This window comes from Aspergillus alliaceus (genome assembly GCF_009176365.1).
Source record: "Aspergillus alliaceus strain CBS 536.65 unplaced genomic scaffold BDW43scaffold_50, whole genome shotgun sequence".
Classification (NCBI taxonomy): Eukaryota; Fungi; Ascomycota; class Eurotiomycetes; order Eurotiales; family Aspergillaceae; genus Aspergillus; species Aspergillus alliaceus.
This window is the reverse complement of record NW_022474733.1, coordinates 1-253,876: the sequence shown is the minus strand read 5'-3', so window position 1 is coordinate 253,876 and position 253,876 is coordinate 1. Positions and strand designations below refer to the sequence as shown.

The window sequence follows — 253,876 nt, the reverse complement described above, 5'->3', positions numbered from 1 at the left end:
CATATGAAACGCACCAACATCTATCCTGGTGTTGGTCTTGCGGGTGAAGAGAACGACCATATGAAACGCACCAACATCTATCCCGGTGTTGGTCTTGCGGGTGAAGAGAACGAGCATGCAAAACGCACCAACATCTATCCCGGTGTCGGTCTTGCGGGTGAAGAGAACGACCATGCGAAACGCACCAACATCTATCCTGGTGTGGGTCTCGCTGGTGAGTCTGAAGAATAAATTCCAGCGTGAAGAGCATTCGGGCATCCAGAGTGGAATTGATAGGGTGTAGTAGAGAGGGTGAAAGCTATGAACCTGCCTTTGAGTTACTGGTAATTCCAATTCAAATAATGTGCTAGTCACATCACCAGATTTACTGAAATGAGATGTTGTTCTTGAAATTCTAGTTCTGTTAGCCTACGTAATATAATATGGTAAACTTCAGCTCACGAAACATTTTGCTTGATAGTATGCCGTTTCGTTCTTCGCAAGGTCCAACATCTGGCGGGGGGGCTTTCTTTCCAACACAATGTAACTTTGAGTAGGAAAATTGAAAAAAAAAAGGAATACTCGTATGTCTACGACTGAGGTCGGAACAACTGAAGTTTCCCCGCGATTTCTTTTCAGGATTGTTCATGAGGTAAGTTACTAGGCTACAACATCTATCCTATTCGATAGTGAGACCAGCTGATGGAATGGGCGACCTAAAGTTTCCTTACATCACCAATTCACGTATACACTTCCTTGAGAGGATAACAGGGCTAGGCCACTGACCTCAAACAGGATCCTGACTGAGGGGTCCCATAGACTCAGCATATTAGCGAGACTTTCCGACGGCAACGTGAGAACTTCCCTTCTTTGTCAGAGCGTACAGATAGAAGTAATGCTTCGGACTTAGGAAAGGATTGGCTACAGCTGGGGTGGAACGCCTAAGGAGGATAGTACGAAGCACGCCATAGCTGAAGTACCACGTAGCGCATAGAAATAGCCTTGCACGGTTGTATGCGTAATTCTGAGTCTCCCCAGCTTCACGCGGCTATGCCTAAAAAGCGAACCGCAAAAAAAGATTGCATTCGTATATGCCATGTAGGGTCCCCTCCCAAAGACCGTTAGTTGATGGTCGGCAGCTGCTGTAAACGAGTAGGATGCCTACATACAGGGTGCAAAGGAGGGGTAATCACCCTGTCTATAGTTAGGAACTGGCCAGATCAGAATGGATTCTGGGATCTGTAGTCGCCGCTCCCCACTTGCAAGTCCAGCGCCTCAACTACGGAAAATGAGCCCTAGGTCTAGTGCTCCGTAAAGTTCGACATGCATAAATACCAGTATTGCTGTACAAGGTATAAACTCAACATCCGTGTATTTATCCCGATGTATTCGAAAAGTCCCACGATGTACAAGGTCCCGCAAGAAAAGAAAGAGGGGTTAATCATGGGTCTGGTACGGTTGCCCGCTACATTGAGTTTGGCTTCTTGCATTGCATTGCATATTGAGGGGTATGATTTCTATTATTGTTGCCTCCAGCGAGAACCGATATCGGGACAGCACGATAGTTCGGAGGACTTGCCGTTCCCCTTCTCCTTCATGGAGAGCTCTACCATCACGCCTTTGCTGCCAGCCCCTGACTCTGTGTTTACAGAATAGCAGAAGCTGTGCTCCTAACATTCCATGGTACATCGATTCCCACAAGCTATGGAGTTGCGAGTCTGCACTAATCCTCCAATTTAGATGATGAAGTCCATATTCTGGTGGAGGTATCAACCTCAGCACTCCAACCAGGAGAAAACGGGCTACCAAAGGCTTTCCGAGATAGACGACGAAACTCAGCAACAGTTCCGCGTCCAAACACCACGATTCTCGAAACGAAGGTTAGCAACCATTGGGATAGTGTTACTTGCTGTTTCTGTGATAGGCGCAGGACTCCTCTTAGGATTCGCTCCTCGCCAGAAAGACTGCAATTGTGGGAACTCTATCAAAGAGGCATTGACCAAAGGTTGCAAATACGACCCCATGGCAACCTCGTGGCTACCACCCATATGCCGCGATGACGAGTTGATCGAGGAGTTCAACCATGCTGGCCCAGGGCCAGACGGGGCCTGGGCATATTACAAAGACCAAAATGGTACCCAAACAATGACCCTCGAGGAGGTGGGACAGCTAGCCGAGAAGACGGGTGATGAGGCGGCATTCTGGACGACTCATGAATGGCACCTTGCACATTGCCTGTTTTACTGGAAGAAGGAATCCCGTGCGCGTAAATCTGGAAAGGTGGTAATTGAGAAGAGCTTTGAAGGTGAATATCACGTCAAGCACTGCTCGCAGGTATTTCAGAGTTGTCGGCCTCTGCAGGAGATCAACACGCGTTCTTCTGCAGGTCTTAACTCGGATATAATAAAGTAGTCTGGAATACAGACTGAGGAAATGGGGTGGGAAAGCCTGATCACTTTGAGTACGTGAAGTATATTGCGGATATGTTTAGACAGTTGACCAATACTGGAACAATCTACCGCTGAACGCTTTCATTATGTGTGCTAGCGAAAGTGACTATATATATCTGAATTTGTAAGGGATCATAGAGCTGTTGAATGGATATCAAATAGCTGGGGTGAAATCCCAAGAAGTGTCTTGACATACAGGGTGAGAAACGTAATGTATCTCTATCTACATCCAATACCCCAAAAATACAATCCCAACCATGGTCATCATCAACTCGAATGGGGTCTCTTCATCCTCTATGAAATCTTCTACAGTTTCGAGGCTATGGGCGATATGATACCGTTGACTGGACCAAGCGCCATACACTCATTCACTGTGCTCCTCATGGCCGCTGATGGCCATCGGCGACCGTGAAGGCACATAAATGCCGACATGCTCCAGTAAAACTGCCATGGGGTATCATATATAGCCTCTGCATGCCGCCCAACCTCGCGACATTCCCCAGGGAGGAGCAATTGTGGTGCAATAGAATGAATGATACAACAACGCGGGTAAGGCAGATGGGAATGATGAGATCTGACTTCCAGCACAGGGTTCGATACCATTACAGGAGTGTCAATAGAGGTACCAACAGGAGTCACCAGGAAACTAGGTGGTTACCTTACAGTCGTGACTAGGCACAGTGACTTGACCAGAAACACTCATATTCTTGACCAAGCGACTTCGGAGGCATTGCCCCAGGCAAAAAGGGCTTCGAGGAATTACATCCGTTGCTCATCTTCAAGGAGATCCTCTCGGACATACCCCTGTGATGAACGAGATTGAACTCTCAGATACATGACGAGATGTAACGTTAGATCTCTGTTTGGCATGTGAGTGCCCGTCCGAAGTCCGGATGTATGATTCTCCTTGTCAATATAGTCATTCCAGATAATGTAAGTACTTTCGTTGCGGAACCATTGCGATGTACGGTGGCGAATAAAGGGAGTTTGACGAATCAATACGGTGTACGTCCGTTGTGTATCGTGGGAAGAAAGCTGCCTTACCCGGCAATAATTAAAATACGCACGGCAGAGTACAAGTACGGGTACGGGCTTGTTTTAACCACCCTAGCATTGTAAGGCGCCTCGCAGTCCTGCAGGTCTGACGCAGTCCGCATCACTGGTACAGCTTCTCCAAGGATAAGATAAGTGAGGCAAGGAGCTAGGAAGGCCAGAGCCTAGCAGCTTACTTGGAGCACCACCCACCACATTGTCACCATCAAGCCTTACTCGACCCCGCAACACGACCTGTTTTCCTTCTCTTGCTCCTCTTTCCCGTCTCCTACTTTACTGTCTTGGAGGAAACTTAGTGAAGAACAGTCCTTCATCGTTCTATAAGACTCCAGGGACTTACTTTCTCGCTTTATCTAATCACATATTAGATGTGGCCTAGAGTGACAGATAACATGGAGTTCAAATATAAAGAATGGTATACAGATAATCTTTCTCCCAGCAGAATATCTCCCTCTTTTACCGCAAGGCTGATCGAATGCTACTAGCCCAGAGGACGATCGTACCCTCTCCAGCGAGAGCCTGCTGCATGATGCGGAGGTTGGAAACCAGAAAAGACCCCTTCCCAAACGCCAGCCGTGGATCAAATTTATCCACCGCTTCAAAACCATCCTCTATATTGCTCTAGCACTCTATGGCCTTCTCAGTCTCTTGCTCCAGACTATAAAATATATTCAATCTCAACAACCCATCACGTGTGATTGTGGAAGCTCCACGGCTGAAGCCTTGAGCAAAGGCTGTAAATACGACACCATGTCGGCAGCGTGGCTTCCAGAACCATGCAGAGATGACGAGCTGAGTGCTGAATTCGACCGGATGGGCCCTGGACCTAATGGCAAGTGGTCCTACTGGGCGGACCAGAACCGCACGCGAGAGCTAAGCATCGAGGAGCTATCCCTGTTGCCAGATAATAATCTGCCATTTTTTACGACGTGGGATTGGCATGTCGCCCATTGTTCCTATCGCTGGCGCAAGCAGTTGCGCCCTAACTTTCTATTTTATAAGATGAACAGGGACGCTGCGTATGGCCACGTTGAACACTGTGAGGAGGTTATGAGGGTGCATGATAGAGAGCAGACCATTATGTCAGGTGTCGGCTTGAATGGGTCGACATATTCTTGAGGTCAAAATGTCTTATTTGCTATTCCCACCTCTTCTTTGCATTTTCAAAAATGCGGTGGGCCGCTTTGAATGGCATTACATACTGGCTTTTATGTGATATACCGAATATCTAGCTTGGGTAAATGAGAAAATACCCCGAATCTATTTCAGCTACGGTTATTTCTGCTTCACATGAATCTCGTAACAATGGAATGTATACATCTTCCATATAAACTTCAGTTTATGGGAAGAATATTAAGTAAGTACGATACTCAGCACGCATGGCCATTCAGTGAGACTATATCTGCTATTGTCTATCGGGTTCTTGATCTCCTAACTTTCATGGAAGAGATGCCAGGCACAATGTGTGGGAGGAATTTGCGACACATACGTATTTATGCCATTACAGTGAAATATGGCGGATGTCCATGGTTAACTAGGTTCGATCATTTATACTGAAAGTTTTACTATAGCATGAACGCCGCCCCCAATGCAGCGCAGCCACCTAGTCTCAACACCCATACTGTACTTTCTGGGAGACCTAGGAGATAGCACAACCAAAAGACCCCGCTACTCATGACTGCAGCAAGTATCTGTGGCGCTGATATTGCAACGTTGTGAATGCTCATGATACTTCCTGCCTGTCCCAGAGGCAGCTCTGAACTCTCTGCTTCCGCGATAGTCTCCAAGTCCCTTCGTGTAGCAATCTCAGCCCCTATCATTGTATAAGGCACTATGGAAGAGATAGACCAGGGGATACCAATTAGCGCCACCAGAGTAGCGGCCTGGATCCAATTTGTGACAATTGTCGTACTGAACATCCCCGCCGCAAAGAATATGTGGCCAAAACGCCATATCATCACTATTTTAGGAAGGCGTTGCTTGCCGGAACCTTTCTCATTTCCTCCCTGTGCGGTTCGGTCCAGGAAGGTAGGAATAATAGCGGAGGATACAAGGCTTACGAGAGCACACAAAAGACCCGCTAGTGAACCTATCTCAACCCTTGTTTCAGTGTTTAGTGCACCACCTGTGTCTATGTGGAAGTTAGTGAGGTCCTATTTTCTAACCATAACGGTCGACAGGTGTAGCATACAAACTTCGTTCACATAGCTGCAGAGAAAGAGGTTAACATGAAGACGATGAATATGACACTGCCGGGACTCACAGCGTCTGGAAATGAAGGAATGGAAACCAGCCGAACCACGCTACAAACTGCACACGACATACTCTGCGTATTGGGTCCGGCAACGCCCTCAGCTCCTCGAAAATATATTTCAATGGGCTCAGTGGGTGTCCTTCCCTAGGGCATAACTCTGTGCCAGGCGATTCACTGTATTCCTTGGTAAAAGCGCAGCTCACGAAGGTTGTCAACATAAGGATGATAGAGCCCAGTATGCACAAGGCCTGAAATCCAGTAATGGGTGGCCAATTGAGCGTTTTTACGCCTAAGGGAATGCCCATGAAATACCCGATAATATTACCAGCACCAATCATATAGCTGGTCCAAATATTCACCCAAGTTTGCTCGTGCGCACAATGGGCTTCAACCATTAATGCCCGCAGGCCATTCTGTACCGGCTGGAAGGAAATGTTCAAGGCGTAGACCAACAGCGCCGCGAACACCTTCACTACCAATGTCGCGGCGGTAGGCTCCAGTTGAAACCACCTCATCAAGGAGGAATGGGCATGAACCAGGCTTGCAAGCAGATTTATGCAGATCGAAACTCCCATGGACCCATAAATAATGAATGGTCGCCGTCGACCCCATGATGATCGATAGGTATCACTAAGTGCGCCTATGTATGGTTGGACGATGACACCACACACTGGCCCAGCCATTAAGGTTAGGGCACTGGCAGGCTTGCTGAAGCCAAGACTCAGGAGATGGGCCTGGTGGATTATCAGTGAAGTTGATATCAATATACAGGAGCCCTGATTATAAAGCACTTACCGTGCCATGAGCAAAGTAAATGGCCCATATTACCTGAAGTCTAGAAGAATAATCTCAGCAGGCAGCGTACAATCATCGGACATCTACTTACCCAGCAAAACTACACGTTGAAGCTAACAAACTATAACCAGAGATCGCCATTCTCGCTCGGCCAACTGGTATTCTGGTTGAGACAGACTTGTTCGCGTTGACGATTAATCGTTTGTTAATAGAGAAGCTCCATTGAGATGGTTTCTGTCACAAAAATCAAATGAACCACAGCTACTACTGAGAGGGCTAGACGGTCATCTACCAAAGACAGCATTCTCGCGTGTGGAATCAGACAACCGATACCCCGCTCAGTTGTCGTAACCTTGCAGATGAGTTGTGATATTAGGCGTCCAACAGGAAGCAAGGCCGATCCTTGCGGATGACGATGAAACTACTCGTAGGCTTCGCATTGCAACATCCGAGCAGCAAACTGCATGTAAGGAGTGCATCACCTGTACGCCGTAAGCAGCTCCGCAGCGCCAGCATGTATCCCACTGTATGTAACATCAATCCGTATAGAGTTGAGTCAGCAGGGTACGGGAATATGTACATGCAAGCTCATCTTCTACTCCAACAGGATCCGGCTCGCTGCTCGTGGCCAGAACCACTGCTTCTCATGAGACGGAGGATAACTTAACCCCGATCGATTACTTCAATAGGATGTGCAGACAGAAGAGGTGAGGGGACGTGCAGATAATAGCTGCATGGACGATCTTTTGCGACAGATCCGCACGGCATATCGTACCAATTAAAGTTGATGGCGCAAGCCAAGCTTGGGGAATGTCCGGATTCTCCCGTTCGGATATTTCCGAGCATACATAAAATACGGTGGATCGTTCGTATAGGTGTATGTGCAATACGCAAGTACCCAGCTGCAGGCTGCATGTACCAAATTCCAAACCCAGTTAGAGTCAACCTGCACGAGTTGCAGTTAGGCCTTCCAAGTGACCGAAAACCAAGGGATGCTTGGACCAAGGATCGGGATTTGCGATTTCGAACAGAAAATCGGAGAGATCTGATTATGGCTCTACCGAAGAACCTGTAGGCAGACCATTCTGGCAGGTAGATTGGGGTCCTCGAGTGAGCTTGGTCTAATCTTCCTGGTGCTGGGCCCTGACCTCGCTATTCACACTTTGATTTATTCGGCACAGAAGTTTACACACTATCAATGGCTACCAAGGACGCCGATTTCAACGAGCCGCTACTTAGAGCGGACATGGGGTTCTGTGAGAAGGCATCATGGCCGCTGAAGCGCGTTCTCTTCGTGGCAGTAGCACTCAGTCTCTTGGTTTCTATGGTCGGCGCTATTATTGTTCATGTCGCACTTTTGTCGCATCCGCCGGTTGAATATGGGGCTCAATTGCTCCCAGGTTTGGAAGCTCGGCCGCGTGAGTGAATGTATTGTCTCTCTATCCTAAACGGAACTAATAATCGATTCACGTTTAGTTGGCCCAATCCTGAAGGCATATAACCCTGATCCCACATACACAATCTACCAGAGCAACGATACGAGAGAGAAATGGATGCAGTTATTTCCACGTATGTTATGATGACATGAGCCTGTGAAGCCCATGTACTAATGAATACCATTCCGTATTAGGAGGTATGGGTTACATTCAGATTGATAAGGTGAAGGAGCTTGGGATAGTCCCAGACTTTATTCGCAATGTCAACACAGACGGATCTGGCCGATTCTGTGTAGCAGCATTTCATCAGCTACACTGCCTTGTACGCCCTCTACCTTCTGCCTTAGGGCTTGTGAACGCCCCCACTGATAAACACCAGTATCTCATCTTCGAGGAGTTTTCTCAAGCTCTTCATGGCCAAATCAAGCATCCATCCGGACACACAATTCATTGCTATGACTATTTGCGCCAGTCAATCATGTGTGCCGCCGATTCAAATCTAGAGCCATTCAGATCGCGATTTGAAGGGATGAAACCAGGTGATGGAGTGGACGGGATTGGCAGTATCCACCAATGCCGAAACTTCGAGGAATTGTATGCGTGGGCAGACAGGTTCCGATACAAAGACGATGCCGATGCAGAGCAGTTTGAAGGATAACACACTATATCACTCCAGTCTCATTAAGCGCTTTAGTACACAATATATAAAATTTGGTTAGGCAAGCAATATACTCTGTACTGGTTCATATATCCATCAATATCTCGGTGTGGTTTTTACATTGGACAGTCCAGTCCGAAGCTGTGCGCACAAATAACGAATATCCCCATTCTTGGAAGGCCAAAAAGAGGATCGCAAATCATCCAATTAATTCGAAGAAAGCCATTATTTAGTACCCATACGTAGAACCATTCTTACCAATAGCCAACCAGACAGGGATTTTGCAGGACAGCGAATGGCAGTGGGAAAGAAGGGTTACTTACCTAAGCTGGAACAGCACTACCTAACTAACAAGACACCTCCTGTTAAATCACTTTGACTGCTGGAAACTCTGGTACTTCACCCCACACTCCATCACAATAAACAAAATGGCAGCTACTCAGTTCTCCATTCAACTAGCCTCGCCTGAGCACGCTCCCATCCTCGGCAAGATAAGTGGTGATTCGTTTCTCAACGATCGCCATACCCAGATGAAAGGCCTCGGAAAAGATCCATATGACCTGGAAAGGTCGATGGCAGCAGACATACCTCGACAAGCTACATCGCCCAATATCGTTCTCCTGGAAGCGGTGGATAGTACATCTGGAGAAGTTGCAGGGTGGGTATCCTGGGGGTTTCGAGGATTTACACCTGCGGAGATTGCCGCAGTGCGACCTGGTGAATTATTCACGTTTGTGCATAACTCTTCTGAGAAAGGTGAACGAGGGGAGGAAAAGCCTGCTGCAAAAGACCAGGATGACACATCAAGTGAGGTCGTGGAGGGTGACCCAATCAAGCGACTAGAAGCCATGACCGGAGCAGATCTCAAACGCTGGATGGACAAGGTCATGCCGGATGGCACCAAGTGCATGTTTGTCATATCCCTCTGCGTGGCCCCTAAGTGGCAGTCTCGAGGAGTAGGATCGTTGCTCCTGCAGTGGGGTACAGACACTGCCGATTCAACCGGGGTATTCATGTGGGTACATTCATCGGCCGGTGCGTGGCAAATGTATCGAAGTCACGGTTTTGAAACGATCGAAAAGCTCGATGTCGACCTAGATCAGTATGCGCCTGCACCACCTCCTGATAACGAGGAGATATGGGGACATTATGTGTTTCGGTATATGATACGGTTACCCCAGGGCAGCCGTGGATGAGCCTCCTCATGATTAAGGATATGTCAGCCATATCCATTCATTGTCTATGCAGTTGGGACCCTATAAACACTAGAAAGTACTTTATATCACGTCTGCACAGGCCCTCAGCGTAGACAGAGTGTAAGCGTATGGTTAGCGCTGGCTATCAAGCCTCCTGTATCAACGCTGAAAACAGCAGGTTACCATAGTGACATGGTTGTTGCATTCAACATCAATACTTTTCCAGAAAATAGCTTCCTATCACTCAAGCAATATGATCATTTGGTAAATAACGTTCGAAGAAGGGAAAAACATAAACTTGGGCAACATCACCGTATATGACGGGAAAATTATTGACATAATGTTCGTATATATATTCTCGTCCGGGTTAAGAGCTGGGCTAAGAACTAGAGCTAAAGGAAACGATCAATATCGCCAGATCGACCTACAGAATATCATAATCCCAGTCATTCTCTAGACCATGCAATACACTAGTTTTCTTGTCGGCGACTGTAAATACATCAATGTTCTATCTGGGTGACATGCCGATATCATACACCCCGTATACCCAACACGAGTTTCTCTGACCACCCTCTTTCATGGTGAAGAGAGAACATCCGTACAATATTCGATAGAATCTGCATATCTTGGTGATGGAGTCACGTTTGAGGGGTTCTCTGTATCTGGGTTTTCCTTCTTCTATGGCTGGTGAGTGTACGGTAACAGGAGACATCCTGTGTCACATCCAACACCTCATCGCAGCGCTTCGTAGTTTTCGATAGCCCCATGACTCCCACGTAATAAGGGTTGATATCCTCTGCATTGACAAGAAATTCACTAGGGAGAAGAACATGCAGATACCCTTGATGAGGGCGTACTCAATATTTAACCCTGCAATCTGATGTAAGGATCGCCCCGCTGTTTCTATGCATGACTGGATTCTTCACACATCTTTCGTGAATATATGGCGGGAAGAACGCCCAGTTAACACTGAATGAGCTGATATTATTTTCCCCTTTGTTCAAGCCCTCTAACAGGAGACACATCTGCCGTGTACGAAAGTAATGATGGCCTTCATTAGAGATGCATCGAACAAGTAGGGGCAGAAATGGAACACTCGCGACGTAGAGTCGATTGCTAAAGCTGGCCCCTGGGCGATTGCGACGGCAGCATGCTCTACCATAATTCCTTTGGGCTCTCCGGTGCTGCGCGAGGTGGAAATATTATACGCCGCTTGGCCCTGTTGGATGTTCACGTCGCGCGGTCTTGCGTCTAGTACAAGCTGCTTCACGAGCGCAGTATCAATGGAAATATTTCCAATTCGCGGGCTGAGATTTTTTCGATAGGTCTGCCGAGGTTAGCACAACGTGGGCGTTATTATTAATGAAATTTAACGTCCATATAGAGTCGTTGGCTATGACAGACACATGCTCCTCAGCAGCGGCCGTAAGCCTCTTCCCCCAGATGGTTCTCTAGGGGTCCCGTCGGCCCCCTCTGTCTTTGTATATGAACATTCTGGTCCATTTCCTCACCCGATCCGCCTATCTGCGCCAGGGCATTTGGACTATGCCCTTCACAGTATTCTGTGCTTGCGGTGAATGCCATTACTTAAGTATAGCTAGGTGGCGTCTTTACTATCCTTTTTCCCTACGCTCTGTTTCTTCTACTAGTTTTAAGTCTCTTAGGTTATCTTTAGAGACTTTAGCTGCTTCCTGTGCTTCTTTTTCTAGAAAGTAACCGATTTTTATTACTGTAAGAAAGGCTAGTAATACCTTGATTACTCTCTAGTCTCTGAAGAGACGACTCTCTAGAACTACTTTCCCTTATCCTAGTAATAATATACCTGTCCCTAATTTGGGCCTTATATAGCGTCTTTCTCTGACTGTTACCGCCTATATTCTACTAACAAATGACCTGCCGTTTCCAGTGGAGTCTGGCAGTTTTGGCACCTGAAGAGGTCCTGGGCTCCTATTTTATAGTGTTAAGCTGCTATAGATCTATATTCTGTTTTTATCTAGTAATTGCGACATGCTAACTACTTAGGAGTAGCTGCTGCTACTGGATCCAGATCTTATCCTTTTTTTGGTCAGTAGGTCTATTAAGCCCTCGGTAGTCTGCCTGATAGTTCTTTCCTCAGCTATTCTTGCCTTTATATTTCGCTAGTCTCTATACAGGACTGCCTTGTGTGGGCTAGACTAAGTCTTCTGTCTAAGGCTTTATAGGCCTTCCCTGTAGCTCCCTTAGCTGCTTGGTTAGCCCTTTTATTCCCTATTATATCTTGATATCCCGGAGCCCATTAAATCGTTATCTTACAGCCTCGCTGGGATAGTTCTTGGGTCACCCCTAGGGCCTGAAGGCCCATATCTGCCCTGGGTCTGATAGACTATGGCAGAGCTGCTTGAAAATCTAGTAGAACTCCTAAAGGGCTTTATATATTGTTATTAGTTCAGTATCAAAGACCTTCTTTTCTTACCCTAGAGATATTCTCCTGTGTAGGCACTAGTATAGTACCTGGAAATGCCTTAGGAAGAACGTAGACCACATTACCGCTGGGGCTTTCCTAACCTCAGCGCCCCTACTAGTCCTTTTCTGACTTGTGACGGACAATTCTATACATCATAAAATTCTGCTTTGCGCAACCCTTGCATTCCTCGGTCTCTACTTTGCCGTCGCCTTGCCGCCTCTCGATATGAAGGTATCCCATGCCGTGAAAGAAAAGGAAGGCCAAGTCCCTCGTGCTTTTCGTCAGGAATGAGTTATAGCGTTGGCCTATGGCCTAACAAACATGGGCTTTGGCTGGAAGCCTTATAGGGCCTATGTTTGCTCCGGAAATCACCGCTGCGTGTAGACGTCTGGCGTCACTTGAGGCCCAGATATCGAAGCTGTTATATCCGGTCGACACTGGTAGCGGATGGTTAAATTGTATGGAATAGGTATTAATGCTCTTGTGCCCGCTGGGAGTGGCTGGGAAGTTTATGAGTATTAGTACGTGTTGACAGCTAGTTGAACCCTGCGAAGTAAATGAATACTTATAAGAGTCCACAGGTTACCGAAACAGTACTTTGGTGGCTTCCTGAATATATTGGACGAGGAGTGTGGCGGCTTTCTTTGCTAACATAGAGTATAATTTAGACAGTGTAATGGATGGCATACCTTACGCTCTACCGTCCCCTTGTTCACAAATATTTAGACGTAAATCACGAAAGAAATCCAAAATTTCAACGAAGGGCCACTCCTCATTTACTTTCTGCTGTGCACCAACTTCCCCTGAACCCACACATTCTTAACATTCCGGTCATCACCGCTCCACATCCATTTCTGAATCTGCTCCTGCCACGTCTCATTTCCAAACAAATCAACATTGCCCACAGGACCAGACTTGGCAATGCTCCGACCAGTGAGGCCATTTACACGTGCACCAAGCGGGCTCACGCTGTTATTCTTCACAGCACCCAGCTCAATCAGCTGCGCATCCCAGATCATCCCCTTATCGAAGCCGCCAATGTCATCTGCCATGTCCACAACTGCTGCACCGCCCCGTGTAGCTAGATAAAGGCCCTCGTCAACAGAAAGCTTCTCATGCCCAGCGGGTGTTGAGTTACCCGTCGTCTCCGGGAACTCGCGACTGTAACCAAGCAATCTAGACACCAAGCAGGCCTGTCGGGCCGCTTCGAGGATACTGGGGCTGTACCCGCCGCTCACATCCGTGCCTAGGCCAACCGTTAGGCCCTCATCAAGCATGATCCGGACAGGAGCAAGTCCAGAGCCCAAGGCGGAGTTTGACGCTGGGCAGTGCGCGATCTTAGAGTTGCGCTCACGGATAAGATTCCGCTCGTCGTGGGTTAGATGCACCCCGTGCGCGAGGATGGTACGAGAGGTAAGTAGGTGGGCCTTATCGTAGACGTCGGCGTAGCTGGTTGCGTCCGGGAAGAGTCGGTGGACGAGGTCAACCTCATCTGTAGTCTCGGAAATATGTGTTTGGATGTGGAGAGGCGGGTTGTAGGATGCCGCTAGTTTGCCGAGGCTATCAAGGGAGTAATTGGAGCAGCTCGGGGCGAACCTAGGCGTGATAATTGGGTTAATCAATGTTCCCCTTGGGTCTAGAGTGCGGATGTAATCTATTGTCGATTTTGTTGCGTGGAGGCCCTCGTCGGCAGATTGGTCGACGTAGTAAGGTGGGCATTGATCGCGGTTATCCATACAGACACGGCCAATGAAGGCACGTTGGCCGTGGGTGTGGCAGAGCGCTGCGAGGGCGTTTGTGGCCGCGACGTGGATGGTGGCGAAGTAAGATGCGCATGTCGTGCCGTGGGCAAGAGTGCGTACGACAACTTGATCATAGACACGCAGACCATCGGGAGGCGTGTTTTTGGGGTCTTTGTCTTGGTTGTTTGGGTCTGTCTTGGAGCCAAAGCTAGCTTCTACTGGGAATGTGTATTCATTCAGCCAGTCCAGGAGGCCTGCTGACCCAAAAAGACCAATGTTGGGAAGCTGCGGCGCGTGGATGTGGGTGTCTACAAGGTCAGTGCTGGGTAGATCATCAGCAAGGGAGATAGGATATACCGATGAATCCGGGAAAGAAGAACTCATTTTGTTCATCGTTAGACTCCACAACCCTGATTTTGGTGGATGAATCGGCATTGCCATTGGTTGTGGTATCGGCGTCAGTCCAGCCGTGGCGCGACAGGAACGATTGGAAACTGGCATCGTCATGGACTTGCCAATCATATCCCTTGATACGGCCATCTTCAGACGAAACCCACAGGGCACCTTGATTTCGAACGAGCTTCGGCTTTGCCGAACTCGAATTAAGCCGGGGAAGATGAATGAATGTACCGCGATAAACAGTGTATGGATATGCTACGACAATATTGCCGCAAGCATTAAGTAATGCAAGACACACCCACACTGCACACGACCCCACAGGCAATCTGCAAAAGTTCAGAATCATACTAAGGACGAATGCTGATCAATGCTCACAGCTTGGATCAGGCTACGTCTGGAGGATAGCGCTGATTGATATATCCTTATCGATGGTCCGGAAATGGAGAACCAGGATGGCGGTACCCGAAATGGCAGACACAGCAGGGCACCGCAGAGTGTGAAGGCTGCACCTGCTTGATTGAAGAAGCTCCTGGCGATCCCGAGTATTTTGGTCGGTGTTCGGCTATTTCCGACTGATTACGCAGGTAAAAGATGCGGGGATAAAGTATAGGAAGAGGAGGGGGGACTGATCAGCGGTGATGTTCAGTGAAAGAATTTGAACCGCAAGCAAATCAAGAGGGATGATATTGCAGACCACAGACCTGACATATATTGATATTCAGACGGGGCTTCCGCGCTGGGGTGAAGAAATATATCTATTATACTAATAAAAGGCTGGGGACCAAACTGTGAGTGTACTAGTAAACTTGCACTTTTTGTACGAAGGCCCAGGAATCTCCATATGGGGAACGGAACGAACTGGAGGTTTAGAACTTAAAGTTAGAACTACATACTAGTATATGGAATTGAAAGAACTAATGTACTCCCTGATAGAGAAGATATCAAACAAAGTACAAATAAATCAAAATACGTATGTGTCGGTGGGGAATCGTTCACTAAAAACCCTTTGTGTGAGATAAGGATGAATTCCTAGCCCTGCGGGAAAGATCAATCGACAGGACGTAGAACACCTTCGCCTTTGCAAGACGGTCCTAACCACCTAAATAATCTGTTGTAGCAAAATGACTCGGGTGGCACGAGGTTCGTGTCTAGGGAAGTCATGCGCCCGTGAACCAGTAGCCGCATTGGCCTGAAGCCCAAAGTAAAAATGGGATAGACATTTGAAGACTCCGAGAATTCACAGTTTCTGACAAGAGCCATCAATGAACGAAACCGTGTGAAACTGACTTGAGTCGTGACAAAATATCATCCTTTATGAAAGGGGACAACCAATAAACAAAAGGAGCATACAGCTTTCTTGTGGCAGATTAAAGCCTTACATTGCTGAATGTAACGACGTTCTGCTTTCAGGCCTATCGAGGACGTGGAAGAGGGGGCGAAAGCCAAAAGGCCATCCCATAGTAATCCTTATTGCGGATGCCGCCGCAAGCCGAGTCATTTTTGAAAGCAATCCTGCTAAACATAGGGGTGCAGGTGATCAGAGCGGGGAGGAAGGCTGCATCAAGTATAGAGAGTTACATTGAGCGTAATGAATGGTAACTAGTGAGCTGAATTGTCTTTTTGATTGCCACATAGCCTAAAATTCGGCACATGCTTCGGGTTGAGAGATTTATATGCAAACAAGATAATTGGACCTCACTGCAACCGGTTCGAGTTGTGCACCTTATCCTACGTGGTCAGCAGACTAGAGTTAATCAGTGTCCGTACCTCTAACATCACCGATTCGAGCAGCAGGGGGGATTTTGGACTTCCTCACGCTCACAGGCTTGAGCGACTTCGGCAGTCTTTTTGTATCTAGAGGACTCGAAGGCACTGAGCATTGATAGTAGGACAGCGCCTTTGGCAATAGTGGGTAGAATTTAACCTGTGGTGTCAAGTATATCTACACATCAGGGTAGAAGATCTTTAGAATGAGCACACAAATGGTAAAGCGGGCTGATAGAGCCCCTAGGGACTATATAGAGGCAGTGGCCCAGGCCACTGCTTAGGCACATGTGTCTGTCTTAGCCAACTGCTCGATATGGATGCTAAACTTGATTAATAATAATAATAAGGGTAGAAGACCGGTTAACCAGATAAGGATATATAGGCTAAAATAGGTAGAAAGATTAAAGGTAAATAGTAAACACCATTAAGATAGAAGGTTAATTTTTGGCTTTATATACTATTAAGAATTTATTAATCTATAATGATCTCGCTAACCTGGGTCCAGTTTAGACACCCAATTAGAAAGCTGGCTACATACCGCAAAACTATCAAATATATATTAGAGATTAATAGTATGCGAGTCTTTGCTATACTACTCCGTACTTCGACACGCGGAGTCTCGATCTGAATTATTCACACTGCAGTCCTGTAGCAAACTTCAGTGTATAAACTACCGTACGAGCCCATATCGATGAGTCCCAAACTATTTACAAAGCTCTGGTTGATATACGGCACGAATCCATTTATTGGGTCAGGATCGGAGAAGAGTTTGAAGCGGCCTAGAATACTTTCCTCTTTCTAAGCTTTGATTAGCCGGTAAGAATTACCAGAGTCCTCTATAAACATAGATATACATAAAAACGAAAGAGCGATATGTCCTAGTGTCCTCGAAAAGGATGAGGAGGATATTCTACTTATAGTAGACTGGAAAGGTTGATAAGCAAAGATAAACAAATATAAAGACAAGAGAGTAGAGACTAGAACCAACCGATGATATAATGGCGAAGCGGCTGTCAAGATCCTGTGTCCTTATATGTTTACCGAGTTCACTAATTGGACGGCCAGTATTTTTGGTCAGATTGTAGGATTGAAATGAAGCTTTTGTTCCGCCTTTATATTCTTCTCTCTTCTCCCGCGCCAGATATATATTTCCAGTCCTATGCCATATCGTCCTTTATTACGTTTCTATATTCCTGTCTACCAGCTCTAAGTTCTAACAAAGAAAGTAAATAAAAGTAGAAAGTTCGCCTTGCAACTACTCTTAGAAAATTTTAATTACATTGAAAATCTCTAAAGGAAAATGTAGATGGTGGGAGCTCGAACTGATCCTGAAGTTGCTATTGCAATTACGAGAGATAACATTCTCGTCGCCTAGGCCTCTATCGAAGACTAGTTAATGGCTGTTAGTACAAGTGCTGCTATTGTCACGGATCAAAACATCCTATTGTCCATCAAACAAGACAAAAAAGGTTCCCGAACAAGACCGTCGGCATCATGGTATAAAGTCATTGCAACCTAGTGGGGTACGCTTGAGCACTACCGACCCAACCTGTGTGACAGACTATAGCCCTTTATGGATTTGTCTACATTTGCATTGTAATTACGCTGTGCACGGTATACCGATTTACAAAAGTTTTGTTTTCCTAGACCAGATATGCGAACAATAGCAAGCCCTGCCTCCTCTTGTTTCATTTCGATCCAATGGGCAGAGTTTGTTCAATGAAGGACCCTTTTTTCATGCAGATAGAGGAAGACATATTATCTATACATTCAGGCGATGATGGTCTTGGTGAATAAACAATAGCTAAAAGTAGCCTCAGATGTGGCTCTGAAGCCAAGAATACGAACCGAGGCACATGGAAAGTAAGAAGGATCAACAGTACTTCGAGACAACTTATAGATGTTGCTGTGGCTACTCCCCAAACTCCTAATCGAAAGATGATGCCAAGGCCAAACCTCCATGGACTTAGCATTAGTGCTTAGAACTGGGGTTTAGCTCAACCCCTTGAAGACTAGGCGGCTGATGGCCAGGCGGACAATTGGTTCTACCGAGTAGTTCGCAATGATTCTACTCCCCTAATTGGCACGATTTCCCAGATGAATGGCTTCAATCTTGGCAGAACTACCGGCTGATTTGGGGCTCAGCAATCCGGCGGTCATGACTTTTTACTTATATTGGATGGAAATACCTTAACTTACTATCCAGACCCACTGTGTCAAGTTTGTTGCAATGTTACTGTAATTTGATATGTGTTTACTCGATCTACTTTCGATCCGACATGCTGCTACAATACTTACGGAACGCTTCTCCTCTTGCTTCCCGCTCGCGGACCAATCACTGGACGAAAAGTGGCATCGTAATAGGAACGATCCAGGAGATTCAGGGTAATCCGAGGGTCGTTTATCATCACTCAAGATCATGTAAGCTCAACTAATTACCAGGCTAACGCCATTGGAAGATTGCTCTGGGATATCCAACATTTGTATCCAGTTATGAGCTAAAGACATTGCAACAGCTCAGAGGTTCCTGGTATTATGTTCCAAAATGGTACGGTGGTCCACTCGACGCAGAGCGAAAGGATGGCATGAATGTGGCCAACGTAGTCATGGAGGCTGGCGTGCAATACCAACTACTTGTAGCTACTGAATCCAACGACAAAAGGGCTGGCAACCTTGGGAATGCCGATTTCTTGTTACTGGTCTTCACTCCGGCCGAAATAGCTTCATCTCGCTGACCGAATTAGCCCGTACCTGCCTACAATTCGCTCAATTCCATGATTTTTTCCCCATGGCCCTCTCTTTACTACCGTTGGCTACACACTATCCACATATCCCTTATCGGTATACCTTGGGATTTTCGTGAGGGGTCATTCTGTCTCTGCCTTTTCATATCGAAGTGGCGACTGTGGGAAATCCACACCATTCCAGCCTTGGTAAAGGTGTTTCACGAAGTGATCTCGTAGAGTCCGAAATTCAGTTACAGGGGTTGCCTTCAGTATCGACACTACTGTACATACGAGGACAGAAGAAGATAAACTATGTCTTGGACCAAGTTGTTCCCGAAAATGATCCGCCTCCCGAAGAATTCTTCAGTCCCGATAAGATAGCAAGGCGCCACCGCCACAAGTTGCCGCTTGTTCTGTCCGACCTCGGGCTCACGAAGAAAGACCGGAGCGGAGGATCAGTACCGGGTTTAGTCAACGGCGTTTTCTCAAACGCCAATAGCAGGCAAGGAACTGACAACCACTGCCAATAGTATTCCAGCTACAGGTGGAGTCGATGCGACGCCCATCACGCCCGCCATAACTGCTCACCAAGGGTCACTGGTGGATGCGAAGTATGCAACTGGCGTGTTCTATACGCTCGGATGTGGCGGGTTTAGTCGACTGGGTGTCATGTTTCCCACAAAAGGCACCTGGATATTTCATAGTTGTCCAGAAACATCTCCAAAGTGCTCGGGGCAAGAGGTTACATCGCCATGAGCTGTGTGGGCTGTCACGTATGGCGGGTGAGATGAGAATTAGTGTGACAAAATATATGGGGGAGGATTCAGCACGCAATATGAACTTGGCGCAGGATCCTCTGGGTTAATAACCTAATTCAGGCGTGGACATGAGGATTGAATGGGTGCCGACGTACCTGCCTATGTCCTTCTAGAAAGGCCTCAAAAAAGTCTATTTGAAGCCAGAACCGACCCAACAAATCCTCCCTCCCAGACTTATTTTTGAATTAGTACGAGGTTTAAATGGCAATCCTTGTAAACCTTAAATCATTCAATATCGATCTGGTCTGGTTCAAGAAACAGATTACAGTACATATATTAGACCATACCACTGCAACTCCGCCTCGACGGTGGATTACGTCTGGGGAGCAACGTTGTCCCCCCGCAAGAAGTTAGGCAAACATTAGGAAAATATGGAGAATATCATTTAAAATGTCTCATGGGCCCATGGTAGTGGCCCAGTATGGAGCGGTGGTGGGTTCTGGAGCCCATTCTGTAGACCCACATATCACTAGCATCCCCCGTTGAGTTGCTGGGGGCAATTGCAGTTATGTAACAAGAACAGCAAAATGCTGCAACAATCGTACTACTCCGCACTGGAGATGAGCTACTGCGGTTTCAGTCGAGATTGCTCCAAATACCCCAGGATCCACCGTATGATGGGAATGGTACCCCCGGCTTACCCGCCTTCTTTTCTTCTACTCTTTCTCCACGCTTCCCTGACCCTATCCACCCTTCCATCTCTCTCGGATCCTGATTTTATATACTGCACTCTCTTCTTCTGATCCCATTGCTCTTCGTCCGAGTCGCTCAGAGCAGACACCATGGATGTTTTACCAGCATACCCCAATACTCAGGAGATGGACAAGAAGGAGGATGAATACGATGCGGATGCTGAAAAGAGGGATATCATGGCTGGTCAAGTTCAGGATGCATTCGGAAGTGAAGAGGACGCTGAGATCAAGTACAAGACCTTGAACTGGTGGTATGTATCCCGTCTCCCTCCAAGGCTTATCCAAGGCTAAGAAATGACTAGGCAATGTGGCTTGCGTAAGTCCCTTGGTCATGCACCCAAGGCTATCACTGATTGCTAGGTAGTTATGATTTGTGAATCTGTTTCCCTGGGTGTGTTGTCTCTGCCAGCGGCCGTGGCTACCTTGGGTCTCGTCCCGTAAGTATTACGAGAAAGGGAGATACGCATCTGGTGACTGACGGTGAACTAGAGGTGTTATCTTGATTGTTGGTCTCGGCCTTCTCGCCTTGTACACGGGCTACAATATTGGATTATTTCGCGAGCGGTATCCTCATATTCAGAGTCTGGCAGATGCCGGAGAAATCCTGCTCGGCCGCTTTGGGCGTGAGCTCTTCGGTCTAGGTCAATTTCTGTTTTGCATTTTTGTCATGGGAAGCCATATTTTGACCTTCCGTGTCATGATGAACACCATCACTGAGCATGGCACCTGTTCGATCGTCTTTAGTGTGGTAGGTATGCTCATTTCGATGGTGCTGTCTATCCCGCGAACGATGAAAGGAATGACGTGGGTTTCATTCGCCTCGTTCCTCAGTATTTTCGGTGCTGTCATGATTACCATGATCTCTGTGGCCGTGCAGGATCACCCTGCCCGGGTCATTAATGCCACGGTAGAGACGAATCTCTACACGGGGTTCCAGGCAGTGTCCAATATCGTCTTTGCCTACTGCGCCCATGTAGCCTTCTTTGGTCTGATCGCTGAAATGGAGAATCCTAAGGATTTCAACAAGTCCTTACTCATGTTGCAGTCATTTGAGATCTGCTTGTACCTCACTGCCGCTGTTGTCATCTACTACTATGTTGGCACCGACGTTCATTCTCCTGCCTTGACCTCCGCTGGACCAGTGATGAAAAAGGTTGCCTACGGCATTGCTATTCCAACGGTACGAACTGATTAACCTGGCTCATCGAATATTGCTGACCCGAACCAGATTGTGGGTGCAGGTGTTGTAAATGGCCACATCGGTCTGAAGTATATTTATTTCCGGGCGTGCCGCAAGTCAGACCTACTGCACAGTCGCAGCTGGAAGTCCGTCGGCATCTGGCTCGCGCTAGGCTTGACCTGTTGGGTTGTGGCGTGGATCATTTCTGAGGGTATTCCCGTCTTCAGCAATCTAAACAGCCTGATTGTAAGTCACCCCTTCATCTAAATTCCTAACAAACAGAGCTAACGCCTCTCCAGAGCGCCCTCTTCGCCAGCTGGTTCAGTTATGGGCTGAGTGGAATTTACTGGTTGCATTTGAACTATGGCCAATGGTTTTCCAGCCCAAGTAAAATTTTGTTGACTATGCTCAACATTGGAATTGCACTGATTGGACTTATCCTATGTGTACTGGGTTTATATGCCTCTGGGACTGCTATTCATAATGATGCAAGCAGTAGCGTTTTTACCTGCGCCAACACTGATACTTAGTGGCCTGGTTAAAGCTCTACGGTGACTCGAGTGGGCAACTGGATGTTGCATCTTTGACAGCTTGAGTGCATTGCACACGGTATTACTGGGGAATAGATAATTAGTCATGATATATGTGAGAAAACGTTTTTTTTTTTTTTTGGAACACTGCTCTACGATGTAAATACAAGAAATAAATATTATATACCTTTATATCTACAAAGCCAAATTAGGCGATCTTTCAACTCGGGTCACCATCTGATTGTATCGACCGATTGATATTCAATGTTGATCAGGCATGTTTGCGACCTTTTCTAAATTAGAGCCAGTCGTTTAGGTAGAAAAGCAAGAAAGCATTTCACAATCACAACTATGCTAGAGGTACGGGATTATTTAATTGTATATTCTTTCAAATTTACAACTATCAGAATGCGATAGACACCTTCTATTGATCGAGTATTCACAAGGTTTCCAATTTATTTATTAAATACAGAAAGCTCAAATATAACGTATCTCGAAACCCTACTTAAGCCTAGTATTTAGCGTTTCTGAAATCTTGTAACCGAAAGATCGTTGAGAATCCATTCCAGGAAGAGGCGTTACAGTTCTGAGTAAGACACTACTACTAACTTTACTGGTAACGCAGTTATGTATAATGAGGCATTTTAAACTAATGGGCCAACAGTTTTGAATAGTTTCAGTCCTGCTAAAAAAAGGCAAGCCAAAGAATTTATATTACGCGAAAAGTAATAAAAATTTCTAATTTGGGGATAGGTTAACCCTCTTTAATAGGACACAGCCACTAAATAGTAGTGTGAACTTTATAATCTTGCTTCGCCAAGAGGACTCTGGATATTGAAGCAGTTTGGTGTTTGAGGATTTACTAGAATGATATGCGAAGTCAAAACACATGATTTGAGATATAAATCGCAAAGTCTTCTAATGTCTATCTTTCTATTCATCTAGGCTTTCTATTTCCCTCTCTTTTTTATTTTCTTGTCGCATAAATGCCGCTAGGCCAAAAAAAAAAATACTCAACGAGTAGGATTGAACGAATGATGAGCTATTCCATTTTATTATATATATTTCTATCCTTTCAGTCACCTGGATTCAAGGATAGTTCATACAGGCCTCGCCATAATCTGCGGTTATTAAACAAAATAAATATGCAAAAGCTATAACCTTAGAGCTTTAACTATATGGAGCTCATTCTTACTTACTATTGTCAGAGCCTATAGGGAGCCTAAGGTGGCAACCACGTGACCTGGCCACAACACCAAGGAATCTCTGTAAAGTAGATTTAGACCTCAAGACAATCAATCCCATACACGTGAGCTACACCAGCTCTATCATTTATTATCCAGATCTCTGTTTTCTGTGATAGGACTGGCATCTACTTATTATATATATATAGTCCGCTGACTGTCGATATTGTATATACAAGGCTCTGATATTATTAGCAGGTCATAACGTATCCCGTAAGAGAGTCGGTCACTCCATGCGTTTTGACTCCGGTCGGGAAATCTCACTCAATTTAACCATCTACCATGCCTCGGAAAGCGCGTAAAAATTGAAGAAATTCAACTGAGCAAGAGGGAAGGCTGCTACTTGCTATTTCCGCTCTCGAAAATTAAAATATATTTAATATTCGTGAAGCAGCATGTGTTTATAATGTTCCTCGCACTATCTTGCAAGATAATATCAACACTTGACGAAGGTCGTATGAACTTGAGCGACTGATATGCTGATCCATTCAATGTATTTTATAGGATGTGCTTGCGAAGATCATCCTGACGTTGGTGATGTGGAATTGTAAGTATACACTAAACCGGCCATACCTCTTTTAGGTAAGCTAAGGAATTATAGGGCCTAAGGAATCCTCCTGGAAAACAATCTCCAAGTCTGGGGAAAACGGGTGTTTGCCGTTAAATCAATAAAGCTTTTAAAATTTTGATTTATTAATAAAAATGAGACAAGGTGTGCACGAGAACCTGGCATATTCACACCAAGTGCCTACTCATCAAGATTAATGGTATAACACTGATTACAATGACAGATGCGACGGATCTCCAGTATTCCATCCCGCCCCAGAAGCCTCTCAAGGTTCTTATTGTGGGCTGTGGAATTAGCGGGTTAACGACAGCCCTTGGATTGAAGTTATCCGGCCATGGGGTAACGATCTTCGAGCAGGCTAGCACGCTGACAGAGGTGGGAGCAGGAATCCAGTTAGCACCCAGTGCGTCTAGGATCCTACGTCGCTTAGGCGTATTGGTGGAAGTGACGAGGAAGTCGAACATATTGGAGCAAAATTCTCTGCGACGATACCAAGATAACCAGGAGCTGGGGAAGGCATTTCTCATGCCATAGGTTTATCTACCTGCACTTTAAGTCGATTATGCGTGGGCTATAACTAATTCTAGGCTGAGGAGAAATATTATGCGCCTCTGGCTGTAATCCATCGTGGAGATCTTTTGGATATTCTGGTGAGGAAAGTGAAGGGCCTGGGAGTAAGTATACTCTTGAATGCGAGAGTTGAGGCTATCGACCCCGAATTCGAGGCCCGGATCCAAATACACCCCAAAGAGTGGGTGGTTGGTGATGTTGCCATCGCCTGTTAGTTCCCGCTGAAGTTATGAAAAGCAACCCCATCACGTCCGACCTCATCCAGCAAAATATCGGAATGAGATGGATGGGACCCGGAGGACACATAATGGCTTATCCCATCAAGAGAAACACATTCTACAACATGGTCCTGGTCCACCCGCAGACGGTTAGTGGGGAAAGGAAAGACGAAGCTTGGACAAGGGTTGGAAGCGAGCACCAAATGCAGCATATCTACCAGGGTTGGAACGAAGTCATTCAGATGCTGCTGTTCTTGGTTCCAGAGCAAGAGATAGTTAAGCGGAGTTTGCACACTCATTCGCCCCTTTCACACTGGTTCCAGAACAAATGTGTTCTGGCAGGAGATGCATGCCACCCTGTGTGGCCGTATGTGGCCCAGGGAGCGGCCCAGGCCGTGGAAGATGCAGCCGCTTTAACGTTATGCCTCTCTCTTACTCAAGATATCCCCACCGCGTTCAGAGAGTACGAGCTCCATCGCAAGGACCGGGCGGAGAGAATACAGCACAGCGCTACCGCTACAAGGGAAGTGCTCCATTTGCCTGACGGGGAGGCGCAGCGTCAACGTGATGCAGCTCTGAGTGGTCATACCGACAACCCTGCGGAGGGCGATACTACCAAGATGTCAGACAATAACAGAGACACTTCATTCGTTGTATGAGCAAACTTTGTTATAAACTAGTTTATATACTTACCAGACTAGTCAATGTAGGGACCAATCGTTCACGGTGCGCGGTACCTGTTGTTCAGGCCTCTTCACCTTAGCATGGCACACGCTGACGACGATCACTCAATAACCACCTAATATGCCCTGTTCCAGTCATACAATTGACGCATCCTGATTCATATTTAGCCCGGGAACATGGGTGGTTTCTATGAAATGTGCTGTACATGTATATGCAATCTTGAAAAATTCGCGTCTCTGCCGCCCCTTTCCCTGTCTCTCCATGATGATCGCGAATCGACAAGAATATTCCGGTAATGTAATATCACGCAGAAGTCAACCTTGTGCTGTAAAGTATTTGTGATCAAAGCGAATCAACTTCCGGGTACCATGGATGATTATTGCAGCGGCTTGACAAAAGTATGGTTATCCAAGACTATATATTCCCAGACACCAGTGCAGTCCCACATCAACTTTCCTGGTGCAAATATACACTCCTCTTAAAGTTGTCTTACATTGATTCTTATTTATATCACCATTGAGACCATGCTTAACAAACTCGATTCATATTCTAACGGGGCCCAGGCTCGGAAGTCCGAGACAACTAGTCATTTCAATGACGTTGCTTGCTTCCCCTGGCAACCCGAAGGATACACGAATGCGGTGCAGTCAGTCTGGCGGTCATTGCAGATGATCTTGGATAAAGGGTGCTCCATTACTCTGGATGGCGTATCACTCAATCTGAGCTCTATAGTAGCAGTGGCGAAGCAAGTGAGCCTTTCATTATATGGAATCTAAGATTAATAGATAGTAGATACGGTATCGAGTCCCGAGTGGCCAGTGACAGCAATATTGCAGAAAGTTTGCCCCGTAGTGTTGCTCTACTGGATGCGAAGCTAAACCAAGGCATAGTCATATTTGGAGTCAACACAGGATTCGGCGGAAGCGCCGATACACGGTCCAAGCAACACGAAGCCTTGCAACTGGCATTGCTCCAGCATCATCAAGCCGGCGTGCTGCTGCTCAGTGACGGTGGAACTCCAAGCACCATCATAATGGGGGTTTTGGGACCCCACAATGTTCCTTTTCCCATTGTTCGAGCTTCAATGTTAGCACGCTGCAATTCTCTTCTTCGCGGCCATTTGGGTGTTTGTATCGAAGTGATTGAGCGTATCTTGGATCCCCTTAGGTGTCAGATGACTCTGATTGTCCCGTTTCGTGCAACATCTCCGCCTCGGGGGATTTGACGCCCATGGCTTACATTGCAGGTGTCCTTGAGGGAAATCCTGATATACATGTCCACTGCGGCGATGGCCAAATCCCTGAAGTCGTTCCTGCTGATCAAGCTTTGCAACGCGTTGGTCTGACCCCTCTACGGCTTGGCCCTAAGGAAGGACTGGGGCTCCTAAATGGGACCTCGTTTAGCTGCGGTGCTGCTAGCTTAGTCCTGATCGAGGCAAACCAGCTGGCCTTGCCGAGCCAGGTCCTCACGGCCATGGGTACAGAAGCATTGTCAGGTTCACGAGGCAATTTCCACTCCTTCATAGCTAATGTGCGCCCGCATCCGGGGCAAAAGGAGGTTGCATCAAACATCTATGCGCTGCTAGCAGATTCCAAATTGATCTCAGGCGCTCTTCCGAAGCGGTCTGGCTTAGCTCAGGATCGATAATCATTACGGACTGCATCCCAGCGGCTTAGACCACAAATTGAAAACCTCGCGCTAGCTATGTCTCAAATTCAATGTGAATTGAATTCAACGACTGATAATCCTGTATTTGATCCAGAGCATGGCGAGGCACACCACGGCGGTAATTTCCGGGCCATGGCAATCACGTCGGCCGTAGAAAAAATCATGGCTGCCATGCAATATGATCGGCAAGATGATCTTTAGTCAATGCTCTGAAGTTCTTAATCCTGTGTTGAGCCATGGACTTTCACCAAATTTATGTGCTGATGATCCCAGCTTGTCCTTTGCCTTGAAAGGCGTCGATATCAACATGGCCTCATATATGTCTGAATTAGCCTACCTCACCCATCCAGTGAGTAGCCATGTGCAGTCGACAGAGATACATAATCAGAGTCTCAACTCGCTTGCCTTCATTGCTGCCCGGTATGCGGCCGAGTCAATAGAGGTGCTGTCCCTAATGCCTGCCACCTATCTGTACGTGCTCTGTCAGGCACTAGACTGCGCGCCTTACACCTTGAACTCGCTCATCGAGCCCGGTCGCAGGTTTTCTGTCTTCTTTCAGAGCAATTACGGCATTCCATTCAGCATGAGCAGTTGTATCCTATCCAGACCGCCGTCTGGGATGAGCTCATGAGCCATTGGGTTCAAGGTAGCACAAAAGACCTGTCAGCGCGGAGTCAGGCTGCCGCCGCTGCTTCGAGTGTGGTCCTGCTGGATCTAGTCTCCAGCCATTGCGGAAAGGATATTGCCACTCGGCTCGACCTCGCACGCATTATCATCCCGTTCAAAGAAAAGGCGAGTAATATACTGTATCAGAACTACACGGCCACTCGAGAGGAATTTTTCTGTGTCCCTGCTACTGCAGATCATTTGTGCGGAGCGTCAAGTCGTTTCTACAGACTCGTTCGACGCACGCTGGCAGTGCCCATGAATAGGGGGCTAGCAGATCATCCCACCTATGACTCAGACAAGGACCCAAGGGCCACGAAGACAATCGGCTCACACATTAGCACCATCTACACAGAGCTGCGACAAGGGGGCATGACGGATGCCGTAGTAAACTGCTGGGAGAGCCTCTGATTGGGAATACAATCCTGTACGCCCAGGGGTGTATATATATGTGTGTGTGCGTGGGTTGGAAAGTATAAAAACCAATCCCTGTGCTCTTTATCAAATTACAGAAATCGTTGGTGTTGAAAATACTTTGAACAATCTTTCACCGGCCCATCGCGGGCGGAATACGGGACACCGCAGACGTAATGCGCTATGAAGGTTATCAACTAAATGAACATATGTGCTACTGGTAGTTATGGGTTGATTGGTTAGAATGTGGTGTCAGACTCAAATCAAATGAACCAAATAATATGCACACGAGGATCTATAGTCGTATTAGTCTAATAGTCTATAGATGCGTGGAGCAGTGATCTCCCTTATTGTCACCCTGTGGCAGCCACAATATTCCAGAATATCTTATATAAAGAATAGTATATCGCAGAAATATTATACTAATATAATCATCACACGAAACTTCACCGTCTAATATAAGGGTTATTTAATACCTGGGAAAACTAGCCTCCCCAGCACTAGATAAAGTTGGACTTACAAATACAAAATATTTCCTCCCTTAATTCTGTAAGCTTAGCTAGATAATTATAATTGCCCTCTGTGGGTTTACAGTACAGAATGGTGTCACTGCCAACGGGTAGAGACAGGGCGGGGGTTGTTCGACCCCGAATCGGCTCGCAGATCAGCCTCTACCCCGTGGAGCGTAGGGACAACCTATATATAAGCTGTTGTCTACCTCCCGCAAGTCACCGGCTAAGACTTTCATACGGCCACCAGTGCCTGCAATGACCTCATCTCCGCTGCCTAGGCCATCCTCCCCTGACCACCACTGCGCACCTCGTCTCCCCCACCTCCGAATGAGCGAACATATTTCACCTGCTGCCGCCTTCCACCTGATTGGGGACGCTCTCGATGTCTCCAGCACGAGAGCATTTACTCGAGCGACTTGCCCAAACATGACTCGAACCTTAGTAATGGGGTAATAGATTATTTTGCACGCAAGCTTTACCGAGTTGAATAGACGTGAACTTTCCGCCTACGGGTGGCCATATATCAAGCGGCTTCCTCGGGTTAGAGGCCGGGTTCTGTTTATTGTTAGGAGTACCAACACATGGTCTCTCATAGAGTTCTATCTTCCCGGATTTAAGATTCTGGCTATAGACCGGACCTTTCCTTCATAACCCCGAATGGAAGGCTTGGAAGGATTCATGCCTTTTCTCAGGTCGGGGCGCAGAATTACAATACAAAACAGAGGAAACAGGGCAAGGGCCGAGATAAATCGAGGGGTGCGGTTAAGTCATTAGGCCTAAAATCAGCAATTAGCAGTGGTTCCAATCAAGTAAGGATTCAGTTATAGCATGTATTAAAATATCACTTCAACCCCTCATTAATACATGACGGTGTAGATTTATGCCAGATACTAACTCTCCACGGCCACAAATATACAGCCTCCGCATTTGAACAAAGTCATAGGGAAAACCCATATTGAGGTATGTAACACTACTACCAATCTCTAGTACCAGGTACCCTTCTGAAGGCAATATGAGTTTCTATACCCCTAATACGAGTTGTAGCTTGAATTTCGTCCTTAGAGTTGATGGTGCCCCAGAAGTCATAACCTTCCCATCCAGCACCCTTGCGACTGGACAAGCCGAACCGCGTAGGTGTGCTGGGCGTCAGTTTTATATGACCCAATCTGGCCTCAGGCTTATTCTGTGCTCCGTAATAGTCCTTTGTCCATCTCCATGAGAAGGTCACTCGTGCTCCGTTGTAAAATCAGTGCGGAATGTCAAGATAAATATCCTCGCCCTTAGGGGCATATTGGGCATCTGTGATCCTACCCTTAAACTTAGCAGCATGGAAATGATGTACGCCCTTTGCCCGGCTCTCAAAGACTTTGCTCTTTAGTTGGCCCCTAGACCCCTCGGCGATGATCACATATCCACTTTGTTGATCCAACTGCTTGCTGGTACTGTTGACATGATGCTTGCTCCCAGCGAAGATATCGATCATCTTATCGGTGAACAACTCAGCGAATGTGTGCAGAAGGGCTACTTCTGCTGGTTGAGCAATCTCATCCACGAGAATGACATCGCGAATGGAGCTCTCAAGAAAGTTGGCGACCGACTGTCAGTGGTGTTTCCAGCCGCGCTCGCTGTACGCAGCAGCGGCTTGTTCAAGAGAGTATACGGTGCCGACCAATGGGATATATTCGACGATGGAGTAGGCGACGTCTTCAAGCTCTGTGAAGAACTGGTTGATCTGTTAGACAAAATAAAGTCCTAAGGCTCAGGGATCTCACGTACAGATTCTGCTAGGGCAAAGGGAAAACAACACAGAGCTAGGTGAGCGACACGCATATTGTCTAGAGATCAAGGTATGCTGCGTGATGAATCTTGCCTTAGGTTTTGCATATCAGAAGCAATATTGGCCTGGGCAAATGGTAGTACTTATAGTTCTTCCAAAAAGCAACTGCGAGATGGAAAGCTGGTAGCAGGACTTCGCTTGCCTCACTTGCAGCCTGACATATTTCGGAATCCAGTCGTGGAAAATACCTTATATGCTAGCTCAAGTGTAGTAGAAGTAGTTCTATTACTTACTACAGTCTGATATAGTATAGCTCTTTTCCTTGCTATACGGGACCTTCTAATGAAATCTGGTACAGTTCCGGAAAGAACCTGGATCTAGATTAGATTTCTATACACAAGACGGGTACCTGTTACAGACCTGTTGGGTAGACCCCACTTTATCCATTTCCTTCCAGTTTGAAGTTAAATGATGTGTTTCACTACCAGTATACTTTCTACTATCTGTAACTCCAGCCTATTATTTCTCTCTGATTCACAGTGTTGTGCGAGGCGCAAAGGGAGGGCCATCTTTAGCAGCTAGTACAGAGTAGTCAGACACTGAACCAAGAGTCTAGAATCTGTTCGAGACATTCGAGAACGTTTGTAAAATACAAAATATAGCGCCCTCTACATGGTATTCTTAATTGCATGGAAGACAGGTTCTGCGTGGCCAGCCGTTAATGAAATACCGTGGGTCACGACCGGAACGGCCACACAACCGGACCGGCCTCCTCCATATGTCCCTCTGGCTCTGAACGTGCCCACATTGGATCAGTCCTCCTCGGTGCACATTCCTTGCGACACCAATACCGAATAGTGCTACCAGATCAGTGTCATCAACGGCACCAATATGTACATTATCCACGCACAAGGAGTACGGTTCACTGTCTCAGATGCCGTGAATGGTACCAGCTGTTCTGGCCCTACCTTCCAGCCATCTCTTTCCACCTGCGATCCCACTGCTGCAAAATCAACCGTTTATATCACGGTGAGACCTACCGGTTCCAGCTCTTATCTCTTTTGTCACTCCTCGCACGGCTTTTGTAGAGAACTCGGGGGAAGAGCTTGGTCTTCGGCATAGGAGGGCTGCATTGTAGATGCACTGACTACACACCAAGTAGGCCAGGATCTAAGGTTGTGTCATCTTCTAAGGCCGTGGCATCTTGAGGCTCTGCATCTGGTCTATATAGTGGCATAGGGGGGTCAGCTGGGAGGGTTAAGAAAATGGCTATTTCAGGGGACCCTTAGTAGGAAGGCGGTATAACGAGGTATGTAACTAGTTGCAGGGTTGTTTCATTTCTAGAATGGATTTTGTTTTATTAAATATAGTTAAGGGTGGTTTTATATATATTTATCCATGCTAATAATAACTGCCAGTCAGTCTACTTTATTTCTGCAGTATTGTTTAGCGGAACTGCTTTAAGGTGATCGAGAAGCTGGTTTAGGCCAAGCTGGATAATATATAGAAGATATAGAGTTTAAGATTAATATTATTAGATAAGGGCTGCTGCAGAGAATTAACTAATGTTTTATTATTTAATATATTATTAGTTATTATTCTAAAAACTCAGTCCTGAATTTGAAGCTCTATAAGTATTTCAAGAAGAACACTACTTAGTTTTAAGTCTGTATATAATCTATAAAGAGACTTAGATCCAAAGAAGTTCTTCCTGATATATCTAGCCTATATCAATAAAATACACGAACATCACCTGGCTGACAACAACCTGCCAACAAGAATACTGTCGAAGACATGCGTAACGAAACACCAAGCACTGATCCGCAAACGTTTGACCGCGTTGACGGAAACCTAAAATTCTACAGACATCCGCTTGATCAAATTTTCAAAGTTTATTTACGGGCGAAGACCCAGCAACAGTGGCTGGTATGGTTTCTATTATATGCTGTGGTGAACCATGTCAAAAATTCTTGCTGGCAATATCCTATTTGCAGAGCGAAAACGACAATCTAGTGTAAAAAGAGGCAACATGGAAATACGCTGGCTGCCAGTGCCAGCAGCTCGTCTTTGATGATATCATGGTGTTGTTCACATTCTCACTTAGTCTACTCGAGCAGCAGCACTGTTCTCCAACCATGACCTCCGTACGGTTCTCCCCAAATGATTGAAGCGGGTGAGGAATGTGACCGCTCTTCACGCTTGCAGTGTTCATAGCCAGACTTTATTCTCAAGGACCACTTTCGGAACCCCACGTGTTACACCGAATGAAGCATTCAAGGAACAAAATTCTATAGCCAGCAAGAGCAAGGGTATGGGTATTAGCTTACACTATGCTTGAATGTACGTCGTGCGAAAACATGGTGGAATCAAGACGACGCAGGTGAGAGGGTGGTCGGTGCGAGCAGACGGCAAGTGGAGGTCGAGGTAGCTAGACGGCACCAAAGGCTTGTGGGGCGTTCTGCATGACATGGTAATGGGGGTACTTAACCTTGGCACGTCTATGCCCTGCTCATGTACCGGACTAAGAATTACTGTGTAGAACTTACTGGTGAAATGGGCTATCCTGGGCATATTTATAGTTGACCTTGCCTTCTTCCATTTGGCTGAGCGTTATACTGCTACTTTATCTTTTAAGCCTCATATCCTACCCCTCCACTGCTGAGTAGAAGTTCAAATTCTAAAAGCACTACATGTCGTCTCAAACACCAGAAATTATCGCTGCTATTAATGCAGTTCGACTTGAAGCATTTGGAAGCAATGAAGTTGAACGTCTACAGGTTCGCGCTGCGGCGCGTCGGTTGCTTGCTCGGGTGGAAACACCATATGAGCGGGCTCGGGGTTTCTCCTTGGAGCACCCCTTGGTCTTTGCCGCGCTGCAGACATGCATTGACCTGGGCATTTGGAAGTCCTGGACTGGTGCTGGAGGGGGTGAGAAGTCTATTCATGAGCTGGTTCAGTTAGCCACAGCCAGTGTCGATACAAACCTGCTGCGTAAGGCTCCATCTAGACCACAGCATGGCCGAGTAGTACATACTGAAGCTATACAGGTCGGCTCTTTCGCTTGCTAGCGGCTTTCAACGTGGTTGAGGAGAGCGCGGAAGACAGCTTTAAACCGACTGAGTTTTCTTTTGCGATCGGCGACGAGAGTACTAAAGTCCGCGCCTCGCTTCAAGCAGCGTAAGCATGGATTGTGCCATTAGTAGAACAGCAATACTAACATTTTCGTCGAGGGCAAATCAATACATTGCCGCTGCCCGGAATTTGCCTGCATATCTCGCCAAGATCGGGTACATGGAGCCCACAAATGCCAATGAGAACAACTACACGGATATTGACCCGGACGGCCTCACCTGCTTTGCCCGGCTGCAGAACAGTTCCTCCTACTTAGAAACTTTCATCGACCACATGGAAGCCGCTACGGCTCGAAAGACACCGTGGACGAAGGTTTACGACACTGCCAAGCTGCTAGAGGGTACCAAGCTGGAGGACGGCTCACCGTTCGTCGTTGATCTCGGTGGTAATACAGGGACGGACATTTCCCACGTTCTTGTGAGGCATCCCGACCTCCCTCAGGGGTCGCTAATCTTGCAGGACCTGCCAGAAATCATTTCAGGTCTGAAGGTTGATAGCAAGATTACAGCCATGGCTCATGACTTCTTCCTACCCCAGCCTGTGAAAGGTGAGAAACGTTCCCTTCCCCCCCCCCCCCCCCAATTAATATAGCCAGGGCTCGCTATTAATGCCAGATCTACAGGAAGTCGTGCTTACTTTCTGCATGCGGTTCTTCATGATTGGCCCGATGACAAGGCCATGCAACTGCTAGTGAACACGAGACATGCCATGGTCAAGGGCTACTCCAAGCTCTTCATCTACGATATGGTCATTCTGCCAACAGGGGCGAGTATCAGCCAAGCCACATTGGATGTGGAAATGATGGCTTTACTGTCTTCATCCGAGCGCACTCAGAGCGCGTGGGAGAAGCTTTTGGCAGATTCTGGATTCCGGATCATCAAATTTTGGCCCGATCCTCAGCGGTACGAGATGTTAATCGAAGCCGAGGTCGCGTAGGCTTTGGGACTTTGACTATTACCGAGGAGTGTACGAAGCAATATACTTTATGATTCATGGAACTTCTGTGGTCCAAAGAATGTTCCTCACGATATGTAGCCTGGGAAAATATGTTTTTTGTGGTTGCATACGCCATTTATCTGGACAACCACGCATCTCAGCGCACGGATGCCGAATATCCCTTACCTTTCCCTTGATATAGGATGCACTCTGCCTTTTCCTAAGCCCCATCTGGGTCGTAAATTTCATACTAAGCAAGGAAGGGGCCTTACTAGAAAACCAGAAGTCTGGCTTTACCTGCCACGTCATAAAGTGTCCCTCTCGTATTATCATCTGACTTCACAAGATGACAATCTGGTGTGTGTACTCCCGCTGCTTATTGGAAAACCACTGTCAAGAAAGTTGGAACCCATCTGACCTCTCCAGACTATTCATCGGTATTGTTACGACCTCCTTGGAGCCTTGGAATATTAATGCTCCGATATACCGAGGCAGCCCCGAAGTTGAAGAATGCCGAGGTTGTGTGGTGTATTTGTGTTTATATAATTCCAACTACTGTTAGTTATATATTGATATTTTCTATCTACCCATGAAGGCGAACTACCATTTATTTACATAACAAGACAGCCTGGAGACAACCGTATAGTAAACTTTCAAGAGCAGATTGGACAACCACTTCATTAACTGAGTGACTTACATGTCTCGAAGTAGTTAATATGTAAGGATATAAGCGATTCCTCATCCGACCGGATGCTTATGGTGAATGTAACCCAGATATCTGTATCTATGGTGGTCTTGCGTAACCCGACATAGTCGGTTTAAGGCTATTATAAGCTCTAGTCAGTGTTTGGGCGGTCCAGACCAAAACTATAATAAACACTTTAACGCATGAGCTGATTTAAGGTTTGCTATCAAGGTAAACTCAATTTAGCGTTTTATAGAAATTCCGCATTTGGTAGGAGAGTGAATATAAACGACCAACGTGTTCCCTGAGCCACGGAGCCACACCATAACGACCATATTCCGCAGCATAGAGCTGGAAAAGCCATCTCGATACTGTCGATTGAGTTTATGGGCCTTCCACGGTTAAGCATAGCTAGTACTTTCCCACTCTCGTGTCTAGCCGCTAAGTAGACAGTCCGGGCAGTACGTCACTTTCGACTTCCTCCATATCTCAGGAGCAACTCGACAACAGGCACATGATCACCTATAAAAGCCTTTCTTAGGGGTAGATTCTTTCGTGAATCATAGGCTTTGATATTCGGTATTATAGATTTGGGAACTTGTCATCAAAATAGAATGAACCTCCTTCCCATTCTCCGAGTGATCAATAATCAGAAGCAATAGTTCATCTGGAAGATCAAGAAAGGAATCAAGAAGAAGGAGGTAGTCTGACAAAGCCAATGCTTTCGTTTGTTTTCAGCTTTAAGTAATCTGTTTGAAACTTCGAAGATTGAAGGCTGGGAGATGTGTTTAGTGTCCCGATGCCAGGGAAAAGAAACGAGGAGAGGAGGGAGCTGTGAGTACCATGCCTCAAAGTAGGGAACTTCTACCCAAGTAGATCAATTCCTTGCTTATAAGAAAGTCAATGCAGCTCTTCAATGACTGCCACTGGACGCGTCCTCGGATGTATCTAGAAGTATTGTGTAGCGGAGAATCGACGCGCTTAGAAGTCACGCACTGCGATTTCGCCAATGGGGTTCGTTTGATGCAAGCTCTGGAAACAAGACCTGCCTGACGGGAGCCGGCACGCCTGGTCCGGAAAAAGCTTCCTTCCTAAAGCAGCAGCACGCTCAAAATCATAGCATACGTGGTTTGGTATGTGAATGAACACGCTGCAGTTAATTTGGTAGATCTCCAAGGTTCGTATAATGCGATAGTCATCGTGTCACTATTAACATACTGATTGGCCTGACCGACTAAGGAAAGGCTGCATGGTTGGTAGGTATTAAGTCCCTCTTCCAATATACCCTTGGCACCAGATGAATAACCTTCTGTTCTCAGCCGAATGGAGTAGGATAGATAGACTGACATTGCCGACTAAGATGTGGCAAGGGCTGCCCAAGGCCAGGCAAGGCCAGGCATTCCCCGCCATGCTTGTTAAAGTAAAATCATGATACGCGAACATAGGGTTCTTAAGTACCTATAATTAGCAGGCTATGACCCACTTGGGAACTCTCGCATGTACCTCCATTCTCCGTTAGGACCACGATATTTTCTCCCACGTTGAAGTTTCCAACTAGAGATAGGGTTTTAAAATGGCCATCCAAACCATCATAGACCTCCTAGAAAAAGCCGCGGGCACTCGTGACCAAGGTATCGGCGTGTATCCGCGTGGAAGCACGGAGCCTCAATGGTTAACCTATCGGTCCCTCCGGGAGCTTGCAAGAGCAAATAGCTCTCGCCTGCGTACGATACCAAGTTTTAAAGATGGTGTTGTGATTCTTCTGCATTTCGCAGACCATCTAGACAATATCATCTGGTTTTGGTCAACATTATACGCGGGCTGTATCCCAGCTATGTCTACTCCTCTACCAAAGGTTGCCACGCACCGCTCCAAGCACTTATCGCATCTGCACAGTCTGTTGGGCGACCCGATTTGTTTGACAAGAAAGGAACTATGGGAGGACGACGGGACACCTTTGAGAATTGTGGATATCCAAACATTACCTGCCTCAGCATCCACCATGGAGAGCCGCACCTCGGCGCGTAACACTCCCGCGGTCCTCATGCTTACCTCCGGCAGTACAGGGCAGGCAAAGGCCGTGCCGTTAACGCAGCAGCAGATCCTGGCCTCCCTGGATGGCAAATGCGCTGCGCTTCCAGTTGAGCCGGACCGTGTCTCGTTTCTGAATTGGATCCGCCTTGATCATGTCGGCAGCCTCGTCGAAATCCATCTCCATGGACTGTTTCTTGGGACGAATCAGCTGCATGTAGAACCGGAGAATATTCTAGCAAACCCACTACTGTTTCTGACTCTGATTCACAAACATAGGGTGGGGCGGACGTTCGCACCTAATTTTTTCCTTGTGGAGCTCTTGCGCCTTTTGAAAGCTGGGCCCGAGAACGTCGACTTCGATCTGAGTTGTCTTCGATATGTTGTTTCCGGGGGTGAATCGAACAGTGTGGAAGTTTGCGATCGGTTGTCCAGTCTCTTGATGAATTATGGTGCTCCAGGAAATGTTATAGTGCCCGGATTTGGGATGACCGAAACTTGCGCTGGGTCGATCTATAACTCAAATTGCCCAGTCTACGATCTCCAACACGGCTTTCAGTTTGCTTCCGTGGGTGAATGTGTCCCCGGAATTGAAATGCGGGCGCGTTCTGGGAGCATCGAGCTACGCGGTCCCATCGTTTTCACAGGCTACTGGAATAATGGGGCTGCAACGGCGGAGGCTTTCACCGGAGACGGATGGTTCAAAACTGGAGACACAGGGTTCATTCATGAAGGGAAGCTGCACCTTTCCGGCCGAACGAAAGAGATGATAAGCATCAATAGTGTGAAATATTTGCCGCAGGATCTTGATAGCGCGGTCGAGGAAGCACAGATCCCTGGCATCATTCCCCAGCACGTCGTTTGCTTTGCACACTTTTCCGGTAATAAGGAGGAGGTTTGCGTGGTGTATTGTCCCGACTATGTGTGGGACGATATTGAAGCGCGCTATAATGTCGCCTTGGCAATAACGCGGCGTGTACTTTTGATTACGAGCACGAGGCCCTATATCCTCCCTCTACCGCGTGAGTCGCTGGAGCGGACGACGTTAGGAAAGCTCAGTCGTTCGAGCTTAAGCACCGCCATGCGCGCAGGGCAATACGCCAAGCAGGAGGAAGACAACATCCGTTTCATAAACGAGTATAAAGATCGGACACACGCCCCAGCAAGCACTGCGGCCGAACGAATAATAGCTAAGGAGCTGGGCAATCTATTCAACCTTCCTGACTGCTCCATAGGGGTTAACACAAACCACTTTGATCTAGGCTTAACCTCCGTGCAGCTTCTCCAACTCAAGCGCCGTATTGAGCAACGGCTTAACCTCAAGAGTATCCCCATCCTGACGATGATGACCAACCTGACTATCCGCAGCCTCGCACATGCTCTGACATCCACCAAGGAAAAAGAATATAACCCTGTTGTGACATTGCAACCCCACGGCAAAAGAACACCCCTCTGGCTAGTCCATCCCGGCACAGGTGAAGCTCTCGGTTTTCTGGACCTCGCCCGGTTCTTCACTGATAGACCAGTGTACGCTCTCCATGCCCGTGGTTTCGATGATACCCCGCCATTTACTACAGTCACAGCATGCATCGACTGCTACTTAGCCGGTATAAAGGCTCAGCAGCCCCATGGGCCTTACGCGATTGCCGGGTACACCCTTGGCGCTCTCTTGGCTTTTGAGCTGGCAAAACGCCTTGAAGCCGACGGCCAAGAGGTCGCTTTCGTGGCCTCCCTCGACCGCCTCCCGTACTCTGTGGGCGGAATGCGCAACGTTGGATTCAACCAGTGCCTAACTCACCTTGCCTTCTTTTTGGGTATTATATCCAAGCCAACTATGCAGGCATTATCCTTCGAGCATTGTGATCAGAAGCTAGCTGCCGTCCAGAAGGTCGTGGACATCGCTGATAGTGAACGCATGACTGAGTTGGGACTGGACGCAGGTCAGATCCTGAAATGGGCGGATTTAATGCTAGCACTGCAGATGATGTTGCGGCAGTACAGTATTTCTGGGACGGTGAAGTCTATGGATGTATTTTATTGTATTCCGCTGGAGATCTTTGGTTGTGGACTGGACGAGTGGAAGGAGAAAATGAAAGCATGGGGCGAGTATACGCAGCAGGGGGCGAGGTATCATCGAATGGACGGCGAGCATCATAACATACTAGGACCGAAGTATGTGAGGGGTCTGCATAAGGCATTCAGTAGGGCGATGGAGGCACGGGGGATATAGTTTGTAAGTCTCTAACTAGGCATCTATGTCCTATTGAGGAAATGTACTGCTCGATTTGAATAGCTTTGTGCGTTGAGATCCGTGGAGGCGGGATCCGTAGGAATAAATAGATTTTGTATGGCTGTGCTGTCGTTGGCTTTGCGAAACACTACATGAAAAATTTCAGGCGCTTTACAAGTTGGTCCATACCTTGGAAGCTTCTCCATAGCTGTCGAGCTAGTCGCAGCTTTTCATGACAAAATGTGTCGTGCCTTAAAGCAATTTTTAAGATAAACACACCCACAGGCTTGGAGAGAAGGGCGATGCGGACTTCTGGACAGAATGACTGCAGATGACATATGACAGATTAATAACGTGCTACTGGTATAAGGGTATACATCGCTCATCATATGTGAGCTAGAGACACGGTCAGATATAGAGGCATCTGGTGCAGAACTGTATCATACTGTCCTTACAGATGGTGGCATTGTAAGAGAGACAGGAGATAGCGGAAGCAAGCGGAAGGAAGGGAGAATGCAATTTGTAAGGTAGACAACTTCAAGTGGTGGCCAGTTGAGGAGTCTATAGAATCACCGCGAGAACCAGCATCCTCACCTTCTCCCTCTCCGCATACAAGCCGAACATCCGGACTTTCCCTGCATCACCCTTTCGGGAACGACTGGCAGAGATTCTTCAACGGTATTGTCTCTTCACGCGCATAGACGCAGTTTTCCGCGTCTGCAGTCGCCCATTTCCTCTTATATACCCTCTTTTCACAAGTACACAGAGTACACAGACAGCTGCAGATGCAACCAAATTCCATGCATTGATCTGACTATAAGCCGCTTTGGCATGACCTGGTTCTGAAACTCAGCCTGAATGCCACATTTTCAAAGACATAATATTCCAGACTGAGGTTTGCGCAAGTCCACATGTTTCATTCGGTTCACCGTGCAGTACCATGTGTGAAGTGGAACTGCCTCTTGGATGGGCTACTGAGCTTAGTGCTTATTCAACACGCACACCTAGATTTGGTATGCAAAACGTAATTATACTAAAGTATCAAATATGCGTGGCGGGTGAGGTCTCGACTGTACTCGTCTCGGATGAGTCTCCGGGCCTAGGATGTTTCGAGGTGTATGTAAGGATAGTATCCACCAGGCGCTTTTGATTGAGAGGCTTAGATAAGTAATCATCCATACCAGCATCCAGACACTTTCCACAGTCACCTGCCATGGCGTGAGCCGTCAAGGCAATGATTGGGGTGTGCGATAGATTGTTCGCTTTTTCGTACTGCCGGATCCTTGACGTCGATTCCAATCCACCCATGACAGGCATCTGAACATCCATGATTACCAGGTCGAAAGCTCGCTCCTGGAAATTCTTGAATGCCTCTAGGCCGTCTGTAACAACCGTAACGTCATCGGTGCACTTCGTAAGTGCCTTCAGTGCTACCCGCTGATTAATTTCATTGTCTTCGGCCAATAGGATCGCCAGAGGACTAGAACGTTTGGGAGTAATGCGCTTAGGCTGATTCCGCAACGCCGAGAGAAGGCTATTGGCAAGTTTTTCTTCACGGCAAGGGACTGTCACGTAGGACGTGATACCCAAGTCGAAGGCTGACTTCAGAGAGACCGTCAAGGGCAACGATGGCACGGGGCTGAACAGGACGAGAGGGACTGAACTGAAAGCTTTATGAGCCCGCAACTCGAATGCTGTCTCAACTGTTTCCACAATGATAGCGCCCACTTGATTATGATCCTGGTCCAGGCTCTGCATGGCAGCTTCTAGAAGCTCATGCTGACTGTAGACAAGATGTCGAATCCCTAGTTTATTGAGTAGCTGGTGGATATTTTCATCACTCTGAGATCCCGATCTGAAATAAAGAACGGTGTAGTCTTTGTATGGGGCCAGCTGCTCAACCACTGGACCAGTCGTCTTCTCCAGCATCAACGCACAAGTAAAGGAGAATGAGCTCCCCAAACCAATGGCTGACTTGACCCGGATATCCCCGCCCATCAGGTTTACAAGCCTCTTAGAAATAGTGAGGCCGAGGCCCGAGCCGCCGAATTTCCTGGTCACTGAGCCGTCCGCCTGTTGAAACTTGTCAAAGATGAGCTCGAGGTTGTCCATTTCAATCCCAACTCCAGTATCTACAACGGAAAATTCCACGACGCATTGATCGTCCGAGAAGTTCTCATGCTGGGCCATATTAACGATCACCTGAATTTTTCCACGCTCTGTGAACTTTACTGCATTACCCACCAGATTAAGAATTACTTGGCGAAGTCGGTTCGGATCTCCAGTGACGTAGTCTGGCACAGAGCTGTCAACCTCATAGAGCAGGTCGACCCTCTTTTTACTAGCCTCCACTGCAAGCGATTTAAGGGTGTTGAACACCATAGATCCCAGGCTGAAAGGGACCTTTTCGATCACCATACGATTGGCTTCTATTTTCGAGATATCAAGGACGTCGTCGATGGTCGCCAGAAGATTGTTGCCCAGGCTATGAACTAGGTTCAGAGCTTCCCGTGTGGTAGAGTGCAGCCCTTCCGTCTCAAGGGCTATCTCCGCCATGCCGATGATTCCATTCATTGGTGTGCGAATTTCGTGACTCATGTTGGCAAGGAATTCCGACTTGCTTCGATTGGCCGACTCGGCTGCCTCTCTGGCCGCGCTATTGCGCTGAATGCTCTCCTGCAGGCTAGATATCATTGCGTTGATTCGTCTCTTGAGGTCGTCCATTTCACCGGATGCAGTGATAGTGATCAACTCGCTGAAGTCACCACAAGTGGCAGCCTCTGTGACTTCGCCAAAGCCACGGACCTGTGTTGTCAGGTTTTCGGCCATGCCATTGACCTCCTCGATTATCTCTCTCCAAACCCCATAGAAACCTATCACCTCGGCCCGCCTATCCAATCTTCCATTAACACCCACGTCTCGAGCGACGCCCCTGAGCTGCTTCGCGAACCTCTCAAGACTCCCGACCATATTATTGATCGTTACTTTCAGGTTCGAGACCTCCAACGGTGCATCCATCACTAGCGTGCTATCACCGCCTCCGCTAGGCTCGATAATCTGAGCTCTTGATGCCATGCCCGGCGCCAAGCCATTGACACTATCTGACAAGACTTTGGATTTCTCTATTAAAGAAGCGCCCTCGACCTGGTCATGCAGCAGATCATTGGTGGCTGTAAGGCCTGACATGCACGCATTCGCTTTCCAAGGCTTTACCAGCAGCCTGGAAGAGAAATCGCCTCGAATCACCCCATTTATGACCCGCTCCGCCGCACGAAGGTCTCTGGAAAGCAGTTGTTCGGCATGTCTATACTTTTCCAGCTCAGCCAGAAGGTGCGTGCGGTCTGCGTTGGCTTGTGCTAACGCCAATCCCGCATCATGTGTCTTCAGGAGTTCGTCGACGGCCGCAGAGAGAACCGTCCGCGAGATGCGGATGTCTTCCCCTTCTTGTTGTAGGGATTCGCGGATACGCGAAACAATGCGGTCGTTTCCAGCGGTTCTATGATCGACTCTACTGCCAGACATCCTTTATCTGACTTGCCGAATGCTTCTTACGGGCAATTTAACCTATGGCGCAAACCGGCTTATACTGCGAGGGACACGCAAGTAACGGATTCCGCCTGTTCCACCGATCCTGCTGCCGTCAGCGTGTATCGATAGACGTTGGCCAAGCTGGAACCATGAGCAGAAGTCGTCCCAGAAACACCGTATCCAAAATGCTTGAGTCACTGTGGCCCCTTCAGGATGTGATGATTACCGGCAATGAAGAGAAACTGCAGTCCGCAACTTGAAACGTAAAAGTTTGGGCGTGCCAACACGTGACTGCTCCGCCTGATATGCTAGGGACGCCGGGCTTCTGCGGCTAGTGGTCCTTGTTCACCACAGCAAATAGTGGTAGGTGCAGACTTATACCCGAGTCACGGGTGGCGTGGTCAAGGGGAACGGCATACCATCGCATTATACAGGTGCACTGAACGTTTCCAGAGACTGGGAAAAACGAGTCACAAAGTGACATAAAACTTGAGCACAGCCAGTGATGTCATGCCAAGAGATAGTGGTGGAGCCATAAAAGCCAATGTGACGGTCAAGTCTTAGACATCCTTTCGGTACAAATTGTTTGCTTCCCCTACCTTGACCGGCCGAGCGCACTTGTATGTGGGGATGAGCTTGTCCCGATCAGCAACACGTTGATTCAGTGCTTAAGCATTTCTGAGAAACTGACTCTTGCTCCTCTGTGACGCCTTGTTTTCATTTCAGATACAAAACCTAGCGGAACCCTTGTGGCTATATCGCGTGTTGTTCTTGCCCGTGCGCCTGATGCATCCGTTGACTAGTGAGTTGCGCTACTACTCATGTGATAAGCTGCGTTATATCCCGGACCAAGATTGACAAAGTGCCGGCGACAAATAGACCCACAGGACGACTAAAGTTCATAATAAGGTTGTTTTGTGGGTAGCATTAGGGTTGGGATTCGAAGAGGAGTAAATTGTAAAGTTCCAAGCTTCGACTAGGTATATTTCCAAGTAATGTAACGAAGTGGTTTTAGCTGTAGCCATATCACATATTCGTTATTGGGTGCTCAGGGTGGGTGGATATATGTTGAAAGCCACTCACTGATCGTAGAATACCCCTAGTTTAATCTCGCCTGGGACATGGAGTATCCAGTATGGCACAAAAGGACTGATTGAAGCTATACTTGTTACGGGACGAATAGATTGTTCTAACCTAAGCGTGCCTATTGAACAAGAAGAAATAGCTAATTAACAGAAATAACACGTCGTACGAAATATTTGTGTGGTAAAGGCTTGGCAGCGATGCCTTAGGCAGAGCTTCCATGATATAGGGCTGCCTGTAAGTCAGTCCCATAACAATACTAGACGAGTCCACTGCAGACCTGCGTCTATCCACACCAGTGAGCTCTGTCAAGGATGATGGCTCCCAGGTTATTATAAGAACACGCGCCGGACAAACGCTCTCCGCACATACAGTTATTTTGGCAGTGCCAGTCAATACTCTCGGAGACATAAAGATTACACCCCCTCTGCCTCCCGCTGTCCGCACGATGATCGACCAAAAGAATCCAATGATGGCGAACAAGTTCTGGGTGTGAGTCAAGGGGGAAATTGAACCATTTTTCTGCCTACGCCCCTGCCGGCAAGCACCCTCTCATTGCGGTAAGAACAGATCGCTACTACTACGGAGATACATTAATCATGTGTATGGTCTCTGACGCCGCGGCAATTTCCGCTAACGACCTCGGGGCCGTTCAAGCCGCGCTTCGAAAGTTTATCTCTGATATCGAAGTGCTCGATGCAGAGTGCCATGACTAGTGCACCGACGAGTTCTCTAAGGGTAGTTGGATGGTACATCGTTCCGGGCATATGACCGGCGCTGCACCGCAGATCCGAAGGCCCCATGGCCGTATATACTTTGCCGGAAGCGATATCGCTACCCTCACCCTAGGTTTCATCGAAGGTGCCTTATATGCCTTATAGAGCGGTGTAGCTGCCGCTCGCGACGTGACTGCATTGTTCTTGAAAAGCAAATTCTGAGTAGAGATTTCTCAGCTTTCGTGATCCTTTCAGAGGGATGTGTAATGTTCAAGGGCTCTTCTAAATCGGTTATAAATAAGATTTACGGTCTTTGATCCGATAAAGTATAGAAATGGGACACTACATTGACTAATAGCTTTCCAGAAATGCTAACGAAGGAAGAAAAAAAGTATTCGAAGTTAACCTGGGAGACAGAATGATGGTGATATAGATATCTGGTGCCCATATGTATTTCCAGCGTAAGACCCGATATTTCTAACACTCCAGGTAATAGTCCACCACCAACGCCATCTATCTTTAAGATCAAGAAGTAATGACCATAGCCAAGGTATGCAGAATCCAAATACAAGCATCGCCTACTCAATTTCGATGCGGGGCGGGATAAATACTGACACCCAATCTAGACAAGAGTAGAACAGGCGTAGAAACGTGTAATTTATTACCTAAAATCATAAAGCTATGCTAAAGGCAGTATAGTGATGCTACTCGTTCACTAGCTGAAAGCAAACACAGAAGCGCACCTCGGATCTGCTTTTGAATGTTCTTAGTTCTTAGACAAGATGTTAAGACGCACATCGCGACTATGCCAGGAGGAAGAGCCAAGGTGTCAGAAAAGCGGTGTATTGGCAAGTCTGTCCAGCATGTGCATTTTCAGTTGAATAGAAGCATCTCCTCGTATTAAATAGCAGGGGGATTCACTAGAAGATCAAATATGTGCATATTAGGGCGGTTGTATCCGCACGGCTTTTCTGCTCAAAAAGCTAAAAAGTTGCAAAATAAGCCTACACAGGATACATGTCAAAGTGCCATGAAGGTCATAACCGGGAAGGCAATACAATGTCGAATCTGGAAGTGTTGTCATCGGGCTGGTAGATGCTTTATGATAATGACGTGAAGGAGCAATAATGCTAAGTCATTTCTCATCCATCAAGTTAAACTCTATTACCTTAGCTGGCGAGTTATTAGTGGCAGTCATTGCGACTGTTCACTGCCAAAGGAATTCCGGGATGTCCCAATTAATCTTTGTTGAAGATATGGTGTATAGCTGGTGTATAGCAAGCGCCTTGGCAAGCGTGCCGGGGTTATAACCCCTAAGACGCTCTCCTTCTTCCTGTATCTATTCAGGCAAGATGCTGCTCAATGTACGTCTTGTCTCCTCTCAAATGCCATCTTTCCCTGAAATCACAACAATGTTCATTCCTCTGACACAGTCTTCGGTCATGGTACGCTGGCCCTTTTCAATCAGCTAAACACCTTGGCCTATAAGGCTGCTTATGTTGGGAGAAGGTTTGACAAAAGACTCTTCGTTTCCGGGCCTAGGACAGAGTACCAAAGGTACTGACAAACTGATCCGCCTCTCTGGAGTCGGATGACCCCGGCTTCTGATATTCAAAGAGCTCATTGAGTACCGATAGCCTTCGGAAATGGCATGTCTATTTACTAATTTCATGATCCTTGGATGGCAGAAAACCTCTTCCGCCACTGTAGTTCATACATACTAACTAGCCCAATGTATGCGCGCAACAGCCCATCCCGTTTGGCCACCTGAGTAGCTAAAAGCCCTCGGAAACGCGTTCCTAAATTTCACTTATTATCTTTTATGTATACTTCAAGAATAATGTTATCTAGCATTGTTAAAATGGATGTTTATGTTACAAACAGAAATTTCCCTTCGAGTTGGAACGATCAATGGTTGACGAATTTCCCACTGCTTCCAGGTGGTAACTGGTTGCAACCTTATGACTGCAGCCTGTCACCATCTGACGCTCAGCTACAGTCTCCGGATACCTCACTGGACGAGACTTGCAGCCTTGATATGAATTGACGGAGGGCTTCCTGTGTGATACCCCCACTTGTACCAGAGTGAGAATATATTCATTACCCATTGAATGCCCACGGCGTACGCTGCTAACGTAGTCGCCAGGACCTTGGTGTGACTTGCTACGACGCGTCGGCGCCATTGAGAAGCAAACAGATGCTATGTGATAAGTCAGCGAAGCCGCCTATCGACAGGAGCATGATTATGGACACTTCGCAGCAGCTAAAACCGGAGCTAATACGTACGTCGGTTACTCCTACTTCTAATCCAGATCCCTCACCTGCACATTATGTTAGGCTGAAGCCAATGCGGAAACGGCTGGGACCGTAGGACAGCGCTGGGCAGCAAAATTGTTCATTTACATCCTCGGACAAGGTTGATCCGGACATTCGCAACCTGCGGAAGAAGGCGCACAATGAGGTGGAGAGGCGTTACAGAGCGGATCTAAATGCCAGATACAAGCAACTTGAAGACGCCACCAAACAAGAGACAGCGACAGCAGGACCCGATGTCAAGTCGGCGAGGGGGTAGAGACAGGGTAGAAAAGCATTGATTCTGCAGAATACCTATGATTGCATTGTCAGCCTTCAGACGGAGCTCCAAACACTGCAAAAGATGATCGAAAGTTTGTGAGGTTGTACTGAAGCGACCCTCTATTATGCCCTAATAAGTGAACCATTTCCCCCAGTGAACTGGTAGTTTGCTGTTACATTCGTTTCCTGTTACATGTCTATGCCACATATTAACTAAAGATTGGCGCTGTATGAATAATAGAAGCCCACGATAAAAACATGGCGAATTTCAGTTCAGTTAGTGTCAAGTCGTTTAGCATGTCCGTTCTAGAACTACAGACACGAGGCTTTCAGTTCAATGAGTGCGTCCAACTCACGTGATATGATGTAAACAGATCACATGCACATTCGCCCGTCCGCCACCGTAGCCTAGATGGTAGTCCTAAGTTTTTATCACAAAGAAGGACGACGACTTTCCTGGTGTAGGTAAAGGAGATCCAGGTAAATGCCATGGTGTAATTCGTATTTTTTACCTATATTCACACATGTATTTTTACCTGCGAACAGCGTATCGGAGGCCATAGGCTACTTGCAATCTTTGTCCCTAACTCCAGTCCTGTTAATATATGAGCATACGCATAATGATCACATCTGTCATGGGATCCAGAGAAAGAAAGATAGAATTAATATAACCAGTTCGACCTGCACCCCACAACTTTAGTAAATAGTCTATCGCTGTACAGCGGCTGGTTCCACGAAGCAGACGGGACTTGCTGGCTGTCAAATGAACCAGCTTCGCCATTGAATGAGGTTTATGGATCGCCCCAATGTCTGAGGCGTGGGAGCTCCAAACATGAAAACGGTGTTCAAGTAGTTTCTCCTCCATCCATGGGCCTATGTTGTCCCTATCCTGTGATATATGCAGCCTCGTCCCTCAAGGCAAAAGCGACGACGTTGATAACCGTTGGGCCCTCACGAAATTCTAGGAAAACGAGCGAAAGCAGTACCTATCTGAGCAGCCCTGGATTTTATACAGGTGTCTCTCAAAAGAGTTTCTTGAAGAGCACTGTTGGACTAAACATGAAGCTATCTGAGAAGGGCTATGTGCAGCCTGGGCTGATAGTATAGTCGTGGCCATGAGAGCCGAAAAAATAATGCCATGGTAAGAAGGCCAGCACAGACCTTCACCCACAAGGTCCTTCTGCCTGCTTGTAATGGTACTATAGGTATATCCCACAATGACAGACAAGTAAGGGTAAATGGAAACCTGCCACCACCACGTCCGTACCCTTACGGATATTACGTTTTTCAAAGCTAAACATGAATGTGTAATTTGGCGCATTTGATATTAATGTTACAAGGCTTTTGGAAAATGTTATTCGTGTTAAATTAAGGCTAGACTAACAGCGTGCCATTAAGATTAATATAGGCCTTAGCGAGTGAACATAGTTCGAAGATAATCACTTAGGGGAAAACAATCGCAATTTTACCATAGCCTCTTGAAGTGAGGGGGCACCTTGTATATGCGCTCGGAGTTCCTTGACAATTTCATCAGTCCCGTGATACAAAATGCGGACTAACTGTATAAGAACCTGGTAAGTATTCGATGCATCTCTCTGTGCTTTTAGTAATGTTTCCTTGCGGCGTTTGTCTTTCGAGAAATCAAATACGCACTCAGACCCCGTGGCAGTACATCCCTGACAAGGAGCTATACCGGTGCACTATTAGTTATTAAAAATCTGAAAACAAGAAGTAAAGAAAAGGGAATTATATATTTACCTTTACACGTTTCCTTTGGCAGACTGTACAAGCTGTACTTTGTCGCTTTCGCTTCAACTCAGTACCTGATGTGAAGTTTGGTTGAGGGTCTTCCTGTATTGGGTTTTTAGGAAGTAAAAGTCTTGTTGAGTTTCTAGTATCCGCGAACATACCTAAGAGTTACTAGAGAATAAAAGCTTGGAAGAAGTGGTTAGAAAATTAATACCCTCTTCTGGCTGGCCAAGTTGTTATATAGTGCTGTTTTATATTGCTGTTTCGCCCCCGTTATTTTTTCTTCTGCCTGCTTCTTTTTGTTTCCTTGCTTAATTATATAATCGCACTGACATTCGTAGCGATCATAGAATCCACTGTATGTCTAGCCTGAGTAAAGGAAATTCATAGGATACAAAAGAGTAGCCAAATAGTGAGAGAAGGTTTTAAAGAATAAATAACTTGCGAAATAGAAATTAGCAATAAGTAGTAAGAGACACAAAGGTGAAGAAAAGAAATTGCCACATATTTCCTCGGAATGTTTTATTAATATCTCTAGGTTTCGGGGCTTCCCTGAATCTCTTGTTGCCCTATGAAATCCAGACCTTTTCCTAGAGCCAAACATAGGTGGACCTTGAAAGCTGTGGAACGATCGTGTTAATATAGCACCCATCCGTAGTGTTTCTGTCGAGGGGGATGGAAAGCATGAGATTCCCTAATTATGGATTACTTGTGCATACTAACAGTCTAGTGCAGGCCTTGACTACTGATTACTCGACCATACTAGTGGTTCTGGTTGGTCTTCTAAGCATGATTACATTTGCAATGGCCCGGTCTAGGTCAAAAACTTGACAATGTACGGGGAAATACCACAGTCGGGTTACATACCATGTCGGCTCTGCCGTGGTAGGCGGTTCGATAGTGCTGAATATCAGCACTTTCCTTCTCCGTATATAGCAGGTGATAGGATTGGATGCAGCTCTGATGGATGCTCTAGATGCCGCCTCCTATAGTTAGACCTTAGGAACAAGGTTTACATATCCATGGGAACCACATTCCAAACCATGGATAAAACCATGGATATCTTCCGTGAAGTCATCAGAAATAAGGATCTAGGTGTCATGAATCCCTACGGTACAGCACTTTACAAGATTTTTTAGCCCAGAAATACTGCATGTAAATGCTAGTATTTCACACCTCCAAAGTAGCCAGCGACCGAAATGCATACTCCGTAAATAAGTTGCATCTTGTGTCATGCGGTGACAGGGCCCTGAAACGAGCCTAGTGAGAGGAAGGGGAAAAGTAAACGAGCTTGCGAGGCCGTGCGCAAAAAAGAGTGCCATTATCTACGTAGAGATGCAACTGCCACGCCTAACCCTACTGGAACACCCTATATCTGCGTTGTGATTTGACTGATGGATTTTGAGTTGGTTATATATATCATGCATCAATCACGCTTGTGTGACCGCTTCTTCCGATGAAAGAGTTCGTCTGTCAGAAATATTCCTAAAGCACTTAGTCGGCACCGGGTCCAACTTCGGCCACTTCGGCCTGTGACATCTATTCAACTGCTCCGATCACACCCTCTTACCGCGCCTATTTCGAGGTTGCCTCCAACCTCATCTACCCCATCACGACCCCGCGAAAAGAGTCACCTGATTCTCCCTTACGTCCTAAGCTAAAACGGCTGCATACGACAGACCTGCAATAGCCGTAGGAGAATATTCAAGTATGCTGTTCATGTCCCTGTCTTTTCCACTATACAGACCCTGTACATGTGGCGTATAATGACCCTATGCTCTTACTGCTAGACTGCATGTCTTTTTGTAATGTACCATTTCATGCGGAAGAAGGGAACTGCTGGTTCACTATCGGATTGGGTTACTGCAGACCCAACTCGCAGATAGCTGCTATATTAGTGGCGGTTCCGATCACCCACCGCCTTTCGGAAAGTATGTACGGTCTACTAACCAAAGTACTGTCCATATCCGTAGCAGTAGTAGTACATGACGTGATAGGACCTAATGAGGTATAGTAATCTTGGTGCAAGGTTGGCTACGGGTCAGGCATAGCCCAACCCAAACCCGCTCGGATACGATATCTTCGGCTGGTATTCCTATCGCTTCCGGCGGGCCTCCCAATCTCAACATCAAAGACACATCGGGCAACCGAGCATTACCTTTCGGGACTTGGTTAATGTAGAGGTGGCTGGAGGGCTGCTCCGTCAATGCAAGGTATCATTCTGCGGGCGACCAAGGGGAGAGTTTATGGCGGAACAACGAACCATTAGATAGGTATCTCGGCTCGCCAACGGCAAGTATGCTTCAAGATTTTGTTCGCTGCACTTTATGTAGCATGTTAGATACTGTATTTATGTTGCAAATAAGAAACGAAATTCTGACTGATGTAACAAATACGTTATAAGTTTAGTTCGGAGCAATGCGTGTTGAGTTTTAGAAACACCGGATGCCATAGAGCTCTAACGTTGACGAGGTCTAGACTTCCCTAACAATGTTTGTCAATCAGGCCTCCGTTTTCCGTGTTCATGATGTAATCTACAAAAAAATGTTACAGTTTCAATAGCTCAAAAAACCACCCCCTGTAGTATCCAAGGCCTACTATCTTTTTACCTATAACTCCGAGTATTGTTTCTCTACTTAGTTGACAGACTTGCTACATTATATATTAACTAGGACTCGTGTTACCTGAGCCTACAAGAGGCTCAATCCAATCCCAACCACAAAAAGATTGAGCCGCCACGTAAGCTATTAAAACAAGTTTACAGGCAAGCAACAAATTTGTGCGAGATGTTCCAATGTTTCAAACACTCCAATCGCTTCAAGCAACCAGTTGACCCTGCAGCCAACGGCTATACGCTGGTCAAACAGGAATGGCTGGAGGGCGGTATCTGGCATATTTGGAAGGTCAATAACGATACAAACACTATCGGATATCTCAGCAAGATCGGTGTCGATCCTACAACCAACAGAATATGTGTGTTTGAAGTCAGTACAGACACTGACAAGTTCCCGACTAATAAAAAATTAAAACTACGGGACTTTATAATGGGAATATGGAAGATAAAGCATGAACAACAGCCCGGAGACTTACACAGCATCATTTTTCAAAATGTTGTTGGCGGGGATGTGCAGGCTGTTTGTGATGAGGCATGGAGCGTGATGATGAAGCCTATTAAGACCGAGCCGTTATGTATCAAAGCAAATGGAGCCACGCCAGAAGAGAAGAAAGCATTTGGTTTGCTGAAAAACATCTTCTTCTGCAGAGGAGTGCAGCATATGCTGGATGAGTATGAAGATTTAAATGGCAAGATAATCAAAGAGTATGTGTTGGTGAAACCACCACCCTCTCAGAGCTTGCAGATTGAACTTGTCATAGGATCTGCGAGATAAAAGAAACCATGGATATTAATTACATATATTTGGGATATGGCTATGTTTCTGTCCGTTGGAAATTCTAGGGGTACTTTTTCTCCTTAATAGTTCGTTACTGCGTCAGAATTGGCTTTAATATATACATCTATTTAAAAACTTTCATTTATTGCAGACTAAAAATGGTCTCTCTTCTAATCAATGGTAAGAAGCATCGAGAGTAGAAAATCGGCGTTCTCATCGTTGCCTGGTTTGCAATGTTGCTGTTACCGTTGAGCTTAGCAGCTGAACACCAACACAATGGAGAGCGGCAGAGGTGCGCATTATACTGGCGCCTAGCCTAACTACCATAGGCCGCGTATATGCTTCTGAGAAACGCGATGTGAAGAATCTTGTCGTACTAGTCCCACATTTCTATATGCCAGGAATAGTCATTACCTTTGGTCTCCATGGCTTGGACACTGTTGGCAAAGCTAGTACAGAGACATTTCTATTGACTCAACTCCATTGCTCACGTGTGGCCCACCATCTTCTTATTATTTCGCTTTTTTCTTGTTGTTTTGATATGTTAGAATCCTAGGTTCCTTATCAACTGGAGCTCTCTTGAGAATCTAGCATTTCCAACCATCTTGTACATGTTCTTTCTTCAATTTTAACTATCGCGGCTCTCATGCTGCTGTACAAGTGAACCCGAGAGAAGTCATTTATAAAGTCAGAAATGATTGACTTACTTATGGGAAAAGCTTTGTTGAACGCTAGAATTATTTTCTTGAGTTGTGCTTCTAGGTTGCGGCTTAAATTGCCATCCTTCTCGATACTGGAGAGCATCTCGTGTTCATTGTTTTTTTAGATGAGCGAGAAAGTCAGTCTCCCAGCGTTGGATCTGGCTAACTGGACTTCCATCGCTAAGACCGTTGATACCAGCGGGCATCATTTCATCGACAGCCATTGGGGTTTACTGTTTTTGCTTCAGGAGCTCTGTTAAATGCTCACCACGTCTGAAAGTTTGCTTGGTGGCAGCATCAAGGTCTGATCTAAATTGAGAAAATGCTGTAATCTCGCGGTACCGTGCTAGATAGAGCTTGAGTGAACGAGCAACTTGTTTCATGGGCCCAAGCTGAGCTGCGGAGCCAACTCGAGAAACAGAGAGCCCAACATTAATAGCAGGTCGGATGCCTCTATAGAAGAGAATAGAGGTAAAATTCATCCAGGTAGGCTTCACGTCCAGGGGGCCGACGAAGCAATAGTGACATCTGACGGTAGGCCACTACATGCTTGGGCAAATCATCATAGATGATAATGGCGTGCTGACCATTGTCGCGAAACCACTCACCCATATGTATGATTATAAATAGTGATAATCCTCCTAAGATTCGCAGTCTAGAAGTGCCGCTATAAGGGCAATGGAGCAGATTTGGAACAAAAACTAATAAAGGAACCTAATCGTGTATTAGAGATGGTAGCCAACCATAGTAGCATAGCATTGCGCGTGTTGTCTTCAAAGATTAATTTCTGGGCGTCCTCCTTTCCTTAGTCGGCCAATAACACCGCAGAATGCTTCTGCAAAAGGCAACGCTACTCTATAGGCGAGTTTTCAGTGATAAACGAAAGTTTTTTTCTATTGAAGTCTGTGCAAAATCTCCCTCCGGTGTGAACTAGGCATTTCTGAGTATTTGCAATTTCCACCAAACGCTATAGCAACATGGGGAAATGATCATTGAGTTGGTTTGTGAACTTAACCCGAACGGCGAAAGAACATTTGGAGTTGACACCAAGCTAGACTTGGTTGATGAGAATGCCGGAACTGAAGTCGCTGATCTTTTTGAAAGGAAAGAGGTGCAAATGAAACAATGAAGGGATTATGGAAAAGAGAAGGTAACTGCGAATCAGGAGATATCTATATCAAGCATAGACTATCTATCTCTTATTCTCCAATTCCCTATACCAAAAATGATGCGGCTGTACTCAATATCCCAAGCTGCTCGACTATAACGTAGCGATACTCAGGCTCCACTTCCGGTTCATACTCAACAAATTCAAGGCTTGAATTGTACTCTTTTTGGTTGAGTCGAACAATGAAAATTTCCACACCGTGTACCGCCCTTGGGGGGAGGTCTTGTGCGTTGAAACTAGTATGGCTCACTAAAATTCTACCACGATAGTCACATATTTTCCCTTTATAATTTTGCTTTTATTTCAGCTCAATACATGGCCAAGGGGATCCGTCCAAAGCAGGAAGGTACTCATCCTCTCGGTACTCTGTACTTGGCAGCGTACTTCTTGATGGCTGTAACAATGGGCTTCCTCGTTTCTTGGTTATCAAACACCTGCGCATGATCCAACATCTCATACCAGATAACTTCTATCCGTGGCGGCTTCCATTGCCCAGCTCGCATTTGAACGTTGGGAGCCTCAGGTCGCCCTATTAGTGCCTTCTCGCCATTTGTGACCATTTTTCTTGACACAAGACTGTTGAGGAGATATTTCCTGACAGCCTGCGTATCTACGATCAAATCCCGACCACTTAACACAACGATAGTATCTCTTTGACTTTGCCAATTGCCTTGCTCCTCGATCATAAGGTCTTTCTTCCATAGTATGCTCTCACTCCAGCAAAAGTGCTTAGCCAGAGTGTCTGCAACACCAATATCGCTGCTTGCAAAGTAATACAATTGATGTTCATTTGCGTGAACTGGCTTGCGGACTAGGAAGTTATAGGTCACCTCGGGTAGATGGAGGAGAAAGCAGATGGGATCTATGAAAACAAGAGGACCAGCGAGTGTGGCGGTAACTGGGGATTTTATGACATGGGTCGCGATTATGGAGCCGTAGGAATGAGAGACCAAAACAAAGCGTCCCCATCTATGGTGTTCTACAATTGAATGGATCTCCGATACCATGTCGTCTTTGCTGAGTGCTGGGTGAGTAATTCGCGAGCTGACAGGCATGATCTCCAGGGCGATGACACCAATCTCACCATCATCTGTTTCATGCTGCGTATGAGTGGTTAATTCATGTAAGAAACTAGTGTAGGGGTACAATCCGACTCCGATTCCATGCAGGAACAGTACCGGTAACCTGTTCTTTGCTGTGTGTTTTCTGAACCAATAAGTAAGGTGGGTCGCCGGCGATCTACCAGAGGCCAACAATGTAAACGGTCGAGGGGGGAAGAGCGTAAAAATTCGCATGCGCGAAGTGCGATGGAAATGGAATCCATTATACTTCATTAAGCAAATTGTAACTGCATCAACCATGAAGATACACTGTATAATGAGCTGATCAGGCTTTGCTCGGGACTATTACAAGTAAAGGTTTGGGGGGTTGGCCATACAAGATACCACAGAATGCTGCGATGAGAGCAATGCCCTCGGCTTACTTTTCGTCCCATATGCTCCGCACTACCTTTCCCTAACGGCAGCTCCCTCTTGAGAAGCTTTTCCATCTGTGCTGTGTAAATCTCGATTTCCTCAGTCTGTCCATCTGTCTGGTTGTCGTTGAAAAAGGCCCATCTGATGAAGTCCTTCAAGTTATCCCTTTTAATTTCTTCGCGCTTTGCATTGTTGAACCACCGCTGCAAGTACACTTCTGGCTCAGTCACATTACTCATGCAACAGTTGAATAAGTGTCGTCTCTCTATTAGAGGTAGGGGCTTAACATGGTAGGTTGAATGCTGTAAAAAGTATCTATACGGTACGAAAAAAAGGATGAGGAAGGCTGCTTCCGCTCGGAGATATATATCAATTGGCAAGGGAACATGTACTGGGTGGAAGACCGCCAAACAAGGCGAGAACACGAGCCACATTGAATAAGACAGACTCATAAAAATGACAGAACGGAGGCAGAGGATAATAAATCGAATAAAGATATACGCCGAGATAGACTTTCCTATCATGGTGAAGCGCAAACGACGGGATCTGTCATCTGTTCTCGAAGACGATTTTGTATAGTGATCCTTGGAAGAATGGATCACTAACATCCCAAGAGCTTGGTGGGTTTTAATAATATCATTTTTCGGGAACTACGGAAACCGAGTAGTAACGAAATGCAACTTTGTCATTTTCTTGCTGCTGCATGTTAATGGTTGTGCCATCTATTGACGTAATTGGGAAGCGGGCCGCGATGACTGCAAGCTAGCCACCATCTTGTGTGTTCCGTCTAGAATATCATTTATCTAGGAAGTTTGAGATAAGTGTCTACAGTGCATCATGGTGTCATACTTATATAGAGCAGAAATATATCGCAAACTACTCGTTGACAAGGTACTATACATTACAGCTGTACCGTATTTCCTCGGCCATCCGGCCACCCGGCCGCCCTTTTATTAAAATTGCATTCCTATAAAAAGAATTAGGTAGTTCTATCAATTCGCAGTCCTTAATTCTATGTGCCTGTCTATCACAGCTAGAGTATTTAGATGGGCGCGTTTAGGGGCCGATTTACCAGATAAGGTTGGATCTGCCTCTAGCTTTAGAGCTTTACCTGTATATGCTCTGCTCGCGTACATATTTGAGATTATCAAGCGAAAGAAAGTGACTGCCTTTGAGAAAGGATAGACGGACAGAACTACCTAAGGCTAGACATGCAGCCGGATCTGACCTAATCCCTTATTCTATAAGATACGTGAGATTCATAGTTGTGGATGTGTGCATGGAACTATCTACAAGCGCATAATTAGGCCACGCGTGCTTCTCTGCTGTGGGAACCCACCACTAAGGAGTAAGGTAACTAGTTTTAGATACAAGCTCCGTTGCAATGAATTTGAGGCGTACCTGTGAGCGAAAAGTGTTGCCAGCCTTCTGGCACGTGATTATATGAACCCATTATGAACCCATTATGAACCCATTCCGTTCCGCGCATGAAGTATTATCGTCACAGCAAGCTATCTGTCACTTTACCACCCTCTTTTGCGTCAGATTGTTAGCCGTCCCTAAAGATGTTTTGGTTGGTTTGGGAGGCATACCGAATCAATGAGCCTTTAGAAGCATTTCACTTATTCTATGCTCCTTCGCATATTCCATCCCTTGTTTATGAGCCGCCAATTCGGGTTCCGAAAAATCACCCCAGGTTTTTAAAGACGGTGAAACGTGGACCACAGACTCATCTCCCGTCGGCTTCTTGGAAATCACACGGGTACAAAACTGATCAGGTTTTGGCCCAGAACTTGACAGAAGAAGGTACCGAAACAGGCTTGCGGAGCCACTTTCCAATCCCCCATTAAACGAAACATCCACTGTATGAGTTGGCCCTCGGATAGTAATTCCAACTTCAAGATAATTTTCGTCCGAGTTGCACTGCTCAAATTTCACGTGCACTGGTGATATTCTCGTCACCCTCCAGCCCATCTTGTTTTCTGGTATGATTTCCATGCCTGGGAGATAGGTAATCTTGCATTCAGCCCATTGTAACCTTTCGTTTCGAGCTGAAATTGGTATAAACTTGAGCCTTCCCTTCAGCTCCATGAAATTACAAATGTAATCAAGTGCTGGCGCGAGGCGTTCGCCGATTTTCTTTTGGGAAGTTTCGTTACTTCCTTGCAAGAACGTGTCAAGTCTCTGGATCTGGGTATTAGTCATGGCGTCTCTCTCGTGGAAACGATTCGATTGCCAATTCTGGAAGGCTTCCTTGCTGGCGGGATCATTTGCCAAAATCGCAGCGTAACCAGCGTCACCTCCGAGGACTTTGCACTGAGTTGTGCGGACGTTCAAATACCGCCTGTATTCATCCTCATTTTCCACCCCATAGCTCCCGCCCATGATCCCCTGATATTCCGCTTTGACATGCGCGCTGAACTCATCCCGCATGTTTTGTGAGGCCTGCTCACGTTCAACCCTGAGTTGATATCGAGTGCCCATATGACACTGCACTACGAGATGAGTGCCCCAAGTTTCGAAAAACGACTTGAACACTTGGTATATGGCCGGACGCTCCTCCCAGGAAGGCAGTTGTTCCGCGGCATTAATGAAGCCCATATTTACAAAGCTGTAACATCGATCGCGATCCAGATATAGCCTGTAGGACTGCTGATCGAAGCTGTATATACCGTAGAGACTGTTGAATCGCAGGGAAGGCTCATAGCTGTGCTGCGAGTTGGAGGATATTGAAATACCAGCGTAGCGACCACTCAAACTCATATTCATCCCTAGCTTAGGGGCTAGCTCTGATCCCATTTCGCATATGAGGTCGTTCCTCGAGGAATTAGTACCAAGATACCTGTATTCCACGTTATCTGGGACCAAGTATGGCTTTTTCTCCCCTGGCGGCTGGGCTTTGTTTCCAGTTTTGGCCATCCCCACGATTAACCTCTGCGAGCCATTTTCCAGGACGGCTCTGTAATCGAAGGGGTCAATATCTTTTAAGCCATAAATTAGCAATTTGATGTAATTAACATAGACGTATACTACTTCATACATGGCAATAACATGTTCACTGCACGACCGAGTATATTGCATATTGGAAGGATTTCCGGACCCTCGTGAGAGGTCGACGCTGTATGCACGTCCATTTCGACACGTAAGGCAGCTGGATTTACTTTTCAAACCACATGAGCCTAAAGGGCTGTTTCCAGAAACAATGTAAAGCTTCATGGGTTTGCTAACATCGGAGTTTCATGAAGGAGACGGTAACTATGTTGGAGATATCGTGCGTGGTAAGGACGGCATTATTGAGTATGCTGCACATCTGCCATATATCACCTAGGAGAGTCGGTGCCACTGGATCGAAGTCAAGAAGTTACGTCATGCATACCGCAACTGCTGCCCTCGCCACATTGGTATATTTCCCGGGGCGGCAACGGTCGGTACCTCTAGGGAATGCTATACCTGCAGAGCGACATTAATGTCTGCCATACTTGTAGAGACCTCTGATTTGGCCGTCGACATGACTACGAAAACATTCTTGCGTGAAGCACCCGCACCGTGTAGCTATTTCCAAACTAAACGACCTACTTAAACTTGCCAACTAAATCCACAACACCAGTACTAGGCGCGAACTTACTGTATAGCCAATGCTAGAGTAATCACTTTACCCCACATTCTGTGAGCCTGAACTCATTGATGCATTGTGTTGAGTGTTTTAGGGCTCTGTAACCTAACTGCCAAGCGGGCCGCGCACATCCGTGTGACTACACATATATTGATTCTTGCATATTTATCTATTATTCAACAGGGTTTATCGGAGAGAAAATTATACCCGAATATATTATAGTAAATCTACTCCTAGAGCATTAGTACAATATTACGGGGGGTTTCAGAACTAGGCTCTCGTCGATAAGACTGCTTACGCCCGTCAGAGGTGCGTCAAGGCAGACATATTCCTTTTGTATTCCATGGTTAATGACTTAGTGTAAGTATCATAGGTAACTCTATATAGTGGGGAGCCATGGATTACCATGCTGAACAGAATTGTAGTCCTTGGGTGTTGCTGTCAGGGTTTCGTTCGCTAGCGTGAAAGATATTGTACGGCAGACCCTTGGGACAAAAGGGAAAAAACTGAAATTTCATGTTCACGCTAGTATTCTGCTGGCAGATACTTACATGACTTGCTTCGTTTCACCAGTTAGTTACTTATCCTGAGCATCACAGGTGCAAGCCCTTGCTCAGGTTGTTGTACACAGGGCCTGTATAACTAGGGTACTAGTATTGATATAGATTCTAAATAAGAGTTTATATATATCTCTATAGAACAATTGGATTATTTTTATCTCTATTCTTTTTATCTAAGATAATTAGATTCTCTGGTACTTTGCCTTTCTCAGGGTCTAAGTGTTAATTGTAGCTTAGAGAGCCATAGATAATAGAGAAATAGCATGCTACAGCACTGCAAGTAGCAGGAGTAGAGAACTGGATTTCTATTAAATAATCTACTACTATATACAGAGATTAATTACTGGCTTCTAAAGCTATTAGAATACAGTAAGGATTTTACTGCAGTAGATAGTATATAATTGTATATGCTACTGTATTAATCTCAGGTACTATAAGATACGCGTAATACTAAATTAATCAGATATATATAGATATTTTCTTTATTTCCTAGATTATATATATAGCTGTCTAAGATAGCTATACTCAGCAGGTAAAGTATATAGCTTCTTATATATTACTAATATATAATATAGGATTATAGTCTTTAGCTATAAATTAGTAATTGTTATAGATAAAATAGCGATTCAGCCTGATAGCTGTATAGGATACCCTAAGCCAGGTATATAAATAATCAGAATATATTATTTATATAAAGATCAGTAATCTCTGCCTTATAAGGCTCAAGATTAATTGCTGGACAAGGCATGATAATGGCTTGTATAATAGAATCTAACTCTTGTAGAAGTAAGCTACACCGCTGGTTTTAAAGAGATCTGAGCTCCAAGCAGGGCAGGCAGCAGGGCGGTAGACAAAATGATTACATGAAATTTCAGTTTTTTCCCTTTTGTCCCAAGGGTCTGCCGTATATTGGCCCTTTTGAAAGCATGGCTAGAGTATATGTAAGACCACATTTTCGCTTCCGAGTGGGACTACCTAACAGCGCTTGTGCCATTTTAGAAAACACCTGTCACGGTTTATATTGACCAAACGGCCCAGACAAAACGCACATATACTAACGGGCGGTAGTTGAATGGCAGTGTCGGCATAGTGGCGGAGTAAATGTACCATGTGGTTCATATTGTTCCCATATCTAATGAATGGTGACTTCACCCAGAATTGCGACTGAAGGTTTCCTAAACTTTATATCAATAAAGAGATTACGTCAAAAGCGTTGCATTACCATAACCTTGTTAATATTATCTACTAAGTATAAAAATGACTAAAAGGGGTTATTTTAGTCCATAAAGCCTTTGCTACAATTAGTCCCTATAAGAGGCGGCTGATTTTGCAGTAACAATTTTTCGTATTTTGAATTTTGAATGTGGTGTTTTTATGTTGCTATTAAAGCTTGGTATTGGAGATGTTTATCATACACTGACTATATCCGGTATTAAGATATCGCTACATCAAATTTTCCCTTCTCTAAATCCTAGTATTGCTGTTGCTGAATTCGCTTGGTATTACCGCTAGTTCTAATGAAGAGAAAGTAATCTAGATTAGAAACTCAGGGAGTATCCTAGGAGGGCGCACGGAAAACCGGATAAGCAGTCATCCATAATGGTAGTGGCAGGGATGATGGAACTCATTTAATGAATGTTTCAAGTCTAAGAATACTTTAAAAGGAAATCCCTTAGCTATCATCCAAAACTGCTCTAAAATAGCCACCCACAGAAGCCAAAGGATAACAAGCAATACAAGCCACTAGGAAAAGCTTGTTGGCCTCCCACCTGTCTTTTTTGTAGAGTCTGGCCCTGATTCGCTGTACTCTCGTGTATCTTTCTTCTTATTGGTTAATTCTGTTTCCTTAAGCGGTCTTGTAAGCAATCAGTGAATGAGTGGTAGTCATATAACCCTTTGTCTATAAGGGCAACATAACATAATAGCTTTATGTTTTCTTTTCTTTTCCTCTCTTTACTTAGTCTCTTCGTGATAGACTACCTAATCAATGATTGAATCAGGCAGAGTCCCTTACACTCCCTGGCTTTTTCTAGTTCCATTTTGAACTTCTTATATGGTATGCTACATCTCCTGTGCTTGCCACTATTCCTGATTTGCTCATTTATATATAGTGCTCGCATAATATACAGCTGGTTACAAAACAGTGCAGAAGTTCACGCTCAGACTGTTTCTCAAACTCCTATTTAAAACAAGCTAAGCCTCGTTAGTAAGATTATCCAAAAAGCTATTTACAAACTCATATATTTAATAATTATAAAATTGCCAATACTTCAATATACATTATAGTAATATTTAAAATTAGTTGTACCTCTAATCTCTTTGTTTCATAAGATCCCCATCTCTTTCATCTATGTAAGTTATTGCCACATCTGTCACCATTGTGGTACAGCCAGTTCGATGAAGTGTTCTTTGTACACCGGCAGCCCTATAGCAATATTTGGAGTCAGATCTGCTCTCCAGATCCTCATGGATTGAATCGCGGAATCTAAATTGAATGCCCTAAGCTAACTTAATTTCCACCCCGAGCGATCCGTGCTACATTGTACTGGATTGACTGGTAATAGTAAATGAGTCATTGCTGTGGTACCGCGATTTCCGATTGACTTAAGGCTGGTAGAGATTTGAATGGAAACCCTGCGCTCTACTATCTACTACGCCCTAGCTTAGCACTTTTCCACTAGGTAAGGTTCCTCCATGTATATGAGTTTATTTCGACCCACCTTGATTTCAGGCATCCTCCTGTATCCACATCCACATCCCAACGAACCAGAGACAGTGCCTGGGTCACGGAGCAATTCCTTTGTATTTTGGGATTGAATAGGCTGGCTTTAATGATCTGCAGGATTTTCTTTACTGATTGGCTCACATCGAATTCTATCACATACCCTGGACGTATATCGCGACAAAAAGGTGCTCCACAATGTGGACCCGTGATAGCTCCGTCTTTACACATGGACTTCTCAAGGTGTTTATCCTATTCGCACTACAGGTTTTCCTATTCACGGGAGCAAGAATTGGTGCTTTCATTCTAGATGCGAAACATAGGAACCAAAGGGGCCTCCGATATAAAGTAAGATAATCAGACCCAGATCCTTTGTCCACAGGTTTTGTCTTTCTGACATTTCATAGCATATCGAGCTTATCCTGTTGCTATATTACTGGCCCAACAGCTATGCCGTGCGAATACATCCCTGGAAGGGAATGAATAAATTGCCGTCGATTCCGGCGATGATTACGCGACCCAATATACAACGACCGATTCGGAGGTAACCTCCCTTCGTAGGAGCATCGCCGACTATATCTGCGAGAACGGCCGACGCTATGATGCGTACCACGCGGGATCGTATTGGGAATCTAACGACCAAAGTCCATTGATGCGAAGGAAATCTGCCATCACCTGTACGGGCTGATACTACATGGTCAATTATACTTCGCTCCAATAAAAGATCCCAAGCGGGTTCTCGACGTTGGTACAGGGACTGGATCATGGGCCGTCGAGTGTGCCGATGAACACCCGGACGCAACAGTCATTGGAACCGATCTTTCCCCGATCCAACCTAATTATGTCCCGCCGAACGTATATTTTGAGATTGGCGACTGCTGCGATGAATGGATTTACAAAGCGCCATTTTACTTTATCCATGTGTGCGGGCTATCCGGGTCTGTGTCGGATTGGGGGAGATTCTACGAGTAGGTTTTGAAGTATACATTCTATAGCCCAGTTCCTGCTGTTCATCCTAATTCTATTGATATATAGACACCTTCAACCCTGAGCATACCTGGAACAGGTCGAAATGGGCGTCAACCTCGTGTCAGATGACGGAAGCACTATAGGCACTGTGTACGAAACCTGTGGCACAAAGAGCCTCGAAGCGGGCGACAAATTCGGCAAATCATTGCGTATTGTCGACGAATTGAAGCATTGAATGATTGACGCTGGCTTTGTTAACGTGGTTGAGCGGCGGTACAAGTTGCCCATGGGTCCTTGGCCGAAAGGCCCGCATCTTGGAGGACCTGGCTTTCGGATCGTTGTGGACGAGAGTCTAGAGATGTGGGCGACGATGCTGTATACTAAGGTCCTTGGAGTAACTGGAACCTTTCAAGGGGTATAGACAGTAGCTAATGAGGTATGCTAGTGGACGAGAGAGGAGGTCGAGATGATCTTTGCAAAAATGCGGGAGGAGATCAATAATCCAAGTCTGCACGCGGACATCGAGCTATCAGTGTTGTATGGGCAGAAACCCGAGATTTAGCCTTTGCCGTGATTCCATGGAAGCCAATGGCAAATATTGACATATTGTTAGATATCAGAGCAGCGTCAAGGCCGACAAAGACTCGGCGTCAGCCAGTTTACCCCTTTTTGTCCCTGCCAATTGGAAGAGTTGCTTGCCCATCCCCAAATTCGCAACGTTGGAAATTAGTATAGGCTTATGACACGGATCATGGAAGTCGGAAGGTAACAATTATTGAGCCCTTGTCAGGGCCTTTAGGTGGAACTCTGCCTGAGGCACCAAGACTGCTTATTCACTGTTGATCAGATCCCACAACATTGATACCCCACAGTTCCTGTATGATAGAATGCTTTCCTTCTTTCTCTTTCCTTCTCTACGTTTGATGTTTCGTTAGATCACCGCGTTAGATATGAATGATACATTGTTCCAATGTGTATACGATCATCACAACCTTGTTGATCTCGGGCATCCTGTCCGAGAAGTGCCGTCCATGTTAAGGTTGAATCTTCTCCTATAGAGCCGAGATCTTGTGCCGCTTGGTTTAGTATAATTATGAAACGTCCGTCCTGAACATCTCTTCTCACGATCCGGGTCTTCCTTGAACACGTCATTTCGATTATTGACTATCAGCTATTGATCTTGTATCTTAATGCGATAGAGAAGCTCGGTGCATATAATCCTCAATATTTCAGTATTATTCCCGAGACAGATAAACCCTGTGAGCAGTTGGACAGTGAATGAAACTGATTGAAATGCAACCGATTAGGCGGATACTCAGTGCTCACGGAAAACCAATCAACATCATTTGAGAACTACCTTATACTGACATGCTGTATTGACTTGTTGGGCAAACTTCTACCCCTTTCTTCCCCTTGTGCACAGCTTTATGACCCTGAAACAAGATGGGAGCTGTGTGCAAGGTCCTAGTCACACTTTGCATGTCTCCAGACCAACCGCAGGATCTCTTATTTAATCGAGTGCTAGTAGACTCAATGGCGAGAATTTACAAAAGATGATTTCTGTGAAAAGCTTAAAAATACACCCCATATTCAATTGGTATACTTTCATTATTGTAAGATTAATAAACAGCTTTTGCAAATACAAATATTTCCATGGTATACAGCCAAGAAAGGGTCTGGCCTTGTCTAGATTCAACTGGTACAACTGCTTGTTGTACTCTTATTATTCGTTTTACAACACTTAGCTATTTATTAAGTAGCACCTGACACAGGAATAATTAATTAGGTTCATTACTACTTGATAGTTTTTATAAATGGAATTTCAGAATATAAATAATAGACGGAGAAGGAAATACGTGACATCAAACATTGTACTAGTGCTTCCGTTCCAGAGCGGCCTATGGAGAGCATCATATAGTATAAAACCAACCAAATTGCCCCTTAATACTCCTAGCTATAGGGCGAATCTGTTTTTATTGAGTTTGTCCGCTGGGCCCCGTGCATTCGAATCAACAATGGCCATGAGATTGCGGTAACTCCTGTCATCATTCCCTTGAAGGAATGCTGTTTGGTTCGCCTCGGAGTCGTGATATCGAGCCCCGTACTTGTCACTCACATCACAATATGGGAATACTCTGACATCGGGCTCCACCTCAAGTTTCCATCGCACCTGCTCGACCAAGTTTGGATCTGCGTAGTTGTCTTCTAGATAGAGCAGCTCATCTTGATCCGCACAACTTAACTGAAAAGACGTAAGACGAGAAGGGGATTCTTGTGCCAGAGCACTAAATATTTCGCTCCAGGATAGCCATCCTTCGCCCTGCCTTGCCTTGTATGCGTAGCAGTGTTGCAACAAAATTGATTCTAACGTGTCAAGATGTCTGATGAGGAAGTCGCGCAATTCGAAGCAGATAATGATATTAGTGAGAGTAAGTCTCCGCAGCATTGGCATACTAGCATTCCTCAAGCCGATGTCGTCGCAATAAGCCTGCCCTGCATTGCCGAGCGATGCAGAGTCCCGTGGGTCGAAACTAAATTCTTCAACGGAAGAAAGGTGGTGGAAGAACCACGGGCCAAGGTAGTCGGGCAATCCTTGGAAGATGCTTTGGGTATTGAGCATCCAACCCACGCCGTTATCCCACCGCTTTAGCGACATATCAAAATTCTTCAGCCGCGACAAGGCAGTGTGGAATTCATCCATAGAAAATACCGATAGGGCCACGATGTTCAGATCGTGGATGCTGAGGGATCGAGGCACTAGATCACCTGGGTGGCATTGCGAACGATAGCCCGATACAATGGCGCGGAAACTTGCCGCCATTAGCCCATGCCAGGCGTTTCTTCTTTCCTCGGTCGCAGCCGCTTCGAGGCTTTCATTGAAATCGTCCTGGAAGTAATCATATAATTCCTCGTAGTCAAAGGGAAACTCGATGCTCAGCTTTTCAAGTCCCTTGAACCGGACTAGGCTCGACAGAACGTTGTCGACTTCCGGCGGATAAACTTCTTCAAGTGGCAACATCCGCTGGTCTAGATTGAGGACGGTCAGTTCTCAAGGGGATCTTGCGCTTTGGGGACTGACACCTATCGGGATCTCACAGACCTGGCTCACAGATGCCAACATACCGCAGCTCCTTGACGCAACCAGAGAAGCTTCCGTTGGCAATTGACTTGATAGATAGGGAACTCTTTGTCGTGTTCCGAAGATATAGGGTCGCAAATATGCGTGGAGCAAGGAGGTTCCGAAACCATGTAGAAGTGCTGCTCAGACTGATAAGGTCATGGAGATTGGGAAAGAGTTTGGCTAAACTCTTGGGTCGCCAACCGTCAAGGCCTTCTCTTTCTCCTTCTTCTTCTCCCTCCTCCTCATCTACAATGTCTTTCGGTAAAGGTGGCTGAGTTAGGATGTCGACTATCATATACCACACGTCGTTTACGACAGACAGGCGCGGCGTGGGTTGGGGCTCCTCTGTGGGGGGTGAAGGCGCCATAGTGGGATTGGTCTACTGGGGCAAAAGTAACCGTGAAATATTTTGGGCCCATCCTTTGCGACTTATTAGGTTTTTTACGCTCCGTGAGGATGACCAGGCAACAACCGATTCATGAGTGGCTGCGTGCAAGGCAGCCTAGTACCCTTAGTGAACAGAACTAGTGAACCAGAGTGTATTAGTGCCTCCCAGTGCCTCCTCCTCCCCACCGCCTTCGGCTTAGGGGTGCACCGCACCGTAATGGAAGAATTGATATTATTCCCATTACCCTCGCCGTTCACCTTTATTATCTATATTATCTACCCAGAAGCCCTCTCTACCTTGTAGCGCTGCCGCTGCTGCATCGGATGATATAAAACTTTCTCCTGTCAGTGCCCTGGGCGGCGATTGGCCGTACATTTTTCTCCACTGCTTATGTAACCTTTTCTTCTCCTGTATAGCATCTTTTTCTCTCCTGGCCTTTATTGATCGATTGGCATCCTTTGTACTGAGTATACCAGAGCCTCCGAGCCGGGCAACCTCCCTCTTAGTGAGTTGGCGTCTTCGGGGGGTTGTATCTCTCTCATGCAGTCGACTGTATCGCTCATCATTGCAAGCTCCTCTGCTTGTCTTTTGTGGTGGTAGAACGCACGCTGTAGGCCTCGCTGGAGCTTCGGAGTAAACTCCTTAATAGTAATTTGGGAGTTTTCCCTGATTCTTTTTGAGATCCTGGGTACTCTTTTGGAGTGTATTTTCTACGCTAGAAGAGGAGAGATTTGGAGGTGGTGTAGTCTCCCGTACGTTCGAAGATCGGGCGCAGAAAGCTCTGGTACAGGAGGAAGTACACGTTGAAGCTTTTGGATAATACTAGAGCTATCTAGAGAGACGATTCCACGTTCTTTGAAAGAATTTTGGATGTTTCGCTGGTTAAAAGTCCTAGCTCGAACGTTGACGATACTCTTCAGAGAATCTGCCTTTCTCGCCGGGAGCCCACCCCACTGAGTAATAAGATTAGACGAAAATGCTGTGTATAAGCAAGGAAAGGCTTTCTACCGAGAGGCTGGCAAATATGAATCAAATAATTTGTACCATCGAATGGCTATATGCAGCAGAGTCCTATGACAAATACTCACTAGTACCGATTAACTCTAGATTACCAACTTTTATGGTTGCTCGAGCGAAAAGCTCTCGCAATTGGGGGACAAATCGAACCTCACTAGCCTTTGAATGTTCTCGGTGTAAGACAAGGCTGCCTTCAAGCCTCTGTTATGATCTTTAATGTGACTGGGTGTTTTGACGATCCTTACGATGGATGATTTGGCATTAAATGAGATTTCCTGTAACTTAACTTAAAGCTTGGTATTTGCTCCGGCGCCAAATGGTTTAAGATCTGGGGTTCCCTCCATCATGGCCTCCAGTGCCTCTGGATACTCAACACGTGCTGATGCTAATGCACCCAGCCGCCATGCTGCGCCATCAACCACTTGTAACGTCCCATTGATAAAGTTTCCAGTGTCGCTGAACAGATAGATGGTAGCGTCGGCGATCTCTTTCTTTCGGCCCCATCGACCAAGGGGTACACCTTTTCTGGCTGTTTTCTCTCCATCTGCAGCAGCTAGGCGTCTCATACCCTCAGTGTCAGAGATAGGACCAGGAGCAATAACATTGGATGTTATCCCCATAGGCCCGTATTCAATTGCAATAGAGGACGACAGTGAATCTACTCCCGCCTTTCCCGCACCAACATGGGCCTGAAAGGGAGTTCCGGCATAGTGTAGTGTTGCAGATATGAAGATGATACGGCCACCGGTGCCCAAGGGGCTACCTAAAATCCAGTTTAACCATGAGATCAGGAAGGAACAATCTATAGAGAAGTCGTACCTAAACTGTCTGCTGACCTATGTTTTAACGCGGACCTCAGCAAGTAAGGTACTGTCGCTTTGAAAGTGTTATAAGAACCAGTGAGGTCAATGTCGATGACAGACTTGAAAGCATTGGCAGAAAGTCGTGAGATTGGAGCAACGAAGTTTCCAGCTGCACCGGCACTGTTTAATTATTGAGTGTAAATAAATAATCATATTCTAGGGTAATGGGTGATGCCAACTCACATTACAAAGTCGATGGCGCCAAGCTCCTCCGCGCACTTAGCCGCTGCCGCAGTAATACTCTCCGGCTTCCGAACATCAACACCGCCAATCCCTATAACTTTTGCGCCATCCCGACTCCTAGCAATATCGGCGGCCACCTGTCTTGTCTTTTCGGGATTGCGGCCAACAATAGCGGCATTAGCGCCCAATAGAACTAACGCGCGAACCTGAACACTGCAGATGGACCCGGCACCACCTGTACAAAAGACGACCTTATTGCCTGAGATCAATCAGCACTTTGTTGGTCGCGAATATGGTTCTCTCCCGCCTTACGAAAGATGTTGTCTCGCCAAACCTCGCTCAACACGTCCGTTCTCGATGGAAACATTGCGGTTGTTGGGAATCTGACATTAACACACGAGAGTTTGAAATTAATCTCCACGTCCACTGAGGGACACACCGGTCACATATATATTAACCCCTGGCAAATAGGGACTAAGCAGCCACATGAACTTTGCGAAGTCATTCCACGCGTCCTCAGCTGTACGCTTTCATTCCGGAAAGCTTTCCTCCGATCGCAACATGCCGAGGCTGATCAGCATTTTAGCATGAAAACGTCCTCAGCACTCAGTAAGCCTGCTCATAGCCGGCGTTAGGGTCCCCACCACTGGGTTACATATCGGTCGGGGGAATATACTTGTGGGGGATCTCCGCGGCAAATGCCAGGTTACAGGTCGGATTTCTTTGAAGCGGCACCTGACCTGTGTACTCCGGCAATGCGGGCCGATCGAGTATTCGGCATGATGACCAATACAGAAATACACAGAGTATGCCGAGGATATGGAGCTAAGTATTCCAAGGCAGAAATCGGTAGTAACATCTACTAATACTACTTATCCTACCTCCAGTCCAATTTTAGACTACTTCGTCCGACCCGCTATTATTTCTTATTGTATTTTCTTGACTATCGGCATCCTCGTCCAGGAGTATTATTCCTGAGTCCTTTGGTCTGTGTCTGTTGATTGCACATCAGACAATTTACCAGTCGCGTATTGCTCTCCCAGCTGCGAGAAATCATAGCGGCAACGACCAATATTTATCGGCATGGCTACCATAAATACAAGGTACCCCTACAAATATTTTACGGTCCGCTTCCCAATCGAACGACCGTATGTCGCCCATGTGGAGATTAATCGAGCTGATAAATTAAATACATTCATTGAAGCGTATGTTACGTCTGATCTAGCACACTGTCCTGCCGATGCTCCCATCCATATAATGTTTTGCTCTTATAGATTCTAGCAGTACATTAACAGAAATGATAGGATGTGGTTGGAGATGCGGCATGTTTTTGACCAGCTATCATCGGATTCGTCAGTACGAGCTATTGTGCTCACTGGTGCCGGTAATCGGGCCTTTAGTGCAGGGCTTGATGTGAAGCAAGCTTCGACCGAGCTATTCAGTGACAAAGGAGGTTCTGACGCTGCACGTAAATCATTCCATATTCGACGCTATATACACCAGTTCCAAGAATGTCTTACAGCTATTGAGCGCTGCGAGAAGCCTGTCATTTGTGCCATGCATGGCTTCTCGTATGGATTTGCCATTGATATTTCTGCCGCTGCTGATATCAGACTCTGCACTAGAGATGTCCAGTTTTCTGTCAAGGAAGTTGATATTGGAATGGCCGCAGATATTGGTGTCCTAAGCCGGCTTCCAAAGGTTGTTGGTAACATTGGCTGGGTCAAGGAGGTGGCCCTGTCTGCGAGAATTTTTGGTGCTGAGGAGGCGCTGCAGGTTGGCTTTGTCAATACAGTATATGACACTAAGCAGGCTGCCGTGGAGGGTTCCTTGGAACTTGCCAGTCTCATTGCGCAAAAGAGCCCTGTTGCTGTCCTGGGGACAAAGGAGTTGCTGAACTATTCCAGGGATCATTCCATTCAGGAAGGTAAGCACTGGAACCTTTTTACACCCCGATATCCGTTTCGTAACCAGCCATATAAATCCCGTCCCTACTCCATGACACTAACCTTGACAAGGTCTTCGCTACACCGCCGTTTGGAACAGTGGTGCTATACAAACAGGAGACGTGCGGACTGCCTTAATGTCAGGTCTGGAAAAACGGATCCCGAAATTCGAGAAATTATAAGCGTCAGTGGAACAAAGGGGAGAATCGAGTTATCCGAGGCTAAACTTGTATCAATCTCGATTTAGTTGCGTGGGGGAAATAAGTATAAAGATATGACCTTTCATAGCCTAGAGTCAAGTAGTAGCTACGTGTTAAAAAACAATGCGTCTTCAGTAACAGAAAGACATAATGACCTCTAATTTCGACCTTCCGCACATTTTTCGGCGGATAGCACTAACTGTACGCTTCTGAGATTTATTGTAAATAAAGCTGCGTTGTCTATGAACGAAGGATGGAATATCAACAGCAACAACTTCACCAGGACCAGGGCAAAGTTTCGATCCTGATAAGAATTTGACATAACTATATCGTTGATAGATTCCTGCACAGGATATCTCACTTTCATACGGATGCTGAAACTTGCAACGTTTGTCGACCTCCAACCATACAAGGCCATGCGGCAGAGTGACCAGGTTACTATAGCATAAGATAAGCACTTTGATTGGATATAATCTTGTATAGGATAACTATGTACATTTATATGTGTATATATACGCACGTCTGTATCTGCATATCGCAATGCTATGAAATTAGCGGGACAGAATGAATATTTTTGTCAGCGGGAAGGCTAGGGCCTATATCTTGGATTCGGCGTTGGCTTTTCAACTTGTCCAGTTGGTTAATGAAGATAGCACAGCGAAAATTTCCTTCTTTCAATTCCCATCATATTCATCCTCTTGAGGAATTTTGTGGGGGAATCCCGACGGAGTGTTTATTAACGATATGAACTTTCACATGCTCCCCACGTCTGAGACGGTCACAGGCGTTCAAGGCAGACACATGTCATATCTCAGGTAAAGTAGGTTTCACTATGCAACGACCAGATAGATCCTCAATGTGGCGCCCAGAAAGAAGCAGTGTGAACTCGGGGAAGAACCGCGGCCCCGAGGAACCTTTGTGGAGTAACCCCAGAGGGTCGGCTCAACCCCTCGTCGAATGTCCCGAATGCCCATAGTATTCCAGATGCGACTTTATCTCTCACTGTTAGACAATATAATACGTAATCATGGAAGCGTAGTAAGATATTATACAACTAAGCAAGCGTATGGCTGCTTCTCCGCAGTCTATACATCGTCCTTTTTTACGAATTTTAAATTCCGTCCCTACTTCATATATACCCCTCTGTTGGCTCAGCTCGCTTCTTTTGCGCACTTTTCCTATTTATCGCGTATCTGCGTCTAGATATATGGTTATATAGTCTTTTACCCCTTTTAGCAAAGTTGGGTTTCCTGAATTGCCCCAGGGGAAATATTGCCCCTACCGCTGTTGGCCACGATGTTCTACACCCAGCAACCCACTCACATCGCCCGCGCCACCGAGCTGAACCAAGAACCTCCAAATGGCATTCCCTACTCTGTTGCCATATCTGGCTCGGAGAAGCCTGGGCGGAGCAAGGTTTACCGTGCCTGGAATGCGCAGAAGGAGCTGGTGAAATCTCTAGATCCGAAGGTATATTGCATAACGTCGGGGGGGGAAGGACTTTCCAAATGGTGAAGCCAGGATTCCTAACTAACATACCATGCAGATTCTCACTGTCCATGACATGTTCGAGTCAACTGCGAACCGAGTTCCCAGGCATCATTGTCTCGGATGGCGTCCCTACCATCCGGCCACTAAGACCTATGGGCTTTACCATTGGATCGATTATGAAACTGTCCAGAAGCGACGGGCCAACTTTGGTGCTGGCCTGGTAGAACTTCATATCTCACACGGTTGCTCTCGTCCTGACCAGTACGGTATTGGCATCTGGTGTCAAAACAGGCCTGAGTGGCAGATCACAGGTATGCCATTACTCCCTTGCAGAGCCATCCTTGTTTTAGTGATATATCGCTTAAGTCTCTCCTGATCAGACCTCGCATGCATGTCCCAAGACCTGTACTCTGTGTCCATTTATGATGTCTTCGCCTCGGACGCCGTTGAATATATTATTAACCACGCAGAGTTAAATTGTATTGTGACCTCCCTGCCGCACATAGCTACCTTGCTTAAGCTAAAACCTATGCTACCCGCACTTAAGATTATTGTTAGCTTGGATCCTCTTGATAATGGCGAGCAGGATGGCCACTCAAAGCATGCCCTCCTAACGTCCCTTGCTGGAGAGGATGTTTCAATATATACTATGGATCAAGTCGTGAAACTGGGCGCTTCTGCCAGCCGCCCCTACAAGCCGCCAAAACCTTCGAGCATCATTACCATTAACTATACCTCTGGTACCACAGGTGCTCCAAAAGGTGTAGTCCTGACCCACCAGAATGCAGTGGCGGCAACCTCCGCCGCCCTTGGGATGATCCCCCAGGTCCCAGATGATACTTTGGCGTCATATCTGCCGTTGGCTCACATCTATGCTCGTTTGGTAGAACATGGAGCTTTCTGGGCTGGTGCTCGAATTGGCTATTTCCATGGAAATATTGTTGAGTTAGTCGATGACCTGAAACTTCTCAAGCCCACCAGGTTTATCTCCGTTCCTCGACTTTACAGTCGTTTTGGAAATGCCATACGCTCGTCAACTATTGAAGCTCCCGGCTATAAAGGCGCCTTGTCAAGGTACATTATGGCAGTTAAAACCGCCCGTTTATCGACTTCTCACCCTTCTGTGGCCACTGTAAAGCATGCCTTGTATGACAGACTTTGGTCTAAAAAAGTGGCAGCCGCCCTTGGATTGGAACGTGCCTATTTAATGATCTCCGGATCGGCTCCCCTGGATCCATCCCTGCATACCTTCTTGCGTGCTGCAGTTGGTACTGATTTTATCCAGGGCTATGGCTTAACCGAGTCATACTCCATAATATCCGGCCAGGCTCCAAATGATCTTACGGTGGGCAACTGCGGGCGCCTTGCTCCATGTACTGAAGTTTGCCTGCTTTCTCTCCCTGATATGGAGTACTACGTGGATGACAAGCCTTACCCTCGAGGTGAGCTACTAATACGGGGCCCAAATCTGTTTCGTGAATATTTTAAGAATCCCGAAGAGACGGCCAATGCAATAACGGAAGACGGGTGGTTTCAAACAGGCGATATCTGCACCTTTGATGAGAGGGGCCGTTTTATTATTATTGATCGCCGGAAGAATATTCTCAAGCTTGCACAAGGGGAGTATATTTCTCCTGAACGCTCGGAGGGAATATATTTATCGGAGCCGGGCTACATTGCCCAGTGTTATATCCATGGTGATAGTGACCAGACCTTCTTGGTTGGCATCTTCGGTATACAGCCTGATTTGTTTGCGCCATTTGCCAGTAAGGTGCTTGGTCGGACAATCGCACCAACTGACATCGAGAAGATGAAGTCAATACTCAATGACGACAATATCCGGAGAGCCGTGCTGCGGGATCTTGAGAGAGTGGCGAAGAAGCACAAGATGGCTGGGTATGAGAGAGTGAAGAATTGTGTTTTGATGTTGGAGCCATTCACCGTACAGAATAATCTTTTGACTCCAACGTGAGTATTATCCTCTTCCGTCTGGGTGGCATTTAGGTACACAAGTGCTGATAGCTAGCGGTATAGTCTCAAACTTAAGCGCCCTCTTATTGTAAAGCAGTATCGTCAGCTTTTGCATAAGCTGTACGCGGATGCCATTGCCGATCAATCTGCTGTCGGGGCTAAGCTGTAACCGAGTATCAGCAGTTGTTAATGGGGATCTCAATGAGTCTCTTTACCCATAGTGACATATATATATTTTCTATTTTAGCGCCTGGTTGATAATCTCTCCTATTTTTATACATGTCCTGTTCTACACATTGGACGGTGTACGGATGGATGCCCTTGGCTGTGTACGAAAAAGCATTAAGTGTATCTCGAATGTTCTTTATCTCGGAGACACTTCAGCTTTTCGTGTCCTCCTTTGGGAAAAACTCATACTTGAGTATGAGAGCCGATTTTCCATAAACCTATCGACTACTTGTAGAGACCTATACTATTGAACTATGCGTATAATGAATTGTAACAGAGGGTCTAATCGTCTAGACATGATTGGCTATCGAAAAGCCTACGCACAACGAGGGTGATCACTCTATGTAGTGTACAATATACATCCAACTCTAGCATATATGTGAAGAAGAGTGGCAAGCAGTGAAGCCTGCAGCGTCTGTTCAGACACCGATATTAAAGCCCGGGGCATAAAAGCCTTAACAGTACTGGAAAAATATCATTAAGGGATTCCGCTCCAGAAACAGGAACGAAGACCATTCTCCTCGATCGATATACCCTGGTTATCTATTACTGTGGCCAATGAAGATCAGCTTTTTCATTGTGAAATAGAACGACTACCAATCCCATCTAGCCTTATTGTTAACTTCGTGACTAATACCTAGCTGGAGGGTCTAACGTAATCTTCCACCGAGCCGGCCGCCTCACCCGATTTCTAGGCCGTCTAGCCAATTAAGGCCATTCGAAACACCCGAAAATTGCAATCCTATATAAAATTCAACGATGAAATCTGGTAGGGCAGTTGGTAATCTTATGAGCCTGAATTTTGCATGCAGAATGCCGATTCTTCTTCAAATTCGGACAGTACGGCTAAAAGATGTCATACCATGTCTTCAGTACCTTGTTTTCAAGAGTCTCTCAGTGGCAATTGTAGGGCACGTAGAAGACGTGCCTCTAAGATACTAGCTATATGTTTCAAATAAGTTAAATTTTTGGACTTTAACTAAGATCCTAGATATATATAAGTATTGCTCTCGTAGTACGTTGCTTTAGGGGCTCGTGGTAAAAACATATATTTCTATCATATGGAACGTGAATCAACAGGGTCGTTCGCCGGTCATGAAGCTGGAATTCGTTTCCTGCAGACGGACTGAATCAATCTTGATGCCATTAGACATGTCGTGCGTAACGAAAATAAAGCGGCAGGAGTACTTTCTCTGCACACCGATGCACAAATAATGGATTCTCTGGGAATCAGGGTGGTAGCGCAAGGAGTTCAAAAATGACCAGCTACGCGGACCATGCCCTAAACCGAGGAGAATCAGCAACTTGAAAACAGGAATAACGGCCCAGCTAACCGTGCAACAGGTTCAGGGTGATTCAGGGTGTCCTCCGATCAATACTAATGCCCTCCTAGCTCCATCTCAATCATCGATGCCTACGCCGTCCGCTATTGAAGCTATGTCTTCAAAGCCCCACTCTGCTGACCTAATCCTGATTCATGGACTGCTGGATATAGCCATGGAGGGATATACCAACTGGTAATGGTCTCGAGTGAGACACAGGACCTTCAGGGACAATATTAACAAACCTCGCGACGTGACTTTAGAGAACTGTCTAGATTTATGACTCACAAAGACTCAGGTTTCTTTGTCAAGTATGGCGTGAAAGTAGGTGCCGCACGTCGGTTCGTTCACGATATTGACCTTCAGGTAAAGGAGGCTCTTTGGGAATTACCCACTGGTAGACTTTCCGTCTTGGTCTTTAGGTGATGATAAAAACCACTTGTGGGGACTAGATGCTGCTCGGATGCAAAGTTTCCACAGGCTTGGTACGTACTTGCTCGATCTATGAAGCCGTTCTATATTTGTGGTTTCTTGATAAGTATGTATAATATTATAATTTTATAAAGAGACTGGTTTCGTAATACTACTTTGCCATCCAATAGCTCTCTCAAACCCATTTTTGCCATTTCGAAAGTCCGATATCGCCTCGTATATTTCCTCTTCACTAGTGCAAACGAAAGGCCCGTAATGTACAATTCGTTGGTTCAGAGGCTCCCCCGAAAGAAGTAGGAAACGGGCAGCACGCGGCTCATCTTCCGGGACCGATGCTTCGATGTGCGTACCTGCTCCATGGAAGATGACAGTGTGATATTGTCTAGCGCGGACGCTAGAAGCTTCAGAGTGAAATGTCATTGTGCCTTCCAGTATATAAGCAAAGGTGTTCCAACCGACTGGTACAATTTGTTTGATGCTACCGCCCGGTCTAATTTCAATGTCGAGGTACCAAATTGGTGTATATGTCAGGTCGTTTTTCGATTCTACGCCGTGCGACTGTCCAGCGATCACAGTGATAGCCACACAGCCATTATCCACTTCCACCCTGGGAACCTCAGACACGTTGACGTATCTATATCTCGGCTCAACATATTTCAGAGCTTTGGGCAGGTCGACCCATAGCTGGATCCCCACCCCAGGGCTGCCATCCGGATTTCCACGCGGCATCTCGGCATGCATGATTCCGCGACCGGCGGTCATAAACTGTAAGTCCCCAGGTCCGAGAGTGCCTTTATGCCCGGTGAAGTCTTCGTGGTCAGAGTAACCGGCCAGGCAGTAAGTGACAGTCTCCTGGCCACGGTGAGGGTGCTCAGGAAATCCTGCATCTGGCCCAACTGTAGCATGGTCAAGTAATAAGAAGGGACTGAAATTGCGTAGCTGTTGGCTGCCAATGGAACGACGAACTCGCGCGCCCGCCCCTTCTGTCACGTCTATCGCTGCAAAGATCGTTTTTATCTTACGTGCTGTATTCATCTTGTGTTGCTCATTAACCTTGTGAACAGCGGTTGGTTAAACGGGGTGTAGTAGGAAGACAAGAAGAAAAATAGGATTGACTATATAAACTCTGATAGACGGAGAGATCTGTTCTTTTATATCAAGCAGTGTGGCACTCGAGTTACAGTAGCATAGTAGGGACGACGGACTGGCCAAATCTAAAGTGCTTATGGAATGACCCAATGATTAGGAAGCTGCTTCAAATCGTAAGTCGCAGGACAAGGTTGTCACAAACTCCTTTACGCCTTCACCTGAAAGCGGTTGACTAATAATGACAAATACATGCCAAGCCTTTTAGGAACTGCTCTTGCTTTCCCTATTTCGGGAGTAGTTAGCAGAATTTCGATTTCACGTAATCATTAATAAGTACGAAGGGAGGGCCACGGGTTAACGTTATTTTGAGCCCCTGGCAAGTTCGCCGGGTAACTGCTATCGTCGAGCAGCTGGGACGATGGATTTCTACCTCGGGTTAAACCATATTAGTAGTTAGTATCCTCTCGTTTCGTGGAGCGGAACCCAAAAAGAATCTAGGTGGTGCGGGTTAGGGCCGAACTGTAGAGTTTTCTGTGGTTGTCGAGCCCGCCCAACCAACCCATAGAAAATTAGAGAAAAGGGTTATGAAAACCATGCACTGATCATCTCCTCGACTCCTACTCGAGACCGAAACTGGTCTTGCTTTTCCAGTGGATGTGGTATCGCCTAGGGAGGAGACAGGCCTTCACTAACTAAACTTGTATCCTCAGTTTCGTAGACCTCTCGAACAGTCAAAGGTATGCCTCCAAAAAAAAAATAAAAATAAAAAAATAAACATGTCGAGGTTCGTTGCCAGATTCCACGCCTATGGCGGAATAGATGGTCAGCATATCTGATCAAGGCCGCCCGTAGCAGAGCCTTAACGCTGGGCTTCTAACCAGAGTACCTGCTGTCTCTCTACCAGGCTCGCACTCTCCACCATGCAACTAATTATATTATCTCTCACCTCCTGAGTCTATCTAAATTATGCTTCAAGTTTTCTATTATACGTCAGTCTTCAGTCTTCACGCTCAGAGGTGTCCTGTTTCGGTACTCGGCAGGTTATCTAGGATCACCACAACCGCCAGGAGAAAGAGAAATTCCATTCTGCACACTGTGGTCTGACAACGCGAGCGTTTGATGCAGCCCTTCCCAGGAAGCACACGAAAGCTCTTTACGACAGCCTATTGAAACTGCGGGCGCTTTTTAGTACAGTTGCGTACGGGACACATTCGGCTAAACCGTCACTCCAGAGAATTCGCTATCTTGATGGCAACACATGTAGGTGTGGAAGGGATGCTCATGACGGAGAGATAGTCGAACACTTCCTCCCCCACTGTCTGAAATGGTCATCTACAGTAGGAGATGGGAAACGCAATGGGGTGGAAGTATGAAGATATTTCTTTCGCATTAGGAGGAAGATTCCATGCTGTTTTACCTGACGGTCAAGCAGTTGATAGAGCAAAGCCGTAGAAACCAAGCCCGACAACGGTTTATAGCGAACATATGGCGATTTGAGAGCGAAATAGACATTTCAAACGAAGAGGTGTACGTAAATGTAACATAGCTCTAGTTCATACTTGCTAGGGGCTACATGCGGCCTTCAGCTGCAAAAAAGCCTCAATAATACTACTACGACAACGATGACCACGGTGGTGGACGTATTCGTGCGACCCTTAACAGGAATAGCGTATCAAGCGTTATACAGTGTACGGACCTGTATGATAAAATAATCAATTGCCCTGAAGCGAGGAACGAGTCAAAGGTCAAATGGGGGTTCTTATGGGGTGAGCTGCCTGCGAAGTTTGGCTGTGAACTTTTCGCCAGCACTTATCCTCATTCACTGGTTAGCCTCTTGGCTCCCACTTGCTATTACGCTGTCCTATTCATCTTTGGTTTAGAGGTCTGGCCTGAACTGGACACAGAACGACCCATACTGCGAGCTCCATACGAAGCCAAGTGCACTGGGTGCATAAGGGATGTAGCGCTAAGAGGCGGGATATTACATGCGGCGCCACAGAGCGAAGTTATTGCAGAGCAGCCAAGCATCGATGCGTTAAGAAGAATGCAGACAGGCCAGGGCGCACCCTTCTCCGCCACATCAGCACAGCCTTCGTAAAAGTTCCTTATCTACTAATTAACCTGGGTTAGAGTATTTATAGTATATGGTCACAAGGAAATTACCTAAAAATGGTTAACGCACACTAATGCGCGTGCCTTCGTATAATATTGCATATATCATTTCATGTTTATTTCGGAAAAGGATACTGCTTACCCCAGCCCCTGCAAGTACAGGAGTATATTTGCTCCATGGGCGTAATAATACTTGTATATTGAAGGCATAGGTCTTCACGCCTAAGAACTCAGAAGACTACAATTGTAGCATTAACCAACTTTCAGCAAAGCCGCCCAAGATCTAATACTGAGGGACGTCACAGGTATGGGCACAGGCCTTCAGGAGAACAGAAAATAACGTGATTTACAAGTGATCGTAGCTCAAAACGTTAGTCTACAGTATAGATCGTGCTCTAGTGTATCTTGCATAATGTCAAGAAAAGGCTTGAATGATTTGGTGCAGACCAGAACTGTGTTATTCAAATTCTAGGTTCGTCGCACAGGCAACACATATCCATAGTAATAATTGAGTAAGCCACAGACTTGGTGAGGCTATATTATATATCTCTGGGTTGGCTATAAACTGAAATGATGGGGAAAGAATGGGGAAGATTGTGTACTCCGTGATATGCCATATTTACTAAACCAGATATTGCACACTATTCCTAACCGGGATAGGATATGGATTCCCCGTGAGAAAATATAAGCCAAACCCGAAACATGATGGCCGATTCCACGGCTTGGAACAGTCACGGGTATTGATTAAGAATAGAGTAACCTGGCGTTTTGTGGACCCTCAAGATTCATCCTCGTTCAGCTAGTGTAAAAACAAATAACTATCAAACCGGCAAAATATAAGCCCCAACGAATGAGGATCTACAGCTTACAAGTTTGCACCCTGGCGGAGTGGGCCATAAAGAGCAGAGTAGATTTGCCTTAATGAGTTGTCATCAAATAACCAGAGATAGGAGAAATAACATTTTGCCCACTTCACATCAGTGTTTATTAGTAATTTGTTCCCATCAGCTACGCATACCAAGCTGTCGAGATGCATCCGAAGCGAATAATTAGCCTTTCAGCTAACTAGAGCTCAATCACTAGTTTCAGTCGGTTACAAGTCCAGCAGCTTTGATACTGACAGAATATTTATACCTGGATGGTTCCCGTTTGCCCAGAATAATATACCTATTTTAGGCCTTCTTGGTTTATAAGGGAACACGTACGGGCATCAATCATGGAGATATGTACGCCCCCAGCCTCTAATGTGAGCTATAAATCTTTCTGGCTCTCAAGAGCTCACAAGAATGCGTGAAATCTACGACATTTGCTTTCATATCATTTTCTGACTATTTACTTTATCTATTGCCCTAATACGAAGAAGCCTTCATTATTCTGTTGATTAATCTTTTGGCTATCACTGCCTAGCCGAAGTGGGAGTTCTGATAGGCCACTAAGGCTATCTGTAGGTAATTTTAATGAAAGATTGGAGCAGGCCAGCTGAGCGTCAATAGCGGGCGCGAGATCTACTTCACCTGGTTGCAGTGTTCCCTGTGTCGTTTAGCAATTTGATCACATTATATCTCTTTCCTACAGTCCTATGGTAATGGTTTCTAGTCGCTATAGGCCTCCAAGTTTATGCAAAATGAACCACGGTTTATTGTAGTCTTTACTATTGCTCTATCTCCATTATCTGCCGTCCCAATGCATGGGGACTACAAATTTGTGTCTCTAGTGCAAGATAGTTTCCAGGCACCCAAATCCTAACACTAAGGGTATATGTACAGTACCGTAGGTACACGAAAACATACCGATATCCCAAAAGACAGCTGATTTCTTCAATGCTAGGTAGAACAATACGGTGCACCTGATACTTGAAGAAAGGCCCTGCGAATTTAAAACCAGACACGGATAAACAGAATAAATTCTCTTTCTTTTGTGTTAATATGTGGACCCATTTTCAGCACAGATATTTTCGCGGATTCAACTAAAGGCGACAGAATCTATTACTACTGTATAAAATGAAGCGCCCCCGTCTCCTTTCCCGTTGGCCTCTCTAAGTCTTAAGCTCAACGCATTGTTCAATACCTTTATCCTGTTCAGGTTCTGTTTACTGTTACGTTGCTATTGATTTGTACCCAATATATAAGCATAGCAACCTCCTTTCTTATTTTAGAGGTAGGGGGAACACTTTCCATATTTCTCCCTTCACTGCACCATTTCGACGTATTATGTTGCTTAGTAGCCTGTAAGTAGGGAAGCCTTTATGATTTCCTTCATCTGAGCGAAAAGCGCTGACCAGATTGTAAAGATCTGAATATTAGATAGAGCAGAAGTAGCAAATATCTGCAACCGGCTTTGAGAAAGGCAAAACCCAAGCCAAAGCATGCCTCGCCAAATTAATAAACTCCCTGAAGTAACGGAGATTGGTCAGGTGGACCTCAATGAATGGTACCCTATTTATATTGCTTGCATGCGGTACTCCCTTGATGAAGGGAAGCACTCATCTTTTATTCAGTCACTGACCGCTCGTATCAATATTCGGCTTCCATATCAGCAATTGTCCGGCCCGCTCTTTCGTTTCCCTTTGCCCGAGTCAACGAATCTTGCGAGTGTGGGCCCAGTTACAGCTTCCCCTCATGTGTCACTGCGAATGTATGTCCGACATCTTGTTGCGACTGGCTATGACACGCCACGTATCCTAACGGCCTTTTTTGGTGATCATTGGAAGGTCGGCATTGGATGAGTGTGGGAGCAACAACGCTGCAATATCTGGCTTGCTGCGAAGAGTGGCCAACTGTCATCCATAAGAACGCCCTATAACACTCGTCTGAATGAATAGGAGCCATTTTACGGTCTCCCCATAACTCAGTACAGGAGAAGGACACACCGAATGGGGGATTGAGTGGATAATATTTCGGACATAAAAACTTATGTACAATCATGAAATAAAGACAAGGAAGAGTGTTTTATTCATAAGGGGTATGGGGAGGCTCAAACCTAACTACCCACGGGCAATACCGAAATAAAAGCAAAGCCCCTCCAGCTTGGTTAAAATAAAGTAGAAAACAAGCTGGTTATGAGATTATCCTCAGCAAAGGAGTGGCAGTGTGGACGAGCAGACTGAAAGGATTCCTGGTGCTCGGACTCAAGGTTGTTTTTGTGGATATATGACGAGGCATGCACCAGATCTTCCGGGAAGGAGCGCAAGAAGAGGAAAAGTCTAATTCTATCTTTCTGCTCAATAGAATTATCCAGCTCTCTCCCTGCTTCTGGCGGCATGATTGGTTGATTGGTGGTTGAAAGAGATATATCTTTAGCGCGTGGTTGAAAACGCGTTAGTTAGGTAGCGAGACCGCACACCATTTGTGGCTGCGATTACCTAACGCCCTACACACCGGGTGGCTTGGACAGAACATGTCTCAGACCATGTTGCGCCAATCATCTGGTAGGGTGTTATCAAAACAGGGTACTGCTGTCACCACTCGCGACCGGCTACACATGGTTGTACAATGATTGGACATATCAGAATTCCGGAACATGCGGCAACACGATGTGGAGAAACATGGCAAACTAGGGCTTGTCCCGTACGTGAATCATTAGGTCCCAGGTGCATTTGTGCATATAATAAAGCTCCATATAGTGGATAGGTTTTAGACAGTTCGGCCAGCTCATGAGACATATCGCCCCACCTTTACGAACTGAACAAAGACTGCTCTGTGGCTTCAGATGTTTAGAAAAATATTTATAATGCTAGCGCTGCGCCATCGAGATATGGATGAAATTGCTGGTCCATTATTTCCGTAGAGCTCCTTGCCACTACAATGAGGCTTCTCGCACCTCTCACGGTACTATCGTGGTACATCGCCAAAACTCAAGCGAAGGCAGTATTCGCCCACTTCATGGTACCCACCGCCCTTTTCTAACCCTCTATTTATAGACGGAATGTCTTACTAACCGCGCCGTAGCTCGGGAATTCGGCGGAATACTCAGACAATGATTGGAGGAATGATATTAAGCTAGCCCAAAATGCCCATATAGATGCGTTTGCCCTGAATATGGCGCATAACGAGATATTCGCCGGCACACTCCATAAGGCATTCGATAATGCCGACAAGCTGGACTTTAAGCTCTTCTTCTCGTTCGACTATGCCGGAAATGGCAGCTGGCCGAAGCAAGACACCATCAACCTCATGAACGAGTACATGAACCGCTCATCATATTATCACTATGACGGCAAGCCTTTCCTGTCGACATTTGAAGGCACAACCAGCCCCGATTGGCCTGAGATCAAGAACGTAACTAACGCTTTCTTCGTCCCCGACTTTTCTTCCATCGGTCCGGTGGCCGCCGCCAACAAATCCTATGTGGATGGCTTATTTAGCTGGGCAGCTTGGCCCAACGGCCCTACAAACCTTAACACTTCGGCGGACGATGCATACAGACATGCGCTAGGTGACCGCCCGTACATGATGCCCGTGTCCCCCTGGTTCTATACCAATATGCCCGGCTTCGACAAAAACTGGGTGTGGCGCGGCGACGACCTCTGGTATGATCGCTGGCAGCAGGTTATCTCCTTTCAACCGGAGTTCGTTCAAATCATCTCATGGAACGACTACGGCGAGTCCCATTACATCGGCCCGCTGCACAAGAATGCCTACAAAGCATTCGACCGCGGCGAAGCCCCTTTCAACTACGCACTTGGCATGCCCCACGATGGCTGGCGTACCTTCCTACCATACGCAATCGACCAATACAAGAACCCCAACTCGAGTATCCCCATCGACGAGGAAAATGTCGTGTCCTGGTACCGTCTTCATCCCGCCTCGGCCTGCACGACTGGAGGAACTACCGGGAACTCCATAACGCAGGGCCAGGAGGAGTACAAGCCGTCAGAAATTGTCGCTGACCGGATCATGTACTCCGCTCTGCTCAATTCCACCGCCGATGTCACCGTCGAGATCGGGAAGAACAAAGTCAACGGCGCTTGGGATGATGTGCCCGAGGGTGGGAAGGGCATCTATCATGGCAGTGTCCCGTTCGGGCAGGATGGTGACGTGAAGGTTACCATTTCAAGAGGTGACAAGGAGATCGCCAGTATATCTGGAAAGGCTATCACGTCGAAGTGCTCGGACAAGGATAAAGGATTCCAGAGTTATAATGCTTGGGTGGGTACTTCCGGGGCGCATGGTACTAAGTTCCTGTCGAGCGGAATGTGCTATTTTACTTTTTTGGGAGCTATCTTTGCTTTGGTGCGGGAATTAGCCTCACTGTGACGTTGTTACGACTTATTGGAGCATGGATGGTTTTTGTGTTACTATAATTAGAGCTTGTGATATAGAAAATGATTTGACAGCAGCTTTTTAACAATACATTTTAGATATAATTTACAAACACTTCTATGATTATCTTATTCGCTTTGCGTATTGTATGGTATGAATTGTTTTCTACGTAATTGGAAGCATGCTGGGGCCTATCGCCAGCTTCTTGCTACTAGTCATTCAAGCATTTCGAATTACGTAGAAAGCACATTATATTCTACTTTTATCGTTCTTCGAGGACTAATAGATTCGGTTGCATAGGAGACTGGGTGCCATCCAGGTGGATCTATAAAGATATGTATTTGTGCAGGAAGAGACAATCGCGTGTCCAACGGCGCGGACTCTGCCATGTAGAAGCACGTCATCCTTTTTACAAGTATCTCATAAGTATGAAGCTGGATGGAAGAGCAAAGGATAACCTTGAAGAAAAACGATACATACCAGAGAGCTTAGGGAGAGGGGAAGCAAAACATACAGAATATAGGCCCGGAAAGACAGTTTGGCATTGTTCGTCCCTGTTGTCCCTGTATCTCGAGTTTCGAGATATAATCTACGTTCAGCTGCGTTCTACTACATAATCTGCAAATTTACGACTTAAGACCAAGGGATTTAATTACTATCGCGTTGTTCCGGCGCTGTGCTTGACTCGTTGATGAGCTATCTCACCCTTGCCTTTTCTGAGCTCGCACCACAACCATATTCAAGTGAAATTAAAAGATCAACCGTGCTGCTAGTACCATATACCGGGAAGATACATCGTATCACCACAAAATGCTAGATAATAGTTGTTTTTTTGTTGACATTCCAAGTTATCTGACCGCACATTACTGTACAAAAATCGGTGGATGCAACAATGTAAGAAATATATTCTTGATTCTCTCGATGGAAAGAACGAGTGCTGTCTTTTATAGGCCTAAACTGGGCCGGTATTTGCCCTTTGCAAATTCGCATACAAAAAGCAGTACCGTGGCTGAATCCTGAGGCCTTTGTCAAACCCCAAAAATTAGTGGTACTTTTGGTTGACACTAATCGGCCTAGGACTACCGAACGATGAAAGCTGACCGAGTGATGGCGGTTTGCCAGAGGTTGGCCTGGAAATAGCAAGATGAAGCCAAAGATGAGGGCTAACAGAAGGATAACGGCTACAAAACAATTAAGGTTGGCCGAAGGATGCTATCTACTGGTTCTGGCCTTTACCTTTTAATTGGCTAGGTAACTACCCCATGGCGTATGACAGTCTGAGTGTTATTTCCGCAAAGACCGTCCTGAGATATGCATTTAACTCCGGTAAAGCCGACCGAAGATTTAAAATGATGAGATGCCATAACCCCCTCAGAGGCTGCAGATACCGAGTACTACACTGCTTAATGGCCCGTCGAAGTTCCAGTATTGCTTGAATGAATCCATACGCGACTTCATTCTCCACGGAGGATATACCTGACTTATCAGGCAAAGTCATTATTATCACAGGGTACGAAGAGGTGATGCTTGCCTTGCTTAGTTTCACAAATCTTGGACTGATATATCGTCATTGCTCTGTACTATAGAGGTGCAACAGGGATAGGAAAAGAAACTGCTTTGCAGTTATTTCGCCGCAACGCCAAAGTATACATCGCGTCGCGATCACGAAGCAAATACGATGATCTTACGAATGAGGTTTTCCGCTCAGCAATCAATCAGGACCATGATGTAGAGAGGCAAGAGCAATTTCAGTTCCTTGAACTTGATCTATCGAGTATTGAGAGCTGTGTTCGGGCAGCGCAGGAGTTCAAATTGAAGGAGCGAAGACTAGATGTGGTGATTGCTAATGCTGCATTAAGTGTTGCGGTGAGTTGATCAGTCCATAAAGGGAGGCTTGGTAGTCCTTCTCTAACGTTTCTCAAAGCCGTGTACTCTGTCCAGAGACGGCATAGAAATCCAGTTTGCAGTAAGTCACTTCTGGTTTGTTGCATGCATGACTGACAAATTTTGCAGACAAACGTAAGCAGAATCAAGACGAATTTTAGTATCCTTTGATGAGGCTGAGTATCTTGAGGACGTAGCATTTAGGCCATTTTGTTTTCATTCATCATCTTTCTGTGAGATGTTTCCATCCAAGGTCAGATCCTTTTATACACTAACTAGCTTCTGGAAGGATATCATTCAGTCCACGTCAGTCCTGTTCAATGAAGCACGAGTCATAGTTGTAGCTTCCCATGCTCATGCTATGTACAAGTCATCCCATCCAGATACTATCTGCTTTGAGGATCTCAAGAAGGAGGGGCGAAAGCGGCTGGAATCTTTCCAGGACGTTCAAGAAGCCCTACAAAGGTTATTCACACCATCCACACTCTCTGCTAGTACTAAGAAAATATAGATATGCACGGTCAAAACTAGCTAACGTCCTCTTTGCTCGAACCCTATCTACCCGGTTCCGGCGCCTGGGCTACGCTAATGTATTTGTCAACTCTCTTAATCCAGGTAACGTCATAGCCCATAAAGGATCTTTGTCCTCATTATTTCTAGGCAGCGACCTTCTATCATCACCTGTATCCTCTATTCTTGCCTAATGATTGACTATAGTGCTCGCTAATACTAAGTTTCTAATACTAGGCACTATTGGCACTTCATCCTCTACTGATTCGGCTGCTATCCCTTCCTGGTTATCGGTTATCACTTATCCACTTGTGCGTGTTACAAGTATACCTCCGAAGTCTGGGGCGTTGACGAGCCTCCTTCTTGCAACAAGCCCTGAGATCCCAGCAAGGAAGCTGCATGGAAGATACTTTGATGTTGGGCCATTAGCTGGCAAGTTCTGGTATGGGTATAGCTGGGATGCAACTGAGAGGAAAATGTCAAAGCAAGCCAAAAATGAACGATTGGCTTCACAATTGTGGGAATGGAGCTTCCAATCGATGACGGAAGCACAAAGGAAAATGGTCCGAAGTGGTGATGTGGGTTAATATTTTAAACACACCGGCCCCCATCTCATCTTATCCTGAGGCGAAATAAAATATTTTGATTGGGAGATTCACTGCAACTGGCATACTAGGCCCTACATCCGCTAACCTGACCGGGAAATGCGATTCAAGGCTATTCCAGATAAAGATACGATCGACGTAGCTAAGCAACATGGAAGATTTCTTAAAGGGCTTGGCATATAGAAATTGGTTCTATTCTATACTTCATGTATCCTCCCTACAGACACCGTTGGATTGCAATCGACATTAAGGTCAGCCACACAAGGCAGATCGACAGTTTAGGCTCCCATATTCTAGCCCTGTGACTAGTTCTAACGCCACACTGATCCTTCAATCGAGAGGCAGGGGAGAGGATGCGTAATGGCTTCTTATAGACTTATGACTTTCTCTGATTCCATCTGCTGTAGACCGGACACAGTCCTCTACTTTTTATATAAATATTATTCTCATTACTAACGTATATTTCCTTGACGTTTTTGATTTATCCCAGACTTCATAGCACCTCTATCACCTGGCATCATGGGCATTTTCAGGGATAAAGGTAGCAGCGCCAATCACTCATGCCCTACGCCAACATCTCTCTCCAAAAGTACCATGGGTTCATCCTGCAGTCTACAAGCTAGCTGTTTCAGTACATAAAAACGATGCCGATATATAGAATCATTAGACCCGGTAGTGGGAAACATATCCTTCTACCACCTAATATGATAATCTCCGGTTCCTGTACAGCCTTCGTCTGTCTAGTTGTATTTAGTCTGATAGCGTTTCACGCAACACACCTAAGCAGACCAACTGAGCAAATCAAGTATGCTCGCAATTCCCACGCTTACTGTCCAACTCGATGGAATGTCTCTCATACAACCATGATAGAATTATGAAAGTTTGCCTCCTCATTCCGCTTTACCCAATTTCGTCTTTCCTTTTCACCTGCTTCCCAATGGCTTCCGTGTACTTAGAACCCTACCCCTGGCTAGGGTACATGCAGGCTATGGCGCTTGGAAGTTCTTTCCTGCTTTTGTGCCAGTTCATCTCAGGGGACTACCAGACCGAAGTTAGTCTTTTCTTCGCTGCTTTTGCAGCACCACGGAAAAAGAATAAACCTCAGGTCAGCGGGCTAGAATGGTTCAGGGTACGTTGAGAAATGTTTCTATTCCCGCATACAGGGATTGGATTCGAATGAGTTATTGGGCTGACTGCTGCAAATGGGATAGAAACAATGGATTGCGATCTTCCAGTACCAGTTTTGCTCTACTTGTAGCCGTTGCAACCGATATTATCCAAGCTGACAACATATACTGCCTAGACAGCACCGAACCCTACTTTGCGCACATCTAGGTAAGAACAATTGATGGCCTTCTTCGAATTGAACAATAGTAGGACAGACGGTGGTATAGTTAACTGTCGTAATAGGGATATCTACAGCTCTTGCCGTCACGTCCGTTATCAACTCCTACAGTGCCTTTAAGCAGAACCTTACAAGCCACTAGTCTCTGGCCAAACTGCTGTTATTCAAGCTAATTGTTGGTCTATCGTTTATTGAAAAGGTAAGCGCATCACTCTAAGCCTTACCTAGCGCATTTAATCTGCATTTGTGATTTAATAGGACCACTATGAATTGCATATATTAGATCATCTTTATGATTCTACGGTCCACCGGTTTCCTCAAAGAATCTCCTACGCTAAGCTACGCCGACGTAAATATTGGTATACCTAATATGGTGAGTTGTGTCCAAATGGTCCCCTTTGCGCTCTTCTTCCCCTACGCGTGGAATGTGGCACGGTATTTTATTTCGCGCCAAAATCTAGCACTGCCAGCATCCGAGAACCAGAACCTGAATCGTGATCAAATCACTAGTCCAAATTGAGTAGGATTGTGGCTGATAGCGGAGCTTTAGTGGTAATTTTGGTTGACAGTATGGTACTGTGGTCTATGATATCAACATATTGTTCCCTATACTAGGTTGTTCCACTATACTAGGTTGTTCCCTATACTAGGCAACTGGATTGCGTGCAGCTGGTCAATAAACTTACTTCCTTCTTCTTCCCCTGAATCACATCAGCGGTATACAGTATGCCTTTCAAATTCCCCGTAGGCCCAGCAGGGATTCATGCAGGGATTGTTTTCCAGGCAACATCGCGCGCGTCATGGCCTTGCGGCCCCCGCCTACTATTTCTATGTCGTTCCTATCGCATATCTTGCTTGACCATTACTTTTTGTCGCATGTAGCTGAGGTAAATTTGAGCCATGGCCCACAATTCCACCGTCTCCTGGGTGGACGCCTTCGGGCCTGTCAGTCACGTGCGGGGATTCGACTTTACGTTGACCTTCGAGCAGGCTGTCCTGTCAATTATCCCATCCTCAGTCTTGTTGCTGGCAGGACCGCCTCGACTGCTCTGTCTCACTCGATGCCGTTCCAAGACGTGTTCCGGGCAGAAAAGCTATATCTGTAAGCTGGTGCGAATAACCTCAGAGTGCTTCCAATATTCCGCTCCATCACTGATAGATTCTAGGTTGCCTCATCCGTCAACTTAGCCTTACAACTCTCCTTACTAGTGTTATGGAGCGTATCACCATCCTCGCAGACCTCGACGAGCATCTCCGCTGCCTCCCTAGGTCTCGCTAATGCGATCATTATCATTGGGCTTTCCTATGTTGAAGACCGAAAATCAACAAGACCTTCCTCCATATTGACTGTTTACCTACTGCTCTCAATTATATTCGATGCGACACAGATTCGGACGTTATGGCTCACGCACCGAATTCCCATGGCAGCGGTTCAGAGTGCCATTGCCGGGATAAAACTCGCCATGTTACTGTTGGAGATGCGAGAGAAGACCTCCTATCTCCAGTCCCCCTACCAGGAGTATCCTCCGGAGGCAACCAGCGGCATTATCAACCTTAGTTTTGTCTGGTGGATAAATCAGCTCTTCGTGATGGGATATCGGAAGCTTATAGGGAATCAAGACCTTTTTGATCTTGACCCTGGGCTTGCGTCAGGCCCCGCGGGCGAACGACTAAAGAGAGTATGGGAGAAACATGGTCTGTTTATCTTCACTGCTAGTTGCACCCGTCACATGTGTGAGATGTTAACAAGGTCCAGGGAACACAAAGAACAAGCTTTCGCTGCCTTGGGTCTTTGTCCGCTGTTTTTGGAGGGAGCTTCTTGCCGTGGTGTGGCCTCGATTGTGCTTGATTGGGTTCAGCTTCGCCCAACCTTTTCTAATTATGGCGGCGGTCCAGCATGTTGAGCGACCGGTAACTACAGAGACCCGAAATGGTGGCTATGGCCTTATTGGGGCCACCTTCCTGATATATCTGGGTATTGCGGTAGGCCGCTTCTGTGCTATACGTACAGTTCGTCACTAATTACAAATCCTAGTTATCGAACGTCCACTATAGACAGTGCTTCTCGAGGGTTTCCGCCTTATTTCGTAGTGCAATGATCATGTTAATCCATGACCAGACATTATCACTCCATGATGGTCTTTACAGAGAAAGTGCCGCTCTTACATTGATGAGTACAGGTGAGTTAACAAGTAACCTCCTAGATTATAAGAAGATGTACAGTTTCTTATCTTGAAATGGCCCTTGCTAGATATTGACAGCATTATCGATCATTTGGAGAACATGAATGACATCTGGGCCCGTACAATAGAAGTGGTTATTGGCATAACATTACTTGGTCTCAAGCTCGGCGCGACCTGTATCGTTCCATTACTTCTTACACTGGGTCAGTTACAAGAGGAGTACACTTTGTCAATGGAACAACATAGTACTTACTTTTCCATGCAGCATGCCTAGTTGGCCAGATGTTGGTAGCAAATACCATCGGAAACGACCAACAGAATTGGAACCTGGAGATCCAGAAGAGGGTCAAGAATACCTCTGCTGTTCTGGGGTCAATAAAGGCAACCAAGATCTCGGGGCTTTCCAAAGCATTGGCCCAGAACCTGCAACAGCACCGTGAACGGGAGCTATTTGTATCTCGAGCATTTTTTAAGGGGATAATGTGGTTGAACGGTTTAGGTATGTTGATTCGCGTTTCTACAGGTTAGTAGGCTAACAATAGAAGCAACTTTGCCCCGAATATGGTCCCCAGTCATCACCTTTATCGTCTATGCGATCCAAGCACAGATCCGAGGTCACAACTCTCTAACCACAGTGGAAGCATTTACTTCCCTAGGCATTATCACTCTTGTTACAACACCCGCAGAAAAGCTTCTCGCTGCTTTGCCACAGCTGGCGGCGGCCATGGGATGCTTCCAGCGCATCCACGAGTACATGGTATCCGACCCAATTAAGGACAGTCGACTTGGATGGAATAGATCCCTATCGTTAGACTCGACAACATCTATAGCTAACACAGATAAGAAAGGATCCCCACCACTAACTGACGATGAAGAGCAAGATGTTGCCATTAGTTTGGACCACGTCACAGTCGTGCTTCCACAAAATGCAATATCTTTTACCCTAACGAATGTGTGCTTCAAAGTAAAAAGCGGCACTTTGCTAGTAGTAACAGGTCCTGTCGGCTCAGGCAAGACAACTTTACTTAAGGCTATCCTGGGAGAACTGGGCTGTCAGTCAGGGACCGTCTCTGTTAAATCGAAGCGAATCTCTTATTGTAGTCAAAACCCCTGGCTGCTGAATACAACGATTAAGAAGAGCATCACTGGCCTCGCAGATCACATGGTGGATGAGAAGTGGTACCAAACCGTCCTACATTCATGCTGCCTAGAGGAGGACATCCGTTGCTGGCCCGACAGAGACCAGAGTGAAGTAGGAAGCAAAGGCCTTACTTTATCAGGGGGACAAAAACAACGAGTGGTATGCTATACAAACTCCTTTTCTTATTTTTTTTCTTGCTTTTCTTCTTCTCCAGGCTAACTATGTAGGCATTGGCTCGTGCGGTGTACAGTCGCCAGGATATAGCTTTGCTAGACGATACCTTAAGCGCCTTGGACATGCAGACTCAGGAGATAATTATTGCACGACTTCTTTCGAATAATGGGATATTTCGACAACTGGGAACAACAGTGGTTTTAACAACTCACAACCGTATGCTCTCCTGCCTACTTCAGTGCGTAATCCAGGTTTCTAATCCGTGATGTGTTTTAACTAGCTCAATTGCTTAAGGTGGCAGACAGCATGATCTCGCTTAATTCACATGGGCAGATCGAGTTCCAGGCAACGGGTGGAGACACCATTCAATACGCAAACTTAATTCGTGGCAGAGAAGTTACGGTTGCCGGAGAGGGTGGTCTAAATGAAAAGACCTGTGATGAAACAAGCAGATCATTAAGTGACCCTGTGAACAACATGGAAGATCAGGATCAAACCAGGCAAATCGGAGATTTGTCTGTGTACTATTATTACGCACGAATAGTTGGTCCAGTTCTCTGTACCGTGTTTCTCCTTACCCACGCCTTTTTAGCCTTCGCCGAGAACTTTCCGCTAGTATGGCTAAGCAAGTGGACCGAGGCAGGCGGCGGCCAACTTCCGCTATATCTCTCCGTCTATATTATTCTAGCACTGGCTGCATCGGTGTTAGTCGTGGGATGCATTTGGGTTATCTTCCTTGAACTAATGCCGAAGTCGGCCATCCGCTTGCACTGGAGCCTGCTGAACACCGTTATTAGAGCACCACTGTCCTTCTTTTCCACGACTGATAGTGGTGTAACACTCAACCGTTTTAGTCAGGATATGGCCTTGGTGGATCTGGCGTTGCCTATATCTCTAATGTCGTTAGGGCAGTCGTTTTTCGGATGCATCGCCACCGTGGGCTTGATTGCAACAGGCTCAGCATATATGGCCATCACGATACCGGTGACACTGGTGGTCCTGTATTTCTTGCAGAAAGTATATCTAAAGACCAGTCGACAGTTACGATATCTCGACCTGGAGTGCCGAAGTCCCTTGTACTCCCATTTTGTTGAGGTTCTTGACGGACTGCCCACAATTCGGGCATTTTGTTGGCAAACAGCATCCACTGAGGTTCTAATTCAGCATCTCGATCAGTCCCAGAAGCCATATTACATGCTGTTATGCGCGCAGAGGTGGTTAAATCTAGTGCTGGATATTATGGTAATGGCATTGGCAATCATTGTGGTGGCACTGGCCATGGAGTTACACAAAAGCACCAATGCAGGCCTTCTCGGCGTTGCCTTAAACAACATTCTGGGACTTAATCAACTACTGTCATCCTTCATCACGTCATGGACCACATTTGAAACCTCCCTCGGAGCAATCGCCCGCGTTAAATCCTTCGTAGAGACCACGCCTTCTGAATTTCAGCCTGGAGGAAGCTCAGAACCGCTGGTGTCCTGGCCCGAGCAGGGAGAAATACACTTCCAGGATCTCTCTCTTTCCTACCCCGATGGGACTTCGGCCTTGAATAATATTTCGATGTGCATTGCACCGGGGGAGAGAATTGGTATTTGTGGCCGTTCAGGCAGGTACGTCTTCCCAACATTAATTCTATTATTCTTCTAACGCTGCATCCATGCTCTAGTGGGAAAAGCTCTTTTATACTCGCTTTACTTCGCCTTGTGAACCCATCTCATGGCATGATCACAATTGATGGGGTAGATATCAAGAGCATCTCCCCAGCAGCAATCCGAGAGGCGCTAATAGCTGTTCCACAAGATCCATTCATACTTCTAGGCTCTGTGCGGTACAACGCAGACATCATGGGGGCCTCTAACGACGAAGAAATCATATCTGTATTAAAACAAGTCGGCATCTGGGAGGCCATTGAAAGCCGAGGAGGCCTGGGCACAATCCTCGAGGATCATCCATTGTCTCAAGGAGAGCAGCAGTTATTCTGTTTAGCACGGGCTATTCTCAAGAAACGAACCCGCCAAGGTAGATACCAGGTGGTGATCTTGGATGAGGCCACCAGCAACGTTGATAGCGAGACGGATCATCGCATCCAACAGGTTTTGAGAGATGCTTTCAAAGGCTGCACTGTTGTTAGTGTCGCTCACAGGGTAAGTTCCCCTTTCCCTATTCTTTTATTTTCTTGCTCAGTAACTACATCCATACACTATTTTATTTTATTATTAGCCATTGGTCCCTTTGGGAGCTAACTTAAATAGCTGGACACAATCACCGATTTTGATAGAATTGCTGTCCTCGACGCTGGATTCCTGGTTGAGTTCGATACACCACGGCGCCTTCTTGCGAGAGATGGACTTTTCCGTCGGATGGTTTCAGCCTTTGAGAAACAAGAGTCAGATGAAATACGCGGGGTGAATACTTTAAGGAGCTCTTAAAATCCATTACATGAAGCATCAGTCACTAGTCACAATGACCACAATATCCGCAGTCCTTAAGGCTACAGGCAGCATAATATGCCTTATAAAGAAAACCGCCGCTTTTGTAAATTATATTGATTGATAGAACTTCAGCAGTGAACCCTAACACTATCTGATTTTAGGTGACGAAGGAACAGCGCTTGATGATCGACGTAAATAAAGGACCCTACTTTGCTCTCACATAGGATGTCACCACGGTCTATGGGTCTTTGCGGGCGGAGTACGAGACACCGCCGACATAGGGTAGCATAGTTCCCCTTATCATCTATACATGATATGTACTGCATATATAATTGTCGCTTTCCAAAACTGGCAAACGGGGAGGGGAGGTGAGGTTAAGGAAATATATATATCCGCAGCGGTTAAGCCCCAAAAACAAGGTGGTTAGCTGGGGTTACCGTTCAGGCCCCTAGGCATCAAGCTAAGCCTCTTTAGGTAGGCGGTTTAGTAGGGCTGTTTTCTGATGGTCATACTTTGTCACAGTGCTATCGGTGCCTCACTCCCTAGAGAGGCTCCGTTTGATAGTAACAGTCATTAGCGTGGAATTGCTAATAATAACATATTATTTCTTCAGCCGCAATGTCTTGGCTGCATACGAGCGCGAGGGGTTAGACTGTATGTAAGATTACCTGACAGTGGGGCTCCGAGGTGACATCTAGGGCGTCACCTTTCAGGGGAAGATTACCAGTCACCAGGTGGGGGTACATTGCTTAAAGCCTGAAATTGCGGGAGTGGCGGCCTGCCGATCTGGATACTGCCCTATGAGGGTAAAGAAACTTTTCTACTAGTGATACCTATAATAGGTGATTTTACTGGAAAAGGGAGGTTATAGAGAAAAATATGTTTGAGTAAAGTAAATAGAGGTCATAAAACGTACGTGCTAGTTACGTAATAGAAGTTCGTCTGTAAAGATATGGAGGACTGAACAATAAGCTACATCAGCCTGTGTGTTTAGGGCACAGGAGACTTAAATCTTACAAACTACGTTACATATTGGAAGTTAGTTCGGAAAGATTTAGGACGGGATAATAGGCTATGCGAACCTATGTGTTTAGGGCACTGGAGTCTTAAAACTTGCATACTACGTTACACAATACAGGTTAGTCTGGAAAAATTTAGGACTGGACGATAAATCACGCCAGCTTATACATTTAGGGAACAGGAGACTTAAATCTTACGTGCTACGTTACACAATGGAAGTTACTCTGGAAAGATTCAGGACTACAGACGGATAAGCAGTAAGTAGATTAATATACGTTAACGAGATCAAGGGCAGCGAATTAGGGGGCTTATAATTCACTGGGATTTCGAGTGAGAAACCAATCCTGCCTAGGTGCCTCTATTGCCGCACGGTTATGGCCCGCCGATGACATTTTACGAAAATGCCACTATGCAAGCGGTTCATGATACACATAGCGTTCAAAGTGCGTGGGTTTGGGCAGTTACAGACCTCCTTTTTCATCCACTATTTCAATGGATCCTTCTCATTTTCAATTGTAACGTACGGGGATGACAGCGGATAGTGTCCAGCTGATTCGTAGTAAGGCTAGTTGGAGCAAGAAGATTATTGGCTATATAACCTTACTGCGCGCTTGCGCTTGTGTGCGCAAGAAGAACACTAATAGTTATTCGCTGATGCTTACGCATCTGCCCATGACGGTCCGATGAGAAACCTTCTGGGCGAGCCCTTCAGCGGAGGTGGTCACTTGCCTAAGATGGCATGGGCATCAGCACCTCGCATGATCTACAGGCCTGAACCCGGCGTGCTAATGGGGTCTGAGGGGTAGGAAGATATGGGGGCCCGCTTCTCCACGAAGCAGAATTGTTGTCGCAACGATTCGCAACGATTGACCAAGTTTCCCCATGCCAGTCCCTGCCAACACTTGGATTGGTATTGGGCCGATGGCAGAGCATGATATAAGACAGATTTTGTAATTTTAAAGTTCCGGGGAAAGGTGCTAGTTCTTCCGGAAACGGGAACAGTTGCTGTTTGGAGCAGAAGTCACTACAGCAAGTTGCTTTGACTGTCGATCTACTACTGATGCTATAGCGACAGACAATGGAACTTCGCTTGGCTTTTTGCCTGACAGAAGGGGCTGAAGTCGGTGATCTAACTACGTTCCAGGATGCACCGGCTTATTTGCTAGAGGAAGAGGCCAAATCATTGACTGATCAATCTGCAGATCACGCAAGTCCGGTCCCAAGAGAACATGATGATGGGGGTGCCTCAGCTGCAGAACCAGAGCCAGATTCCGATGATGATAGTGTCCCCTCGTCTCCGTCCAGGCTGGACCAACCGATCGCCAGTCCCCAGCTGGCGCTAGAAATTGTCACTCTCTCAGGGGCTGATATCAACCGTCATGCGAATTATCCAGTCAGCCCCGACCCTGCCTCCCTCGAACCTTCTCTTTCCTTGGTATCTAGTTGGCCGAGCGGCTTCTCCAGGATTTCAGTCGTGATCAAGGTTGTAGTACTCGCGATGTAACAGCCGATCTTTGTTCGGACACGATGACGTATAAAAAACTACCTATGTTGCGGGGTAAGTGGTCCTTTTGAATGACATCCTGGCACAAAATACGAGGTAAAGTGATGCATGTAGTTCGATAAGCGTCCATCTATAGCGCTAGCTTAGATATGTTTGTGCAAATACCTTGTATAGTTCTCTAACAGGATGGCTCTTCCAGAACAAAAAGGTCCCCATTCCATTCTATTTTCCTGATCCCTCTGTGTCCCCGGGCATTTGTGCAAATATCTTAATGATCTACGCGGGTTGCTTATCAGTTTTACATGCACCAGCACCAATGGTTTCTTAGGGCCTATGGGGTTTGTAAGTCGTCAGCACTAATACAAGGCAGAAAGCTTTGCCGACCAATCAATGTCTTCGAGCGTTCGTGGTGTGCTGTAGGGTGACGGCTCCGATGCAGCTTGCAACTAGTGAGGCCCTCATCCGCGCTATAACTCGTGTTTAATAACTTTGTTTGCCTAATGATTTCTCATCGACTATATCTGCGGTGGCGTCGCTTTATATCAACATACGAGGCAACGGTTGGGGGCTACAAAACAAACACTAACACGTATAAATTCTTGCAAGCACAATCGGCCGTATATTCGTGTGATTACGCAGCAGCGCTGGGCGTAACTTGTTGCTTTCAGAATGCTATGCACCTCCTGTGGCTTTCCAACGTTGACACAAGACTCCAGCTCCGCTGGAGCAAAGGCGGCGGCGGCAGATCGCCGTCGTGAGCAGAATCGTCGGGCACAGCAGCGATTCAGACGTTAGTCGAGCGATCCACCATAAAGCGTTGCTAATATTGACTTTCTGTTCTCTCGTGGGCTTTACAGAGAAACATCGTCAACGAAAAGCCACCTCAGAGCAAGATCAGTCGCATCCGCAAAACAGCGCCTCAGATGCCCTAGACGACAGTAATCCAATAGCTTCGAGCGCGTTGACACCATCCAGTACAATGTGTACGAGTCGCAGGCAGTCCTCGATAGGCCGTTACGAGGAGAGCCGAGGAGATAATGTTATTGATTGTGATTTCTTTTTGGATCCGAACGACGGCTACGGGGTGGACAAAGGCGCGGATGACTTCTGGACATCGACACTGAAAGAGACGGCTCCCCTTGCTGCTACTACCCTTGTCCTCCCTTCGGAGCTGGAAGACAGCCGAGGACACCATACAACAAGGAGCCTCGGTGATTCTGTCGATAACAACGAAGGTGGCAGAGCACAAGGAGGACTGACCATGCTTCATCGAGCAGTGCAGACTGGCAACAGCAAGGTTGTACGCCTTTTACTCGAGCATAACGCAGATTGCAACTCGAAGGACAACGCTGGTCTGACACCCCTATCGTGTGCAATAATCGGAGGCCATGAAGAGGTATTTGAACTATTGCTATCACATGGGGCCGGTATAGGACATGTTGATAATGATCATCGGTCGGCCCTTCACTGGGCTGTGCTACATAATCGTCACAGGATACTGAAACGGCTTCTGAGCTGTTGCGGCGGGGACACTTCGTTGCTCAACAGACGGAACAAGGACGGAGAAACACCGCTATCAGTCGCGGTTGGCGCGGGAAGTGAGGTGGCTGTGGAGCTGCTACTAGAATCTGGGGCCAAGGTCAACATAGAGTGACTATATCCGGCCAGAGCCTATAGAGATCTAAGACAGTAACCACATAACCTGACCTCAATACCATGGAATATCTGTATGGAAGATTTCGGCCTTAGGACCACCACTCCCACACATGAGCACCTATACCAACTCTACCATATTCGTATCTCCACGTTAAGAACCCCAGCTCGGGTTTTCCACGCTATCGAAGAGGCAGTGCCTGATATTGGTACATTATCTTTTGCGGATGACATTGGCCTGTTAGTCGCTGCCAGCTCGGTAGAGCGGGCCTGTGGAAAAACTGCAAAAAACTGGGGAAGTGGCCATCTAGTGGAGATAGGACAGAATAATGCCATTTTACACCGTCTACCTAGATAGATCTTCTTTGGGACCTATTTTATCCAAGCCAGCCTTGCCCACCAGATAGATCACGTAGCAACCGTTATCACTATCACAAATCAATACATATCATCTTTTGACCCCAAGCCTTAAATCGTTCCATTTGTTTATTTGGTCCGTGTTGTGGCTAAAGGAATGGACGACGCGAAGCGGCAGCTATACGCTGCATGCAATCTGGCGGTCTCGAACAGACTTATAGGCCTCGGACCTTGACCTTAACCTGAAGGCCACTCTGTTTATTGAAAAAGTAGTCATGGGTCGTCCAGCTCTTGCTCGGGTCCACCAAAATAAAATCGAATTTGCGAATCAATAGTGGTACGATTTTGTATATCTCGCTAAGAGCAATCTATGACCATGTTAGTGCTCATACTCTGTCTGCCTCGTAATGTAGTTAGTCTCTGAATAGACTCACGTGCTTGCCAATGCAAGTCCTAGTGCCCGCCCCAAACACCAGGTTGTTGCATCTTTCCATGTTGGGATCAGTGCGTCCGAGCCATCTTTCTGGACGGAACGTATCGGCATCCGGGCCGTATACGCCCTCATCTCGTCCTACGACAGCCGCGTTCATACCGACTTTCCATCCTGGCGGGATGTACATTCCGGATAGCTCAATGCCACTCTGATCCACGATCCGAGGCATAGTGAATCCCACGCTAGGATGCAACCGCAGTGCCTCTTTGATCGTTGCCTTGAGAAGTGGAAGCTGAACGACTTCGGAATAACTGGGAAAGTCGGATAGTTTCCCGTTCTCCACGGCTTGGTCAACTTCCTTTCGAAGCTCTTCATATACAGAACGATCCTTTACAAGGTAATAGAAGACTGCTTGCAGCTCAATCATAGTTGCGTCGGCGCCTGCTGTCCTACCAAATTAAATGTATCAGTGGATTGTATGTGCGTGCGTAATTTATGCAGCGATCACTTACAGAGCGGCAAAGGCCTCGTTCTTGACGTCTTCGATGCCGAAGTCCAATTCATCCCCTTTGCAATGGACAATGGTTAACAGGTTATGTAAAAGATCCTTTCTCTCCCGTTTTCCAGGAGCTGCAACAGCGGATACTCTGTTGTCCACGCTCCTGCATGCCGTTTCGATTATGTGATTCATTCCTTTGAACCCATTGCGAGCGGTAGAGCCGAGCATGAATAGACCCATAATCAGCCCACGGACCAGAGGCGAAGAAGCCGCCGCCGTTGTTAGTACGGGAAGCATTAACTTCAGAGAGGCGAGAAAGGCGCCCTGGTCGCCACGATTTTCAATGAAGCCGAGGCAGCGACCAAAAAAGAGCTCTCCAATAACGTCGTAGGCGTACCTAGCGAATGCAGTTTATTAATATTTAGCCGCTATAGATTAGGAAGAGAGGAGCCCCACCATAGAAACCAATCCCCGAGATCAATCGCTTGATCGGGAACGGTACGCTCGGTCATACGCTCGACAAACAAGCGACTGCAGTCGTCAATGTATGACTCCAAGGTCAAGACAGTAGACATACTGTACACGCTGTTCACGATGCGTCTTCGCTCAAAGTGCAGCTTTTCGTCGACAATGGCGAACGCGTTGGGGTATTTGGAGAAGGATCCTACATTCCAAATATGATAGAAATCAGACTTGTTGAGTGGGGAGGTTGTGCTGTATATCTTGCGAATAGCTTCGGGATCTGCACAAGCGATCTCATCTGGCGCAATGCGGACAAGTGGTCCGTATATCTTGTGCAACTCCCGTTGCACCACATCCAAATCTCCTCTTGAGACAGCATAGGTCAACCACAGTCGGGTGACGGATGGCCAGAACGGCCCAGGAACTTTGCTGAGAGGATGAAATATCTTGCAGTAGATACACCAAGACACGATGTACCCAAAGGCGGCAAACCAAGCAGCACCGAGAATAAAACCAATAGTGATCATCGTCCTTGTATGATTTTGGGTCTTTGAGATTTGGGTCAGAGTTTGTGAAGCTCAGTAGGGCCCAGCCTCAGTATGGACATTCCACCTGAATGAGACGCATGTTCAGGTAATATCTATGAATGAGTGTTTTGTAACCATAATCAGGACCATAATCAGGACCATAATCTGGACCATAATCTCGACCGTAATCTTGATCATGACCGGTACTTTTTATACTAGCTAGGATTACAGCCATGATTATGATCAGGAATTCTGCGAATTTTGGTGAGGGTTAAGCTGTATCTGCCAGATTATGCCAAGCCTCAAGGTGTGGTGTGCTTACTATCTCTCGTTTGCCAGATCATGATGCAGATCGCGGCAACAAAACACTCCCTTAAAAAATAGCTTATGATCATTGGGGGGACTAGGGCAGCATGCACTGAGACGTAGTCACACAATAAAGCCGCATCATATCACTGTGCCGCTAGTCGATTGAGTGATTAGCACTACTTACACGACTGTAAGATTCTGAGAGAGCGGGGTAGGTTTCTGCAGGCTAAGCTTACACTGCAAATCATGTCAGCTTGATCACAAGCCCCTTTACCTTGTACGTACTTGGATGGGGTTACTAGTTGCAAGTCACGACATGGCAAAAACGGCCTTCATCACCGGTGCCAATGGCATCGGCGGTAGCGCCATTGTTGAGTATCTCTGCAACACAACCTCTTCAGACGACTAGGACTCCATTATCGTCACGTCGGGGGGTCCGTTCAACCCTACTGTCACGGATCCTCGTATCAAGTTTATCGCTCTCGACTTCACACACGATACTCCCTCCCTAGTGGAAAAGATGAAGGAGGTCTGTGGCCCCGTCAGCCATGCTTATTTCTGTTCCTACCTTCACAAGGACGATTTCGCAGAATCGTACGCCGCCAACAAGACCCTGTTCGAGAACTTCCTACGTGCTCTCGACAAGACAGCCCCCAGTTGGAGAACGTTACGCTCCAGTCTGGCGGAAAGCACTACAACCTCCAGGTCGAACCCGTGCCGTCTCCGGCGCGGGAAGACGACCCACTCCGCTATGGACCATTCGAAAACTTCTATTTTCCCCAAGAAGACAGACTGGCCTAGATGTAGCGTGGAAAGGCCTGGTCGTGGAATGTCATCAGGCCCGAGGCCATCAACGGTGCAAACTCGCAGCACTATGGCCTGAACGAGGCCCTCACCATTGCCATGTACTTCTTGATCTGCCCTCGCACTGGGTATCGCCGCCCCGATGCCGACGAACCAGCGATACTGGGAGGGTATTGAGGACGTCTCATACGCAACTTTGATTGTCGACCTGACCATATTCGTTTCGACCCGGAAGTCGTGCGCCAATGAGGCCTCCAACGTCGCCAACTGAGATTATTTTTCCTGGCGCTACATGTGGCCGCGTCTCGCCGCAAGTCTCGGCGCCAAAGCCGACTCCCAGTAGCATTTCCAAAAGCCGTGTCCAGAGAGGGTGAGTTTCAGCTCGACTGGAGTCTGGCCGAGTGGTGTCAGGACAAGCGGAAGGTGTGGGAGGACTTGTGCGATCGTCAGGGTTCGCCGGGTGCCAAAGTGGCATTCGACCTTGCCGGCTGGACGGTTGGAGATTTTCTCTTTCAGCGGACGTGGAGTGCTACACTGAGTGTGAATAAAGTGCGCCGGTTCGGATGGACTTGTCACATTGATTCCTACCAATCGTTTGTCGATACGTTCGATAAGTTTAGAAGCTCGGGTTGATACCTAAGTAATGCAGGGAATGCCATTTTTAGCTCATAAAAGACTCATTCTCTCCACTTATCTACAAACGCCATCTCTCCCCAAAGGCATTGCTAATAAACGGACCCATCTGAGCCGCCCCAGGCCATCCATATATATTCTCTTAATCTGGTGCGGCAGACCTCACCGATTCTCTCTTGAGACGGTGTTGGGAAATTTGCCATTAAGAATATTCACCCCCAGCGCCATCAGCGCTTGCTAACTCAAATTATTACTCTAAATTAAGTTTAACATCCATATCGAGCCATTGGCTATGACAGACACATGCGTCTAAACAGTGGCCTTGGCCACTACCTCTAGATGGTCCGTAGGGGGTTTATCAGCCTTCTCTATCATTTGTGTGTTCGTTCTGTTCCTTTTCCCCTCCCAAGCCGCCTACCTGCCTCGGGGTCTTTTGGCTAGACCCTCCTCAGTATTCATTATCTGCTGGGCGTTACCTAGACGTCCCTAGATTGCCCTTTCTACTATCCAATCTCTTTGCTCTCTGCTTCTTCTACTAGCTCTGGGCCCTATCTATCTCAATTGGCTGCTTCTCCTGGGAAGTAACCGATATTTGTCGTTGCAAAAATGGCCACTAGGGCCCTCATGGCTCTCTGGTCCTCAAAGAAACGGCATTCTGGGGCTATTTCTCTCTGTCTGGGCGGTGGCACTCCTGCCCTGACTAGGGCCCTGTACAAGGCCCGTCCCTGGTGGCGCCATTGCCTACATTCAATTAATAGTTGGCCTGTTGTTCCCTGTGGAGCCTGGCAGCTCTGACATCTAGGTGAGTCACGGACCCGTATTTGACTCAGGTAGGTCAGTATTGCTGCGTGCCCAACCTTTAGCTGATAGGATCGACTAGCGAGCTGTTTTGGTGCTGCTCCTGCTGCCATATCTAGAAGCCATCGTCTCTGGGGTGGTTAGCGCTGTTGGGCCCTGTAGGAATGTTATCTAGGGCCTGGCTAACTCGACAACAAACGCATCCTATGAAGCGAATAGTTGAATCGCTCTATGGCCACACCCCATTTCTACAGGTCTGTGAGTAAAAGTCAGTGAAAACACGACTATCTACTCCCTCTTCAACCTGGCCTCCATAATCGACCACTCTCGCGGCGTACTCCTTGTCCCTGATACCTCCAACCCGACCTTCTCCAATAACGCCTTGTGCTCCGCCTTAGAACTCTGCGCACCTCCAAACGACGCGAACATACTTAAGTCGAACCTCGTGATATTCTTAGTCGGATTGAGCTCTGGTGCTAGGGTCTCATGAATCAATAATCTCGATTCGGGACCCGTGGCTGCGGCAAATTGTGAGAGAAACTGGACGGACACGTGGTCGGCATGGTTGTGCACGACACCACGAAGGTAGTAGATGCGGGGCGTTTTTGACCGGTTGTGGGTGCGCCACGTCGTGGTCCATGATTTCGACGTCTGGCAGTGAGGCGCCCGCGATCTTGCTCGTGACCTGGGGAAGGTCTTGCAGAATGATGCGACTCCGAGAACGCGGGAAGGCGCTGCGGGCGCGCATGGCTTGGTGGCCCAGACGGCCGCCGCTGAGTGAGACAAGGTTAGTTTGGATTTTCCTTCTTTTCCTTCTTGGGGTTAAAACCCAGGAGGAGGCCTTACATGCCGACGAAGATGATATCATCTGCGTCGGAGTTGGTGAAGACAGTCTCGAAGGGGTAGAAGCTAACAAAATCCTCCTCCTAGGTAGTACGGGGGACTACCATATAGTCGCTGAAGTATTTACTTAGACTTAGGTCTTTTGACATGCTCTCCCAAGAGAGTTGCGGTGGTCTTGGCCCCGACCTGCCAGGCACAGTGGTTCGCGTCAGATAGCACCCTGTAATTGCTGGCATGAAGCCAGGCTGGGAGACCGAAATATGAGGCATTAAGCCAATTCTGAGCTTAACACGATTAGCAGCCGTATTGGAACTAGAAGAACGTGAGATATTGACTGAGTCATGACGTTGCCTTTTCGGTAGGGTTGTACATAGTCCCTAGTGACTGCGTTTGCTGTATATAGACTTAAGGAGACTTGGTCGACCATATAATGTGCATCCAACAAACGCAGGATTCGAGCAACCAAGGCTGGGCCGGCATTGAGCTCTCTAGCAATATCGGCGGCGCTAAGGGACCCCAGTGCCGGGAGAGGACATTAAATATACCCATGTCACAAGCCACTCCGGCGCCCAACAGCTCGAGAGGCCCCCATGTCTGTGCTTCAGTAAAAGCCATAGGGGTATGGAGCTGATGCACAGCCTTTTCGGCAAGGCGCAATGCTCTAATGCCGAACATTCTCATCATCAATTCCAGAAGGAAACAAGGTGGGAACTCGACTACAGAGAGCCTCGAATTGCTGAACCCATTCCTCAACAGTTGACATAGTGATGTAATGGATGAGTTATGACGCTGGCGAGCGAAAGAGGAGAAGGCCACGGGGAGACTCCACGTCTTATATATACTCCGTACACTGAACGCTGAATACGTCAAGGAGTTATGCGTATCTATTAAAGTATCATATTTGCACTTAAGGATAGCGGGCATGCTGACATGCACTATGTGGCCATGACACCATGTGACCATTACAAGTTGTCACAGACGGCTTACATAGCTGACTACATCCATGACGTTACATGTACACGCTGGTGCATAAACAATGACAACATGGGCCGAGAAGCCTAAAGCGCGTCGGCAACCAGCACGAATACATAAAGGCCTACGAGTCCATGTTTGTAATCCTCACTACTGGAAACCTATCCACTCTCCACTTTGAGAATACTCCCTTGCGATTCTCATTCCGGCTGCTTTCGTTAAACCACTCACCATGACGGCTGATCGGCTCAGTCGTATCCAGGCCCTTGCGGCAGAAATTGCCGACTTGAGCAAAACCTTCAAGGGTTCTTCCGAACTGTTCATGGTCGACAGCCTGCCATGTTTGAAGAAATCCGAAGAACTCGTCGGTCTTGTGCAGTCCCCTGCAGAGCATGCCACGTCGTTAATTGTGAGAACCATGGAAACGGCTGTTATCAGGACGCTGTTATCGTTAGATGTCCTTCAGACTATTCCGACTACCGGTTCCATCTCTCTCCAAGACCTTGCGGTGGCCACCGAGACCCAAGCATCCCTGCTCGAGCGTCTACTGAGAGTAGTGACAAGAACAGGTTTTCTTATCCGCGAGAACGGCACATACCGCCACACGCACACGTCCTTGGCCTATGCTGGACAGATTGGGGCACTTTTCGCGCCCTGTTACGACGAAGGAATTCGGGCCTTGATCAGGCTGCCCGAGTATCTGTCTGTGAATGACAAGGAGGAGGCGAAAAGCGCTAGACACAGTCCTTTTACGTGGAATGAAGGCCAAGAGGGCAAGTCCACATTTGAGATTCTCTCCACGATGCCGGCAAGAACGGAAGCTATACACACTTTGGCAATGAATGTCCAGCATTTGCGGCCATACACAGGCTTCTTTGACTATGCTAAACTGGTCTCCGAAGATCGTGAAAGACCCGTTTTCGTGGACGTGGGTGGGGGCAATGGACACGTTATCAAGGAGGTCCTGCAAGCATTCCCTCAGATACGACCTGAACAGTGCGTCTTGGAAGATCGTGCAGAGACCCTTGAGCTAGCTAGGACGACGGGCTTGCTTCCTGCTGGCGTGCAGCTTCTCGAGCACGACTACCTTACTCGTCAGCCCATCTCGAATGCGAAGGCGTACCACTTACGCGCGGTAGCTTATAACTTGGGCGATGCCGAACTTGTCCAACTGTTGAAGCAAATAGTGCCTGTGATGGGCACAGATTCAAAAGTGTTGATCGCAGAGAATATCCTGTCTGATGACAACGGCACTGCCTTCAGCACAGTGTCAGACATGATCATGTTGTGCATCGGCGGCAAAGAAAGAACGGAGCGAAATTTTCGTGAAGTCCTTGATCAGGCCGGCCTGGCAATCGATAGCATTCATCGTGCGCCTGGATTGGAGTATGGTATCGTGGAGGCAAGCTTGAAGATGGCATGAGCTCGCAGGAGCAAAAGGCAAGGAGCAAGTTGAATGAATTTCCGCTCTTGCCCTCCCATGGTATGTGGCGAAGCGTGAAAATGTTCTGGGGCTCCTTGACCTCCGCTTGTTTCTCGGGCTTCGTCTACCAGACTCAGGAAGCAGAGTGGAAGAAGACGTTGATGGTAGTTCAGCACGACGGCCCAGCAAAATCAGCCAATTGCCACCCGGATATTGGCCGCTGACCAGCCGAGATCGGGGCAGCCCCTCGAGGGTTTCAGCTGGATAGAATGACCGGCCCTTCCAGATCTCACTAGGTGTCATATATCTTTACTAGCCGATACGTACAGGGACCAGATAGTTAGCCACCATTCTGTTGAGAATAGATTAAAGAGGGAGAGGGAGGGAGAGAGAGAGAGAGGGAAAGCAAAAGAGAGAGAGAGAGACGTAAGCCTGAGAAAGTAAACTGCTTGAACTGCACTTAGAATGGGAAGTGAATTAACATCGTGATTTTTTGGTATTTAATTATTTTTTTCCTGATTCTCGCTCTGCTGGCTTGGTCAACAAATTCCAAGACCTTTCGTGTGCGGGCATCAATCGTAGATTGCTTGATCAACCTCGCCTGTACAGCAGATTCAAGATATCGGCCTCGATATCGCGACGGGCCCGGCATTTCCAGATGCCGACGATGAGGTCACCGTAGGCCATTGTCTCACTGGAATGCCGCGCATGTACAGCGTTGAGGATCAAGAAGGGAATGTATTGGATAAAGGCTAGGAAGGTGACAAGTGAAGTAGAGGAGCTTGATGAGCGGTTTGTGGTGCGCGAGCATCGAGAGCACTTGCTATTGGTGTCACTCAAAATCGCTACGCTCGATATGATATCTTTCCAGCTTCTCAATATTGCTACAGAATTACTGGTCCTCGAGGATTTCTTTGCCCACGCTTCATTCCTGGGCCGTTCGTAGTCTCGCACGTATGTATCTTAGTCTATATTACAAGCGTAGTAATAGGAACTTGCGCCAAAGTCCAATTTTGTCACATGTTTGTCGAAATAACCATGTTCTAGGACCCTGAGGTCATTATCTTGCGTACCCTAGTCTTGCGTTGCTTACATTCTAGTAATCATGCGTTGCTTACACCCTAGTAATCATGCGTTGCTCAACTCCGTCAATGACATGATGTATTACTCTCATTAGAGACGTCTCATATAAATCAAGTCCGGAGGCTCTCCACAGCATGAGTTGGACAGCATTTGTCGGCTTCCAAATGTCACAGTACTGCTATGGCCTCTAATACAAGTCTATCCGCTCACTTGGTGAAGATAATCAGCGACAACACTACCAAAATAGAGGCATACCGCCAGGAACAAGGATTGCCGCCCCTTAGTCTAGGGCCTGATGCACCGCTTGACGTCAAATATCCACCCAATATCGAACAATGTCGACGGGCCATTATCGATGCTAGCCTGGAGCTGGGCGACCTGGCCACGGGTCCTGTCGAACTGCGTCTCGTACCCGGGTGGGCAGTCATGACCATGTTTGCCGTGACCCAATTCATCTTCGACTTTGACATTGCCCACCGGGTACCTCTCACAGGCGACGTGTCGTACGATGACCTCTCCAAGACTGTCAACATCGGTGCGTCCGTTCTCCGTCAGGTCCTGCGTGCGGGTATGCCCTACCACATGTTCTACGAACCACGACCAGGCCACGTGGCGCATACGGCGACGACCAAGGTCATGGCGCGGGAGCCACTAATCAAAGACTGGACCGGCCTGTCCACGGACGTCTTATTTCCCGGTGCTGCTGGGTTGACCGAAGCCTTGAAGAAAGAGCCCGCGGCCAACGACCCCGCCAAAACCGGTTTCATGCTCGCCAAAGGAGACGGCGAGTCCGGCATGTACATGTATCTTCAGAAGCATCCTGAGCAGGCACGAAGATTTGCAGGCGTCATGGGGGCATTCCAACAAGATAAGGCGTACGCGCCACAACACCTTATCAACAGCTGGCCGAATGATGTGCGGAGCGGTAAACTCGTCGACCTGGGCGGATCTACGGGCACCGTCGCCTTTGCGCTGGCCGAGGTGTTCCCAGGACTCGAGATCGTGGTCCAGGACTTGCCCGGGACGCTCGAAGCTGCCCAAGTCCGAGAGGGCAAGAATGTGTCGTTCATGCCTCATGACTTTTTCAACGAGCAGCCTGTCAAGGACGCAGACGTGTACGTGAAGGCCAATACATCAGATCTCTCATTCCCGCGCTAACCGTTGAACCCAGATATATGTTTCGCTGGGTCTTGCACAACTGGCCCGATGCTCATGTCCAACGCATCCTGAGAGCTTTGATCCCATCGCTGAAGCCTGGTGCCAAGGTCATCATCTTTGACGAGATCATGCCTCCCGCTGGCACGATGACTTTGAGCGTCGAGCGAAATCAAAGGTAAGCTACTGGACTCATTGCGCACTTTCCTTTGGACGATGCTGATTGCGAGCGTTTCAGAAACATTGATTTCGGCATGTTGATCCTTTTCAACTCCAAGGTACGCATACCCAGAGAGACCAACACATTTTTCTCCATTCTCACTAGGAAATCTTAAATGCAGATACGTGACGTTGAGGAATGGAAAGAAGTCATTACTCAGTCAGACCAGCGTTACAAGGTCACGGATATCAGGTATCCTGAGCATTCTCGACTTTCCCTCATTGAAATCGTATGGCAGCCATAAAGGTCTGACATGCATCGCGACCCATCGCTGTAAACGTCTCACATAAGCCACTAGATAGAAGGAGAATTCAAACTTCTTATTCTCATCTTAAACTAACAAGTGTAAATGAATGAACCTTTTCGTACCTCTATAAATACTAGGTACAGATGTGTTTTTGGAAGCCACGTCGAGCCCACGTAACTGATACCTCAAAAATCTAAAAACGCACGGCAGGAAAACAAGCACACAGTCTGTTAGGAAACCACCTTCTTCAAATCCCCAATCGTTGCCACCTCGAGGTAGAACGCATCACGAATCTCGATGCCAAGATTCTCTCGCAACTTCTGTGAAATAACGAGCGACATGAGCGAGTCAAGTCCAATATCCGTAATTTCACATTCGTCGGTCAGTAAGCCTATATCCACAGCGAGTTCTTCGGCCAATATGACCATAGCGCGTGATGCAACATCATCACCATCAGCTTCTTCGTGGCCGCTGTCGCTGTCAGTTTCTTCTACTTGACCATCCGGAGGTGGCGAACCTCCTGGCGTTAGAAGATTGTAATCGAGCTGAGGCATCATCTTTGGACTACCACCAGACTTACTGATCTGTCCAGAACATGGAGGAGTTATGGCAGATGTGGGGCGTGTAGCAGTCATCTTCGCCGCCGCCGCAGTCGCCATGGCTTTTTCGTGTAGAGAACTTGCAGGTGGTAGTGGGTTTGGATCTGCATATCTCTTCTTTTTGGTAGGAGGAGCAGAAGGAGATGTGCCTGCTGGGCGAAAGAACCGATTCAGCATCAGTCTCGGCCACTGCCTGAACAAGATGGCTTCGACCATGCCCACAATCTCGCCGTCCTGTAGAATGTAGACGTCACCGACGTAAGAACCAAGCTTGCTATTATCATCCGCACCCTCTGGCACCATCCTCACGTATGCGAGATATCGACCACCAGGGGTCAACGGCTTGGCAAAACGCATGGACTTCCATGAAGGCGTGATGAAGAAGTTGTTGGTATTGTCAAAGTGGGTGCCACCATTCAGAATGAAGCCAGACAGAGATACGACACCATCGATGAAATGTGGTGGCACAGCCCAGTCTCCTTGGGTGTCTGCAGGGAAGAGGACTTCGGCCACGGCTTCGTCTTCGTTGAGTATGACCGATTGCATGGTGCGATACATGCTAGAGTAATCCACCAGCTTACCAAAGAGGGTGTATGCAAGTTCGGTGGTGAGTTTGTTTGCCGTACCCTTGATTGACATAGCATTGAGTGCGTCAATGCGACTGGTAACAAGCTTAGTTATTCGAGCCCAATCGGACAACCAGGTAGAAGCGTCTTCGTAGTAAGCTATAGCATGACAGTACCATTTGTCATTGGCTGGGTTGAACCACTTAATCTTGACATCGCCCTTCTCGAGGTTGGCTTCAGCATTAACAAGAATGGGATGTGGATCAAGAGGGTTTGCATCTTTCACTACCGGATCGTGATACTCGAAGTTGGCCACATTGATACCCATTCCACTGAATATTGATGAGAATGCCTTTTCTTGGATCCTTTGGGCTAGCGTAAAGGCCATGTCGGCGTGAAGAAACTATCACAGGTTAGAAGGTTTGAGCAAAGGAGGAGTTTATTAGTTTATTATCAACTTACCGACGAAGCAACACCATAACCGTTCATGGCATGCCCTTCTATCACATCTTTGAGTGATGGATCGGTCATGTTGGATTCGCCCAAGACTTGGACTGTCAACGAGTCGTAATCTTCGGAGTAAAGTCGATGAATACTGGATGTTCGAAACCCGCTAACAACTGGAAGTGATGGCTCTGGTAAAACCTGGCCCTTAGTCAAATTCCAATCTCCTCGGTACTGGATCCAATAGTTTTTGTTGTTCCAAGCGTAGGTGGGCACGTGGACAAGTCGAAGTGCTTGCTCAAATGGACGATGGTATTCATTCCAGTCGATGTTGAGCCCTGCCTCGTATAGATTGCTCAGCAACTTCACTAAAGATATCCAATTGTCGCTATCTCGCTGTAGGCTGGAGCACACTAGACGAGTGTCGGCGAGCGTACGGCTGATGAAACCGCTGCATACGGGGTGATGGCCCAACTCAAGCCAGACGGTGGATTTCGACACCACGCCAACTTCCAACGCCGCATTGAGAGCTCCAGCAAAGTCGACCGTCGTTCGTAGAGAGGTGGGTAAATAAGATGAATCGATGTTAGCGCCTTTCTCAATGACTGCCGAGTCTCGAGGAGATATAATGGGAATGCTGGGCTTGTTGTAAACGATCCCTTGGGTTTGGCGAATGAGATCATTGACGACATTGTCCATCTGAGCCGTATGATACGCATGTGGCACATCCAGACGCGTCGTCCTATACCCTGCTTTGGATAGACGAGCCGAAAACGCTTCCAGATGCTCAACTGTGCCGCCAATAACAGTCTCATTTGGGCTGTTGATACAAGATACTTCAAATGGAGAACCATCTGCTTCACGCGTAATATCGGCCACCGAAGCGCGAACGGAGACCATGCCATGGGTGTAAGATGAGCAGTTGGACTCAAGAATGGTTGCTCGTGTCCCGACGAGGAAGACTGTGTCACTGTCAGACAGCACACCCGCCACAGCCAGTGCGGCATATTCACCCAGGCTGTGTCCAATGACCGCACATGGCATAATACCAAACGTCATGCATAGTCGGGCGAGAGCAATTTCAACACATATAATAGAGAGATGTATGGAGGAGGCTGGCAGGTTTTCGCGAGCACTTGTTCCATCGATAGCAGGTAGGAATGACGGGAAGTTCTGACGACGTGCAAGACTGTCAAACTGTTTGAGCTGCGCGTGGAAGAAGGGAGAGTCGCGGTAAAGCTGCGCTCCGATTCCCACATAGAAAGTGCCTTGGCCAGCAAAAGTAAAAGCGACCGAGGGTCGTTTCACTAAAATCGGAGTCTGGGCCATGGCAGTTTCAATGTGCGGTTGAAGCTGTTTGACAGCGTCGGCCAAGGATCTTACTACAACGGATTTCCGGTATTCGTAGTGACGTCTCCTGGCAGAGAGGGTGTAGGCGACGTCGGCAAGAGATAAGTCTTGCGACGCTTCAATATACTCGACAAGGCGCCTGATATTAGAGCTGAGAGATTGAGCTGTCTTCGCTGAAACCGTAATAGCATGGGCTTCTCGTGTGTCTTCAGACAGCCGTGGCCTTGGGCTAGCCTCTTCAATAATCATGGCGGTGTTACCTCCAGCGGCGCCAAAGTTATTGACCATGGCCAACCTCTTCTGCGTGCCGGTCGGGCTCCAATTGGCAGCTTTAAATGGAATAACGACGCCCATCTTGCCCAAGTCTGGGAGTGCAGGATTTAAACCTGTCTTCACGCCGACATGAGGCGGAACAATGCCATTCTGGAAGACTAACATGGTCTTGACGAAAGCCATGATTCCCGCAGCAGCCTCTCCATGGCCCATATTAGCTTTTACAGAGCCCACATACAGGGGTATCGGTCGATGGCCATGTATACGGGGAGGCGCGAACACACTGGTCACAGATCTCATCTCGGTAGGATCACCAGCTTGCGTTCCTGTGCCGTGCATCTCCACGTAACCTACCGCCAGGGGGTCGATCCCAGCTCGTCGGACAATCTGGTCGTACAACAGAGCTTGCGCCGTGTCGTGAGGATGCGTAATCGAAACCGCTTCTGCCGAATGAGAAGTAGCTGCGGATAGGACTACCGCGAGGATGTTATCGTTGTCGGCTTCTGCATCCTCGAGTCGCTTTAAAACCACGCTTCCAACTCCATCTATTCAGCATTGCTAGTCAGTGGACATCTTGAAGATCACGCGGTGTTAAGGGTGCAAGGGCGACGTCATACCAGATCTACAGTATCCGTCCGCTCCCTCATCCCAAGTCTTACAGCCCCCCGTAGAGGAGAGAAAGTGGCCTTGGCTGAGCCCAGCATACACATCAGAGTTTGTGAGGATATTCATCCCTCCCTAGGGTAGTAGTCACGATTTTATCAGCGCTTGCAAATTGTTAGCCGTTAATATAAACAGCCAAACTTACAGTAATGGCCATGTCAACATCTCCACTCCACAGTGACGAGCACGCGGCTTGAATAGCTGCCAAACTCGAAGAGCATGCCGTGTCGACACTAAAGCTAGGGCCCCAGAAGTTGAAAAAGTAGTTGATACGTCCGGGACCAAACGCCCTGCATCCACCGGGGATAAAATAAGTGCCTACTTCCTGTCCAGAGTTGACTTCGCGATAGTCGTCGCTGGCTTGGCCGTAAAAGGTGCCAACACGCTGGCGATGGATGACGCCTCGACCGTTGACATACCCGGCGTTCTCCAGAGCTTCGTATGCCGTCACCAAGGCAAGACGCTGCATTGGGTCTGTTTGTTCAGCCTCTCTGGGTGACATGCCGAAGAACATAGCGTCGAACAGCCCCGGATTATCAACAAAGCAGCCGTATGGAGTCTTTGACGTATTCTGTCGTTTACCCGTGGGATCTACGTGTGTTTTGACATCGAATCGATCGGGAGGAACATGGCGGTGCATGTCTTGCCCCTGCATCAACCGCTCCCAGAATTCTTCGGTGGTGTCCGCGCCCGGGAAACGACATGCCATGCCTACGACAGCAATCTTGGACGATCGTGTGTCCTTCGGCGGACTTTTTCCGAGAACGAGATCCAATACAGCTGGCATCATAGCGAGGTCTGACACCGCTGCGTTGGGCAGTTCAATTCGCCAGCGTTCCAGCAGGTTCTGGTTATAGTGCGACGGCTGTATGCTAATCAGTTGCGCAGACTTGGGCTCCAGCTGCTTCAGTTGCTTGGTAACAGTGTCAATAATCAAGTCCCAGCGCACCCTCTCGGTCAATATCTCTTCCATGATCTGTTCGAGTAGGGGTCCGGCCTCTGTCTCCCGAAACGGCTCTCCGCTCACAGGCGATATTAACGGAATGTGCAGCTCCTGTGTGGATTCGATCTTGGAGACGACTTGTCCCACGTGCTCCATGCCATACACTCTGTCAGTATGCCACATACCCTGTATTTTCTTCATTGCCACGTTCTTCGTCTTCTTAAAGCCATTACACTCGGCAAAAAGCGCCTTCAGCGTTTTTGGCGGTCCACCTATGCTGACCGAGCCTCCAGCGTTGTCGATATTGAAGACTGACGCGCCATTGGTTGGAGGATAAGCCTATTGCATCCATTAGCATATCGCTAGTGACTTCCATTCCAGTTCTGCGCTGACTTTGTCTTCGTTGAATTTATTTACCGAGTCACGCGCGTCTTTCTCATCCACCCCGTGGACACAATATACCCAGGCGCCGTCGGCATTGATCTCATCGTGAGAGACCTCCAACGATCGACAAACTTGATCCACAACCAGACCAAACCGAAATGCAATTCGGGCGATATCTTGGGCGATGCTTGGTATCATGGAAATGCTCGGTGAGAGACCGATTGCAGCCGCCGAGAGTAGACCCGAGCCCCTTCCGATGAGTGAGGTACTGGCCGGTGTGAAATTGTACTCCAGTGGATGAGCCTCATGATATCTTGCCAGAATATTGGTGAGCTTTTTATCCCCATTGAATGGCTGGCTGACACTTACGCAACAAAGCTTCCCAATTGGAAAACGAGAACCAATACCCGCTCGATGGCCCCACCGAGCGGCGTCTTCCTTAACTGAACAACATGATCTGTCAAATCGAGGACGCTTTCGAATGGTGGGACATGGTCACGGTGGAGACGGCTTAGTCGACTACACTCGTCCTTCAATGCCAGTGTCACACACTCTAGCAAAGATGCCAGAACCACATGATCTCGCTCTTTGCTGAGCAAATTTAACTTTCGGAATAGGGTTCTTTGATCACCCTCTGGGTCTCCCTGGGGAATTTCTCCCGAAAAATACAAGACTTTGGCCGAAACCATGATGACAATATTTGCTTTGTTTGTTGGGAAGCTACAACAAGTGATCCTAGACTCTAGCAGGCATATGTCTTCCAAAACTGCGAGTATTTAAGCGGCGTTCAACGTCTGTCTATTGACTATCCAGCATTTGTCAGTCGGCTATTACGCGTCAGCATGCAAATACATTACCACACCATCTGAAATGCTTACTTTGCTTACTTGGGTGGCCTTATTGCGACCACGATTTCGAACCTGCGGTCCTAGTGGGGGTTTTTGATTCGCAAAACTGCAGGTACCTAGCTGTAGTGGTATTTTAGCCGGGAATGCTTGTACCTCCGGTTTGATCAATAGTACTTTAGATACACATACCAAATGCAACAACAGAGTAACAAGTATACCACCAACTCTCCACCGGTATTCAACTGCCTGGAAGCAACGCCGCTTCGAAATCAGTACCTAACATGTAGACGCCGCTATTTTCATCATTGTCCACTTCTAAAGCGCTGTTGGTATCGCCTATTTCGTCACTTTCGCCGGCAACACTACCAAACTCCTCACCTCGTTCCTCCTCCCTGTAGAACCTGAGATTCAAGTTAATATCTCAGGTTCGACTCCAAGACCATATAACCTAGACTGCCAATACTCGGGCTCCGAGTTGGATCGTGCCTGACGAGTCGCGAGCCCCTTACGAGGTCTACTACCAGAGAAGGACATTGTGGATGGCTCACTGGAGGGGGAGACGCATGTTAGATACGGCTATACTGTATACCGATGACACCAGCTCCTAGGGGAGCGCAACGGCAGGCTTGACGAATGCTCTATCAGCATCGACGCGGAAGTGCTCCGGGAATGGAGAGGTCTCGAGTGGGCGACACTCAACATTCCAGGGAGCAAGCAGCTAAGGACGTGGGTTTACCTAAACAACACCGGCGTGATATGGGGCCTACGAAGCAACGCTGCCCCATCCTCTCAATGGGCATACCACAGGTTCCATAAGGTCATGGACACGACACGCAAGGCGTGAAGGTCAAGTAGTGCCTGGGGAACTACAACATACCAAGGAAGGAGCTGGCAGATAAGCTAGCGAAACAAGGGTCGAAGTTCCTTGATACGGGCGAGGACTGATCCGCTGGCTTGTTAGGTGTAAGACCATTGATCCTTGTCTGGCAATGAACATGGCCGTCTCAAGGACTACCCAACAAAAGAGTGCGGTATCAAGTCAAGATGGCGAAGACACATAAAAAACGAACGCGGCTGGCAGTGGGGCAAACTGCTAGATAGGACATAAGAACGCTACCAGGGCTGGGGCCTCAAAGAGACTACCCAGTTTGGACAGGCCATAGTGACTTTGCATGGTACCATACGAAGCTCCAGCATGAGGATGCAACACTAGACTGCAGGTGCCTAATGACAAAGGAACTTACGCACTTCGTACGGGGTACATACTCCAGACTTACTTTCTTGAAGTGGCCGGACCCCCTCCCTGGCCGCCGAGAGGAGAGAAGAAATAGATACAGTACCTCCTAGTCCTCTACGATCCAGAAAAGTTCAAGAGGTTCGTGGGAATAACCGAATTCTGTACGAGTTAGGGGGGGGAGTGAGAGGAGGGTAAGACATTAGGGCAGTTGAGGAATAGGGGGAAGGTTAGGCGTGGTTTCATCTGATACGAAGGTTGGGTTGGCTTTAGGAGAAGCGGTGTAGGACAGAAACCAACTAATAGGGGCTGCAAGGCGGGAGTCAACAGCTCTGAATAGCTACGCGGTGAAACGCCGTGCCAACACACGTGCGAACACAATGCGAAACACAGGAACGTAGCAGTCCTGTCCTACAGATTGTCTTAAGGAGGCTGATGCCTACGGCAAGCTGACCTCAGAGGACACAGCGATAGATTGGCCGTAGGCTTACAAGCCGTCCAGCGAGTTTTGCTGAATGGGTTATATAGACCTAGCTACAGCACCCCACATGCCCCATGGGAGGCCTGGGTCACCACTTAGCAGTGGCTTGATCCCCTGGCGCTAAACACTACAACCACAACGACGACGATAAAGGTTGGCGGAGAGCGTTGCCATTATGAAAAACAAGTAGTTGACTGCAAGGAAAAGAAGACGATGTCTGAGAGGGAGATGCTCACCTACCTTACACCGCAGTGGCAGTTCTGTACTAATTGGCCGCATAATCGCGCATCCTTATGGAGGTGGCGACTACAAGCTAAGGAGGTGAGGTGGAGTCGCGGCGGACTAATGAGCTTCACCCGTGGCTGCATGAAAACTCGGATTACGGTAGAAGTCTGACAGAATTAAATAATCATGTTTTTATTTGTTCGATTCGATTTACATACTGCCAAGTACATCACTTCTTCCCTGTTGCATTCCTCTCTATTTTTCAGGCAGCAGGCAACAAGCCTCTCGTATCGCAGGTAGGCCAGGTGTGGTATGGAGTCTGTGGGGCATCGTATATTCGAGAATGCTATGGAACTCTGTCATCCATCCTGCTGTTCGTTTATATAAACTACTACTGTAGACCTAGGTAGCTTCTTAGATCCTGAGAAAGAGACAACCCTAATCTACATGTTGAAAACTACCTGCACGGTCACGACAAAGTCCTAGACTCCCACGCTTGAGTCGAGCTTTCAGGCCGTCTATATTGCTGTTCTCGAAATCCTCAAGCTCACCCATGGGGAGGATTGAATGCATGGCGCGCATGCGCTGAAGGGCTGCCGTCTCCTCCGGCGAAAGTTTCCCGAGCAGTTGTGCTTGCTCGGGTGTGCCTTTTGCCTCCACGATGTTGGTCAACTTTCCTTGCAGCTCTGTGTCGTGCAGGTCGTTGAGCGCATTAAGGCAGAGGTCGATAGTTTCGGTGATCGACTCTGTCGTAGTCTTTGGTGCCGTTTCCTTGTCTGCGACTCCTTGGATGACTGTCCGAATTTGGAGCTGTTAGCATCATAATATACATTACGGTCCACAATAGAAGGTGTAGGGTGACCTCACCTGGCCTGAGGATCGCGAATGCTCGATCAAAGCCTTCCTCATCAAGGTCAGACAGGATCGGCTGTTCTTGCATGCGGATTTGCTTGAGAGCAGCCATTACCACAACAAGGAATAACGTGTACCCTTCGTGAACCTTTTTCGCGTACCACTTGGAGGCATCGAATTCGTTGCAGTCTCCCCGGATGGACGCATGGATGGACGTCGCCGCTGCCAGGGCACTGGACAGGGCCAGATGATGACCAGATGAGAAGAAGGGGTCAATGAAACATCCTGCATCGCCGACCATACGGAAGTTTGGACCGGCATAGGCGCTGGCACTATAGGAATAATCTGTGGCTTGTCTGATACCAGAAGCCAGTTCCGCCGGTTCCAAATACGAAGATATCGTCGGGCAGAGTCCAACTAAGCTCGCCAGGGTTTCGGCCTCCGTTGTCCCTTCCGGCAATGCCTTCTTCTTGGCAAGGAAAATATCCTTTCGAACAACAGCTCCGATTGATACTGTGCCGTTGTGCAAAGGCAACATCCACACCCAGCCTGATCCATCTATGGACACACACGATTACCCGGTCAGCGACCAGCAAGCAAGATTTTCATAAACATGACGGACTCACCTCTCATGCCTTCGGATATGGGCTGATTTTCGCGGTCTGTTCCTGGGCTTGGTGGAATATTACCCTTGAAGTACCCCCACATCGCAATGTTTCTGAAACTTTCGTTAAACTTGCGATTCTTGAGGTACTTGGTCGACAGAACACCAGCTCGACCCGTCGCATCCACCAAGTAATCGAACGATATGGTACCAGAACGACCATCTTTCGTCGTCCATTCGGCCGAAACAGGTCGTCCAGGGTTGGCCAATTTGTGTAGGCTGGAGAACTCCTCGTTCTTATAAGGCTCAAAATTGACCGACTTCAAGGAGACATTCTCGAAGGTCATTGCACCGCTCTTTGCGGCATGGCGAAAAAGAATCTCGTCCGATTCGGACCTTACCACATTCCAAGAATATCCATTAGGACCGTTGGCCCGGATGAAGTCAGTGTCTGTGATGCCATTATATTAGGACGTAGCTCCAACACATTGCCAAGGTTATTTGGCTCTACTAACATCCCGCACTCTTTGCGTTGAGCTTGAAAAATGCACCGAGCTGCGTCTGCAGGTCAGCCTATCTGAACTTGCACGAGAGATATAAATGCCCCGTTCCCCCACTCAATGAATATCTTACCTTCTTCTGGAATCCATGCTGCTCGAAAGTGTCTTCCAGGTCGATAAAACGTAGTAAGTATCTCATTGAAGGGAGCAGGCTCTCTCCAATGTGGTATCTACACAAGTTAGTTGCTCAGGCGGGCAATATGTGAGATCTGGCACACGGATCCATACCGGGGGTGGCTGTCTGCTTCGAGCAAGACAACATCAACGCCTTCACGTGCGAGAGCAGCCGCGGTATAAGAACCTCCAGGGCCACCCCCTGCTACGAGAACGGTACAAGATTGAGGAATCGCCATCTTCGAGTTATGATAAGTTGAATACTGAGTATTCTAATCGCAGTTGGGTGATGTGGAAGCTATAAGAGCCTTGCGGGGGCGGAGTTGGTTTATCGGGCCCTAATCTGGTAACTAATTGGGAATACCTCAGTCAGCATTATGGATAATGGTGCTTACCAAGGATTATTGGTGCTTATTTTCATGACTTTCCGTAATGCTTCCAATGGGGAGATAATCAATCCTGTTTGCCTCAATCTTCGCCTTATGCAGGCAGTCATCGACCTCTCCAAAACCATCAATAAGACCAGCTAATACAGCCCAATTGGGAACGTCCATGTAACGGTGGGACGTCAGTTTACCGTAATTAATATAATTTACGGTAAATTAAAGAAATTGGTAAATTAAACGGTAAATACAGCTAGTCCTGATTTGGAAACCACCTTTTGTACACCAGCAACTCCAGACGCGTCGACCTTTCGTACCTGCAGGATACCAGATGTCAGCGACGGTGGTCCAAAAGGAGAATTTATTGATCTATTCCGAGTTTGTGAGGTTATCTGCTCCGATAGACACAAGGGCACATGGGAAAGGTTTATTATAGGCTCTATCTAATATATTTTTAATGCAAACTTATACAATATCGACATTACGACTGGCGACATGCACTCAAACGTATCTCGCATGGAGAAGCATCTGGGGGAATGTTCTTCCTGCCACGCAACTTTATCAGAGAAACCCCGAAAATCGATCCAGAAAACTCTTTCTTTCACACAACAGCCCATTAAAATGCGCCAGATTTCGAAGGATGAGGCCGAAAATCTTGAAAAGCTAGACCCTTCTCAAATGTATGGCAAACCATATATGAGAGCATTCATTTCAGCTTTGGAGCCAGCTTTCATGCCACGTGATCGGAGAGCCTCTAGGGGTGAGATTCTTGATATATGTTACAGCGAAACAAAAAGCCAGGTTGGGGATGTCCTAGGCCGAACCTGGACTAACAATCTAATTGTCGACTAATCTTCGACTATCAGCTGAGATAGAATCATAACTTTCCGCGTCAACACATCTTCCGGCCCCTTCTGCATTAGATACGAGGGTAGACCAACCAGAACATGGTCATCTCAACGTCAAGCTACATATTAAGTTCTCTCCCCCATCAGAAAGGCATCGAAACTCAGCTTGAAAACCTCAGCAGCATGTCCATGTTTTGCTACCAATCCAGCTTCGAGTTATGCAGCTCGTGGCCGAGCGAAATAGCCAAAGAACAAATATCAGTAGCCAATCTCCTACATCCGGAAAGCCACCCAGTCTTGTTGGCAAGACAAATGCTGCTTTTCGCAGTAGGGTTGCAATACCTGTCTCCCGCAAAAGCGATACCTGGCCTAACCAAGCATCATCGCGCCATTATGGAGCAGCTAGCAGATTCGGCCGTCAAGCTGGCGAACGCGAATGACGTCCTGCTGGGCACGCTGGAAGGTCTCGAGTCTCGAGTACCTTATTCTTGAAGGCTTTTATCATATAGATGGCGGCAACATCCGACGATCCTGGATCTCAATGTGCCGTGCTGTCATGAAAGCACAGGTATTGGGCCTGCATCGATCAGGTCACTGAGTAATGGCCGCCAGAACGCAGGCGGCCATTGCAACTTGCGGGTCACGAAGTAGACTCGGCGGGTGCCATCCGGGAAACTCGACGAGTTTGGGACCATATATTTTATTACTCTTTAGTGAACCAGCTCCATCTGTCATATATGCTAAACCTAAGGCATATGTCGCAGGGGATGTACTCGAGAATCGCCTGCACAAGCGCCAGCCGCGAGGTTCTTATCCGACATATTGGGATCCGTACGTTCAACCTAGTCACGGCCAGCTGTCGGATGGGCGATTTCGTGGCTCTGATTGCGGGTATGACACTGATGCTGGCCCACATCTTGAGCCATTGTAACAAGGGGACGGAAAACCTACTCGTACACCAGCGGGTGGGAGACCAGACTACAGTAGAGCGGGCTCTTGAGTGCATAGAATCTATGTCGGAGCTGCATGAGGATGTGCTCACAGCGAAACGTGTCGCCCTTCTCAAGAATTTGTTGGATATTGAGGCACGATCTGCAGAGAGGCACTTGGATGGCGGTCAAAAAGACGACCAAAACGTGTTGCTCGTCAAGGTGCCGTACGTTGGCGCCATTAGAATCGCGCGAGACGGTATCTCTATTGCACCCTTCGACATGGAGCAGGAGCAAGCTCCCCATGAGGGTGTTACAATTGGCGGCTTTGGATCTATCCTCGACAAAACACTCCACGGCTTCGACCATCATACTAACGTGGCCACGTCCGATGCTGCAGCGTCACGAGCAACTGCGCAGACAGTTTGGGGGGGGGGGGCATCATCAGCACGGCAGCACCGAAGGATAGAATCTTACGAGCCCCTTATGAGCGGTGATAATCATTAATTTCTAAATACCTGGGAACTTTCCTGATTTGCTTGGTGCGAGTGTCGATGCTGAGAGTCTTGATATTCTCCAATAAAAGTAAAGCCTTCAGAATGTTATAGAAGTAAAGGCTTGAATATTGTATAATACTTATAATTAGTAAAGCTATCTCTACCTGCATGGCACCACGATATAGGCTCCTTGACAACCCTTAATGGCACTGCATTGGCCTGTCCCCTTGTTGGTGTTAATTTATTCACTCTTAAGACTTGCCCTCTATACACAGCCTCACCTAAGGCCCCATTGGTATGTGATTAAGGTCACTTGTCCTTAATGAATATTAATGCCCTTCACCCTTTCGAGATCTACTACGCTGCTGACATGGAAGCCATGGAAGCTCGCAGGAAGCCAGGACGCCGAATACCCATCGGACTGTGTGGTGGCTACGCGCTCGAGACCTACATGCAGCGTTGGTTCGATCCAACCATTGCATTTTGAATCAGCTCTTCGCCACGATGGATAATGAAAATCTCGATGACAGCCAGTGACTATATGATGACCATGAACTTGACCACTCAACTCCTGCTCCTCCAGACGACGTTAGTAATTCCGCTGTCCTAAGCCAGCAAGGACAAGTTTGGCCAGGACGTGACGTGCAAATGTAGACAATCAGAGTCGGCTGCTGAACCAAGTCCCATTCAAGTGTTAACAGTACACCTTCAAATGCACGCTTTCCAAATAAAAGACGAAAGTCAATAAGCTTACGGAAAACACAGTGCAGAATATGGCTAAGGGGCCTAAAATAGAGTTGTACTATATCCCCCCCATACACCAGCGAATTATATTATAAAATACTAATGTAACTGTAGAGTAAGAAATAGTCGGTAGGAGGGCTCATAGACACTATCAAATACAGTAGTAGTGATACCGCAAGTATCCCCTTGTCGGCCCACTTAAGCCCCCTTGGCTTCCTTCTTGTACCCATAGATATATCGCTCTTAGGGTCGTGACACATGGTGTATTTCCTCTCACCGCTTCTCAGGTCGGTTGACTAAGGACGTTGGGCCTAGCAGAACAACGATCGGAGTTGCCCTTAGATAAGGGGGCAAGCTCCAAAATGCCCAATGACAATTGCCCTACAGAATGGCACAGGTGCATGTGGCATTCTGCCCGAGCAAGGTCACTCGCGCAGTAGTTAGCAGTTCCACTTTGATCTCACCATCTGCCATGGGGGTGGTTGCGGCGTATCTCGGAGAGCTTGTAGTCCAAAAGCGTAGCCACTCTTCAAGATAGAGATTTACAGTAATTTTTAGTTCTGCACCCTTTTTAACATGTTCAGCTGTATCGCCTGATCCAAGATATTCACAGATTAGGCTGGAGCTTTGGTGATTACTCGGGGCGTAGGCCTTGCCAAAACCCATAGCCCACCTGGGTAACCAAGGTCTACCTATCTTTGTATAATTTTCCCGAAAAGATCGTGCTAAGATGTATAAACCTACTTCTCTATTTAGATATATTACAGTTATTCACCACTGTTCTGGTTATTTCTTTATTCCCTATAGTTATTGCATTACTTTTGTTACAGATCGAATAGCGACTCGGCCTGATGACTGTACAGGGTAACCTGATCCAGGTGCATGGACATTCGGCCGCTGATGAGGAACACCAGGCCTTACGACGGTTTGGTTTTCAATGGGAACTCTGAAACCTCTAGGTGTAGAGCCCTCAGCTATAAATTAGCAAATCGTTAGCAGTGGTAGGAGGGCAAGGATCAGTCTCCCATCGGAATAGTATCTACTGCGTTCCTTTAATCTTTCCCTCTCCTTTAATCTACGTATCTTTACGTAGTTGACAGGTCCTCTACCCTGAATAATAGATACCCTGACAGGGTTCACAAGGCTCCAAGAGAGTTCGAGGATTATAAAATCAGTAATCTATAGCTATATAGCTTAACAAAAAACTTCTAAGACGTACCTTCAGCCTTGTTTTATAGTTTATACCTTATATCTGAAATATGACTTCTATATACCCTAAAACAATAGATATAGACAAAACACGTGTAAGTTATACAGTTCCAAAATTAGCTACATATATATTGTTTGCCTCTCTATAAAGTATCCAAATCCAAACTGCGGATACCATTTACTATTCATACTGTACCGTTACACATATGTGGATAACATATTACGTCCAAATCCGCATATCCACGGATTTGGATATGTCGCGGATGTTGCCCCAAGCTACGTAAGTTAGTGATTAGATATCCAGAATACCGTAGACATCTTCGTAACATTGGATCATATCAGGGCAACTTGGCGAAGGTCAGTCTGTAGGCATTGATAGAGTTAAGGACAGCTTACTAGATAGGATCCTGCCCGAAAATAATATGCCACATGTACTCCATAACTCGTCCACTGACATCGCTCGGTAATTCCGTGTCCATAAGCCATTGGTGATACAGCATATAGCTGCTTAATGAACGCTGTAGCACCTGCGCTCTTGACACCGCAAATTGTGCGCAGCAGGGGGTTGCGATAATCTCTGGGACATTGGTATTATTGAAGAAAGTCTCCCAAACCTCAGGAAACACCTGCTCTGGCACGTGATCTTCATTTTTCTCGGCGCGAAATGGACGGATCTCGTCAGGGCAGCCAGGGTTATGGTTACAACGAAGGTTAACGTAACCATTTCTTTGGACGAAATCCGTTTGCAGCATCTGTACAGCTCTCACATTACTGTGGTCAGAGAATTCCGTATGCCAAGCTCTTGGATAGCCATCCCGATGGCTGTGGAGAAAGACAATAGTGGAGGGGAGATCATTATAATTGTCGATAATATATTGTAGATATACATTGGCTTCATTTCCTTTGTTCTTGGTTACGTGGAGAGGTGCTTCTGGATCATCCACTGCATAAATCGCATGTAACCAGCTTTATTGACATGTTAGCTCCACTGCCTATATGTTCAGGTATATAGGATATAAGACGTACTCGGTCAATTCATTTACTACCCAGTCCGTATCGTCATCTTTCATTTTCCCTACAACAATAACACGATCGACCTCTGTTGTCTCGACAGTAGAAGGGCGGTTGCTAATAGGCGGCTCAGCCCCCTCGTACTGTGAGGGAGTCAGGTCGGTAATACTTGATTGCCTTATGCTAGTGGCTGAGGCTTTCAGAGAAGAGCTGCTAGCCGGGAAAGGCGCCGCGGAAGCCCATGCGACCCCGTTATGCCAACGTGACAATTGGTAGATCTCCTGCGCCGGAGTGGCCAAACGCTTCCCAAACCATACAACGAAGCAAAGAAGCAGAACCGTAGCAAGAGATCGCTGGCTTGGGCGCATCTTTCTGAGTACTCTGTGTGACGGCCAAGCAATATGATAATAATCAGAATTTCAAGCGTGGAAGGAAAAGAGAAGCAAGTGTTGTGGGGGCGCGAGACGTTTGCGGGGAGACAGGCAAGCTATGTATAAACAGTGCAAACACAACCCTGGTCAATTTATCAGGCTCTACTGTTGGACTAGGTAGTCTAGCCTTAAACTACATAAGACCCCAACATACCCTTTCAAGTGGGGTAGCGCCCCGAGGTCTCCTTTGCTTATAGGCGTTAATTCCATTATATGATAGATGGCGTAAATGTGACGGCTCAGGCTAATATAGATAAACTGATCTAATTGGGTAGCTCTAATACGAGAGAATTGCTTGAAGAAGAGAATATCCCACGAGCGAAGCTCTGTGGGATATTGTCTATCTCGAATACAAACAGAACAAACAAGGAGCATGTTACTCTGTATAGGGACTGCGCCGTCACAGTAAAGCCCTATCTCATGGGTTTGGAGGAAGCGCCCAACGTACCTCCTGATCAGTCGCGCGGTTTATGCTTCTTCAAATTTTATAGGTAAAGTAGGACGATAGGACAGATCGAGCCAAAGAAAGTAGAAAAGAGAAAACGAAGGCTTGATCTCTTAGTATCCTCTAAATAGAATCTTTGGTCACCAGATCAGTCAATCTTGCGCCCCTGCGACGTCAACGGGAATCACCACTTGACATAGGACCCAGCACTGTATTATAGAATGCTTTGAGTACTAAAAACCTTAATATCAATTTAGTTTTCGTTCATTGTGTCTCCATTCAACATGAATCACTGCGCGACTGGATTGCAAGCTCCCAATCGCTGGTGGGTGTTGGCAATGATTAAATGCAGGCGTTACAGAATGAAAGGTTTGGGAAGAGCCGAGACGTATATTCTCCGGCAAGAGTCCTTGAATCATTGATGAGCGGTCTTCCAATGAATGAAATGAATGAATCATAGAAAGTCCCAATATGTCATTCGCAGGAACGCTTATCCGGCGATCACGCGGTTAGACTTCTATAGAAAAGATTTATCACCAGTTATACCTCTCTTCTCAATCATTGATACGCTTTACATTGATTCTTTTGTTAGCTAGAGACAATAGGTGAAAGTTTCTTGAGCATCATGACTATAGATAGCAATTGAGTATCAATATAAAGGTAGGTAGTCCATAGTATGAAGTATTATTATGGTGTCAGCTACAGCTTGGCTGCATCCAAATCATAAAAACTGCCCCAGTGGTAGATACAGAATAGGCAGGGCTTGAACTTTATCGTAAAGAAGCCTAGTAGATATTACTCTCTCACGATGGTACAAGAGTAGCCGTTATCACTTCCATGTCGGTACATAGAGACGCTTTTTCAAATCCTAATCACGTATGTCACTATACTTGATTTGGATAGGGCGTAAATCGCCTGTGTTGTATCTACCTGTTTTATTACCAGATATTTAGTGATACCGTATGAATGTTACAAGGTATCTAGAATTAGAAGCCATGGTTTTGGATCTGTCTTCGATTTCAAGCTTCACAGGAGACTCCATCTGCTGCATGTCACCAATGAACAAATAGCCTCCGAAGCTGTTCCATCGATTAAAGCCCAGGAAACTTCAGGGCTTGCAGACAAAACAAGGTTCCAAACACGAATGTTGGGGGGCTGAAGATGAGCGAAGAATCGCTGATGACTACAGGCAGAGGGAGTATCCTTTGTAGAGGGCGCCCATTTGGACAGGGCAAGTTAAACTTGCCTTTCTACCTAGGATGGGTGCTGGATGACCTGACGGTCCTTGAGTTACTTTGCTTTTTGTTTTTCCTTGGTCTTTTCTTGGCCTATCGAAGTAGGGAAGGCCGCTGCAATATTTCACGTTATTCATCTGCCTCCTCTCATTCCTGGATGACGTATTAATCAAGCAGTGGTAGAGTGGGTCAATATAAATAGCTTGGTATTTCTAACCGTCTGATATTGACGTGAGCTAGGGTATACCGTAGCATTGTGGAAGACGTGTCCGTTCTGGTGAACGGCCTTAGAGTGTGCAGTGTGACTACCGGGAATGCTTCAATATTATGCAGATGCAATTGTATACCTAATTAAGAATTAAGTCTGGGGAGAAGACGAGCCCTGACTAGTAGGGATCACCAATGTCAACTGGCTCATTACTAGAAGGATCCCAACCACACCTAGTGCAACCTCAATGGCAAGAGCCTTCAGGATGACCTTAACGTAGCGAGTGCGAGCAGCCCATTCAAAAGTGGTCCAGGCATCTATAAGGCCGAGCTTGCCGCTGCCACCCATAATTTCGGGTTTCGCCTTGCCACCAAAAAGGCGGTCGAAGGGTACGATTGGGTCATCCTCCTCGGGCAGCATAGAGGCAGCGACACGGATGAATATTCCCCTGGCGGGAACCGACACCAATAGAAAAAATATAGCCGGGAGAATGCTAATGACTAGGAAACCGAGAAGCCCTTTATATCCTGGATTGGCAACAGCGCTCATGACAGTCCAGCCAGCGAGCCTTGCGGCAGCTGTAGGCAGAGAGAAAGTCACACACATTAGGAAATTGTACAAAGCAGCCGCAGGGGCAATTCTAGGCCAATTCCGGAGGCCAAGCATTCGCCGGTAGTAGCTCCTGGGAGATTTTTCGGCGATCACAAGATGAACCCAAGCCATCTGCCAGGTGGCCAAGAGCATGCTAGCAACGAACTCCCCAAAAAATGAACCGACGAGAGGGTCGATCGGAATAGGAATAATAGCGGGAACTAGAAAACCCACGCCCATATCAAACCCTGCGAAGGCCAGATACATACGAAATCCACGGAAGCACGACCAGATGCCACCACGGGCGCGTAGGTGCTTAATGGCCGAGCGTAACCCGCTAGTGATAGGCTTAGTGGTTGATGCAGCTGCGAACTCGCCATCATTAGGGTCGAAGGAACCGTTAGAAGCTTCGCTGTCGATGCGAATATAGGTATTCGGGTTGGAGTCTTCGACCGCGGCCAGAGTCGCAATAACATGGGCGCAGGTGTAGTCAATCTATTATCGATGAGTTTAAATAGTTGCTGTTCGTAATACTAATACCAACCCACCCAAAAGATTGCCAAACCAAATGCAAGGGCCGTAACAATGACGACTGAGAGGCCTAGCCATCCATGTATTTGAGGCTGGTCACGGTATCGAAGCCGGGCGGAAATTAACTCAGTGCCCCGGCGTATGAGAACGCTGCTAACAGATGACATGATGTTTGACCAAGGAATAAAAAAAAGGTTGAAGAGGAAGAAGCACGGTCGAGATTCAGAGTTAGAGTTGCACCAAGGATGGGGCTGGTGGTTTAATATTAGTAGCCCCTACACCATCGTCCAGATTCTTCGTCAAGGCCACAGTGTAGGACTTCCGAATACAAGCAAAATCCCAGAGTGTTTTGTTTGATTCATACTCCTAGATCATAACCTTCTTCTTGTCTTCTATTCAGAAGTAGTTCCTAATGAATCTCCTTAGCAAAGCACGGATCCTGGAAAAAAGATACCGCAGACGCTATGGTCATGATGATATTCGAGATTCGGGATTATGGGGGAATATGTGGGTAGGCTTCGCTTAAGTGATAGCGTGTTCTCAAGCATAAAGTAGACCGCCCCGGTCACCGCCCTCTTGGTCATCTCTTTTGACTGTTTTCCTTCTTATTCTTCTACTAGTATAACAACGAAGTCAAGTTTGATTGAATTGACCAATTGACCAACTCCGTCGATGAATGTTGCCCTTCACCAGGGAAGGCAACTAGGAGGTGTAGGGATGATAATTGACCGACACGAGAACCAGAGGTCTCAATGTCAGCCTATACCCGTTGTCATGTTATGTCTCATTTGTTATTTGGTGATGAATGATCTCGTACTACGTGCTAGCCGATCTCGCTTTTTTTCCAGCTACATGCAGATTTAGCTTTGAATAGAAAGTTGTGGGATTCTTGACACGTTAACAAGTGTCAGGCCGAACTGACTGGCTCCAAGCTTGCCGCCCCCACTAATCTCGCTACCTCAAGAACTTCTTATGCCCAAGGCGTTATGAAGACCGTCATGGCACCCCGACTTGCACCTTCACAGCTAGTGATGTTCCATGATATGATTGGCAGCAGAGCACTGATTATATTCTAGATGGTCGATGCCGCCGGCTGCAGCAAGCGCTCGATTATAACCATGCTAGTTGTCATGACTCCTATATAGCTTTAAATTTGTTGTTACGGGACCAGATCAACAGTGAATGGAACAGTCTTGGTGCCTCAGGCAGGACTCGGCCTAGGCCCTGATTGCAACACTAGTTAGTGGTGGGTGCCGTCCCGAGGTCATTTTGCACAAGGACAAGGTTCTGGGATAGGAGAGTGGTAATTTGAACTGCCTGGAAGATATACAGTATGTATTCCGAAGATAACCATAGTCTCGCACAAGTATTTAGGAAAGGATATCTATTAATTGGCTGCTATATTGACGTCCAAAGCAAGTTTTGATCAATGACTGCAAGATGGAAGGCGGATGGATGTAGATGACCATAGCAAATTATCGGTTAGTAAGAAGCTAGCTATACGTCCTTAGGGAAAAAGCATGGTTTACCAGGCTGCGGATGAAATGTAGCTACATGGAGTGAAGACAATGGGCAGAAACAGCATTAAAAGCAATGGACCAGTAATAGAATCGTGCGTGAAAGAGAAAGAAGTGACCATATTGTGGAATTCAGCACAGACTGAGAGGAATAGGATCACAGGTGAGACGAAAATAATGAAGTGGTCCATGTAAAAAGGTTCCCAGGGCAAGCCACAACACGTTAAAAGTATTTATCGTCAATGCTAAATTTATCAGCTCTCCCGTAACTTTAGTTTCAGTATTATGACTAGAGTTTCCTTATTGGCATCCTGGAATATATAAAACCGGTTTCCCTGTCTGTGCACCAAGTCATGAATTAAGAAAACGGATCTGAGTTGCTTTGTTCCCTTTTATACCTTCTCGACCCTGCTATTTTAAGCAGAAGACTTGTTGTGCTACCTGCTCTCTGGGCCTCTTCCTTTCCCCCCGAATCCTCTCCAAAACGTTTATGTCGGGGTAATCGCACGTCACCACTTGGGACAAACTGAGAAGTCCGATCAACACCCCTCCCAACACACAGATGTTTAGGATCCTAGGTGGTAGTAAATATTCTTGTCCCTAAGCATCATTAATCCACCAAATTTCACAATGATGGCATTAGTAGTCTCACCATGATACGGCAATGGATTAGAGCTCAGGTCATTCACGGAAGACGTAAGATCAGTTGCCGGGCCTCGGGAGATTTCCACAAGCTTTCCCAGTATGGAATATTCGAGCTTGAGTTTGACACTGTAAACAGACGCCTTAAGTGGAACTTGGAGAGTGTAGAGACCAGCATATTCAACAACAACAACTGTAATATCAAGGAGGAGAATGACAATGCTGATAATAAGCAATTGGTGTAGAATGTGACGACGGTGCTGCTCTTGTTGGAATTTTAGAAGTTTGACTGTTTCCCATACATATATAATAGAGATGGTTAACTCCTGGAGACAAAACCCCACTAACTGGATTCGCTCCATAACGTTATATCCCGCCCTAAACTGCCGGGGGTGTGACGACACTGCCCCATATAGAAGGACGATTATAGGAGTGTGCAGGAGTATTGCATCAGCAACAATCATCCAGAGCACTCCTCGGAGAATCCGTGGATGGTAGAGTACTAAATGCAGGCGTGACCAGAGTACAAGAGATTGTCCTGTCACCATTCCACACCAGCTGAAGACAGCGATTGTGAGGGAAATATAAGGCGTGACTCCGATAACGAAGACAAAGAGGAGGAACCCTAGCGCATGAATGCCAACGCACGCGGAGGCAACCAGCAGACTCCAGAAGTAGCATCCTCGAAATTTTTTGAATGTTGTAAAGCATAAAATAATAAGCTCAACTGTATTGTACCATGCAATCGCCGTAAATGCTACAAAGACACACGCTTCAGTGACGCCCGAAATATGAATATCCAAAAACTGGCTTGTAACAACACATTGCGTATTTGACATAGTGAGCCGGGGCCGAATAATTCAAGGAGAAAGAACTTTCATTCGGACGATTAGACCGTTGTCTCTTTTTGCTTCAATTGCCACCCATTCTAAGCAGTTCCCGCAGATGACCAAATATGCTCGGAAACGGAACGTACATCACTGTCCATTGAGAAAGCTGAATATGTCTCCTGTTCGGTTCGATAGTCACTATGTACCATGGATAACTTTGTGCGTAGGGGGGGTGCCTTCGCCATATGGCGGGTCGGCGACATGCCAAGATAAATAAATGACGGTAATATATACAATATTACACAAGCGCCCATAGTATTCCCTAATCAATCTGCCTTTCGGTACTCGGTGGGTTTTTCGATCACCCACGGAAAAAACAGTATGGCGAGGCCTAGACCTAAAGCTAAATCAAAAGCTCTCCGGTACTCGTCAGCATCTAAATGGATATTTTAGCTTGGTACGCCTTGAATTTAATTATTAGTCCACTAATTCACACGCTAAATGATAGTGTCATCCCTTGCAAGCTTATTTATACTACGGTGACCACAGTGGGTGAGAGTCCCATGGTCGTGGGTCGTTGGAAGTTGGAATAGATGTCTTAACCATAAAGTGAGCAATCAAGTTGACAGTTGTCCATCATACCGACCGCCGAAGGGAATTTTTGGACCATGGTAAACTTTCCGACCCACAGTGAGTAACAAAGTAACTAACTAGTAGAAGAACAAACAAAACGAGGTTCGATTGTCCACAGCTTACAGCAGATCCGAATCCTAGGCAGCTAGTGCCTTAGTTCAACGGCCCCCACACGATTTTCGAATGAGACTACATCGGTACAACAGCAAGCTCACCGACCATTGCAGACGCAGATACAGTACAGGTTATGGGTTCAGTGCGGCTTGATCCGACTTGCATCAAAAACTCAGAACCCTTGTTCAAGGGCGAAATCAGAAGAGCTCACCCCGAGGACTAAGCAGAATTCTTTCCAATTTAATTCAGTCTTTCGTATCTTGTAGAGGAACTCCTGTGTGGTATTTCGCATGGGCGCCTAGTTTTTCCAGGCGAAACATACGGATTATTGGCATGGCAGAGGCAGAGGAGCTGGTTGGAGGCTTCGACCACTAAATCTTGCAGATGTTTCATGTGATTGTAGCACTGACGATAGTACGCATTTTGCCCTTGCTGGCGGCCGACTGCCCGGATTATCTCCGCGATGTCATTCATGTTGCGCTTACTACTACAGTATAACAGAATCAGTCGGGGCCAGGATTCGGTGCAACTGTGGGAGATGAGACATATGCACATAGAGAAGGTATAGTGTGTAGCAACAGTGCAACAGTGCAACAGTATTATGTAGTGACTCGGATTTGGTTGCAGGGCCACAAATCGCTGTTTCCTAGCTATGAATCGTCATTATATGATGAAACCTACAAAGAATCGGTTCACTGACTATTCCGTACACTTTGATTCAAGCAGACTCGTGCCGCAACTGACGGTTTGCTTAGAACTGATAAATTAGGTCTTTCCCTTATCCCATATATAGCTACGCTTGAAGCATATGTACAGGAATCAAGATAAAAGATATTCTGGATACGTATACTTTGCGAATCTACTAACTATAAGGTTTTCTCGGGCTTTCTCATTTTATTCTCGTCCCACCTTGGTACTATACCTAAGCCCTAAACATTCAAGAAGCTATTTACATGTAAGACATAATCCAAATACAACACTGGAAACATGGCGAAACAAATTATTACGGTCCCCTGTGGCCGTAATATGTACCATCTCGCTACCAAGGCATCTCTTCACGCTGCCATAGCAACCTCTGGCTCCCGCAACGTCCAATACTGGATAAATAGCGCTATCCGGGACTGTTTCTTTAAATATAAGGTTTACAAGATCTTCAGTACATGCCTTCTCTATTGACACTTCGACCTAAACCCAGACGAGTGAAATATCGAAGATAGCCAACAACCGCTTTAACTGACATTAACTATAATTATATATACGCGGTGTGCATTGCCTTTTCATTCATTATTTAATAGTTACCAAACCTTCTAAATTATTAGCACGGAATATACATCAGTAGGAGCCGAGTGTTGGCCTTTTTATTAACCAGTATATCGCTACCCCTTTCTCAGCTGGAGTATGGTGGGATGGGTGAGGATCATAAACTAATTTACAGCCATAATGTCACGGATAAGGCCTGAATAGAGGGGCACCAGGCATGGTTATCGATCTATTACAATATGTCAAGCCACGAACGGCTGGACAACCCCAGGCGCGGTATATATAGTACGACTAGTACAACTAACCATGCCCGGTGCCCCTCTATTTATGCCTTATCCGTGACAATTAAGCCAAGAAAACAGGGCATCTACAAAATTTTTCTATATAGATTTGCAAGGTAAACCTAATAAGGTTTTATCTTGATTCGAATAGGCAAATTTTTAGTGTTTTATTGAACTGTATAGAATTTTTTCATTGAGCTGTAGCTGACTCCTTACAGTAAGTTGGGGGGGGGTCGGCGGTGAGATGGGTATCCTCTTTAGTATTTACTACTTGCTAGGTATTATCTAGGCTTGCCTAGATTACCCTTTCTACTATTCTTATCTCTACTTTCTGCTTTTACTAGCTGTAGGTTATAAAGACTATCTCTAGGGACTTTATCTATCCCTCTAGCTGCTTTTCCTAGGGAGTATCTAATATTTATTATTATAAGGAAGGTCATTAGGGCATTTATAGCTCTAATTCTTAAAGAGATGGTTTCATGGTTTCTAGAACTGTTTCTTCTTATCTAGGTAATGATACTCGTGCCTTGATTAGGGCCCTGTATAGAGCCTATCTCTGGTAGTACTATTGTGTGTATTCTACAAGTAGATGGCCTGTTATTCCCTGTGGAGCCTAGCAGCTCTGATATCTAGATGAGCCTCGGACCTCTATTTGACTCAGATAGATCAGTATTGCTGCGTGCCTAACTTTTAGCTGATAGTAGTAATAAGTGAGCTGTTTAGGTACTGCCCTAGCTACCAGATCTAGTTTCTATTCTTTCTGGAATTAATAGCGTTTTTAGACCCTGTAGGACCATTTGTCTAGAACCTGTACAAGCTATTATAGTCTCTGGACATGGTTTATCTCAATGCATGTTCTGTGTAGATACAATAGACTGAGGCCTCTTTCTATATCTCTAGGAGCCTTTTCTACTACTATCTTAGCAGCTTAATCTACTTTCTCATTCCCTAGTATACCTTGACAGCCTGGAATTTATTGGATAGAGGTTTAGCATCCTTGATTCTCAAGTCGTCGGGCTATATCTTGGGCCTGAATTGCTTAGCTTTGCCCTGGGCCAGTTCTATTGTCTTGTAGCCGGGCTACAGCTGCCTGGGAGACTAATAGAATCCTGATAGGACCTAGATATCCCAGCTGCTCAGTTATTTCAAGCACTTTACAAGTATCTGCTAGCTCTGCATCAAAAACCTCTTTCCCCTGTCCTGGCTGCATCCGCTTAGTCTTCCAGGTGCCGGAGGGCTCTAGCCATGCAATGCCTGCGCTGGTCTATTCATTCTCTAGGCGTGTCTTATTTGACCACATTGTTAGCCCTTTATAGGGGGTCATTGCTTGCTTGAGAGCATCAATAAGGGTTAGATACAATGTAAGATTCCTAAATATGCTAGTGTGGAATACCTGCCCGTCTATTTATGCCATGGCATCTGCTGCGAGTCGTCAACTTCACACACCTCCCAGAATCCAACAAAAATATTGTAAAAAATAATTGGGGACCAGATTATGGTAGCCGGGTGCTGGCTCTATTGATTGATGGGCTGTGCCGACCGCCAGCCGCTCCGTTTTCGTGTGTTGCGTGCCGTGAAGTCGCTATGTAGAATGAGGGTCCAAGATCTAAAACATCGTCCTGACTCTCGAAGGGTCCCTTGTAGGTGACTCTCACTAGCCCTCACTCACCTGCATTTGTATAATCTTTCCACCTCTTTACTCTTTTCAGCTAGGTAATAATAATAATTTATCTTAATTATTTACTATTATATAAATGACTAGTTACGGGCTTCGGAACATCAAAAGCAGCACCCAACCAAAACAAGTCTGCTTAAAACGTTAATCAAACAAGCAAGGCCCAATGAGGCCTTAGGAACCGCTATGGAGGCCTATAGCCCCCTTAGCGGTGGATGTCATATACGCTAGGTCTTAGTTGTTACTTCAAGCTACTCAAACTTTCGTACCAAGCACACAACCACATCTCACTTTATATAAGAATTCCTCACCACGCCGGAGTTGGCGTCGGCTTTGGCGTCGGTGCAGCCACTAACCCCTGCGGGGCGGCAAACGCTTCAGTTGGCACCGCCTCCGGCTCTCCAGTGGGTGTAGGGGCAATAGCAGTCCCGTCAATAATGGGCACCAAAGTAACAGCCGGAATATACCAACTCCGATTACAGTTCTCCCAGTCAGCATCAATCTTCGTCACCTCATCCGGCATATTAATAAATGGCACGTAGTCGTCACGAACCATCGTACAAGAAGGATCGTAGATAGGGCACTGTGAGCCACCGCGATACTGAGGCCAAGGGATTAATGACTGGGTGTAGTTGCCTGTAGTCTGGGGAAGAAACTCAGCAAAATTGAACGGGTACGCAGTTCCATAGATGGGGTAGCGCGCGTTGCGATGTCCACGGCGGGAGGTGATGGCCGTCGGATGGACTGAGATCATCTTATTGTAGTGGTTTAGGCCACACTGGTGGCCGAAGCGGCGGTTGCTCCAGGCATAGATGGAGGTGAAGGAAATATAGACACTAGGCGAGACAAGAGTGTGATCATCCAGGATGGCAGTGTTGGGACCTTCGCCCGTTGGTGTAGCGGGGATTGTGGTTCCGTCCTGCGCGCAAAGGTCGCCGTTTGCAGTTATCACGGGCCAGTAGTACATTGTTGCTGTGCCTGGGAGGAAATGGCATTGTGTGCAGGGGTTATCTTCAGGGCGATCTGTTACAGTATCTGGGCAGTTATTAGGTGCTATGGGACTGTTGGTGTCGCCTGGAATATAGGACGTCACGGATGCTTCGTATTCACTTGATAGAGACCTGTATGTCTGCCAGACTCCGAGGCAACCTTCGAACTGAGGTGAACATGTTGGCGAGGCCGATGGCTCTCTATACAACATGGTAGTTATGGTTTGTGGAAGGCTGAGCGTATGACATGGTCCAACTCCGGGATAATAACTCGTTGCAGTTTCTCGTGGGCCGAGGGCGCGAGGATACCCGTCGCATAGGGTTGTCACCGGCCCAATATGTGTATCGTCGTAGCCCTCTAGGTGGGTGCGCGTAGTGCAGGCGCCAGTGCTAGTGGGGATCAATTCAGTCACAGTAGAAGTGGCCGTTGCACCTAAACCTGAAACTCCGTCTGACCGAGCGGCATATTGGATCCATTGCGCTGCGCAGATCACATCGGACGCACCAGGCCCAGCAGTTGGGCCATAGAGGTAGTCAGTGGAGGTTGGCCAGAAGATGGGTGAACCTGAGATGACGAGCCATTGGCTACTAGTGTAGCAGGTCGGCTCAGATGATGGCACCGGCAAGGTGAGCGGTTCCGATGAGGGCATCTGGGAGCTGTTGGTTTTAGTTGGACTGGCGCGGGGTATCACTGCATCTTGTAAGCGATGTCAGGAAATATATGGAAAAGGATGTTCTTCCCTACCAGGATTCCCGGACACCGTTCCTAGAAAGGAGAGCAAAAGGATAGACTGGATCATATCGATCTTGTAATTATGAAATCGAACTGTATCATTTACATACCAGTCTTACTACCCAACGTGGGCAACTAACTACAGTTTATATCAGTCGCCAGATACCAGGTACACTCTGTGCAACTGAGATTTCCACTCTGGCTACAAAAGCTCCCTAAAATCTGACTTTAGGAACAGGGCAAATCCCCTTGCAGACCCGCAGCCAGTATCTGCAGCTTGATACACGTACAACTCCTATTGGCCGGATTCATCTGCAAGTTCGGGTCATGCGATGTGATCGAAAAGCTGAAATCTGGTAGGCTGCTAAAGTGGAGAACAAAACGACCCCATTGCTCGTATTCTATAGCACCCTATTTGCTGATATGCAGGGACGCTCAGGAAGCGGGTAGTCCGTCATCTAGTTTTGTCTCTCGTCTTAGATTGCCAAAAAGGAACCTACTAGCATGAGTCTAGATTATCTCTACAGTGCCACAAAAGCCATAAAAAAGGTCAACCATCACCTGATGCGTCTAAATATTATGAGGCAATTATTTGAGGAAGGTCAACGTGGCATTGAGCACTTGACCGTGTAAAATACCTGCATTCCATGCGGTGGAAGACTTACTAGTGAGTAGGTAAAATTAAAAAGCCACATAATATCCACAAATACACCTTGACGATATCTCATCCAGTATAGAATGCAGGATAGCTCTCCGGCTGGGCTTAGTAGTGCTGGCAGGCCCGGATGTGTGCTAGCCCATGTCCTTAGCTTATTATGTCGCTGGGTGCCCGTGGGCAAGAGCTCGTAGCCCTCCGCCCTCATTTTGCGGGTTTGCTAGCCGCCCTCGGAGGGTCGCCCGCGGGCTAGGGCAAGGTCTTAATAAGACTTGAAGAGTTTTAGAAAAAAGATTAGAAAGAGAAAGTAAATTAAATACTTAGATTGTAATCCCATATCGCACACCGGCAACACGTAATAGCGTCTCTGACTCTTTCAATAAATTTCAACCCCTGAGAGACAAAGAATAAAAGCCGAATCCACCGTTTTTCTGCAGCAAGTCCGTTACACAAGACTTTACGGAAGTGGGACAGCGCCTGAAAGAGGCTCCTTTCTGGCTACGGGGCAGCTAGCGATCGACGCCAGATCCTTAGCACCGGAACGGACCTACGTTTTCTAAGATTTTCCTACACTTCAGTTCCCATTCGGCCCGTTGGAAGTTTCCCGCCGGCCAGAGCAGGCTTCAGCACGGGTCATATCTTCGAGTTTCAAAATCGTCGAACAGCTTCGTGAACTGTATTGTAGCCCTAGGCCTGCTAAACTGGGGATAAGAGGAGGGTGGGATTTTCCTTCCACAGTCAATAGCGTTTTCCCTGCCTCCAGGCATTCCAGCTGCGGTACTGCACTGATTCGGCACGCCGCTCGGTGCCTACTTTCGCCTTATTAAGACAGTGTCAAGCCGATTCTCCTCCGCGATCAAGTCAGCTTTTGAGACCGCTGGTGCCATGGGGTTCGAGACGACTTTTGTAATCACACGGTCTGCCACAAAAGGCCTCGGCCAGAAGTATCCGCTATCTATGGCCAACAGCAATTGGTGAGGATCACACGAAGACGTGCTGATGTGAACGCATTTGACTGCGATGGATGAGGTAGCGTCCGCCAATATCGATGCGATCCTTTCTCTTCAGCGCCGCGCGTCCGTCTTGCGCCCATCCTAGCATCTCCGTTGCTCTCTGATGCAATCCACGCCATTGGAATCATTTATAAAGTCATTGGTGTACTTGACCACATGTTCGACATGCGAATACCGCACTGGAGATTTGTCCGTGGTGGCCATTGCGTGGGAAGTGGTCACATAATTTCGATCTTATCTCAGATGTCAGTAGGGAAGCAGTGATGGAGGAACGCTTCAACTCACCTGTCAACCATTCAGCGGCGTCTCACTCAGACTGTTCAAGTCTTTTCTTCCAATCTTCGCGGGCCCATGGGCGGTAACAGCCTCTTCGAGGAATCGCATCCAATTCTTCCTTATGGGGCCAAGTTCAATTATCGGGAATGCGAAAATTATACGCATTCGAGAGAGGATTGCATCATTGAAGGCGGTAAACCGATTAATGTTCAGAAAACAGAATGGCACCGCAGTATTCCGAGTCCGGAGAAAGACAGAGACAAGAGTGTTGCGGTAGACGTCTAGGAGCGCGTTCACGAAGACACTGTTGGAGAAAACAGACTGCACGAAAACATTCAGGCGGCGTGTTTTACCCGGAATACAATCATTGAATGAAGATACGTTCGTATTGGCAGTACGGGCTTCTGCGAGGGACAAGATCATGTCCTTACGCTGTGCAAGGTTATTAAGCAGCTCGGTCTTCCAACGAATGTCGTCCATATTCGCAACAGCACATTCAGCTGAATAGTTGTTACCTTGGCCGAACCCATGCATTACCAATCCATAACATACAAACCTGCTTTCCATGAAACTGAAGCCTGGTACAGTGGCACTGCTTCGAAGCAGTTATTCTTCATTCAATTTGTTTGGATCATGGCCGTAATTTCTGACATTCGCTAGCTTCTCCTTAAATTTGAGCGATAGAGGCGAATCCGTCTTCATCCGGGAAGATCGTGCTGACCATCCGATGGCCGAAGTAATTGGGGCTCATCTCACGAAAGTATCCGCATCGACCATGGTACGACCGTCGACATGTCTTCTAACAGGTTTCCCTTTCATCATGATGAAGGCGAGCCGACAGTAATGTCGATGATACGGACTCATGAGGCCGATGAACTTTTGTCCGCATTCGATGAGGTGTTCTCTGATCTTCTCTGATTGTGGGTGTCTTCCCAGGAGAAATTCTATGAGAGAATCAATCTGTTTAGCTCCATGGAACTTCGGGATGACAGCCGAGTGACCATGGCGTGCTTTGCATAGACAACTTTACGTGGCGACCATTAAGCTCCATTCACGCGAACCGATTCATGAGCCCACTGGTAATCTGCGATCCCTCTAATCCTATCCTCTAGTGATCGGCTTCAAGAACAAACTGATCAGGATAATTCTTGCGCTTTTTTTGAGATCATGATATTGCAACTGCAAGTGGACTCTGTTGAGAATGGCGGCGTTAACGCTATTGATCAGGTTAGTCGTTAAGAACAACACTCCATTGAAGAACTCGACTTTACATAGAATGACCGCCACGAGTCGGTTTCGTTCCAAACTGAATAGCTTTGGCCCCGCGCTCTTACGACTTCTGAAAGCAACCGCCTGAAGAGGTCTTGAAAAGAAAAAGTTGACCCTCGTCGACAGGTCCAACACCCATACGAAGAGCGAACCTCATCCCGTTGAGTTGTGACATTTGAGCGACTCATATGGCGAGCAAGAGGCTTCTGCGGTTGGCCCGCCCGTTGCGAAACCAAAATCTGCTTCCCTCTCGACAGTCCAACTTTCGTTACGCTTACTCCGTCATAAAGCCAGATCTAATTACGGAATCTCTCGGCAATTCGCTCCACTATGGAAGTTCTCATGATGAAGATAAAAGCCCACTGTAGTGGTACTTCGTGGTGCTTATTCTAGCATGGGTCATAGTTTGACCAAGTGCGGGCAGAACCGTGCCCCAAAATGATTAGCTGGGCGCATTTCCAGGCCTAAGTTACTTATCGAGGTGTTCTTCTAGTTACAACTACCGCCTAGAGTAACTAGACTCGCATAAGGCAGGTCGTTCACGCCTGTCGCAAGGAAGCTCGGCGAGTGGTGAACCTTTTGGGTTTCGAATGGTGAAACCTTTTTGCCTCTCTCTCTCTCTATAGATTCCCAGGTCCAGTATCAGGTCAGGATTTGGACTTCTGAAGCTTGGCTGACGTCGAATGTTCTTGCTCTGACAGAGGAGACATTAGGTGACAGATTTCCAATCCTCGGACGCGGTCACGTTTCTGCGGCCTACAGCAGCTTCCACCCAGCCGCCCTTTGCCAAACGTGTCTGCTCCATACAATTCTCAACATTTCAGATTGATCCCTTGCCTCTTCTCCCCCTCCCTATGCTCAAACATAATCTGTGCGCTCACAAAAAGGCACATCACAGCCGCCATGACGAAGCCGGCATTAGACCAGCCTGCGAAGATGCCCTTGACCATCTCCTTGACATCGTCGGCACCCATTACGAAACCTACGAGGCTTGCCACCATCATCATGAGGACGTTTCCCACTGCCCCGATGCCACAAAGGAGCCTGAACGTCTCTGGCCAGTCCTTCCACTTGCGTTTTGGGAAGATAATTATAGCAATCACCTCAGGCAGGATGAACAGTGTGGTTAGCCAACCCCACGACAACAGACGCAGATTGATGTCGTGCCAGAGGGCGATGAAGGTGAATACTGCCAGGACATTCACCATGGTTTTGACCTTACCATCTCCGTTACCGCCAAGAGGAACGTAGATATACCGGACAATCCATCTGTTCAGGCTTCGATGCCAGCCACGCCAAAATGCTAGTGTCGAATAATTGTCAGACATACATCTGACCATGTTCTCCGGCGCGTCAAGTCCATCGACCAAGGCCCACAGTCGGAAGAAACGCCAAGGGATAAGCAGCTTCAGCCAGACGGTGTGCAGGTTGAAATATCCAAGCATGGCGAGCTGGTAAGGAGTATACTGTGTCCATGAAGGCAAACCCTTGATGATCGCCACTGCGTAAGAGTAATGCAAAACCAGTTCCATACAAAAGAGGGCGATGAGGAAGCGCAGGCCGTAGAGAGAGGTCCTGATCGTGGTTGTGGTCGGCAGGCAATTTCGCGATTGGAAGACGAAGTCGTTGAAGCTCAAAACCGGACCAGCGAGGTAAAGAGGTGAGTATAGCGTATAGGCAAAATAAGTTTTGAGGTTAAAGTCCCGTAAAGCGGCGCCATATGAGACTCGATCGCGTTCGCTAAGGAGCAAAGCGGCTACATGCTTCTTCTTAGGTTTAATTAGCGATTATCGTCGAGGCTTGCATGAATTCAATACTGACTTCGATTAAATTCGAGCTACCCTCTGCTTGAGCCCAATAGTAGTCCAAATTGAATGAGATCAGGCGTAATATTGAGATCTTAAAGAGCACCTCCCACCGAGGAGTGACACCACTGTAGCTGTCGATTTTTGCACCAACATCTTGCGCAGCCTTAATATCAGGCAATAAAACCTGAGCGATCACGGCGAAGGGATATCCGCGGCAAAACTCGTTCGCGAACAGAATGCCAACATTGAAGACCCAGGTGGCGACAGGCACGTAGCTTCTGGGAAGCCGTGTCGCAATCTTGAAGTTGGTATAGAAGATCAGAAAAACTTTTACCGCCGAAACGCCGTGCAGCGCAATGAGAAAGATAATCCCGAAGCCAAAATCAAAGAGGGTCCGATGTTGCAGTCTGGCATCTGCAACGGCCAACAGGGATGGATTATGGAACAGACCGGTGTTACTGCCATCCAGAAACTTGTAATTGTCAATTCGCCGGAATGTGCCATACAGCTTGCGAAACAATGGATGCAGTATAAGAAGGGTTATGAGGTAAGGGAGGTTGTCTCGAAAAGTAGCGTACTGTGCGTCAGAGTTGTCGATCTGGCGACCACGGATCCAGCCTCGAGATAATCTCTTCGAGAAAGAGTCCCAGTCAGGGCTTCCTGGTTTCGATATGTCATAGACCTGCTTCATCATCGTCGGAACAACGATGATAAAGACAAGATAATAGATACAGTACTCGATTGTCCACCATTTGGACGGTTTCGTGCCGGGTAAGGCTGAACGATTGTCTAGCTTTGGAGCAGAAGTTCTGGAAGGGTCTCTTTGAGAGCTCTGAGACGCTGTAGTCGATCTTATAAAGCGCGTATCAAGGGTTTCTAAGGAGTAGAGCGACTTCAAAAAGTTAACCAGCCACCGCATCGTGCTATACTAGGCCAACAACTTCGTATCAGCAGATTTGAGAAACAGATATTTCTAGAGGATGCCTAAAGCCTGGTAGGTGTAGAATTCATCATATCCTTTTCAACGTGGCTTGGAGATATTGTCAGCATTGTCACATGATTCGCCAATTTATTAGCTAGGGATGCACACGAATAAGGATTTTCCTTATTCGTATTTGTAAATTTTTATTAACTCACTATTCATATTAGATTCGTAATTTTTGCCAAGACTTCCTGAGGCGTATTGAAACCTCGCCTATTTAATGGAAGTAGAGGGCGCGTCGCGGTATTGTTTACTTCGGATACTAATATCCATGATTCCATTGTCTTCAGCCCGAAGATGTCTTTTCTTCCAGGCATATATATCATTATAGCAAATCCTTATCTCAGGATGTAGATGATATCCCTAGGTCGCTAGGGAAGCGGCCACAGCGCTCTTAGAGAACCAATTAACCCGGACTCCAAGTCCTCTTCCAGAGACCTACCAGCAAGATGTATCAATTGAGGTGGCGCCGGATATTGTGAGTATCTCCTATAATTCTGAATATTCTCATGGAAAGATACAGAATTAATCTTTATAGACAAAATTAAACAGCCATCAATTATTAGTTACTTCCAGAAACGGGCAGAGGAGCAAAGAACAAAGACTCTAGAGCGAAATCTAGTACAGTAGGTAGTTACAGAGGATATAGCGTTTGACGCTATAGAACTATCAAATTTCTAACAGATCTTCCAAGATCCGGATATCTTAGTCTCTTTTACCTGTCGCATGACAATGGTTCGTCGAATTGATTAAGAGTTTGATGTTTGCCGAGAACAATTAATCGAGGATTGGCTGACGGCAAATTTTGAATATCAAGAACGGGTTCTTGAATTTAGTGAAATCTACGGCGCTTATAATGGAGAGAATCTGGCAGAAGTTCTTCAAACAACACTAGCAGAACTTCAGATTAAATACAAGCTCCTTGCTATCACTGCGGACAATGCGACAAATAATAAAAGCTTGCCACCCGAACTATGTCTCAATCTTACAGAGAAAATTTAAGACCCAGGCGTGGCCACAAGTTATACAAAACCATTCCAGTTTTAAGCAGTAGACAGCTATATCCTCTGCACAGCTCATGTCCTGGGCCTTAATGTTAGTGATGCACTTTCCACGCTAAAATCAGAGACGACACTTCAGCGACGGCAGCTTACGATCTTCTACAAGACAAAGAGATTGGACTGCAGTCTGCATTAGCTCGACTTCGAATCATGGCACTCTGGATTACAAGAACACCGCAGTGGAAACAACAGTAGAAAATTATCTGCCAAAACAATCGATTGAAGGACAGGTTTATTAAGTACGATGTGGAAACACATTGGAATTCGACCCATCGAATGCTTAGATATATATTGAACACAAAGCAGCAGATTAAGAAATGGATTAAACATCAAACGTATTTTCTGCCTTTCACCGCTGATGATTGGGATCGTCTCCAACGTATTAAAAGATTCTTAGCAAGGTTAGAGGAATTCACCCTCATTGTTTCCAAGCGCTAACCGCAGATTAACTTAGCGATACCTATCTACTACGAATTGCATGACTTGTTGCATGACGCTGTATCCAGGGAAGCGGAGTTTTCGAACTTTACCCTGAGATCTCTGCCACCGCGGCTGCGGGTCTGAAAAAGTTCTAGAAATATTACGACCTGACGGACAGACAAGATACGTATATATAGCACTGATTCTTAATCCGCGATTTAAGACACTATTACTGGAAAAGAGCTCGGGAAGATCACAGCTCCTAAAGTCATCGCGCATATCAAGAACTGCTGCATGAACATTATCCATTAGGGACTGACTCGTTGACAGCGTCCCCTTAGGAGTGCTTAACCCAGGAAAAGAGCATAGAGACCCGGGTTCTTAAACGATGACAACCTCAAAAGCGACATTTATCTGACATTGACCGGTACTTTGAGAATGATGCTATCCTGATAGATGAGTCAGTCACAAAAGATAGGAACTGGCTTCTATCCTGGTGGAGAACTCATCATAATGAATATCCACGACTAGCTGTTTCTACAAGGGATTATCTAGCTATCCCAGTATCAGCAGGATCAGTAAAAAGACTATTTAATGAGGAAGGAATTTGCTGGGTGTGAGGAGAAACTTATTAAACGGGAAGACTATAAGGTGTTCAATGTTGTTGTGAGATAGTTGTGAGATATATATCTCCGAGCAAAACCCGCGTGACACGTGACTTTCACGAATAATTTATGAATAATGCAAATTCTATTTGTAGGAATATTACATAGTGGTAAAGGGGGGCCCGCCATGAGAGTTTAAAAGAAGGCTATTTCCGTAAATTCTTAGTAAAATGGCAATATAGGGAACGCCACTAATTTTTAGGGGGTTTGGTTAGGGGGTTTGGTTTGCGTGACCTGTGTACACTGAGTGCGGCATATAAGGTTTGCGCACAGTCTTCATTATTTGCACTATTTTTGCAACTAGCAGTGCATGGTTCTGTGCTAGATGAATACGTTACTCTGTAGTTTAATCTTCTGTTTATCTGTCTGTCAATCTTCTCTCTTATATCATTCATAACGTGATCACAGGTGGAAAAACTTGCGGCCAAGAGAACACACCCGCCTCTGCTTCAATGGTGGATCCCTGAAAGGCTTAGGGTCGCAGTGAACCTGCAAATCATTAATTCCGGAGATTTACTAGCCCATTACTTTGTCATCTACTATTGCTAGCAGCTACACGAGTCAGCCCTCAGGATCTCCCATAGTGGTAGCACCCCACTTACAGAGCACTGGCACCCGCAGTCTTCCCCAACGGAACAGGCTATTGAACCGCGGCCGTCTCCATAGTCCAAGTGGACCATTGGTTAAGAAGAGACTTCATTTGGCTTTCCTGGCATATCAGACCTAGTAAGCACCTTGGCAGCTGCTATCAGGCCAATTACAAATCCTGTCTCATCAAAATTGTAGATATCGCTTGAAGCTATACTGTACTTCTGAACAGTCTTATTTACCTGCTAAAACCAAGCATCTAGGACCTTAGGATTCTCTACTTTAGCACGTTAATAGTTATAGCGGCGTGCAAAGCAAGCTTTAAGCTCAGGTATATACTTGGCAAAGTTGTATACCCATTTCTCCCCTATAGTAGTAGGGGAAGTAGTATCACATTTTGAAAGCAGGGTACTGGCCATTTCTCGTATATGTCCAGGCCGAGGAGATGCTCCACGTTTATCTAGTGATAGAATCTACTGTGTAAGCGATTCCTACTTACTAGTAGTCAATTTATGACTATTTACTCGAGTATCGTTTCTAAATGAAACTCCCTTTAAGCGATAACGTAGTGTAGAAATCGGTACATTAAAAACTTCAGCTGCCTTCCTTAGGCCACTGATTTCATTATTTTTTAAAGCTGATATGGCGAGTAGGATTCTACCTTCCTGCTCAACGCGTGATTTGGTAATTACGGCATTTTTGGTAGAATAGGTGGTGTTTAAATCACCTAAGAAATTGAGGCGCGTTGAAAACATGGATGGTGTGCGGCTCGCTTACCGGTTACGTTATCTCTGCAGGCGCGTCTCGCGTCTTTGTGTTTCTTTCTGTAAAGGATTAGGCCCATCAGAGGCTATATCTAAGCAGTGGACCTAGAGATTAGTCACAGCCAATCCTCTAGGTGAGCCGCGTACAATTACGCATATGATAGATAGGGACCTATTGACCCTACGCTCCTAACAAAAACAGTCTAATGAGATAGTTGAATATATCGTTGTTCTATAAGCTTCTCCGATCTATTTGATGGTTGTTGTGTAGTCAATACTTCTACATTGCAGCCCTCCTATACTGAAGACCCCTATCAAGCTCTTCCACCGAGTTCTTTACACTTTCCCCACCCTAGAATTTTAGATAGATAGCGCCAATAAAGGTCATTTTGAAAGGCTGTCACTCCTTCAATAATTTATGAATCCATGCATTTGAAAATTTTTGTACTGTTACTAGATGACATGCCAGACCACTATGCAGTGACATAGAGAAAACGACTGAGTGAAGGATTACTCGTATTGATTCAATACCAGCTTGAATGAACTGTAAACTGCTGAATAAAGTCTATAGCCTACGGTTAACCATAGATTGAATATATAATTACTAATTATCGAACCAGACTTGTAGGCATAAAATTCTAATCGATTCACCAAACAGAGACATTGCCTGCGGATATCAGCCCATGATATACACTCTATTTGGGTATGTAGACCTCCGCTCGGCCAAGCTCAATACATTTCTCGATACCACCTAACGACGAATAAGCACCTTTACTGGTATTCTGACATGTCATGGAATTGATTAATAGAATAATCTTAAGAGCTATTTCACATAAGAGCAGTTACGGCACACCGTATGTAAACAACTGATACATTTAGGTTGGGAATTGTATAATTTGGGGCCATCATTGCATTGACACTATAATCTAAGTAAGCAAGAAAGCGCCATACAATCTAAGACGGCGCGGACTTACACAGATATACAGATAGGAACCCCTATGCATTGAAGTGCTCGCCCTCAGCCCTCGCCTATCATCAAATGGGCTCCAATGCACTGCCTGTTGTCCTGAATATACCGGGTCGATAGGCTTGCTTTCTTTCTTCATAGCTTTATTCTGTGTGCTGTGATTGGGTGGCATATCGTGGTGATCTGTGATACTCCCCGGTAGGGACCTTTTGTCCGGATCATTGTTTGGATCACTAGTTCCTACCATTTGCTCATATTCAACGATGTCTGATCCAATACTCTTTCATGTCATGTTAGAGAACATCCTTACTATCTAGACCGTGAGTGAATGACCAGAGACTTACTGTGTCTTCCGGGCTAGGTGGCCGTGTAGCGTCAAGGACATCTGTTTGTATTATGTTCTGAGGTGTCTGGTCCATCTCCTGAGTTACATTTGATGGCACAATGAACAGAGCAAGCTCCTCCAGGTGCCTCTGAAGATGCTTCTCAATCGGGGATCCACGCATAAATCTTTCCCGGCAGAGTGCACAATAATAGAAAGCAACATCCTTAGTCGTTCGGGAGTGTTTGTTTCGCATATGAGTGATCCAGTCACGACGCCTTTCATATAAAATGTCGGGTGTCTCGCAATCCGTAAAGGTACAAACATAGGGTAAAATGTCGCTAAAGATATGTCTCATCCATGACTTCGTATCTCTAATGACGATAATGTGATAGCAATATGGACATTCAAAGGGGCTTTCATTTGCCGATTCCTCTGGAAGAGGTGGCGTCGCTAGTCCTTGCTCTCCATGTAGAATTGTCGGGTCATACGATGTCATTGAGTGATTTGATTGTATTTCATACTGGTTGTGAATCTGGGCATCAAAGGTGGTTGCCACGGTTGCCGAGGCTGTGTCTGTTTGATTATCAAGGCCTTGCCCAAGCTTTCTTCGGTGTCTCTCACGATACTTTAGAAGTGCTCGGCGTTTAGAATTAGCAGTGGCCAAGCGATTCCCTATAACTGCAATCGCCTTTGGAAACTTATGGAAAACATGTTGCCGATCATAAGTCTGAAAATATGAAAAGTCTTGTCGCTTTATGCCCGCAAGTCGATCGTGTGGCGCGGGCTTTTGAATTAATATCGCCATCTGGTAAAGGCCGTTGATGCAGTCCTTTAAATCATGGTAAAAGGACTGAAAAAGTGTACCCTCCTCCTCCTTCTCTGAGTCAGTACCAGAAAGCTCCTCCAGTAGCTGCTCTTCTAGACCAAGTTGTATATCCTCGGTTATTCGCTGTAATCTGTCCAATTGTCTAATAACCTGGTCCTTGATATGAGACGCATCTCGCAGTCTATAATCAAGAGAAGACTGATTTGTTTGATGTGCGCCGATATTGGCTGACCATAGTCGCAGTCGTCCTAATTCGTCGTGCCAGAAAGCACAGGGAACTTCAGCCTCGTAGTCAGGCAAGGAACCAGATGAGAGCACATGTTGAAGTTGTGTTAGGCATGCAACGATGTGGGATGATATCATACTACTCATTTTCTCACTGAGTCGATGGGATACTTAGTGGTGTGAGGGGAGAAAGGGGCTTTTTGGTGAGAAGCATTCAACGCAGAGTAATCTCAGACGCAAGGCTGGCAAAATATTAATCCATTGCGGCTGACGAGATACCCCGCACTTTTCACAAGTACTTTGGTTCAATAGTTGTATTGAAGCTTTTTAACAAAAAAAATCCATCTTGGCGCAGAGGGCAGACGGATCACAGAACATCAGCATGGTTACCGGTGTTGAGGCAACCAGCTTGGCTCTTGCCGTAATCCCTCTATTAGTCAACCAGTTGGATAACTATGTCCAGGGTCTGCAGACATTGAGGTCTTTCCGGACTTGGAGATACAAGAAGGACCTGGAGAGGTATTCTACCATGCTCGGTGGCCAGCGTGCAATTCTCATCAACACCCTAACGAGTATATTGGGAGATGCGATAATTATTCAAGAGAGCAGCAAGCTTCTGGATGGCCCCAATGATGGAGGACCGATAGATCCTCAATTAGATAAGACCCTACAACTGAGACTTGGCCACAATTATGATGCATTTGCTGCCTTGATGATTCAGGCACTGGACATATTGAAGGAGCTCGCTAGGAGACTAAGAGTGGAAGCAACAAGCTCCTCCGCGGTAAGCCTATGCCTTATTACCGCACGTCAAAGATAATCGTGATCGTACCAAGCTAATTATAATATTCCAGATACCGTGGGATGATTCCAACGTGGTGATGCGCGAGCTCCAGAAAATCAAACATGTCTTTTCCAAAACTATCTACACCGACCTATTCAACACTTTCAACACAGCCAATAGTATGCTGAGAATACTTGCAGAACAAACCGGGGGATTTCAAAGGCGCGATCAAAACAGGTATTCTCAGAGATCGCCCAAGCAGTACACAATGGCACGAACACTTGCAAGCAAAGTCCACAAGGCCCTTATAGGGAGTGAATACTGGGGCTGCTTGTGCCAAGATAAGCACAATATTCGATTTATGTTAGATTCAAGTTTCGCTGCCTACAATATTCCCGAGAAGCTTAGGTTTCGCATGATCCTGGTAACAAAGCTTGAAGAAGGCTTGACCGCGACATCATATCGGTGGCAAGAAATGGAGATTGAGCCCTTTGAAAGACCAACAGGATCCACCTCAACAACAGGCACGGGTCAAAGTAAACGGCGCAAAGTTCAGTTCCTCGTTTCCACTCCAACACAAGGGCTATGTGCTGATATAGATCATCTGGCACCTTCGATACCACTCACAAACATTTGCTCGGCACTTTCTGGCTTGGTAATGGTTGACAAGGAACCAAAGCATCTTGGCTATCTTGCGGATGGGCCTTTCCAACATAATATCTTTGTCACAAAGGGAACAGTTGGTAGCCTGCCCTCTCAAACCTTAGAGGACCTTATACTATCATCTTCATCATCCCCATGGAACGCCACTGGGCCTGTGTTCTGTCGTAGAGACCGTCTCTGCCTTGCAGCACGCCTTGCCTGTAGTGTCCTTCTGTTCCATGGAAGCTGGCTATATGAACGCTGGAGCAGCCGTGATATAATGTTTTCTAACAAGACAATGAGTTTTGAAGCATCGGTCCACCAGCCCTTTTTGGTGTGTGGTATCTCAAGCCTTTCAGATGATCAAAAAAAGAGATCCTACAAGATTCAATCATCAGTTATCCGAAACGAAACACTCTTTCCCTTGGGACTGGTTCTTATTGAGCTATCGCTGTGCCGTTCTATCGTCGACTTGCGTATACCTGAAGATGAGAATAGTGATGAGGAAGTAACTCTTTTGAAAACTGCCAATCGTTGTTTGGACTATGTCTATACAGAAAGTGGCACGAGGTATGGTGATGTGGTGCAGCAATGCTTCTCCTGGCCGCATACACGCAAGATGGATATTGACAACGAAGAATTTCAAGCCGCAGTCTTTCACTACATTATTTCACCTTTGTTGGATGATGTGGAGGACTTTGGCGGGAAAATAGGAGAAACTATGACCTAGAGGCACTTGTAGGTATGCTTGCATCTAAACTAACGCATACTGCAATGTACTCTGGATAGTGAAGATGAAACTGCCTGTATTGCTGTGTAGTGTGAGTTTGGTTTCTAATTATCATGCAGCCTAATCTGATAATTGTAGCAAGAAAGATGTAGCATGGTTAATTCTATCTTAGATTCTAGGTTTGTGTAATGAGGTATCGGCGCACCACTCCGCATCGGAGTATATTATCTACAAGTACTCTGCGAAGTTTCATTCAACTACGTATGGTTTGGTCAAGGTGAAGGTATGGTTATGCGGAACTGGCTCTACAAAGAATAAACATACAAAATTAAACTCAGAGAGAATTGGAAAAGTTCACTGGTTCCTACAGGTAAGCATTTAAGTGTCCTCTGTAAAGATGGCTTTTCGCATTTAATTCAATGATGTCCAACTTCGTATCCCCGAAAAGTGCTCGAAAGGCAAAAAGATGCAATACAAAATCTTAAAAAGATCCAGGATAGTTAAGGATGGCTATTGGATGACTAATCGGGCAGGACGTCACCCATGATGTGTGGGCGTTTCCTATCATTGACGTGAAAGAATAATTAACAGAAGAGCGATCAATGTCAGCACTTCTCAGTGAAGGGCACCGAGGGGCACGTAGCAATGTGGCGAGTATCTGAAAGAAGGGAAGAAGAAAAATCAAACTGAATAAGAGCGAAACAAAGAAGAAAGCAAGTGGCTCAAAGACAAAATTAGGTTTGGGCTGAGCCACAGCTATTGCCTTTGGCCTCATTCATCGCGTCTCTTTTGTTTCTCTCTATAATATAGCTATCGAAATCGACTTTTAATGAAAAACCAACTATCTGATATGGGTATCAGATTATCTATTCTTTAATTCTATTATGCCCTGAAACGAACGTAGTGAGAGAAAGGGATGCCCTAAAATGACTAAAGGGAGAGAAAGGGTTTACTCTCTCATGCAAGGCCACCATGAAAAGCTCTATTCTTTTATTCGTTGAGCGTGCATTATGCAAAGTAACTGTAATATAACTTATTAGCAGTAGATAGCTGTGTATTATATATCTCCGGCTCCAAGTTATTATCACTGCTGCCATTAGAGCTGGGAATTATACCCTGGTCTGTATTAAAACTGTTAATCTAGTCTTTCTCTTCTTCTACCTTGTCCTTCTCAAGATCAGTGAGGGAATACTTATCAGACTCTATATCACTACTGTTATAAGGATTCTGTAGCGATAATATCTGTACTCTAGGCCCTCTAGACTGGAGAGTCTACTATGAGAACTGCTCCAGTTTATTAATGGTATCCAGATATTCCTATATATAATGCTTCCAGGTCTGCTGTAGAAGAGCCAGATATAGTTAATAGAACTGAATCCCTATTAAATATTAGCAGAATTAAGGATTTATCTAGAGAGCCTGGAAAATAAAGACTAGAGATCGCTTTCAATAGCAGCAGTAGTTCGGGCACCTACTTTTCTAGATATGGGGCCAAAAGATGCAGTTAAAGTACAGGTACAGCTTTATGGTCAGCAGCCAGTAGAGGATTGACTGACTGGTCTGCTAGAGAGCCTCCTTACAGCAGTCTATGATACTATTTATAGCCAGAATTAGATAGCGAAGACCCGCCTCATCAGCAGCGGGACTGATAATGGATTTCCTGTCCTGGTTATATTCTAGAACCAGATCTGTGCGGCCTGTAGTCTGATACATCAGGTTACGCAGGCCCTAGAGAAGACCCTGATATATTTCCTGGAGACACGGGGCCACGCCATGCAGTCCATCCACGGCCGGGTGCACTTAACGGGCTGGGTGTCAGCCACGGGACCCTAGTAGCGATGTCAATCTCCCTCTTCTTAATCTGGAGTTACTCCCGCTTGCGCTGGTAGACTGTGGCTAGATAAGCATTCATTACTACAGCTATTACTAGGGTCTGGATAGCATTGTCCTGGTATACTATAACCCAGTACTGCGGCGCGGGGCTTTAGATCCAAGTTTGGTTAACCACATGAGCTGCTGGCTTAGGAAGAAATGGTGAAGAATGATATAAAAGCACCTCCTGAGGCTTGCCCTCAAATCTGCCAGTCTGAAATTTCACTTTCCATGATACTCTATTGTCTGCACTTATTTTTATACCAGTCACGTAGGAATTGTATTCTCAGTATATCTTTCTCCCTAGATGTTCGCGCTATGGTTATCATTGATCTTAACTATATTATCTCTTATTATCCTTTGCTTATTCTTAAATCCCCTTCTAAATCATCATAACCGCGCGCCTCATGCTCTGAGGTCTCAGAGTATTTAAACTTTCCCTTATTAGTATCTCTAAAGTTATATCTATTACCTTGGTCTCTGCTACCGCCTTCCTGTTATTCTTTTTTACAGTCTGCCTCCCCTGCCCTTTAAAATTCTTCTTCATCTGCACTATACCGTTCTTATGAACTGTTGCAATTCACCAATGTCCCTCCAGTCACTGTATCCAGTATTGATATACAGTATATAACCGAGACAAGTAATTTTAATAAAGAGTTTGCTAAGCTTAATATGATGACCTTTAGAGGCCAGCCCTGTCTCAATCTATCTATGGACAATAACAAATACCAGTAAGGTGATAGTGGAGGTAATGTTATAATGGAACAATCAGTTAGGCTAAGCATCAGTAAAGAAATTTATCTTAGGAAAAGGAGCCATACTATTTTTATATCCTGTCCAGCTTTATTAATATAATCTTCTATTTAAAATAGCTGACATAACTGCTACTCAGTTTCCTTAGAGAATATAACAAAAGAATAGATTAGAAATAATTTACAGATTAGTCCTGTGCAGGTCTACCTTACTCATAAATAGAGGAATATCTCTACTAGATTTAATTAAATCTGAGCTTTTATTAATATATTATTATTAACGTAATCGGTTAACGAGCTGCGCACGCAAACGGGCTGCGCATCAACCGCCATATTGAAAATTAAAATAGTCAAAACACCATGAATTCAGACTTCTATATAGAAATGAGTAGTCCTATCGATTCGGGCAGTGCGTGATTCTATGGCCCTGTACACCACAGCCAGAACATTTAGATGGGGCGTGCCTAGGAGCCGATCAGTAGGCAGAGTCCTATCTGCCTGTATAGCTTCATCTACCTGATTTCGGCGCTCTATGAGAATTCGGGCTTCAGATACTGATGTGCCTCCTTCAAAAGTAATCTGTTCTGTTTGGTAGAGCGATTTCGCTTTTTAATCTGCCTTTCGTGTTCAGCCTGATATTGCTCAAGTTGATGCTTTAATATTGTTGCATTATGCAAAGCTTGTTCTGCGCCTTTCATTATTTGATTTAGGCGAGCTTTAATAGGCGAATCAGGACTGCAATTCTGAGGATGCTTTCAGTAATATCCCTAGAACAGGATTATGCCGCTTTCAGATCCGGTGATCTGATTAATCCGAGTGCATCATTTACATTCAACTTATGAGTTTTAGCGTACTGCATTCAGCTTACTACATCCAGAATCCATTGATTCTGACAATTTCAAAGTACTTACTAGCCATTTTATAACTACTTATATAGTCCTTATACTAAGAACTAGGCTGACTGTTGGGACGGGATAATCCCAGGGATTTCGGGATGGGATGGGATTTTGGGATGGGAAATGGGAATCCCATTTTATGTAGATTTTGGGATTGGGATTCCCGTTCTAGTCCTATGTTTCCCATTCCCGTCCCATCCCATCCCAATGGTCAGCCTACTGAGAACTCAAAGTGTAATACAGAAATAAAGCAAATTACAAGTTTAATAAAGTTGGTAGAACTTCCTGCAGGGTAAGTACTTTATAATTATTTAGCAACTACTTAGTAACTACTTTACTTTAATTATATTCTACCCGCTCGGCGCCTTCTCCGGCACTTAATATATATATATAACTCCTTAAAATTCAAATTTAGTGCAGTGTATGCTTGTTCTTTTTATTTATACTATATTTAAACTATATTCTTTCAAGCGCTTAAAAAGCATTTCTTAATTACTTAATATTTTATACTAGCTAGATACAGGATAAGATATTTATAAGTAGTTTTACTAGCATTATCAGTGATAGAGGTGGTGTGGAATTAGACTTGTTAGGCCCAGCCCACGAAACCCGGCCCAACCCGCGGGCCTAACAAGTCTATGTGGAATGAAATCTATGGTTTGCGTGGCTAATGGCCTCGCTTGGAAGGCACTTGATCAAACCACTTACTAAGCATTTTTTCATCCCGCGCCACACTAAAAGAGAGGTTGACCGATCTGCAACCACCCATTGGATGAAGAGAATCGTGCCTCGCGAACACACATGCCCCACAGATATTTGATCCAGAGCTCTACTGTGGGCTGTTTCTTCCCCATGCTTCGCATGCTAGCCAATGGGAACATCATTATTGGATGAGTGACCCAACATATGGATACTAAGTAGAACGCAGGGTTCGGCTAGCTTCAAAACAGGCGTTATCGTACCAGTCAGAGCACAACTATCCTTCCCCCACCGTTGATACCAGCCCAGTCATTCGCGCTTTCCGCTGTTTTATACCATATCGCCATGCCGGACTCTCGGATCTCATCTATCACTGGCGCCGGATCAAACAGCATAGCCTTGCCAAGATAACCAGATAGCTTCACTCACACACTAAAGTCTTGGCACACCAATCCTACCATCCTCAGCTGCCCCCGTATTCACGAATACATGCGCCAACGCTCAAACCTCGATTCCGATGAACCCATTAAGCTCCCGAGGCACCGAACTCTTGATGACGTGTCAATAATTCATTGAACTGGGTTCAGTGTGGGCTGTTGTCTGTCAAACCTATGCACCCCACAGCAGATACAGGGCCTTGATTGATCAATCATAACCGGGTTGGGCTACGCATTAATCTGACCCACCTGAACCCAGAAACGGCTCATGCCTACCTATCTACTCAAGAGAATGTTGATCTATTCAGCTTCCATCCCGGAGGCTGAGGTCGATCGGAATGCGAGGAGAGGACCATTGTGAGCGGTACAGGGATGGTGAGAGGGTTTGGGGCTGTTATGAATCTATACGAGACACGTGATCACCTAGTGGCTTGGCCGGATCACCGGCTCCTACCCCTGAAGGCTTTAAGCCCAGAAGACCTGGCCAGGGTAGCGCCAGGCGCTTCTTCCACCCTTCTCCAACATATAGTGTTCAGATTTGCTGCTTCAAGCATGTACTTAGCTAGTTCCTAGTGAGATTTCTGTTTAGGTAGCACGTCCAGTTGCCCCTAGGGAGGCCGCGGATCACGTTGCCGCGTGACCCGCCGAGTGACGTTAAATAGTAGCCAAGCCAAGCCAAGCCCCTGAAGGCTTTACCCATTAGTTGAGAGAGAAGAAGCGATCAAGATAGTTGATATAGTCGTCCATAGAATTGAGATCTATCGGAATGGCATCCGGTCCTCAGTAGGCTACGTACGTGTAGCTGATACAGCCTCATCCTGCCCATCTTTCCCATGAGATCACAACAGGGGCTATACTGCCATACAAGGGTATGGCCTCAATCTCATTCGTTACGTACCTCGCTCCTTCGCCAGCTTCGATGTACGTTGTGATTCCACAGGACCAGAAAACTTTTGCTCATCTGTCACCCTTCATTCACGCTAGCTAGGTAAGCATGTGTGTGTAGGCTCAGTTGGGCAACATGCAAAAATGTTGGATAGATCAAACAGGGAATACTATAAATCAGTATCTGTATGATTGATGTAATTCAATCAGGCTGCAAGTTCGGTTTATCTATTCACTTATACGGCAGGGTGAGTCAGGCGACACCCATGCTTGGGGGTTGATAGACATATACACAAGTCACGTGGAATAGGCTCTTGCTGACTCTTTATAAACCTGGTTTATCCTCCCTTCTTGCTGTCAGGAAGAACAGTCCTCAAGAACTTCTCGCTCGAAATACCCATTTACACGTACAAATGAACTTACGAATTCGTCAGAAAACCCTTGCATTAACAAGAAGCCCATCAGACTGATACACCGGGTATGCCTTGCACCACTATACCATACTGCATCTTATAGGCCCATCTACTAAATTGTACCGCTATCATACTAGGCCGCCAGATATAAACAAGCCCCGAATACCTTGCTCTCTTTCACCAATATCACCAGAGAACCCCTTGCCAGGATGTGCATTAAGCACAACTGTGGCCACACCAAATACTGCTGGACTCCCTGTCCTAAGGTCACCGATGTTGGTGGCCGATGTGAAAGCTGCAAGCCTCCACCGAGACGCTAAAAGAAGCGCCCAGGCTAGGAGCAATTGTAAGGGACATCGGGAAATCATGAGCAGGAGAATGATTGTGCACTTTGGGAGGATGCCACTACTCAGCGGATTAATTGATAATGATGCCAGGAATGTTTTGCGGACGTCACTTTAAGTCTGAAACACTCATTTTTTCCCCTTCAAACCTTTTTAGTCTAAGAACTAGTTAGTATTCCTCAGGAACTGATATGTAAGAGATACTGCAACAAGCTTTAAAGAATCAATAATAACTTGTAACAAGTAGCAAGTCTTAATCAAGCAGCCATGCAGATAACAGCCACTCTCTAGCATAAGCAAGCCAGATAAATCAGCCTAGATTGGATATATTGGGGAGCTATCAATACCCAAGTTACTGCTCGTAAATAGGAAATTGCCAGACTGTGTACAAAGGAAAGAATAAACAGAAGAGTGCATAGTGGGTAAGTAAAGCTAAAATAGACTAAAGAAGGAAGAATAGTAAATACCTTTATTATAGCGTCTCAGACTATTTTATCTTTAATTGTAAGCAGAAAGCAGCTATATATACCATCAGTTACATTCAGGCCCAAGATACAGCCCGAAGGCTTGAGAATCAAGTATGCCAAACCATTATTCAATGGGTTCCAGGCCCAGAGACAACAATGGCTTGTACAGGCCCTGACAAAACGATCCTACAGGGATGGACCCCGGAAAGGGTGGAAACTAGATCCGGTGGCAGGAGCAGCACCAAAGCAGCTCGCTCGTCGATACTATCAGCTCAAGGTTGGGCACGCAGCAATACCAACCTATCTGAGTCAGATAGAGGTCCGAGACTCACCTAGATGCCAAAGCTGCCAGGCCCCACAGGAAACAACAGGCCACCTATTAGTAGAATGCAGACAATAGTACCACCAGAGACAGGCTCTGTACAGGGCCTTAGTCAAGGCAGGAGTATCACCACCCGGTTGGGGAGAAATAGCCCCCGAATGCTATCTCTTTGCAGATCAGAGGGACACAAAGGCTTTATTGACCTTCCTTGCAACAACAAATATTGGCTGCTTGCCAGGGGGAGCAGAAAGAGAGATAGATAGAGCCTCTAGAGATAATCTTTGGGGCCTAGAGCTGGTAGAAGAAGCAGAAAGTATAGAAGAAGGATAGTAGAAAGGGCAACCTAGGCATGCCTAGATGATGTCCAGCAAGTAATGAACACCGAGGAGGGCATAGTCTAAAGGCTCTGGCTTAGATAGGCCGCGGGCGAGGAAAAGGATTAGAATGAACACACAAATGAAGGATGGGGCTGATAGAGCCCCTAAGGACCATTTAGAGGCAGTGGCCTAAGCCACTGCCTAGACACATGTGTCTGTCAATAATAATATCGCCGAAGCCGCCTCAATCCAAAAACTATTTATGAACTTATAATATTTCTTATAATAGATTACTTTCAGTTAAGGAAAGACTGCCAAATAAAGAAGAAAGAGAGTAATAATATATTGGATATCTGTAACTATCTTAGATAACCAAGCAATATGGATCACTTTAACTATATTAGTAATAGTGATAATCCTAGTGATCCTAGGAAAAATCTATTTAATCTACTAGAAGAGAATTATATTAAAGAAAGGATATCCTTAAAATACCTGATATTCAGCCTTCAACACAAATAGAGAAGGAGCATGCACAGTTCCATAAAGATAATAGTGAAGATAATATATAGGGACCAGAGACTTTAGACTATCAGCGGTAGTCAAGACATAGAGCTCGGGTTATAATTATTATAGTCTTGCAGGTTAGCAGATATATAATACCCAGGGTTAGGCTTTTAATCAAAATCAGTATTCTTTATTTAATATTTGCTTATTCTAACTTAGAATTTTTATTTATTTACATATTTGGTAGCTTTTGCCTTAGTATCTGTTCTTTGGCTCTAGGCTACTGTCAACAGCCCAATATACGCATGTGGTCCTAGCATCCATCATAAATTGACATTCTGTTGTTCCAATGCGGCTGAGGGCAGCTAGTTGGTCTTTTCTTTGCTAGTCGCCCTCACGGCATCCATTGGTAATGGTAAATGGCAATCCAGTTTCCGCACGAGTGTGACGATCCTCTACACCTGGATAATATGTATGAATTATATCTAAAGTGGCAATCTAACGAAACTTCAAACGTAGAGAAGGAAAGAGAAAGAAAGGAAGGATTCTATCATACGGGAACTTTGAGGATATCAGTGTTGTGGGATCTGATCAAAAGTGAATAAAGCAGTCATGGTGCCTCATGCAGAGTTCGGCCTAAGGCTCTGACACAAGTAAGATTAGCATGCCGCTCCTTACTAGTCTTCGGCCTAATGGATTTGTTGACATAATAAGCACCATGCGTAAGTGTAGGCAGACATGCAGCAACGTGGTTGTGCCTTCCAAGCCCGAACTGTCATGTGCGGGTATGCATCTATATTTCCAACAACCAATTATCGGAGGCTTGCTCGATCACTTCCCATCCAACTACGAGTCACTAGCTCCCGAAAATAGACGACAACCCCGTCATGGGTATGGCCAGCCTGTCTTGGCAGAACTTCTTTTGGATTGTTGCAGTTGCGAAGGGAGCAATCACAGCGCAATTATTAGTCTACGCGCTATTTTTCTTTCTACTGCCTTAGGCGTGGCAGAACAGACTCTCCTAAATGAGGTCTTATATGAGGTACGGCTCAGCATATGTTTCTTGAATGTAATTGTGGATCGATACTGCGCATTTGGGCCTATGCTATATCGTAATCATACGTTCCTTACTACCTAGATGCTATAACCATAGGAGAATATTGTCAAATTGAGTATAATCAGCAAGCACCGCATCCTTCGTAGAACATAGCACGCTACTGATACTCGATAGCGACATGTTGCGCCCCGAGCTTCCGTCCGTCAATGGACACGGTAAATTCTATCGACGCTCCCGAGGGAACCATCACCACATCATAGTTCATTTTCTTCATCTTCTTTCCTTTCGGACTGGTAAAGTTGTCCAACGAGGAGTAAGGGACATCGAGTTTGCACTTAATCTCGCACAACTGGGTTACGCTCTTGTCGCGTCGGGGGGGAGGGAGACTGCTTGTGCACTGGTAGATAAACACCGAGAAATGACCGTTCCAGTCCTTCTTGTACAATCGATAGTAGCCATGCTTCACCGGCTCAGTGGTAGAAACGTTCTCACCCTTTATGTGAAGTTCTGAAGGTTAGCCTTAGTCGCAACTTCAAATAACAGAAAGGGCTTGACGAACCCGACGGATAAACCAGGCCATCTGTTTGTCGGCCTTGTAAACCAGCTCGTCAGTGTCCCAGGTTTTATCCTCCTCAAGGTGCACGTCATCATCAAACGCAGTCATATACGAAACACCCATACTAAGCCGGGAGATGGTCGATCCCACACTGATTGGAGATTTGATGTCAAGGCCTGCTGTCGGTCCATCACGGTTGGCGCTGTCTATGTTACTTTCGGTAAGGAATCCTTTGTAGATAGCCCCCCGACAGATTGCAGTACGTCTATATTACGCGACCGTGAGAATTAGCTAAATAATTATAGGTCACTGTAGGGTATGATCTGCATTGGGACTTACGGCATCATGCCCCCCGATTGGAGAATGGTGATTCGGGCACCATCATATCGAGCTTTTAGATGTTCGTATAGATATGGGCTGGATCCCAAGCCTCCAACAAGAATAATCCCCTAGATCTGGTAAGCGCGGATACGTGTTCGAATGCTCGAAGACAGACCTTGACACGTAAGCTCTTCTGTCGCGCGCTGGCAATTTGTCCATCGATGAGCTTCTCAATCCCAGCAAAAGACTCCTTGAAGGTACTCTGGATGTGCGGCCTAAAGTCTTAGAGTCAGCAAGTGATTAGAAGATTCATCCGATACTAAATAGCCTACCCTTTGAAATGAATTCGACCCTTCTTGATATGTGGCTCCACCGAGTCATCATCAATACGGCCCTTTCCGAATGCCTCCGCTGGGATGCTGACAATATACTCCTTGTTACCGGCCTGTGGTTTATATTGACGCTTGATTCCTTGTTCCCATTCTCCTCTTAGTATCTCGTTGATGCCAGCCTTGCTCAGATGATCCCAACGTCGCCCCAGTCGCCTTTTACACATATACTTGAATGCTTCGTCGATAAATATGCCGCCGCATAGACCCCCTAGATTCCAGCAACGGTTTAGCCCCGTGGCCATAACGACTGCGCCTAGTCTTGAGAGAAAATGCGTACCTGTTCCCTCAACAGCCTCGTCCATTGCAATGGGATCTATATCTGTCACTTTATAGCTAATCAGATCCTGCGTTAGATTAGCTCCGCAGTACCGTTTGTCGAAATATACGTTTAATACGTACCACTGTTCCGCCGCCTGCATCACAGATGACATATACATCTCCCGGCGAGATCTGACGGCCAGGTTCGCTCAACGTAGCCAGAGCAGCAGCCTCCGGCTCGGGGACAAATGTTAACTTCGTCTCACCCGCTGGTCGATGGGCCAAAATGCCAGCCTTTTTCACAGCCTCTTGCATGCCTTGTCGGGCGTATCCCTGCCAGATTGCCGGTACAGTAATAACCACATGGAACCGGAGGACCTCCAAAAGTTCTTCTCCACGAGATTTGGAAATGCTCTGGATGGTATGCGCCCAGAGCAATCGAAGATACTCGCTGATCAGTTCGACAGCACTACGGCCGGTTTCACGAAGCATATTCCGTCCAAGAATAACAAAATCGGAAGATCTTGTTTCCTTTTCCATATCTTCATCCTTGAGAAGTAGCAGCTTAAACCAACGTACCGGGTCGGAGTCGAGAGGAACCTCGTACCCCCACATAGTTTGACCATTTTCGTAGAATAGTTCGGTTGGTGCCTTGCCCTCCTCTCGACCGCTATTCGGCCAGGCCGTGATAAGGTTGACCTGTCCACTTTCAAAGTCGGCTCTCGTTGCCCATGCAGCACCGGAGAACCTAATCGAGATACATGTGAGGATTTGCTTCTGTATAGGATTTGGGAGTTGGGGTTTTGTGAGGTGGCTCTATACTCACGTGGTTCCAAAGTCTATACCGATTACCATGACATCGTCATCGTCATTATACTCCTCATGGTCGCTATTTAGGTCAACATGCCCAAAAAGCGTAGATATGTCTCTTTGTGCCCTGTTTGGAGACATTCTCGCCAGAGAAACTTGAGTTCAAGCTCGTGGTCTACTAAATAAAGGCAACTGAGTAACAGTGTAACAAGAATGTAACATATGATCGTATAACTCCGGAGGGAGGTAGCTAGGCAAAGGCAGAGGCTACTGATGATATGAACTCAATCTCAGTCCTATATAAGCGTCTTCCAGAGCGAATTTCCGCTCTCTTAGACGACAGCCTTGCACAACTATCCCGCACGTTACAGCCTCGTACGGCATCCTGGAAACGGCTCAGTGCGCCGCGTTGTCAGCCTTTGGGTGCCGCTATATGCGAGAGCTCCCTGTCTTGTTTGTCTATAGACAATCCTGTTCGTTCCGATGTTCAGCCCCCAATACTTCACGCGGGGCTAGCTTCGGGCTAGACAACCGCACGTAGTTGATTTATTTAGCTAGCCGCCCGAAAAAATCAATACGAGGCCGGCTGACATGAAGGATTAGCACAAGAAAGCCTCGGAGCATACCGTAAATTTCTGTCCAGTAAAAACCCATTAGCTATCTGCAAGGCTGAGGGCCAAGGTGCGGGCAACATTCGAAGAAAGCCGTACGAAGCCATCAATGCATCAGTCACATAGTCCATTTACACAGGAACTTACAAGGATGTAGCACCCATCTGGTGAGTGGCAGCTCATGCGAGGCACCAGATTCGTATAATTCATGTTGGGTACGGCGCTAAATAAATACAAGCATCATGGTCCACTATTGCTATTGGACAGATGACACATATATACTTAATTCCATGGCACATCCGAGCGGAAAGGTTGGGTTAGAAAGTCCTAATAGTGCCTTGCCAAGCCTCAACTCCTCGGAGATACTATCAACTTCCAGCTTATTTACAGCCTTCGTGAGGCAAAGCCTTGCATTTGTCGTGATTTCTTCTCGTAAGTTGCGGCTGGGAAGCACCGAGAATAGGCAGCCATTTCTAGCTACCACGCTCAGCGTCTGTTGCCATGCCCAGCATTTAGATCCCAAGTTCCTTTTTTCCTTTTCTTCACTCCCTTCTAGTTACTGTTGGTTTATACCTGAACACGCCTCGTCTCTGAGTAGTTCTTCAGAAGCAATACGGCTTTCATGTCACCGCAAGCACCACATCCACTGAATCACGAACCTGAGACAATGGTGATAGACTCCAACGATGATGAATCCCTCCGTGGTGTTTCCATTCCCACTGAACGCCCCCCACTACCGGCGCAGAGCCCAGGCCCTCGTCGAGATGAGGCTGGTGAGCAGGGCCGCTTCGGCGTCAGCTTTGAGCGGCCAATACCTCACATTGTTGAAAGAGCGCCAAAAGACTCAAATCAAGTAACACAATCCCGAGATGAGGTGAGTGTATAATCAAGCAACCCATTCACGCCGAACTTGAGACGTTCGGAGCCACTAGATCCATGCAGTAGTAACGAAATACACAGCTGCAAGCCCAAGTGAAGGAACGAGAAGAGCGCTTGGCCGAGGAGATCAAAAAGTTACGAAATGAGCTCCAGGTGGAACAGCAGAAACTGAAGAATGCAGAAGAAAGCTCACGTGTGCAACAGAAAAAGTACAAGCAAGCTCTCATCGAAAATAATAAGCTCATCTCACAGAGCCAACCCTTTCCTCTCGTGACCGACAGTTACTTAATCAGCCAAGTCGAACATTTGCGACAGGAAATCCGTAACTTCGCCATCCAGCACTATGATGGGGATACCTTCAACGGCCCAAACAAGGGCAATTTGAATCCGGCCTTTTGGCGAAACTATATGGAACCGACCACGCGAACGTCACATGCTTTCCAAGACTATCTCGATGTATCAGAAATGCGGCCGATGATCATTGAAGCTTTTCTCTGGAGAGTAATTGTTGGTGAAGTTTTCAACAATTACTGGTGGGCTATTAGGATCCAAAAAACCCTATCGAGAGTAGTGAACTTTGTCAAGAAGCGTAAGTGCTCTGGGAAAGTCAGAAAGTTCAAGTCTAATCTTTGATGCCGATGGCCAAACACAGGCTCTTCTTCCAAACCAGAGGACATACGAAAGGTCCAAATGTGGGCCGCCACCACAACAGAACTCGTTATAGAGGCCCACAACCTATCGCAAGACACCAGGGGCATTGACGAGCATCCTGATTTAAAGAAAGACAAGCTGGTTGAAGATATATGTGACATAATTGAACCGTATTGTTGTTCCTATGACTCCTCGCTGTTACACCAGCTTCGCCACATACTCGAGAATGCTATAGCGCTGGATACAGATATCAGCCGACAGGTTGCGCAGGTTAAATGGGAATTCCCCACGATAGATGATATGGTCTCATTTGACCCTGATACAATGAACCTAAGAGAAGGCGAAAAAATATCTGCTACATCAGTCAATCGGGAGGTGCAAATCGTCATATGTCCATGCTTGAGAAAACGCGGAAAGTCGGATGGGAAGGATTTTCAGACCGAAATCCTTCTAATGAAGGCGAAGGTGTCTTGTGAGGCTGTCCCGGAGAGGAGGCGGTTCGGGCCACATTATAGCCACAGGTATTTAACAAGCGCCGCTTTTCTTGAACTCACAGTCATTGGAGCAGGGCGACTGGAAGCCTCATCCAGCTAATAGGGCCTGCAGGTTTCTCGATGCCTTTATGTCTTCCGAAGATTGGAGAACTTCATTCGGCCTTCGCAGGTCTGATCGTAGAGCTTGAGCATGTCTTGTGGCCATTGTACGGCTTTCTTTCTTTCTTAATGTTTTTTGGCAGCTATGAATGTCTTCATTGCTTAAATCCTTCGCATATTGGCAACGATAGCTTAGGTTAGTTAGCAAGGGGCTGGGATGAATGAGAGAGATTTGACTCCGCACTGAATTTACATCGTTGGCTTCCGGCATTTATCTTACAATCGACTGCTAATACCTAAGACAATTGGCCTACCGTGTTGATGGGCGCATATATCAAATGCATGTTCATGATAGCTCGCCGATTTCGGTCCGAGCCTTCAAACTTCCCCTTACCAGCACCTCCAACGTCACATTCATTTTCTATCATCTCACCCTCTGCTACTGCCTCCCCGTCATCCTTTTTCACAGTCTGCCTCTCCTGCCCTTCAAAATCCTTCTTCATCTGCACTATACCGTTCTTATGGACTGCAATTCACCGATGTCCCTCCAGTCCCTGCGTCCAGTATTGATATACAGCATACAACCGAGACAAATGATTTTGATAAAGGGTTTACCAAATTTGACTCGACGACCTTCAAAGGCCAGCCCTGTCTCAATCCATCCATGGACAACGACAAATACTAGTAAGGTGACAGTGGAGGTAATGTTGTAATGGGGCAATCAGTTAGACTAAGCACCAGTAAGGAAATTGCCCCACTTGTTGTCTTAGGGAAAGGAGCCATACCCTTTTTGTATCCTGTCCAGCTTTGTCAATATGATCTTCCATCCAAGATGGCTGACGTAACTGCTACTCAGATTCCTTAGCGAACGTAACAAAAGGACGGATTGGAGATAGTCCGCGGGTTAGTCCCGCGCAGGTCCATCTTACTCACGATGTAGAGGGAACATCTCCACCAGATCCGATCAATTCTGAGCTTTCATCGACATATACAGCGTCCGTGGATGCTGAGTCCAGCAATTGTGTACTTGAGGGTGGAGTCCTTCCGTTAAGCATTGCTTGTGCTCCAGTCCCATGTGCTTAAACAGGACTGTCTACGTCAGATCCGAAAGGCGACTACAATTCCGCTGAATTCTGTAATTCGTCGACAGATAATGTTACGACAGATACTGCCGAATCCGAGTCTTTATCTCGTCATGAAAACGCGACCACTCCGACCGCGAACAGCTTTCAGGCGATCGGTTGCTCAGCTACAGTAGAAGAACATTCGATACTGGCGCTGGCTGAACGTCAACAGAGCCTTCATAATGAGCATGGTACACCGAGGGATGAAGATGGGGCTCAGACAACCCTCCACCAGTCGATGATGCAGCATCGATGACACCGCACCTCATACGCCCTTGGACAACCCGAGGCATGCGCAGTATCAGTGTCGGGGTTGCAGAATCATTGAAAAGTCCGTCTCGCTCGTATTCCGTCTCTGTTGTTGTACCGGAACGCCCCTCAATTATAGTAGGCGCTGAGCAGACGAAGACCAGCTTATAGACATCAAGCATGGATAAAAGGAAGAGACATCCCGTATCTCCGAGCGATATCGGTAGTGATGATCATGGTGACAAAGATTAGGCTGACGGAAATGAAGATAATGATGACAGGGACACTTTGCCGCGTCCCCGGAAGCGACGGCGATGAGGGGTCACCGTGAGGTAAAGGATAGGCCAAGTACACCATAACACACGAGAAACTATACAACAGGAAACCATCCACTTTGACGAACCTCGGCATCACTGTCAAACAACTGGACTTCAGGCTATTGAGACTATTCCTGTTAGGGATTATTTAACGCGCCAGGTGCTCCTACCTCGCGTGGTCTATTCCTTTACCTTTGGAGATAGAACGACAGATCTTCTTCTCTCAAATAAGTCAACAAGGAGCCCTTCAGAGGATCAAGATGATGGTTTCCAGAGTAGGCACAAGGCACACAGTAACTGTAGACCCTCTGGTTGTGTCACCGGCAAGCGTGTTGCCGTCTTATCTGAAGAGGACAAACTTTTAATAAAATTAAAGCAGAAGGACCATCTTCTGTGGAGTGACTTCGTGAAGCATTTACTGGGGAGGATGAAGGGTTCGCTTCAGGTTCGGTATAGTACCAAGCTTAAGGGTTTGAGCTGGTTTGGTGAGTCTTCTGAGGCGTCGAACGGGTTGGATTCCGGATTGCAGGGATCGGAATGTAGCAGAGGACATTCGGGTTATCAGCAGCAATATGGACAGCCGCGTGTACGACATACAGTGGAACGGTATTCACCGGCTTAATATCTTGGTAATCGATCGCAGGGCCTTAGCTTTGCAGCCATAGGCCTACGTGTTCGCCCTCTATACAATTCGACGTTATATATAAATAACTCATCAGGATCGTATTTATTATGGAAACTCTATACTGGATTGTACAGATGATGTTGTTCTTATGCTGGCTACATGCAGGAGTTGAATAAAATAAATTTGCAAAACCTATGACAGAGAAGCATAATACTAAGGATAGAGCTAAACACAGCCTTGTCTCAGAGTCCTGACAGGAAGACGTGGAGTAAGGCGCTATTCACAGGCCCCGTTACCTATACTGAAGGTAACCGTGGGGGCACATGGATAGACTATGCTGTTATACACACGGCACCATTCCAGTATTGGCCAGGTTGGCAGAGGTTCTCTGTCATCTCGCAGCGCCCCGTGGCCACGTTATAGGTTAAGTCAACAGTGACGGCTGATTAAGATGATGATATTTGTGTTATCTTATCTAGAACTTCAAGTGTGAGGGGAAAGAGAAGGAAGTGTTGTGGGGGACGTGAGGCGTGAAAGGGGAAATAGCAAGCTATGTACAGACAACACAAATCCCAGTGAATTTGTCACTCTTGTAAGTGACAATGACTAAGTCAGTTATCTAGGGCGTATAGGAACTACGGCAAGAGCATTTTCAGCCCATTGTGTCGGAAGATATTAGTAGTAAGAAAAGAAAGTACACTGAACCCTATAGATCGAGCCGATATATATGTTAATGCCTTAGCACTTAGCTTCCTCTGCGCACTGTGTCAAGCAGTACGCTATGCCCATGCCTGAAAGACCGTTCCGATAATATTGCCCCCCACTGATCAGTTTCCCATAGGTGGCCATAAAGCTAATCGAATTGACAGTAACTGCGTTTTCCATACGAACACTTTCGATAGCTGCTTGGCGTCCTGGACTTTCTCCAGGTTACACTCAGCCAGCTTGGCCTGCGTGTCGGTCTGGCGCCGCCAGCACCCTGCACGGCCAGCATCGCAGGCTTTCCTCGCAGTCTGGCAGGCCTCATTATCTCTATTGCATTTTTGTAGAGCAGTTTCCAGCAGCACCCAGCGATGCCCTAGCCTCGCTAGCCTTGTGCTGTTCATCCTGGTCGCCAGATAGCATTAGCCATCAGACCCAGGACTCCATGCCCCTGCCACGCAGGTAGTATCCTCCGCATAGTGAGCTACGCAATCTTGTACACTGCTAACACTGCCGTTTACTCTCTTGCCGGATGAACTGGGACGTGGCCACACTGGTAGGTGAGTTGAGCGCCGTCGACAGAGCCCGTGCCATTTTGGGGCAAGTTAGCCAGGCCAGGGCAACAGGCCTTATAATTCTCGTCCGATAAGGCATTGTTAGAGGTAAAATATGTATTGTCTGAGTCAGGAGGTATTGTATCCGCTAGGGCCGCAGATATAAATAGAAAAAGCCAGAGCTGAAGGATTGATTTAGAAGCTATAATATCTAATATAAATCTGGGAAAAGTTCAATAAAGTAAATGAATAGAGGGAATATAAAGATAACAAGAGATAAGGTATAGAGGAAATTAGAATTTAGATATTATTAGCTCAAGCTGTCAATCTGACTCTTATAATCAATATTTTTAGTATTGAACTGTTGATACCAAGAGGGAAAGAAGACATGCATGTTCTACTAATAACCACACTTCTTAATATATACCATGACAGTCACAGGCGCCCGGGCTACTATCAAGTTATAATCTGCCAAGGCTATGAGATATGGGCTGCCATGTTGCCTCGCCCAGCCAGCCAGCTCCCAGCATATTACAGGCTCAGCTGGCCAGACCAGCAGAAGGTCTAAGAAAAGGACAGTGGCAGCACATAGCTAAATGCAATAACACCACTCCCCACTTTTGGATATGTCTACAAATGAGAGCATCAATTCTCCACCAATCAGGCGGTCGTTGAAAGTATCACTGTGAAGCCACGAGTGTACTGGATTGGTCTGCTGCTCGTGTAGTGGCGCAGGTAGGTTGACACCCAGTAGCTGCAGACCGGCAGCCCCGGTCGCTTAGTCTCCTATTCAATATGGCCGTAAGATCCATGGCTGGCTGATGTCTCTTGGGCGTTCATTTAGGCTGAGTAATGGTAGAAGCCGTCATGCAGCTATAGTGCCTTCCGAGTATGCCTATGAATAAATAATCCATCAAAAGGGATTACCACCAATTATACTCTCGGCTATATCTGTGAACTTTAACAGCATGACCAAGGCTGTCCCTTGGCTGTGGGACTATATCCTTATTAGCGGCTTGGCACTCCAAGATACATGATCAATTAGGTCTATCTATCCTAATACGGCTGCGGGCGTTTAATAAAATCCAGGCGGGTCGTAGCTCGACAATAGCTCCAGCTACCTGTGACGGGCGCCCCGGGGGATCTTGTCCACTGCCTTTTGGTCATACACAGAGCTGAGCATACGTATCCCTTCATGAAGGATCTCCTATGTCGCCTCTCTTATTGCTATCAGCTCTCCAATGGCTAAAATGTATAACGATACGACTCGACTTGTTAGCTTAAGCTATAACATCATATAGCCTCAAACATTTGAAGACATCATAAATAACGAGGCAATCGACTCATTCGCCGTCTCAAAGTTGCGCTACGTTTCTGGCATCCACCTCGCATAGGGTACCTACAAAGTCAGTGGAGTAGCTGAACGTGCTGGGGCTCAGCATCGTAATCGACCAATGGGCAACATAAGAAAGCGTTTGGGCCTCTAGGTGATATTGCCTGACATATGATTTTAGATTTAGGTTTTATGATGCTAGAAATAAGACTCTTCCATTGCGAAGGGAAAACTATATCAATATGTAGGGACCTCTGTCTTTTGCTCTAAGCTGGAATTCCATTCTTACTCAGTCCCTTAGAAAACAAATATCCTTGTGTAAGTATGCCTGACCTTCTTACAAAGCTGCTCTGATATTAATTTCAGTTGGCTAATAAATAGTCACCTGTCGTCCTAATGTATGTCTACGCCGGCTACGTTCCTTCGGATGAGCCGTCAGGGTTACTAGGGGCTTCTACTCTGATCTTTCCCGACCTGCTTATGCGAGGAAGTGGTGCAATTTTGATCCATTACGGGATGTATGGAGATAACAAGGGGAGAAGATTGAATCATGGGACTTACGTGGGACATATACAGAGGGCAGACCATGTTGGTGATGGGACAATCCGCCTTGAGTGTATCCGAGGCGAACAAAATAGCTGGTACGTGAAGCCTAATTTACATAAGAGATTAACTCTGATGAACTTATCCTTTAGGATTGAGGGATATGTAAACACGAACGGAACGCCAACTTTGGTAAAGATGTGGGATGAACAAAGCGGTCGTGCATTAGATATCTGTATCAGGATGGTCTTTAACAGTTAACTGGCTGAAGGTGTCATTTGTCACGGTTACACCTTAGGCTTAAGGCAGGATAACAAGTTGCAATACTATATATACCGCGCCTGGGAGATCAACTCCGATCGGAGTTGATCATAGTGGATCTTTTTACCTAGTGGAAAGATCCTACGTATCGAATTGCTATTCCCGGGAGTAATCCTTTACATCATTTGTGGTACAATAAGGAGGTTATATTTGTAACCTATCTACCTAAGCATGGAAAAGGTAAGCACTTGTTAATCGCTTATCAAGTACTTACTAACCATTAATTATAGTCATTATACTTTTGCGGGCTTTTACTGATCAGGAAACAACAGAAGGCTATTATCTTTTATTTAACAGGGTAATGTAACCCTAATGTATAAAAGATAACTGGCCAGCCTGTTGAATTTAATTCTATTCATTCTAATGGAATTTATGGAATAGTTGTTGACATGGATACAAAGCAATACACCGGTATGTAACTAGTTATGAAGTACTCATAAACCACTTACTAACTACTTAGGACTTGGTCAATATCTTCATGAAATTAACCCTCTTCACCGACCGATACTCTAGCAGTTACAAGGAATTATTATATTTTGCCAGGTTCACTTTTTTCGTACAATTACTGAAGCAGTTGGGAGCCAAAATAAAAGTTCAGGTATATGAAGTCAAATGACTGGCTTAATTGATTGCAAATCAGAAGATAATTACGTATATGATTTATTAATTGGTAAGTACCTTCAAACTGGTTAATGACTGAATATTAACTACTTAGAACACGAGAATAAAAAGGTTTAAGAGTAGGCGGAACATAAAAAGACCCCTGTTATTAAGGCTGGGCTTAATAAAAATTGCTCTAATATTCTAGCCTATATGTAGGCTGACCATTGGGATGGGATGGGACGGGAATGGGAATTTCCCATCTTATCCCATCCCATTCTTGGTATCCCATTTCCCATCCCGTTTCCCATCACATCCCAAACATAGGGCTAGAACGGGAATCCCAATCCCAAAATCCACACAAAATGGGAATTCTAATCCCAATTTTAAAATGAGATGGGAATTCCCATCCGGATTAATCTTAAAAACGGAATTCCCATATTTGTCTTGGCATTATTTTGGGATTTTGGGATGGGAAATGGGAATCCCGTCCCATCCCAAAATCCCAAAATCCCATCCCATCCCGAAGTCCCTGGGATTATCCCGTCCCAACGGTCAGCTTACCTACAAGTATGATTCAATTCAGAATCATACTAATTCTACTGAACAGTCTCATCATAAGGCCAATGCAGCAGGAAGGCAATTGACACTTACAGCAGCAATTCAGTAGTAAGTACTTGTTAAGTAATTAATAACCGATTGGAAACTGGTTACTGAAAATATTCTTTTTAGTTCTGCAAAGCTGGATAAGCAGGATATTATTCAAAATATAAATCGCACTAATTTTAATATTCATCATTATCGAACAGCAAACATGGAGATAAACTATTTAAGATATAGCTCAGGAAAATAAATATATATATCTTTGTTCCAACTGTTTTTTAACTATTTACAAACCACTTTGTAATTAGAGTCTCGAAAATACCAGCGTTCATCTTCTACTCACCAATCCTCGCTTTCATAAGAAGATCTAATACCTGAGTGATCTCGATCCCAATCAAGCCGATCCCGACGGTATATATAACCAATTATAACTAGCTAATAACCAGTTACTGATCAATTGAAACTAGTAAGGTCTGTATCTTCTGCTCACAGTATCCACCATGTTTCATCACAAAATGTATTATCATTTGAGCAACAACATCAAGCACTTGAGCTGAAATGACTGGAGATTAAGCTTATAAAACAAGAAATACGGCTTAGAAAGGATGAAGAGGAGATCCGTGAAAAACAGCTTAAAAATGAGGAAAAAGAATTAGAGCTTATAGAAAGACAGGCAAGGCTACAATAGATAACATGACAATAATACATAAATAATTGATATCTAGCATATAACTGCTAAGAAACTACTTAACAACCGTTTAGAAACTGCGTGGTTCTGGGTATGAAAGGGTCAGATAGGATTGTAATTAATACTTGATGTGGTACAAGCCAGGTGCCGCATTACCATGGTCACATGACTGTTAGGTCCACTTCGGCGTTTAAACGGGCCTATCCGACCTGTTAAGGCACTAGCCGAAAATATAGGTGTATGTAATATAGGACTTCGAAGAAGTAGGTACACTAATCCATAGTACTGATAAACGAAGCGATTATCTGACATGCCAGAGCATCGCAGTCACAAAGGAACGGCATATTTGTTGACTTGGTACGCGAAGCATTCCCGAGGAGTTCCCCAATACACGGTAAGCTATCGGTGTAGTTCAAGACAAGCTTGCGGGCCCTGAAGAATGGCTCAGACACTTGTTGCCTAATAGTGGGTCAGCCCGATCCCTTTCGCGTTGACAGCCTGTATCCGCACACCACCTAGCCTATGGAATATACCTTGCTTAAGTGGTAGGAGAAGCAAAGGTGTCCGCGGCTCCCGTCGGCTTACTGATCTTCCGACTCGGACCACTAGCTCGTCTTTTTGAATCCTCTCCGTGCACTCCTGTCTGTATACAATTTATAAACTCTCGGTTCCAGAGCCATTGAGACTTTCACAGCATCCTTTCTTTTTTTCTGTCCCCTCGGTAGGTTCTCTGAGGTACGCACGGCTTAGCGACGACTTTCGTCACTTTGCGTCACCCCAATGCTTCCTTTTGTTGACAGATATCCCGTCCAATTTCGATCACATCATGGCGCCGAGGAAGGATCCCAAAGCTAAGGTCCCAGTTCGGCCAGCTCCGGAAAAGCGGGACTATGAGTTTGGTCGCCCGTATGTTATCTACTCGTCGCATGTATGAAACCCAGAATTGACTTGCAACAGTCTCGGCGCGTTTATATTCATATTCGGCCTCTCAACTCTTATCTACAGCTTCACCTTTCTATGTAACGATGTGTCTGGCTGTCCTGCTCCGTCATTGCTCAATCCGTCGACATTATCCCTAGACAAGTTAAAGGACGAGGTTGGTTGGCCACAAGACGGTCTTAAAGCATTCTTTGACATTTGGGTAACCCTGTGGGTGTTGAGCTATTATCTACTCTGTCTAGTTCTATACGTGTTTCTACCAGGCGAGGTGGTCGAGGGCACGGAATTGGCCTGTAAGGGAAGGCTTCGCTACAAGTTCAATGGTATAGACCGGGAATTGTTATTTATATGGTATTTACTGACCGAATTCCAGCCTTTCCTTCCGCCGTTTTGATCCTCTGTGGTTTAGCTCTGGGCACATACATGTATGGTGCTGACTTTATCATATGGACTTTTCTCTGGGATAAGTACTTGCAGGTCATCACGGCAAACTTAATGATTTGCACGGCCATCGCCGTCTTCGTTTATGCGAGAAGTTTCTCAGTCCCTGCGCCTGGTCAGCTCAACCCCGAGCTGCGAGAATTGGCACCAGGTGGCCAAACCGGAAATGTTCTGTATGATTTCTTCATCGGCCGCGAGCTGAACCCACGGGTGCGATTACCTATTCCTTTTGTCGACGAGGCCTCACGAACGATTGATATCAATGTATGGTGTGAGATGAGACCAGGACTGCTTGGGTGGATTATATTGAACTTGTCCAATATTGCCCGCCAATACAGAACGTACGGCTACATCACAAACTCTATAGTGCTCTCTACCGTATTCCAAGCCTTCTATGTTCTGGATGGGCTGTATATGGAGCCAGCCGTATTAACCACGATGGATGTGATTATGGATGGATTCGGTTATATGCTCTCTTTTGGGCACCTGGTGTGGGTACCCTTCGTCTACAATTTCCAAACCAGGTACCTTGCGGTTTTCCCTTTGGAACTGGGCTTGAAAAGTATCCTGTTGATCTTGACCGTAACCGGTGTGGGTTACTCGATTTTCCGCGGCGCCAACAACCAGAAGAACCGTTTCCGTACGGACCCCAACGACCCACGCGTGAAGCATATCAAATACATTCAGACATCTAGTGGCTCTAAGCTGATGGTTTCCGGCTGGTGGGGATTGGCACGCCATATCAATTACTTGGGCGACTGGCTAATGTCGTGGTCATATTCATTGCCCACCGGGGTTGCTGGCTACACTATAATTGAAAGCATCAACAGCGTTGGCAATGTAGAGAAGCAGGCCATACAGACACCCGAAGTCTGCGGATGGGGAATGATTTTTACTTACTTCTTCATGCTTTATTTCGGTATTCTGCTCATTCACCGCGAAAGACGCGACGAAGAAAAGTGCAAGAAGAAATATGGCGCCGACTGGAAGCGTTATACATCCATTGTTCGCAGCCGTATCATTCCCGGTATCTACTAGTTCAAGGACCCCATGCATGGTATCGAGGTTATTCTAACATCTTCAATATTCTGGATTGAAAGTTTTATGTGCTTGAAGATTTACCTGGCCCGGTTTATGCATCCATACATATTATTTTTCCAAATGTACACCAATTAGAGTCATCATAATATTATTCTGATCCCAAAATCCCATCCCATCCCGAAATCCCTGGGATTATCCCGTCCCAACGGTCAGCCTACCTTGGATATCCAAATAGATAGGCTATGTATGAACAATGTGTTTGACACTAGTCAGGTCACTGGTAAGACAGTTGAGAATGACCACCCTATTGAGTATCCCACTAGTGTAATTTATTTATGAAAGGCGGCGTGTAGTTACTGGAAAGCCCTGGGTCTAGATATTATGCAGGAATATAATCGGGCTGTCATTTTAGCTTGTTTTATCTAAGTTACATTGGCCTAGGGTGATATGCGCTATAGGTTCAGCTAGTAAAATTCGCTTTACTCTTGTAGGAAAAGAATACCCATGGACAAAGGCTTACTTTAGTAACTTACACAGGCCCACAAAGCTGGACTCATTATGACATGAAATGTTGATCTGGTAAATCCCCATGCGGCTCGAGAGTTCTAGGCGGATCTTAACGATCGACAAAATAAATAAATCCCAAGCACAGCATCCTCTACAGTCTTCTACCTATCCTGGAAAATTACGAAAGTTACATGATGTCACAACTGCCGTAGATTAGTGTTTAATCAAAAAAATACCAAAATTACATAAGGAATTACCTTTATGTGCTAGCCGTCCCGTAGCCGGCTATCGTCATCCTATGATATTCTGCCTTTCGTGTCCGCCTTCGATAAGGTGCGCTAGACAAGGGTCTGTAACATTCTACTAGAGAGTACCAGCAAGATACAAAAATGAAAGAGAAGATATACTACAAAAGAGGGCTCTAGCTGCTAATAAAACATACAACCGAGTTGTTGAAAATTAGGAAATATAAACAGTCACAATATCTACTACTGTATTTAAGAGACATACCTAATTCAAGTCCAGATACCGTACCTGATCACCTGACGACCGGCCCCACCTGGCGACCGATTTTCTATATACACTGACTTTTTCAACGTAGTTTTAAATCATCATATCTCATTCAAAATGGGCTCTATCGAGGCAGCGCTTGCAGAAATAGAATCCTTAAAGCCAGGAGAATCGATCAATTTTACTAAAATTACTCAGGCTCATGGCATGAGCCGAACAACTCTATCGAGACATTACCGTGGCGTACAAGGCACAAAATATAGTCAGTATAAAAAGCAACATATTCTCAACAACCAGTAAGCTAAGGAGCTTATTAAATATATAAATAAGCTTACTAAGCGTGGCTTATATCCTATACATGAGATGCTTCGAAATTTTGCTGGAGAAATTACTGGAATTAAGCCAGGAAAACACTGGCCAAGCCGCTTTATAAAGATATATCAAGATATTCTTTTATCTTGCTATACTACTGATATTAATTCTGCATGCCATAGAGCTGATACTGTATTTAAATATGCTTTATACTTTGAGCTTCTGGCTAGAAAGATGCAAGAATATGAGATACAGCCAGAGAATATATACAATATAGATAAGAAAGGATTCCTTATCAGGGTGCTTTCTAAAGGCAAAAGGATTTTTTCTAAATAACAGTATAAGAAGAATAGCCTTAAATAACACTTACAAGATAATAACTGAAAGTGGATTACTATAATTGCCTGTATCTACGCGGACAGAAGCTCACTATCTCCTGGCTTAATATATTAAGCAGTTTCTGGCAAGTTACAGGATTCCTGGCTTCAAGATTTTAAAGCTATAGATTATCAGTGTTTTTTCGCCTCTTCTTTAACTGACTGGACTAATAATAAGCTAGGGTACGCTTGGCTTAAAGATATTTTTAATCAAGAGACAAAAGATAAGGCTAGAAGATATTAAAGACTTCTAATTCTTGATAGCTATAGATCTTATATCACTAAAAAGTTTATTGACTTCTATAATAATAATAAGATCCTTCTAATAATCTATTTATCTTATTCTATACACTCCTTGCAGCTGCTTGATATCAGTATCTTTGGGCCTCTTTCTATAGCTTATAGTAATGAACTGGAGAGCTATTTACATGCCAGTCAGGACCTAAGCCATATTACCAAGCAAGATTTCTTCAGACTATTCTGGCTGAGTTAAAATAAGGCCTTATCAGTTAAAAATATTAAGAGCACATGGAAATCTATTGGTCTATAGCCTTGGAATCCTGAGATTATATTGGCCTGATTTACTAAAGAAGAGAACTATAGATCTTCCTTTAGCAAGTTCTCACATTCAGTTCTAGATACAGAAGACTGGAAAAGAATTGAAAGGCTTCTTAAATAGACTGTTACTGATATCTTTGATCAAAACACCAAAAAATTGAGTTCTACAATATATTATCTCTCTACAGAGAATATCCTGCTTAAACTACATTGCCAAGGCCTTAAGATAGCTCTCCAGAATAAGAAGAAGAAGCGCCAGTATAGGAAATCTCTTATATTTAAATTATATATATCTAAAGATGATTATGCAGTGTTTTATTCTCTAAAAAAGATTCAACAAGCTTGAGACCTTTAGAAAGAAAAGAAGAAGGTAATACAGCTTGCTAAGACCTTAAAGCAACAAGAAAAGCTCTATAAGCAGCAGGAGAAAAAAGATAAGCAGCTTTTGATTAAGCAAAGAAAGAAGATTAGAGTCTCTAAGCAAGAACTATATATTCAAGTAGCAGAGTAAAAGAAGTATTAAAAGAAGAAAAAGTAATTAGCTAAGAATACTAAGATATAGCTTCAGAATAATATCAAAACAGCCAAGAAGAATAAGATAAAGGCTTCTACTACTTCTACAGCACAGAATCAGACATCTACTAATACTCTGGCTGCTAGTTCTATTAGAGAGGCCTGTATAGCTATAAATTGTCGGGGAAGGCAAATCCGGCTTCCGCAGCGCTTTCGGGATCTTTAAAATTTCTATATAATCTTATTTTGGCATTAGTATCAAAACTCCAAGATATCTCTCTATAATTTTGATTGTACGTGGCTCTATGGCTTCATTTCTGAGTTGGTTGTCAGGTATAAAATCGGTCGTCAGGTGGGGCCGGTCGTCAGGTGATCAGGTACGGTAGATGATGACCCAAAATTGTTGTGATCTCAGGGGAAAGATGGGCTGGATGAGGCTGTATCAGCTACACGTACGTAGCCTACTGAGGACCGGATGCCATTTCGATAGGTGCTCTATTCTATGGACGACTATATCAACTATCTTTTGCGCTTCTTCTCTTCTCTCTCCACTACCAATAGATAAAGCCTTCAGGGGCAGAAGAGTTAGTGATCCGGCCAAGCCTGCTAGGTGATAACGTGTCTCGTATAGACTCATAACAAAAATAAATCTAAAATAGATATTTCTTAAAGCTGGAGCTAGATCCTCCCAGCCTGATCTTGAAGCTCTTTTCTGAGAGTTTTATCTATATATAAAGGGATGTGCCTTCTCAATATACTGTAGACTATAATTTATCTTGTTTTGTTGCTAAATAGGAGAGGAAAGCCTCCAAAGTTATCCCTAGTATTATCAAAAGTAATGTTTGTATGGTAATATGCTTATATTTTGTTGGTTTCAATGCCACCTATACTGTCCTATAGATACCGCCAATTATTCCTATTAACCCTAGTTAGCGCTCCCTCGGTTATTTAATTAAGGACATTATAACGTGCTAGGGTATGCAGGGTATAGGCCGCCGCTAAGCACAAGATTATGGTGCACCTCAGTACCCCACTTGACATCTTCTATTTCCAGGCTCGGTTTCGCCACGAATATGAAAATGTATCAATCCAAACTTGAGCAATACGTCCAGTTCCTTTCCCCACCGTTTCGTCATGGTTGTAGCTTCCTAGATCTGCCAGACGATATCCGATGCTATATCTACCGCCTCACAGGTGTTGTTCGCAAATGCCCCATCTATCTATATTGGGACCCTCGAGAGAATCGCAACATTCTCGATGTCAATGGAGATCCCATACGCTGCCTGACAGCTACTGCCTTTGACCTCGACTGTGACTGTCATGAAATTCTAGATCGCTATTATTACCGACCGATCCCAGTTTCTCTTTTCTGCTGCAGCCGAGACGTCTACAGAGAGGCGTCAACCCTCTTCTATAATAATAATCGCTTTTATATTCAGTATACAGGACCGGACAGCTTTGGCGCTATAATGGGGCTGCGCCCGATGACCCTTTCTATGATCAGCTACCTGCATATTGTGCTGCACCAGGCCAATAAAGACTCATCACTAACTTGGTGCGATTGTAGCGATAGAGAAATACAGCGGGATCCCTTGCGCCGCATGCCTCCTCGACGCTATCGAGACTTGACCAGTGGGTGGAAAGCCGTCTGCATGAAACTAGCCAAGTCTATTGCTCAGTCTCGGGTTGAGATGTGTCTTATCTGTGATACTGACGACATAAACGTGGCAGCCGAAGTGCTTAGTCCTCTGCCACAGCTGCCATTGCTAGCAGCCTTCTCAGTGCGATTTGCACACCCTTGGAGCACCTGGAATATTCCTAGAGAAAACAGCCTCCATGTTAATCTCTACCACATGGCAAGGGAGGTATCCATGGAGATAACTGGGCGAATCAGTAACCATCACAAACAAACTTTCAAATATAATCTACTACCCGCAGAGCTCCAACTCCGCATTCTTGAACACACTGCACTTGTCGCACCAGAGGGTTACTTAGCCTGGAGTCCTGATTCAGGCTTTTCCAGCCTTGGTGAATTCTATGAGTACCGTTGGGACCCTCGGCTGCATTGTTGCCGGCTATGCGATCCCTTGCGCATCGTGTGCTGTCGCCCAATGGTCCCCAAGGGCGGAACATGGGTATCGCAGTGTAATAAGTGCTGGAAGTTCCCCTTGTCTCTCTTTCTTGTCAACCGACGCTTTTATCAAGAAGCAACACATATATTCTGGTCACTCAACCGGTTTGTTGTATTTGATACAGAAGCCTATCCAAGTGATGTTATCGGCCCTTTCCCACCTATCTTAGAGCCTGTCCACCTAGCGACCTTTATGTCGCCGTATGCGATGCGCTACCTGCGCTACCTGCAGTTTAACTCTCCTCCAAACCGGGGGGATGCACTGAAGGCGTATAAGGAGATGATTGAGTTGCTCCGACGCAGTGCGGATCTTCCTCGGCTGACGATTACTCTAAATCTCAGGGAAATGCAATCATATGAATATGAATATCAGGAACCTATCAGCGAGGAGGAGGAAATTCAGACTTATTTGGAATTATACACACCGCTTATCATTGCGCTTGTACCCTTGCGGGCACTCAAGGATTTCTTTGTCCATATCGGCACCCTTCGGAGTTGGCGTGATTGTGTGGAGAACAAGCGTGCGTTGTGGGAGCGGAGGCTGGAGACAATGGTTATGGGAATGGAGTATCGAAGTTCAGAGAGGGTGAAGCGGGATGTTTTATTGCAATGGCATAATCCGTATGGAGTGGATAATTAAGTCGTGTCGTGTTCTCAAAACAGCTCTGACAATTGGCTTAATTATTAATATATATCGCGCCGTATGTTCCCTATACACGCCATGGACAAAACTGCAGAATCCTAGGGGGTATATATAAAGATAAATATATATATTAGGTCCTTTTATTTTTAATTTTTAATTTTTAATAGCTCTACTGTATCTTTTATTAGTAGCTGGAGTAGACCTCACCATGACCCTCATGAGGGTCCAGGATTTAGAACCTCAACTCGACCCTGTGTTGCCCAGCCTACCGTTTCCCGTAAATGGATTTGTGCGTACGTTATGGACAGCAAATGCAGTCTTCAGCATATAAATATTAATGTCATAGTGACAAGGTCTATTTTGTCCCTGTCGCTGTGCACTTCTGGGAGAGCAATATTAATGTAAGGCGAGCTAATACTCAGCCGGCCTGGTCATTATAAAATTATTTAATAACTTTTCTATCACTGAAACCACATCTGGCTGCGTCAGGCTACCATATAAGCTTACCTAAGATTAATAAATACATTATATATTGTTTATGAAAATGGACTCTTATCAGTGATGTTGACCTTGTCGCTTACCTTAGCAAACAAAACCACTATAACTATGTGATTGTTGGCAGTGGTTTTGGTGGCGGAGTGCTAGCGCAAAGATTAGTTGAAGGTAAGGAGAGAAAGATCCGAAAAGTCCTAATTATCAAGAAGGGCGGTCTGTCTTTCTCTATATATTGTTTAAATACAGCTTGACCACCCTGGCAGGTGGGCAGTGTCCAGGATCTATCACAAGACAATAATATTATCTATAATGCTGTTAAGTAGAAAGTTCAGACTGCAGTAGGTTCTGATCCTTTTCTCAGCAGCCCTGTTTATTATCTCGGCGGCCAATCCAATGTCTAGGGTCTCTTCTTCCCACAGGAGAATGAAAAATAAACTAAAAATTTCTTTCCTGAGAAGATCTCTTAATATCTAAATAAATAGGATTATAAAGAAGCTTTTAGACTTTTGATAAATAGTTCCTAAAAAGCTGCAGATCAGATCTATTTTTCTTGGAAGAAGGACAAGAAAAGCCCTTTGATTAATATAATAGATAAGAAATTAGTAACTGCCATAAAAGATGTTAAAACTATATTTTAAGAATATAATAAAACTGTTAAAGTTACAGCTGTGCCTATAGCAGTGCAATTTTTGTCTTTAAAACTGTATGACTTCCTTTAAGGCGCCTACAGCACTGTTAACAGGCTTCTCCAGCTGTCTTACACTAGAAGCCTAAACCAGACAATAAATATTAAGAATCTCTCTATCACATATTAGCCTTCCAAAAACTCTATCAAATCTTATATAGCTACATCTCTGATAGTTCGTGATTTGATAAACAAGAAAGAACTGACTATCTATATAAAGCTCAGTATTATACTTTGTGCTAGTACACTTGACACTGCTTAAATTGCACTCCATAGTGAACTACAAAATATCAACTCATTAGTATGTAATCCCATGTCGTACATTGGCAACACGTGATAAGCTATGTACTTCGCCTACTGGGTGTAGCTGCCTCAGGCCGCTCCGCACACGACCTGGGAAGCGAAGGGAACATCTACGTGTATATAAGGACATAAAGGATCCCCTACCTTTTATAGGAGATCAGTAACTCTCTATCTACCTTAGCCTACCGCTACTTACAATCACATCTGGTAGCATGTCTAAAAAGGGAGGCTGAGTTCCGGACCTCAGCCCATAAAGCCCCACAATACTCAGTTAGATTCTGTAGGTTAAAGACAAGGTATAATGGACCTTGTAAGCTAGACAATGCTGCTGGGCGGGTTGTCTATAAAGAGTAGTGAATAGCCTAAGGAAAAAAGAGAGACTCTGTTAAAGAAATAATCTAATAAAATATCATGTGATACAGGGATCCTCCCTATCTTATCTCAGGTAGCCATTATCTGTTCTTCTATCACTGTAGTCCTATCACTTTCTGCTTTGTGTGTCCGCTTTTCCTTGATAAGGCACACTAGACAAGGGTCTATAATATTACTCCTTCTCTTCCGAGCTTTTGTCCTTGAAAGCATAAAGTGTAGTCTTCTTCTAGGTAAGACAGGTTTTTCTCTATTTCCTTAACTATATCTTCTTATTATGCCTGTATCTAACAAAGTTCACAAGTGTAACTGGCTTCTCTAAATCCAAGTTCTACAGGTGAGAAGGGGCAACTGAGCCTTTCCTTTTAGAAACGAACTCGAGCAGTTATTGTAACATAACTAGTTAACTACTTGGTTAGTCTTAGTCGGTGTGCGCGATATTAAACAACAGACAGAAAGAAGGCAGGGGCGGTTTAAGCCCAGAGGTGTCATATGCCTGCGAACCTCTTTAGAAGAAAGCATATAATCGCACTCAACAGAACCTTGTGTACCGCAGCTCCCGTTCGCAAAAGTCTAGTTATGACGAAGCCCACAAAGGTCAAGCAGAGCGAGGCTATCTACCATCTGCTTCCAAAATCATAATATCGCACTCAGCTGAACCGGCTCCATATCATCCGGCCCCGCAACTCGGACGTTCCTTGTCCAGCTTCTTCCGTTGTGAGAGAGCGACCGCAGAACGGATGCCCTTCATGTTTTCGCTTTAACTCTCCGCACCAGTAGGCAGAGGAGCTTTGTACAAGCTGCCATCGAGAGGTAAGTCGGCATGGCTGGTACAAGAGGTTGAAGACATGTATCAGAATTGGTCCAGTATACCTAGTTTGAAACCATTACGCCGTACACAGTATATCCCAGTATCGTATTTTCTCTGCCTCCTAGCGCGGATTCAATCTATTTTTGTTCACTATTGAAAGCCCATCTGGAGCCATATAAATACCCAACGTGTGGCTCGGATGGCAAGAAGCAACTAGATCCTTCTCTCTCGGTCATTCTTGGAGGCTTCCATCCTTTCCCTTCAGTCCCTACCTTACACTCTTTTCTCTCATTGTTTTTTTATTGTGATCTCTGCTGTCTGGTTTCGCTGTTCGTACATGTCAGAATGTTGGACTCGAGAGATTCCAGCGGTGTTGCTTTTGCCTTCTATCACTATGACCCCAGCATGGGCGGCGCCATAGTTTTCATCCTGCTTTTCATCAGCACAACTGGGTATCATATTTTTCAAATGTTCAAGTCGCGCACCTGGTTTCTCATTCCCTTTGTTATTGGAGGCATATATCGGTGCACTTCCATAATCTCCCAGTCTAGAACCATACTAATCTACCTTAGTCGAGATTATCGGGTATATCGGACGTGCCATGTCCAGCAATCAAAGCCCAAATTGGACACTTGGACCTTATATTGTGCAGACACTCTTCCTTTTGCTTGCACCAGCTCTTCTAGCAGCCTCGATATACATGTTTCTCGGTCGTATTATCCTTGTATTACAAGCCGAATCTCATGCCTTGTTGAAAAGAAAGTGGCTGACCAAGATTTTTGTGACAGGCGATGTGCTTTCGTTCTTGTTGCAAGGAGCTGGTAGGCATTTTATAGTGAGGACTTAGAGCATTGAACGATCTGTTGATCTGGTTTAGAGGATGGCATTCAGAGCAGTGGAAACCTGGACAGTATAAAAAATGGTGAGCACCTAATTATTATTGGCCTCCTGATTTAAATATTCTTCTTTGTCTTTATCATTACCGCGACCCATTTCTACTGGAAGATCAAGAAATATCTGATCCCATGCTCTTGCTCGTCAGATATTCCCTGGCGCAAACACCTGAATGTACTCTATGTCACAAGCTTCTGTATCATAGTCCGTTCCGTGTTCTGACTAGTTGAATATGTCTAAGGGAACAACGGGTACCTCTTGCACTATGAGATCTATTTATATATCTTCGACGCGTTGTTGATGTTCATGACCATGGCCATTTTTAATATTGTTTATCCGCAGGAAATTGGCCGACTTCTATATTTCTCCACTGATTATGAAATGACTCGTCTCCAAGATGAACAAGCTGCGATGCCCTATCAAGGATATGCTGGCGCGTGAAGAAGCAGTTGCGTTCCTGCCGGTCCTTATCTCTCTCACTCTGCCATATTGTGTATTCCGCTTGTTTGCTTCCTGCTAGGCTAGGGTTCATGCTTCCTCATGTCTTTATTTGCTGTACATACAAGCTGGGGCCCTCCGGCAGGGATGGCGGACGTCATGTTCAAACCGTCCACTTCGCTCAGGCGGCGGCTGCAAGCATAATGTACCAGTAAAGAAAGCACGTAATTAAGTCACAATGTTAATTGATCTCACTTTTGATGCTAGTCTGCTCCAATTTATTAAAGTAGCCAGTGCCTTTTTTCTTGCGCAACCCACGACCTGACTATCCCTACTCCTAGTGGAGTGTAAACACACACTGCCATTAATGTTGTTCCCGGATAGTATTTTAAATTTGTCTGGACAGTAAGATCCCTCTGTACAGTAATATATCTGGTTACAGGAAGTTTTTGTCCCTTGCGACCAGTGCAGAATGTGTACCTTGGCCTTGCTTGGAAATGATACATACGGGTACCATTCAGAGGTATTTGGGCCGATCTGATGTAGTTTCCATTGTGCGAAAAGCCTGATTGTAGGGTAATTCAGGGACTCTTCAAATGAGTCCTCATCAGGGGCTTGAGCAGGCTAGGGAGAAAAGGTGTAGGTTAGAAATTCTCTGTAGCAGGGGGCTAGAAGGCATGTAGAACAGCCGAGAAGCAAAACACAACTGCCGCCTTGTGAGTCTTAGTTTCGTGGACGCTTGTCTCCCGAAAAGGATGTTGACCCGCTCGTATTCGTATAGGGTCATCGACTCCGTTGGGACCGAAGCCATTGTGGCGATGAGAGGGCCATGTAAGCGGCGAAAATGAAGAAAATGCATACAACCTAGAGCGCACACAACCGGTAACTGCATACTTGCAGTTAGCGAAATATATATTCGAGTGCGTGTAGGCATCACCCTACTAGCCACAAGTGCACACCCGGAGAGCCTCGTCAAAGCAGGTGAACCTTGATGTTTATGATGATTGAGTGGGATCATATAGACCTTCTGGATCTCATTCCTTCACTGCTGTCGATTGCAATTTCATTTTCTTCTTCCCCTTGCCGGTAGAAAATGAGCATGCGGTTCGAATGGGATGGTCATACTGCCGCATCGTCATTACGTCCTGCGGTTGTATCTCATATGGCGCAGACAACTGGCAAAGAAAAGCTCCCCAGTAGAGCTATTACTAAGTGCGCAAATCACTGGAATGTCAAGAGGGAAATCCATTGAGTATAATATGCCAAAATTACTGTGACTGTCAGATTATTAACTGCTGAGCAGTGACGTAAAGACATCGTGAGATAGCCTAATTCTAAAACCACTATCACCACCTTCATCTCCCTTCACAATAACATTCTATCTGGCGTATCTGCCGCCGCATAGCCCCTCTCCCTTTCGTCGGATCAAGCCTCCGTTGCTGGTTCAGCACCTCTAACAAGCGACTAGAAAGAAAAGACTTCAACCAGTTTTTAAAATCTTGCTGACAGCGCCAGTGCGATCTCGGTACTGGCAGAAGGATGTCCACTGTAGATTAGGTGACATAGCCATGGTCCGCGGTGATTTCTATAGTGATTGCACTTTACCAGATGGTTCAAGAGCTGAATATTCAGAGGATGATGAAGATAAAGATGAGTTGGACACGAAGACCAAAATGATTGCGGTCATCCGAGACCAGCGAAAGATCTATGCAAGGCAGTGTTGTCAAAGCCAAATCACTAATGAAGCCAATGGTCCTGCTAGGTTCTTCTTCAGCTGCGGTGCCATATGGGAAGCCGTCACTGCACAAAAAGGGATCCAATATCAGCTAGTATCTGTCAACTCAGAGGAGAATAAGGTCAGTGGAAATCATAAACTGATAACCTGGTTGTGAGAATGCTGTCCCTATGGAAAAGGCGGAAATGAAACAGAAAAAGACATTGGATTCTGCCTGAGCATCATGGATAGGAATTTTTAAGGGTTACTATTAGTGGCCACTGCTACAAGGCAATCTATTCAAGTGACGTATCAATCCTTGAAGTATGATGGCCTCGAGGGCTAATCCTCGTTGTTACCCTAATTGATGAGAAGAGAAAGGGTACGATCATCTAGCACATGAGACAGCCCATTCAGCTCCCTAGACACATCATTTTCTGAACGTTTATATATCTTATGCCTTGTTCTTACGTCAGCTGTTTGGCTAGCTTCCAGGGAGGGATGGTTAAATTGTAGTATGCGGATGTAACAATATGGGGAGACGGAACATAATGGGAATGAACAGCCCTGTGCTTTTCAGATGACTCTAAATTTGGATTATACTACTGAGGACTACTGCCACTTCCAGTGTGTCGGTCTACTTGTTCCACTCATGTTACTTGGAGTCTCGTCAGACAGGGCCGTTGGTAACATGCATATGATTCTTAAGCGCTGTTGAAGCGACAGGTGAAAGTGACGACTCCTGTTCTAAGCTGAACGAACATAGAAAAAAGCGTAGAAAACAGTCAAGACGCTCAACGATGACGGAAATTCGTGCTGCTTTAACGCTTCGCCACCTGATTTAGAACTAGAGCAGAGTTTGAGTTGACTGTATCCTCGGCAGGGCGCACTGGAATATTGCCAAACGATCGTAACCACCGGCTCCGTCGACGCAACAACAGCAATGCAATCCGCTATCATTCTCATCGGATTCGTCTTCAATATCGCAGTCATCGCCTCCGTCTCGCGCCTCACATGGACTTTTGCCCGCGATGGTGGCCTGCCGTATTCCAAGTTCTTTGCACAAGTAATCCCCATCCGCGCCACCTGCCTCGTCTGCTTTAACGATATTCTGCTCTCGCTCGTCAAAATCACCTCGACCACTGCCCTCAGCGCTATCCTCGCTCTCATAACTAGCTCCAATTCCATTTCACACATTATGCCCACGGCTATGATGGCCCGGAAACGTGTCCGGAAGGAGCGGATTGTGTCTGGCCCATTTGCACTTGGCCGATGGGATCTGGCCATCAACCTCTACAATATCATTTTTGGTATCTTCATATGTACCTTTGTGTCGTTTCCGACCGAGATCCCTGTGACAGCGACGAACATGAACTAACGCGGTCCGGCATCTCTGCGGGTGAGCGCCTTGTTGATTTGTGACTGGGCCGCAAGGGGGCGAGGAAGGTTTACAGGGCCATTGAAGGAATTGTTAACGCGGGGTACTGAGATGTAGTAACGTCATTCGTTCTGAATAATACCCTGCAGCGAGCTGGCTCTTCAGAGGACTGCGAATAACCTGACTGGATGTGTAGGTCACTAACTACAAACACTGGGAATACGACGCATTTATCACAGTGCAGGTATACCCGTGCGCACACAAAGGTAGGCCCGTTCATCCGGACCCTCCACACTGACCCTAATGCACCGCAACACCAGTGCTAGTCGACGATACCTCAGACGATGTCGTCGTGCTCGTAGTAGTACCTTTGGTCGTAGTCGTTGACGACCCGCCCGCAAACCCGAACCACTCCATATCCAGCGTGCCATGAATGGGAACCGTATGGCCGACGCCCGTTGCGAAGATCCCCTGCAGATTAGGACCCCAGTTGGTAGTCTGGTAATTTGCCTGCGGGGTGTTGCTCTGGGTGGACTGGGGAGAGTTGTAGCTGTACCCGAACACCCCCACCCATTGCTTGCAGGTTTCGTAGTAGTTCTGCGGGTAGAGCGCCGTGTCTGTGCTGCCGTCGTAGATCTGCATGCGGGGGCGCGGGCCAGTATACCCCGGATACATTGCTTTGGCGACGCCGCCCCAGAGCTCTGGGGTGCTGATCACCCTGCCCTGTGCGCAGCTACTGTTCCAGGCGTCGACTTGGTTGGCGGAGGAGTAGAAGCATCCGGCGGAGACGCCCGAGTAGACTGTTGCGGCGGCGAAGAGTTCGGGGTATGTCGCGGCCATGACATTCTGTTATTCGTTAGTTTGCAGTTTCTGCAGTTTATAATGTGATGGTTACCGTCATCATGGCACCTGAGCTGGATCCAGTCACAAACACCTTGCTAGTATCGGCGTTGTATTGGCTGATGGTCCATGTAACCATGTTGGCGATCGAATTGCTGTCGCCGCCGCCATTGTGTTTCAGAGCGGATTGGGAGCTAACGTCCCAGCAGGTACCGCTATACGGACTCTGAGGGTAGATAACGATGAAGCCGTATTGCTCAGCCAGCTGTGCGTAGGGAGACCACGTGTAGTATGCTTGTGCGGTTCCGGTGCCTAAGTAGTGTCAACAACGTTTACAGATGACAGCAAGGAGGGTTTCTTCACCCACATTGGTGGATAGCAACAACGATTCCAGGCTTAGTGGCCAGATTCTTAGGCACATATATGTACATGAGCGCACCGGAGGGGTTGGATCCAAAGTTAGTCACTTGCTGAAGCGATCCGCTGGTGATGCGCTTGGCCATATCCTTGCCCGGAGAGGCAGAGGATAGGGCCAAATAGCATAAGAGAGCAGAGTAAAGAGATAGAGCTCTCATTTTGTCATTCAGAAGAACAGAGGCTTTGTTCGGCAGTGCTCAGTGTCAGCTGTGACGACGGAAGAAAAGATGGGCGCAGACGCAACTGAGGGATCTGTTTGAGACTTTGAAAGACACGAAATTGTCTGCCAGTTGTGATACCAGATGTGAGGGAAGCCGAGGACCTTAAATGCATCTTCCTGTTCTTTTAATCATCTTTCCCTCTACTGGCCGCCTTAATACAAACATGAATACGGACAACAACGTATGGACCAACCAGGTACTAATTGGTATGCAAATGTAGTGACTCAATAGCGGCCAGACGACATTCACCCTACGACGGGTCACTCAGAACCTACCGTCAGCATCAACTGTGATTCCAAACCCTACAAGCTACGAATATTAAATACGAGCCTGAAGAAAGATATGACTGGGTATTGGAGAAGTGAGTGTGGCTTTGAAGCCGCAGTGATTAGTTGCTGGTGGTAGAAAGGACTTAATATTACGAATACGAATTAGAATACGGAGAAAGTGCAGGGTCTGGAATTATCAATGGGTAAAGGTCCAGATATAACCATGGTCCAATGCAGAAGCTTGGCAATCGTGACCGACTCTCCTAGACCTAATCATTTTCAGCGATATACTACGAGTGTTGAAGGATCGATACATTGTAATGAAATCAACGAACTCGTATTCTGTAGGCGTGAGCTTATCAAATAGTTCTGACGCCTTACATGTTGACTTTGTGTTTTGCCGTTCGTAAGTATTTAACCCGCCTCGATTTAGGCAAGTTTGTGCATATCCACTATTGCTTTTATCCTTGCATATACTCACATGATAATCTACCCTTATACCGTAGTCAAGTATGACGGAAAAGACTAATCGCAATGAACAACGACAAAGGGCGGCAGACGGTGGTTGGACCATTCTTTATGGAGACTTATCAACGAATGGGATGTACTTACAGGCCTTGTCTATCCCCATTGGCGCTTCTGGTGTTGGGGCTTCCGAGCTGATTCAAGCTCAACTGCGAAATTTCAACAAAGCCTGAGTGATGTCTCTGATGACGTAGTAAATCAGGCAACAGATTGTCTGAACAGGTATTACGAAGTAAACGCTTCAACAAGCGAGTTCCATTTCCGCAGTATGGTCGTCACATGAACCTCATTTAGACCTGTAAGATCGACTGTCGGATCTCCCTGCCTCGTTTGTAATGGAGATTATCTGACACTATGAAATACATAGCAGAGTGTAAAAACGCGAAAGAGGTTTCGAATCTGTACCTTATAGGACTGCTTTAGCCATTCATGGCTGAGTCTTTAGAAGGCCAAGGTGCCGGTCAGTCTGATATCGCGGCTGCTAGAGCCAACGTACACCTTGTACTCTCCCCTCTGTAGATAACAGCTCTGTAATTCGGTATCCCACCGACTGAGATCATGTCTGGTCAGCGGGAAATGAACAGACTTGGTCTCATCAGGCTCCAAGGGGATCTTCGTAAAGCCGCGTAGCTGCTCAGCCGGCGCACCTGGTATGCCCATATGGAGCTGGGGAACTTCCGAAGCTGTAACTTCTCCAGCATTTGAGACTCTCGCGGTCACGACGGCAACGACATCCCAGAGGGATTCGAGACCACCCTCCATGATCTCGCCGGGCGGCGGATAATAGGAACAGTCAGCATCGGTATGGCTTATCCCGAGATCCGAATAATTGGAGGTTGTATAAGTAAGGCCAAACCCAAATTCAAAGCGTGGCTCGATATTGAGAGCGTCAAAACGGCGATAGTCGATATAGGAGCCCTCGGTGAGGTTCGGGCTTGCGTGTAGTAGTTAGATGAGTTACTTGGGCGGACAGGTGAAAGCAGCTCGTCGCTGTAGTCAGATTCGTTCTTGGCGACTGTAGTCTACCAGACGGGGCCTGCTCGCCGTATATGATTTCAAAGAGAGCGCGACCGGCATCTTTACCAGGCAGATGAGTGAATATATCTGCGGTAACATTCGGGTGGTTGATCCACCGGTCCACAAGTCTGACTCCGGCATTGTGGATAGACACGATGGTCTGCAGAAAATGTCATTAGTCATGGAGGAAAGTTTGGCGTTTGAAAAGCAGGAGCAATCCTACGTTCGGACACTTTCCGGCAACGTTTAAAACGATATCGTTTGAGTATTCATCAGCCAGAGAGGCTCTATCTCCGTACCCTCAGAGGAGAAATCATTGATGAAGACAAGACATGCATCAGATTTGGCATTAGTGTAAAAGGGGGTCTTCGGACTCAAAGTCCCAGTAGAGGAAGGTACCATCCTCATATGCTTGTTGTTGCAATGCATTGAATGGAGGAATGATATACTGTAATAACTCCCCGTTCTCGCGTTCGGCGATAAATCGACGTCTATGGTTTGAGAAGAAAGTCTCTACATGAGGACCCGCTTGTTTAACCATATCGAATACAAGCGAAGGGTGACTAACCTTTCGCGTTGTACAAGCACCAAAATACAAAACTGATTGGCTGGATCGAACAATCGTTATCAGTAAAGTTCTGCTGAGTGGGTCAACAGCTGCAGGAACCGTACTCGTAATCGTAAAACAGTAATGAATATCCACGCAGAACAGGCTTAATTGTTGTACAACCTTATTTTAGTCAGACGCTAAGCACTTCTAATTAATCTTAATATGCCCTAATCTAAAACTGGTATATACTGCAACCGTGGCGTCCGAGCAAATACGATCGTCAGGTTTCAATATCATCATTATCACTATCGTACGATATGTACACAGATGTTGGTATATTGTCCTCGTCTCCTGGCAGCGTCACCCTTATCATTTATAGGAAAGCAGCAAAGTCTCCATCTTCTCACAATGGGGTTCTCGACTTGTTGTATCCCAATTTACCGTGGCGATGAAATGCTTCGCATGGTGGACATCCAATGCATTAAGAGTCCGCATCCCACGAGCTAACGTCTGCTTCAGCGAAAGATCTCAAAGCTAAAATTAAATGGGTGGTGAACTGAGGCAGGTAGGTTCAATGAAATTGAAATGATGACGGTGTCGCGAAGGGCCGTGAAATCCAGATACGAGGTGTGTATATGCTGATCTGATGATTTAAGTAACAATTCGACGAGGGGAAGGTGGTGCAGTATGGCGGTGACCCAATACGGTACCGATCCATGATTCCTCCTAACCCTACTCCGTAGCGAGGACGGCAAGGAAGCTATAGACATAGCTTGTCCAGAAGAAAGTGAATGCCCTTTCCGATGTTGAACGATCAGGCACACCCGTGACTCTCGTAAAGAGAGGTGATGATGCCTTACCCCTCGCGTCGATTAATCAGTGAAGAACGTAATTCGAACAGTAGCTTCCTGGTAGACTGCCGGTATCACTGCAAATCAGTGGGATGGCTACTGGAGATCTTCCAGGTCACTTCCTCAAGCGGAATGTCGACGGGAATTGTTCATACCTGAGCACCGAAGGGTTTAGCGACGAATACGAATCAACTAGAAGGCCGTGATGTAGATTGTAGATACACTATGGGAGTACATCTTGAGCGAAACTCTCTCGCTTTTTGGATACTCTAATCCAGGCCCACGCCAGTTTAGATACGCACATCTGTACTATTCCGGCTCGTGTCTCGTGATATCATGTATCTCGCCGCATTTGAAACGGTTTGTGCCGCTTTTACCAATCAGTAAATACGGCAGTCTACTTGAATCGGCAACTGTATCGTACTCGTTGACTAGCGACAATCAGGACTGAGCTGTGTTAGGTATTAGTACACTAGACCACGATACTGGATACAAATGAGTCGTAAAGATTTGATGCTGGCCCGGGTTTCAGCCTCAATGTAACGTAATATATTTCTGGGTAGGGAAAAAGGGCTGCAGCGTGGGGGTAAGACGTGGCCCTAACCTCCAGAACATCAGTTTAACTAACTGCAAACCATAAAAGATTATTATAAAACTAAACTATGATTCATCGCTAAAACGAAGGTGGAGCGTCCAGAAAACTGGTTGTCCCGTAACAAGAGTGGCGGATTGACCTCTCCTAGCTGTCGCGATAGGTGGTCAGTGATGATGTGGATGTCGGGACACCGGCGTGGAGCAAAGGACAAAAGGGATGAGGGTCGGAAGGAGGTAAGGTTTAATGGATATATAAGGATTTTTGAAACAGTCTACTGGTATTTATGATATCATCTCAGGAGTTGTTGCAACTGGCCTTGGAGCAGGTACAGAACTCTATCCAGGGTTATCTACAAAACTAATCTCTTGTATCTCCCAGGAGGGGATCTGTGGGCACTATAATGTTCCAAGTTGGCTGTGGCATCTTTGGGCGCGCAGAAAACGTATTTCGAGTCGTCCTTCGTATGAAGTGAACGACAGGACGCACAGACATGCGAGAAATAATACCATCCACCTTGATCCCACTGCTGTATTAGTAGTCATTTACAAATCCTGGTGGCGTCGCACACAACAGTTAAGGAGGACCACGGTAAAGGATCAACTTAGGTCTTGTTGCGAGCAAAAGAGAATATAAGTCAGAATTATAGACTCTACACTGAAGACTAGTATTGAGTGCCTTTACATAAAGTAGGTTTAGGAACTCAATATTATTGTTTATATTACGAGGAGAATGCTTCGGGTATAAGTATATCTGCATATATCTGCAGGTGCAATGTTTCTAACCACTTCGCATAATTATTAAAATGCTTAGGAAATATAATAGAAAATCCACCATGTACATATAATACACCGAACAGAGCTAAAGCACTGTAGTAATCTATAGTACCGTATTTGGCCAATTATGGGCTATATCTTGGCAAGCCTAAACGCAACATGCCACAGCTTTTAGAATGTAGAATTGGAAGAATACCATACGAATCGTTTAGAAAGCCCCAAGTCGCTATGCCCATGCCCCATCCAACGTGGGAGCCGGATTCTCTCTTTCCGTTGGACAACAAGGCTCCTCAATAGCTCTCTTGTCTCAGTGTGAATGTCTTCGCCTCCACAAAGCCGGGCTTCCGATAACCACTCTGTACAACGGTATCGATTTCAAGCTTTAGAGAATCGACTTTGACCGGTCTATCTTCTTGGTTCCACAGTGTTAACGCCAGATAGTTGGTGCCGTTGTAGTTGAGGATGCCTTCCGGAATACGATAGCGGGTTTGAGGGCCTATGATGTTCACTGTATTGTAATAGTCAGCGAGGGACTGCATCCGTTAGTATAGGCTGCTCAACGTACCATATTTACCAAACTGCCATCCGTTGATAAAGAGCTGGGCTCTATAACTCCGTGGCGTCCCCGCTTCGGTATCATTACGCAACACAATGCTCATTGGCACATCGTAACCAGCAGGGATGTGAAGGTCGAAATACGTAGCAAAGAACCCAACACCGGGACGTGAGAGTCCTTGTAATGGGGTTTTCTTAGCCCACGGATGGACCAGTAGACCGGGGAGGTGATATCCCTGACGCTCGGCATACATACCCCCTTCATTCAATGGGCCCCTGGTATGGTCATAATAATGTTCACCGCCTAGGTTGCCTGTCATTTTCCATGTTATTGCCGACTTATCACGGCCATCTAGATTATAATCCAGAATTCCACGCGGATCCTTCATTATCTGGAACATTTGCAGGGAAGTTTTCGTCTAAGCCCATATGGTCGATCAGAACAGTAAGGACATATTGATTGCCAGGCTCCAATCTCGTGGGGAATGATAAAGTCCGATTGTAAAACATATCAGCTGAACTTCCTGTCCAGGATCCTAAGTAGGTCGAATCTAGCCAAACTGAATGACCAAACGCGTAGCCACCTTCGGTTAGAATATAGACAGATGTTTCATTGCCTGAAGCAACAAAGAGTCCGCGATAGAGTAGTGAGCCTGCATGATAACCATAATCGCTGGCATATAAAGATGTTGGAGTTGAAAGGTTGCGAGGGTTATTCGACCAAGATTGTGTGCAAGGAGTCCAAGAGCTGTCATCGTACGAACTGTCCAATTCAGGAAGAGTGTCGGTATAGTGCCAGGACAGGGCCTCTAGATCAGGAGGGGCAATCTGAGGAGCTGTAAAGTGGACAATTCCCGTAAGGCGGCCAGTACTCAAATCTGCTTGGACTTCCTCACCATTGAAAACCAACGATGAAATGTTCCGAGGTGCCCAAATAACTTCGAGTTCAGTTGTTGCATTGACATCCCCCCTAAGGTAAAGTACGTCACCCTCAATACTTGCGCTCCTAATAAGATAGCCGGCTTTGACAATGACCGAGTTCGTCACCCTTGACGGAGAAACATATAGCCCCAGAGGGTCTATGGCCGGCAGATCAAGGACCCAGTATTTGTAGGCCTCGTTCCGCCACAATAAATAAACCTCCAGGCCATTGTTGAATTTGACCACTCGCCGAGATGACGGGTCAACGCGCCACTGTACAACAGTCATCAAGCCAGATACACTCACTTTAACACCATAACCCTCGATGAGAGGAGAACCGACACTAGCAGGGAGTGCGAACTCATGGAGCTCGTTCTCACCACCATATAGTAAGAGGACTGACCTGGAGTCAGCCTTCTTCCAGGAAAAGATCTCCGCAGTAGAATAGATCAGCCTCATGCCGCCCACATCGTAGTCAGTTACATGGAATTTTGAGTCACGGCCATTAAGACTGAGTAATCCACCCATCTGTGGGAGAGTTAACTTCCCGACGCTTGTCTTCACCTTGAGGTTATATGGAGTTGAGGAGGATGACGTCAGGTCTCTATGGCGAACAATATAGAAACTGGTCTGCGATCCAGCTAGCCGCGTAATAAGAATGTCTCGAGTGTCTGAGTAGATCCCAATACTTCCGTTCTCAGGACGAGTGGTTAAATATGCAGGTGAGGCTTGAAGGAAATTGGCCTGCAGCTTCAGTTCGCTGTACTTCTCGCGTGATATTTCGCGATTTTCCGCAATAGCTGCTCCTACATCATAGGATGTATAACCTCCAGGATGGCCAAGGTTTCCCCAGTTCGTCCCTCCAAATATCTGCAAGCTGGTAAGTACATAGTGCCACCAAGAGGCAATGGTTCACGAACCATGTAGAGATTTTGAATAGCGATCCGAAGACCGTAGTTGATCTTATATAGCACGCGCTCGAACTCATACCCTATATACGCAGCGGAGATGTGCGAACCAACCCCGCCCCTGCATCAGATTAGCGCAAAGAACGATACTGATATACAAGTGTGGTTACGCACCATGCGTCGGGTACCCCTGCTTGAAATTCGGATATAGAGAACGGCGTATTAGGGCTGATCGTTTCGTGCGTAGGAAAATTGTACGCAAGTAGTGGGTCGACGATTGACGACCAATTGGAAGGATCAGAGGCTGCGCACTCACCGGCACCCATTGCCAAACAATGAGAGAGCTCCAGAATTGGGGTAAATGGCGATTCCAAACTTACGTGCAGTTCTCCAACCCAAGGGATAGTTATCGAAGCTGTAAATGTTGACTGCACCCTCGCCTCCTCCCGGAGCGAAATTCCCCATGGGGAATGCATCGTTCACAATAAATGGAACCACAATACCGGCTTCTCGGAATTTGTTCTCGACGTAAGTCATGTACTCCTTATCCAGGCATGATGTAGAGTAGTTTGTATACGTGAGGTTATTGTCCTGACTATAACCCATTGTGCTCGCGCAAAGGGTGTACTCATTCTCGGGTTGCAGGAGAATGACAGGACCTCCTTCAGTGACCTGCGCTTTAGTAATAATGCTACCAACAACGGAAAAGTAAAGAGCGATAGCATCTAGAAAGTCCTGATCTGAAGTTCGTAACCTGCCCTTGAGGCGGGCTAACCAACCGGGGAAGCCTCCTCCCGAGGTTTCAGCGTTGATATACGGCCCCGGCCGAGCAATTAGGTAGACCCCGGACTTGCTGGCGGCGTCAAAGAATTTGTCAAGGGCGAATATTCCGTCCATGCGGACTTGACCTTGCTCTCCTTCAAGGAGGGCCCAATCCAGGTAGAAAGATACTGCGGAGTAGCCTAATGCACGAACTTTCTCGAACACATCAAACCAGAGGTCTGGAGAAGGGAGGCGAAAAGGATGAAACTCCCCTGAAAGCAAAAGGATACGCTCACCCCGAACGGAGATAGAGTACTGATCCCACGTCACGATATCTTGGAGAGGGACGTTTTCTCGTACTTCGTGAGGACTTCTAGGATAAGACTGTCCAGAGGTGGGTGGAACGAAACAAAACAGTATAAGGAAATTACCTAAGAGAGAAGATAATCGGACGGCCATGACGGTCACTCGTGCGCAACAATCGAGGTGTGATGCGAGATCTTCCGGGCACTCGACTGGTCCACACTACTGGCTATATGTATGTCAGATGTCAATCAAAGGAAGATGTTTGCAAATGGTGTTGTTACCGATATTGGAACACTGGCCTGAAACCAGGTGCAATCGGCAGGATCCCCAAGAAGTACCACAACAGGTAACAGTGACATGGACAGTTCGTATAGGTATCCGTGAACAGGCGCCGTTTAAAACCTGTTTTAATATTGTACGGCATACGCTAGTATGTGTCGACCCGAGATACAAATAGAAAGATGAGAGAGCTAGTTCCCGGCACAACCGTTTCCGAATACGAATGTAATCGTTATGCGATTGCACCCCAACTTTACTTTGCATCTCCTACCCCCAACTTTAAGTAAAATGGAGTTGAGCCGATTGCCTTAATATACGAGTACGAACAATGCCCCAGCCTTGTTGGAGTGAGAAGAATGAATCCATATCTCCATAAACAGATTACTGGTGAGGGAAGCCAGAGCTAGGAGAAGGAAGAGGGCTGGCACATTGTAAGGACCGAGGGTCCAATCTGGATTTTGGTTGTCGGACATAGCTCGTCTGATATAATCATTTGTTTCATCACCGGGAAGCCCATCAATAGGCTATTTCCAAAAAAACTCACATGTTCACAAGAGAAAAGCAGACTTAAACGTCTGCTCAGGAGCATACATATCGTCCTTGTAGCACTTCTAAGGCTGCACCAGATCAGCTTTCTAGGAGATGCGAGAATAGCAATGAATAATTTTATTGTTCTTGCAAAGGAAAATGAAAATCTACTCGCCGCTCATGGAAAGCAGTTTCGAAATAGGAAATCAGCTTGGCAACCGGTATTTAAGGCTCTCCAGCCAGGTGTGCCGACAGTTCATTCAACCCAAGAACCAGGCTAATGATATCCTAAGCATCCCTACAGAGCAGGCAGTAGATGCAGAACAACGCTCTTAATTGGCATCCCTACGGTGCAGTAATTGCCATAGTCTGGGACATAGGCGAACGCAATGTCCGCAACGGAAGGATTCTAGTTTTCTAATACAAATTTATTTTAGGTCTTGAAGATAGCCATCTTCTCGGATACCATATGGTGGAGTGGTCATTGATCAGCCCGCTTGCCGATTACGCCATACCATACGGGTAGCACCCTTGAAAAGCTACTGAGGAGAAGCCTTGTTGGAAACTATGGCACTGCTTTTATTTGCCATGTCTTAGCCATCTTTGAGAGATCACATCTATCATCTATATCTTAAGATAGCCTTAAATTTGGCACTTCTTGGTTCGTTGCCTTGGGGTATTCATATAGCGCCTCGTAGTTGTCTCGGAATTTTGCGGCATCAGAACCTTTCCAGGACTTGCAAAATAAAAGATGACCCCCACCAAGAACATTAGAACTGTATCGAAAATATATAGCATAAACTCGTGTTGCAGGATGTAACCATTGTTGCCCATAAGATATTCGACGACCCTGAAAACGCTGCGAACTAGAATGATGGCACTGATGAGGTACAAGACGCGCATTCCCTTCTGCCAATGGATGTGGGAGCTTGATGATTTCCTCGATCTCCGGTATCTCACCTCAAAGGCTATCGCAACGACGACGAAAAAGCCAAACATGAAGATTTGGATGAACAAACCTATGACAATGATCTTTTCTCCCAGGTGTAGTAGTGATAGAGTACCTGCAGCTTGGATTCCTCCGCCACGAAGTTGAACAAAGAAGGAGACGCAGTCCCCAATAACGAATAGTTTGGTGAGCCAACGCGGCGGAATGAGCGATTCTCTTTCACCGTCGATAAACGTGATGATTCGCCCCAGAGTCATATAAATGGACGCAGCAAATAGCGCCGGCGCGACAAGTATCAGGAGCGACTGGATGATATATGCTGGGATGCTTTGTCTGTCGAAGTGTGGCCAGATCCGACCGCCGTACCCTATGGTCTCAACTATACGGCGTTAGGATATGTACTAAAGTGCCTTGCTACCTTAACTCATGGATGCACTTACATGCCAACCCGAATACGAAAGGAATGAGGATCTTGAGCCGTAGGCGTGATGACTTCGTGGTATGCAGTAAGGTCGCTACCGCAAAGGCTGCTGCCGATATGCATGCTGCGATAAGCGAAGGAGTGTACTGATATAAGGCGTATGTATTGCTGTCGTCCCTAGCAGCCAGGCCAGCAGGGATTGTGGCAAGACAATCTTCAGGCTTGATAGTTGCGTTGGTACGTGTTGGCAAGTGTTGGTAACATGTAAAAGTAGTTGAGGTCGTGACTACAAGCGTCAGCTGTGACGACAGGAGAAAAGGTGGGCGCAGACGCAACTAAGAGATCTGTTTGAGGCTGTGAAAAACAAGAAATGTCTGCCAGTTGTGCTACCGGAAGCTGAGGACCTTAGATGCATCTTTCCCTCAGCTGGCCGCCTTAATACGAACACGATTACGGACAACGAAGTATGGACCAACCAGGTACTAATTTATACAACTGCAGCGACTCAACAGTGGCCAGACGACATCCACGCTACGACGCGGCATTCAGAGCCTCCCAATAGTTACATGCTACGAATATCAAAATACGAGCCCGAAGAAAGACATGACTGGCTATTGAAGAAGTCATTGTAGCTTTGAAGCCGCAATGATTAGTCACTGGCGGACTAGAAGACTTAATATTACGAATGCGAATTAGAATACGGAGAAAGTGCAGGGTCTGGATTTAACTTTCCGTGCACGGCTTAAAGGGGTAAAGGTCCAGAAATAACCATGGTCAGCTAAGACTTAAGACTGTAACTTTCATCAATCGGCCTATCAGGTATTTTGCATGGGTGGTGGAGATGCCCCAGAGCATCTACAATAGGTCCATCGATTAAGATGTTCTATGAAGGCTTATAGTACTTCTCAGCGGCTCGCCTGGGAAATTACGTTAACTAGTCAAAGCTTGTTATTGACCGGCTTCTCCGCATTCAGCCCGGTTCTCAGTAGTGTACGAGTATGAGTACGAACAGCCAAACAGATTCTTGCTGATCGCCGTTAACCTACAGTGGTGCTACTTACTTGCATGGCTCATGGACCCATAGTGTCTGGCCTGGGTTAAGACTTGACAAGCTTTGTAATAGTACTAACCAGACGCAAACATCGTCTAACAGTAAGACCCACCCTTTCCAAAAATTTTTCCCGTGGATGGAATGCTTGTAATTCGAACTAGTAATTTGGCATAAACCAACGACCGTCACACCAAGGCCGCTTTTTGTACCGACCCAACGGCGGAGGGCCTTCATACATCGGCCTTTTCCTTTTAATAGCGACCCTTTGCCGCACTAATTGCTGGTTACCAGCTATATAAACCCAATGGTCTTCCGTTTCTTCCCATTGCTACCGCCTTCGTCTGCCTGGTTCCTACACTCTGCTTTGCACCCACAACTATATCGCGATGGGCTTTTTGGTCAGCTTTTCCAAATGGATAGGGCTCCAGAACGAACGAACACGGCCCACCACTACCTGGGACCCCCGGACACTCACTATTGAACAACTTCCCAGCTCTGCACCGCTTTCCAGTGAGCGCATTATTTTTGAGCAACCGGTATGAAACTGGTACCTTGAAGTTGCTAGTGTGTAACTTTCGATCTTTTACTAAATACCCGCTGTGCTGATAGGTTACTCCGGAAGACATGAATACTCATCTCCGCGGAGGCGACGGTGGTGACGTTTGTTGTGGAATGTAAGAACTTTCCGCTTATCAGTTGTTCTTGAGGATACAGCCAACACTGAATAATTTAAAAGCTGTGCCGGCATTGCTTGCTTTGAGTGCTGCGAGATTTGCTGCTAAGTGAAGAGAGCGGACATTCTTTACTGCTTGACATCATTGCGCGCCAGTCAATACCAAAGGGGACCTGTGAACCGAAATAATTAGCTACTTTAACCATTTATGTACAAATCCTCGATGGGTTGGTGACGGCGACAAAATAAGGGCAATCTAAGACGAAGAACAGGAGATCTGTGCATATACAATGTACGCACACACGATCCGAATTCTGACACTTATAAGGATCTCTAAAGTGGCCTGGAATATACTATGCCAAACACAGGTTACCGACCCATATTGACAATACTTTGTATTAATACATAATCGACAGTTCACTAGATCTTAGCTATATGGATGAATGGAGGCAACAAAAATGCAGCCACAAAAGGCTGCTCCACCAGCATGAGATCGCACTTTGCATAAAATGTAGAATTTCCGTCTGGGGTAGTTTTTTAATCAGTTCGCAGAATCTGGTATTTTGCATTGGCGTCGCTGTAGGCTGTACAATATAGTCCTTTACCGAATGCCGCATACGCTTTTCAGGGGGGATAGTACCCACCTACGCCACAATAGATATCTTTGGCCGTCTCTCGCTGCAGGAATTCGGCTGCTTTTTGCGGCTATAATTTAATGTCCCCACCCCGACCGTCATACCTCACTTCGCCTACCCCGTTCCTTGTCCGCCCCGTCAGTATCTGCGCGCTTAAGCGTTCTTGCCAATTCATATTCAGGGGCCACCGTGAAGTCTTTTTAACATTTGAACCCTAGCACGCATTATTGATCATGGGAAAGAAGAACACCCACATAAAGATATGAGTGGAAAGCCGTTGAGTGAATTCAACATGGGCCAACCTCCTCTTCATAGAGTCGTGACTTCCAGTTCCAGGTTGCACACACTTACAACTGTCAATGGTAATATTTTCAAATCATGGCTTGCTGGAGTACTCTAACGCTCTCCTAGATGCCGGGAGATTGGAGATTAATCTCAATGCTAAATACGACTTCAGAGACGTCATTCCACCTCTCCCTGAGGAGTTGCTCAACCCTAAACATGACTATAAAGGAACTATACCTAGTTTGAACATTGTGATCCAGATCGTTGGAAGCCGAGGTGATGGCCAGAGAGACTTCGCTCTTGTTCCCCTCGACATTAGACTAACACCAGCACAGGTGACGTTCAACCTTTCTTGGCTCTTGGTAAGGAACTGACGAAAGTCGGCCATCGAGTACGCATTGCCACACACGATATCTTCAAGGATTTCGTCCAATCTTCCAGGTTGGAGTTCTACCCTATCGGGAGAGACCCTTCTGAATTGATGGCTGTGAGTGCCATGGCACAAGTCCAAGATTTTGCGCACTCAAGTATTGGGTCTAACCTTCGCTAGTATATGGTCAAGAACCCCGGAATTATGCCGAAATTCTCGTCCATTCTTACGGGTGATGTCGGGCGTAAGAGGAAAATGGTCTTAGAGATGCTTGACGGCTGCTGGAAATCTTGCACTGAGCCTGACCCCGACACATTGATCCCTTTTGTTGCAAACGCTATTATCGCAAATCCGCCCAGCTTTGCTCACATTCATTGTGCCCAAGCCTTGGGTATTCCGCTACACATGATGTTTACCATGCCGTGGAGTCCAACAGCTGCGTTCCCACACCCGCTAGCAAACATTCAGATGTCAAATGTCGAGCCGCGAACCGCGAACTATCTTTCATATCGGATAGTAGAATTGTTGACATGGCAGGGGTAAGTGGTCGGCTTTCTAAACAAGAACATGGTTTGAGTTCCATTCTGATGGCTTTCGGCTGCACAGGCTGGGGGATGTCATTAACCTTTGGAGGAGAAGGTCACTTTGTCTGCCGCCGATACCTTTTGCAATTGGGCCCAACCTTTGCGACCTCTTAATGGTTCCATATACTTACTGCTGGTCTCCAGCTCTTGTTCCAAAGCCGAAAGATTGGCATTCCTATATAGGTGAGAGAACAACCCGAACATACGAGTGTGTCGGAACTGACATGATCTCTGGATAGACGTGGTTGGGTTTTTCTTCCGCGAAGAACCAGTTTATACTCCAGAGGCAGAATTGGCTTCCTTCCTACGTGCTGGCTCAACTCCAATTTACATTGGCTTTGGCAGCATTGTCATGGAAAATCCTGATAGGATGGCTAATTACATTGTCGAGGCAGTGCGACAATGTGGTGTCAGGGCCATTGTTTCTCGTGGCTGGAGTAAGCTCGGGGAAGCTAGGAGTGACCCGAACTTGTTATTCATTGGCGACTGCCCTCATGGTAATTTGCGCCCGTAACTCGTCTTACTGTCCGGTAATGACTTTATAGAATGGCTCTTTAAACGGGTAGCAGCTGTTATTCACCATGGTGGGGCTGGCACGACGGCTTGTGGTCTGTTGAATGGACGTCCCACTGGAATTGTTCCCTTCTTTGGAGAGTACGTTAGGTCATATTATATAGGCAATGAGGAACTGCTGACTTAATAGCCAATTATTTTGGGGTAAAATGGTCCATTCAGCCGGCGCAGGCCCCTGTCCAATTCCCTACGAAAAGATTAATACCGAAACTTTGGCTGAGGCAATTGATATATGCATGTCTTCGAAGGCTCGTATCGCCGCGAGTGGAATTGCCACGAGAATGAGAGCTGAAAATGGCGTCCGTGATGCAGTTGAATCATTCCATCGCAATCTCCCGTTTTCATCTATGACTTGTGATTTTCTTTCTCATGAACCAGCATGCTGGATTATGAAAGTAGGCAAGAAGAAAGTCAAGGTATCAGATAAAGCAGCGCGGGTTCTCGTTGAACGAGGAAAGGTAAACTCAGAGGACTTGAAGCTGTAGGTTCTCCGTTCTGGTCCTGCGTCCTACGTAACGACTTATGGCTAATAAAATTCTCCTAAGTACCAATCCAAACCTATTCGCCTCGACAATCATCGTTGGGATCCTGTGACGGCCACCTCCTCTGCGCTTTTGGGCATGGTTGTGGACATTGGCACCAATGCAAGTGACTTAATCCAATCATCTGCCGGGGTAATGACGTTAGACGGATCCAAAGAAAACGGGAAAAAAGAAAAATTGTCAGTTGCCGGTGTCACGACGGCCAAAGCTGCTGGCCGACTCGCCGGTTCGATCGCGAAGGGCGCCTTGGTTGATATACCACTCGCACTCACAGAAGGTCTACATCAAATGCCCGCTCTGTATAACGACAAGCCACGGGAATATGATACGGTGGATAGTGCTAAGCGGGGTGGGATCGTGGCGGCAAAGGTGAGTTACACTTGCCTGTGGTGCTCTCATGCGTTCGTTGACAGCATTGTTAATCTAAGTTGTAGAGCTTGGCTTTCGGCTTCTATGACGGTGTTGCGGACCTTGTTGTACTACCTTTCAGAGGTGCCAAGAAAGATGGCATATGGGGCTTTTCAAAGGGTATTGCTAAGAGTTATATGGGAATTGTGACAAAACCGTCAGCTGGTATGTGGCTTTCAGTTACCATTGTTGCGCAATATGTGTCATTGGTGCCCCACCAATTGCTATTATTATATGACCAGATATAACTTTACGTATCAGTCGCTGAGGCAACGATTCTTCGCAGGCATGTTCGGTCTGGTAGCCTATCCAGCCTTGGGGCTGTATAAATCAATAAGTGCGCTGCATTTATCGCCCGCACAGGCTAAGATTCTCCTGGCTCGGAAAACATACGGTTCATACGCCATGAGAAATGCGCAGGTGACTGATTCCGAGGTCTCGCAGGTCCTGATGGTTTTTCATAACCACTGTTAAGGGATGTCAACCTGCGTCTTGTTACATCTAATCGAAGGTGAAGGGGTGAGTGTGTATTAACGACCGTTCGCCCTGACAGTTATGCTTCCCGCCATTCCCACTGGGACAAAGGTCGCTAGGGGGGTGAAGCTTGGGCTTCTATCATAATTCTATAAGAATGATTCCAAAATTTTGAGCGTATAAAATATGACGCATCCCAGACCACATGTTCAACCAGGCCATCCTACCTGTTAACGGATTTTTATAAGCTGCAAGTGATGTTATAAGTATTGGTTTCTGCCTTCCACCTGACATGCGGGGAGGCCTATCAATAGGGCATAGCGTATGGAATGTGGGTCTCAGTATATGAATTCGAGCCCAGGTATATCCTCAATGGATTGAAATCATAGGTTATATCACTGTATAGATGGCGTGATTAATCGGCGTAATTAATCGGCCCTCTACGGATTTTGCGATCAACCTCGCGAGTAAAACAGATACCGAGGCGGAGGGGCCAGGAGTCGCTAAAGGTGGCACCCCGGATATGATGGTGGGAGAAAAACTAAGTCGAATGCGGCAAGTCGAGTTGTGGTTTTGCATACAACATTGCATTAGTGAAGCTTGGCCGGCGTACTATATGATCCTCTGAGTGTGGCTGAAGAAGAGCGAGATTACGAAGACGATAAGTGGAGTAAAAAAGCGGGCACATTCCGGCTACTATGATTTAACCCAGGCATGAGACTGCGAATGTTATACTCGTGGGTATATGCAAAAAGATACCAGAGTATATGTTAGTTGGGTGGAATGAATCCGGATGAAATGGGTGTTCAACTGAAACAAACAATGAACTGAGACTACAAAAACCGCGCAGGCTTCTGGGTGTGCCTTTCACAAGAGTGGCCTCACACTTGGCGGCAAGTTGCTAGTGCTGGCCAGTTCCGGGCTTGCCATCATAGATTCCTTGAATGTAAGAGACGTTTCAGAGCTGCCAAGGTCACTTCTGAACACTAACCGGACACAAAGGTGGGCTTCCTACTTTGTCTCTCCGTTAGACCCACCTTTGAGCAACCAAATGTGCATACTTGGGCTCTGTGGCGTTCCGTATGAAATCGTGCAGCCTTGGAAGCTTGCCCCTTCATTTACTACTCCACATGGCACGCCACGCACCTTCAGTCCAGCATTTCTTAAACCAGAAGTTTCCATCTTATACCTGATATCCCTTCGAAATGCAGGTACCCGAGTCACGGTCATCGGAGAGTTCCACACCGGTCCAAAACTGCAATACGCGAAGGCGAATAAAAACCCGCAAAAGTCACACCAAGTCGCGGAATGGTTGCCATACTTGTAAGCTTCGGAGAGTGAAGGTATTGTCTCCATCCATAAATGATCTAACCTGCGATGCTGATTGCATTTAGTGTGATGAAGCTCGACCCGTATGTGGCGCTTGTTCCTCAAGGGGCAGCCTATGTTCATTTCCAGGTACGTTTCCAGCTACACTCCCATGTCGCTGACTTGGATCATTGATATATGATAAATTCTCCGTAGAACCAAGCGAGCATACCAGTACTAATAGCTCAACAAACACTGAGCCGCATCCAAGTACACGTCCGTCTCACAGTACTCTGGAGCCTTTGGAATTTGATGTGTCTCATTCGCCAGGACCCGTTGACGATTCGTCCGCACGGCTACGGGACCTTAATATGTGTGATTTGCGGCTTCTCCAATATTATCTTCTGAACACAGCGAAAAAGATGAGCTTAAATTCAGAAAGAGGAATGGTTTGGCAACGCGTTATTCCAGACTTAGCGTCGCAGAACGAATTCTTGATGCATCTAGTGCTGTCGTTGGCCGGCGTTCATCTTTTAGTGGAAAAGGCCTTATCGGAGTGCCAAAATCAAAACAACACCGACATCGTCAGCGACGCAGATGCGGTGGCCGGAGACCTCAACAAACCGGCTCTAATAGATCTTCAATTTGTGATAGAACACCACCAGAAAGGTTTACGAAAGTTCCAAGAAGAATTACCTACAGTATCAGCTGCCAATGCCGAAGCTGTATCTTGCGGATCTTTCTTACTCGTTGCCTTCGCATTCGCATCCCTCCGTCTCAGAGACCTGGGAAGCCTTACAGCAGAAAGTCAAACTGTACATCCCGAAAGGCCACGTCTCGATTGGCTCCACCTTATTCGTGGACTAACAATTGTCGTGGGTGAGCATTGGCACACACTCAGACAGAGTCGATTGAGGGCCTTCCTACACTACCGGTATGTAAACGACGACTGGAAGTTTCATCCACAGTTATCTACACCATCCCTCCCTCGTCTGAACCATTATGCACCGCGGTTAGAACGATTTTCAGGCGGCGCTTATGAAGCCATCTCGAATTTGCGAACCTTGACAACTAACACAGCAAGTATGGGTACTCCGACCTCCATGGACTCCTCATACAGTTGTCTCTCGGAGAAGCAGGATATACACTCCCGGACTATAGACGTCTTGGAGGAAATGTATATGCGTATCTTGCATGTACTGCACTTTTCAAGGGGCGAGCCGGATATTGAGGCTTCAATTGATATTGAAGCTGATATGGAAGATTCGGCAGTCACGTCCTGGCCAAATTTTGTTCCTCGTGAGTTTATTTACATGTTACACTTGAGCGAGGGGTTTGGGGCTTCTGAGGGTATGTCATATACTATTCTCGCTCATTTCTATTTGATATTTGCGCTATTTGAAAACACATGGTTCCTGAAGGGGGGATTTGAGAAGGAGATATCAAAGATAAATACTCTGGTTTGTGATTTAGGAGATAGTCAATTGGGCCTATTAATGCGGTGGCCAGTGGAAGTAATCGCTCTGGAATAAACAAGTAAGGCTCCTTCATTTCACACTGGAGAGATTGGCAGATTAGGTTCTGTAAAGAATCTCTAGCTCGTCCACGATAAGGGTCCTTTCTACGGAATGGAGAAGAATTGGCTCATGTTGTCGCACAAGGGGGTGTGAGAAGAAGAAAACTGGGTCGGTCCAAATGAAAGGTTGAAGAACAAAAGTGCGACGGTGATTGCTGCAGTTGACAGCAGCAGCATGAAAGACCAAAAGTCGAGACGGAAGTCTGCCTTTAGCTTGTAACAAGTGATGAAGGTATCCCGGGCTGTCTTCTGACTATTCTACTCGGAGTCCATATATCATATAAGGACCTAAATGCACGTTAGTCGCAAACAAAGACGACCTTCCTTGCCGTGTCAGACGGCATTTGCGGGCTGGAATGGTACAATTCAGAACATATCCTCTAGTGCCTAAGCTACTGACCCTCGTTCTTGTATGGAAATCTCCTTATGTTGAACAAGCCAGTAATCTTGTGCTCTGCGCTCATTACAACATTATGGGGATGTTGGGACGCTGACGTTATTCGATAATCTCTTCACTCACCGGCCAGAGCCCAAGGAGAGGGCCAGATTATCTTCTCTCCTGTTTTGGTTTTAGAATACGCAAGATTCACCCTTTCCGTGAGCCGTGGACCGAGAGACTAAGGAAGACGAGAAGTGGATCCATTACCGTTAGATGGAGATAACTAAAGATCAAGATGAGAAGGATACAGTGCGTGTCAGACTTCCGGCCGGGATCAAAATTCTGTTGCCTATTTTGGGGTTATGCAACCTATCATCAGGTCATGTATTCGTATCGGCTTTAATCACCCTGCATCCACACCAACCCTTCAATCCAGAATGGCGCCACAGTTAGCCGATTAATCTGCAAGCATGCCTATCATAACATGGGAATATGTGCGGTATTTTGTAAGCATCACATACTCGCAGCTGATGCATCCAGGCATCACTGCAGAAAAAGTCAACCGTGGCGCCAAATTTAACCACCAATGACACCTTCTCATGCAGACCCAGGGAAAAACTGGAGAAACGCGGGGAGTACCGCTGACCATTGGAAATATTTCTGATGTATTAGTTCTAAGGAAAAGATTTTCCACGAGACGAAGTCGTGATGAATCCTTGAGCACAGACTAACTGAGACATGCGTAGAGTCTAGGCACTCAAACGCGGTGCACAAAACATGCGTGTCCTGAAAGGGATTGTGCCTAGGCGCCATTCTCTCATGAATTAAGGGGCACAACAGTCATGATTGGACGGCTTTATCATTTAAGGAACCTGTAGTCCTGCACCGGGGAACTTGGGTTGTTGCAGTCCCTGTGGTATGTCTACTGGTCTAGTATGTCAAATATAGACGGCCGTAAAAAAGCATCTCTGAAGAAAGGAGAATTATGAGTGGGAGTCAGTTGATTGTTCCTGTAACTAGTCTATGTTGCCTTCGGTGACCTGAGAACTTTACCAGCGCAGTCTGGTTTTGGAGTCTAGAGGATAAAAGTCCGATAAGTACGTTACGAGATGTAGGGCTACTTTTTTCTCTATCAGTATTGGGAACTCCAGGTAGATCTCTAGGTGGTTCCTCGTCTACGAAGCACACTGCCCCATATTGGAAGAAGCGGAATTAATGCAACGATACTGTCATCCATTTCACCCTCGAACATCACACAACATGAGCCGTAGAATGTCCGCCCGGATTCCGGACGAATATGAATGGCCCAATTAATTGCATTTTAATGACCAGGTGCCGTAGAGCCTGTTTACTTGGAAGTAGCCAATATTAGCCCTGAAAAGATATCTTCAATACTCATTCAGAAGACGAGGTTCTAAGACATTCTCCAACGACTCGGAGGCCAAAGTGGTGCTTAAGCACATGTAAGAGGCGCTAAATGGCTCGGCGAGTTTCCTGATTCGTGGAAACTTCAATTGAAGCTTTGAGACCCAGTGGAGACATCTAATCCATTTTGGTGCAGACGTATCAAACTGGGATTTCAGGATTCAGGCCCCAGAACATGATGCAGTATCCATTGTCCACCTGAATAGATGAACTTGCAATTTACCCTGTCCTTTTCAGTATCGTTTCTTCTATTTTCCCGTTCTGTTTGATCCGCCTTATCCGAATTGCAGTGGACGCTTGCAAGGTGGCCCTTGTCATCGTCCGCTTCACTGTCTCCGTACTGCAGATCGATGTGTATATAAAGCTTCAGAAATCCTCACCATGAATCTTTTCTTGTCATCATCTGCGCTCCTTCCGCGTTTTGTTTTCGTATTCTACAACTTTTCATGATATCCGTTGACCGGAACCTTGTCGGATCTTTCTAAGCACAACCCAGCCACTCACTTCCACTCTCATACCATGCATCTCTTTCAATCCTCTCTATTGGCCGCCACTATGGGCGCTGCGTTAGTCGTTGCTGCTCCTGCCCCTGATATCAAGCCCGGCGGCTCTTGCACCTTCAACTCTGCCGCGGCGGTCGAGTCCGGCAAGGCCTCCTGCTCCACTATCACCCTGAGCAACATTGCCGTCCCCGCCGGTGAGACTCTAGACCTGACTGACCTGAAGGCCGGCGCCACTGTAGGGTTTTCCATGATTGATATGTTGGATGCCGTCGGCTAATGTTGACAAAAGGTCATCTTCGATGGTACCACCTCCTTCGGCTACGAGGAATGGGCTGGCCCCCTGATCTCCATGTCCGGAACCAGCATCACCGTCAAGCAGAACCCTGGTGCTAAGATTGACTGCGGTGGTTCCCGTTGGTGGGATGGCAAGGGTAGCAATGGCGGCAAGAAGAAGCCTAAGTTCTTCGCTGCCCACGAGCTGAACCAGTCCAACATCAGCAGTCTGAAGATCTACAACACCCCCGTCCAGGCTTTCAGCATTCAGTCTGACAACCTCACCATCACGGACGTGCTCATCGATAACTCCGCCGGTACCAGCCTGGGCCACAACACAGATGCTTTTGACATTGGCTCCAGCACCTACATCACCATTGATGGCGCTACCGTCTACAACCAAGATGACTGTCTCGCCGTCAACTCCGGTGAACACATCACCTTCTCAAATGGCTACTGCAATGGTGGCCATGGTCTCTCCATCGGCTCCGTCGGCGGCCGCAGCGACAACACTGTCGATGACGTCACCATCTCCAACTCCCAAGTCATCAACTCCCAGAATGGTGCTCGTATCAAGACCGTCTACGGCGCTACTGGCTCCGTCACCGGGGTCAAGTTTCAGGACATCACTCTCAACGGTATCACCGAGTACGGTATCGTCGTTCAGCAGGACTACGAGAACGGCAGCCCCAAGGGCACTCCCACCAATGGCGTCAAGGTTTCCGATATCACCTTCAACAGGGTGACCGGTACCGTGACCAGCTCCGCCACCGATGTTTACATCCTCTGTGGATCCGGCAGCTGCACCAACTGGACCTGGTCTGGCAACAGCATCTCCGGCGGCAAGAGGAGCACCAAGTGCCAGAACGTTCCTTCCGGCGCGTCTTGCTAGGCTTGTCTCTAGAGAACTACTGACCGATGGGCGGTCTACCAAGGGAACTATTCTGTTCGCGGCCCGAGCTTTGTTAATCTTTGTAATTAGTCCAATAATCCTATACGAAATAACCTATCCAGGTGCAAAGCAGCTGATGCTCCGCAATCGGTCCATACAGATGGAATTGAACGCACCCGCTGTGATACCTTGCCAGTGAAAATGTAGTATAAGACCGCGCCTAAAAGGCCATCCTAAACTGTAGTGGCAACCAGAGCGCCTGAAGACACCCATGCACTTGATACCGACGATGAAGAAGACGTCTAGTCAGTCAAATATGATTGTGCCACTCCGCGCATGGACTATACCAGTGATGTGGATCTTTTCTGTTTCTCAAGCACGAACATGCTTTTCGTGACTAGCCTTTCCATTTCCCGACATGATATACGCAGTACCATTATCTGTAGGCAGTGAGGAGACCGCAATAGGTGAACTGTGTAAAAGAAGTTTGTGAGGGTCTAATGCCAATCAACAAAGACTGGGTGCTTGTGAAGATCAGGTCTAATGAAGCAACGTTGGGGGGTGGCCAATTTCAGCAGTCATCGCTCACCCAGAGTTCCACGACGAATGATAGCTTGGGCGACAAACAATCTGCGGAAATCGAGCTGACAGGTGACCTGACAAGTAAAGCTAGCAGGGGGCAACCTAGTGGCCAAGGAAGGTTATCGATCGTAATATTTCGAGGTTAAGAGAACGAGTGCGTACTCCACAAGGCTCGTGCATATCTACCTCATAGGGAAGTGGTGGCAGTGGCACTAGGCTAACCACCAAAGTGCATTACATTACCGAACCATGTCTCTTGTTGGGCCAGTTCTGATGACAATTCGAAGCCAAACTCGACAGCTTCTGGTTGTTCCCTTGCCCTCGTCCGACATTCTTCTCTGTGCACCTGTTGAATCTTGGGCGTTCGGTCAAACCTGACCTGGTAACCAACTCAGTGTCTCTGAATCTGAACCTTTCCCCCTTTCTGCTCATGTACTGACCAAAATAAGACTGGATATTCTCGCACTGCAAGCTTAGCCCAGTCGCAGGCACCAATTTCAAGAGTAACCGTGTTTATTTTCTTCGGCCTCACATCTAGTATATGGCAATCTTATGAACAGGAAATCACCTACGACTAAGAGAACGACGCCCTATAACCCCTATGCTGTTGAACAGTAATTTACAGGTCTGCTCTCAAGACTATGATGCTATCACCAGCTTTGAGAAACAAAAAGAAATATATTATAGACATTCAGTAGACTTGCTTGATGGAAACTACCACTATCATAGAGGAACGACAAGACCCAGTTGCGGGCACAGGAAAATGTCTACGAGGCTATTGAACTAATAAAGCATAGGTAAATCCTGACAGACATACATACATGGGTTGTTCGCCGAAAAGCTGAGGTCCCCTTGAAGAGTATATCATTAAGCAGTTGCCGCGCAAGTCAGGTGGGTGATGGCTGCTTATACCATGGTGGCTGCTAAGGACATTATGTTACTCTGGAGTAGAAAAAAGGGTACAATAAATGCTTACACTATGATCATATGCAGCTCCACCCCCCATGGTGTCAAAGGTACTACTCGGGGAGTATGTAATTGAATGGCCACATTTCTCTCAAGTTAGTGTAATTGAGATAATATTCCTGAACATATGACCCCTTTTGTAAGTACCGGAAATTTTTGGTTGCTTATAGAGAAGTTATCCTTCTAATCGAGCGTGCTCCCAAAGTATATATATATGTAAATACCAAATGCGTGGGACTGCCTATAATCAGGTTGAAAGTGGAAGACGGTGCTGCCAATTTTCAATGCTCTCATAACATTGCCAGTCCTATTGTATTGACTTGATGTGGTCCCACCGGTCGAGTTTCGACGCGTTTTATGTAGGGGCCAGATGGTTTCCCATTTCATCGACGAAAGGCAAAGGCGCAACGTTTACCAATCACGAAGCAGCTAGGTCGCCCGTAGACCACTAAACCCCACTTCCTCCCACAAGTCCCCCCTTATGTCTGTAGTCTTTGCAGTGAGTACGCCTAAACTAGGGGAAGCGATGGTCCAAACTATGCGTAGGGACGCCCAACCGGGAGCTTGTCGCTAACGCCATGCGTCTACGGGGCTATCCCAAGAAAACTGGATTCCGAGGACATTGTTGCACAGGTCAGGCCAACGCTCGTTGCGCGGACACCGAGGCCAGTTATGGAGAGCGTGAGGGCGTCCAGTGCGTATCCACCGAGCGAAAAAGAAATCCACGAAAAGAATGTTTCAGCGAGCACACTGGAACGCGAACGACTGTTAGGGGACGAAATGCCTGTGCTAACCTACGCCGTACAGTATATACATGAAGGGTCTATTGGGATTAGAATAGGTGCTCTTTGTGTGTGTGTAGAAGTAGCAGTATGCTGTTAAGCTAGTGGAGATCTCATACAAGACCTTTGATAGGTTGGGAGTTAGTGGCAAGGGTACGGTCAATAACGACTTCTTGGCTAAGATTCCCGCCTCCAACAATAACCAGCGCAAGATAAATGTCGAAAGCCATCCTTTTCCCTTGTTCCCATATGTATTTCGTAGCTTAGTTATACAGTCCACATTACATGTTGTGCATGCCTCCTTTCCGTGGAGCAGTCAGCCTTTCTTGCCCTTTAATTTTTGTTGGAAAGTGGCCACTATATTGTCCGTTCCTGTATATTGGCCGCTTTCTAGTAACCATATGGCCTCACTATGCCGCGCCTTAGCAATCATTTTCCTCGTCCGGGAATGAATCGACAACCGTATACTCCGCGCAATACCAGCACCAGGGTCTACTATGAGACCAAGCATAGCACAACCGGCTTTAGGTGCCATATTTGCCATGCCCTTGCCAATTCCCTTGAATGCACCGCTCGCGTCATCCTCTTGAAGACCTTGTTGTGGCTTGACGACTATGTCGCTGAATGCCTCCGCCATCCCCACCGCAAATCCTTTCCCAGCGACGGTAAATCCGCTCTTGATGTCAGTAACAGGACCATGATTCCGGGGCTCTTCACCGTAGTATCGAGGGAGGTTGCGCAATCCTTCAGTCAAAGCAAGCGGGATGTCAACAGCCAAGCCCTTAAAAGCGGTAGGAACAAAGCTGCCCAGGCTCTTAGCCAATGCGCCGGCCATCCTACCAAAGAGCCTTCTTCCGCCAAGATCAGGTCTGTTCTTAAAGTCCGAAGCTGTGGTGGTTATGGAGCCGATGCTATTGGCAGAATTGAGACCCAGGGGCTCCATCTCATCATTTGTCGACATGCTCCGGACAGATAACTTTCTTTCGGGCCGTTGCAAGGCCTGCTGAGATCTACTGCTTGAGTGCCGATCTTTGCGGCGTTCGTGGTAATCTTGAAACTCCTGAATAGGCTTGTAAAACGTCCCTAGAATCGACGTGGTGAGGTCGGTGGTGGTGGCCATCACGGCAGAGGCTCCACCTGTGATAGGATCCCATCGGCACTTTTCGATCGAAATTGGGTTGATTGCATGCCTAAAAATTTCATGAGTAGGTGAAAGCAACGAGACAGAAAATCTTCGAGGGTTCCAGCCTCCTCACGTACATGGTGAGACTTTTCTTGTCAATCGACCCATCGGCGACTAATATCTCTGCAGCGACCTTTCAAAGCTTGATTCTTCAACAACCATAGCACCCCAGAAAGGTTGACTATTTAAATTGTCAGTTTCCAGAAACAGTGAAATAGTTTGACCTAGCCAGTCACTCTCCCAAAAAGGGAACAGTAAGTGTTGGCTTGGATTTTCGCAAACAACACGCTGTGGTGCCCGCGCCTCCATGATGCACGACAGCTGCTACGTGTTCGAACAGCCACTCATGAGGGCAATTCGCGATGAAATAAATGTTGTCGTGTCTTGTCCCGCCCAAGTCAGACCAGCCTATATAGTTCTTGGACAAAAGTCTACGTAATTTCCTGCAACCACCAAAATATATATAATAATCGAAACATCATAATCTCACATAGAACAACCAGATATTATTATTTTTATAAGATATTCAAATATATGATAGCTATATTATATATAAAGAATAGTATATATTTTATTTTATACTAATAGCATGTATACTATTTCTTTGCCTCTAAAACTGTATTCACATGGCTCTCTATAGATCTTATTAAGGAATTAAAATAATCCTCTTCTAAGCTCTTTATATATTCTTAATTATCTTATAAAATTACTCTTTTAATTAGCTTTTAGCTCTATTAAATAACTCAAGGTCTGGATAAAGAATATAGATACACTCTTTTAGTGTTACGAGTTGAACCCGCAACACACGCCACATAGTGGCTATGGTCACGTGGTTTCTGCTAGTTATTCCTGACCTATATTTTCTGTTGTCTTTTCCTCTTCAGCTATTTCTTCTTGTTCAATAGGCACGCTTAGGTCAGAACAATCTATTTATCCCGTAACATTAGAAATAGCTCATCTGCCTGCTGTTACGATAACATCATATATAGGTGGTGGTTAGGCATATCGAACAAGAGGTTCGATATTTTGGTCTTTTTAGCTTAGTGGTTCAGCCTAACCCCGCTATGTCTATAACATCCACTCCCGCCTTAGTGGCAATATTCCAAAGATTCCAACGGAGTTCTATATGCAGTATTCAAAAAAACAAAAATAAACAATAATAATAATAATAATAATAACAGCAACAAAATTCTCTATATCTCTCAGAATCCCTATTCTTCCCTATCTTTCTGAAAGTAATCAAAAGGTTACAGCTCTAGATGTAAAGCGAATAAATATGCCAACAGTGACAAGGAAGTAACCCTACTGATATGGTGTCAAAGAGGGCCCCAAAAAAGTACACCTCAGAAAAGACTGTACCTTACAGATGTCCAGACGTATCCTCCCGATAGACTTTCCAGTCATGACACAACTTTTCTAGGAGAGGAAGGAGACGCAAGTTTGGCTTTACCAGCTCGGCGCTTCCCTCCCCAATCAAATCAAAAGAATAGCGGGAATAGCTAGCAGCCGAGCGAGCTACCAGTTTTGAAGGATGGAGGAAGCAAAATCTATGGGACTGAACCACTTGGCCCAGAACGAACGTGAGGGCCGCAACTATTTTCTATGAAACATAATTGTTCTTGAAGGACAAAACAGACGAGGGAAACCGGGAAACCTGGTTGCGGGTCTTTGAAAGATTAATTGATCATTCATTATACTGAATACAGATACTGTACCCTACACACTTTTCCTCTACGCTCCAGTCATTATAGCGGACAAGCCTTTCTTCAAGGTTATCCCCCTAAAGAAGGATCTATGTGTAGAATCAGAGTAATAGTACGGAGTACGTATCTTAGATATTGATTGAGTAACGGATATGACGTTTCCGTCGGTATGCACAGCCTGAAGATTAATTATTTCGTCATCCCAATCCATCCTACACGTAGTATACATTAGTTTTACTGTAGAATAATAGTATAGTATATGCATCTGACTTGGTCATATTTGGTGACTCGAAGACCTTGATCATGATTTGGGAGAGGTTTCTACATTCACACCGAACTTGGCCATATCTGGGTGGATCATGGGTCACTTAATGTATTGTACCCTGGGCATGCGTATATACTGCACGTTCGGAAGTACCGGCCAAAGGTCAAAAAGAAAGCAGGAATGCAAGAGGGGAGGGGCTAGTGCAGCTCAGAGAAGAGAGCTGATAATGTTTACGCATCAACAGAAGCTTACTCAATATACCACAAGAGATAGACCGTTGCCGTTTTTACTCAACAATAGATAGTACGTCCCGCATTATTATTATTATTAATCAAGTTTAACGTCCGTATCGAGCCGTTGGCTATGACAGACACATGTGTCTAGGCAGTACCTTAGGCCACTGCCTCTAAATAGTCCTTAGGGGCTCTATCAGCCCCCTCTATCGTTTGTGTGTTCATTCTAATCCTTTTCCTCGCCCGAGCCGCCTATCTGTGCCAGAGCTTTTGGGCTATGCCCTCCTCAGTGTTTATTACCTGCTGGGTGTTATCTAGGCATGCCTAGATGGCCCCTACTACTATCCTTCACCTCTACTTTCTGCTTCTTCTACTAGCTCTAGACACCAAAGATTATCCCTAGAGGCTCTATCTATCTCCCTAGCTACCTCCCCTGGGAAGCAGCTGATATTTGTTGTTGCAAGGAAGGCCATGAGAGTCTTAGTAGCTCTCTGATTCTTGAAGAGGCGGCATTCTGGGGCTATTTCTCCCCATCCAGGTGGTGATACCCCCTGCCTTGACTAGGGCCCTGTACAGAGCCTGTCTCTGGTGGCGCCACTGTCTGCATTCCACTAGTAGGTGGCCTGTTGTTCCCTGTGGAGCCTGGCAGCTTTGGCATCTAGATGAGTCTCGGACCCCTATCTGACTCAGATAGGTTGGTATTGCTGCGTGCCCAACCTTAAGCTGATAGTATCGACGAGCGAGCTGCTTTGGTGCTGCTCCTGTCACCGGATCTAGTTTCCATCCTTTCTGGGGTTGATAGCGCGGTTGGCTCCTATGGGATCATTTCTCCAGGGCCTATACAAGCCATTGTCGTCTCTGGTTTGCCTCTGCATAACCTCGTAGATATACTAGACTGAGGCTCCTGTCTACATCTCTGTGCATTTTCTGCATCTATCTTAGCAGCTTAATCCGCTGTCTCATTTCCTGGTGGTTTGGCATCCTTAATACTCAAGCCTTTGAGCCGTATCTTGGGCCTTGATTGCCCAGCCTTATCTTAGAGCAGCCATATTGTCTCGTCACCGAGCTATCGCTGCCCGGGGGCCTATTAGAACCCTAATGAAGCCTTTATATCCCAGCTGGTTAGAAATTTCAAGTGTCTGCCATACACCTACTAGCTCTGCATCCAAGACCTCTTTTTCCTGCCTAGGGATACATGCTTGATTCTCCAGGTGCCTGGGGACTCTAGCCATGCAATGCCTGCACCGGATGTCCATTCTCTAGGCGTTAACAATCTGGCCACATTGTTAGGCCTTATAGAAGGCCATTGCCTGCTTGAGGGCTTCTTCCTCTGCAGGCACTAGTATCATGCCTGGAAATGTCTTGGGAAAAGCCCCCACTACTTCTTCAAATCCTGCTGAGGGATCTATCCTTAAAATATTTGCTATCTTAGCAATTAGATATTGACCTAGGTTTCATGGATCTCGTGCCTTAGGGTCTTCTGGCTATATTCAGTCATTTATAGGCTGTTCCCTAGGCAGCGCCCAGGGTTAGAGCGTCGTCTCAGTGCTGTTGGTTGGATAAATATCAGGACTTGCAATAATATGCATATACTGACTATTAGCTGGAACTGACGCCTCGCTGTATAACGTTTTGGAATTCAGGAGCAGGAAAGCCCAGATGGAAAGCAACGGCCTATCTCTGCATGGGAGTCACCATAAACGCTAACGTTGCCGCCCATCTGCCGCCCGCTCCCGCCTGCCGCCCGATTTCTCTTACTCACCGACTTTTAGACTTCATGTTTACAACACCTCATATCTCAATGAATATGGATCCAATTGAAGCGGCGATAGAAGCAATCAATTTGGTGGGACCTGGAGAATCAATTAATTATTCTAAAGCTGCAAAAGAGTTTGATGTTGACCGACATACACTGCAAAGACATCATCAAGGAAAACAGCAGCTAAGGAAGCAGCAATATAAGGACTAGTAACTACTCAATAACCAGCAGGCCAAAGCTCTATATAAGTGGCCCCCGCACTCTACGGGCCATCGCGGGTAGAATACGGGACACCGCAGACGTAGGCTGGTGCAGTTTCCCGCACAGTCTACGTAACGTATTCGGTAAGCGGCTGGGTCACGCAACCGGGTAGGTCAACCCTCGCAATTTTTTCGCGCCTCCTAGAAATGAAGCTATTCAAACCACCGAAAAATCTGCATTTCTATAGAAAGTTTAAATAGTCATTAGGACAATGAGTTATTTTATGGCCTAGAATACCGCAACCAGAGCACTTTGGTGGAGCGCGTACATGCTGGTTTTCTACTACAGGACCTATATCTATGGAGGTAGTAGATATAGTTCCATTAGTAGAATTCCTGCTTTATATAAGCTCCTGAGCCTCCTTAACCGAAGCGCCTGATTCTATAGGAATCTGCCTAGTAGAGCGCCTTTTCTTTTTAAGCGTTTTTTCATGCGCGGTGTGTAGTTCCCTAACTTCCTGCCTTGCAATAGTAGCTTCATTTAGAGCTAGTTCACAGTCTTTAACAAGCTGTTTTATCACAGCCTTACAGGGCTCTCTGTATGAGCTTTAAGTAGCTTTTTTAAAGTAGCTTCCTGCTTTTGTAATTGCTTTAAATTATGAGGTGTTTTAGGCTCTAAATTAGTAGGTTGATATACTGCAAGCTCAATAACTCCAGGGCCTGGCTGGGCTGCCTGTCTATAATATGCATGAGCACGGCTAATTTCTTCTTAAATCAGGTCACCTGCTGCAAATACTGCATTACTAACTGCAGCTGGAACTGGATAGGCTGGCAGCAATAAATAAAATGTGCCTGCACGTCAGGCTTGGCCCGGACCTGCTCCATGATCCACTGTGGGCCCTTTACCGGCCACTGGGTATATTAATCCTGTAAAAAGCTTTATCCTACAGTACTCTAGGTGGGATCATTATATAACGTGTGCCACGGGATAGTGGGAATCTTGCTAAATATCAATTTCTGGCACAATATCTGCCAGGTCACCCCAGTTAATCTATATACAAACTCCCGGAAATCACCTATAGTAAACTGTATATACTTGTATAATAATTGATCTGGATATATCTATATCACATGCCTAGAGATTATAGTGTTATAATAGATATATAATCTATATATCTGCTAATCCTACAAATTAACAACTAGCTTCTAATAAAGTAAGTTATACACTTCGCATAATAACACCATTCAGAAAATAACACTAAGTCCTTATTCCTCACTGGAATTCATATAATTGATCCTACACAGGAGAGAGGGAGGGAGGCCTTATGTTATGGGACTGACTTACAGGCAGCCCTATATCATGGGAAGCTCTGTCTAAGGCATCGCTGCCAAGCCTTTACCACACAAATATTTTGTACGATATGTTATTTCTGTTAATTAGCTATTTCTTCTTGTTCAATAGGCACGCTTAGGTTAGAACAATCTATTCGTCCCGTAACAGGTATAGATAGTTCTTTATCAGAGGTAATTGGGAATATAATATCAGAAGCAGAATCAATTGGTAATATTAGAGAACTGAGAGGCAGTAGCAGTTATTTTACCTAGAAGAAAGTAGATAGTTACTGATAGATTAATCTCAGTCAGCGCAGTAGTAGTAGGGGTATAATACTGATTAAACTTAGTACTTTACTCAGCTGTATAAGTAGCTTGTTACTGCCTCTACTATTAAACTGTATTAGATACTTGTTTCTGTACTGTTAATAAATATACTCGTGGTTGCCCTTGTTTATAGACTGGATAAATAGATAATTAGGGTGCCATAGCTACTGCGTGATGTAAGAGAAGTAGTATACCATAATTAAGAAAGTTCAGAAATAATCAGGGACTAAAATAAGATATTAATATTAAGAATATATTTGTTACAGACCCTTGTCTAGTGCACTTATCGGACGCGGAATCAGGCGGCAGAACCAGTGACACGACAGTCAAGGAACTAAGCACTAGTGCCAGGAAGGGAAAAGCACCAAAGGACACCTACTTATATAAGTAATTATTGTGTATATATAATAGCCAGGTCACGTGGCCATGAATATATCACCGACAAGCTATATCATGGCGGCGCTACAACCGGAACATGTCAGTGACATGATATGACATACCGGCAACATAATATGTTATGGCAGCGACATAGGGGATGGGAGTATATAAGAACACTTATTCATATACTTAGTTTAGTTCTTTATGATTAATCTTAACTGTTACTTAGAATATATCTTTGATATTAAGTTAGTAATCAACTTGTTTACACTTTCTTAACTATTAAGTATATGTACTTAATAGGCCTGGCCCTTTGGACTCAAGCTATTTACAGAATATTATTATATGTCTTTAGACCTCAGTTTAGGTCATACTATTGAATCCGGATAAGATTATATTAGGAATCACTTTGGATTCATTGTTTAGGTATAGTAGTACTATAATACAAGGCAGCTAACACTTACAGAGCTCCTGTCTGAATATCCAGGCGTAATACATTGATCACCAGTCTATACAAGTCAAGTCTTGCGTTGACTTAAAATATCATGGCTAGACTTGTTAGGCCCGCGGGTTGGGCCGGGTTTTTCAGGTTTCGCAACCCAGCCCGTTGGGTTTGGGCCGGGTCAAGATTGTATGCAAACCACCCACAGGTCAAAATATATATATATGAACCACCCGTGGGGGCCCACAGCTGTAGATCCTTTCCTAGTAGAGCAATGATTTATATTCTTGATAGAATATAGTCTCTTAATACTGTAATTTATTTATATCACTGTAGGTAAATAATATATTTACTGTATTTTATATCTTGGCAACCCGCGGGTTAACCCGTTGACCCATAGGCTGGAGTAGTCAATAACCCAGCCCGGTATAGACTTTCATATACACAAACCCAGCCTATTACTTGGCGGGTTAGGCTGGGTTGGGCCGGGTTTTGTGGACTGGGCCTAACAAGTCTAATCACCATGCTTAGCTTAGACTTGTTAGGCCCAGCCCATGAAACCCGGCCCAACCCAGCCCAACCCGCCAAGAAATGGGCTGGGTTTATGTATATGAAAGTCCATACCGGGCCGGGTTATTGACTATCCCAGCCCATGGGTCAACAGATTAACCCGCGGGTTGCCAAGAGATAAAATACAGTAAATATATTATTTACCTATAGTAATATAAATAAATTACAGTATTAAGAGACTGTATTTTATCAAGAATATAAATTATTACTCTACTAGGAAAGGATCTACAGCTATAGGCCCCCGCAGGTGGTTCATATATATATATTTTGACCCGTGGGTGGTTTGTATACAATCTTGACCCCGGCCCAAACCCAACAGGCTGGGTTGCAAAACCTGAAAAACCCGGCTCAACCCGCGGGCCTAACAAGTCTACCCATAACACAAGATAGTAAAAGTACGCATAATAGTTGCCAGCGCTTTGAATATTCTCAATTAATAATCTTGGCCATCTTCTAAACACAGAGAAGACCCGTCCTTTCAATACAATATGGCTATTATAAACTCCCACTTAAGTCACCCGTGGCTACTGATTCTATATATCCAGCGTGCTCTGTTCAACAGATCGAGTCACCTGGTTGAACTTGTCAGAATTTTCCATGAGGCCAAAATCAGAGCATAACTGAAGGTATGATTAATGAGCCTCTTCTTGCTGTATCCTCCCAATGCAAGCTTGTAGGACCTTCCAACTAAGATCGTCCGTATGTTGGAAAGTGGTAAGTTGAAGTATAGACATGCCACACAGCCCCCAATGCTGCCTTGTTTGATCGCATGAGCATAGCCGTATACGGTGCTTTACGCAAATACTCAAAACACTCACTTGACCCATCTGTTAGTTGATTTTCCTTGCATTTGGTTTTATCTCCACGCCTGAGTTTCTTTTCATTCACCGGTGAGTAGTGAGGTTGGCTGCACGTGGACACGATACATTCCAGAGCAATAAAGCATATCTCAGAAGGAAAGTACGCAATGTGTTATTTGTGTTATTGACCGTAGACCTCGACGAGTCCTGAGTCTTCCCCGTTGCCTTCTATGTAACATTACAACTGTAGAAAACTCTGAGTCATCGTGCGAGCCATATGTTCGTCGGACCACTCTGGAGGTTCCCGAAAATAGTAGCCCTTCCGGGTGACCTCTACAGCTCGACTCCAGAATTCAGAACCCGAGACCTGCACACCCTTGCTGTCTGTCACATCAGGTCCATCCACCATAAGTAATAATACGCGGACAACCTCACCGATCGGGACGAAAATGTCAGGGGGAATATCTCTGAATGAGTCCGCGTTTCCTAGGTTCGTCTGCACTATCCCTGGACAAAGAGCATTGACTCGAATGCCCTCGTCATGACAGCGTTTTCCGATGGACCGCATGAACCCAATTAATGCGTCTGTTAAAAGTGTAAGCCGCTCTTGTTCTTTATATGCTTGTTAAGGACCAGATCGTGAAGATACTGACGCTTCGCTGCTGTATAGAGTGGTATGGTGGAAGGGTAGAAAGATAGACAGCTTCCCGTGAGGACCAAATTAGCCTCCGAGTTATTCCTGGACGACTGACGAAAGTAATGCAGGGCTAAGTAACTGGTGTAAACGACCCCCACGAGATTCACGTCAAGAACCTCCAGATCCGGCTTCGGTGGCACCCTGTTTTCTGGATGCTGGGCATGAAAATCGCATGATTCAAGAATACCCGCATTGGCAAAGACAAGGTCTAACCTGCCATTCTCTTTATATATTTCGTGAAAAGCATCTGCCAGGTTATGGTAGTCCCTCACGTCTGATCGGAGAAAATAGGCGCCGGGAAGTCCTTCAACGGCCTTGCTGCCGCGCTCTTGGTTTGTGCCCAGAATATACACGCGCCATGTCAAGCGGCGTACCAGAGCCTGCGCGACAGCAAGCCCGATCCCGCTGGCTGTACCCAAGTTTGCGTTAGCCCAATCTCTGTGATACTTCTACCAGACACGGCGCCATGCCACTTACTACCACCAGTGATCACTGCGATGTAGTACATCATATCCGATAGGTGCGTTCACCCAAGGAAGCGGGGAGAGCGTATTGAATGAGCGTGACAAGAAGCTCGGCATAAATCAAATGTAAGCGAGCAGCCCAATGATTTATATGTCTATTAATATAGGATATGACCATTTTCCGGCACCGAGGTGACGCAAACAAGCTGCGTGGTGTGTCATGTACTTGGACTTATCCGATAAGGTTACCCGGACTCCCCACCCACCCACCCACCCACCCACACACACACACACACACACACACGCACCTGTCAGACTAAGAAATTATCAAGCGGCGGGTAATACAGGATGGAGTACTCCGTACCTTGCCTCCTGTGGGCAGAATACGCACAGGGTATGATGAACGAGAGTAGGGGATGTGTACGGAGTTCCTCCGTAAAGTTCGAAAAGTTCGAAAATGCCACGTCTATGATTCATACTTGCGTGCAAAAAATAAACTTCGGGACAGATGCAGAGCTACCGTGGTGCCCTTTCGAAACCTTGCCCGGTTTCATAACCCCGGCGACGAAAAATCATTGATGTAACATGAGACTTTATTTTTTCCTGTAATCTCGTTCGTTTTAGGAATGTCTAGAATATAGAACGTTCTGGGCGTTTGTAAGGAAGTGCTTGGCTAGACCTGCGGCACAAGTCAGGGTAGGAACATGACATCTAGAAGCGGGGTGATGTTCACTAAGCGTGCCAGTATAAATGTGCTTGACTTCTCGGCGTAGGCGTGTATGCTGAGTGGCTTAATCCTTTGGCAAAACGTGAGACATCGCCCTACCCTTACATGTTATTGACCTGTTGAGTTATCCGCGGGAATCTGTGCTTGCCATTAGGGAAGAAGAGATGAATTTTGAACACTTAGTTGGGCTCAGGGGTGGTGAGGTCTTTCATTATCTCCTATCCACTCTTGGTGTTGATTATGCTTGTGAGTCTCAACGCAACGGTTGTTCAACACTTTCATCGGGGACGTAATGTAACTGATTGTGGTACAGTTGGCTACCCTGGTGGCGCTGCCCTCCCTTTGTTTGATGGAATATACAATACGGACAAGTTCCACTTTATACTCACTCATCATGAGCAAGGTGCTGGCCATATGGCAGAAGGATATGCCCAAGCAACCCGCAAGCCCGGAGTGGTGCTTGTAACGTCCGGTCCAGGCACGTCCAATCTAGCAACTCCCATGCTAAACGCGCTGTTAGATGGGAATCCAATGGTAGTTATCTGTGGCCAAGTTCCGACCACTGCGCAAGGCACGAATGCCTTTCAGGAAATAGATGTTAAGGCCTTTGCTAAGCCATGCACGAAGTGGCTTACTGTTGTGAACTCAATCGAGGAGCTGCCCTTGTCGCTAGAATATGCCTTTAAGCAAGCTATGTGCGGTCGACAAGGACCAGTACTGGTAGCTGTCCCTAAAGATGTCAGCTCGGCGATTTTCAGCCGCAAAGCATATGAAAAAGCTTTAGGACTCGCACCGCAATACCCTGGTATTCTTGGCACCCACACTATAGAAGACCTAGTATCTGCCGAAACCATACAAAGTATTCGCTGGTCAGCGCAGTTGATCGATCGTGCAGAACAGCCAGTGATTATTGCTGGCCATGGTGTTCTCAGCAGTCATGATGGGCCAGCACTGCTTGCCCAACTGTCAGCAAAAGCCCATCTCCCTGTTGCTACCACGCTTCTCGGTTTGGGAAGTTTCGATGAAAGCCGACCCGAGGCCGTCCATATGATAGGAACATATGGAGCAGTATACGCAAACTATACTGTGCAAAATGCTGATTTAATTCTGGTATTGGGCGCTAGGCTTGACGAACGTGCGGTTGCTGATCCAGCAAGTTTCACACCAAAGGCTCGAGCTGCAGAGGAAAGCAACTGCGGCGGAATTATTCAATTTAACATTGAGCCCAGAAATGTGAACAAGGTTGTTAAGGTTACCGGTGCGGTGTATGGGGATTTAACAGATATCCTACCTTTTCTAATATCAGAAATCCGACAGCAAGGCCCTCGGAACCTCTGGTTAAAACAAATCCAAACATGGAAAGAGAACAATCCGTTCCCGTTGCTCGTAAATGAGCACGCCGACAATCATCAAACACGAATCTTGCCTCACGATATTGTGAATGAGCTTAATCGGCAGATCCGGATGCTTCCTACTAAGGCGATCATTACTACCGGGGTGGGCCAACACCAAATGTGGGCTGCGCGCTGCTATCAGTGGCGGTACCCGCGGACATTCATTACTTCAGGTAGCATGGGCACGATGGGGTTTGGACTGCCCGCTGCCATTGGCGCTCAACTCGGCTGCCCAGGCTTGTTAGTTGTTGATCTGGATGGAGATTGTTCTTTCAACATGACAATGGAGGAGCTCCTGACGGCTTCACAACACGGGATACCAGTCAAAATCCTTATATTCGATAACCATGAGCAGAGAATGATCACCCAGTTCCAGCAAACCTACTACAACGGTCGTTGTGCACATGCATATCCTCAGAATGCTGACTTTGCTCTTCTAGCGAAAAGCATGGGTTGCTTGGGACGTCGATGCAAGTATCCAGAAGATCTGAAGGATAGCATACAATGGTTGCTAGAAGCTGTTGGGCCGGCTGTTCTGGATGTTGAGCTCGAGAGCGAGCCTCCTATGCTTCCTATCGTACGAATAGGGGCATCTTTGGATACCTTTTTGACAGACGGAGATTGAACTGTTTAGTATGATGTGTGACATTTGTCACAGCATATTACCCCCTGTACTTTTTAAAAGATTCGTATATGTCCTTTTTGTTTTCCCTCATGTTCAGGCTCTCTCTTCCAGTGAATTTACCTTGGTGGCAGTAACCAACACATTCGTTTTAAGATTGCCCCCCGGGGGGTGGAGGTACCAAGATGAATAGATTGGCAACTGAATTCTGCGCTGAAGCTTCCCCACCTCGATGATCCCTACGAGTGCGTGCCTCGATTGGAGCTCTAGATCAGCTCTAGATTAATTTCTTTATCACTGTTAATAAGATGGCCCGGTCTGACGTGAAATTACCCTCTCCCACCTTTTCCAATCCGGGCCAATCTACAGGCAGTAGGTAGGCTCTTAGAGATGGCTAAAAAGAGTGCTTATGGTAAAGCAAAATGTATGACACTAGTCATATAAGGCAGGTATTATCATGCTCGTCTGGGATGCTTCCTGGAAACTGATCTGAGAATCCTTATTGTTCATACTTGTGTCACAAATACGGGGTTTGCTGAATTTGTTCACCTCTTATTGACCTTAGCCCGTATCCTGGATATCGTTGACGTTCAAGTCCACAAACTTTCTATACCCTAGTACTCGGTGCATCGTACCCTCAGTGGGTATCCGGGCCCTCTCATTGGCCCAACTTTCATGTTCTCGCGTGCTCCCGTCCCGCGCGGTGCGTGGCAATTTAGCAATAACAATAATAACAATATCTTCTCTCTCTTCCTCTTTCTTTCTTCCTTTCCTAACAACAAGATCACTTATTTTCCTTCTCCTCTATTCAAGATCAATCCATGACCGGAATCTGATAATCTATAAGATATCTAAGACCTTACTATATAAATTTAGTTACTCTCTTTAAGTATTATCTAAAGTTATATAACTGCTATAATTTTTTCTGGTTCTTTATTAATACTAAGAAATATATTTAGAGCAGAACAACATTAAAAGTATTATATTATTACTTAAAAAATATATAAGAGAGAGATATATTCTTGATTATTTAGAAAAATAATATCTTTATTCTTAGAACCATAATATTCTCAGTTACTAATATTCTAGACTGCTAGAACTATAACTGGTAAATAAATTGTAGTCTCTTTAAGAATCTGAATAGATCTATAATACTTATAATATATTCTATTAATATCTTTATCCCTGAAATCTCTTTTTCCACGCAGCATTTCTCTCTGGCTCTCCTAAATCTCCAGATCCTGAGATACTGTCATAACAGAGCTATATAATAATCTATGGAACTTAACCAGTATAGTATACAGGTTTCTGCACTAACTCTACCAGTATCTACCTGAAATAGATCTATTCTTCTATAATCTAATTTATTAACTCTGGATCTATATTCTCTGTAAGTATACAGTCTGCCCCTGGCGCCTGGAGGACTATCTCTGTAGTTACTATGTCACCTATCCAACAGCTGCCACCGCTAAGCTCTGCCGGGCAGCCTTGACTGAAATGCTCTAGCGGCCCTGGCTTGACCCAGCCCGGGAACCCTGTATATTTCCACTGCCTAACAGCCCTCCCATGCCGGGTTTACCGGTCTTCCCTAGTCTGGACTGTCCCCGCTGTAACTATGCCTGTCAGGCTGTGGAGAGTCTGAGAAATTATCTACTGCGAGCACACCCTGAGACCCGGTAGGGATGCAGTAGCCGGAAACCTAAACTAACTGGACTAATAGAATATCTAATCTACTGCCAGCGCTTTTTCTTCTCTACTGCAGGAAATACCTTCTTTGAGATCCGGCCCTTAAGCCAGGCCAGGTATTAACTTAAGAAGCTGATAGATATAAGTCAGATAGAATTTATCCAGGCCTAGGCTAACCTGGAGCTGGACTGTAACCTGGCCGAGGAGCAGGAGGAAGATTAGTGGACTTTTGAATAACAGGACTCTACTGAGATCTCTTTCTGGCTGGAGCTAATTCAATAGTCTAAATATCTTTATAGCCACTTCTTTATTACTATAGCAGCTCTAGCAGTATTGCCTAATCAGGCCTAGAAATCACTGTTTATTCTCTTTTGCCAGAGTATTACACAGCTGATTAAATACATGTATTATACTATTAATAACTACTGTGTTAATAAGTTTGATTAGATCTATATTAACAGCTTCCTATAGCGGCCAGGTATCTAGGACTGTCCAATCCAGATCTATCTAAAGCTGTTAATCTATCAGTGCTACTGGCAGGTATAGCAGTGTCTGGTCTGCTTTGTGTACCGGACTAGTTGCCCGGACCAGATAATAATTCTCTACTATCAGCTCACTACCGCGTAACTCGCGGCCCTGGACCAGATAGAAGCGGCTGCAAAGCAGCTTTTACAGGAAAAGGAACAGCCTGAATCTAGGTCTCTTATATTGCAGTAAGTGCTGGACCAGGCCTGTCTGGACTTCTTGATTACCCTTCTGGACTATTTCCTCAAAGGGAATCTCTTTAAAAGCACAGTGGTCAGCTTTTTGATAATACTAGGGATAGATACTGCGAAGCAGATCTTCCATAAGCCATATAGGTATACAGGCTACCTCTCCAGGCTGGTAAAGATGATATAGATACTGGTAGTTGAGTGTACTGTGTAGATAGCAGACAAGAGGGACATAGTGTATCCCACAGATATCCTGGATGCCATGTAGGAGCGCTTTCTGCTTTATAGGTCTGGATCCTCTTTGGCTGGATCACCTGCCTGCACACATATAGCAAGAAGATCTAAAATATCACTACCAGCCAAGGATTTATTTACTGGAGTAATAATAAGCAGATATTGATATACAAAGAGCTATATCTAATAATAACCGGTTTCTGGCACTTTATTTACTTAGAGATAGAGCTGGCACAGGCAGATCTGGCAGAGCTCTTTTTAATCTATAAGAATAAGACGCGGGAGAATATAGTACTAAATTTATTTCTAGCAGATCTACAAGATAATCTTACTAATAACAGGTATAGATAGAATTTTCTTCAGTATTAATTAAACTACTTAGTTTTTACTACTAGTGACCTGCAGTAATTAATAAACTGGATACTGAGCAGTAATTGGCTCTGGGAGAAGTTTATAGATATAGAGTAGAATAAGTCTTAGATAGTCTAGTAAAGTATAGCTATATATTACTATCTATAGTAGATTAATTATTTTCTTAAGTGGCTGCTTCTATTGATATATATTACTGTAGACTAGCTAGGGCAGGTGACAGAGCTGCTTAGCTTATAATATATTAATACAGTTTATAGATAGTACTGCAATATCTTTATTAAAAATAGACTTATTAGCACAGTGACAGTATACTATAAGGGCTACTTAGTAAGTAACTCTATTAAGATTATTTACTGCTATCTATCTAAGCCTATCAGTAAGCTTATTATATACTATCTATAGTTAGTACTGTCCTTTGCCCAGAATCTCAAGCAGCGGATATATAGCTGATAAGATAAGATATTACTATTTCTCTAGTCCTGTAGTAAAGAGAGCTAAAACCTAGAATAGCTACAGGCAGTACTACAGCGCGAGGTAAAGAGCTACCTGCAGATTAAGATAAATATTCTGTTCTATTAGCATGCTGCTATTACTATCTCGCGGGTATATCTGAAATATAGAAGATTTAAGCAAGACTACAGGACAGATAATACCGTATTTAATAAGCAGGCCAGCTATAGATCCTGGACTACAGGGACTGTATATATCCGGAGCTTACAGAAAGCCACGGGCTATATAGAGACATGATAGCGGCAGTATTAAGTAATTAGCCAGAAATAGCATAATTTTCTAGAATTTAAAATATATCTAGAACCGCGGAAGTAAGCTACTAAGAAGAAAGAGATATAACTAGCTAAGTAATTCTATATTATTATTATAATAGATCTAGATATTATAATAGAATATTCTGGATTACAGTCTAAATTAATCAGTAACTAGAGAATTAGAGAATTTATATTTAAGATCTAGAGATTAAATTAATTATTACTATAGTTAAGCTATAATTCTATTAAAATAGCTAAAGAAGATATTAAAGATATAAAAAATATATAATAATCAGGATTTACTGATAGTTATCTATCTAACTACTAACTGGCCAGCATGTGGCTTAAGTATAGCTGAGTAGATAGAAAGCCCTGTTCTCTATATTCTATAGTTATATATAGTGATATTAACTCAGGAAAGTATTATATAGTATATCTAATAAAACCCTAATTAAATTAGCTCTACTGGAAACTACAGTAATAGAAGATTTCTATATATCTATTAATAGATACAGTGGTAATATCAGACTATAATAAATACTATAATATATTAAATAATCTAAAGGATTTCTAGACTGACTAGTATGGCTGTTCAGGTGATCTAGGCAATACAGGGGATACTGGTAATATAACTTATTAAAATAATAAAATATAGAGTGACTGCTGACTATCAGCAGGTTAGGGCCAGGATTCCAATCCTGAGATAGTTTAGTGCCCACAGGTGGCCTGATAAGGTTAGCCAATCCACACATGGCCCCACCTGTATACAGAAACTATATTAATCTCTATTATTATTAACCATAATCTTTTTACCATCTTCCCATCACTTTTCCACCACTTTTCACCGGGTTTGAGCACTATAATAACCTTAAATAAGCTACTCTAGCCTATAACTATACTGTATTTGCTAGTCCACAAGGGGTCGGCATTCATAGAAGTATGGAGTGAAGTGGAGCCGACGGCGGCCGCGGATTGGCGGAGCGGGTTAGGGTTTTTTCCCGATCAAGTATCATGGATTGAAGCACTTTAAGTATGATGCTAACTCAACCATACGGCTGATCCAGTTGAAATTAATATAGATTAGAGATCACTACCGAAATTTATAGTTAGCAAATTTTCAGATCAAAATCCTATGGTTTACAGTGGTAGTAATGGATTAAAATGGTCTATAGTATTCCATTTAAAGTTTATTAGGATAAGACCTGACCAGCTGTAGATTCCCATTAATTATCTATAATCACGTCCAGCAACACCAGCAGCTCCAGTAGAACCCATTCAGGTTATATTTTCATTCCAGACTAGATTTATCCAGCAAGAGAATAATAGATATAATATAGTATTAATTTACCAGTTAGTACAGTAAATCCAGTATTATTATTCCTATCCTGTATTATATCTATAATAGTGTCTATTGTTTCAGATTCTGTATCTGAAGATAACCAGTCAACTGTATCCTGTATTAAATCAGGGATAATAATATTCTATATTAAGATATATATTTTATATTACTTGTCCTTGATTCTATTAGCTTTTTATTTTATTTTCTATTATCTATTCCCTGTACAGGATCTATATTAATATTGTCCATGGAATACCTGATATTTTAGAAGCTGAATAGATTATCTATAATTATTTATAAAACATGTTAGTATAGTGTATAGCCTAATAAGATTATATACTATATTAAAAGTATAGCCCACAGTAAGAAACATGCCGAGACAATCTAGATCCAGTATATAATCTAGCAGTAGAAGAATATTACCCCGCGTGTAGAGAATATTAAAATCCCCTACCAGATTAATCAGGCATTTCCTAAGCTGTCTATATATCTGGATAGGTTATTATATTGCCACAATTATCCTGGCTATCAGTATATTAGACAGAGCTTGAAGAGTATGCATAATTACTGACAGACAGTCTACAGATAGTCCTAGCATGCCTAAGGAAGCTGAATAATATGTGAGTAGTGATAATTCCAGAAAGTAGAGCTACAGCAGTCATATATTATTATAACATGCCAGCAGATATTCCTGTCCTGCAAAGGATCCCATTATATCTATATATATAGGGGCCATAAGAAAGAACTGTACATTCCTGTGTATACAGAGTAGATAAACCAGGTGATCCAGCAGATAACTGCCGCGTGGAAGATAATAAAGATCCAGACCGGTTCTACCAGAACCGGAGAGATCCGCAATACCAACTTGTGATTACAGGTAACCAGATAGACCCAGTATTTATAGGAGTTCACTATCCCTAGCAATTTCAAGATATTACATGCTATAGTAGCTACCCTGTTGCCTGACACAGACAATCCCGTGGAGCAGGGCGTGCAGTGGATATGGACAGCCATGGAAGACATGGTGCGCAAGAGCCAGTGGACTGTGCAGTATACCAGGCAAGCCATCCGGATTAAAGCTATGCAGTCTAAGAAGGATCAGATCCTATATTATCTATTGCTAGTATATATAAATACAGACAGCGTGGCTAAGCATATCTAGCCATGGCAGCAAATATTAGTATTTATTGCCCACACCCAGGTACCGCGCATGGAGAAGAGTCCACTATATAGAATAATACCGCGACAGTAGAAGAAATGGCAGTAGCTATAGCAGATAGCCACTGTAGGTTCCCCTATTAAGGGAAAAAAGCAGGAGAGAGATTCTGAAAAGAGTAATCCCAAGCACAAGCAGTAGATAATAAGTAATATAGAGTAGACATATTTAGAGTTTTGTATTAAGCTGATAAACTAGATATACCATACCCAGAAGTATAAGAGTATACTGGTATATACTATAGCCGTGCTGGGCTAGGGAAAGTTTAGCTGGCAGGATCCTGAGAGCTATCCGCTAATTTTATCCCGGGTGATCAAGATCGCCCGGTTTATGATTATCCAGAAGATATTGTGGCTGAATCCTGATATAATGGCAATTATCAAGATATGGCAGAAGCTATAGAATTATACTAAATAGATATTATGCAGTGCTGTAACTGTAGATAATATTGAGGCTAATTCTGTATATAGTAGCAGGATAGAGAATAAACATGAATTTCTATTGTCTCTACTAATATTACTCATGTGGTATGGGGATCCCGTGTCCCAGATCCAGTAGAGCCAGAATCTATCCTGCAAGATATTCCAGGAGCAGGTAATATAGATAATTAGTCAGTTAATGGTCCGCGGCACGTATATACTGATAGAGATATTACAGAATTAGCAGATATACAGATTACGCATCTATTATAATACCATAATCCCCGGATATATAACATGGATATAACTGGACTGATTGTTATATAAATATATCCAGTTTACCATGGGTAATTTCTGGGGATTCATACATGGATTAACTGGGGTTACCTGGCAGATATTGTACTGGGAATTGATATTTAGCAAGACCCCTACTATCCTGTGGCACGCGTTATATAATGATCCTACCCAGAGTACTATAGAATAGAGCTTTTTGCAGGATTAATATATCTAATGGCCGGTAGAGGGCCTATAGTGGATTATGGAGCGGGTCTGGGCTAAGCCTGATATACAGGTATATTTTATCTACTGCTGCTAGCCTATATAGTTCTAGCTGCGGTTAATTATACAGTATTTGCAGTAGATAGCCTAATTTAGGAAGAAATTGGCTGTGCTTGTGTATATTATAGGTAGGCAGCCCAGCTGGGCCCCAGAGTTGTTAAGCTTGCAGTATATTAATATAGAGACTAACCAGCAATATAATATATTTATTAAGGATAGTATAATTATATTGGTATTAGTATATTATAAGGGATTTTATGCTAGTAATAATATCAAGGTTATCAGTCAGTATATGCTGCGGGAAGTCAGCAAGCTAATTATATAGTATTTATAGTTAGTATTACTATTTGTCTAGTAATTGGAGGTATAATACTGTTATCTAATATTATCTATATCCCTATCTATACTGTTATCTATCCCCCTGTTGGCATTGATAACTGAATTCCCAGGATTAATATCAGCACTCCTGCCAGCAGCAATATCTAAACTCCCAGTATCAATATTAGTAATCCCAGTATTAATATTAATTCTCCTGCTAGCAGTGATATCTAAAGTCCTAGTATTGATATCTGCATTTATTTAGGGTCCTGATTCTGGTATACACTGGGCATGGATATCTAAACAGTTCTGTAAGGTGTTGAAGCGCAAGACTAAGATACAGTTATAGTATACAGTTAATATCCAGATATATTATAAGATTACTATCAGAATTAGCTAGTAGTAAATACAGTCTAGCAGTGTATTTCCTAGTAATATACAGGAGAAAAAGATTCCTGAGATTCTGTCCAAGTACAACATAGACAAGCATTAGTAGATAGAGACCATTACAGACAAGCAGACCATATATTCTTTCTATACTACAGGTTTGATATATATATAGGATATCATGGAGTATCCCGGGACCACTGCCCGGCGCTATATTATATTTTGATTGTCCAGTATAGATTAGTATTAATTTTTGGGATTTACTATAAACAGGGCCCCTGTTGAGGCGGCTGGCAAATAGAAGCGGTCCCTGTGGAAGGACAAGGCTGACCAGGGCCAGGTTATACAGTAGCACCGGTTAAACACTATGGATATAACAGCCGTATTGCAGTAGATAATAGAATAGGAGACTATCCAGTTCCGCGGGGTGCAGGCCCTGGTGTTACAGGCTATCCAGAATAGCAAGAGCCCAGTAGTGGCAGTGATGTCTACTGAAGGGAGCAAGAGCATGTTATTTATATTACCTGTATTTACAGAGTCTGGCAGGATAACTATTATGGTGGTGCCATTACTTATATTACGCAGCGATATAGCAAGACAATGCCAGGTATTAGGTATATCATATATTATATGGAAGAGCTGTTAACTGCCTGATAAAGCTATGATTGTATTGGTTATGTCTGAGTCTGCAGTTACAGACAATTTCCACATATTTATTAATCAATTATAGCAGACCCGGTGGTTGGACTGGATCATAATTAATAAATACCATATAGTGTTAAATAACTAGCGGGATTTCCAGCCTAAATTACAGTAGTTAGGGTGATTAAACCATGCCTATATATAGATAGTATTGTTGACTGCTATATTGTTCTCTATATTGGAGACCACATTATTGCAGCGGATGGAGTATACCTATAACCAGGTAAATATATTCCAGGCTTATATCAGTTATTCTAATATAGTATACTAGGTATAGTGGCTATCCGGAGTCTACAGTGATTCTGAGTGATTTATAGCTGAGATTATGATTATATTTATTCAGCAGCAGATTATATAGGTGCCCCAGGGCAAGATAATTATTTATACTAATATAGTCTACCAGATAGTCAAGATTACCTAAATATTATAGTATAAGGTATATTATAGTCAGCAAATTGACAAGCTATTAATATTATAATAATTCATATAAAGCACCACCCGGGTGATTACTACTACCAGTATATTAGATATAGATATTAATATCCTGGATATCTAGTATATTATCTATATTAGGAGCCTCCAGTTATTATTAGATTATATATAGGAAAGTGGATGTGCCGGCCGGGATAGCTATACCAGCAAGGTAATTATTATCTAGCCGGAGAATCTATACTAGGGATTTAATAAAAACTCCTAGGATACTGAGTTAGTAACAGAATATATGGATATTATACCTGGGATAGGATATTATTAATATGTGTTAGACCAGTATTTAGATAGCCCTGTAGAAGGATATGAATAATACTAGTGCCAGAATAAGAATCCTATAGAGTTACTGTGCAATAGATATTATCCTGATTATCCTGATTGGAATCCGCCTATCCTAAGTAGCCTGATTCCCATAGATTTACAGTCCCTATCTATTGAGATAGATACAGGGCTCTCTATTGGCCTGGCCTGTCTAGTAGATTATGGTCTGGCATATTCTATATATCCGGTCTATAAGACCCGCGAGGCCAGCCCTGCCAGCAATACTAGTTATATATTATTTATATTCCAGATCTCATATATTACAGTGGCCGAACAGTAACAGCAGCAGATCTAGATATAGTAGCAGGTAGCGGTAGATATCTAACAGTGCATACAGGATACTGTATAGTAATTAAATAAGAAGTAGGTTAAAGCCAATATCCTCCAGTGGCAGTAGCAATATTATATATATATTATAGCCAGCCAAGAATAGCAGGAGTATGAGTTAATATTTTATCAGGGATCCTGAAGTACTATTACTAAAGAATAGATACAGAATATCTATAAGATTAGAATCCAGTTTACTAGATTCAGTATATATTTTTAGTGTTATATATCCCAGTCTATATATCAGAAATAGCAGAGCAGCAGGAGAGATTATATATACCAGGATATATTATTATCCATGGTGGCCATAATATTGCATGGACCGTGGGCTAAGTAGATATAATTATTATGGCAACAGTAGTTAACTAGCTATAGAGTTAATAATAAGGATATTTAGTAGATAGCATAGTTTTTTAGACAGACTACTGAGAAAGTACAGGGCCAGTATAACCAGTTATTTATATTATATTATTGATTATGCCAGATATATATGGAGTTAGAGCAGCGCAAGAAATAGCTATTATTATTATAAAGATAGTAATTTTAGTAGTTATAGAAGAATAAACAGTTAAATCAAATCTAGTTATTAAATTAATCTATTAATAGTTATATAGAACCAGATTTATTAGAGTATATTTATAGATATATTAGATAAAATTAATTTATTTATTTAAGATTAGTCAGATAAGGCACTGGTTTATTCTAGTCTATTAGATCTATTAAGCATGATTGATATTCTAGGTTATAAATATCCAGCAGCAGGCCCAGAACAGGAATTAATTAATAAATAAGATATTTATTAAGCTTAAGATATTATAGTATTAGCAGTTTTATTTCTATAATTCTAAATAATATTATAATAATTAATATAGTTTAGATTAATTAGTAAAATTTATTATATATAATGATTTATTAATATTAGAATATATTATGGATTAATAAAGATAGATTAATTAGATTTCTAGATTAAATCAATAGAAAATTTATTCAGATCTAGAAAAATTTAAATATATAAGGATTTTAAATAGCTATATAATATTAGAATTTTTGATATTATATTTTCAGGATTATATAAAGCCATGTCTAGTAACAGTTTCCGTGCTAAATATTAGAGCACAGTAGTTATTATCATAGAGATAGTATTTTTATTAGAGAAGAATTAATAAAATAAGAATTAGAATAGTAGAGTTTTTATAGAATTACTGTAGTATTAAAGTAATCTATTAATAGTTGTATATTATCCAGTTAATCAGAATATATTTATGGATATATTTATAAGGATTGATCCATCTATTCCAGACCAGTCAGGCCAGGCACCCGGGTATTTAGGTCTGTTCAGGAATTCAGATAGAGATTAAGATATCAGGATTTATATAGTCCTATGATATTAGGGTATTTAGTATATTATAGGATTTATATCAAGCTAGATATAGCCAGTATAGTTATGGTATTTATAGGAAATTAAGATTATATACTGGATAGTATACAGAGTAGAAGGGATATTAAAATCAGAAACAGTCTATATACCAGAATAGTATATCCAGTAATTAATATTTAGGTTTATATTTTTATATCCCCATAATTAGTTCTTAAAAAGACAGTAGACATTAAGATTGATTGAAATATATATATAAAGATTACATTAAGATATAAGCAGTGGATAGACATATCAGGATAGATTAAGATATCAGGATAGTTTAAGAAATCAGGGTTTAATAGAGATAGAAGAAAGTATTGATATATAAGGATATATTTAGATATAAAAAGATTTAAATAGCTATATTATATTAGGGTTTTTGAAATTATATTTGGATTTTTATTCAGCCAGGCACAGTAATAGTTTATGTCAAAGATTAGAGTACAGAAGCCATTATTATAGAAATAGTATTTTCTATAGTTATCAAAGAAGTAATAAACTATATATAGATTATTAGGGTTTTTAGAGCTGAAAATAGCAGAGAGATAGAAATAGCAGTGATAGTATCTATTATAGATATTATACAGTTAGTGATATATTTTATATAGTCCAGATTAGTTATTATATTTACAGACCCGATTATAGGATTGGATCCATTCCATTCATGATCAGTCCAGCCAGGCACCCGGATATTTAGGTCTGTTCAGTCCATAAAGCATGACAATATTCCCAGTTGCCATTATCTATATAATAGAACAGTAACAGCAGAGCGGTCCCAATATCCAGTAGCAGACATATACAGTAGAGAAATCAGTTAATGAAAGAGATATTTATTAAGTCTAAGAGATTATAGCAGTATCAGCAGATTTTATTTCTATAATCTAGACATTAAATCAAGATATTTAGTATTGTTTAGATTTATAGACCAGATTTTATTATTATCAAGATTTATTATATATCAGGATTGGTTAGTACATTAGGGTTTTATAGTATATCAGAATGTAAAGGATCAATCAGGGTTGACAGAATCAAGGCATGGGAGGTTGTAATATAAGGGTTAGATAGCCACATGACATTAGGGTATTTAGGTGTGTTATGGAGTTCATATCCAGCCAGATTAGCAATAGTGCATATATCAATTATAGCCCTGTTAGTACAGTCATTAGCCTACTTATAGGTTCGACCGTACCCTCCCCCAGGGTACGGGTGGGTCAGGCCCCAGGGCGGCCGCTGAGTGGCGGATGGCCCGCGGTGGGCCCCACCGGGGGGGGGGAGGGTACAGGGTTTTTACATACCCTCCCCCAAAGTCCTTTATTCCTGGGTCAATCAGCATGATTTTGGGATCTGTATTTTTCTTAATTTTTTCTCTAATTTTCTATCCCGCTCCGATTCCCCTGCTGTATTATATGTGATTGGACTGGTCCGGGTCTGATTTCATTAGGGTCTTGTTTTGTTGGGGTCTGCCAAGCCTCCCAGAATGGGTAGTCTATACCTGATCTAGCTATGATGTAGTCTGTTTACCCTAATGGTATCATGCCTCAGACAGCTAATCCGATTATCTATAAGCTGCCTGATTAACCATATTACCTACTTATAGGTTCGACTGTACCCTCCCCCAGGGTACAGGTGGGTCGGGCCCCAGGGCGGCTGCTGAGTGGCCGATGGCCCGCGGTGGGCCCTACTGGGGGGGGGGAGGGTACAGGGTTTTTATATACCCTCCCCCAAAGTCCTTTATTTCTGGGTTAATTAATATGATTTTGGGATCTGAATTTTTCTTATTTTTTTCTCTAATTTTCTATCCCGCTCCGATTCCCCTGCTGTATTATATGTGATTGGACTGGTCCGGGTCTGATTTCATGAGGGTCTTGTTTTGTTGGGGTCTGCCAAGCCTCCCGGAATGGGTAGTCTATACCTGATCCAGTTATAATGTAGTCTGTTTACCCTAATGGTATCATGCCTCAGGCAGCTAATCTGATTATCTATAAGCTGCCTGATTAACCATATTACCTCCGGAGGCCTAGTCCACTAGTGGTTATGATAATGTTGTAGATATTACAATAGGCGGGCGCTGATAAGCCGCTATATTTAGGGTTTATGTAGGTATCAGCAAAATAATAAATGTAGGTATTAAAGATTATCTTTAATCTAATGAAGCCTAAATTTTGCCAGATTATTTATAACTGCTGTTATTTTTACTGTGTGATTTCAGAGAATGAAATTTATCCATTTGGGATGGTAATGCAGATTACAAGTTAGCTATAATATCCTGCTTAGGGTTTGTTGGGGTAAGCCCTGACTGGCAGAAGGTCATTATTAATTAATTATCTACTAAAAGTTATATCCAGTTCTGCATAATAGATATATACTTAATTCCATTTTTATTTCCAGATTTAGTTTATCCAGTAAGAGAATTATAAATTTAATATAGTATCTATCTACTAGTTAGCCCAGTAAATCCTAAATTATTATTTTCTGGATAAGATCCATGTATCCGTTATTTTATATTCTGTATTCCAAGATAACCAGTTAACTGTGTCCTATGTTAAGTCAGGGATAATAATATCCAGTATTAAGCTATATATACTATATTATGTGTTTCCCAGCTTATTTTGCTTTTATCTTCTATCATCCATTTCTATATAGTATATATTTTAAGATTCTCTATGGAATATCCTATATTTCAGAAGCTTAATGGATTGTCTATAATTATTTATAAAACATGCCAGTATAGTATATGGCTAAATAAGATTGTACAGTATTTAAAAAGTAGTATTCACAGCAAGAAACACGCAGAGACTGTCCAGATCCAGGAAACTGTTTAGTAGTGGGATAATATTATCTAGTATGCAGAGGATATTAAGATTCTCTACTAGATTAATTAGCTATAGCCTGGATTATCTGTCTATTCTAATAGATTATTATATCACTAGCCTATAACTATGGTATATTCACTAATCCAGGTTTGAAAAGACAGGCGCTAATTGGCTATTATATTTAGGGTTTAAGTACAGGTTTTCTAAATATTTGGAGAATAAGTTTTCCATGAAAGATAGACTAGTTAATATTAAATTTTAAACAGTTACTTTAACTGCCTTAAATTATATTTAATTTACTTTAGAGATTAAATATCTGTAATTTGAAGATATGGTGATGGTCAGAAGTTGCCCATATTAAACAGTTACGGGTTTGTTGGAGTACTGGGTAGATACTAATCAGTAGCAGGTAACCATTACTAGCTGTAATATAATTATATAGCAGGACTGTTAAATAAATCTATATAATTTTATTAATTAACTTTATTATAGAGAGAGTAATATATCCAGTATCTATATTAAATATAGTCTAGTAGATAAGTATTCCTGTTCTATTTATTTTAATTAGACTTAATATCTACTACTGATTATAAAATATTAGAGTTTTATATAATATCTCTATAGTTCAGTAAATTAATAAGTTATTATTGTCCCGTGATAGATTAGGGATAATATTAGCAGTAATTAAGATTATATATTTATTTAATTATTTTATATTCTATTAATTTATATTTTTTATTTTCTGTATATTTCTATTTATTTCTATATCTATATTATTAATTCACTATCTATCTATATCAAGAGAATCCTGCTATGGAAGACTGTAAATATTAATTATTTTAAAAGCTGGAAGAGTTGTCTATTATTATTTACTAATTATATTAGTATAGTGTGTGGTTTTCTGAGATTATTTATTATTTAAAAAGTAATGTCTATTATATAAAATATGCTAATACTGTTCAGATCCATGATACAGTGCAGCAGTAAAAGGGAATTATCCAGTAGTCTAATACAGTGATAATTCCATACTATATGGATCAGGTATTACCCGGGTTGCCTACATATCCTAATAGCATGTTATGCCAACAGGATTATTCCCAGTGTTAATACATTGGCTGGAGCATTTATAGCATGCAGAACTATTGGTAGAGTATCTATAGATAGTCCTGGTTTCCCCGAGGCGGCCGCATTTGCCGGAAGCAATATATCTAGCAAGAGGCTGAGTTATAGCAGTTATATATTATTGTTATATACCAGTAGATATTTCTATTACGGACTGGATTATATTTTATTTATATATAGATAGCAAGGGCTGAGAAGCTATTGATTCCTATAGATATAATAGATATTAACGCGGCTATAGATAAGGTTATAACTGTATAGAAAGAGACTAAGACTAAGAAAGTCCAGTAGACTATCTAAGCTATAGAAGTCACTGATATTAATCTATAATTATAGATAACTGAATAGATCCAGTATTTATAGAATATTATCTTCCAGAATATATTGAACAGCGTGGACCCACCTAATCCCAAGTCTATAGACTCTATTAAGCAGGGGATCTGCCGGTTATAGGATACTATAGAGCAGGTAGTATACAAGAGCCAGTAGACAGTGAACTATAGCAGCTAGGCTATTTATATTAAGGCAGTGCAGTCTGAGACTAGGTAGATTCTGTATTAGCTATTGTAGGTATATATAGATATAGAGAGTATTATTAAGTATATCTAGCTATAGCAGCAGATTATAGTATTTATTACCTGCATGCAGGTCCTGTATATATAGAAGAGTCTATTATATAGCATGACGTCCCGGTAGTAGAAGAAGTAGTAGTAGTTATAGTAGTTAGCTATCTAACCTAATCCTAAGCTAATAGAATTCTACTATTCCAAGGAGATTCTATAGAAGATAAGTTAGATAAAGAATATATATTTAGATTTTTATATTAAGTTATTGAACCAGTGGCTATATAGCTATAAGTATAAGAGTATATTAATATGTGCTATAGCAGTATTGGACTGGGAATTCAATAGATAGCAGATTCCTGAGATATATTTCCCTATATTATTCTGGGTAATCAAGATTACCTGTATAATAATTATATAAAAGATATTATAGCTAGATCTATATCCTGAGAAGATTATTACCATATGGCATAAGGAGGGCTGTTATATAGATTAGGTATTAAATAGTACTAATAATATATTAGCTAAGATTTATACTGATAAAGAATATAGCAGTAATGAGAAGTTCCAGTAGATATCTTTATTATTCCTATCTATATCTCTAATAGCCTGTAGTGATCTTCCAGTGATTACTAATATTTCCAGCAGGGCCCCATCCTGTCTAAAGATATTCCAGGAACAGATATAGTGAATAGTACAGCAGTTTATAGTCCGCGGGATCTATAGCCTGATATAGATATTATAGGATTGGCAGATATTTAGATTACAGATTTATTATAACACTATATTCCCCGGCTATGTGATGTGGATATACCGGGACCAGTTATTGTACCAGTATATCCAGTTTATGATAGGTAATTTCCGTGGCATGGTACATGGATTAATGGAGACTATACAGGAGATTTTATGCAAGTTATTATATATAAAGTGCCGGGAGACTATGCCTGCTATTCTGTGACAGGGATTATACAATGATCTTATCCAGGGTAAGATAGAGTAGAATTTTTTGTAGGATTCCTGTATATTATAGCCTGTGGTGGGGCGGTTATATATAATCCAGTAGGTACAGGCTGAGCTATCTGTACAGGTATAGTTTACAGTCCACTGCCAGTCCCGGTAATTATATGTCCCTGCAGTTATATAATATTTACACCAGGTCACACAGTTTAAGGAGAAGTTGGCTGTGTTAATCTATATAGTAGCTGGGCAGCCCAGCCGGGCCCCTGAGTTATTAAGTATCCAGTATAGCAATACAGAGACTAACTGATAGTGGAATATATATATTAAAGACAGGATAGTTATGTTGGTTACTGTATATTATAAGAGATTTTATGCTAGTAATAATATAAAGATTATTTACTAATATATATTCTAGAAGGTGGGAAAGTTAATTATATAGTATTTATAGTTAGTATTACTGTTTATCCAGCAGCTTAAGGCATGGTACTGCTATCAGATATCTTCCGGGTTCTCCCTCCAGGGCGCGAAGGCCCGTGATATGTATATATAGGACCCCGATTCCAGTATATAGTAAGTATGGTTATCAGAGCAGTTCCGCGAGGTGTTGAAGCGCGAGACCAGTATATAGTTAGGCCAGGCTATTAATATCACTGTATACCAGAACATTGCTATTAGGATCAGCTAGCAGTTCATGCGGCTGTCAAGCGCGTTTACCAGTAACATGTAGGAGAAGCAGGAATTAATAGCGGCCATATTAAATACAGATATAGAGAATAGTATAGATAAGAAGTAGTAAATAAGCTATATTACTGATTTACAGGCTGTGTATTTATTGTATTTAGTGGGGATAGTATACATGTGCGGTATCATGGAGCAGGCCGGTACCACTGAGTACTACTAGGCCATATTTTAATTATCCAGTATTAATTAGTATTAGTTTTTAGGGTTTGTATCTGCTGCGGCATTAGGGCCTGGGATTGGCAAGCACAAGTAATCCCTGTGGAAGGATAAGGCTGAGAAGGACTGGACTATATAGTAATACTGGTTAAATATTATGGACATGCACACCGCGTTGCAGTGAATAACTGAGTCTAAGATAATTCAGTTCTATAGTGTACAGGCCCCCGTATTACAGATAATCTAGAATAGTAAGAGTCCTGTAGTGGCAGTAATGCCTACTGGAGAGGGTAAGAGTATATTATTTATGTTACCTATATTTATAGAGCCCGGGAGCATGATAATTGTAGTAATTCTATTAATATTATTATATTAAGATATGATCTGGCAGTGCCAGGTATTGGATATATTATATATATCATGGAAGAGCTGTCAGCTACTAGATAAGACTATAATTATGTTAGTTATATCTGAGTCTACTGTAACTGAGGATTTTTAGATATTTATTAACTGATTGTAGCAGATCCGGTAATTAGACTGGATCATGATTAACAAGTGCTATATAATATTAAATAACCAGAAGGATTTCCAGCCTGAGTTACAGTAGTTAGACTGGTTAAACCATGTCTATATATAGATAGTATTGTTAACTGCTATATTATTTCCCTGGTTAGAGACTCTATTATTCTGTTGGATAGGTTATACCCGGGAGTAGGTGAGCATGTTCTGGGCATAGACTAGCTATTCTAATATAGTATACTAGATATAGTAGCCTATAGTCCCCTGTCCAGTAGCTGTGTGGTTTAAGACTGAATCTGTAGTAATATTTATCCAGAACTGGATCTAGTAAACTAGCAGCAGAAAGGTAATTATATATGGCTATGTAATAAACTATATCACGGGTATTGCCTGGATATTAGAATATGAAGTATATTATAGCCAGTAGATTAATAAGCTATCTATATTGTACTGGTTTATATAGAGGGAGACCACAGTGATTACTGTCACTAGTATATTGAGAATAGAAATAGATATTCCTGATATCTGCAGTATTATCTATATTAGGATGCCGCGGACATTGTTAGATTATATACAGGAGAGTAGATAAGCTAACTGTGATAGCTACTGTAGTAAGACTATTATTATCTAATCTACTGGAATAATCTTCTGCATGCCCTCTGAGGCCAAGGATACCGCCTATTATAAGTTAGTCTAAGAATATATAGATATGGTAGCAGGTATAGGATACTGATAATATATATTAAATAAATATTTAGATAAGACTATAAATAGATATTATTAATAGCAGTGCTGGGATATTAATATTAATAAGATCCTGTGTAATAGATATAATCCCGATTAGGCGGCGCATGAATCCAGGATTTCCTCTGGAATAATTGAGAGAGATAATAAGATCAGTTTTAGTCTCTCTAGTAAAGCCCTATTACTGCGGGTTATCCTGCTATCTACTATTTCCCCTGGGGCCTATCGCGAGACTGTCCCCTGGGCTATAGACTATGCTAATCACATGTCCTGTCCCGAACCATTATCCCGCCTGGATAAGAGACTACCAGATAGTAGGGCGCTGGTTAGCATCTGGGAATGGCAGTGACAGCACATGCAGGTCCAGTGGCAAGCAGCCCCTGAGATCCAGTAGCGGGAGCATAATTCCCAGTAACAGTTAAATAAGGAGTTTATTAAAGAAGAGACCGGGCAGTGAATCCAGCGATATTATATATATATTATAGCCAGCCGGAAATGGCATGAGTATAAGTTAATATTTTGTTAGGGATCCCAGAGTACCAGTATCAAAAAATAAATACAGGATATCCACGAGATTAAAATCCTACTTATAGGTTCGACCGTACCCTCCCCCAGGGTACGGGTGGGTCGGGCCCCAGGGCGGCCGCTGAGTGGCGGATGGCCCGCGGTGGGCCCCACCGGGGGGGGGGGAGGGTACAGGGTTTTTATATACCCTCCCCCAAAGTCCTTTATTCCTGGATCAATCAGCATGATTTTGGGATCTGAATTTTTCTTATTTTTTTCTCTAATTTTCTATCCTGGTCCGATTCCCCCTGCCGTATTATATGTGGTCGGACTGGTCCGGGTCACCATAGGCAAAAACCCGACTACGCCTAGAGCTTCAACCACAACTAATGAACACCAAAATTACACAGAAGGTAAATAAGGCCCTGCAGAATATATATCCACTGTCAGATCCACAATATCTCCTATTGTTGTTGAGATATATATCGTCAAAGTTGAGGATTTTGACGGTTTTCGCGGGTCAGGATTACCTAATCATGCTATTTGATTTTTATGGTCAAAACTAAACCCTTTTTGATTTTTATAGTCAAAACTAAACCCTTTTTGATTTTTATGGTCAAAACTAAACTGTTTTAGGTTTTTATATAAAACCTAAGCCTATTTCAGAAATAGCAGACATACTTATCTCTTTTAGATTAGTAGTATAGATATTATAATATATCCTTAATATTAATATCTTGTTTCAGTTCCTAATTACTTCTGAACTTTCTTAATTATGATATACCACTTCTCTTATATTATACAGTAGCTATAGCACCCTAATCATCTATTTATCCAGTCTGTAAATAAGGGCGACCGCGAGTATATTTATTAACAGTACAGAAACAAGCATCTAATACAGCCCAATGACAGAGGCAGTGACAAGCTGCTCATGCAGCTGAGTGAAGTGCTGAGTTTAATTAGTATTATACCCCTACTACCACTGCACTGACTGAGATTAATCCACCAGTAACTATCTACTTCCCCCCAGGCGAAATAACTATCTCTAGAGAATTAGAACAATTACTACTGTCTCTCAGTTCTCTAATATTACTAGTTAATTCTGCTTCTGATATTATATCCCTAATTATCTCTAATAGAGAACCATCTGCACCCGCTTCTTTTCTAACTGTCTCTGTTAAGATTACTGTCCAGAGCCCTATTTTACCCTGCAGCCCTGGCTCGCCTGATCTATCTTATCTATATATTAGCCCGGAATCAGTTAGCCCGGAATTACCTAGCTGTTTCTATCGCGCAGAGATCCCCAGCACAGTCCAAGTCCTTGGCTGGTCTCTAATAAATTAACTCTACCACCATCACAGTTACTGTAAGCACTGTTATAGCCAGCAGTAGACTGAGCATAACACCTAACACACTGATCACACAGGCCTGAAAGACTATCTACAGTGAATCTAGACTGAAGGCAGGTTTCCTGATATCCTTCAGGTCCTAATAATGGCCAAGAAGAAGGATAATCTGGCAGGGTAGATTAGCAGTAAGCAAAAGTAACAGATCTATTATAGTATTTATATAACCTCTCCTGATTCTGATCCTGACCCAGTTTATATCTGCCTTACCACTGATCATTATATAGACACAGTGACAGAGATTATCTTTAATATTAATAATATAGTGGGGTTTATATCTAGCCTAGCAGTAGCAAAGCAGGAAGTATAATAGAATCTAATTTAGATAGCAGTATCTGATCTTTAGTCCAGTTTATACCTGGATTCTCTTCTGGTTCAGTACTGAGACCAGTATAGTTAATCTTATTAGGTCTATTAACCAGTATATGAGATCCTGCACTATATCTTTAGCTAGTTTATTAGGTTTAAGGATATCTCTCTTTATATACTATTTCCTTAGCTCTATTAGAAGAAGCAGTAATTAAGCTACTTATAGAATAAGGATTTTTAGATCTGGATAGATTATATTCTTTTCTTTACTATCTATCAGTACTATAACAGCTCTCTTGTGCAGTATTATCTATCTAGCTTTAATCACAGCCAGCTTAATAGTACTGCCTGTGGAATAGAATTATAATTCTAGTAGATAGATTCAGTAGTATAGTAGCAGCTCCTGTTCTATTTTCTTCTGCCTGAGACACTGCCGCTGGTGTGGGCCAGTATTCTAGAGTCTATCTAACAGCCCAGATAACAGCAGTTTCAGGATCTGATAATCCTGATCCAGAATAAGAATCTCAAGACCCTTACTAAGGCCATAATATAGGATAGCATAGTATAGCTGTTCCAGCAGTATTAAAACCACACCAGTATCAGTACCTATCTTTCAGATTAGTTCTATCTGGATATTGGCAAGGAGACCTGTCCTGCTGGATTCTTCTGGATATATAATATAGAGCACTTTTCTATATTAAGTATAGATCTAGTATAGGAGTCTTTATATCCCGGTAATCCTGGCCCTAAAACAGTGATGTGGCAGTAATATTACCTGGAGTCCTATACAGAATAGATTGGACAGCAGTAGCCCCATGGATCACTATATCCTTATATATAATTCTATTTTATTAGTTTATTCCAGGATACTGGTAGTTTAATACTTAAGACATGCCAGGCCTTGCTCTAGTAGCAGACTAGATTACTATATAGCTAATTCTACTCTAGTGTTAAAGAGATCTTTGCTACTAGAAATATCTATCTATTTACTAATCCTGCTCTTAAGATATTAGTGCTAGACCTATAACTCTATAAGACCTGGCAGTATATTGGAAGTAGACTAAGCCATAATCCTGTAGTATTGATACAGGCCTATCTCTATATAAAATAGCAGTACCATACAGCCTTATAGAGATCCTATCTAAAGATATTTAGTCTCCAGAAGAAATATTACATCTCCCAGGATCTCTTCTAGACTATTTATATTAAGATATATAGGCGGGATCTCTACCAGACCCGGATTCCTAGTATTCCAGATACTATAGAGCTCTTCTACTCTCTCCTGATACTGATTCTTCTGTTCTAGCTCTATTGGAATATTAACAAGTTCTGTATAGGGTTTAAAATAGTTTATAGTCTTAATAATTGCTACTTTGTTACCTGGAAGTATATCCAGGTAATATTAATATTTCTGCGCTGTCTGTAGTTCTCCTATACCGGTGGTCTTTCCCAGCGGGTGTCCGGCTGCTGGCAGGATATCTGGTTCCAACCGGATCCCCGATAACCGGATAGCATCCGGCAACGGGAGGGCCTGGGATTCTAGAGAAGCATAGATCAGTATAGATATGCCTGGTTTCAGAATAAACTTAACTGGAATACTATAATCTTCTGCTATCTCTTTATATCCTATATAGTGTTTAATAATCTATTACTATAGGCTATCTACCAGGCATGATATATACAGGTGTATAATATCTAGCTGGACTTCCTCTGGATTAACCAGATTTATCAGTAAATAGAGAAGTTCAGTATAACTCTATCCTGTCTAGAGCTTCTAGAGAATCTGCTATAGCAGCTATATCTCTATATCTTTCAGAAGAATATATTTATCTATATTTAATACCTGCTATAGCTAGAGTATGCTATCCAAGCCCTAGCAGGTAAGATATCTCTATACTAGACTAGTATTAAGCTAATTCTTATAGTATTTATCTAATTATCTCTACTTCTCCAGAGAAATTATATCGCAGTCAAGAGTATTGATATTCTATATATCTGGCTTTAGAAGTGGAAGAACAGTCATTATAATCAGTATAGATAGAAGAATAAGCTATACTATATACTATACTGGCAGAGCTATAAGATTATTCAGCAGGTCTGAGACCAGACACAGGTCTAGAAGTAGAAATAGATACTATATATCTTCTTTATCCAGAGTTACTGGCTACTACCCTATCCTTACAGCCAAGGCTTTATATATAAGTCTAAAAAGAGTAGATAGAAGATCTAGTAGTCTAGTTATTATAATAGACTAAATCAATACTACTATCTCTATTATAAGCTGGAGTATTATCTTCTAGCCAGCTACTATTGGCACTATCCTACTGAATTATGGCAGCACAGTTATGGCCTAATCCTGTATATAGAGTATACAGTGGCCCTGGAGATAAAACTAGTTAGACTAGCTAAAAAGAAGCTATATAAGAAGCTTCTCTAGATTACTGATTACTTTAGTAAGTAACTGTAGAGTGGAGGTTTAATATAATCCAGTCTAGCTCCAGTAATATTTAATCTTTCACTATATATCAGTAATAAAAACTATCTCTCTTAGTATAAGCAGTCTTGGAGTCTAGCTTTAATTATCTCTTAAAAGCTAGTCACTGCACTGGATAAATATAATGTTCTATAGTATTTCTATTAACTCTGTTATTATCTATATAGAAAGCATGCTATCTTATCTTTTCTAGATACTGCTAAAGATAAGATAATCTCTGATAAAGAATTACTTAAAAATTAAAAGAATTAACTCTAGACTTAGATCTAGAAACTTAAATCTAGATTTTATAAAGCAGTTATAGCTAACTAGTAGAAATATTAATTACCTAAGTTATACTATTATTATCTAAGGGAGATTAAGTCCTGGCTATAATAGTTAACTATATTATATACTACTACTAATTAAACTATTCTTCTCTATTCCAGATATACTAAAAAGGATTTAGATTAGATCAAGATTATATATAAACTGCCTACAGATCAAAATATATATATATATATATTACCTGTATAAACCTACAGCTGTAGATTCTTTTCTATAAGACAATAATTTATATTCTTAATAAAGTACTGTTTTTAAATACTGTAATTTATTTATATTATTATAGATAAATAATATATTAACTATATTTTATCTCTTAGTAACCTACAGGCTAACCTGTTGACCTGTAGGCTATATAGTAACCCAGCCTATTTCTTGGCAGGTTAGGCTAAGTTAAGCTGGGTTTTATAAACTGGGCCTAATAAGCCTAGTTACTACTAATATTTATATTTTAATTTTAGGCCAGATATTTATCTATTAAATAATTTAATCCAGAATCTACTTATTAGTTAGTATATTAAATCTAGAAGTATATTCTATCTTATATTAATTATATACACTGTTTCATATTCTATATTCTGAGACTAGTTAATTATATTCTGGGTTAGATTAGAAGTAATAAGATCCTGTATTAAGCTATATATTTTATATTCTGTATCTCTGATTCTGTTTTTCCTTTTTTATTTTTTCTCTATTATCTGTCTTCCATATAGATATATTCTGATATTATTCATAGAGCATCCGATATTTTAGAAGCTAAATAGATTACCTGTAATTATTTACAAAATATGTTAGCATGGCATGTAGCTAAATAAGATTATATAATATTTAAAAAGCAGTATATACTGCAAGAGCCATACCAAGGCAATCCAGATCCAGAAAAGTATTCAGCAGTAGAAGGATATTACCCAGCATACAGAAGCTATTAAGATTCTCTACTAGATTAATCAGCCATTACCTGAATTGCCTATTTATCCTAATGGATTATTATGCTGCTGTGATTATTCCTGATATCAATATATCGGGCACAGCTTATATACAATATGTAATCACTGGCAGATAGCACACTAATAGTCCCAGTATTTCTGTAGAGATTGGATTAGCCCACAGTAAAGGATTACCGGTGAAGCTGAATTATAAAAGTTATATAAACTAGTTATATGCTAACAGATTTTTCTAATATAGAAAGAATCCTATTATATCTATATCTGTAGAGACTACAAGAAGGAACTATATATTTCTGTCTATATAGAGCAGGTTAACCAGACAATTCAGCAGATTACTGAGATATAGAAAATAATATAGATCTAGATAGATTTAACAGGAGCTGGAAAGATCTATAACACTAATCTATAGTTACAGATAACTGGATAAATACAGTATTTAAAGGATATATCCTATAATTAGTTACAGGCCAGCATGGAAACTCTATATCCTGATACTAATAATCCTATAGAGCAACATGTGTAACAGATCTGGAAAGTAATAAAAGGGATTATCTAGAAGAGTTAGTGAATAGTCCAGTATACAGGCCAAGCTATCTAAATTAAAGCTGTATAATCTAAAAAGATCTAGATACCATATTAGCCATTATAATTATATATAGATACAGACAGCGTGGCCAAGTATAGACTTGTTAGGCCCGCGGGTTGGGCCGGGTTTTTCAGGTTTCGCAACCCAGCCCGTTGGGTTTGGGCCGGGTCAAGATTGTATGCAAAC

General features: G+C 45.1%; 61 protein-coding genes across 61 annotated transcripts; 32 read left to right on the top strand and 29 right to left on the bottom strand.

Annotated features, from left to right (window-relative positions):
* Positions 1-60: 60 nt before the first annotated feature.
* Positions 61-4,601, top strand: BDW43DRAFT_314741 (uncharacterized protein; the record flags this gene model as incomplete). Its single annotated transcript, XM_032047888.1, has 4 exons — positions 61-201; positions 1,720-2,313; positions 3,851-3,897; positions 3,968-4,601. 4 exons carry the CDS (start codon positions 61-63, stop codon positions 4,599-4,601), a joined length of 1,416 nt encoding a protein of 471 aa, XP_031896544.1.
* A 382-nt stretch (positions 4,602-4,983) lies between these two features.
* On the bottom strand, positions 4,984-6,672 carry BDW43DRAFT_314740 (major facilitator superfamily domain-containing protein; the record flags this gene model as incomplete). The annotated part of the gene is made up of 6 exons (XM_032047887.1): positions 4,984-5,016; positions 5,105-5,613; positions 5,674-5,690; positions 5,746-6,470; positions 6,532-6,571; positions 6,623-6,672. The coding sequence occupies 6 exons, from the start codon at positions 6,670-6,672 to the stop codon at positions 4,984-4,986; spliced, it is 1,374 nt and encodes a 457-aa protein (XP_031896543.1).
* Positions 6,673-7,729: 1,057 nt separating this feature from the next.
* BDW43DRAFT_314739 (uncharacterized protein) lies at positions 7,730-8,625 on the top strand (the record flags this gene model as incomplete). Its single annotated transcript, XM_032047886.1, has 4 exons — positions 7,730-7,949; positions 8,008-8,100; positions 8,162-8,289; positions 8,347-8,625. 4 exons carry the CDS (start codon positions 7,730-7,732, stop codon positions 8,623-8,625), a joined length of 720 nt encoding a protein of 239 aa, XP_031896542.1.
* A 393-nt stretch (positions 8,626-9,018) lies between these two features.
* BDW43DRAFT_287838 (GNAT family N-acetyltransferase) lies at positions 9,019-9,887 on the top strand. The gene has a single exon (XM_032043199.1). The coding sequence runs from the start codon at positions 9,054-9,056 to the stop codon at positions 9,819-9,821; it is 768 nt and encodes a 255-aa protein (XP_031896541.1). The 5' UTR covers positions 9,019-9,053; the 3' UTR covers positions 9,822-9,887.
* Positions 9,888-10,830: 943 nt separating this feature from the next.
* On the bottom strand, positions 10,831-11,201 carry BDW43DRAFT_314737 (uncharacterized protein; the record flags this gene model as incomplete). The annotated part of the gene is made up of 2 exons (XM_032047885.1): positions 10,831-11,148; positions 11,196-11,201. 2 exons carry the CDS (start codon positions 11,199-11,201, stop codon positions 10,831-10,833), a joined length of 324 nt encoding a protein of 107 aa, XP_031896540.1.
* A 1,839-nt stretch (positions 11,202-13,040) lies between these two features.
* On the bottom strand, positions 13,041-14,751 carry BDW43DRAFT_322057 (uncharacterized protein; the record flags this gene model as incomplete). Its single annotated transcript, XM_032049474.1, has 2 exons — positions 13,041-14,314; positions 14,364-14,751. The coding sequence occupies 2 exons, from the start codon at positions 14,749-14,751 to the stop codon at positions 13,041-13,043; spliced, it is 1,662 nt and encodes a 553-aa protein (XP_031896539.1).
* Positions 14,752-20,498: 5,747 nt separating this feature from the next.
* Positions 20,499-22,118, top strand: BDW43DRAFT_302972 (neutral amino acid permease; the record flags this gene model as incomplete). Its single annotated transcript, XM_032045341.1, has 5 exons — positions 20,499-20,663; positions 20,769-20,845; positions 20,898-21,588; positions 21,637-21,834; positions 21,888-22,118. The coding sequence occupies 5 exons, from the start codon at positions 20,499-20,501 to the stop codon at positions 22,116-22,118; spliced, it is 1,362 nt and encodes a 453-aa protein (XP_031896538.1).
* Positions 22,119-24,146: 2,028 nt separating this feature from the next.
* On the top strand, positions 24,147-25,377 carry BDW43DRAFT_302971 (FAD-dependent oxidoreductase; the record flags this gene model as incomplete). Its single annotated transcript, XM_032045340.1, has 3 exons — positions 24,147-24,374; positions 24,518-24,681; positions 24,738-25,377. 3 exons carry the CDS (start codon positions 24,147-24,149, stop codon positions 25,375-25,377), a joined length of 1,032 nt encoding a protein of 343 aa, XP_031896537.1.
* A 549-nt stretch (positions 25,378-25,926) lies between these two features.
* On the top strand, positions 25,927-28,147 carry BDW43DRAFT_302970 (aromatic amino acid ammonia-lyase; the record flags this gene model as incomplete). Its single annotated transcript, XM_032045339.1, has 6 exons — positions 25,927-26,151; positions 26,208-26,598; positions 26,649-27,024; positions 27,079-27,220; positions 27,261-27,617; positions 27,653-28,147. The coding sequence occupies 6 exons, from the start codon at positions 25,927-25,929 to the stop codon at positions 28,145-28,147; spliced, it is 1,986 nt and encodes a 661-aa protein (XP_031896536.1).
* A 1,761-nt stretch (positions 28,148-29,908) lies between these two features.
* Positions 29,909-30,492, bottom strand: BDW43DRAFT_314732 (uncharacterized protein; the record flags this gene model as incomplete). Its single annotated transcript, XM_032047884.1, has 3 exons — positions 29,909-30,259; positions 30,323-30,385; positions 30,439-30,492. The coding sequence occupies 3 exons, from the start codon at positions 30,490-30,492 to the stop codon at positions 29,909-29,911; spliced, it is 468 nt and encodes a 155-aa protein (XP_031896535.1).
* A 2,637-nt stretch (positions 30,493-33,129) lies between these two features.
* BDW43DRAFT_314731 (S-adenosyl-L-methionine-dependent methyltransferase) lies at positions 33,130-34,507 on the top strand (the record flags this gene model as incomplete). Its single annotated transcript, XM_032047883.1, has 4 exons — positions 33,130-33,430; positions 33,487-33,616; positions 33,670-34,118; positions 34,167-34,507. 4 exons carry the CDS (start codon positions 33,130-33,132, stop codon positions 34,505-34,507), a joined length of 1,221 nt encoding a protein of 406 aa, XP_031896534.1.
* Positions 34,508-36,653: 2,146 nt separating this feature from the next.
* On the top strand, positions 36,654-39,534 carry BDW43DRAFT_186503 (non-ribosomal peptide synthetase). The gene has a single exon (XM_032038956.1). The coding sequence runs from the start codon at positions 36,766-36,768 to the stop codon at positions 39,451-39,453; it is 2,688 nt and encodes an 895-aa protein (XP_031896533.1). The 5' UTR covers positions 36,654-36,765; the 3' UTR covers positions 39,454-39,534.
* A 960-nt stretch (positions 39,535-40,494) lies between these two features.
* Positions 40,495-42,975, bottom strand: BDW43DRAFT_302967 (uncharacterized protein; the record flags this gene model as incomplete). The annotated part of the gene is made up of 2 exons (XM_032045338.1): positions 40,495-42,573; positions 42,667-42,975. The coding sequence occupies 2 exons, from the start codon at positions 42,973-42,975 to the stop codon at positions 40,495-40,497; spliced, it is 2,388 nt and encodes a 795-aa protein (XP_031896532.1).
* A 6,564-nt stretch (positions 42,976-49,539) lies between these two features.
* Positions 49,540-50,483, bottom strand: BDW43DRAFT_287822 (uncharacterized protein). The gene has a single exon (XM_032043198.1). It carries the CDS (start codon positions 50,423-50,425, stop codon positions 50,195-50,197), a length of 231 nt encoding a protein of 76 aa, XP_031896530.1. The 5' UTR covers positions 50,426-50,483; the 3' UTR covers positions 49,540-50,194.
* On the top strand, positions 49,846-50,144 carry BDW43DRAFT_186368 (uncharacterized protein). Its single transcript, XM_032038955.1, has one exon. It carries the CDS (start codon positions 49,937-49,939, stop codon positions 50,093-50,095), a length of 159 nt encoding a protein of 52 aa, XP_031896531.1. The 5' UTR covers positions 49,846-49,936; the 3' UTR covers positions 50,096-50,144.
* Positions 50,484-51,889: 1,406 nt separating the features above from the next.
* Positions 51,890-52,492, top strand: BDW43DRAFT_314728 (uncharacterized protein; the record flags this gene model as incomplete). Its single annotated transcript, XM_032047882.1, has 1 exon — positions 51,890-52,492. One exon carries the CDS (start codon positions 51,890-51,892, stop codon positions 52,490-52,492), a length of 603 nt encoding a protein of 200 aa, XP_031896529.1.
* A 2,222-nt stretch (positions 52,493-54,714) lies between these two features.
* Positions 54,715-56,363, bottom strand: BDW43DRAFT_302966 (alpha/beta fold hydrolase; the record flags this gene model as incomplete). The annotated part of the gene is made up of 2 exons (XM_032045337.1): positions 54,715-55,734; positions 55,803-56,363. The coding sequence occupies 2 exons, from the start codon at positions 56,361-56,363 to the stop codon at positions 54,715-54,717; spliced, it is 1,581 nt and encodes a 526-aa protein (XP_031896528.1).
* A 1,072-nt stretch (positions 56,364-57,435) lies between these two features.
* On the bottom strand, positions 57,436-58,973 carry BDW43DRAFT_314726 (uncharacterized protein; the record flags this gene model as incomplete). The annotated part of the gene is made up of 2 exons (XM_032047881.1): positions 57,436-58,820; positions 58,880-58,973. 2 exons carry the CDS (start codon positions 58,971-58,973, stop codon positions 57,436-57,438), a joined length of 1,479 nt encoding a protein of 492 aa, XP_031896527.1.
* Positions 58,974-63,806: 4,833 nt separating this feature from the next.
* On the top strand, positions 63,807-64,265 carry BDW43DRAFT_314725 (uncharacterized protein; the record flags this gene model as incomplete). Its single annotated transcript, XM_032047880.1, has 3 exons — positions 63,807-63,917; positions 63,972-64,097; positions 64,149-64,265. 3 exons carry the CDS (start codon positions 63,807-63,809, stop codon positions 64,263-64,265), a joined length of 354 nt encoding a protein of 117 aa, XP_031896526.1.
* A 1,235-nt stretch (positions 64,266-65,500) lies between these two features.
* On the bottom strand, positions 65,501-67,212 carry BDW43DRAFT_287820 (uncharacterized protein). Its single transcript, XM_032043197.1, has 2 exons — positions 66,804-67,212; positions 65,501-66,730 (listed from the first exon to the last, which is right to left on the bottom strand). Exons 1-2 carry the CDS (start codon positions 67,189-67,191, stop codon positions 65,658-65,660), a joined length of 1,461 nt encoding a protein of 486 aa, XP_031896525.1. The 5' UTR covers positions 67,192-67,212; the 3' UTR covers positions 65,501-65,657.
* Positions 67,213-68,481: 1,269 nt separating this feature from the next.
* On the bottom strand, positions 68,482-69,807 carry BDW43DRAFT_186338 (SDR family oxidoreductase). The gene is made up of 4 exons (XM_032038953.1): positions 69,588-69,807; positions 69,276-69,534; positions 69,049-69,212; positions 68,482-68,992 (listed from the first exon to the last, which is right to left on the bottom strand). The coding sequence occupies exons 1-4, from the start codon at positions 69,640-69,642 to the stop codon at positions 68,517-68,519; spliced, it is 954 nt and encodes a 317-aa protein (XP_031896524.1). The 5' UTR covers positions 69,643-69,807; the 3' UTR covers positions 68,482-68,516.
* A 443-nt stretch (positions 69,808-70,250) lies between these two features.
* On the top strand, positions 70,251-71,491 carry BDW43DRAFT_186352 (enoyl-CoA hydratase/isomerase family protein). The gene is made up of 3 exons (XM_032038954.1): positions 70,251-70,480; positions 70,580-71,202; positions 71,294-71,491. The coding sequence occupies exons 1-3, from the start codon at positions 70,359-70,361 to the stop codon at positions 71,401-71,403; spliced, it is 855 nt and encodes a 284-aa protein (XP_031896523.1). The 5' UTR covers positions 70,251-70,358; the 3' UTR covers positions 71,404-71,491.
* A 1,092-nt stretch (positions 71,492-72,583) lies between these two features.
* BDW43DRAFT_322054 (uncharacterized protein) lies at positions 72,584-75,052 on the top strand (the record flags this gene model as incomplete). Its single annotated transcript, XM_032049473.1, has 4 exons — positions 72,584-72,891; positions 72,968-73,223; positions 73,293-74,880; positions 74,947-75,052. Exons 1-4 carry the CDS (start codon positions 72,718-72,720, stop codon positions 75,050-75,052), a joined length of 2,124 nt encoding a protein of 707 aa, XP_031896522.1. The 5' UTR covers positions 72,584-72,717.
* Positions 75,053-76,752: 1,700 nt separating this feature from the next.
* On the bottom strand, positions 76,753-78,119 carry BDW43DRAFT_186293 (pirin family protein). The gene has a single exon (XM_032038952.1). It carries the CDS (start codon positions 77,898-77,900, stop codon positions 76,992-76,994), a length of 909 nt encoding a protein of 302 aa, XP_031896521.1. The 5' UTR covers positions 77,901-78,119; the 3' UTR covers positions 76,753-76,991.
* A 4,181-nt stretch (positions 78,120-82,300) lies between these two features.
* On the top strand, positions 82,301-83,447 carry BDW43DRAFT_287791 (uncharacterized protein). Its single transcript, XM_032043196.1, has one exon. It carries the CDS (start codon positions 82,432-82,434, stop codon positions 82,789-82,791), a length of 360 nt encoding a protein of 119 aa, XP_031896520.1. The 5' UTR covers positions 82,301-82,431; the 3' UTR covers positions 82,792-83,447.
* A 249-nt stretch (positions 83,448-83,696) lies between these two features.
* BDW43DRAFT_287789 (glycoside hydrolase family 71 protein) lies at positions 83,697-85,406 on the top strand. The gene has a single exon (XM_032043195.1). It carries the CDS (start codon positions 84,104-84,106, stop codon positions 85,319-85,321), a length of 1,218 nt encoding a protein of 405 aa, XP_031896519.1. The 5' UTR covers positions 83,697-84,103; the 3' UTR covers positions 85,322-85,406.
* Positions 85,407-90,571: 5,165 nt separating this feature from the next.
* BDW43DRAFT_314718 (P-loop containing nucleoside triphosphate hydrolase protein) lies at positions 90,572-95,601 on the top strand (the record flags this gene model as incomplete). Its single annotated transcript, XM_032047879.1, has 11 exons — positions 90,572-90,781; positions 90,838-91,366; positions 91,428-91,654; positions 91,707-91,851; positions 91,923-92,057; positions 92,120-92,353; positions 92,400-93,154; positions 93,223-93,385; positions 93,450-94,782; positions 94,839-95,316; positions 95,425-95,601. 11 exons carry the CDS (start codon positions 90,572-90,574, stop codon positions 95,599-95,601), a joined length of 4,386 nt encoding a protein of 1,461 aa, XP_031896518.1.
* A 3,196-nt stretch (positions 95,602-98,797) lies between these two features.
* On the top strand, positions 98,798-99,782 carry BDW43DRAFT_314716 (ankyrin repeat-containing domain protein; the record flags this gene model as incomplete). The annotated part of the gene is made up of 2 exons (XM_032047878.1): positions 98,798-98,918; positions 98,986-99,782. 2 exons carry the CDS (start codon positions 98,798-98,800, stop codon positions 99,780-99,782), a joined length of 918 nt encoding a protein of 305 aa, XP_031896517.1.
* Positions 99,783-100,353: 571 nt separating this feature from the next.
* BDW43DRAFT_322051 (cytochrome P450) lies at positions 100,354-102,059 on the bottom strand (the record flags this gene model as incomplete). Its single annotated transcript, XM_032049472.1, has 4 exons — positions 100,354-100,506; positions 100,573-101,020; positions 101,084-101,467; positions 101,527-102,059. The coding sequence occupies 4 exons, from the start codon at positions 102,057-102,059 to the stop codon at positions 100,354-100,356; spliced, it is 1,518 nt and encodes a 505-aa protein (XP_031896516.1).
* A 625-nt stretch (positions 102,060-102,684) lies between these two features.
* On the top strand, positions 102,685-103,805 carry BDW43DRAFT_302957 (uncharacterized protein; the record flags this gene model as incomplete). Its single annotated transcript, XM_032045336.1, has 4 exons — positions 102,685-102,738; positions 102,778-103,224; positions 103,330-103,431; positions 103,542-103,805. The coding sequence occupies 4 exons, from the start codon at positions 102,685-102,687 to the stop codon at positions 103,803-103,805; spliced, it is 867 nt and encodes a 288-aa protein (XP_031896515.1).
* A 1,086-nt stretch (positions 103,806-104,891) lies between these two features.
* Positions 104,892-106,121, bottom strand: BDW43DRAFT_314713 (uncharacterized protein; the record flags this gene model as incomplete). The annotated part of the gene is made up of 2 exons (XM_032047877.1): positions 104,892-105,376; positions 105,992-106,121. 2 exons carry the CDS (start codon positions 106,119-106,121, stop codon positions 104,892-104,894), a joined length of 615 nt encoding a protein of 204 aa, XP_031896514.1.
* Positions 106,122-106,650: 529 nt separating this feature from the next.
* Positions 106,651-107,841, top strand: BDW43DRAFT_314712 (S-adenosyl-L-methionine-dependent methyltransferase; the record flags this gene model as incomplete). The annotated part of the gene is made up of 1 exon (XM_032047876.1): positions 106,651-107,841. One exon carries the CDS (start codon positions 106,651-106,653, stop codon positions 107,839-107,841), a length of 1,191 nt encoding a protein of 396 aa, XP_031896513.1.
* A 1,263-nt stretch (positions 107,842-109,104) lies between these two features.
* BDW43DRAFT_314711 (S-adenosyl-L-methionine-dependent methyltransferase) lies at positions 109,105-110,543 on the top strand (the record flags this gene model as incomplete). The annotated part of the gene is made up of 4 exons (XM_032047875.1): positions 109,105-110,039; positions 110,096-110,257; positions 110,318-110,357; positions 110,421-110,543. The coding sequence occupies 4 exons, from the start codon at positions 109,105-109,107 to the stop codon at positions 110,541-110,543; spliced, it is 1,260 nt and encodes a 419-aa protein (XP_031896512.1).
* Positions 110,544-110,776: 233 nt separating this feature from the next.
* On the bottom strand, positions 110,777-116,462 carry BDW43DRAFT_322049 (type I polyketide synthase; the record flags this gene model as incomplete). Its single annotated transcript, XM_032049471.1, has 8 exons — positions 116,138-116,462; positions 115,802-116,081; positions 114,587-115,723; positions 114,396-114,516; positions 112,174-114,323; positions 111,312-112,114; positions 111,127-111,224; positions 110,777-111,066 (listed from the first exon to the last, which is right to left on the bottom strand). Exons 1-8 carry the CDS (start codon positions 116,455-116,457, stop codon positions 110,777-110,779), a joined length of 5,199 nt encoding a protein of 1,732 aa, XP_031896511.1. The 5' UTR covers positions 116,458-116,462.
* A 2,532-nt stretch (positions 116,463-118,994) lies between these two features.
* BDW43DRAFT_314708 (NAD(P)/FAD-dependent oxidoreductase) lies at positions 118,995-120,925 on the bottom strand (the record flags this gene model as incomplete). Its single annotated transcript, XM_032047874.1, has 6 exons — positions 118,995-119,350; positions 119,424-119,966; positions 120,035-120,463; positions 120,528-120,567; positions 120,646-120,742; positions 120,801-120,925. The coding sequence occupies 6 exons, from the start codon at positions 120,923-120,925 to the stop codon at positions 118,995-118,997; spliced, it is 1,590 nt and encodes a 529-aa protein (XP_031896510.1).
* Positions 120,926-122,310: 1,385 nt separating this feature from the next.
* Positions 122,311-123,353, top strand: BDW43DRAFT_314707 (uncharacterized protein; the record flags this gene model as incomplete). The annotated part of the gene is made up of 2 exons (XM_032047873.1): positions 122,311-122,394; positions 122,682-123,353. 2 exons carry the CDS (start codon positions 122,311-122,313, stop codon positions 123,351-123,353), a joined length of 756 nt encoding a protein of 251 aa, XP_031896509.1.
* Positions 123,354-125,691: 2,338 nt separating this feature from the next.
* Positions 125,692-126,675, bottom strand: BDW43DRAFT_302954 (DUF3431 domain-containing protein; the record flags this gene model as incomplete). Its single annotated transcript, XM_032045335.1, has 2 exons — positions 125,692-126,262; positions 126,323-126,675. 2 exons carry the CDS (start codon positions 126,673-126,675, stop codon positions 125,692-125,694), a joined length of 924 nt encoding a protein of 307 aa, XP_031896508.1.
* A 2,101-nt stretch (positions 126,676-128,776) lies between these two features.
* On the bottom strand, positions 128,777-129,915 carry BDW43DRAFT_314705 (uncharacterized protein; the record flags this gene model as incomplete). Its single annotated transcript, XM_032047872.1, has 2 exons — positions 128,777-129,712; positions 129,766-129,915. 2 exons carry the CDS (start codon positions 129,913-129,915, stop codon positions 128,777-128,779), a joined length of 1,086 nt encoding a protein of 361 aa, XP_031896507.1.
* Positions 129,916-130,965: 1,050 nt separating this feature from the next.
* Positions 130,966-132,874, bottom strand: BDW43DRAFT_322046 (uncharacterized protein; the record flags this gene model as incomplete). The annotated part of the gene is made up of 2 exons (XM_032049470.1): positions 131,926-132,874; positions 130,966-131,065 (listed from the first exon to the last, which is right to left on the bottom strand). Exons 1-2 carry the CDS (start codon positions 132,744-132,746, stop codon positions 130,966-130,968), a joined length of 921 nt encoding a protein of 306 aa, XP_031896506.1. The 5' UTR covers positions 132,747-132,874.
* A 3,983-nt stretch (positions 132,875-136,857) lies between these two features.
* BDW43DRAFT_287779 (uncharacterized protein) lies at positions 136,858-138,380 on the bottom strand. The gene has a single exon (XM_032043194.1). It carries the CDS (start codon positions 138,337-138,339, stop codon positions 137,008-137,010), a length of 1,332 nt encoding a protein of 443 aa, XP_031896505.1. The 5' UTR covers positions 138,340-138,380; the 3' UTR covers positions 136,858-137,007.
* A 1,998-nt stretch (positions 138,381-140,378) lies between these two features.
* Positions 140,379-140,846, bottom strand: BDW43DRAFT_314702 (uncharacterized protein; the record flags this gene model as incomplete). Its single annotated transcript, XM_032047871.1, has 1 exon — positions 140,379-140,846. The coding sequence occupies one exon, from the start codon at positions 140,844-140,846 to the stop codon at positions 140,379-140,381; it is 468 nt and encodes a 155-aa protein (XP_031896504.1).
* A 1,390-nt stretch (positions 140,847-142,236) lies between these two features.
* BDW43DRAFT_186219 (putative glycerol:H+ symporter) lies at positions 142,237-144,480 on the bottom strand. The gene is made up of 2 exons (XM_032038951.1): positions 143,457-144,480; positions 142,237-143,404 (listed from the first exon to the last, which is right to left on the bottom strand). The coding sequence occupies exons 1-2, from the start codon at positions 144,360-144,362 to the stop codon at positions 142,448-142,450; spliced, it is 1,863 nt and encodes a 620-aa protein (XP_031896503.1). The 5' UTR covers positions 144,363-144,480; the 3' UTR covers positions 142,237-142,447.
* Positions 144,481-148,919: 4,439 nt separating this feature from the next.
* Positions 148,920-150,413, bottom strand: BDW43DRAFT_314700 (uncharacterized protein; the record flags this gene model as incomplete). Its single annotated transcript, XM_032047870.1, has 3 exons — positions 148,920-148,952; positions 149,000-149,170; positions 149,235-150,413. The coding sequence occupies 3 exons, from the start codon at positions 150,411-150,413 to the stop codon at positions 148,920-148,922; spliced, it is 1,383 nt and encodes a 460-aa protein (XP_031896502.1).
* A 235-nt stretch (positions 150,414-150,648) lies between these two features.
* Positions 150,649-152,422, top strand: BDW43DRAFT_314699 (uncharacterized protein; the record flags this gene model as incomplete). The annotated part of the gene is made up of 2 exons (XM_032047869.1): positions 150,649-151,050; positions 151,121-152,422. 2 exons carry the CDS (start codon positions 150,649-150,651, stop codon positions 152,420-152,422), a joined length of 1,704 nt encoding a protein of 567 aa, XP_031896501.1.
* An 8,953-nt stretch (positions 152,423-161,375) lies between these two features.
* Positions 161,376-164,420, bottom strand: BDW43DRAFT_287757 (Hsp70 family protein). Its single transcript, XM_032043193.1, has 8 exons — positions 163,741-164,420; positions 163,056-163,662; positions 162,934-163,000; positions 162,597-162,864; positions 162,440-162,539; positions 162,283-162,392; positions 161,947-162,208; positions 161,376-161,880 (listed from the first exon to the last, which is right to left on the bottom strand). The coding sequence occupies exons 1-8, from the start codon at positions 163,863-163,865 to the stop codon at positions 161,545-161,547; spliced, it is 1,875 nt and encodes a 624-aa protein (XP_031896500.1). The 5' UTR covers positions 163,866-164,420; the 3' UTR covers positions 161,376-161,544.
* Positions 164,421-164,702: 282 nt separating this feature from the next.
* On the top strand, positions 164,703-167,249 carry BDW43DRAFT_287750 (uncharacterized protein). The gene is made up of 4 exons (XM_032043192.1): positions 164,703-165,209; positions 165,296-165,803; positions 165,867-166,386; positions 166,472-167,249. The coding sequence occupies exons 1-4, from the start codon at positions 164,958-164,960 to the stop codon at positions 166,545-166,547; spliced, it is 1,356 nt and encodes a 451-aa protein (XP_031896499.1). The 5' UTR covers positions 164,703-164,957; the 3' UTR covers positions 166,548-167,249.
* BDW43DRAFT_186045 (uncharacterized protein) lies at positions 166,629-167,249 on the top strand. Its single transcript, XM_032038950.1, has one exon. The coding sequence runs from the start codon at positions 166,797-166,799 to the stop codon at positions 167,169-167,171; it is 375 nt and encodes a 124-aa protein (XP_031896498.1). The 5' UTR covers positions 166,629-166,796; the 3' UTR covers positions 167,172-167,249.
* A 7,544-nt stretch (positions 167,250-174,793) lies between these two features.
* On the top strand, positions 174,794-176,678 carry BDW43DRAFT_287747 (C-14 sterol reductase). The gene is made up of 3 exons (XM_032043191.1): positions 174,794-175,023; positions 175,075-175,379; positions 175,430-176,678. Exons 1-3 carry the CDS (start codon positions 174,944-174,946, stop codon positions 176,533-176,535), a joined length of 1,491 nt encoding a protein of 496 aa, XP_031896497.1. The 5' UTR covers positions 174,794-174,943; the 3' UTR covers positions 176,536-176,678.
* Positions 176,679-180,394: 3,716 nt separating this feature from the next.
* Positions 180,395-182,086, top strand: BDW43DRAFT_314695 (uncharacterized protein; the record flags this gene model as incomplete). Its single annotated transcript, XM_032047868.1, has 1 exon — positions 180,395-182,086. One exon carries the CDS (start codon positions 180,395-180,397, stop codon positions 182,084-182,086), a length of 1,692 nt encoding a protein of 563 aa, XP_031896496.1.
* A 2,678-nt stretch (positions 182,087-184,764) lies between these two features.
* On the top strand, positions 184,765-186,087 carry BDW43DRAFT_302946 (RTA1 like protein-domain-containing protein; the record flags this gene model as incomplete). Its single annotated transcript, XM_032045333.1, has 5 exons — positions 184,765-184,780; positions 185,114-185,266; positions 185,325-185,587; positions 185,764-185,854; positions 185,888-186,087. 5 exons carry the CDS (start codon positions 184,765-184,767, stop codon positions 186,085-186,087), a joined length of 723 nt encoding a protein of 240 aa, XP_031896495.1.
* Positions 186,088-187,652: 1,565 nt separating this feature from the next.
* On the top strand, positions 187,653-189,176 carry BDW43DRAFT_314694 (uncharacterized protein; the record flags this gene model as incomplete). The annotated part of the gene is made up of 2 exons (XM_032047867.1): positions 187,653-187,940; positions 188,682-189,176. 2 exons carry the CDS (start codon positions 187,653-187,655, stop codon positions 189,174-189,176), a joined length of 783 nt encoding a protein of 260 aa, XP_031896494.1.
* A 300-nt stretch (positions 189,177-189,476) lies between these two features.
* On the bottom strand, positions 189,477-190,591 carry axeA (putative acetyl xylan esterase; the record flags this gene model as incomplete). The annotated part of the gene is made up of 3 exons (XM_032045332.1): positions 189,477-190,022; positions 190,072-190,328; positions 190,384-190,591. 3 exons carry the CDS (start codon positions 190,589-190,591, stop codon positions 189,477-189,479), a joined length of 1,011 nt encoding a protein of 336 aa, XP_031896493.1.
* Positions 190,592-191,889: 1,298 nt separating this feature from the next.
* On the bottom strand, positions 191,890-192,606 carry BDW43DRAFT_302944 (fibronectin type III-like domain-containing protein; the record flags this gene model as incomplete). The annotated part of the gene is made up of 2 exons (XM_032045331.1): positions 191,890-192,382; positions 192,599-192,606. The coding sequence occupies 2 exons, from the start codon at positions 192,604-192,606 to the stop codon at positions 191,890-191,892; spliced, it is 501 nt and encodes a 166-aa protein (XP_031896492.1).
* Positions 192,607-195,524: 2,918 nt separating this feature from the next.
* On the bottom strand, positions 195,525-198,839 carry BDW43DRAFT_322043 (glycoside hydrolase family 35 protein; the record flags this gene model as incomplete). Its single annotated transcript, XM_032049469.1, has 7 exons — positions 195,525-195,742; positions 195,800-196,127; positions 196,189-197,580; positions 197,631-197,739; positions 197,793-197,922; positions 197,999-198,715; positions 198,812-198,839. The coding sequence occupies 7 exons, from the start codon at positions 198,837-198,839 to the stop codon at positions 195,525-195,527; spliced, it is 2,922 nt and encodes a 973-aa protein (XP_031896491.1).
* Positions 198,840-200,135: 1,296 nt separating this feature from the next.
* On the bottom strand, positions 200,136-201,937 carry BDW43DRAFT_302941 (RTA1 domain-containing protein; the record flags this gene model as incomplete). Its single annotated transcript, XM_032045330.1, has 3 exons — positions 200,136-200,821; positions 200,883-201,077; positions 201,925-201,937. The coding sequence occupies 3 exons, from the start codon at positions 201,935-201,937 to the stop codon at positions 200,136-200,138; spliced, it is 894 nt and encodes a 297-aa protein (XP_031896490.1).
* Positions 201,938-203,436: 1,499 nt separating this feature from the next.
* Positions 203,437-206,458, top strand: BDW43DRAFT_322041 (uncharacterized protein; the record flags this gene model as incomplete). Its single annotated transcript, XM_032049468.1, has 10 exons — positions 203,437-203,783; positions 203,843-203,994; positions 204,058-204,416; positions 204,484-204,644; positions 204,701-204,958; positions 205,007-205,115; positions 205,165-205,492; positions 205,580-205,945; positions 206,011-206,149; positions 206,271-206,458. Exons 1-10 carry the CDS (start codon positions 203,582-203,584, stop codon positions 206,456-206,458), a joined length of 2,262 nt encoding a protein of 753 aa, XP_031896489.1. The 5' UTR covers positions 203,437-203,581.
* Positions 206,459-208,024: 1,566 nt separating this feature from the next.
* On the top strand, positions 208,025-209,646 carry BDW43DRAFT_185969 (uncharacterized protein). The gene has a single exon (XM_032038948.1). The coding sequence runs from the start codon at positions 208,138-208,140 to the stop codon at positions 209,296-209,298; it is 1,161 nt and encodes a 386-aa protein (XP_031896488.1). The 5' UTR covers positions 208,025-208,137; the 3' UTR covers positions 209,299-209,646.
* Positions 209,647-211,665: 2,019 nt separating this feature from the next.
* On the top strand, positions 211,666-212,814 carry BDW43DRAFT_302938 (glycoside hydrolase family 28 protein; the record flags this gene model as incomplete). Its single annotated transcript, XM_032045329.1, has 2 exons — positions 211,666-211,884; positions 211,939-212,814. The coding sequence occupies 2 exons, from the start codon at positions 211,666-211,668 to the stop codon at positions 212,812-212,814; spliced, it is 1,095 nt and encodes a 364-aa protein (XP_031896487.1).
* A 2,646-nt stretch (positions 212,815-215,460) lies between these two features.
* BDW43DRAFT_314686 (uncharacterized protein) lies at positions 215,461-216,264 on the bottom strand (the record flags this gene model as incomplete). The annotated part of the gene is made up of 1 exon (XM_032047866.1): positions 215,461-216,264. The coding sequence occupies one exon, from the start codon at positions 216,262-216,264 to the stop codon at positions 215,461-215,463; it is 804 nt and encodes a 267-aa protein (XP_031896486.1).
* Positions 216,265-224,574: 8,310 nt separating this feature from the next.
* On the bottom strand, positions 224,575-225,719 carry BDW43DRAFT_322038 (uncharacterized protein; the record flags this gene model as incomplete). Its single annotated transcript, XM_032049467.1, has 3 exons — positions 225,511-225,719; positions 224,990-225,442; positions 224,575-224,921 (listed from the first exon to the last, which is right to left on the bottom strand). The coding sequence occupies exons 1-3, from the start codon at positions 225,542-225,544 to the stop codon at positions 224,575-224,577; spliced, it is 834 nt and encodes a 277-aa protein (XP_031896485.1). The 5' UTR covers positions 225,545-225,719.
* A 669-nt stretch (positions 225,720-226,388) lies between these two features.
* Positions 226,389-228,243, top strand: BDW43DRAFT_314684 (thiamine pyrophosphate enzyme, N-terminal TPP binding domain-containing protein; the record flags this gene model as incomplete). The annotated part of the gene is made up of 2 exons (XM_032047865.1): positions 226,389-226,470; positions 226,538-228,243. The coding sequence occupies 2 exons, from the start codon at positions 226,389-226,391 to the stop codon at positions 228,241-228,243; spliced, it is 1,788 nt and encodes a 595-aa protein (XP_031896484.1).
* Between the last annotated feature and the right edge of the window lie 25,633 nt (positions 228,244-253,876).

Excerpts from the sequence above, each read along its gene's own strand:
- BDW43DRAFT_287757 (XM_032043193.1), bottom strand. The coding sequence starts at position 163,865 with ATGTCTCCAAACAGGGCACAAAGAGACATATCTACGCTTTTTGGGCAT. Across the intron at positions 163,001-163,055 it reads ATGCAGGCGGCGGAACAGTG|GATCTGATTAGCTATAAAGT; the intron begins GTACGTATTAAA and ends AATCTAACGCAG. Across the intron at positions 162,865-162,933 it reads CGAGGCTGTTGAGGGAACAG|GGGGTCTATGCGGCGGCATA; the intron begins GTACGCATTTTC and ends GCTGGAATCTAG.
- BDW43DRAFT_287747 (XM_032043191.1), top strand. The coding sequence starts at position 174,944 with ATGGCGCCGAGGAAGGATCCCAAAGCTAAGGTCCCAGTTCGGCCAGCT. Across the intron at positions 175,024-175,074 it reads GACTATGAGTTTGGTCGCCC|TCTCGGCGCGTTTATATTCA; the intron begins GTATGTTATCTA and ends GACTTGCAACAG. Across the intron at positions 175,380-175,429 it reads GCTTCGCTACAAGTTCAATG|CCTTTCCTTCCGCCGTTTTG; the intron begins GTATAGACCGGG and ends ACCGAATTCCAG.
- BDW43DRAFT_186045 (XM_032038950.1), top strand. The coding sequence starts at position 166,797 with ATGCATGTTCATGATAGCTCGCCGATTTCGGTCCGAGCCTTCAAACTT.
- BDW43DRAFT_186503 (XM_032038956.1), top strand. The coding sequence starts at position 36,766 with ATGGCCATCCAAACCATCATAGACCTCCTAGAAAAAGCCGCGGGCACT.
- BDW43DRAFT_186219 (XM_032038951.1), bottom strand. The coding sequence starts at position 144,362 with ATGCGGTGGCTGGTTAACTTTTTGAAGTCGCTCTACTCCTTAGAAACC. Across the intron at positions 143,405-143,456 it reads GTAGCTCGAATTTAATCGAA|AAGAAGCATGTAGCCGCTTT; the intron begins GTCAGTATTGAA and ends ATTAAACCTAAG.
- BDW43DRAFT_186352 (XM_032038954.1), top strand. The coding sequence starts at position 70,359 with ATGGCTACCATAAATACAAGGTACCCCTACAAATATTTTACGGTCCGC. Across the intron at positions 70,481-70,579 it reads TTAAATACATTCATTGAAGC|GATGTGGTTGGAGATGCGGC; the intron begins GTATGTTACGTC and ends CAGAAATGATAG. Across the intron at positions 71,203-71,293 it reads GGATCATTCCATTCAGGAAG|GTCTTCGCTACACCGCCGTT; the intron begins GTAAGCACTGGA and ends AACCTTGACAAG.
- BDW43DRAFT_186293 (XM_032038952.1), bottom strand. The coding sequence starts at position 77,900 with ATGAATACAGCACGTAAGATAAAAACGATCTTTGCAGCGATAGACGTG.
- BDW43DRAFT_287820 (XM_032043197.1), bottom strand. The coding sequence starts at position 67,191 with ATGGCGCCTTCACCCCCCACAGAGGAGCCCCAACCCACGCCGCGCCTG. Across the intron at positions 66,731-66,803 it reads TGTTGGCATCTGTGAGCCAG|ACCAGCGGATGTTGCCACTT; the intron begins GTCTGTGAGATC and ends TCCTCAATCTAG.
- BDW43DRAFT_186368 (XM_032038955.1), top strand. The coding sequence starts at position 49,937 with ATGTACGGGGAAATACCACAGTCGGGTTACATACCATGTCGGCTCTGC.
- BDW43DRAFT_186338 (XM_032038953.1), bottom strand. The coding sequence starts at position 69,642 with ATGTTTCCATCGAGAACGGACGTGTTGAGCGAGGTTTGGCGAGACAAC. Across the intron at positions 69,535-69,587 it reads TTGGCGAGACAACATCTTTC|GCAATAAGGTCGTCTTTTGT; the intron begins GTAAGGCGGGAG and ends GATTGATCTCAG. Across the intron at positions 69,213-69,275 it reads GGCGCCATCGACTTTGTAAT|TGCCGGTGCAGCTGGAAACT; the intron begins GTGAGTTGGCAT and ends ATAATTAAACAG.
- BDW43DRAFT_287779 (XM_032043194.1), bottom strand. The coding sequence starts at position 138,339 with ATGCCCTCATCGGAACCGCTCACCTTGCCGGTGCCATCATCTGAGCCG.
- BDW43DRAFT_287822 (XM_032043198.1), bottom strand. The coding sequence starts at position 50,425 with ATGGCACTCTTTTTTGCGCACGGCCTCGCAAGCTCGTTTACTTTTCCC.
- BDW43DRAFT_287791 (XM_032043196.1), top strand. The coding sequence starts at position 82,432 with ATGCCTCGCCAAATTAATAAACTCCCTGAAGTAACGGAGATTGGTCAG.
- BDW43DRAFT_287838 (XM_032043199.1), top strand. The coding sequence starts at position 9,054 with ATGGCAGCTACTCAGTTCTCCATTCAACTAGCCTCGCCTGAGCACGCT.
- BDW43DRAFT_185969 (XM_032038948.1), top strand. The coding sequence starts at position 208,138 with ATGTGTGATTTGCGGCTTCTCCAATATTATCTTCTGAACACAGCGAAA.
- BDW43DRAFT_287750 (XM_032043192.1), top strand. The coding sequence starts at position 164,958 with ATGTCACCGCAAGCACCACATCCACTGAATCACGAACCTGAGACAATG. Across the intron at positions 165,210-165,295 it reads TAACACAATCCCGAGATGAG|CTGCAAGCCCAAGTGAAGGA; the intron begins GTGAGTGTATAA and ends CGAAATACACAG. Across the intron at positions 165,804-165,866 it reads AGTGAACTTTGTCAAGAAGC|GCTCTTCTTCCAAACCAGAG; the intron begins GTAAGTGCTCTG and ends GGCCAAACACAG.
- BDW43DRAFT_287789 (XM_032043195.1), top strand. The coding sequence starts at position 84,104 with ATGGCGCATAACGAGATATTCGCCGGCACACTCCATAAGGCATTCGAT.